The sequence below is a fragment of the Crocuta crocuta genome, unplaced genomic scaffold (assembly GCF_008692635.1).
Source record: "Crocuta crocuta isolate KB4526 unplaced genomic scaffold, BGI_CrCroc_1.0 scaffold147, whole genome shotgun sequence".
NCBI classification, from domain to species: Eukaryota; Metazoa; Chordata; class Mammalia; order Carnivora; family Hyaenidae; genus Crocuta; species Crocuta crocuta.
Window position 1 is genome coordinate 56011 of NW_027532594.1, and position 251855 is coordinate 307865.

General features: G+C 34.0%; 3 long non-coding RNA genes across 3 annotated transcripts; 2 read left to right on the forward strand and 1 right to left on the reverse strand.

Annotated features, from left to right (window-relative positions):
- Nucleotides 1-43023: 43023 nt before the first annotated feature.
- On the reverse strand, nucleotides 43024-235469 carry LOC144244660 (uncharacterized). Its single transcript, XR_013339018.1, has 3 exons — nucleotides 235382-235469; nucleotides 43861-43903; nucleotides 43024-43087 (listed from the first exon to the last, which is right to left on the reverse strand). It is a non-coding gene; the product is annotated as an uncharacterized LOC144244660 (long non-coding RNA).
- LOC144244659 (uncharacterized) lies at nucleotides 137145-226165 on the forward strand. The gene is made up of 4 exons (XR_013339017.1): nucleotides 137145-137160; nucleotides 161832-162033; nucleotides 202415-202493; nucleotides 226079-226165. It is a non-coding gene; the product is annotated as an uncharacterized LOC144244659 (long non-coding RNA).
- LOC144244661 (uncharacterized) lies at nucleotides 232245-234862 on the forward strand. Its single transcript, XR_013339019.1, has 2 exons — nucleotides 232245-232321; nucleotides 234611-234862. It is a non-coding gene; the product is annotated as an uncharacterized LOC144244661 (long non-coding RNA).
- Nucleotides 235470-251855: the final 16386 nt, after the last annotated feature.

The window sequence follows — 251855 nt, forward strand, 5'->3', positions numbered from 1 at the left end:
ATGGGAATAAACCTATGCAGAACACACTGTTATAAAGTACTCATTTGAATACATTTTTACATAAAGCCCTCAGTTTTTAAGATGCTAGTACATTTGTAGAAATTTTAGGAAGTAGCTAGATGTTTAAATACATTTTGCCTTTACATAAAAAAACAAACATCTTTTAAGCTTTCTGCATTTCTAGTCCTTTATAACAAGTAAACTGTGTTTATATTTATATGAGCAAATCATAAATAGTTTTGGCAATTGCTTTTATACTTAAATTGCACTATAAATTGATTTATAAGGGTAAGTGGTCTTCAGTGGTCCATTAAGATTGATGACATTCATCAGTGTGTTGCTGGAATGAATAGAGATTTATATTTTTCTTAATAATGAAAAATTACTTAATTTCCAATAGACTTAACAAAAGATTATGAATTAGGACATGCATGCATATAAAGACACATAATTTGTATAACACTCTTTATGCTTTTCATGTCTCAATATATAAATCCTAACTTCATTCTTTCAGTAACACAAAGGATTCGGGGATGTATAAATTAAGGAAATCATAAAGCCCAAATATTTTACAAAATAGAGTTAATAAACCCAATATTATGTTTTATTGTTAATTTAACTTAAGGTTGATATCTGTTTATTAAATCTCCCAATTTACTTATCTCAATGACGGATCTGAGAAATATTATTTCTCTTTCAGAAATAATTCCTGCTTTCCAACTGTTTGAATAATCTTGCAAATCACTGAAATTCTGCATCTTTAAGTTCTCTAAAATAAATAGAAAATTGCTATTACTTTTTGATCCCCTTACCAATATCCTTAAAAGCAAGAATTATGAACATTTCCCACCATGTTAATTTTTATGTAAACTGTATTCCTGTCAAAGATTCTCATTCAATCCTTAGAGTATATGCTTGTCAATAAGGGTGAATGTGGAAGCTGAAGGTTGAGGCCTGTTGAAATGAGGGTTTAGAGAAGTCTGACTTAAGTTAATTAAGGAAAGTGTTTTTGTCAAGGGGTGTTCTTCTTTGGGGAAAGAAAGAACAAGGTTTAGTAACTTAGTAGCAAAAGTCCAGCTGGTTTCATGAATAGTTTGGCAAAAACAGTTCTCAGAGTAAGAGGGAATCTTTCCTGGGGTTTAGCAGCCAGCCATTGGTTGGGCTGGAAAGGAAGAGTCCTAGTGAAAAATGTTTTTCAGAACGTCTCAAGGGGCACTTCCATTAATATTATAAAGCATATAATCAGATTTTTGATGGTAAACTCTAAAGTGTTTTAAAATTACAGTTATAATTATTTAAAGAGCAAATGATAATTGCAAAGTTTGTAAAATAAAAGAGGTTACATCTTGAATATGGACAGAGAAATTTGCTTTATGGGAATAGTGTGAAGAGAGAAAAGATGAACAGCATTATTCAGGGGAAGATATGCACACACTCACACAGACAAGGGAATTCATAAAGAGTTATCTATCCTTGTGGGAGGACAAGCAGGAAAGTTGGGTAAAGTTGGGCTTTTGAAGAAAAAAATGAAAATCTGAGTGTTCAAAATAAATACCTTAAAAATTTCATTTTTATATATGTTAGTTTCAAAGTACATAATGCCATGAATTTACATTGTTCATGAAAGATTTTATGTTTTAATAGTTTTGCTTATCATTTCAAGTCCTCTGTATACACTACTCATGATACTCTAAATCACACAGTGATTTAACACAGTGCAAATAAATATATCTTTAAAACCAACCTGGCTTTAAAAATATTCAATCTTCCTTTTGTGTGTCATAGGGGCACTTGTGTAGACACTGTAGCAATTACTGACGGACAGGAAAAAAAATCATCAAATTCTATTTTTCTATGCATAAAGGTAAATGATTTAGCTATCTGCCATTTGAAATCAATATTCTGTACTCTTAAAAAAAGGCTATATTATTTTGCATTTAAATGGCAAGATGCAATTCTCTTACATGATAATGATGCAGTAGTAAAGGTCATTTTAAATAGATCTGATATTAATAGTAGATATACTCAAATACAGTACTTGACTAGAAAATAGCTCTTTAAAATTAAAAGTGTTGCTCAAAAATAGTCCAGCATCTATTATCCAATTTACAGTTTGTAAAGTGTCCAAAATTCAGGATACCAAACTTTTCTGGGGCCCAGGAGTTATATTTTGATGTATTTTATTTCAAAATTATCTAAGATTTACAATCAGTGACAGCTTAGAGAGGTGATTCCAACAAATTATTTAAATATATTCTGAGCAGGAGCTTTACCTCCTCAATCACTGACCTCAGTGACTACACAGAACGTTTTCTATCCACTATAACAACTTACTGTGTCATTTAATTTTGGTTTTAGTTTTCTTAACAATATTTATGTGGCAATATCCTATTGATAAAATGGCTAAATTAATTAAAGCAAATAATAAGTGATTTCAGGTGCATAATTTGAATACGCCATTATGTATCTTTTTGGAAGTTGTTTCAATTTAATAAAGAACAAAGAAAAATTATATTTATTTGGCTTACAAAAGTACAAGCCCAGAAGTTACACAAGTGAATGTAAGAACACATTTGTTTGTTTCTTATGATTTATTATTTTGAAACAAGGAACAAAAAGTAAATTCATATTTTAAAAAACTGCACAGACAAGATGAAAAGACAGAAGTTGAATATGTTCCAACATCACTGCAATCCATGTCCACATACACCTTTAACTGAGTATCAACTGAATGAGCTAATGTATTTATGGTTCTTAACACTGTTTCTTCTCATATTAGGCTCCTAGTAAATCTCCCTGTAGACATGTTTTTCCCCTCGGCAGGATATAAAGCAAAAGGTAATGTACGCTTAAATAAATTAAATGCAAGTGGTGACAAATAAATGGACTTGAAAAATAGCTTAGATAATTTAGATTAATACCTGCTATTTTCTAAGATGCATTTTTTATACAGTAATTTTAGGTACTAGGTCCTGCAGGTAGAAGATTAGAACATAGCTGTAAGTAACTAAAGTGATAAGGAGAGACCAGATGGACAACTCATGATGGGTAGACTTAAGTTACAGAATGTAGGGTGAAGCCCCTTACCCACAAACAAAAGAAGTACAAAATCTAAGAGTTCTTTGCATTATAAATTATCTGTAAAAAAACATATATTGTCCTGATCACTTTTTTGTTATACAGATTTACTGAGTGAATTTTTAAATTTTTCCTAAATTACTATCAAATACAAAACAGAATTGGACATAGCTGTTTAAAATCCAGCCTTCAGATCTTAGTCAGATTATTTTATAAAGGCAATAAAGTAATTTCAGTATAATTTAGCCAAAAGGCTAAAGTATGATTTTTTTTCTTAATGGCCATGACTAAATTTTGCCTTTGGTTTTGTGACCTAAGGCAAAGCTTTCATTTCTCATATTCACCATAAGGTTGATGGATGAACAGATGGGTTGAGTACACCACTGGGTGTCCTATCAGCTGTCTGCAGTTCTCTGAATGGTGATGGATAATAAAGTGATGTGAATAAACATGTTTCATGAAAATGGAAATGTTGGAGCTTTGTGCATCCAAGCCAAACAATGCCTTATTCTACATCTTTAGGAGTTCACTTTATGCAGTCCTATTGCAAATTTTTATACTTCAGTATATTAGAAAATATATCATTTGCTTTCTTTTTTATCTAATCAGGTACAGAGCAAAGCATCTCAGAATGACTCAAATGTCATATGAATGTATGCCAGCTATTTATTTAAATAGTTTTAAATATCTGCATAGAAGGTTGACATTGAATGACTTAATTATCTTAATTATTGATTTCAATCTTTAAAATATCACAGCAATCAGCAATAAGAAACTGAGACTACTTATTGCTCTTAATCTATTCACCTGTTATTAAGATGTTGATTAGGCAAAATGAATCATCAACAGAACTAACTTTTAACTTTTGTTATACCCAGAATTAATAGTCCCACATCCCCCTCCATCATTAGTCATATATAATTAATGCCAAGGCCAGTCTTTGCTTTCAGAACTAAAATTGCAGATAAGCAAACTTATAAAACAATTTCCAGGGACTACTTTCATAGTGGAGAACACACAAAATATCACTTTTATGTATTATGTAATAGAGGTCTTAGTCCCCATATCAGGTATTTATTTCCATACTTTCTTCCAACATGTATCAGTTTTTCTTATATATCATCTCATCATTCATATTGAACACATAATACTTATGACAAACACATTGTAAATATATCATCTGGTCACTTTTGTACATAATCTTGTATAGATCACATACTACATGGTAGAATGAATGAACAATAATCATGGTCTTTCAAAATAAGGTTAGAAATTTACAAAGAGTAAGTACTGGGCCTAAAAAGACATGAGTTCCATATTGGTTCTGCTGCTTAATAATTCAAGGACCTTACGCAAGCCACTAGACACCTATGCACTATATTTCCTCATCAATAGAGATCATTTTATAATTATACAATATTATCAACTTATTTGGGTCATTGAGAAATTTTAAAGAGATGATTCATGCAAAATACTATTCAGTCAATAAATACACTGCATTTCTTTTCTTTTTTCTTTATTTTTTATGTCTTATTTTATTTTGAGAGACAAAGACAGAGAGCAAGTGGGAGAGGGGCAGAGAGAAAGGGAGACAGAATCTGAAGCAGGCTCCAGGCTGTGGGCACAGAGCCCAACATGGGGCTCGAACCTACAGACTGTGAGATCATATCCTGAGCTGAAGTTGGACACTTAACCAACTGAGCCACCCAGGTGACCCTGTTTTCTTTTTTAGAGGACAATAAAGGAAGAAATTACTGAGGTTTATGGTTAACAGTCCTCTAATAATATAACATGAGGAAAATTGAATTGTCTTTTAAGTATTGAACCATAAAAATCAGTGTATGTTCTGTCAACAAAGAGATAGCAAAGTTATCTAAAAGAAACAAAAACGTAATGCTATTTAATTGAATGTGTTAGCTCAGTCAAAAGAAGAATCTTGAGGCAAAAGGGATAGACACAGGAGTCTCAGAAGAAGCAACAGTGTCCATTCTAGCTGTCTCTGAGAGGGAACTTTCACATATAGGCTTAATCTTCCTAGCCACTGTCTTTTGGATCTATTATCAAATAATATCAGGAGACTAGGTAGATAAATAGAATTCCCTTAGACAGCTGGTTTGTTTCCAAGTTCATGCTCATCCAGAATTTGCTTCATGGTTATAATCTAGCTTCCTTCCCACTTAATTGTCTTCATAGAATGAATGAACATGTTATTTACACAGGCACTGAGAATTATTATTATTTTTATGAGTTTTTTTTTACTATAACTCAATATATTGGTGTAAACATACTTGCATTGTAAGAGATGATAGTTTTGTAGTTACAGATATGATATAGACAGAAATAGAGATATGTCAATACAACCTTCTCTGTGGACTTATATTCTACTCATTTATTTGGGATCATAGTGTTTGTAGCTCTGACCTTACCAGGTGCATTATATAAATTTGCCTGGAACTCATGGGAGACCTGCCTGTCCTAACACTATTCCTCATTCACATGTTGGACCAGAAGGCTTAGACACTTTCAGGAATCAGACTGTCAAAAAATAAAATAGTTGCTCAAACAAGTAAATGACTTATCCTTTTCTATACCTTTCCCATCACTAGGACCAAAGGTGGGTATGTTCATTACTTGATCTTCCTAATTGGCTAACTCTGCAGAGGGGAGTAGGAAGCACCTATTTTTAAAATGCTTATGTATTATTTTGAGAGAGAGAGTGAGAGATCAGGAGAGGGGCAGAGAAAGAGGGAGACAGAATCCCAAGCAGGCTCCACACTGTCAGTGTAGAGCCAGACACAGGGCTCCAACACACAAACTGTGAGATCATGAGCTGAGCTGAAACCAAGAGTTGGACACTCAACCAACTGAACCATCCAGGTGTCCTAGATAAGGAAGTACCTATTACCTACTAAGAACTGGCCTTGCTCTATTGTGCCTCATATAGTCCTCTCGGGAAACTTTCCTTAACAGACTTCATTCCTCCAAAACAAGGGGACTTGATTATTCATATGACCTGTGGAGTAGTCTTGAATGCGAAATCTGATTTTGTTATCTAGAAATTTTGTTGATGTGAAAAGAAGTTTGCTTCTCTTACCATCATGGAAAGATATTGCCATTGCTATTTCCATTTTCTAATTTATTCTGGGAGGAACTCTTTGGTTCTTTCTGTTTCTGCAAGGCAGAACAGGGGATCCGGATATGGGTAGGGTAGCCAGCCCTGGAAATACACATGAGAATCAGAGGTTCAACTGTGTGTGTGTGTGTGTGTGTGTGTGTGTGTGTGTATGAGAGAGAGAGAGAGAGAGAGAGAGAGAGAGAGAAAGAGAGACAGAGAGGCATAGACAGAGAGAGACAAATTCTGACAAATTAGAAAAGTATCTCTGGGAAACATGAAGGTGAGCTTGTACTAGTAAACAGAGTAAAAATGATGGACTAAGAAGTTTTGATGTTTATCATAAAATCAGAGATAAATCAGAGAAGCACTTTAAGCAGTATAGCCCTGATTAGATTAACATCTTCTGTTAACTCTGGTATCAGCAAGGACAATTGATTGGAAAGAGGGATGGGAGGTGTGCAGGCTATGGGGTGATACTCTATAAAAAAGTTTTAGAGTAATACCTAGGTGACAGTAAGAAAAATGAGAAAAAATGAAGCTAGGAGCTATTTTTTCTCATTTCAAATTTTTATGTGGTTCATTTTCATAATGAAAGAAGGAGCAACACACTCTCAACACTCCAAGATGGAGCTTTTCTGTGTGCCAGTGTTTCTAGCTCTGGGTTATGCACCCATTTGATGCTTCATTATGTTGCCTCTATGCTGTATTAAACTATGATTTTCTTTACTCTTTACTGCACACTATATTTTATACAACAATTCCTTTGTAGAGCAGTTAGAATCTCAGCTTTCAGTTTTCAATTTTAGATGGATAAAGCTAACCTTTTGGTCATGTATTCTGACAGTCCCAAAGGGCTTACTCCATCATCTTCATTTTGATGCCATCTGTAATTAACTGTAGTTGGTGCTAGACCACTCTGACTCTTGTGCACCCAGGTCAACAATACTGAACTCTTACTCAGCTATAACCCATGTGTCTCCTAATAATTCCTACTTCCTACTGACCTCTCCAAATATAATTTTCTCTAAATTCTATCTCTTCCTCTATTTGATCATACTGTCATCAGCTGAACTGTTATCTATACTCCATGTCTCTACTGCATATTGAGTGTGTTTGTGTGTGTGTGTGTGTGTGTGTGAGTGCGCGTACATGCACACACACACCCCCCAGACATTGACTGGATGGAGAGCCTCGCACAAAGTTCAGAAGGTAAAAAATATTTTTATAATAATATAAAGATATTATTTTTTCTTTACTCACTACTTCATGAATATAAAGTAAAGCCTTCCATAGACTATATGGCATACTCACTTGTGTGAGGCCAGATTTTCTCTATGCATTTCAAACAAAACATTGTATTGCAGCACAGGCAAAAATGAAAATTAGCTTTTTTCTTAAGCAAGACACTAAAGGCAGTTCTAAAACTATAAAGCGATGTGACTTAAATATTTTGAAAAAATTGTTATTTCTCATAAAATATTTATGGCAACTTATAGTGGGTTTCTGCAGTAATTTTTAAATGACTCAGTATAGAAGTATTTAAACTACTAACTAGCCTTATTGTGATGATGATTTCATGATATTTACAGATATATAAGGATTATGCTGTACATCTGAAACTAATGCTGTTACATGTCAAAACATTAAATCAACCAATTATAAAAATATTTAATTTCTAATACAGTAAATATTAATAGATATAATAAACATAATCAAACTCTCTCTAGGTTCCCCAATAATTTTTAAAAGTATTAAAGGTTTGAGAAGGCTGGTTTGAAGATCAGTTAGAACCCTAAGAAGAATTTAATATCCTTGTTACAGACACTGATATCTTCAAAGTACATAATGGAATGTCCTAGGAAAAAGTTATTGTAAAATATGATAGAGCTCAAGCTTTCTCCCATCACCTGCTATTGTTTTAACTATGTAACGTATCTTTTCTACAGGATATCAACACACTAATCATATCAGAAAACATCATAATAATTGTTAGACAGAAAAGCAGGCCAATATGTGATTCTTATAATTTACACAGCAACTTTGAGATACAGTTTTTTTTTTAATATTTTATTTATTTCTGAGAGAGAGAGAGGAGAGAGAGAGAGAGAGAGACAGCGCGAGCAGCGGAGGGTCAGAGAGTGAGGGAGACACAGAATCTGAAACAGGCTCCAGGCTCTGAGCTAGCTGTCAGCACAGAGCACGACACTGGCTCGAACCCACGAACTGTGAGATCATGACCTGAGCCAAAGTCGGATGCTTAACCAACTGAGCCACCCAGGCATCCCGAGATACAGTTTTTAAGTCTGAAAAATCCTTAAGTGTGGTTTGGGAACACCAGCCAATGGCAATTAGGGATTTCAGACTGAGTTAGTGCAACCTCTGTTTTAACATACATATTTGCTAAGAACAAATAGCAAATAAGCTCTCAAGATAAAGTTATCAAGAAATTATAAAATAGGAAGAAAATAGTCTTTGCATGAGAAAACCCAAACCAAGGTAATTAAAAAAATCTCCATAATGAATACTGAACATGACAAGCACTGAGTAATGTATAAAATTGTTGAATCACCATATCATATATCTAAAGCAAACATAATGCTCTTTGTTAATTACACTGCAATTTTTAAAAAATAAGAAAACTCTTAGTTGCACAGCACAGTTTAATAAACTAATCTAGTCATATTCATAGAACTAAAAAAAAATCCCTTAACAAAAGGACCCTTTTTTTATACCCTGGCTCCTATAATTATTTTCATTGATTTCAAAATCCACTTAAATATCAGGGCAAACTGTTTTCTCAGTTCCTTGACCATACCAGCTTCAGACAACATGTGTTCCATCTTCAGGCAAGCATCCTCATTGGCATGCCAGGTTTATGTTACTATCTTCCACACTACTTCCAAAACATAACTTCAACTGTCCTAATAAGTCAATGAATATTACATTAGGAGTCTAATTACAAGAGTAGCTGAATGATTATCTTAAGTCCCCTTGATATTTTCTACACCCTCTAAGTCATATCAAGGTAATGTCTTCTAATTACATAATGTCGTTAGTCTATCAACCTTGTTTCTATAGCAAATATATTTTTTAAAAGCTTTATCAGTCTGTTCATACTCTTGGTCTCTGAAAATTGTATTGAGTTACTACTCAACTGAATGTCACATGTTTTCAAAATCTCTGTCTCTAAAAATGTTGCCTCTTCTTTTTTTCACACTATATGAAGAAAATCCTTCTAAATTCTTAGGAAGCTGAAAGTCATATTCTTAACTATACAGAACAAACTGATGGTTACCAGAGAGGATGCTACTGGTGGGGGCGGGGAGATGGCTAAAATAGGTGATGAGGATTAAAGCATATGCTTACACAAGGAGCACTCTTGCTCAATAGAATTGTTGAATCACTATATTATAAACCTGAAACTAATACAAGACTGTGTGTTAACTCTATTAGAATTAAAATTAAAAAATGTAATTAAAAAAGGCTATGTCTTAATTGTGCTTACTCATCTCACTCTCATTATAGGTTGTTGTTGTTGTTGTTTTTCCTTCTTAAATGGTGTGATTGTCAGAATGGGTTACTTTCAACGATTACCAACATTATGCATTCCTTACATATGTTTTTGCCTTTATTTTTCAGTGCTGTATTTGATCTATGAGTATCCCTGCATTCATATTTTCTCTACTTGTTGTTACCATTGACTTGGCATTCACCCGATACCTGCCCTTCCCGTTTCCTTCACTGTTCTCTCTTCTTTTTGTGCCTTCAATGACAATAAAATTTTCCTCTCTATGTGCATTTGTTAGTTGTACTATATCTACATTTAAATCTACAGTCCTCTATCTACCTAACTATATATTTATCCATGTATAATCTGTTTTTGTTAATACAGTCAGTCTGAATTCTCTCTCAACTTCTGATCTCATCAGCAGGTGCTTGAAGATTTCTTTGTTTTTTCCTCATTTCAGCGTATTTTAAGCTCCCTTATTCACTGTCTCCTTATACATCTTACTGGGCCATTTTCCCTTCTATTTCAGAAGTGAAAAGAGGAGGTAAGTAGCACAGTACTACAGTAGGTAGTTGAAACTTTGCTTTACTTCATTTTCAAATATTCCTTTCAACTTTTGTCCCTATTCTCTTTTCATTCTTTACCCAGAGTATGAGGAATCCTTTTTCCATTTATCCTGGTGATATATTATACGTACATTTTTTTCTTTAGACCATCAAAACATACTTATCTTTAGAAGTTTGTAAAAACAAAGGCATTTTAAAAAATAAAATGAAGAGTCATTTTGACCAACCCAGGAACATTGGTATTTACATATTTATCCATTTCTTCTCAGGGCTTACTAAAATACTTGTTTAAATATTACATTTACTCATGTTATATAATTATAATGTTTTAAAGATTTAATTATAAATCTATAAGTTTTTGCCTCCTGTTATTGTCATTTAAGATAACAACCTTATGTTCTAGAGACCATTCACTCTGCCCAGACTTGCTCTAATCATATATACATTTATTCTTATGTTATTTAATCTTCACAAGAACCTTTTGGGTTACCATTATAGATGAGTATCTTGAGGCAGAGAGAGAAAATTACTTGCCTAAGGTAACAGAATTACTAAGAATTCCTAAGTAGCTGAGCTAGCGTTCAAATCTTTGTTCTCCATACTAGTTAGTGCTCTTCCTATTGTACTATACACAGCCAAAACCAAAGAAGGAGGTGAAAAAAGAAATAAGAGGCCCATAAACCAGGAAATCATGGGGAGATAAAAGCTCGCTAAAAAGCCGAGCTGGAGAAGCAATGCCTGACACCAATGACATGAAGTATGACACTGGAAACAGAATGAAACATTGACAATTTAATATACCAAAGCTGATTGAGTGAAATAAATTATATTTTTGTAGTACCTAATGGAATTGTGTGTGTCTGTGTGTGTGTGTATTCCATCATGTGGCAAGTGCCACCTGCCAGTCTGAGTCAACAATCAGAAATACACGGTGCTACTTGTGGGGATGAGCACTGGGTGTTATATAGAAACCAACTTGACAATAAACTCTTCATAAAAAAAAAAAGAAAAAAAGAAATACATGGTGCTAGATCAAGTGATTATATATGAAAACAAGTAGCAAAAACTCTGACAGAGAAACAACTTCACTCACCAACCTTTTAATACAATTCCTGGTTCTCTCTCTCTCTCTCTTCCTCCATCCTAATCCTTGTCCTGGAATGTAACACTTTATTTTCTCTCTTTATTGCATGTTTTTGGTATATTTATAACATGTTAACTGTATGTATACATATGTGAAAACTTCATAATTTAACTTAAGCTTCAAGATTTCATATAACTTTTGCAAAATTTATTATTGCTAAATCCAAAGCATTCAGACAGAAATTACAGTTTTTATTTTCTAAATCGAGTCCATGGTTTCAGGTAAAAGACAGCCTCAGAACTTGAGCAGATGGTAGTTTGCAATTAATATGAATTTTAAAAGCTGAATGTTGAGTGTATAATAGCATTTGCTTTGCTTATTATTAGATATTGAATTTTACTCATGTACTGCTTTAAAAAATTACCCTACACTCTGCCACTTTGACCTTACAGGAGATTAGGAAATGAGAAGTTATTGAGTGAGGAGATCTAACAAAATTACAATTACAAAAATCTCTGAATGCTGTATGTAATTGAATTTATCCACAAGCCAAAAATCAATGCAGTCATCCAGAAACACACCAAATGTGACTTTTGGCTTTTTCTGCCTTATCAAGCCTAATTGATGTTAGAGGAAATAAATGAGAGAAATAGTTATTCTTATAGTAGGAGTCTCTAAGGATATATCAAATAGCCATTCAGAAGAGTGAAGGGTAATTCATATTTCTGAATACCCATTGAGGACAGCAGCAGTTGAGACTGACTCCTTTCCTATCTAGGCTCCAGTTCCTGCAATCTCTCCTTGCATTCCTATTGGGAGTAGTTAAAAATGAGATATCTACTTAGTGGTCAGGTATTGACATATAATGGCTTTTGAGTCCGCTTTGAGACTAAAAGTCAAAACGTGATAGCTAATTGAATAAAATAAGAGTTTTTATATATTTTTTGAACATTTACATAAATTTTGACATCTGTGTTGGAGTAAAATAACGCTATATTTTTTAAAAATCTGGGAATAATGTCAGACCTCACAACATCTACTTTTGTGTTTTGTTAATTTAATACTTTTGTTCATTTCCCACCCAAATAAACTATCACTACTTACACATATATCTAAACATGTATACATATTCATACATTTGCACATTGTATCAATACTAATGGACCCTGTACCTTCACTGTGCCAGACGGATGTGGATGTCTCCTACCTACTAACTAAGTTAGCAATTGTTTCTACACAAGACATATTTCATTTTTATCCACATGACCAGAAACAGTGCTACTCACAGTGTATTCTATAGCCTGGTGATGGTCTGCAAATTATTAGATGGCAACAAATTAAGAGCATAAATTGAAAGTAAATATTTAGAAAATCTATGACTCTTTGGCAAATATTTATGTGTATCAGCTACATAAAAAATTGGGACCTGCACTTTGCATGCATTTTTTATCTTTAATTTTCTAGTAATTCATTTTAATTGCAGTAAAAATTATTCAATATAGATTTTTTTTCAAAAAAGATCATCACAAATGGTGTTTTGGAGCACTTGTCTAGAAGAGGAGAGCTCAATAATCTTTTTTATTTTTATTGTCTGATAATCAAAAATTTTAGGGAGATCTCCTGATTTTAATAATAGTTTCCTTAATATCTTAGAATCAAGTTAGGGTAGTCTTCTCGCTTTCTTTACATTCCATAAATATCCATTATTGCAATATATAATACCATGTGTATAAAATGTATATGTTGTATCCTATGTTTTTAAAATGTAGAGTATAAAATACCTAGCGTCCATTCATAAAAAGCAGACTCTCAATGTCTGAACTAGAAAATTTTGTTTCTCTTTTAAAAAAGAATTCTAAACGAGTCTGATTCAGACTATCATCTAAATGTTGCTTCTTTATAGTTACATGTTTGCCACCTTAGATCTCCCACTTGGATTAAGTTCCTGAAGGGAAAGCAAATGTATCTCCTTTATTGTTTATTTATTGTTGTATTACTATATCCTGAATATTTATTTAAAAAATTACTCATCAACCAAAAAGTATATAAAAACTTCATTTTTATCACTGATTATTTAGGTATGGAAATAATGGTTCATCGCTTGAAATGTGAGCTATTTTTTATTTTTATTAAATAAAATTTCATACATCTGTAACTTGAACCATAGTACAGTGATTGACATTATATTTATTGAAACTCATTAATGGTATATTTAATACTTATATTGCAATGTAAAAATTAAGAAGGCAAAATAATAAATATTGTATAATTATAAGCTTAATATGATTCCTTATAATTATACCTACATGTTTTTATAAACTGGAACTAAAAACTACACAGGCTTTAAATTCAAGATGGTAAGCTACTCACAGAACATGTGAGAATGCAAAGATGAGTATATCATTGCTGTAGATAATTCCTTTGAGTTACGAAGTAATTTGAAAGAATCATTTGTTTACACAAATTTAAAGGAAGTGCCAACATGTTATTCTTGAAGAAAACAATGGAGTCAGTTAAACCTGAAGAAAGATATTCAGAAAGAGTATGTTTTCTGCTTTGGTAACATAAATGGTATGGCCATTATTTGAGTTGAAGACACCTCTCTAAAAGCTCTAGCACTTCTCTGGTAGAGAAGTTCCAAATAAAATATCTCTGTGTTACTATACCAAGTCATCTATATGGGATGACTTCCACATCATTATCTCTACCCCAGACAAATACCATCAATTCCAAACTCTTCTATCCTGCTTCATACTTGGTACCCCCTATTGATTGTTTAATAATAGGCCAAACCAAAAATGGGTGAAGTGTAACTAACTGGTTTTATATCAAACCTGTTCTATTCTCAGTCTTTCACACATCAGTAAATAGAACTATAAGTCACCTAGATATTAGGACCAAAAACCCAAGACAAACCTCTGTTTTTCTTTACTGAGTATTAAATACTCAGCAAGACATTTCAATCTCCAAAATATATCTATCTGAAATCTACCTACTTCATATCCATTACCACCACTCTAGACCAAGCAAAATTTCTTTTCTCCTGAATTACAGCTATTGCCTTCCTAACTGATTTGCTTCCTTCTTTTTTTGCTTCTTGGCAACCCATTCTCTATCCAAATACAAAAATACTATTTTTCAAAATATAAATAGAACTTCTCATGCTTTAACTGAAATATAACAGTGGATACCACTTAAATATATCATAATGTCTGAACTATATTCCATGATCTACAAGTCATTGCATTACTGAGTCTTGAATATTCTCTAACTACTTTCTTTCATGTTTCCTACTTATTTCTATGCTTCAGCTCTATCATCTCAGTATCACCTCTATAAATCACTTTATTTTAATTAATAAAACCAATTCTTAGATTATTAATATTAACATGATGGGTACTCTCTCTAATGGCTCCAAGGATCTCCATTTCCTGATAATCAAGTCCTTGTTTAATTCACTTCTTAAATATGGGCTAGACGCAATGGCTCATTTCCATGAACAGAATATGGAAAAAGTGATGTGATCACACTTTCATAATCAGACTACAAAGAGACTGTGGCTTCCAATTTACACACTTTCTCCCACTCTTTCATGTTTCCTCTGAAGGAAACCAGCTATCATGCGGCACAGTTCTAGGGACAAACCCACAGCTAACTTTTCCAGGGAATATCTAGCAATGACTGGATGTCTCTCCACATAGCTAAATCTCAGGACTACAGTATTCCTCTTTCTTGTCCTTTTAGGACTGGTAGAAATGATGACTCTTGCTACTGGTGATTCCAGGGACCCTACTCTATTTCTTTATAGCTCCTTTAAACCCTGCCATAACATCACAAAAATTCTATGTTGAATTTTTGCAAATTACCCAGTTTGAGTGTACTATGTGTTTTCTATTGGGACATAAATGCTCATAGGGGAGAATAAGCAATTGGCAATTTTGTTAGATAGTCAATGCTCACAGAGAAACATGACCAAAAAAAGAAAAACATGGACATTATCACAGCTAGTAATATAAAATTCAGTGATCAGCATTCTTGATTATATATTTTAATTTCCAAAAGAGATGTGTGTGTTTGTGCAAGCACACACACATGAACACGTGCACACAGTATTGTGTAAGTTGGGAATGATCCCAGCTGCAATTAAAAGAATACCTGGCAAATTGTTGCTTAAACTAAGAATATTTATTAATTTTAGGGGCACCTGGGTGGCTCACTCAATTAAGCATCTGACTTCAGCTCAGGCCATGATTGCGTGGTTCACAAGTTCAAACCTCACATTGGGCTCTGTGCTGATAGCTCAGAGCCTGGAATCTGCTTCAGATTCTGTGTCTCATGTCTCTCTGCCTCTCCCCCACTCATTCATTCATTCATTCTCTCTCTCTCTCAAAAATAAACATTAATTTTTTAAAGAATACTTATTAATTTTACAGGGAAAATGCTGAGATGGGTAATCTTAAGAGTTTTTTGTTTGTTTTGTTTTTTTAGCAACTCAGTGATTTCAGTAAAGCCCCAGGATTTTTACAGCTTTATGAGCAACTATTCTTCAAATGGGTTTTTGTTTTTGGTTTTGCTCTTTTATTGTACCAGTTCCCTGATAGTTATGTTATCTAAAGAAGTTCTGGGCATCACAACTATATTCTAAAATAAAAAGCAAAGAGAGAGTTAAGGAAACAGTAACACTAAGGGGCCTTAATTTGTGTACTTCTTTTTTTGTGTACATTTTTTTTGAATGTTTTATTTATTTATTTTGAGAGGGGAAGAGAGAGAGAGAAAGAGAGAGAATCCAAGCAGGCACCACAGTATCAGTGTGGAGCCTGATACAGGGCTTGAACTCATGAACTGTCAGATCATGATCTGAGCTAAAATCAAGAGTTGGCTGCCTAACCTACTGAGGCACCCAGGTGCCTCTGTGTATTTCTTTCATATTTTATAAACATAATTTTTTCAGGAATCTTAAATCAAATTCTTTTCTTTCCTTCACTAGAATTTGTCATAAGGTCACCTTGAGCCTCAAAGGAGATCGGGAAGGCAAATAACCAACAAAATACAGTGTGGTTAACATAGTTATTATTCATCCTTAGAGATGGAGGAAGAGTCCATCTGAGGTTTTCAGATGAAAGAACTTTCTCTACAATGTGAACAAGTCCCAGAGATTTTAAACAGGGAATAAAATGGAAAAAGCCTATCAGTAGCCAACTAACATTTTCTACAATAAGCACTGTCGTAACATAGTGTGATCACTTATGTACATTTCATTAATTCTACAGGTAAATGATGTATTTCTAGTCCCAATCCCAGACGCTTGTACAGTTTAGTTACTTAGCAAACATTTATTGAGTTAAAGAACAAAGAAATCCTGGCAGACACAGGACAAATGGAATTTATTTGAAATTTCTTGCTAATATCTAATTAGTAGGTCCACTAATTGACTTTTATTTATTTATTTTTTTCACTAATTGACACTTAACTGCTTAATATCAAGAATGAGTGAAATAAATCTAGTACAACCTTACATGCATCTCATCCAGAGAGACAATAATTCACCCTCTACTTAAAAATTCATAATGGGAATGATAATGCCCAATTTCATTTTGAAACAGTGCTAATTATTAGAAAATGCCTATATTAGCATTTGCTGGAACCACAATGAAATCATGCCCACAAGCTTTCTTCTCTATCCCTGTTCAAAACTTGGTCTTCTTTATGTTCAAATTATGTACACTTTTTTTTTTCACTGTATTGTTATTTCAGTTATGTATCATCATTTCAAAGACCTCTTAAGTTCTGGGGCTAAACATTCTGGGGCACCTGGGTAGTTCAGGTAGTTAAGCCTCTGACTCTTGATTTCGGCTCAGCTCATGCTCTCACAAGCATGAGATTAAGTACTGCGTCATCTGGCTCCATGCTGCCTGAGCAGTCTGCTTAAGATCCTCTCTCCTTCTTTCCCTCCCACTCTCTCTTTCAAAAAAAAAAAAAAAAATTCTAAACAATATTTCAGATATGGGTTTTTCACCACTAACTACATTGTTCCTTTTGACTGATTAAAAAAAAAAAAAAAGGCTATCTTCATCATATCTTTGCAAGTTGATCTTTTACTTCATACCTATGTTATAATGCCTAAGGTAAAACCATTTGCTTGTGGTGTTATACGTACATATCTGTTTTCCAAGTTGTATTATAGGCCCCTTAAGGCCAGGAACCATTTCCTAGTTTATTTTATATCCCCATGGAATCTAAAAGTTCCCTAAGAAATAAGGCAGTGACACTTTTTAGTAAAAGGGAAAGATTTGTTATCTCAAAATAAGTACATTCTATGGAAAATTTTTTTCACTTTAATTTCCCTTACCTTTAAAATGCAACTATTAAGAATCTGATACCAAGACTTGTGTCAAGTAGCACCTAGGTGGCTCTGTCAGTTAAGCCTCTTGGTTATGGCCCAGGTCATGATCTCAGTTTTGTGGGTTTGAGCCCTGCATGGGCCTCTGTGCTCGCTGGTGATGCAGAGTCTGCTTGGAATTCTCTCCATGTCCCTCACTCTCTCCCTCCCCGTCTTGCCCTGTCTCTGTCTCTTTCAAAAATAAACTTAAAAAAAGCACATTTTAAAAATTGTGTTAAAAAAAGCTTTGATGACTTTTATACTTCTAAATTATAAAGATTATGCATATAATAAGAATATTATCATATGCTATAGATGTTTGTCAAATACTTATTACTTCACTTTAAGTTTCACATTATATATTGATATAGATATTTTTAACCCACAGTACATATAGTTAAGTATTTGGGTTTAATTTCAAAATTCCATGAAGGTATTGTATATTCATTGACACTAACCAAATTGTGAATAAGTTTTATCTTGTTGAAACACGTTGTTTCCATATCTTTTTACTTTAGCTCTAACCCAATCAGCAGTTATTTTATTCTCATTTTACTAATTCCTGACATAGCATAGGTACCGACAAGTTATCATGTTAATTCTTCTCAGAATTTCATGTACTATGATTTTGTATAATAAAATGTTAAGATCATAGTAAACATGTTATAATCATATCTTATACTTGCCAAGTAACTATAATGCTGAAAAAAAATTATAAAGCCAGCAGTAAGTTTGTTGAGGTGAAAATTAGAGTGGGAAACAATACTTTATATGCCTGTTTTTGATAAATAAAGTTTGCTCCAAAGTAATTTTCTCATTTATTATTATCTAAATCATTTTTATTTGCTTTTATAATTTTCTGAGTTGGAATATGCTAGAAGCCACAAATTTCAAGTTTTCTTTGTATTTTATGGCAGAGCAATGGTTATTCAGATTCAGCTTTAAGCAAGATTGGGTCAGTCAACCCCAAGTTAATATTTAAACAAATAATGTATTGTAACTAATTCAACTTTTAAATCTACATACTGGTTCTAATTCTGGTCCATAGAAATATGCCAAAATAATGCTCAGTTTTTTTCACAGAATGACACAAATACATGCATGTACACAAGCACACACATATGCACACATTTTTAAAATTTTTCTCTGATACTGAGGAGCTCACAAAAAGTGGGTTTCTTTTTCTCTCCCTAGCTTCTATGCAGCAAGCACAAAGGATAATTTGCCCTGTGAAAAGTTCTGCAGATGCCTAGCTTCTTTTCCTGAGGCTAATCTATCATAGATAGAGGCTGTAGGAAGTCTATCTAGGGTCCGACAACAGCTTTATTTCAAACCTTTAGTCTTCCAGGTTATAAAGCCATTCAACTAGAAATAATACTCAAAAGGTAGAGTTAATTTTATTTTCTAGTGTTTATTTCTTATATTTTTATTCATTTTGTTCTTTATTAGTATGTATTACTATTATGTCTAGTCAATGTGAAAAGAAAATCTACCAAATAAAATACCAATGCCTATCTTGAAAGAAAAACACAGAATTATGCATCATATGCATGTATGTGTGGACACACATACACACACAGTTTATTTTAAACCCAAATTCTGTGTGCTTTTATTTCCCTGCTTTTAGTTATTGTTATTTTTTTGAAAGAGGTCAAGAAAATTCTAAGTAAGAGAAAGCAGTCTACCTTATTAAAAAACAAACAAACTAAAGCAATAAAAGGAGAATGAAAAATCCCACAGAGGGCCATTTAAAGAAATAATGAAAACTAATTACCAAGAAATTCTCTATCCTAAGAAAAAAGGAAAGCATCCAAAAAGCAACTGAGAGAAATAAAAGCAGAAATTACAAAGAAAAAAGATTTTCATGTGAAAGATTTTGAAATAGACAAAAAGGCTTTATAAAAGAAGATAACAAAACATGATGCTTAAAATAAATGGCAGCAACTAGTAAATGATAATAAGATTTCAAAATCCAGCATTTGAAGTGTGATACAAAGTATGCCATATGTGAAGCGATTCTAGGGATTACTCCTGTAGTCCATATTAAAGGAATAATCCCAGTTAAGAAAGACACCAGCTTGGGGTGCTTGGATGGCTCAGTTGGTTAGGTGTCTAACTTGATTTTGGCTCAGGTAATGATCTTACAGCTTGTGAGACTGAGCTCTGCATCAGGCTCTGTACTGAAAACATGAAGCCTGGTTGGGATTCTCTCTCTACCTCTCTGTCTGAGCCTCCACCCCCCGACCCCTGCTCACTCTCTTGCTTTCAAAATAAGTAAATAGCCATAATAGAAAAAGAAAGAAAAGACATTGGTTTAATTTTTAGATGAGGTGTTCTGGAGAGATTCCTCAGTCTCTCGGAGCATAGATGTAAAAGACATAATCAGATCTCTTTGCAAAGATTGCTTTTTATATCAATTTTATCTTTTATCTCAAAATTTCCCAGAAATTTTAATAACATATAAGATCAACTTTATTGAGAAAATTCATATATATCAATAGAAGTAGACTGAGAGACTTCTTGAGGCAAAAACCTGCTACATTATTATTTATAAATTTTATAATGCATTTGGATGAAGTAAGACTACAAAATTACTAACTTCAGGGATAAAATCCTTGCATGTTGATGATATCTATTGTGGTCACAACCCCAAAGATTTTTTCTTGAGATAACCAATATTCCCACAAGTTCTCTCTCTAGGACTTTGGAATATGAAGCTGTAATGTTGAGAAGTGTGCTCTTAAGGAATCTTTAGCTGGAACTGGACAGAAAGATGAACACATTTAAATGATAACTTTCTAGAACATATGGAATGTGAACAGTAGTTCCTAAGACCTACTCTTTCAGCTTTCTAAGATGAATAAGGCTGTAGGAGCACCGATCATCCTACCACTGTTACATGCATACACAGTGTTAGAATTTAGACATACATTATTTTGGAGCTAGAGTTCAGTCCACTGCAATGTGGAAATATCAAGCATTCTCACTGTAAAGCGATGCATAACACTGGGTATGCCATTTACTTGTAACCCTATGTTGGTTTATTTAAAAGAAAGAATTATATTGAACAATAAGGTAAAGATTATCTTTATAAAAATAATCACTAAATTTATGTTTATTTAAGATATATATGTTGGTTTTTAAAAAATGGTACCCAGGCAATAAATCCTATTTTTTTATACTTTGAATTGTTTTTAAAATGACTTTACTTTTTAGAGCAGTTTTAGATTCATAGCAAAATTGAGAAGGAGGTACAGAGTTCCCACATACCCACTGGCCCCTCAGATTTTCCATTCTGCTCCACTGATTAATTTGTCTATTCTTTCACCAATATCAAAATTCCTTGGTTACTTCAGCTTGGTAGTATCATTCCTCCAACTGGTTTCTCCTTCAATACTGTATTAGCTATTCTGTTATTCTGGTTTTTGTTTTTTTTTTGGTCTTTCCATATATATTTTAATATCAGTTTCTCATATCTATAAAATACATTTTTGGAATTTTTACTGGGAATGCATTGATTCTATAGATCATGTTGGAAAAAATGAACATCTTGACAATGTTTAGTCTCTCTATGTATCATCGAGGAATATTTGTTTACCTTGTTTTTTCATTTCATTAATCAGAATTTTATAGTTTTCTTCATATAGATCTTGTGCATTTATTTTATTAGCTTTATGCCTAAGTATTTCATTTATTTGGGTGCTAATGTAAATAATTTTGTGTCTTTCACTTCAAATTCCATTTCTTCATTGTAGCATATGGGAAAGTAAGTGAATTTTGTATATTAGCTTTGTAGTCAACAAAAATTCGTTCAGAACATTCCACTCCAAACCATCAGAATGCACATTCTTTTCTAGTGCATGAATGTGAGGGTGATCTGTCTGCAACATCTGTCACCCCATTGATCACCAGGGTTGTGTCAGCTGATCTGGCCAGCTAGGCGGGTGTCCCCTTCCTCCCTCACCATTCCATGCACATGCCTACTGAATTTGCATGCTTGGTCGAAGAGGACGACCTTCCCCATTAGAGGAGGTTGGTTCTTTGGTCAAGGGTATACAAGTGGCTGTGCTCCCCTGGGAGAACCTCCAAACAAGCTCTCAAGTGCACATGGAACATTTTCCAAAATAGATAACATGTTAGCCACAAAACAAGTATCAACAAATTTAATGGGGTGCCTGGGTGGCTCAGTCAGTTAAGCATCTGACTTCAGCTCAGGTCATGATCTCATGGTTCAGAGCCTGGAGCCTGCTTTGGATTCTGTGTCTCCCTCTCTTTCTAACCTTCATGACTCATATTCTATGTCTCCAAAAAATAAACATTAAAAAAATTTTAATGCAAAAAAATTTCAAAGAGACTGAAATCATACTATCCATCTTTTCCAACCTAAATATTATGAAACTAGAAGTCAATCACAAGAAAAAATCTGGAAGGAATGTAATACATGAAATACATGAAAGTTAATTAACATGACTGGATCAACCAAGAAATTAAAGAGGAAATAAAGAAAACACATGGACCTGAATGAAAATTAAGACACAATAGTCAAAAATCTTTGGGATGCAGTAACAACTGTTATAAGAGGTAAGTGCATAGCAATACAGGTCTGCCTCAAAAAGCAAGAATAATCACAAATAAACAAATACACTTTATATCTAAAGGAGCTAGGAAAAGAACAAATAAAACTCCAAACCAGTAGAAGAGGGAAATAATAAAAATTAGAATAGAAATAAATTAAATAGAAACTAAAGCAAATAAACAAATGAAGAAAAACTCAAAGAACAGATCAATAAAACCAGAAGATGGTTCTTTGAAAAGATCCACAAAATTGATAAACCTATAGCAAGACTCAACAACAAAAAGAGATTCAAATATACAAAATCATAAATAAAAGAGAAGTAACAACTGACACAACAGAAATACAAGGGATGATTAGAGAATACTATGAAAAAATTATATGCCAACAACTGGGCAACCTAGAAAAAAATGGATAAATTCCTAGAAACATAGAACCTTCCAAATCTGTGTCAGAAAGAAATGGAAAACTTGAACACACTGGTCACCAGCAATGAAGCTGAAACAGTAATAAAAAAAACTCCCAACAAACAAAAGTCCAGGACCAGATGGCTTCACATGTGAATTCTGCCAAACATTTAAAGAAGACTTACACCTATTCTACTCAAACTATTCCAAAAAATAGAAGCAAAACTTGCAAATTCATTCTATGAGGCCAGTATCACCCCAAATCAAAACCAGATAAAGATACTACAAAAAAATAGAAACCTACATGCCAATGTCTCTGATGAGCATAGACGCAAAAATCCTTAACAAAATATTAGCAAACTGAATCCAATAACATATTAAAAATACATCATTCATCATGATCAAGTGGGATTTATTCCTGGGATGAAAGTGCCCCTCAATATTTGCAAATCAATCAGTGTGATATATCACATCAATAAAAGAAAGAATAAAAACCACATGATCATATCAATAGATACAGAAGAAGCTATTGACAATGTACAATGTCCATTCATGAAAAAAAAATTCTAAATAAAGTAGGTTTACAAAGATACAACAATATAATAAAGGCCATATATGAAAAACCCACAGCATCATACTCAATGTGGAAAAAATGGGAGCCTTCCCCTAAGGTCAGGAACAAGACAAGGATGTCCACTCTCACCACTTTTATTCAACATAGTACTGGAAGTCCTAGTCTCAGCAATCAGACAACAAAAAGAAATAAAAGGCATCCAAATTGGTAAGGAAGAAATAAAACTTTCACTATTTGCAGATGACATCATACTATATATAGGAAAGCCTAAGGTCCCCACCAAAAACTACTAGAACTGATAAATGAATTCAGTAAGACCACAAGATACAAAATCAATATACAGAAACCCACTTCATTTCTATTCACTAATTATGAAATAGCAGAAAGAGAAATTAAGAAAACAGTTCCATTTACAATTGTACCAAAAATAATAAACCTAGGAATAAACTTAGCCAAGAAAGTGAAAGACCTATACTCAATCTATAAAAAACTGATGAAGGAAACTGAATATGACACAAACAAATGGGAAGATATTTCATGTTCATGGAATGGTAGAACAAATATTAAAATGTCCATACTATCCAAAGCAATCTACAGATGTAAAGCAATCCCTATCAAAACACCATCAGCATTTTTCACAAAACCAGAACAAATAACCCAAAAGTTTGTATGGAACCACAAAAGACCCCTAATAGCCAAAGCAATCTTGAAAAAAAAAAAAAAAAAAAAAAAGAAAAAGAAAAGAAAAAGAAAAAAGAAAAAAAGAAAAAAACCCTGAAGGTATCACAATCCCAGATTTCAAGATATACGACAAAGCTATTGTAATCAAAACAGTATTGTATTGGCACAAAAATAGACACATAGATCAATGGAACAGGACAGAAAAGCCAGAAAAAAACCCCACAATTATATAGTTAACTAACCTTTGACAAAGCAGGCAAAAATACCCAATGGGAAAAAAACAGTCTCGGACACCTGGATGGTTCAGTCAGTTGAGCATCTGACTCCTAATCTCAGCTTGGATCTTGGTCTCAGGGGTCATGGGTTCAGGCCCCACAGTGGGCTCCAAACTGGGTGTGAAGCCTAAGAAAGAGGAGAGGAGATGGGAGGAAAAGAGAGGAGAGGAGGGGGGAGGGGGGAGAGGAGAAGAGGGGGNAAAGAAAGAAAGGAAAGAAAGAAAGAAAGAAAGAAAGAAAGAAAGAAAGAAAGAAAGAAAGAAAGAAAGAAAGAAAAAGAAAGAGAGAGAGAGGAAGGAAGGAAGGAAGGAAGGAAGGAAGGGACAGTCTCTTCAACAAATGATGTTAGGAAAATTGGACAACTATATGCAAAATAAAAAGAAAATGGACCACTTTCTTAAACTACACAAAAATAAACTCAAAATGGATGAAGGACCTAAATGTGAAACCTGAAACCATAAAAATCCTTCTAGAGAGCACACACTGTAACATTTTTGACATTAGCTGTAGCAACGTTTTTCTAAATATGTCTTCTGAAGCAAGGGAAACAGAAACAAAAGTAAACCTTTGGGACTACATCAAAATAAAAATCTTCTGCACAACAAAGGAAACTAACAAAATTAAAACAAAATTAAAAGACAACCTACTGAATAGGGCAAGATATTTGCAAATGACATATCTGATAAAGGGCTAGTATCAAAAATATATAAACAACTTATACAACTCAAGAACAAAACTACTGCAAATAATACAATTGAAAAATGGGCAGAAGATATGAACAGACTTATTTCCAGAGAAGACATACGGATGGCCAAAAGACACATGTTAAGGTGCTCAACATCACTCATCAGGGAAATCCAAATCAAAACAATGAGATATCACTTCCCACCTGTCAGAAGTTTCTTCATATGATCCAATAATTCCACTACTGGGTATTTATTCAAAGAATATAGAGAATGCACCTCAAGTGTCCATCAATAGGTGAATGGAAAATATTCACATTTTCACACACACACACACACACACACACACACACACACACACACACACTGCAATAATACTCAGCCATTAAAAAGAAGGAATTCTTGCCATTTGCAACAATATGGATGGATCTAGAGAGTATTATGTAAAGTGAAATAAGTCAATCAGAGAAAGATAAATATCATATTATTTCACTCAGATGTGGAATTTAAGAAACAAAACAAATCAACAACAACAACAAAAAAAGGCAAGCCAGAGAATAGACTCTTAACTAGAGAGAACAAACTGATAGTTACTAGAGGGGAGGTGAGTGGGAAATGGATAAAAAAAGTGAAGGAGATTAAGATTACACTAAGAATCCTGGAAAAAAAATAAATGATAAATAAAATAAATAGAGACTGAAAGTGAGGAAGTCTTGAAAGGCCCACTCTCCAGGTGAGTGTGTTGCTCAAAAATTAAAGGTTAGTGACTCCAGAAATAGACCACTCATATATGGTTGAATGATATTTGACCAAGGTGCCAAGTCAGTCCAATGGGGAAAGAAAAGTGTTTTTAACAAATGATTACTGAAAAGCAGATATGCATATTGAAAAAATGAACCTCAACTTCCACCTCACCCTACAAATACAAATAAAAATTTGTGTTGAATTATAGACCTAGATATAATATCCAAAACCATACGCTTCTGGAGGAAAATATAGGACTCTGTCTTTAAGAAATTGTGATAGGCAAAGACTTCTCGTGTAGATCCCAATAACCACTAATCATTACAGCCAAAATAGATAACTTAAGACACTGTAAAATTAAAAATTTCTGCTCAATAACACTGCCAAAAAAAAAAAAAAAAAAAAGATGAGCCTGTTCAGGATGGGAAAAAAAATGTGTAGCACAAATAACTGACAATGAACTTGAACCCAGAATATACAAAGTACTTACAAATCAACAGTAAAGAGATTAACATCCCAGTTTTAAAATGAGCAAAAACTTGAACAGAAGCTTTCCAAAGGAAGATATACTAATGGCCATCAAGACAGATTCAAGAACAAGTCACATTTCCTTCTGTCTGAGAGAACAGATTGTTGGTGTGAACTTGCTGATAGAACAGAGAAGTCAGAAGTATAGGTCTTTGAATCCTCATTATGTTTGGGATGGGGAGAAGCATGAAGTCACACATTCCATTGGCACATACTCCTCTGTACCACAGCTATCTTTAGATAGGCTGAATATCTTTAGATGTGGGTATTCTCCACACCATTCCAATCTTCCACATCAGTCAGGATACACAGAGAGGAGAGAATGCAGCCAGTAGCCTCCTTCCTCCTCTGAGTCAGGGTCCTCGCTGGCCTTACAGCTTCCCCCACATGTTTGATAGTGAGCTGATACATGTGTGGTTCCATGTTCCTCCCAACCAAAGAAAGCTGTCTCCAAGGAATATCTGGTGATTGCCACCATGCTAAGCTCTGCAGTGAGTATCAGAGGTATAAGGGTTTGCAGTCATTTGCATCTTCTTTGCCCTTCCCCCCATCTTCAGACAATGAGCCCTAACCTATGCAAGGTAAGCTCCCAGGGAGTAAACCTCAATAAGTTAGCTCCCTCCTGGGCTGTCCTCAAAGAGTTTGCTGTTTACTGAGGGACAAAGAGCAAGATAACACAACCATTTAGTAGAAACAACTTATATGGGGTGGATGTCACTGGGTTGCTGAAGCTCTGACCTGGTTTTCAAAGAAAGATAATGAATAGTGTATATGGGACAGAGGAAATCAGTTGGGACAGAAGAAGAACCCATGTGTGGGCTGAGAGGCAGAGAGAGAGAGAGAGAGAGAAAGGCAGAGAGAGAATGAATGTACAAAGCAATGTGGGGTGAGCAAGGCACCAAGGACCTTGCCAAAAATGCCTTATTTGCCCAGAATACCAGTTCTCTTGAATGTTAAGTATGAGTGTTAACATAAAATATTTATATTTGTACATTTAAAAAATAAGTTGGGCATCCTTAAAGAACAGATAAAGATAAGACACTTAAGTACTGATGATGTCAAAAAGTAGGTGAATAGCATGGAAATTGTGCTACTGGGGCCATGTGAAAATGGAAGTGTCCATCAGCCCAGATCTGAGGTATGGAGGAACCCAGATCCTGCAAGGAAAGCAGAAAGAAATACACTGATTTCTTTCTCTTCCTCCTCTTTAATCTCCATGTGCTGCCTTCCAGTGGCTAAACCCCACCGGTATCCTCCTCACAACAGATGGTTCAGGTGATTCATCTCAAAGGGGCAGAAATCAGAACAGGGAAAGGCTGGTAATGGATCTGCAGTGGGAGTAGAGGATAATTGGCACAATTATTCTGCTACTGGAGAGATTCAATCTATAAAAGTGTATGAGTGTCTGAAAAGTGATCCATGAACTGAAAAAGCACTTAGGAATTAAGTGGAAACACAAAATGTAACTGAGAATGATGTCACAGCATTGCAAACTGAAAAAATAAAAACAATAACAAAAAAAACAAAAAACAAAAAACCCAAAAAAACTCCAATCCTAGATGGTACTGACACAAAGTAGCATGAAACCATAAGAGCTTTCATTTATTTTCCAAAAATAATACTGATTTCTCAGAGTAACCAATGGAGTCCTTATACAACTTCAAAGTAATGCTTTAAACTATGAAGTAGATAAGTTTTGTAGATCAAGATTGAGAAGAGAACAAAAATATAAATGCTTCTTTCAACACTAATGGGGCCTTCACAGTATAAACAGGAAATCACAATTTTATATAAAATTATGAAATCACTGTGAATTTAGTGGTGATCATATTGTAAGGTATTTTACCTATACTTCCATCTGGAAAGACCATTCCACATGTATATCACTGCTCCATAAAACGTTAGAGCCATTATGATCATAATAATTGACATCCCTTGCTGTACATTTTAGGAAGTGTTTAATGTACCACATTGAAACAATGCTCATTGCATGCACTAAATACATTTATGTGAGAGAAGAGCAAGACTATTTCTTATCTTTACTAATAATTTATACAACAGCAAAATTTATGTTTTTATTTAGTTAATGATTATGCTATAGGTCATGATATAAACTGGGAAATGCACTAGTATCAGTTTTGATGATGCTTTGACTTGTGTGTGCTACAAGGAAAGTCATTTGAATACGATGAAATAAGATTTTATGTGCATTCCAATAATACCTAGTCTTATTTTCAGAGAAAAATAAATCATTGTGCATCCTCCTTCTTCATCAGTCTTGGGGAATAAAAACCAATGCTGTAAATGGATTTAATTCTTGGTCACTGAGTATACATTTTTTCAGCCTTCTGAGCAAAAATATGGTCTATGTGTATATTTTTTTGCTACTAACTGCTTTTTTTCCAGTAATTTTCTTAGAAATTCAATGAGATTTGAATTTGAAGAATGAGTTAGAGCAATCTCTTCATGACATGGGTAGTGTCACTAAAACTCATTTCTATGAGTTTAAATGTTGCTTGAGTGGCAAAATCTCAATGATACTTTCATATATCCTCATTTGCCTGAACTCTCAGGCCTGAAATGTCACAATTTCTTAATGTTGAAGATAGCAAGATAATATCTTTAAAAGATGGACTTGAGTTCTAAATAGGTTGATAGCCAACTATTTTCTTCTTTTCCAACATATTTTCTCTTATTGGCAAAAAGACACTGATAAATTATTGAGTATATTTTAAAATCACTCCTAATTCTGCAGCAGACCATGAAGAAATATTCTGTAGAAGTCTGAGCAAATGGAATGGACTGGAAACAATAATTTTGTCTGCCAAGTTAAAAATTTTAAATTCTACCTTTTATATGAAATTCATCACTTTTGAGTCTGTTGGAAACAAATAATAGTATTTAAAAAGAAAACATAATTTTTTTATCGTGTTATTTGAATATATCTAAATATCTGACACATTCACCCAAATCCTGGATGCTATTTTCAATGACCTCTAACTGTAGTGACATTTAGCAGTGAGACACCTTTAGGAGAAGAAACAGATGGCAGAATCTGACCACACCTCATGGTCTTTAGAAACCACTCTGAATTCCTAACTTTGTTAAAGTTATAAAATACAAATTTACTTATGTGATATAATTACTATATATAAAATATTAATTTAATATTCTTAGATAAGATTAGGGATAACATTATTTTCAAACACTTGGTAATGTAAAAAGTAGTCAAAAGATGAAATATTTGAGTAAGTTTCCTATAAAGAACATAACCTGGAATTTTTAAATGACACCAAAAAATATAGGTGGAAATTTGAGGAAATTATTATTGCATGGATTATTAGTTTGATTACTTGATCTATAAAGCATGTAAGTGTATGAAATCTAGATCTGTATATTTTAAATTTTTTTTTTTTATGTTTTATTTATTTCTAGGAGAGAGAGAGACAGCGTGAGCAGGGGAGGGTCAGAGAGAGAGGGAGTCACAGACCGAAAGAGGCTCCAGGCTCTGAGCTGGCAGTCAGCACAGAGCCCGACGCGGGGCTCGAACCCACAACCGCGAGATCATGACCTAAGCGAAAGTCGGACGCTTAACCGACTAAGCCACCCAGGCGCCCCTAGATCTGTATATTTTAAAATGTGCTCCAGAGAACTCTAGATCACTTGTTTGGTATATCACTGATTTCCTTCTAAAGTAGTTTAAAAGTATATGATTTAAAACAAAGTAGACTACATAAGTCAGTCTTTCAGACACCATGGCAATAATTATTAGTTCATTAAATACTAGCATTTATTTGTCAATCTATGCACCTTCTTAATTCAATTTGCTCAGTAAAGAAGTTGGCTTAATAAAACTAAACTATTCATTAGAACATAACTATTCACCGTGTTTGTCTTTTAACATTTAAAATACCGTCCTTTACCTTCCCTGTCATTGCTTCCTGAAGTGCAATCACATTTCATCCCCTAGGCTTCTAGTAATGCTTTCATAAGGGTAGAAAACATCCTTATTAAAAATATCATGCAAGTTGAAAAGAAAAATTTATTTCACCTTAATTATTTCCCCTCCCTATAATTAGCAGCTAATCTTATCCACACATAGCTGCAGGCTCAGAACCAGTAAATGCCTGACTGTTGGAATGATTGGGGAACTTTACTTTCTGATAATTACAAGATATAATTACTTTGAAGCTTTCAAAGACCTTTCAGTGATTAGGGAAGCTTTTTTAATTCAGTCATAACATTTGTATTACTAATAAACTAAGAAGTCCTACACTTTAATAGCTGACAAATGTGAAAGAAACACCAATTCTAAAAATGGTATTGCAGGCTTCAGGGGAAATCATTTAAGTACTGAGAAGCATTACATTTTTCAGAATCCAACTTCATACTTTTTCTTTTATAAATATGTAATAAATTTGGATGTTTTAAGTCAATGTAATGGGCATCTTTTTGGGACACTATATCTAGGAGTAAAGAATAATTAATAGGAAAACATTTAAAATTTTAGAAGAAAATGTTTCCTTTTTCAGCAGCACTCAGTATGCTGAACAAACCAAAAGAGAGGAGTGTTAGGAAACTGATTGCCAGGATTACTCACCCAAGAGGCTGTCACTAAGGATTTGAATACTTTAAGAAGGTAGGAACAATTTTAATTTTCTGTATGACAGTGAATATGACAAGAAAATTGTTGTTGAATTATAATCTAAATATAGGAAAAACCAGAAGTGGAAAACTCAGGCTTCAAAGTTGAGGAAAAGTAAGTAATTTGCTGAAATTTTAATTCTGGTCTTACTTTATGATAAAGAAAAGTTTTTGTTTGTTTCTTTAAGTTTTTGCTGTCACTCTGACTAAACTGTAGCATATCAATGACAGTGAGATGGGGTATGCTACAGTAAAGACAGACATGTAGAAGAACAATTTACTTTAATAAGCTGAAATACATGTTAGTGTCCTTTCTTACAGAGGCATGAGATAAAAATTGCCATGTATGTTTACATGTACAATATGCTTATAAGAACCTCAGCTAAATTATATTGAAGAATTTTCCTAGAGAGGCACTGAGATACTTGAAATAAAAAGCAGGATTTATACAAAGATGTAAAGAACTTCTCATGGTATCCTCAGATGAGAAGTCCTTTAACTATATTACTGGATATTGTATGGTCCATAATTTCTGTGATTAATACTGTTTTTGGATTAATTCGAACATACGTGTCTAAATATGTTTTCAATGGCTATTGTAAAAAGAGAAATTAGTTTGAGAATTAAATATCTCCAAAAATACTTAGTGAAACAATCTTTGGGCCTCAATTCTAAATCCTTCAGGTTTTACCCACCTTTTACTCAGTTAGGAGTTACATGACCTTATTATCTAAATATACTAACTGTACATAAAGTACGATTCTCTACCCTTCATAAGAATTGTCGTTCTAGATGTTATCCTCATTTTATAGATAGTGAAGTCGAGGTTAAAGAAGTTTAAATAATTGCCCAGGCTCACACCGCTAGTAAACAGCAGGAACAGGGCTCAAATATATATTTAACCCGTTCCAAAGGTTGACTCTTTAAAATGAAATCAATCCTTGAGCTTCAGATATATTAGTTACATTGTTTAAATTAAGTTGGTTGCATTTCATAGTTAAATTTTCAATCTCATTTCTAAAATTAAATTTCTTAATCCCTCTGAATTTTTATTTCTTTAATTCAAAAAAGAGGTAAACCACATTCATTATCTAGTTGTTGGATTAATTAAAAAGAATAAAAGGTGAATATATTTTGTAAGTCAAGTTGTTAAACAGACATCTTATTTTTCTCCTTCCAATCTTATGTATTTTAACCAGAAATAATATTTGGATTTCATCAGTTTCCAAAAAAAATAACACTGGGAGTGTGTAATAGTAGTTTTATTGCCTAAAAGAAAACTTTGTAAAAATTAGTATATTGTAAATTTGAACTGAAACAAGTGTTATTTATTATTTAATTATAAAATACAAGATGACATTCTTAAAGATTACCAATTTTGAATTTAACTACATTCAAAAATATTCCTAAAAATATTATTTGACGTAAACCAATACTACCCTGAAAATGTTCATTTTTTAACAAAAGTCATTTCAATGGAAATCCTTGACTATATTCATAATGATAAAATTCCATATTCTCACATCACTAGGCATAGTCAATCCTGTGTCCTCAATACAAATAAGTGAAGCAATAGCATAAAATAGCATCTAATTCTTTCTTACACTTCGATGTTGTAAAATTGACATTTATATTCCTGTTTTAATAGTTCCATAAACTTTAAGTTATAAAAAATCTAAAATGTAATACAAAGAAAATACAGAAGCTAAAGCAACTATTACTGAAATTTCTGTTTGAAGCAAAAATTGAAATAAAGAGCAATGTTTAATAGAAGTTCAGTACAATGAGCCACTCTTTGCACTTCTGAAATATGAGCTGTAACGTCCCATTACTTACAGAGAGAGCAAGGGCATGAGCCTGGCAATCAAAGATAGGATTTCAATCCTGCCTTTGTCATTTATTAGCTGGGAAATCTTAATTCTGAATAAATTTAGTACTTAACTCCTAGGTTTACTGTGAAGGAAATGAGTTTATTCAGAAGGAGTCTTGAACAACGTTTCAGAAAGATATTAAGTACTAATAATGTATAAAATTTCGGGTCACTTAGAAAATCTAAATACAACTTATATTCATGGGAATACATTTTTTCTAAATTGCAAATTGTGACTTATTATGTGACTATGAGCTTGTTTTATACTTTCACAAGATATTGGAAAATCTATAAAATGTATCTTATTGATATGCTAATCATATAAGTATTGATAGAATATGCCCTCTTCATTTTTACATAAAATGACCAAATATAGCACCAAGAGTATTAAACTTCTGGATATTGTTTTAATACAGCTTTTGAAATACTGTTCCACAGGCTAACCCTAAAAGGAATTGGGGTCAATTGACTCACCTACCTAAGTCACTTTCAGGAAATTTCCTGAATCTTCTATTAAATGTACAAATCTCTTTCAGAAAATACATACATTTGTTCAATTTCATCAAATATGGATTAATACTCTGACTTTGGATTTCATTCTAAGTAGACTAGGAAGCTATTAGGATAAAGCACTGCACTATATTGTTTATGGTATAACAGGTCTAATCTGGCTGCCAAAATGGAGAAGGATTTGAGAGAGGCAAAAGTGGAAGTATAAGAAATAGTTCAGGAGCAATTGTGGTAACAGAGGCAAGAAACTTAAATGGTGGTATAGACTTTTATTTATTTTTTTTTGGTAGTGTGGATATTTACAGGTAAGCAGTAATATAAGTAGTTTACTTTAGTAGTATAGGTAGTTACAGGTAGTCAGATTTATATGTAGTGAAAAATGTATAACCAAAAAAGTGCAGCCTGAATGTTCCCTGCAAGAACTAAGCATTGTCCTCACCCACTAACTCAGAACACAACAGTAAGAAATTACAAAATTCAAATACCATTACTGCCTGATTAAAACTTTACGGTGACTGACAATAACGCCTTAGCATGACTGTAGACATGCTGTGGTGCTCCACCTAAATTTTCCTTCAGGAATGAAGGATTTATTTAGCCAGCTGCTTAGAGATCTGACAGAAGACAACTTAGTTGTCCATTCTCTGCTAAAGAAAATTATCATGTGCAAGATCACAATGCCCTCCAGGGTAGCCTGCATCTAATAACGGATCAATATAGGGAATATAAAGGCATAGTCCCCTCTCCTTAACTCACATTTTGTTTCTTTTTTTAAAAGTTTATTTGATGCTTATTTATTTTTGACAGAGAGATAGAGACAGACAGACAGACAGACAGACTGCAAACGGGGGAGGGCAGAGAGAGAGGGAGACACAGAATCTGAAGCAGGCTCCAGTCTCTGAGCTGCAGTACAGAGCCAGACAATGGGCCCTCAGGAACCCAAGCAAGGTCATGTACTGAGCCAAATTCTACGTATGCCTAACTGACTGAGCAACCCAAGCACCCCAACTCACAATCGTTTTGAAGGGCTATCTTAAATCTGAAAGTCCCTAAAAAAAAAAAAAATCTGAAAGTCCCTGTGATGTTGACTGAGGCATTCATTGAGAATGCACTATAGCTCAACCACCAAATCTTGCTTCTTTCTCTTCCCTTCCACAAGTGCTAATCCCAAGAGCACTTTTTAACATGTTCTGAACATTAAATGGCTTTGGTTTAGTTTCCCAGCCTCACCTCCGACTTGCTTCATACATACTCTGTCATGCTCATTTGTTCTTTTCAGGACTTCTAATGTTTTTTATAATTTTGAAGAATTTAAGGACTCTGATGCTTCTGTTTAGAAAATCCTTATCACTATTGTTCATTCAGTGTTTGTTGACTCACATTTTGGCTCAATTCTGGGTCATTTCTCAGAGATTTTGCACAAACCCTTCACCCTAAATTAAAAGCTTTGGTTTGATCTCTCCTAGTACTGCTTAGACATTAGCCCTGTTACTACTTTATGTCACAGAAAGAGTATTACTTTTCTTATTTATCATTCAGTGGAGAATAAAACCTTTGAGGGAAGAGAATCTCAATTTTCTTCTGGTTTCTACAATGTGCTGCACACTGCTGAAAAAATTGGTTTTTAATAGGTACCTGCCAATTGAATAAACTGAGGAAGAAGCTTATGAAAGCATGAAATAATAAAGCTGAGAGAAAGCGATTCAAAGCCACTGGAGCTTTATATCAGAACATTTTCTGTCATTTTTTGTGCAGTTTATCAAATGTTAATTCTAATAGTAATAATAATGATAATAATAAATGGAGCCAATAGGAATATTATTAATATCTAACACTAATTAAGCCCTAACCATCATGAGTTAATGCTAAGTGAGTTAAATGGTTTATAGCATTTTATTCCAATACTACTGCTGTGTTACCACTATCATCCTCAACTTCATTTTATAGTCAAGAAAGATAAGGAGGTTAAGAAATTTGTCCTGCGTTTCAAAGAAAAAGAAAGAGAAGCTAAATTTATCTACCTTTAAGTGCATACAGCTAAAAGAAGGCGTTTCCAGTATACAGTTCATTACTGCATTTAATTTATTATATTTACAAAAGAAAAAATAGAGGAAAAAATCAGGGACTAAGAATCAGATTTTAGAGTAACTGGCTAAATGTCTGCACAAATAGTAAAACTTCTCAGATTCTCATTTTCCAGATCTACAAAAATTCAAAACCACTAAACTAAGAGAGGGTGGCACAATTAAATGAGACACTTCAGGTATACATAGCCTCTTCCCTCTTGTTCTGATCTTGTCCCGTCCTTTCACTCCATTATGACATTTATCCTCATCATAAGATATTAATTTGGAACCATATTCTAGCTTTGAGGCTAAAGCAATAGACAGATGACTAGTTGTATCCTTCTTTGATTTAAATCATCATGCTTGGCCCCTGATAAATATTAATTAAAATTAAAAGTTAAAGATAACTTTAAACTTCATCTAAATTTGTCTTTTAGAATATTTTTAAATATTTTTGTAAGCAATTCAAAAGCAAACCTCAAATCTAAATAGAACCATGAAGATTCAAAAAAAAAAAAAAGAGAGAGTGAAAGTAAAAACAAAATTAGAGTTGACACACAGAACAAATTCTTCTGTGTAATGAGCCTAGAAGATCAAAGAGTCTTCTATTTTTTTCTTTACTGCCAAAAATAAGGAAAATTCACAGGGAAAGTTCAGTTGAAATTGTTCAGGTCATGGGTCACAAGTAACTTTTGAGAAAGGTTTCATATTGACCCATTAGGAAGAAACATCAAGGAGGCCATAAAAAAGCATTCTAAAAGTTGCTCTGGGACATATCTTCAAACCGTTCATTATCACATTACCTTCAAATGTCACCACTGATAAATAGCTTTTGTGATAGAACTTCTTAGGCTAATATCCTCACCACAACTGTTCCAAAGTTTACTTTTAAGCAGATGGCTATTCTCTTGGCCAACAATATTTTAGGATCTGGACCATTCCTGGTATTACCATTCTGATACTCGATACACCTGTTGTATGGGGAGTGAGCAGAGATGGACTGTGAATATACATTCTGACTTAAAATTCCATATTATATCACTGGTCTGTTAGGAAAGTAAGAGAAACTATATGAAATCAGTTCCACGTCTATGGCCATACCACCCTGAACACTCCCAATCTCGTCTAAAATCAGTTCCACAAAAATGAGAATTTTATAGATGTAATATAGATTTTGAAATAATGAAAAATAATATAATTCCACAACCATAACCTTGGACTAAGTACAGTTAATGATTACTATAGCTAACTTCATGAAGAGAGATATTATTTCTAAACTCTGGAATGATAATATGGTGATCATAACACTCAATAAGAAAAGCTCAAAACATTGGCTCTATATTAGAAAATAAAATTTTGCAGAACCTTTCATAACTTTGCTTTATAATTTCACATAATATTAAATGTTTAGGTTTCAGTGTTTGAGAAAAGAGATAATTTTTAAGACTTTAAAACTGTTATTTCATCAAGGTATATAGGTAACAATATTTTTTTCTATTTAACTTCATATTTTTAATAACCAGAAGGCGATGCTGACAGGTATTGGTTTAATTTATGTATGTATATGTACGTGTGTGCTGCAAAACCAATGCCAATATTACATAATTTTTTTCTAAAGAAAATATATTTTTTTAATTTTATATTTATTTCTGAGAGAGAGAGAGACAGCATGAGCAGGGGAGGGTCTGAGAGAGAGGGAGATACAGAATCTGAAGCAGGCTCCAGGCTCTGAGCTAGCTGTCTGCACAGAGCCTGACTCCGGGCTCGAACCCATGAACTGTGAGATCATGACCTGAGCTGAAGTCAGATGCTTAACTGACTGAGCTACCCAGGCACCCCAGAAAATATATTTTTCATTGTGGTAAGAATATTGAACATGAGGGCACCTGGGTGGCTCAGTCAGTTAAGCATCTGACTTTGCTCAGGTCATGATCTTGCAGTTCATGAATTCCGGCCCTACATCAGGCTCCATGCTGATCACTCAGAGCCTGGAGCCAGCCTCAGATTCTGGGTCTCTGTCTTTTTCTGCCCCTCTCCGGTTTGCATTCTGCCTCTCTCTGTCTCTCAAAAAATGAATAAATGTTAAAATTTATTTACTCTTTATTGATATTATAACTCACATGTGTTCATATAACAACTGTAGTCAATGTTAGAAATAATTCATTACTTTTTTAAAATGTAAAACTTTTTTACATTTTAAATTGAGGCAGAACCTGTACAAAATTTAATACATAGCAACTCATTATAAACAACTTAAATTCTAAAATATTTTCACCTTTGTACCTGAAGTAGAACTTGATTGTCTATTAATATGCAATACTGTGCTTGACGAATGTAAATTGGTAAAAGAACACTCTAAGACAGAAAAAGTTTCCCATGTACTTCAATATTTTTACAAAAGAATAGGTAATTATACTGCAGATAAGAAAAATACCTATTATACTTAGTTCTTAAGAATTAAGTATAGAAAATAGAAATCCAGAAGACCAAGAAAGGAATATCTACCAAAATATATAGCCACCATGTTGAAAATGATGATGTTAGCTGTGTATATTTGTATAAAATATTTGCTATGAAATAAATGTAGATAAATAAGGATTATTATCTTGTCTTTGATTCTTTGCTTCATCTTAGCTCTACAAGAAACAGATCATTATAGTGTTCTTTATTTTTCTTCCTATTTAGAATGGCTTTATTTGGCAAACATTTCAGTAAGTTTTATGTATGAGAAAATTGAGTGACTGAAATTTACAAAGGTTGTGAAAAGCTATGTATCAACTAAGCAGAATTTTTGTAAAAATATTTTAAAGCAAATATTATCAACCAAATGTCAGAATTATTCCACTGATATTCATACTACTGCCACATGCTTACTCTAGAAATGAGTAAGCTGTTCACCAGAGATCCAAACTAGAAGCAGAAGTAGAAAAACTTATTTGTTCTATGTATTTCCTGATAAACAAAGCAATTGCCAGGAATTCTCTTTTCAAAGAGAATGATACACATTTGATAATAATACTGTTAGAGAAAGACATATACCATATGATTCTCTCATATGCAGAATTTATTAAACAAAACAGATGAATATGTTGGAGGGGATAAAAAAAATAGGAAGGGCAAATCAGAAAGCAAAGTCTTAACTATAGAGAACAAACTGAGGGTTGTTGGAGGGGAGGTGCGCAGGGGGAGGTCTGAAATGGGTGATGGGTGTTAAGAAAGGCACTTGAGTGTTATATGTAAGTGACGAAGCACTAAGTTCTACACCTGAAACTAATATTACATTGTATGTTAACTAAGTGGAATTTAAATAAAAATGAAAAATAATAGTATTGTTAGAATATGAAATGCCTCTAATATAGTCACTTCTCAAAGAAAGAAACACATTAATTGGAAATTTCCATAAATAAATTTCCTTCTTCTCTGACTCTTTCCGGATGCTGCCTTTTATCTTTTGTTGTATAGATTTGTAATGCAATTTTCTGAAGACACGATGTGAGGTTTATGAGAACAAGAGAGGGTTGAAGTATTTAGGTGTCTAAAATCATCCACAAATCAAAATAATAGGACCCTGCAGCAGATCTACTCAGTGATAAAACAACAGTAGACTCATTATTTGCATGGCGGGCTTTGTCAAATATACATTTGAATACATGTTGATGATTTGTAGCTAAGTAGTAGATAGGAAATAATTTCATGTCAAAGAAGGAATGGCAAAATTTATTATTTTTTTATCTTAAGTTATATAAGTAATGACACAAGAAGCCTCTAATGACAGGTTAGGATTTTAGGTTTTTTCATTTAATGTCTGGTAATTCTGGTAAAGGAGTTTTAATAAAATTCTGAAATGTAATCCAAATAAAAAAACATTAATTTCAGATATAAATTTATTCTTAAGAATGATTTTTAAACCACTCAAAATGAACATAATAGTTTTGAATATTTCATTAAGTTTAATGTAACAAAAGTCTTTGTGACAATTACAAAAGAGTAACCCATCCAGGCAAATGAGTAACAAAATAATTTTTATTTTATACATGCTTTAGTTCTATTCACATTTATTTATATGACTGGTATATCTGATCATAATTGTGTCCTTATATTTTGTGTTTTTTTGTTATACATTCTATGTTTCTTTCTCTAGAGTATATGGTTATAGTTACATACTAGATATAGTTTCCCTAATGAATTATTATCTGTGACATAGCAGGTAAAACTCTAATACTGTCTTACTCGTTAATATAAAATTTCCATATACTTCCTCAGGACACTGATATAACCACTCATTAATGCAAAAAATAGCATTTAAGATAATGTAAATTATGTACATACAGATAATTGTTAACAGTACCATCTGTCTCTGTATACAATGTCTATGTATATAGACACTGAGCATAAAATATATCTATGGATTGAAAAAATTGTTGTAAAAATATATATTGTTTTTAGAAATGGGTCTATATTTTACTTTCATATTTGCTTACTAGTAACAAATCTTAAATTTTTCATGTTATATTTTTTCTCAGTTATTTTAATTTTCTAAACTCAAGTAACCATATAATACAAAGAACTATTTGTTTTAAATGAAAATTAAAGACACAAGGACTTAAAAATAGATTTTTTTAGTGTATATTCGATTTATTCTAAACCTCTGATTTTAAGAAAATTATACATGCCAAGGGATATTATCAGAATCTATTTAAAAAAAAGTCAGAATATAGTAGGTAAAATTTTATCCTAATACATGATTATGAATAGTTTTAATCAGGTCTAAAAAAATTGCATGAAGTCAGTAGTACTTCTTCATTAATTTCCTCATATTTAGAACTCTTTAAAAGGCAACTGGAAATTGCTCTAAATTACTAAACTTGTTTATTAGACTGGAAAAAATGTCTCTTTCATTTCATAACTTTTGTCCCAAAGCAAATGACAAAATAATTTAATACTTTCATATGATCTTTCATAAAATTAAAGAACATTTGCAATTAAGCCAAGTCTTTCATATTAAGTTTAATTAGTTATTAAATTGAAATGATCAGCTTTGTTATAATTTCTTTTAAGATGATATATATCACTAAGCTTATTAGCTAATTGAAATATAAAATAATTCTAAATTGCATGTGGCATACATTCCATGATTAAATCCTAAACTTACCATCTACTTTAATGAAATATGTTAGAAATCCCAAAATAATATTTTTCTCCAATTCATATTATAGAAAAAATTACAATCATAATTTATGATTATATATATCTTTCAATGTAACATTGCATTTTGTTCTTTCATGAAAAGTAAATGAATCAGAACCAGATGGCACCATATTATCACTTAATTACTCAATATCCAGCATTACTCCTCAAACAGGGCAATCTCTTTGATCTTAACTTCTAGAATTTTATTTGTAAATTTTTATCAAAGGATATGAGGCAAAATTTTATAGATTCCTAAATATACTCAACTTATTAAGAGTTACTACTTTCAATCCTTGCTTAAGCTATTATATATTCCATATTATATAGCCTGAGCAGTTTATTCAGAGATGAAATTATAAATTGTGAAATGAAAGCATATATCTTACACCCTTATTTGAAAAATCACTCAAAACAAGAAAACAAGCTAGAATCAATAACCGGTTTAGAAGAATTATGCTCACTTGTATGTTAACCTGACAGTGATAATTTCCAAGTTTCTATTTTAATCCACAATGCCATAAGGTAAAAAGAAAAATAACATGGTGTCACTAATTTGAGAAGCAAAAATTGAAGACAGGATTAGAAGAAATATTTCTAGGAACATCTAAAATAAATGAAATAATTGACATTTTTGTTTTAAGAGCTACCTTGAAAGCCAATAAATTCAACACTCTAACCCTACTAATGATGAAACTGAGGTCCCAAAAAACAATGATTTATCAAAAATCAAAGCTGAAAGCAAATCTTGGATAATCACTTATGTAATCTTTCAAATACTATTAATCAAATTCAAAAATGTATTCAAATTTTTACTTCAACAATAGTTAGTAAGCCCTTTATGTACATAAAGTACTCTCCCAGCAGCTGGCCATGTAGAAGTAAGAACATTAAAATGCTCCTATAAACATGCAACTTACTTTTTATAAAATAATTAATCTATTTTCTCATTTAAATGGTGACCAGTTTAGTAAAAAATAATAATAAATTAAATAATAATGAGTTGCATATTACATCAATAACACCCCATATTAACTCCTCAACAATACTTAACCCCTCAACAGTAGTACCCTCAGATTTTCATAGATTTTAAGCACTGAAGCTAGTAAAGCTTTTGACAGGTACAATGATCATAAAGATAAACAAAACATTAATTCATTATGAAGCCTGATAAATGATACTTCACACTTATATTGTTTATTTTTTTTTTGTTGTTGTTTTTTTTAATGTTTTATTTATTTCTAGGAGAGAGAGAGAGACAGCATGAGCAGGGAAGGGTCAGAGAGAGAGGGAGTCACAGACTGAAACAGGCTCCAGGCTCTGAGCTGGCAGTCAGCACAGAGCCTGACGCGGGGCTCGAACCCACGAACCGTGAGATCATGACCTAAGCGAAACCCGGACGCTTAACCGACTAAGCCACCCAGGAGCCCCACACTTATATTGTTTAGATGACCCAAAAGAAGACCAGATGCACTTCATTTACCAAAATTTTGAGCGTGTGAAAAATGATAAATGCCTATAATGACGTTCTATCACTGCTCAAACGAATTTGGAGGCAATGAATTCTGCTTCCTCTCTGACAGTACATCATAGCATTGGGTAAAATATTTCAAAGACTAATAGCTTGTCAGGGAAAGCTCAAACTGATAAGAATTATCTATAAAATTATATATCCCTATGTTTGAAATTATTTCATGCAAAAATGTGAAGAACTGCAGAGGGTGCATATAATATTCTAAATGAATATGGGAAATGTCAATATTTCATTTAAAGCTTTCATGGAGAATGACGGTGGAAAGTTAAAATAGAACTCAAACTCAAGTAACATTTTAAAGATTGCAAGCCAAGTGTAGCAGTTTGGAATCACCACCTGACAAACTGGCATGAAGAATCAAAGGAGATCTTACATAAAGTATGACAACCTCGTAGATAGGTTAAATTAAAATCTATCAATATGTTAAAATGAAGGGAGGAGAAAGATTTTTCTTGACTCTAATGGACACAGCCTGCTGGTGGATTTAGGGAATCAGAAATGTTGAGATAAGCAGAAAAGTCTCAGAAACTGCTATAGAACATTGACCCAAATTGCACAGAATTTGAGAAATTTACCCAGACATTAGAATATTTCATAAGAACGTGAAACATAATAATACTAACTTTATCCACTCCAACTTTACGGAAACAGAAAGACTTTCTGAATATCATTCCTGTCTCATTCTTATAATCTCTTATTGGAAGAAATCCTTGTACATGGAAATACAAACATAAGTGCTGGACTAACAAAGGAGTTCAACAATCTCTAAATTCATAAGCTGTAAAAGAGTGTATGAGATAACCCTAAGTCAAAGAGAACAATCTTCTTACTTAATTATCCTCCAAAGTGGCCTCATAAATGTTTTTCCCCCTTCACTTTGTCAACACCATGATTGCTGTAAGCCCAAAGTTGATACAGAGCAAATAATAATCCAAAATACAATACCAATTGTCTTAGTTTGGCCACTATAAGAAAATAATATAAGCTATGGGCTGAAACAGTAAAAATGTGTTACTCACAGTTTTGGAGACTGGGAAGTCCAAGATAAAGGTGCCAGTAGATCCAGTGTCTGGTGAGCACACTTTTCATGGTTTTCGAAGAAGCATGAGAGAGACAGAGAGACAGAGAGAGAAAGGGAGAAACAGCTCTTTCCTATCTCTTCCTATAAGGGCATTAGTCCCATGATAAAGTCTCCACCCTCATGACCTAATTATCTCCCAAAGGCCCCATCTCCAAACACCATTGTCTTGGATATTAGAATTTCAATATATGAATTTGGGGGGGTGACATAGACATTCAGTCTATAGCACTGATAAATTCATACAAGGTACACCCTCAGTTTTGTGCTTTCCATGAAACCGTCTTCTAAGAAAACATGCTTATCTCACCCTCAGAATGAAGTTATAAGAATTATTGAGGGGTGCTTGGAGGGCTCAGTTGTTTAAGTGACCAGCTTTGGCTCAGGTCATGATCTCACAGCTTGTGAGTTCGAGCCCCACATTAGGCTCTTGTGCAGACAGTTCAGAGCCTGGAGCCTGCTTCAGATTCTCTCTAGGTCTCTCTCTGCCCCTTCCCCCATTGCACACTCCCTCTCTTTCTCTCTCTCAAATATAAATAAACATTAAAAGATTTTTTTAAGAATTATTGAAATTGGATTCATATTAAAGCAGCATTACAAGAGTCACACATTAACCTATTTGTTGCATAAATAATAAAACCAGCATTTTGGAGCAGCAGCTAGAGTTTATTTGCAAAACAAAATAAGGTATGTATATTTTTATATATACATATATATATATAGAGAGAGAGAGACAGAAACAGAGTCAGAAATAACATACATAAAGAGGCAAATACCTTCACGTTGCCTCAAAGCTTTTATGAGGAATCACGGTTAAACCTGCAAATGAGACAAAGGTGAAGAAATGTTTTTAAATTGATGACATCACCTGAAAACTGAAGAAACAAATTATTGTGAATGCTGAAAGAGTCTACAACAAATCACATAAGTGAGGGAAAAGGTTACATGATTTCCTGTTCAGGCTATCAAGGAGCAACTTATAGTAAACCACTCACCAAAAATAAATCTTAGGAAGCCAGATAAATTTTTTAAAAAGCCTTACTGGATATCACATTTCTACTTAAAGGTGCAAAGACCTAGAAAGAGTGTCACAATCTTACAACAACAACAAAGAGCCAGGAAAACAACAAGTTCACAATTTTACTTGAAACTATCAAAAAGTTGAGTTGGAAAGACTACTAATCAGTCTTTGAGATATGGAGAGGCAGGCACCTGAAGGGATACACAGAGATTTGAACATTACTTGCAACAGACAGAGCTATGCTGGACTATGAAGATGTCAGATAAGATAACCTGCTGGAGGTTTGGAGTGGATCTTCCATTAGTATTGTCCTAGTATGGATGACTATGGAGATAACGGAGCCCTTCTAGAGGTACCCATAGTTCCTTTTTACCCAATATTGCTACCCTGATGGTGGGGACAAGGAATATCGGTCTGATTAAACCTGTTTTATGCAGGCAATGTATCTCTTAGTCTCAAAGGATTAGGTGTTCTGGCCCTGTTCTTTCTACTTCTCATATCTGGTTCTGGGCTCAGCACTTATCCATACCCTTTCCTTATTAATAGTGGTCTTTTGTTCTTGTATCCTCAGCTTTAATGGCTTTCCACTAGTGTCCTCAGAATTTTTATGAGAAAATGTGGAGCCTTTAGAATGTTACACACATAAGGAGAGTTTGCAAAGTCTTGATGACTTTTTCACAATATAATTCACTAGATACAGAGTATTGGCCAGAGTCCTGAGAAAGTGTCCATCATAGTACACACCTTGAAGTGGAGAATAGCATAAGCTACATGAGGGGCACAAAATTGGCCAGCACCCTTCTGCTTTAGCTCCCCTAGGAAACAAGTCTATATCTTTGGGAAAGGGCAACAAAACCATATTCTGATGGTACAGGTGTAAGTTCAATGCTGCTGGAGAAAGAGAACAGAAAAATATCCTCTACTACATGGGAAGCAGTAGGATAATTTCTGGGCCTAGTACTAGAGAGAAGAAAAAGTTCAGCTCCTTGGGAAGTCCAAAATTCTGAGATGCTGGGACACAATGCCTGCCTGTGGTTTAATCAGAATGATCTTAAGCATCAGGGTAGCAAGTATCAGGTAAAAAGTTACAGTATTTCCCTGGGGAGTGTTCCCTTGTTTTTGTAGATAATCCCCATAGAAATGTAACACAAAAGGAAGACCTAAAGCTGGTAGTGGAGTAGATGGGGAGAAAACTCTTATGCTCCCAACTTAATCACAAATTATGCCTCAAGACATGTGTTGGCTGACATATGTTGAGGTTAATTATAGTGCCCGCCACCACTACCACACACCAGAAGAACATCTGTATAGATTAATCAAAACTACCACACCAAAGGCCTAGAAGAAGAAAAGACAGATACATTTGTATAGAATCAATTTATCTGTCTCTGCTGTCCTAAAAAAGATACCTAGTTTCATAAAAATACTATGAGACATATGCAAAAATAAAATAACCACACACAGCCAAAAGACAAAAAAGAAAAGAAAAAAAAGCAGAATTTTATTTAGATAGAAGACTCAGTTCAACTCAGACATGTGAAGAACTTAAAAGTAGTCTCTTCTACCCTTACTGGAGGAGTGTTGTGAACACTCTAAGAGTTAAAAATTCCAGGGGCCCCAGTCTAGAGGGACCCCCACAATATTGTGAGATTTACCTTGAGCTGATCAACCAGGTTCCCATAGTAAGTCTCACAGGAAAATACCCCTGGGTTTCCAGCAGTTGGAGGAGAAAGGGACCATTTAAGATAGACCAGAGAATGCTATTCTTAACAAGGCATGCTTTCAGGTGAAACTGTTTAGAGCCTAATGTGCTGGGGTGTTATCAGAATCGGACTCACTTGGGGAAGGGAAACCTGACTTCAACTAGCTTTAGCTTTCCATGTAGGGAAGGAAAATACCCAACACTCCAGCCTACACACTCTAGCCATAATGTCCCATGGCTAAGCAGGGAGAATAAAAATAAGAAACATTTGTGAAATCAGCTCAAAGGCCTACAATTACTAAAAGTCTGAGACCTGATCAAAGGGCCATTTCAGATTGCTTACACTCTTCCCACACCTCACCACATAACTAACGGTCTATTTACTGCTGTTCCTTTTTACTTGATACATTATCTCTGACTATCAAGAAAAAAATCACAAGGCATAACAAAAGGCAAAAATCATATTTTTAAAATACAAAGCAAGCATCAAACCAGATGTGGCAGGAATATCAGAATTATTAGACTAAGAATTTAAAATAATGATTAAAATGTTAAGGAGGACTGTAATGGACTCTAATGGATAAGCAGATAGCATATAAGAACAGATGGGCACTATAAACAGAAAGATGGAAATCGTAAGAAAGATCCAAATGTTACAGATAAAAATGCCCACCCAGTGTTACAGATAAAAAACACTAGGGGCTCCTCAGTGGCTGAGTCAGTTAAGCATCTGACTCTTTATTTCGGTTCAGGTCATGATCTCAAGGTTTGTGAAATCGAGCCCCATTTTGGGCCCCGCACTGACAGCACAGAGCCTGATTAGGATCCTCTCTTCTTCTCTCTTTGCCCCTCCCCTGCTTACATAAGCATGTACTCTCTCTCTCTGAAAAATAAATAAACATTAAGAAAACCCCACTATAACAGGAATGAAAAATGCTGTTGGATAGAATTAATAGTAGACTGGACATGAATCAGAAAAGAATTTCTGAGCTACAGAACATATCAATAAAATCCTTAAAAACTGCAAGGCAAAGAAAACAAGGACAAAAAAAACAACAGAAAACAAACAAAAAACAAATATACCAGAATATCTAAGGACTGTGGGACAACATCCATGTAATAGATTACCAGAAGACGAAAGGGAGAAAAGTACAGAAGAAATATTTGGAATTATTATGACCCTATTAATTTTGGACACAAAATGACAGATCCAGAAAGCTCATAGAAAGTCAAATATGATAAATGACAAAAAAAAAACCCAAAAACAAAATCTATATGCTGGCATACCATTTACTAATTACAGAAAATAAAAGGCAAAAAAAAAAAAAAAGAAAAAAGAAAAAGAAAATCCTGAAAGAAATGGGACAAAAACCTTAACACATAGAGGAACAAAGATAATAAGCATTACAACTAACTTCTCAAAAACCATGCAAGCCAGAAGGAAGCAGAATGAAATATTTAAAACAATGAGGGGGAAAAAATACACCCCTGTACAGAGATCCTGTACCCTACAAGATTATCCACCAAAAGCGAAGGAGAAATAAAGACTTTTTCAGACAAGCAAAAATTGAGGCAATTTGTCGGCAGCAGACCTGCTGCAAGAAATGTTAAAAGTCCTTTAGAAAGAAGGAAAATTATCAGGAGAAACTTGGATCCTCATAAAGAAGGAGCATTAGTGAAGAACATTAAGAGAAGTACTTTAAAAAAAGAGAGAGAGAAGGTGAAATAAAAACTTTTTAAAATTCCTTTCTTTCAAGTGTATTTATTTTAAGAGACAGAGAGAGCAAGCGAGCACATGGGGCAGGGGGCAAAGACAGAGAGAGGAAGAAAATGCCAAGCAGGCTTCCTGTTGTCAGTACAGAGCTGGACATGGGGCTCGATCTCACCAACTTTGAGTTCAGGACCTGAGACAAAACCAAGAGTCAGAGGCTTGACCAAGTGAGTCACCCAGATGCTCCTATTTTTTTTTTTTATTCTTAACTGAACTAACAGATAATTGTTCAAATAAAAATAGCAACAATGTATTCAGTTATGTTTGGCTTATGTACATTTATTTATAAATAAGACAATAAATTTAAAAATTTTATCAGTCAGAAAGAATTCTATTCAAAGAGTTATGCTGAAATTTAAAATAATCTAGTCTTAAAAAATGATATAATAAGAGTTGATTCATAAATTACAAAAGTTAAATCATTAATTTCACGCATAAAAAATTGTAACATGGTGCCCTCACAATAAATGCATCCTCCTTTGAAAATAGAATCATCTTTATGTATGAAAAACCAATTATTATATGATAAGATCTATTCCATTGATATTATAGCTAAAGAAATGATTTCGTGGTGCACCTGGGTGGATCAGTCGGTTGAGAGTCAAACTTGGACTCAAGTCATGATCTCCCAGTTGGTGGGTTTGAGCCTCGCATCAGGCTCTGTGCTGACAGCTCAGAGCCTGGAGCATGCTTCGAATTCTGTGTCTCCCTCTCTCTCTGCCCCTCCCCTGTGCATGTTCTGTCTCTCTAAAAATTAATAAACTTTAAATAAATTTAAAAATATGACTTTGTGTGTTCACTTATTCTACAAATATTCATATTACCTTTTTTAGACATTTCCCTAAATATTTATTCATACCCATAGACTGTTAAAAAAAAAACAGGAACATAATTCAAACCAACTTAACAAATATTCTTACCAAAATAGCTTACATTTTACTGTCCCACCAGAAAAAATTACATAATTCCCTAATAAAAAATTAAGTAATTTTATTAGTGTGTGGAAAGTGTAAGGGCAATTCTTTTCATCTTAACTTCTATAAGTGGGATAACATATACACTTATTAAAAACTTATATTTTGGGAGAGGGGGCAAGATGGCGGAGAAGTAAGGAGCTCCGTACTTGCACTCGCGCCCATACATCACACAGAAAAGATCTGAAGCCATTGGAAACCTTACAAAACCTGAGAGATTGGGAGACAAAGGACGCAGAATCCACNATTTTGGAATCAATTTTCAAACTCGTATGTCCCACTGTGGATATCAGATGTGAAAGGAGAGAAGTGTTTTATTCACATGGCCATTCCATTTAATCTCCTCTCTGTGGCTATATTTGCCTATGATATGCTGTCCTTTATTTTTATTTTTTATTTTTCTTTGGTCATGGAGGGTTTATATAGTGTTTTTTCCTGTTAAAGGCATTTTGTCTAAAAATATAATAGCCACAAAATAAATGGAAGACAAGTATGCAATATTGCAGTGAATTGGGAAACCGCTCATCTTTCCCTGTAGAAAGAATTTAATACCTGTCAAAATTTCTATTTCCCTAGATATCCTACCCTAAAAATATTAGCAAATAAACTCCATGTACTGTTACATCTTTTTTTTTTAATTCCCATATGCACTTTTCAAAATTATCTAGGATCACCTTCATCTTTAAACATTTTGTTTTGTGCTTTTCACATATCTTTTATTTGAAGAGAGCAAAAAACAGATGGTTAGAAACTAAGGTTTCTTTAAAACAAGAAAACATACTGTAGGCAGCTAGGTGGCTCAGTGGTAAGTGTCTGACTTTTTAAAAAAATTTTTTTAAATGTTTTTATTTATTTCTGAGAGAGAGAGAGACAGAGAGACAGAGAGAGAGGAAGAGAGAGAGAGAGAGACAGCGTGCACAAGGGAGGGTCAGAGAGAGAGCAAGATACAGAACGTGAAGCAGGCTCCAGGCTCTGAGCTAGCTGTCAACACAGAGACCAACGAGGGGCTCGAAACCACGAACCGTGAGATCATGAGCTGGAGATCATGAGCTGAGCCGAGGTAGGACGCTTCACCGACTGAGCCACCCAGCCGCCCCAAAGCGTCTGACTCTTAATCTTGGCTCAGATCAAGATCTCATGGTCCTGAGGCAGAGTCCTGCTTCAGGCTCAGGGCAGAGTGCAAAGTCTGCTGGGGATTCTCTCTCTCTCCCACTATCTCTGTCCCTCCTCCCCCATGCTTTATAAACAAACAAACTCAAAAAAAAAAAAAAAAGAAAGAAAGAAAGAAAGAAAGAAAACATACTAATTTAAGTAGCTCAGATTTTTATGCCCTGTGGACGTAAAAATGAAAAAGTAATTTTTTAAATGTGATATCCCAGGTATAAATATCTGGCTCTATTGTTTTGTTTTTTGCATTATTGGCTCAAAGTAAAAATTATCAGAGTCTTCCACTGCCTTTATACCTCCCACACACTAATGAAATGACTTAATGTTTTATTAGGGAATTATATAATTCCTTTTATAAGTGTATTCTTAACACATTTCTATATATAATCATTTTCATGGAATAATTCTAGATTGCCATATCCATCTTTCTCACCTCTCCTTACACAGACATGACCCCATCCCTGCAGCTGGTATACTTCTGAATATATGAAATACAGGCCATGTACTTTGTCCCTTAACTATGAAAATTAATTCAGTGAATAATAAACACAATTAAAGGGGCACCTGGGTGGCTCAGTTAGTTAAGTGTTCAAGTTTGGCTCATGATTTCATGGTTCATGGTTCAAGTTCTCCATCAGGCTCTGTACTGACAGCTCAGAGCCTGGATCCTGCTTTGGATTCTGTGTCTCCCTCTCTCTCTGCCCCTCCCCTGCCCACGCACTGTCTTTCTCTGTCTCAAAAATAAGTAAAATATTAAAACAAACAAACACAATTAAATCTGTAGTTAGTTTCTGAAGCTTATAAGAAGCCTCAATTTCTCCATGGCATGAAAGGTTGAACTTTTGAGTGTATTTCAGTAGCATATGGGGCTTACCATTGTGGACTTTTTCATGCTGTGAAAGGATTCTTTGTCAAACTTTGATCCCAAGTTTGGCCCACATTCTCTCTCTGAGATGCTGGCTACTTCAAATGCTTGCTCCCTGTGTCATTTATTGTAAAATCCCCACTGTCACACCACCCAATAATGTCCCAGTGAGGGAGGGAATGAAATAACTTCCTTTTGCTGGTAGTTGACACCTTATCCTTTTCTGAATTTTAAAGGTATCTACTATGTCCAGGCTCCCTGCATTTTCAGAGAGAGCCTTTACAGCTTGAACACAGAGCAGCCGCTTTCACCAAAGGCACCCATAAGCAGGCATGGTATGGGTTTTGTTTACTCAATCAAATGAGTACTACGTTTACAAATTAAAACATACTTATGATTTTCTCAAATTTCCACTCATTATCACATTGTCACAGTGTTGTATAAACTAACTGATGTTTTTTTCTCCCAAATTTTTACCATCTTAACCAAATAAACACTACTGTTACAATTTCAGCAAGATTATTACATTTCTACCCTATCCTACTTATATAGCGGTGTAGCAGTTAATATTTATGTCCAGTTTTTCTTGGTACATGTTTATTATTATATTAGTATGATATATGAGAGATTTAAATTCCAATTTTAAAAAACCTTGTTTTTAAAAACCTAAATATATTTTAAAATTCAACAATGTTCAGATTTTGGAAATACAATGCAAGTAGTACAATGCAAGGATACAGTATAATCTTCTTAATATATAACATCCAGGGATGTTTGGGTCAGCACCACAGGCAAGCATATTAAAATCTCTATATTAGTATCTTCTGAATATTTAGTAGAGTGAATAAAATTATAAAAGAATATGTTAAGACTCTTAACTGCAGAGAATAAGCTGATAGTATCAGAAGGGAGGTGGGGGGGATAGGTTAAATAGGTGATGAGGATTAAAGAATACATTTGTTGTGATGAGCACTGGATATTATATGGAAGTGTTGAATCACTATATTGCATACCTGAAACTAATATCACACTGTATGTTAACTAACTGGAATGTAAATAAAAGCTTAAAAAATGTTGATTAAGGTGGGATTTTGGTTTTTGCCAAACAAAATATATACAGCTTTTTTAAATTTCTGAATTGTAAAATGAAACACTTTATATTAAACCATACATCATGTTTTGTCAAGCATACCATACTGTTTTGTATTTTATTTTTTTGCAAATATTTCCCCTCTATCTAAAAATCTGTGCTCTCAGATGTACAGTTATCCCAAAACAAAACATGTTTTCCTCCAAGAGTTTAAAATTCAGTTCAAGAAATCACTTTCCAAGTCTCTAGAAAAATTAATTATATACCCAACAAATGATGCAATCAACAATGCCCATATATTGTACTTTATTAAGAAAACATATTATCTCTCCCCAAGATTCTAACATTTTAAAAGTGATCCACTTCTGCGAAGCATTTAAGTTTAAATATGTTAATATTTAACATAGTAAATTATAGTTGTTGAATATTTACATAGAGAAAGAATCAATATATTTCACTAAAGATTCTAAATAAGGATTTAGAATTTTCCAAACACTTAAAAAAATATAATCTTTTTAAAGTTTATTTATTTATTTTGAGAGGGAGAGAGGGAGAAAGAGAATGAGTGGGAGAGGGGCAGAGAGAGAGGGAGAGAGAGAAGCCCAAGCAGGGTCTGTGCTGTCTGCCCGGAGCCCAGTTCGGGGCTCGATCCCGTGAACTGTGAGATCATGACCTGGGCTAAAACTGAGAGTAGGACATTTAACCAACTGAGCCACCCAGGTGCCCTGAGAAAACACTAACTAATATGTTTGATATCACATGAGTAAAAATAGCAGATAGATATTAGATAGATTTATATTTATAATGCAATCTTCCAATTAAACAGACCATTACAATTCAATTAGTAACATTTCTACATAATTGCACAGACCTTTCTGAAGAAGAAAATAGTAGTATATATGTACATTTTTTAAAAGTCTATTTATTTATTTTGAAAGAGAGTATGAGAAAGCACATGTAGGGGAAGGACAGAGAGAGACGGAGAAAGAATCCCAAAGTGGCTCTGTGCCATTAGCATGGAGAACAAAGCAGGGCTTGATCTCACAAACCGCAACATCACGACCTGAGCTGAAATCAAGAGTGAGACGTTAACTGACTGAGCCACCCAGGTGTCCCGATGTACATTTTTTATTGAACACTTTATGCTATTTGACAAAGAAACATTTTTAATTTTTTCTTAGAAGTTTGAAATATAAGTAACATCCACAAGCCCTTAATTCCTTTTATATTAAATATGCAGAAATATATTAATAGCATGGAAATTATAGCATGGAATGAAATATGAGATACTGTGTTAAAATATAAAGTATTATTTTCTTTTTTAATAAAAAAGAAAGTATTGTTTTCTTTATAAATAATCTAAGTAGCTTCGAAACATTTCCCAAGCATAAATCTCACTTTTTAAAAAAAGCTAAACCTAGAAGTTTGAGGAGATAGATGTCTCAAAATACGAATAAGCCTATTTTAAAATTCACACAAGTTTTAAAATGAGAAAAATGTAACTTTGATCAGTTGTAAACCCACATTTTTAAAAAATGTTTTTAATGTTTTATTTATTTCTAGGAGAGAGAGAGAGACAGCGTGAGCAGGGGAGGGTCAGAGAGAGAGGGAGTCACAGACTCTGAAACAGACTCCAGGCTCTGAGCTGGCAGTCAGCACAGAGCCCGACGCGGGGCTCGAACCCACGAACCGCGAGATCATGACCTAAGAGAAAGTTGGACGCTTAACTGACTAAGCCACCCAGGTGCCCCGTAAACCCACATTCTTTTTATAGTGTTATTCGGAGACTGCATTTAACACTGTCTTAAACAATGCTTCTTTACTTCACTTGGTGAAGACTATAATGAAAATTTAGAAGATTTGTTTTTAAAACCTGATCCAAAAAATATTTATATTTCAATTCATATACATATGATTCCCATTTAAAAGTTACCTAAAGATAAACACACACAGACACACACACATTCAAATGATAAAGGTAACCAAATTCAATTCAAATCAATGTAATATCAAGTTATTCTTCTAATATAAATATATTAGAATTAAAATACAAAGAAAGATTAATAAATGGAAGTGTTTGTCTTAGATCATTCATATGCTTTCTTTTTTCGTTGAAAATAAATTAATGTTAATTTTGTGTGACTCTAATTATAAAACCAACATACATTTGGAAGAATTTTGTGAATAACCCAATCAGACAATGCAAATAAAGAAGAGTTTTATGCACAAAGATATTAGGTATAATATTGAAAATAATAAGTTTCAAATGACAGAAAGATATTCATATTTGAATTAAAAGGTACAAAGAATATTTTGTTATTTATAGCCATAGAGTAATAATCAAAGATATATTAGTGGAAGTCACCCCTAATGGAGAGACTATATAAAAGAAAGCTTGAAAGTACTAACAGTCTCCAAATTTTGCTCAGCTGATGACTAGATAGTAACTAGAGAGGAGTAGTTTGCATGGTCCAAAATGGAAATGATGTAAAGTTAGGAAAAAGGGAATATAACTCTACTATTCCTTCAAAAAGAATAACACACCTAAGAATAAATTTAACCAAGGAGGTGAAAAACCTGTGTATTGAAAACTGAAGACATTAATAAAATAAATTGAAGATGATATAAATAAATGACAAGATATAACATGCTCATTGATTAGAAAAATGAATAATTTTGTTAAAACGCCTATACTACCCAAAGCAATTTACATATTCAATGCAATTACTATAAAAAATCCAATATCATTTTTAACAGAATAGAACAAATAATCTTAAAATTTGCATAGAACCCCAAAAGATCCTAAATAGCCAAAGCAATCTTGAGAAAGAAGAACAAAGTTTATGACATCTTTCTCCCTGATTTCAAGCTATATTACAAAGCTATAGTTATTAAAACAATGATGACATTGGCCTAAAAACAGACAAACAGATCAATGGAACAGAATAGATCACCCAGAAATAAGCCCACACATTTTTGGTCAATTAATTTACAACAAAGGAGACAAGAATATAAAATAGAGAAAGGACAGTGGTGGGAAAACTGGGTAGCCACATGCAAAAGAATCTCAATCGCTTATACCATATACAAAAGTAACTGCTGAAAAGAACTGTTATTCTGATTTGTTCTGTAGTTCGTTATAAGCATCGATACTTAGAAAACAATATACAACATTTATCCAGCAGTTCACAATAAAAGATTGCCAGCTAAGCTTTACAAAATTTATGTCAATTTATCATACATATTCAAGTCTACATGGGGCTGTTGTTGTATTGACATTCTTAACTTTTATTAAAAAAAAAAAGTCTCACTTTATTTTGGACTGAGCCCACAAATTCTGTTAGCTGGGTCCTGGATTAATAAATCATACCTCCTAACTCTAATGATAAAATTAATAAAAATAAAAAATATCAGGTCACCTGGGTGGCCCAGTTGGTTAAGCATCAGACTTCAGCTCAGGGCATTATCTCACAGTCTGTGAAGTCGAGCCCACAGTGGGCTCTGTGCTGACAGCTCAGAACCTGAAGCCTGCTTCCAATTCTGTGTCTCCCTCCTTCTCTGCCCCTCCTCTACTCAAGCTGTCTCTCTCGCTCACTTGCTTGCTCGCTCTCGCTCTCACTCTAGCTCTCAAAAAATAAACATTTCTTTAATTTTAAAAAGAAAATACCAACATAATGAAAAAGGTGGTATCATTATATATGTGTGCCCACTTGTCTTTCTGAAGCCTGGCATTCCTAAGGATACATGAAAAGAGATTTTTGCAAAATCCAATTCAAGCCGGAAAGAAACAGACATCAATTAAAATAGAATCATACAATCTCTAAAATTTCTCTCACATTTTAATATCAACAATAGTCTTTATATAATCTTAGGAAAGTATTCAGGAATAAATCTGGAAACAGATGAAGCCTCAGTTTTTCTCCTTATTTTTAGTGAAAGACCTTAAGCCAGACATAGGGGATTTAATATAAAAGCAAAAACCATTAATGGGAAACAGCCCCATGTCCCTGTTGCCAACTCCTAACTGAACAATATAAAACAGACTTAGAACAAAAGCAGAAAAGGGGCGCCTGGGTGGCTTAGTCGGTTAAGCGTCCGACTTTCGCTTAGGTCATGATCTCGCGGTTCGTGGGTTCAAGCCCCGCGGCGGGCTCTGTGCTGACTGCCAGCTCAGACCCTGGAGCCTGTTTCAGTCTGTGACTCCCTCTCTCTCTGACCCTCCCCTGCTCACGCTGTCTCTCTCTCTCTCTCTCCTAGCAATAAAAAAAAATAAAAAAAAATAAACATTAAAAAAAATAGAAAAAGCCTTACAGATAAATCAGGTGGATGTTCCTACACCCGAGTCTCTTGAAAATGGCACTTGCAGACCAAATGTAGTAAAAACATGTAAACATTTTGCCTTTACATTTGATGAATGAGTCTGCATCAATTGAATAACTAACGAAAACAAAGGAGGATGGGCAATAAAAGTACTTCCAGTAGAAAAGAAGCACTCACACTCAAACTCCCAAGGAGAAATTTCTCAATATAAAAAGGTTTGACATTTTTGATCAATAAGTCCTACAATATCTGCTTTAAACTCTGCCCATATGAAACTGATCCCATAGAGTCAATGTACAACTCAGGCAGAATTAATATTCTATCCTCCAGTGTGGATTAATAAATGACCAAAATTAGTGTTCCAGATTGAGACCAGTGAAGTGTGATGCACATGTTAGGGACTAAGACCATTTGTGTCAACTTGACAATGAATTGGTTTAGAATTTTAGTTTAGTTTAGTTTTGGCAGGAAGAGAGGCCTATGGAGCAAAACAACCACAACTACCACAATGGCAACTTTATTATATCCTTAGGAAATATTATCAAACCAATGCAGTTTTTGTATCAAAATATGAGCTTGCTCACTGAAGCAAAAGCTCATTTTTCAAATTAAATTCTGTTTTCCAACATTCACTTCAAATTATTTTGCCAAATGATATCTACAAAACCTAAATTATTATTTCACAAACTGGAGCCTGCCCCATGTCTGTGTTGGCTCTTTTTGGAATAATATATTTTGATTGCAGATTCTCAAAATCATCTTAAGGGCTTGTTAAAACAAAAATTGTTGTTCTCGGTCCTCAAATATCTGAGTTACTATGTCCATGGTGGGACTAGAAAATCTGCATCTTTACAAGTTCCTTAGTGATGCTAATGCTGCTGTTCTGGGGACCATATTTTGGGAACTATTGCTTTATTATAAAGCCAGTTTGAATCAAGGCTTGTCTATTCTTGCATCCAAAAATCTAAATGATCACATTTGGAAATTCCACTGTTGTGAAAGAAAGATTTTATTGAAGCAGAATTGCAGTTTTTGAGGCAGTATAAATCCCAGTTGAGACTGATGTTTCCATAATGGTTATAGATGATACGTAATGTAAAAAATAGAAAGTTTCATTTCAATTCATTCTCCTAAACCAATAGCTACTACAAATTTAAACAGGTACTTGTGATTCACAGCTTCCCCAGGGAGGCAGAAATTGATATATTAGAAGACACAGAATGAATAGTTTAAACATATAATAAAATAACTAAAAAAGAATACAATTAACCATTTAGTCTAATACCATAGCTTTAAACAGCTAGCTACCAAAATTCCAAGGTTTCATTTGTAACACAAATCACTCTAAAATTTTTCCAGGAGTAATAAAAAAAGAGTTAGGGTAGAGAAAATATAATGATTATTAGAAAAATACTTAGATGATACAAATTAGTTTTATTGAAAATGTGATCATTTGATAACCTAAATCAATGAACAGCTAGATGCATGCTGGATCCATTCCATTACTGGCAGGGAACTAAGAATTTACGTTGCTTAAGTCCAATCCATCAATATCTGTCCCAAGGCATACAAATATTTGACTCTTCTGACTACTTGTTTTTGATAAAACAAACAATGGGAACAACACAGCTCATATTTTGCCATGGCTTAGTCTTTGAATATGAAATAACAGAGTGAATAGTGAATCATGGATTGGAGAATTTCAGCTAATAATAATTCCATAATTCTGAATAAAGTTTGAAAGGAATCCTTTTTTTTTAAATTATTTAACATTTATTTATTTTTGAGAGAGAGACAGAGTATGAGCAGGGGAGGTGCAGAGACAGAAAGAGACACAGAATCAGAAGCAGGCTCCAGGCTCTGAGCTGTCAGCACAGAGCCTGATGTGGGGCTCATACTTAGGAACTGAGAGATCATGATCTGAGCCAAAGATTGACACTCAACCAACTGAGCCACCCAGGCGCCTCTAGGAATCCTTGACTAGGGCACCTGGGTGGCTCAGTCGGTTAAGCCTCAGATCTTTGGCTCAGGTCATGATCTCATGGTTGATGAGTTTGAGCCCCATGTAGGGCTCTGTGCTGACAGCACGGAGCCTGGAGCCTGCTTCAGATTCTCTCTCCCTCTCTCTCTGACCCTCCCCTGCTCACATGCTCTGTCCAAAATTAAATAAAAATAAATTAAAAAAGGAGTTCTTGAACTTTTTAGAACAAACCTATGGGATTATTTTAAATACATTTATAGTTTTATAACTATTGTACTTCATATTTTATCTTTGATGTCCTCTTAAAATTAAGCACTGAACTACCTTTTGTAAGTATAGTTTTGTGTTTTCTGGAATTTCCTACAAAAGAACTTATACCAAATATAGCCTTTAGTATCTAAATTTATTTAATTTAATATACTGTTTTTGAGATTCATTTACATTGTTGGGATTTATTATTCCTTTGCACTGATAGATGGTTTTCTATTTAATGTATATACCACAGATGTGTTTATCCAATATTTGGAAGTCTGCAGCTATTTTCGTAAAGCTATAGTGGGTATTCATGTATAGGTCTCTACATGTTTCTTTTCTCTTAGATAAATGTCTATGAGTTGGCTTGCTCATTCATACGGTTGTCATATTGACTTCAGCAAAAATGAAAAGCTGATCTCTTAAGACTACTATACCGGATGGAACTTCTGCAGCAGTAGGTAAAGTTTTCATGTCATCATCAATACTTAGTATTGTCAATCTTTTTATAAAACTAGTGAGTGTATGCTAGATTTTGTATTTTGGTTTTAGTGAGCATTTTTATGATGATTCATGATTTTGAACATTTTATATGTGCTTTTTTGACATGTGTATTAATTCTTTGTTAAAGTGTCCATTCAAGTTTTCTTCTCATTTTTCCCCCAAATTGTTTATCTTCTTAATACTGAGTTTAGTTTTTTAAATGTTTATTTATTTATGTCAAGAGAAACAATGTGTGAGTGATCAGGGGAGGGGCAGAGTGAGAATTCCAAGCTGACAGTGCAGAGGCTGATGTGGGGCTTGAACTTACAAACTGTGAGGTCATGACCTGAGCCAAAATCAAAAGCCAGACATTTAACTGACTGAGCCACCCAGGCACTGAGATTAAAGAGGTTTATATATACATTATGAATACAAGTCCTTTTCATGCATGTATTATAAATACTGACTACCAGTCTAACATTTGCCTTTCCATTTTCAGAAAAAATATCTAAGTAAATAATCATGTAAGTTCCATTTAAAAAATGAATATCTACTAAAGGCCAGTGATAAAGTTGGAAATGTAAAGATAAATGTTTGCCACTGTCAGTATTTATAGTCTGGGGAGTCAATATCATATATCCTAAAGAAATGTTTTAATGTAATGCAAACAAGTGTTATTTTAGAGCTATGTTCTTAGAGTACTGAGGAAGGAGGTATAATTTAAGGTGAGCTGACCCCAAACAAACAAACAAAAAAGGATTGAGAAAACTTAGTACAGATAAAGAAGAACAGAAAGGGCATGCTAAGGAAAATTAAGAGTATGAGTAAACACATATATGGTTTAAGAGGTGAGTGAATTTTAAGTCAGATCTTCATAATTGTGGGTCTTGAGTGCCATTCACTTGAACAGGACTATACAAAGAGCACTGGGTAGACACTGATGAAATTTAAACTTATGAGTTCTGTAGCCAGATTTTTCTGAGATGGCTCATATTGAAAGTATGAGTATGATATGAATTAGGGACAAGATTGAAATCAGAGAAAACACATAAAATCAGAGACAGCACAGAGATGTCCACTGAAGAGACTGATGAGTACATATGTGCTCAGTAAGTACTCAGTGAGGTTAGAAAGAAATATCTGAATCAAGACATACATAGGGATTAATATCTATCAGATTTTATGATAGATTGAGTGATAATACTGATATAGAGAAGGAGGCAAAAAACAAAAAAAAAAAAGAAGAAAGAGGTAATTCTAGGAAAATCCAGGGTTCTAATTTATGTTTTGGATAATATGTGGTATATCTCCTTCTACATGCATAGTAGGAGGACACTATGAGATATAATCTCAATCTGACTTTCAGTGTTTTGGGAGGCTATCTCTTACCTTTTTCTCCTTTCCACTTACTTTTTAAAACTCTCTCGGGGAGGTGGGGTGACTGGATGGCTCAGTTGCTTAAGCAACCAACTTTGGCTCAGGTCAGGATCTCGTGGTTTATGGTTCCATCTCCAAGATGGACTCTGTGCTGATAGCTCAGAGCCTGGAGCCTGCTTCAGATTCTGTGTGTGTGTCTCTCTCTCTGCCCCTCCACTGCTCATACTCTGTCTGTCTCTTGTAAAAAATAAACATTTCAAAAAAAATTTTAAATCACTAGTGGGAATCTACACCCTGGACAATGATGTATTCTCTCTGTTCATAACCTCATGTTTTGACCGTCCATTTGATTGCCAACCATATTTTCACTCTCTTCAATATTGTCTTCTTTTATACCATTACTCTACAGCTCTCTGTGGGTCTGCTCACAGTTTTCCCATCCAGCCCAGGAACTCAAACTTCAAACTCTGGGTTAATTGAGAAAGAGATTTATACATGAAGTAAAAGTGATTTTATGTCCATAAATACATAAATGGATAAATAGATAAATGGATATCTATCTATCTATCTATCTATCTATCTATCTATCTATCTATCTATCATCTGTCTATCTATACATTGTGAGAGATAGAGGAGCCTGGGTGGCTCAGTCCATTAAGCATCCGACTTTGGCTCAGGTCACAATCTCACAGTTTGTGGGTTCGAGCCACACGTCAGGCTCTGTGCTGACAGCTCGGAGCTTGGAGCCTACTTTGGATTCTGTGGCTCCCTCTCTCTCTGCCCCTCCCCTGCTCACAGTCTGTCTCTCTGTCTCTCAAAAATAAACAAACAATAAAAAATATAAAAAACATAAGTTGTGAGAGATAGGTATATATACACTCAGCCATAAAAAAGAATGAAATCTTGCCATCATGACAACATGGATGGATGGACCCTATGGACTCTTACAATAATTGAAATAAATAAAAAAGAAATACCATATTATTTCACTCATATTTAAAAACTAAACAAACAAAACAAAAAATTCATAAATACAGAGAACAAACACGATTGTCAGAAGGGAGGCAGGTTGGGGGTAGGCAAAATAGATCAAGAGGATTAAGAGGTACACTCTCCCAGTCGTAAGAATATCATAAGTATCCTTACATTCATAAATATGAAAAGTACAGCATAGGGAATGTAGTCAACGATATTTCAATAACTTTATGAGGACAGATAGTAGCTACTTATAGTGAACATTTCATAATGTATGCAAATGTCAAATCACTATTGTACTCCTGAAACTAATATAATATTTCATATCAACTATACTTCAATTAAAAAGAAAAAAAAGAGGGGCGCCTGGGTGGCTCAGTTGGTTGGGCGGCCGACTTCAGCTCAGGTCATTATCTCACAGTGCATGGGTTCGAGCCCCATGTCAGGGTCTGTGCTGACAGCCAGCTCAGAGCCTGGTGCCTGCTTCAGATTCTGTGTCTCCCTCTCTCTCTGCCCCTCTCTTGCATGTGCTCTGTCTCTCTGTCTCTCAAAAATAAACAAATGTTAAAAAAATAAAATATAATAAAATATGTGCCATTATTATGACTTTTAAATGAACATCATATCCAGTTAATTAATCTGTCATAACTTGCTAGAATATGCTCCCCAAAATGCCATTTTAATCCTAATATATGTATTAGGAAAAAATATATATCAATTAAATGATCATAAGAAAAGCCAGTTTAGTGAAATCACTGATGGCCAAAAAGATATATCCATCTCCTAATCTCTGAAATGTATGAAAATTATCTTATTGGATAAAAGAATATTGACAGATTTAATCCAGTTTACGATTTTGAGAGGGGAGATCATCGTGGATTATCTGGTGGGCCCTAAATTCAATGTCAAATGTCTCGTAAGAAATGTCAAGTGTCCTATAAGAGACACAGAGCAGAGATACAAGGAGAAGAGAGGGAAGCAATGTGACTACAAAGTCAGAGATTGGAGTGATTCAGCTGCAAGCTCAGGAACGCTGACAGCCCCCAGAACCTGGGAAAGGTGGGGAATAATGTCTCTCTGAGTTAGGGAGACTGCCGGCCGCCTTGTCAATACCTGCATTTCACACTTTTTGCCTACAGAACTGAGAGAATGAATGTGTGATTTTTCCAGCCACACAGTTTGAAGTCATATGTTACAGCAGCCATAAGAAACAAATAATACAACAGTCATTAGATTTATAAAGAATACGAATGATAAATGACTAAGAACTTTAAAGAGGTCTTTTATTTTTTTTTAATTTTTTAATGTTTTATTTATTTCTGAGAGAGAGAGTGAGAGAGACAGCATGGGGGAGGGGGAGGGTCAGAGAGAGAGGGAGACACAGAATCTGAAACAGGCTCCAGGGTCTAAGCTAGCTGTCAGCACAGAGCCTGATGCAGGGCTCGAACCCACCAACCGGGAGATCATGACCTGAGCTGAAGTCGGATGCTTAACGACTGAGCCACCCAGATGCCCCAAGAGTTCTTTTAAATACACAGATTATGATAAAGTTCTCCTTAACAAATCAGAAAAAAATTGCGTATGTTCTATACTACCAAGAAGTTGAAGTAAAGCAGTAGTCATATCGATGTTATTTTGTAATGACTAAACACTAGGTAAGTCAATAAATAAAATAAAAAATAAATTAAAATAAAATAAACCTCTAATATCTAAGATTTTAATTCTCATACAAAATACTGTGTTTCTCTTAGAAATATTTAAGCAAGTAATAGTGAGAATTATATTTGGAATTTATAGAATAAGAGAAATGGATATGAACAGTCATATAATGAGATCCTTATTTGATATTGATGTGTTTTCATTTCCTCTTACATGTTGCAAGTGTTAATACAGGCACCCTTTTCTGCTTTCAACACCACTACTACATCAACTTGTCACCTAAATAACTGTAATTAAGCATTCTCTCTAGTTGCTGATTACAGTATGCTGATGAACATTCCCACTGGATTTAACAGCCTCTTTCATAACATCTACAGTAATCATCACATATTATAATGTCTTTTTTGCTGAAGACTTCTTAAATAATCTAAAATTTAAATTGAACAAGTCTTTGATTATTGCAATCTAAAGTTCAACAGGTGCTTAATCAGAAAGGTATAAGTATCATATCATTGACATCTAGTAAGCAATAGGATAATATATATCCTGGGAAATAAATACTTAAACTTGTTGGTCATTGATTCATGTCATTTTAAAAATTAACATCAGTATATAACCCATATACAATTTTCCTAAACAGTAGCAAGCTACCAAGTTGTGATATTTTTGAACTTAGCATTTACAACATCCAAATGATTCATTTCAGAGGACTTTACATGCATATAGTTAATGTGCAGAACACTAAAATTTGAATCAACTACTAATTCAATAACTCCATAATAAACTTATTATTTAATTAGGTCATTATTATTCATAGATACAAAAACAGCTTATTTCAAACCCAGATTTCCAAGATATGTGTAGATATTTTCAAGACTGTCTTTGGACCTAGGCAAGGGGACCTGCTCCATGAGCCCCTTCCATGATTTATAAGGTTGTTATAATCACATACACATACACATGCAAACCCACAGCGCACCAAAAAATGGATATGCACCTCTGCCACTTGAGATCCAGAGTAGAGACAGCTAGCATGATCCTAAATTCAAAAATCAATTCTTATGACTCACACCTGTCTTCACAGAAATGCCCTATGGACCTGAATCAAAAGGCAGCTGAGTTCTCATGCTATAATGGGTTGGGGTTTCCCACTGCCCATAGAAAACACAAATATATATCGGTCAGGTGAAAACAAGAAAGTTAGCTAAATAAATATATGCCAATATGTGAATTATGCATCTCATTATTTTATTTACTAAATCCATATTTCTGGCTCATCATTTCTTTGAGCTACTCCATAAGAACATGGTTCAATATACATGACAAACTATATCAAGCAAACTTAGAGTAGGTTATTGGATCAATTTAAAATTTCTGTAAATATAAAATTTGTACATTTTTTATGTTAGGTGAAATCTACTACTCTCTTAAAAAATAATTGTATTTTAGCATATATATGAAAGGCTATATAGATATATAGATATCTATATATTACTATATAGATGGTAATATTACTATAAAGGCTATATTACTATATAGATAGTAATCTATTTGATTGAGAAGTATATGGATTAGATAACAGCCTTTACTTAATTAGCAAAATATGATATTTCTTACTTTCATATATTTGGCAACATACTATCTATTTTTCATAGATATACAATATGAAAGTGCATAGAAGTAAGCACATTTAACATATTATTCTACATTTTGCTTTCATTGATAATAAGTATTATATACTTTGGAAATTTTTCCCTTTAAGGACTATTACAATGAGTTTATATTTACTAGCTGCAAATCATTTCTTTCTATTGATGTAACAACATTTATTTAAACAGTTCTATATAAATGAAATTGAATATTGTTTCTGCTAATCAAAATATATTCAAATGAACATCTCAAGACATATATATGACAACATACTTTGCAAGTACATACAAATGCTATATTTCTAGTAATTAAAATTCTGTATTAAAGAACATATATATTCTTCAGTTTGAGAGATATTACTAAATTTACTTTCATAAAAAAGCTGTAACAATTTAGACTTTCACCAAAAATTAATTGAATTTTGGGGTGCCTGAGTGGCTAAGTTGGTTAACCTTCTGACTTTGGCTCAGGTCATGATCTCACAGTTTGGGAGTTTGAGCCCTGCATCAGGCTCTGTGCTGACAGCTCAGAGCCTGGAGCCTGCTTCAGATTCTGTGTCTCCCTAGCTCTCTGCACCTCCCCTGCTCATGCTGTTTCTTTCTCTGTCTCTCAAAAATGAATAAATGTAAATTTTTTTAATTAACTGAATTTTAATGACACTTGAGGTAATATAAATCCATTATTCTCCATCCTATCTATGTTAAATTTTCCTTGCATTGGTTAAATGTTGGAGTTATTACTGAGGATGACAAGATGATACACATTGCTTAGATAGCTAAAACATAATGGAGATTTCTGGTGTGCTGCATGTGGTTAAGCTTGGGAGGGACATGGGTCTCTTGGAATGCTGGAGGCCTGCCCTTAACTGCCCTGACTGCAGAATGCTGGCCCTCCCAGGCATTTCAGCAGTCCTTGGGGAACTCCATTATCTATATGTTGTACACAATAAGTCAACTGAGATTTGTGATTATCCTGACACTGCAATAAATGAGAGTACAAGTGAGGCGAATGGAGCCTTCATCTGAGAACATTGACCCCCAAGCCTTCTCCTCTCTTTCTTAGCAAAGTGTGGAGTACTCTTTCACCCATTGGCGCAGGGTTTGCTGGTCATTCCTGGCAATTAAATACACTACTTCTTTTATGTTGGATTTTCCTTATTATATACAAATATTTGATCAAAAGCTTACAAATAATAGAATACAGGGGACATTTAGAATCATTCTATGTAGCCAGTATTACCCTGATACCAAAGCAGCATAAAAATAATACAAGAACAAAAACAACAAAAAAAGTCTAGTTTGTCCAGTATAAGTATTGCTCCTCTGGCTTTCTTTTGGCATTCATTTGCATGATAAATGTTTCTCCATCCCCTCACTTTCAATCTGAAGAGATGTTGCAGGATTTTTTTATGACAATACCTCGGATTTGTTGTCTTGGCACTTCGAAGAATGAAGAGGTGGACACAAAATGAGCAACAGGCAAAAGTTTATTAGTGTATAAGATTAGAAAGAAAGAGGGGCTCCTGAGTGGCTCAGTCGGTTGAGCGTCAGACTTCAGCTCAGTTCATGATCTCGCGGTTTGTGGGTTTGAGCCCCACATCGTGCTCTGTGTTGACAGCTCAGAGCCTGAAGTCCGCTTCAGATTCTGTGTCTCTTTCTTTCTCTGCCCCTCCCCCGTTCATGCTCTGTCTCTCTCCGCCTCTCAATAATAAATAAATGTAAAAAAAAAATTTTTTTAAAGAAAGAAAAAATAGTAGGAAAGCTGTCTTTACAGAGAGGGGATATTTGAAAGTGAATGTCTGAGGACTATAGGCAAAGGTCTCACTGATGTCTTCTCATCTCAAGCCTTGTGAGTATCTATATGATTGTTGCTTCAAATCCTCCATCAGACACGTCACTCCTATCTGTTTTGCTTACATCTCTGGCCATGGCCTTATCTTTTTATTTTATTTGGGATAAATTCTTCCATCTTGGCATTTTGTTATTATTTTTTTAAATATTTAGTACAATTCTCCAATGAAATCATATAGTCTTGGGCTATGTTGGGAGATTTTTATTCCTAGTTCAACTTTCATTTTGTTATTGAGCTAAGAAAATTTCCTATTTCTTGGGTTCAAGATTCATGATTCGATCTTGATAGTATACATTTTTAGGAATTATCTGGGTTTTTTTCTTTTAAGTTATCTTATTTGTTAGTATGTCATTGTTTATAGGAATCTGTTCCACATTTTGTATTTCTGTGGCATTTGTTGTATTGTCTTTTCTTCCATTTCTCATTTTGGTTTTGAATCTTCTCTCTCTCTCCCTCCTTGGTTAATGTAGTTAAAGCATTGCTATTTTTGTTTTTGTTTTTGTTTTTTCTGAAAAACCAGGCATTAGTTTCAAGGTTATGTTACTGTTTATTCTACTCTCTATTTTATTTATTTCTGATTTTCTTTGTTATTTCCTTCCTCTACTAAATTTCAGCTAAGTTTTTTCACTTTCTAGTCCCTTGTGGTGTAATGTTGTTTATTTGAACTTTTTTTCTTGATTCAAGAAATTATAGCATAAATTTCTCTCTAATATCTGCTTTTGCTGTATCCCATAAGTTTTGGAAAACTGGGTTTTCTTTTTACTTTGTTTTGAGACTAATTTTGATTTGCCATTTGATTTCTTATTTGGCCCATTGCTTGTACTGTAGTGTGTTGTCTAATATTTACATATTTAACAACATTGGGTGAGGAGTTAAGATGAGGGGTAGTAGGCCCCTATGTTTGCCTTGTCACTCAAACACATCTATGTAATTATCAAATCATTCTGCAAACCGATTTGAGGACTGAGAGAACAAACTGCACAACTAGAAGAAAAACACTGTGAGGGGTAGGAGGTGCAGAGACACGCTTTGGGGAGAAAAAAAATTATGGGTTCTATGTAAGAGAGGGAACTCTGATCATGGAGAGAGGAGACAGAGAGAGATAAAGCAGCATGCAGAGTATTGCACAAGAAAAGCACTTCCCCAAAACCATTGACTGGGAAAATGAGAGAGGTTAATTACTGCAACTTTTTACAAGTAGCAGAATGTGAAGCTTTAGGAGTCCACACCATCGCTGGGGTCATGCTGATTGTCATTGTGGTGCTCCTGTGGAGAAGGAGGTCAAAAGCCCAGGAGCAGACAGCATGCTCTTAGGATCCCTGGGGTCACACTGGGAGAGTCATTTCCCTTTCTTAGATTGCATTTGGGTGAGGCAGCACTGCCTCTCAGAGGACAAAAGAGTCTGTAGGCCCCATTGCACTGGCTCATTCATTGGGATATGAGCCTGGTTAGGGGGATATAAATTTTATTTCTTTCAAAAACACCAGCTCTTAGATTCATTGATCTGTTGTACTGGGTTTTTTGGGTTTTTTTGTCTGTTTTTTTTTTCTATATAATTTATTTCTTTTCTAATATTTATTTAATTTCCCATTTTCTGCTGGCTTTAGACTTCATTTGCTCTTCCTTTTCTAGCTCCTAGTAAGCTAAACTAGTAAGATTAGTTTGTGTATTTGAGAATTTTTTTATTTCTTGATGTAGACTCATATTGCTATATACGAAAATTTGAACAGATCCATTATAGCAGCGAAATGGAATCAGTTTTCAAAAATCTCCCAACAAACAAAAGTCCAGAGCCAGATGACTGACTGGCTTCCAAGGGAAATTCTACAAGACATTAAAAGAAGATTTAATACCTATTCTTCTCAAACTGTTCCAAAAAATAGAAATGGAAGGAAAACTTCCAAGCTCATTCTATGAGGCCAGCATTACCTTAATTGCAAAACCAAAGACCCCACTAAGAAAGGAGAATTATAGGTCAATATCTCTGATATACATAGATGCAAAAGTTCTCAACAGGATGCCAGCAAATCAAATTCAACAGTACATTAAAAAAATCATTCACCATGCTCAAGTGGGATTTATTCTTGAGGTCCAGACGTTGTTCAACATCCAACAATCAACCAATGTGATACACCATAGTAATTTAAAAAAAGGATAGTAACCAAAAGATCCTTTCAATGTATGCAGAAAATGGACTTGACAAAATAAAGCATCCATTCTTGTCAAAAACCCTAAACAAAGTAGGGATAGAGGGAATATACCTCAACACTATAAAGTGCATATATGATAGGCCACCCTCAAATATCATCCTCACTGGGGAAAAACTGAGAGCTTTTTCTCTAGAGTCAGGAACCAGACAGGGATGTCCATTCTCACCATTGTTATTTAACATAGTTCTGGAAGTCCTAGAACCAGCAATCAGACAACAAAAATACATAAAAGGCATCCAAATCAGCTAGGAAGGAGTCAAACTTTCATTATTGGCAGGTAACATGATACTCTGTAGAAAACCCAAAAGATGGGCACCTAGATTGCTCAGTGATTAAGCATATGACTATTGATTTCAGCTCTGGTTATGATCTCATAGTTTCATGAGTTTGAGCACCATGTCAGATTCTATGCATTGACTGCATGGAGACTTTCTCTTCTCTGCCTCTCTCCTGTGCATGCTCTCCATGTTTCTCTCAAGATAAATAAACTTTAAAAGATAACTTATTTTTAAAAAAGAAAACCCAAAATATTACATCAAAAAATTGCTAGAGCTGATACACAAATTCAGCAAAGTCACAAGATATAAAATCAACATGCATAATCTGTTGCATTTCTACATACCAGTAATGAAGCAGCAGAAAAACAGGAATCAATCCTATTTACAATTGCACCAAAACCCACAAGATACTTCGGAATAAACCTAACCAAAGAGGTAAAATATCTGTACTCCAAAAACTATGGAATACTAATGAAAGAAATTGAAGATGAAACACACACAAAAGAATAGAAAAACATTTCATGGTTGTTAAGTGGAAGAAGAAATATCTATATTTCCCAAAGTAGTCTACACAATTAATGTAATCGCTATGACATGCTATCAGCATTTTTCACATAACTAGAACAAATAGTCCTAAAATGTGTATGGAACCACAAAAGACCCTGAATAGCCAAAGCAATCTTGAAAAAGCAAAGCAAAGCTGAAGGCATCACAATTATGGACTTGAAGCAATATCACAAAGCTTTAGTCATCAAGACAGAACGGTACTGGCACAAAAACAGACACATAGGTTACAGGAACCAAACAGAAAACCAAGAAACGTACCCACAAATATATGGTCAACTCATCTTCAACAAAGCAAGAAAGAATATCGAACGGAAGAAAGACAGTCTGCAAAAAAGGTGCTGGGAAAACTGAACAGTGACATGCAGAAGATTGAATCTGGACCACTTTCTTACACCATACACAAAAATAAATTCAAAATTTATGAATGATCTAAATGTGAGATAGAGAACTATCAAAATCCTACAAGAGAACATGTTTGACTTCGGCCACAGCACCTTCTTACTAGACACATCTCTAGAGGCAAGAGATACAAAGCAAAAATGACCTACTGGGATTTCATCAAGAAGAAAGCAATCAACAAAACTAAAAGGCAGCCTATGGAATGGGAGAAGATATTTGCAAATGACGTATCTGATAAAAGGTTAGTATTCAAAATCTATAAATAATATATTAAACTTGACACCTAAAAAAACCCCTAATAATTCAGTTAAGAAATGGGCAGAAAATATGAATGGATGCCTTTCCAAAGGAGACATCTGGATGGCTAATAGACACATGGAGAGACTCTAAACATCAGTCATCATCAGGGAAATACAAATCAAAACAATTATGAGATACCACCTCACATCTGTCAGAATTGCTAAAATTAACAGCATAGGAAAATAACAGATGTTGACAAGGATGCGGACAAAAGGAAACACTCTTACACTATTGGTAGGAATGCAAACTTGTATAGCCACTCTAGAAAACACTATGGAGGTTCCTCAAAAAGCCAAAAAAATACTATCCTATGACCCAGCAACTGTACTATGAAGTATTTACCCAAAGGATACAAAAATACTGATTCAAAGGGATACATGCACCAAATATTTATACCAGCATTACCAATAACAATCAAATTATGGAAAAAGTCCAAGAATTCCAAACATTCCATAAAGTGATGAATGACTAAAGAAGATGTGGTATGTGTGTATACACACACACACACACACACACACACACTATGGAATTTTATTCAGCCATCAAAAAGAAAGAAATCTTGCCATTTGCAATGACATGGATAGAGATAGACTGCATTCCACTAAACCACTAAATGAAATAAGTCACTTAGAGAAAGACCAATACCATGATTTCACTCATGTGTGGAATTTAAGAAAGAAAATAGATGAACATAGGGGAAGGGGGCGAAAGAGAGGGAAGCAAACTGTAAGAGAGTCTTAAGTATAGAAAACAAACTGAGGGTTGACGGAGGTAGGTGAACAGGGGATGGGCTAAATGGGTGATGGGTATTAAGGAGGGCACTTAATTGAGCACTGGGTGCTATATGTAAGTGATGAAATACTAAATTCTACTCCTGAAACCAATTACACTATATGTTAACTGACTAGAATTTAAATAAAAATTAGAGAAAAAATGTTTTACTTACATGAAAAAAAATTATCAGTACTTGTAGAACAAGAATCATGAGAACAAAAATAATTTTTCATTATCTGAAAAACAAGGATCCAGCCCAGATGAAAACAGAGGCTATTCTCTTTATAACCTTGCAGATTCTGAACCCTACTGCAGACTTTCATATAAGCTAAAGAGATGATGTGTAAAAATATACAGCTTAACAATATATTTAATCAACTTGAATATTTCCAAGGAAATCATATATGGCCTTAAATCATTAAATTGAAATAAACTCCTAATTATAATAAGAAAATTAACTATGATGTGTCAGTATCCAAATACTGGTTAAAACTCAGAATGAAGTGGCTCTTTGTAACTGGGCTACTCATGTATCTGTTGGGAGGGGTGAAGAGAGTGTTGGGTGGGATGGTATAATGCAATGTCTCTTCCATAGCTGGCATTCAATAAATGTTATCTATAGAAAAATATTTGCATATGATGGGGCGCCTGGGTGGCTTAGTCGGTTAAGCGTCCGACTTTCGCTTAGGTCATGATCTCGCGGTTAGTGGGTTCGAGCCCCGCGTCGGGCTCTGTGCTGACTGCCAGCTCAGAGCCTGGAGCCTGTTTCACAGTCTGTGTCTCCCTCTCTCTCTGACCCTCCCCTGTTCACGCTGTCTCTCTCTCTCTCCTAGAAATAAATAAAAATATTTAATAAAAAATATTTGCATATGAAATATTTAATATTTGGATGGTATATTTTCCAGTTTTGTTTTATTGTTGATCTTTAGTTTTGTACAATTGTGGTTAGAATATATATTTGGTATGATTTCAGTCTTCTTAAATTGATAATATCCATTATATCTTTTTAACTAAAGNATATTTTATTTTATGACTGGACTATTGTGCAGCCCTAAAAAGGGATGAGACCTAGCCATTTGCAAAAACAATAGACCTAGAAAGTATTATACTAAGTAAAATAAAACACAGAGAAGAAGACAAATACTGCATAATATCATTCATACATGGACTCTAAAAAAACAAAACAAATAAATACACAAACAAAAAGCTTAATAAGACCTATAAATACAGAGAAAAAACTGTCACCAGAAGGAAGGGTAGTAGGAGAATTAGCAAAATGGATAAAGGGGAGTGGTAGAAACAGGCACCCACTCATGAAATAAATGAGTCACTGGAATAAAAGGTACATCACAGAGAAGATAGTCAATGACCCTGTAATAGCATTGTATGGTGACAGATAGCAGCTACATTTCTGGTGAGTATAGTATGATGTATAGACATGTTGAATCACTAAGTTTTACCCCGGAAAGTAATGTACTGTTATATATCATACATGCAAATAAAGATATAATAAATATATTTAATCCCCTGATTTCCTTTAAGATTTTCATACTTTACAGTGATGATGGGTAGATTTTGATTTTAATTTTGGATACATCTTACCCAGCGAGAGTCTGGGAGTAGGTTCATGATATCTCACGCAACAAAGAAAATCCATTTTGATTTTGAAATCATTTTTAAAAAGTATTCATGAGGGTTGCTTGGGTGTCTCAGTTGGTTGAGCCTCCAGCTTCGGCTCAGGTCATGATCTCACGGTTCGTGGGTTCAAGCCCTGCCTCAGGCTCTGACAGCTCAGAGCCTGGAGCCTGCTTCAGATTCTGTGTCTCCCTCTCTCTCTGTCCTTCCCTTATTCATGCTCTGTCTCTCTCTGTCTCAAAAATAAATAAACTATAAAAAAATTTAAAAAAATAAAAAAAGTATTCATGAAACACCTGTCTTCTTCACAGACTTTAAAATTTTGATAATTCCTTCAACTTAAACTGATGTGCTATTTCTAAACTTTCTACTGACCTTTAAGACCCAGAGATAACATAGGTTTTACCTTTTGTAGGTCTGACCACATGAGTGACTATGGGGTTGTAAGGGACTCAGTTCATTTCAGCCCTTTAATTTCCCATAATACAACAGAAAAGAGCAGTGGCAGAAGAAATCAATCCCAACTTATCCCTTGTCGAATATCAGCAAACACAATGTCACAAAACCAATGTGAAGAAATGAAGTATAGATTTTCTGCTGACATTTGTAAAGTGTTTGTGTCAAAGTATTTTTCTAATACAGAAAAGGTTAGAGTTTAACAAATTAGAGCATGTGTTTCTTTTAAACTATTATTTTGTTCATTTGGCTTAATTTTAATAGCTTTTTTCTTATAAAAATGTTTAACTCCATGTGATCAGATGCTCTCCTTTAATTGCTCATCACTTACGTACACATTACTTTATCATAAGCACATAGAAATTTTGTAAGAACCTATTTTTCAGATTTTAGATTTACCTATTGTAATTAAAAATAGAATCATGTCTCAAAAATTTAGTTTCTGTCAACTATGTTTGGCTAGTTTTCCTTCTTTATTAATAATGATATACTTCATCTTCTCCTCACAGCTGTTATAGGTATTTCCACATTTAATATATACTTTAAATAATAATTATAAATGATTTCATTTATATATGAGATTATATCAATTTAAAACATAAATGATAATATATTAATAATATAAACATTTTATTTATATGAACCAAACTTTACCCCAAAATAATTGCTTTCCAACACTTTTAGTTCTACTAGTATTTATTGAGGACTTATAATCTATGACACTGAAGTAGCAAAGACCACACATACATAGCTACAGGATCTAGAAATTCTTGGAAAAAAGTGACTGGTTGCAGAGCTGGGGCAAGTATAATTAAGGCAGTGACTCTGGAATACCTTGTGCAGAAAGTAAGAAAATGCTCCAAGAATGTTGGGACACGTCAAACAGAGATAGGAACTGACTGAAAATGGGAAATTTTGAGCATCAAAGAAATAATACTGAGTGAAGAATCATATATCACTAAATAAAATGAGGAATTTAGGAGTCCAAACTAACCAAAAAAAGGCAGAAACAAAGAAACAAATATTCTACATGCCAGTAGAATGTCAACTAATAAAATAGAGAAACGACTTAATTAGAAAAGTACCATCAGATAATCACCATGGTAATACTGGATTCATGTAAGAATCAGAATAAATTTTTTGATGTAAAATTATCCCTAAAGTTATTTTACATATATTTTGTGAAAACAGAACATTTATATATGCTCGAACTATCACCCTACAAAAATATTCATAACTAACTTTCAGGTGTGAGGTATTTTATAGACAACACATTAACCAAATAATGAAAATTAATACCATGAGTCATGCGGGACATCCTCATTGAATGCTTCTTGATACATTATATGACAGAGAAGCAGATTGCATCAGTTCTATGGTAGTACTACTCAAATCCATATCTAGTCTAATCATGGAACACAATATGAGAAATATTCTACAAAGTAACTAGCCTGTACTCTTTCAAAGCATCCAAGACAAATACAAGAAAAAACAGGGGAAGATTGAGGAACATTACCGGATTGAAGAAGTTAACTAAAGAGGCATGACACTTAAATGCAACATGTAACTTTGGATTTACTCTTGAACCAGAAATGGAGGGAGTATCTTCAGATGGTAGTATACTGTCAGTGTTAATTTTCTGATTTTGGTAGGTGTTATGTAAGGACTTGGTTGATTTTAATGGTTATGAAAGGAGTATCCTTGTTTTCAGGAACCAAATAGGAAGTATTTTAAGGATTATCATGGACTGTGTCTGATTTTTTATATACTTCAGAAAAATGTTAATATGTATAGAGAGAAAGTAAGAGAGAAGTTAAAAGAGAAAGCAACTTCAGTAAAATATTGAAAATCAGGAAGTCTTATAAAGGGCATATGGGAATTTTGTATACTTTCTTGGAACTTTTCTATAAGTATAACGTGATTTCCAAAGTCAAAGTGTGATAAGGAACAATAAAATCACATGGAGGATTTTCATATGCCACTGCAGAACTCCTGAATCAGAATGTACATTTTTAATAAGTTGTTCTGGTGCGTTTTATATACATTAGTATTTGAGAAACACTGCCTTAAACATGACTTGGCTGGGGAAATAGGACAAAAACTCAATTATAATTGTGAGTTTTAGATTTTATAATGATATTAATGGAAACATTTGAAAAAGAGGTTTATTTTCAAGAGATTTTACCAAAATATTTACTCATAAAATGACATAGTGTCTGAAATTTACTTTGAAATATTCTGTAGTAGAGATGAAGTTGATGAGGGCATAGATTAGATTCTGCCTGTGGTGATAATTGTTGCAGCAGGATGATGGGTACATTGAGCTCACGAGACTACTCTTTTTTTTTTTTTATATGGTTGAACTCTTGCAAAATAAAAAGTATATACAAAACAAGCAAACATATCTTAATAATAAAGGACACTAGAAAAAAATAAGAGGGAATGATTCATTCATTTCCCTAGAAGGACATCTGAAAACAATGTCCAGGGAAGATGAATTTATTTTTATTTAAATTTGTGTATATGATTTCCTTCTGTAATTTCATATTTTCTGTTTTTAATTAGAAACATTATTGTAATCATAAATTAGCTTCTTGCAATATGCAAGACCAATCAGACTAACAAAAAATTTTAATCCTGCTTCATTTTAAAGTAATAAATTGTTCTATAACAAATGTTCCAATCTATGTTTCATTAGTAAGATGACCATAAGTACTATCATAGGAAGAGAGATAAAATGTTAGAGGCAAATGTATTCTTTAAAAGGTAATTTCACTAGGTTAGGTGAAAGATAATAAGGGCTTGAAAATCTGTCATTACCCTCCATTTTGGCCATATTGGATTTTTATTTCTGGTAATTACATTTATAAAAAGTACATAAATATGGTATCCAACCACTGTTAAGCTGGCTAAAGTCTTTTCGTCATCTAGATTTTGTCTCCTCATGTGTGAAGGGTCAACAACAACAATAATAATGTACGTATTTATTTGAGGTTAAAGAAAATAACTGACATGAGAAAGTAAATTTGCAAATTTGCAAATGATATGTAAATAAATAACCTCATGATTTGGTAATTGTTTTTTTCATATTTGATTTGTATACTTTGCAGCATTTTTGAATGATTTCTTCAATCACTACATGGTTTGTACATTGTTTTCTTAGAGTTGTAAGTAAAAAGGAAAATATATATCAGGTACCTATTATCTGTTTTTACTTTATGTTTAAAATTGCATTAACTGATACAAATGTTTCCTGTTGTAAAAAAAAAAAAAATGACCAAATTATCAGTGGTATAAGGAAACTAGTTTATTCCTGTGTCAAGTAACACTCCAAACAAAGGGACAAATGTAATATGGCGATTATATGGCTGGAGGCCCAGATTTCTTTTTTGTGCACCTACTCTCTAACTAGAGATTCTATAATAATCTAAGATGATCAACTTCTGCTCTCAATATTTCAATAGAGTGTATCGAAAACACAATTGTTCTCTTTAATGCAATACTCAAAATGGCATACATCTTTTTTTTAAATAATACTGATGACAAATTAGTCATATGACCATATCTAGCTACAAGAAGAGCTAGAAAATATAGTTTTTATTCTGGACGGTCATAGCTAAATTTCGGACAATTTTTTACCAAATCAAATTTAAAAATAATTATTTTAACTGAATAATTCTGTGGGAGTTTTAGAATCTCTATCCTAAAGATTTCAATTAGAAAAAAAGAAAGAAAGAAACCCACCTCTTTGGGAATTTAGCTATATACTGATTGAAACACAAGATTTAAAATATATAAGGGAATTTACTGAATATGTAACCATATATTTTTATCTATAAAGAAAGCATGACTGGAATACTCATATAAATTACACAGAGGAACAAGGTAGGTTTTGGAAAAGCCAAGATAAAAGAAAGTTTTTTAGGTGGCTCAATCGGTTGGGCATCGACTTCAGCTGAGGTCATGACCTCACGGTTTGTGGGTTCGAGCTCTACATTGGGCTCTGTGCTGACAGCTAGCTCAGAGCCTGGAGCTTGTTTTTGGATTCTGTATCTCCCTCTCTCTCTGATCCTCCCCTGCTCACGCTGTCTCTATCTCTCTCTCAAAAATATAAATAAATAAATAAATAAATAAATAAATGTTAAAAAAAGAAAGTTTTTTAGTTTTTAGTCTGTTTTCCAATAAGCCAATTAATATATATTGGAATATATATGAATACATTGTCATATGTTTATATCTAATAAAATTTTAAGACAAACATTGCTAAAATAGATTTGAGGAACTTCAGGAGTAAGTACAAGCCTCATTTGAACTATATGCTTATTCCCTAGGAAATAGGTTTGGTTGGATGAACAAAAGACTAATAAAGAAATAATTGTTTCTTTTACCATTATGTACTGTCTTAAGCACACTAGATTCATGGAATTTAAATTATATAGGCATTATATAGGGAAATTACTTGTAAAATCAAATAGTCTAAGAAATTGGGATGATATCACATAGAATACAGTATTTTTTGTATTTCTTATTGGAAAATGGTAGTTATTATTTGATTGGATCCAATTAGTAGGCAGCCATACTATATATATTATGACCAGAATCAAAGTTCTACTAGAACATATGAAGCATGGTACTATCATAAACAAAAGGAAAAACTAAGGAAATTCTGTTTCCTATGAAAACAACTATAAAAGGCTAGATAAAAATACAATTAAAATATAAATGTTCTCTATACATGCACTACTTAGTTGGCTAAAAAGAAAATCAGGGAAAAATAAAAATAATAACAAAAATCTTGGGAGTGAAGCAAGAATGTAATGGATAGTATCTGTGAAAACTTTATAACCCTTAGCCACTATTTCTGGAGTTGTACTGGGCAGAGGGAGAAAGAGGTAAGGCAAAGAATCCATCTGATTTGGAAAGTACTTAAGGATGGAACTCCAAATGCCATCATACTCCCTGTAAGCATGCCTGAGAAATAGCTGTGCTGTGCTAATGAAACAATAAAAAAAAATCTACCTGGCCTTGACATCAAGTACTAGAGAGAAAACAACAGCAACAATCATCTCCCCTAAAAGATGTAATTGCAAACTAGTCAATATATGGTTTGAGATTGATTCATACTCCCCTATAGTATCAAAATTTTAAACAGAGACTTTATTTTGAAGTGATTGTATATTTGTAATGCTCCAGTCACCCAAAGGAGCATAATTTCAACCCAGCTCTCTCAACTACTGAATTGAGCCTCAGTGTTTGTCTCACTAGGGACATAACAGTTTAGTGTCTGTGCACATTAGTGTCCTCATCTGTGAAGTGAAAATAATAAGAGCTTCTGTCTTACACAGGCTTTACAGAGTTTAAAGAATTTAAACCTTAAAAAAATAAAAGAGGTCAGAAATAGATAAGTCACTCAATAAATATTATGATAATTATTATCATTATTAATATAAAATAAGTATTTTAAAAAATATAGATTATATCCAAACTTCCTAGTTCAAAATCTGGTTTGTGGCACAAATATTTTCACTCCTAAAAATTTCATAGGTAGTTCTGGTATTCCTCATATTTTGAAAAATCTTTTCATCTTCAATGCCTCAAATAATATTTAAGTACCTCCATCTTGTTTAATCACTAAAATTGATGTTTCCTTTACTAGAATAGGAAGATAAGGAATAATAAGGAAGCTTCCTTTCATTCCATAATTAACATATTTTACACAAAGAAGATATTTGTTTTTATCAAATGACATTTAAGATGTCAAAATTATGTGATTTTTCTCCTTTGCATAAATGGATGCATTAATAATTTTCTTGAAGTTTGACTGCCTTGTTGACCTAAAATACGTCTAACCTGATTTTATTGTGTTCAAACGTTAATACACAATTTGATGTGATTTGTTAGTAAGTTCATTTTTCTTTAGTCTCAGTATATAAAGTTGTTTTTAATAAGTTTTGAAGACATTAGTTCAATAAAGTGTTAATAGGTGTTCTCTAAAAAATTGATTATGTGATTAAACATATTTTGAAAATTCTAGATGAAATTAAAGAACTCTTCTTGATACTGAAATTTGCAGTTAATTCATTAATCTGGATTAGAAATATTCAAATAATAGTTATTGTAGAGAATGTTTCTAAAAATTCTTTAATGTAGAACAGTGTAATACCTTGACTTTCCAGAGTTCTTGCACTTTTTAAAAGCTTAGTATTGCTGGGATCATTTAATTTATTTTGACAGGGAAAAAAAGAAAAACTAGGGCTGGAATCATTAACTCAGAATTGAATCATGTTTTTGAAAAGTAACTAGAACCCTAACAAAAACCTCAATATTAAGGAAGTGCAATCACATCCAATAATATTATTTGATATATTTTAGATGTATTGGTGCTTCTGAATTAAAATTATCTGAAAGATATGCAAGTTTTTACATCTTTTATAAGCATAAGTAATAAGCATCTTACTAACCATTAAAAATTAGTCTTTTCATTGTTGTTGAAAATGTTTTCATGAATACATGTAATTATATACATACACATATATATATGCTTTTAGACAACTAACTGTATTTCATAATTCTAAAAGTAAAAGTTTACATTCCATTTCTCAGTAGTCTAAGAATTATGCATTTCAATCTATATGTTCCAATAAGGTTTGGCATACAAATTCTTGTAAGATAACAAAGAACCTAAATATTTTAGAATTTGCCTGATTAGTGCTGCAAAGTCAATAACAGCTATATATATGCCAGATTTTAGAAGTCAGTGACTAAAGGTAATGAAATAATCTAGATTTAATTTGCATTTAATATAAAAAAGAATTGGATATCAGCCAGTATTCAGATTTATTAAGAGTCAAAAATGCTGTCACAGCTCATGTGTATATGGAACATTAGTCATTCATTTTGTTAATCTAACATAATATGGAGTATAATTTATCAGGACATCAAAATAATAGCTTTTACTCCATTTCCTCACTTCTATAAGGACATGCACAATAGACTCCACAGCTCTACATGCACTCTATTAGGGCTAATTGAAAATAGATGGTACAATTAACCTGCTTCTTAGTAAAAAGCATTAACACTTAATGTAAAAGTCCAATCACAATAAAAAGAGGCTCACATTGGAAGGAAATGTGAATAATTCAAAATCATCTGATTTTCTCTTACAAAGTAAATTAAAGAAAGAAAAAGTTAATATAACAACACCAAAAGCAACAATTAGATCATTTGCATTTCTAATCTTTGCTTTCTTTCTCAGATATATCTCATTTCGGAAGACTCTATAGATGATTTCACACAATGGTTCAAGGTATTTAGGTGCAACATAGCAGAACTGAGCAGCTGGTCATGGAACAAATAAGCTGTAAAGGCAATCTATTACAATAGAAGGTATGAAAATTAACATGCAAACTTATGTAGTAGGAAAAGTGGTCATGATTACTTTATCTTAACAAATTCTATTAAACACAGATTCTTTTCATAATATCCTATAATTAAAACCCAATAAGCTCTCTAAAAATATCAAAAATATTTTTATTTTTTCTCTTTTAAAAAGGAGTCATCTACAAATGATGATCATTTCAAAATCTACAACTTTTAGTTGTCTCATAAGATTTTCAAATGCATTTGAACTTCTTTTAATATGTCTCATAATGTAAAATAAAGTTTTTAAATACAAATTTAAAGCATATACTAAGAATATTTACTACCTCTTTTATGTTCTATATTTATGGCATATGCCATTATGGCTTTAGACTATTTCTTGCTAAGTCTAGTCTTAACTTTAAAATTCTTTATTATAAGAGTTTTGAGGATGCCACTCTTGATTCTTAGGAATTACAGTAATAAAAAGTAATCATCTGACAAGCCCAAAAGAGAGTTTAGGGCTCTCTTTGCTTAGGGCTGAAATAAATTAATAAACATTAATATTTTAATAAAATTATATTACATCAAATTAAGTATACCAAAATTCACTTCAAAAGAAGATGCATGTTAAATTATTGTAGGGGAATTATTTTGCCGTGACAGAGAAAAATAATATCACTTATTTCAAACTTTTAGGAAATTTTTTCTAAGAGAAGTGAAATTCCAAATGTTATTAGAATTGATGCTGAACATAAATGCTCTACTAAGATAATAGTAGGGACAGTTTCTATTTTTGGAAAGAATATCGTAAGTTCTGATGACATGAATAGGTTTTTCTCAGAAGACATGATGAAATAGAAGTGAAGGTTAAGTTTGGACAGAATACTAAATGTCTTAAAGGATCCTGAGAATATTGGCATAACCCATCATATGTCATGAAGACACAATAAGGTCTAAAACCATTAGGTGTAATAGATTAACTTATAAGGGAATCAAAGAAAAAAAGCTCTTCAGATATAGAATCTTTATTTCCCTAATTTTCTCCCTCCTCAATGAGAGATGAAACTTTTAATCTTAACTAGAAATCCATGTAAATATATGGTAGGATTTACTGGCTGGAATATAAATAAACATACTCTTGGTATAGCTATGTACTGATTTCTTTTCTAAGGAACACTATTAAGTGGATATACCTATGGTGGGTTTTTTGTTTGTTTCTATGTTGTAAATAGACCTATTATATATTTATGAACCTCAAATGTGCTGAAGTATGCACGCTTTTTAGTGATAGCTAATGAAATAGCCCCCCAAAACTATGTAAGTAGATTGACCTGAATCCATCTTTTGCTCTTAACACACTGAACCTAAAACATGTCCTGATGAAAAAAAGCAGGGAGGTTAGGCAGCTGCATGTGATAGATGTGGGACAACCCAGATGTAGAGATGAACATTGAGTATATGGTTACTGCTTCGATCTTGGAGTCTTGGCTAATCACTAGTAAAGCCTTATCCAGGTAAGATTTCTACAATGCGTATATCTGTGCTACCATTCAGGTTTTTGAGTCTGCTCGGGATAACATTAATAATTTATTGAGGTTCGCTTTATAAAGGCTGAATCACAGGAGTGGACTTTGCAACTGTTACAGATATTCAAAATTCAGTTTTATTTTGAACACCTATAAAATACTATATGCTTTGGGTACCTGGGTGGCTTAGTCAGTTAAGTGTCTGACTCTTGATTTCAAGATTGTGAGCTCAAGCTCCGTGTTGGGCTTCATGCTCGTCATGGAGCCTACTTTAAAAAATAAAATAAAATACTATATTTTTGAATACCCTGTAGATTTGCAATGGATATTGGTATGTTAGTATCTCAAAGAATCACTGTGTGGATATCAGAGGGAGGGAGATTATAATTTCTCTTAAAACATGCAGTTTAAACTTATTTGACAAGAAAATTCATTGGTGCAAATATGAAAAGAATTTTGAAATAAGGAAGAAAAATCATGATGGTCTCAATAAATTGAGAAAAAGTGATAAAACTCAATATATATACCTGAAAAAATTTTAGTCAATTATAGAAATCCCTTAATGTAATAAAATATATTGAGAAAATACTACAACAAAAATCATACTTAATGGTGAAATGTTAAAATTTTTCCTTCTAAAACACACACACACACACACACACACACACACACACACACAAATGCCCAATATCCCCAGCCTGAACATTAATGTAATAAAAGTAACAGCAAAAAATATAAGTACTGGAGAAAAATGAAAAGGCATTATTATCCACAAATTTCATGAATACACGTTGTAGAAAAAATTTTAATTGCACAATAGTATTGGAAATAATCAGAGGAAAATAGTCATTTTGTTGGGTACAATGTCAATATAGAAAGTCAATTGTGGATCTATATACCAGCAGCAAACAGAAGAAAAAATTTTAACACAAATTCCACTTGAAACAGCCAATACATGTGACACCAAGTTATAAAAAACTTAGAAAATGGCTTTCCATAGAAAATAATAAAACTGGATTAAGAAAATATAAAGACAACCTAAATAAACAGAGGGATTTATGGTAATCAGTATTTGGAAAACCCAGTACTGTAATGACCCTACATTTCTCCCAATGTTTCTATGCATTCGATGCAGCCTCTAATCAAAATCCCAATGAGAATTTTATGGAAATGCATGAATTAATTCTAAAAATTTTCTGTAAATGCAAGGAACCAAGAATATTTAGGAGAACTTGAAAAGAAAAGCAGAATAGATTTATTCTATTACTATTTATTCTATACTATTAGATAGTATGTCCAATATTAGCGCAAGAATATTCATGGACAGATGGAACAGAATAGAGAGTTCAGAACCAGATATAAGCATTATGATCACAATAACAAACAGGTTGGTTAGTTTACAATCAGGATGCAACCAGCTATTTCTACAGATGAAGTACCAAGCATCAGCAAGAATATATAGAAGTGGGAATTTTTATCTAGTACTTTTGGAATTGTAACTTGGCAGAACCACTTTGGAAAATAGTGTGGCAATATCTACCAAGTTTAACATACTCATACATAATGGCCCAGTAATTCTATTCCAAGGTATACACCCATCAGAAATGCATTTTGCGTGTGCATGCACAAGAATGTCCTTGTCAACACTATTCATAATAACTCCAACTGGAAAACACCCAAAATGTCCATCTACATGAATGGATAAATCATTTGTAGTACTGTCATGCAATTAAACATTATAAAGTAATTTAAATGAACAAACTACAGCTACATACAAGCACAAATAAGGGCACCTAGGTGGCTTAGTTGGTTAAGAGTCCAACTTCGGCTTAGGTCATAATCTTGGGGTTCGTGGTGTTGAGCCCAGCATCAGGCTCTGTGTTGACACCTCAGAGCCCGGAGCTTGCTTCAGGTTCTGTCTCTATCTCTCTTTGCCTTTCCCCCACTCATGCTCTGTCTCTCTCTCAAAAATAAAAACATAAACACACACACATTTTCCATGCATATGTTGACTAAAAGAATCCAGACAAAAAGAAGAGATCATACCATCTGATTTCTTTAAAACAGACACAGTAGCTACAAGTCATACAAGTTATGATGACATTTACTTTTAGAGACAAGTATTGACTGGAAGATACATGGGATGGGGCTCTAAGCTACTGTTAAGGCCCTACTTCTTGTCTTCACTGATGATTAAATGGTTGGGTTTACTTTCTAGGAAACCATCACCTTATATTTGTATGCCTTATATACTTTTATACATATAGTATTTCAATTATAAAATCTACATTTAACAATTCTGTCCAAACACATCATGCCAACAAATGGTCTATCTTTCAATCCTTTCCTTAAAAAAAATTCTCAAGTAGTGCAAACTCTGTGTAGTTTTGAAAGTTTAAAAGCACTGTTAACAGGTCTTCCACGGTGATGCCACACTTCATGGTATAATTTATAATCAGAAATATCTAATTAAATGTGCTATAGTCAATTAAAGAGCTCTCTGTCCCATTTACCTCTCAGAAATAACATGCAAATGATAAGGGAAACAGTTTTTTTTTAAATACAGACTTAAAGTAAAAACATGATGGAATATTGCACCTTTTACAATACTTAAAGGTGGACACCAGATGGAGGAGGTATTAACTGCTTTGGCAGAGCAGCAGCAGTATAAACATAACAGGCTACAGATGAAGGGACCTAAGAAAAGCAATCCATTTCATTCTTCAGAAACGTGCCTTTGTTCCAGTGTCGGAGAGCTGGGTATCCTAAGCAGCAGCCTAAGGCCCAATTCTAAAGCAGGAAAGCTTTTCGAAACTCAGGCCCGCATTTTCACCCTTGCAGGAGTGATGGATTTATTCTCTGGGTTGGGTGACACCAGATATAGCTGAAAATAGGATAAAGCACTGGTCTGAAAAAGTAGGATCTGTTAGAAATACTCCTTCAGAATTACACCTTCCTGCACCAATGAAAACCAAAAACTCTTAGAGTATTATGATAGCCAGAAATCTTAAGGAACTATTTTTTTTTTTTTAATTTTTAATGTTTTATTTATTTCTAGGAGGGGGAGAGGCAGCGTGAGCAGGGGAGGGGCAGAGAAAGAGGGAGGCAAAGCATCTGAAGCAGGCTCCAGGCTCTGAGCTGTCAGCCCAGAGCCCGATGTGGGGCTTGAACCCATGAACTGTGAGATCATGACCTGAGCGAAAGTCGGACGCTCAACCGACTAAGCCACCCAGGCGCCCCAAGGAACTATTTTTTTTAATATTTATTTTTGAGAGAAAGACAGATTGTGAGCAGGGGAGGGGCAGAGAAAGAGGGAGACAAAGCATCTGAAGCAGGCTCCAGGCTCTGAGCTGTCAGCACAGAGCCCGATGTGGGGCTTGAACCCATGAACTGTGAGATCATGACCTGAGCGAAAGTCGGACACTCAACTGACTGAGCCGCCCAGGTGCTCCTATGAGAGGCAGAAATCTTAAGATGATCCCCAGTGACGGACACCCAGTAACCTCCTTGAGTAGGAACAGACCTGTGAATATGCTATCACTCCCATGATTACATTACAAAGGTGAAAGGAATTTTGCAGATGTAAATAAGGTCCCTAATAGTTGATTTGGGATTATTCACAGGGAGATTATCCAGGATAGGCCTGAGTTTATTAGATGAATTTTATAGAAGAAGGATTAGTCATTCTCTGAAGTTCTGAGATGTGCTTTTGGCTTTGAAGTAAACAGTCCTGGAAAAAGGCAGTCCTGAGAGCTGAGGGCCTCATCAGATCTTCAACTGCAAGGAAGTAAATTCTGCCGGCAATTTGAGTGAACCTGGATGAGAACTTTAATCTCCACATGAGAACTCAGTCTGACCAATATCTTGAAGGTAGTCCTGGAGACTATGAACAGAGGATCCAGAATCTCTCTCCCTAGATTCCTGAGGCACAGAAAATGTGAGATGATAATATGTTTTGTTTAAATCACCACATTTGTGATAATTTTTTATGAAGAAATAGAAAATAAAATGAATCTCTTAGAGGGATGAGGAATTGTTCTCTAGGTGAAGAAAAGTGCTCTAGAGAAATAGAGGTGATACTAAACTTTGAAAATCCACAATGACACAATGGCCTCACTGAATAATTGACTTATGGTAATGTCCATCAGTTGGCATCCCATCTATGTGCACAAAGCATCCAGTTGTCTAAAGCTTCATTCCATAACATACACAGACAGGCATTGAACACAATCAAGCTATACCTACCCTGGAGTATCCAGTCTCACAAACTAGGTTTTAAAGAAAAAAGAAATACCCATTAATTTGCAAACAATCAAAGTTGAAAAATACAAGAGTGTTTGGGAAGATTTAAAATAGTTTAAGAAAGTAATAACAATTAAGTATATTTGAAAGCAAATTTCAGAGAATGATAAAACTACCGGGATACTAGTTACCTAAACAAATCACAGGGTAGGAGAATTGTAATTTTTGTACACTAATTGGCTCTGCTTTGAACCATAACTATATTAGTGTAATAATAGAACATGAGTATTGATCAATAAAAATTTGCTTTATAAGAATATACTGAGGCAACAAAGAGAATAAAGGTGTACAAACACCAGACACTTATTTACTCTAATACAATTTGTTATATGTCAAAACTCAATAAATCAAGAGCTCTCAGAAGTATACCATTTAAACTAATAAAGTAAGTAATAAAAGAAACATTAAACATCCTGAGGATGCATTATAGAGTGAGGAAGGGAAAGTGCAAGGCATTGTTGCTACTATTAACATCTTTTCAGCACTATTTAGGTTTGGAAAAGATGTGCAAATATCACCTTGATGAAAATAAAAATTAGATTTACAATATCTAATAGTATGGGTATGACCTCCCTGTCTAAAGTAAATTGTGTGTTTTCCTCAGTGTTACTACTCATTACAGCACACTAAATGGTCCCTGAGGGTTGAAAGAGTTAATGTACCCCTCTTAAGTATCTGTGAAAACAAGGAAAGGCTGAGTCACTAGGGAGCCACTGGCCCATTAGACAGAAGGAAAGATTACCAAGTAAATATCTAAAAATCAGAAAGATAAAAAGAGGAAGGGAGTTTATATATTCTCAGTGAAATTAATAAATTATATGATGGACCAAACAGGTAACTATACCTTTTGTTATTAAAAATCCTGTTTGGAAATTCTGATTTCTACCACAAAGACAGAGAGATGCATGATGTCTAGCCTAAATACCATTCTGATTTTCCTGACCTTTTGAATAATCTTTTATTTTCTCTGTTGAAACTTGTAAACAGTTATAAGATTTGTAAATGGGCCAAAATTAGAATAAAAAACAAAGAAAATCCAAAACAATTATAGATAAGAAATGTCCAATTATTGTTTGTTTTATATGATAACCATTATTAAATGTTAAACTTAAAATTTACAAGCAAACTCATTAATTTATATAACAATACTGGGAACTATGCTTAAAATCAATGGGGTTTCAAAAAGAATAAACACACACACATATGTACATATATATACATATATATTTATTATTTAACAGTAATATATAGAACAGAAAACATACAATTATGGGACAAATCTGACCTTCTGTTTCCTTGAAATATCAGAAGACAAACCAATAAATTTTAAATACTTCATTTTCTGAAAATAAGAGATATCCTACACAGACTAGGTTTTTATTTTGTCTATCTAATTTGTTTTCAGACCTTAAAAGTACTATAATCTTCTTTCTCATTCAAAATATTCATCTGTTAAGCAAATAGGAGAGAGAAAAACTAGTTTTGACAATGAAATATTAGCACTGAAAGAATTCTTAGATGGGATGTGGTAAGCATGGAGTGGGTAATGGCACTGCTCATTTACGGTAGGTAGGTCTGCACCTCCCAACCCGACTCTACATTGAAACCAGAGATTGCCAGATAAAAAAGTACATATGACACAAGCCTAATGGGTTAGATTTTTAGGTAACAGCTGATATCTTGGTAAAATGTTCAGGATAATATAGAAAGTCCTGTCAAGCTCTAACTGATCTCTCTTCTCTGTAAAATTTCATGAAGTTAAACTAAAAGTGATCTTTTCTTTTTGTCTAATGTGCCATTTTATTTGTTTGCATAAAATATTGAAGCTACTAAAAAAGTACAATTAAAAACATTCACTTGGCATTAAATTAATATTATTAATTAATATAAGTAACAATAGCAACAGAAATGGTGGATCACAGATGCAAGTCACAGTATGTGCTATGGACTATATAGATGTTTGTAGCTCCCCCACACCACCCCAATTTATATATTGAATATCTAATCCCCAATGTGATGGATTTGGAGGTGAGGCCTTTGGCAGATATTTAGAGTTAGATTAGGTCAGAAGGGTAGGGCCCACATGATGGGATTAATGTCCTTATAAAAAGAAAAAGAAACACAAGATCTCTGTTTCATACAAGGAAAGGCCTTGTGAGTACACAGTAAGAAAGCAGCCATTTACAAGCCAGGAAAGGGGTTTTTACGAGACCTGAATCAGCTGGTACCTTATTCTTGGACTTTCTAGCCTCCAGAGCTCTAAGAATTTCTGTTTTTCAAGCCACTTGGTCTGTAGTATTTTATTATAGCATCTGAAAGTAAGAGAGTATCCTACATGATTATTTAAGGTCCAAATCTGGCTTCAAATTTTCTAGCACACAGCAAAAGTTTCAGTAGCATAAATTGTATTTTCTGTTGCCAAAGAAAAACTGCACCAGATACAGTCAAACAGGAAGGAAGACTTTAGTCAGATTTATTGCTATAGAGAAATTGAACTCAACTCTGCTGAAAAAAAGCGGAAGGATTTTTAGGTATTGGGTTGAGACAGTGGACACATACTGGAGGAAGTCAGTGAGGAGGCCAATGTGATCAGACCATCTATATTTGCTAATTGGCATTAAATGAGATTACATTCCTATACTTCTACAGAGACTGAGAGATAAGGGCACTATATTTCTTAATGGTTTCAAACATTTGGCATTTCAAAGAGATGGCTCCCAGATTTTTGAGAAAGACATTCTTGGGCTGTAAAACTGACAAGAAACACCATATATATCAAAGGGCAGAGAAACAATTTGTAACTATTAAGTTTCCTAAAGTAAATGCTATAAGAAAAGGGAGGTCAGGAGCCTATAATCAGGAAAAGTTCTGTCTATAAAGTTTAGTCAAGCTGAGGGGAATTTAAACTTATCTTGGTCACTGCAAACAAAATTAGCATAATTATCCTTAATGGTAAAAGAAAGTTTATAGCAGTATCCATTTCTAAAAAAGTTCCTCATGTAGATTTCAAGGAATCATTGTCACCCACAAAAAGGATATATTTATCTTTATGTCAGAATTGCAAGTGAATAAGAAAATCAATTATAAATATAAACTTTATCCTACAATATTAAACTTATACAGTGTTTAGAGGGAGAACTATGAACTTCCAAAAAAAGATTAAAAACTACCAGAATTAGTAAGAGATAAATAGAAAGAATATACTTTTGGTTTGGTGATTCAGTCATTGAAATTGAATAACTGAGAATAACGAATGACACTGCATTATTTCATTGTAGCTCAGTCTCCCTGTCTATGCCATGTTAATATAAGGAAAGATCTATCCAGTTCCAAAGCCTCTGGTCTCCTATTTATCATCTGTAATTAAAGTCAATTATAATGTATCTAGAAATGTCTTAAAACTATTGATATGTGGCCTTTCATGCTATTTAAAAGTAAATATCCTGGTCTGTTACCATTACTTTAAATCGGTAGAACACAGATACTATCCTAAACAATTTTGTGTACACAATTAATATTTTCATCTTCATAGTAACATTTAAAGTGAACAGGGCATGTATCACCATATCCATTTTACTGTCACACATGTAGGATTCAGAGAGATACAAGATCACTTTCAGTGATGTACTAACATTGAAGAGGCTGGATAAGAAAAACTGAAACGAGAGTCACTAAAACAAAGTTAGGAAGAAAGGTGATGAATATAAAAGTCTCTTTAAGCTCATTAATTCGTTCCTCAGTTGAATTTAACTTATCCATGAGTAAGCCCACCAAAACTATTATTTTTCTCTAGTACTGATTATTCATTTGTGGTGTTTCCATTTCATTCTTTTCTATAGTTTCCATCTCTCTGATGAAATTACTCACATGACCTTTTCATACTGTTCATCATTTTTTAGTCTTTAATATTTTAAACATTTAAGTTTTCTATCAGCTACTTCCAATGGATGTGTCATTTCTGACTCTAGTTCTGATAACTGTTTTGTCTCTTGGAAACATGTTGTTTTTCTCATCTTTTGTGTGCCTTATGATTTTGTTGTTGCTGTTGAAAACTAGATATATTGAGTGGAACAGTCAATGTTTGATATTCAGTTTTTAGGCTGGAAAAGTGAACATGTTTCCTTCTGTTATGTCTTTAAGTATGTGGATTTGACTTAATTTAATTAGGAGTTAAACTGGGTTGGAGGTTTGTTTAATACGGTAATGCTCAGTGCACCACAGATTTCTAATGCTTCTAGCAATACATTGTGTCAAGATAGGGACTGGTATTGTAATAGGTTTTTGTTTGTTTTTATTATTTTCATCCCTTTGATGTTCTACCCTTGGCTTTAGGTCTTTACTTTGCATTGCTCCTCAGAGAGAGTTTCTTTGCATTCTCTTACCCTTTCCCTGTACTTCCCTCCATACTATTTTGCTGTTATTTGTTACTTAAACTTGTTAGTCTAAAGGATAAGGGTAAAGCATTACAGATATCTTCTCTGTTGTATTATTTATTGAGGCTCAATCTTTGGAAGGCACCATGTTCCTGTGTCTCCTTGTGTGGCTTCCTCAGCTTGCCTGCCCCTCTCCCTCCTGTATCTCTAGGTCTAGCACATGTTCCTCCCGCTACCTTAGGTACAGGGTTATTTTCTGTTCTCTTTCACATGTGCAGGTAGGTTTTTACCAGAAAGGGTGACGGTTTCATTTAGTCATTCCCCTATAGATAAAGACTTCTTCCATAAGTGAGACAGGAGGGAAGTATTCTTGTGGAGTTTCATGGCTCTCCCCCATGCCCACTTTCCTACTTCCATAAATCCACACCACACATAAACATTTACTCAAAATTTTCACTAATGTTCCCCAGAGAGCACAGGCTCTGATTTCTGCAACACCCTGGGCTGCACAATCTTTTGTAATGCACAACTGACCTACACAAATTCATCAGGCATTCTTTCTGAATTCTTCTACTGGCCTCTGATTGCATTTGATCTAGGGATCCCATGTAAAGATATGCCTGTTTCTCTTCTATGTGGGCGTAAGTTTCTATTTAGGTTTTAGGCTAGTTGGTTACCCTACCACTTCTGCTTCTAAGTCTAGAAACTTCTTGAACTTATAAGTTATCTAGTGTCCCTTATTCCTTGTAAGAGGCAGAGAAACACAATTCACTAGCACAGAGGACTGAAGATAGTAAAGCATAAATAATCAAGGCAGAGCTCTAGTCCCAAAAGATTATAGAGAGGAATTAATTTTAGCATACTTACAAAACATATATGATAAAGATGACATTTTTTGTTGCTGTTAAACAATGTTTAAATAAATATATTCAGGAAATTGATCATTATAATAGTTATAATTAATGGCTGAATTACAATAGTTGTAATTAATGAGTGCCTTTTAGTTGGACTAAATGATAATTTTATTTATGTATCTCATTCTTTGTGTTTAAGGATTTTTGACATGTGCTTTATGGTATATTAAATGACTTCTTTATTTGCAATAACTGTCTATATTGCCACAATTTAAGATTTCCGGAAATATTTGAGAAATTAAAACCAAATCAATACTAGTGAAATAAAAAGGAAATATTCTAGTTCCAACAGAAAACAACCTGTTTCTGTTTACATTAATTGTGCCTAATTCATTAATAGAAATATTTTGATTATTAAAAAAATATAAAATACTTAAATCTGGTTTACCTTCAAGCATTACATAAGCCTATCTATAGTAGATATGTCACCTTACATTTTCTCCTCAAACTTCAACAGGAAGATATTTAGTAAAGAAAAATCTCAGGATTTTAATCCCACCACAGTCACATAGTTCTACATGATTAGTAATCTTTGTATTCAATCTATAATCTTATAAATGCTAGTCATAGATAAATGCAAATGTCATTATTTACAACGAAGTCTCTGAGACTACACAGTATCTTTTTTTTTAATTATTTTTAGTTAGAGAGAGAGAGAGACTTAAGAAGACTCCAAGGTCAGCACAGAGCTTGATGCAGGGCTGAGTCTCAGGACCCTGGGATCATGACCTAAGCTGAAATCAAGAATTGGATGCTTAACTGACTGATCCACCCAGTTGCCCTGGGATTGTGTAGTTTCTAATGCATATAAGGATGAAATAACTTTTGGAGTGCCTGGCTGACTCAGTTGGAAGAGCATGCAACTCTTGATCTCAGTGTCCTGAGTTCAAGCCCCGTGTTCGATCTAGAGATTACTTAAAAATAAAATCTTTAGGAGCATCTGGGTGGCTCAATCAGTTAAGTGTCCAACTTTGGCTCAGCTCATGATCTCATGGTTCATGGGTTCAAGTCCCACATCTGACTCTGTGCTGACAGCTCAGAGCCTGGAGCCTGCCTCGGATTCTGTGTCTCCTTCTCTCTCTTTCTCTTCCCTGATTGCACTCTGTCTGTCTCTCTCACAGAAACAAAAATAAAATAAACATTACAAAAAAATAACAAAATAAAATAATAAAATCTTTTTAAAGAGATGAAAAAATGAAACTTTTACATACATATGAGTAGGCTTTCATTTCTGATGATTACCTATAAACCAAGATTTTAATTAAATTGTCTGGCTATATACCAATTGTTTTATTAATGAAATAATAAAATTTAAAAAATAAACTATAATCGAATAAAAATATATAGGTGACATGGAAAGACAGTATTGCCTTTCTTAATTTTATAGTAGATAAGTTAAGAACATGTTTTGAATGGCTTCTGTTTAATATATGGAACATTTTTGGGTTTTAGAACTTCAATTCATAGGATTCACAAACTCTAACACCCAGTTAGCATTTAAACATGACATAAAAACATCCTAAAGAGAACATAAATTAACACTTATTAATTGCATTTCAAAACATACATGATTTCAGCCTATTTGCATTTACATAACTTTGAAGTTAATTTTAAATTATTTTAATACTTTTTCTCAGGAGTTCAGTTTATACAAATAAGATATTGATATTACATAATCTTTTCTATAGACATTTTAGATTATATATCATAAAAAGAAGGACATTATTTAAATGATTAGTGCGTTAAGAGTATTTATCATCACATGATACAAAATTTTTTAAAAATCACTGTCCAGCACATCCTGAAGTGATCTTTCTATATGTTAACATATTTGATAATATAAACATGCTCATATTCCTAGATTTATTCCAGGAAAGATTTTTTTTCCTTTGATACATTAAAAGCATGTTGTATTCTTTTTAGTGGTGATATTTTAGCATTTTAGGAGTTTCAAATAATGCTAAAAAGGGGTGGACAATGCTTCATTTACTCTGAGGAAGTTGGAATCAAAAATATTTTTTTCAAGTTGATTAAAAAATAGTTCATGCTAATTAAAGAAATGCTTTCATTTGGATCTTTTTAAGTCCATGCAACAGAGTTAAATAAAGAAACAATCCATGATTCTGTAGAATATTAATTACTGCAAATGGCAAAACATATAAAAGAAACTGATACTCAAACACACACACATAAATATACTTACATTCATGGAAAAAATAACATTTATGTTGTTACGAAACACTATATGTACTGTATTTTCAAATATAAATATTTATTGATCATAATATTATTTGATCAATTTTACAAAAGTCCTTTAAGAGGCTATTTCTTTCCTAGTGTGAACTGAAACACTATAAAATTATCAACTATTTTCTATTAATAAATGAATATTTACATGCATGTTTCAATATCACATAGTATGACAAATTTATATCTTTTTTTGGTATCATTTTTCATAGTGCCAGTTACTATAAATACACATACATACATGCACTTTGAGAAAGTCTTACCCAAAGTATTAAAAAGCTATGGGTCAGTGGAGATGCCCCAGAATAAGGGGCAGTGATATATTTAAAATTCACTGGAAACTTTTCAGTTTAAATAACTGAAGACAATGTAACCAAGTTAATAGCATACTTAGCACTTAATGTTCTATATTCAGTAATCTCCCTGCTTTTGACTATATAAACAATAAAATTTTACATGAACAATCTAATTAGTTAATAATGAATATCAAATTTTCAAGAGTCCCATTTATCAATTTTGAGAATTTTCTTAAGTCCAATTTAATAATGTCACATAAAGTTTATAATGCAATTTTCAATTAGATTCTTAGGCAAAAGAAGATCAAATTATGATCTATGTGTAGGATTGTCTTATTCCTTATATTCAGTAATTGCATCTTAATTCTTCTATTCCATTTCTAATTCCCAGTGATTTGGGTCTTATTTGGAAATAATCTTCTACAAATCACTTTTCTTTCTTCCTGAATTTTTAGGCTCCTTCTCCCCCACTCCTAAGCAATTTATTTTGCTCTTAGTAATCCAGACCCCCTGCAGTGCCATTTGTTCCCCAGCAGTGCCATTTGTTCCAAATGATTTTTAAATTATGAATTTTAACATATTAACTATACGTTCAGGTCATCTTTTCCATGAATAATTTTCTCAATAATGTTGTTTCTCAAAATATATTTCACATATTTTAGTAGAGTCAAGATAGTTGTACTTAAGACTAATTCCAAAAAAAAAAAGTTACCTTCTCAGTTTGAAACTATATTAAGTAAAAAGTGAACCAAGAGAGGGGAAATATAAGCACAATATTCATTCTTAAATAACAGCATTTAGTTTCAAAATTATGATGTACAGTGGTGCTGAAAATATACAGAGAAGAGTAAAGCATCCCTGAAGGTATCAAGGTATAAGTTAGGAAAGGAAGGGGGACTTACCTAAGGTAATTCCTTTGTGTGTAGAGATGAAAGGGACCACAAGGTTTGGTGACAGGAGCCCTTGTGTAAATAATCCCTTTCAGCTCAGCAGAGTTAAATACAGACAGAAGCCATTGCAATGCAGAGCAATATGACTCTACTAAGGCAATACAGTTCACCATGGAGTAGGGAACCATGAAGCTAGCTGAATGTATGTATCCTTCATCCACAGGAAATCTCTGCAAACAGCAGAGAATCCAATTGATTCCATGAGCAGTAATAAACATGAATCTGACTCAGCATACGTAAAATGATAGACAGAGAAGTTGATAAAACTATTGATCTATTTCTCTGTGTAAAGAAAAATACAAATGAGGAATATAATAAATAAGATATAATATGACAAAATCAAGGGAAGAAATATGAGCTATTGAAGCTCAAAAAATATTAGAAAAAAGATGAATTATAAATTAACACAAAATAATATACCATTGAGTAAAATACATATGACACAGATATATGAATGAGAAAAACTAACAAAAACAAAGGGAATTGAAGAAATTTTAAATAAAGTTTTGTAAGAGTGGGCAAAATAGTTTCTACACATAAATCATGGATTTCCCAAATAAAGAATAGATAACAATGGAAAAAATATATATATAAGACTTAACTGATGAAGGTTTTTTCTGAAATAAAGAAGGAAAACATGTATTTTGAAAGAACACAGCATGTATTAGAGGAAAATGTAGTTCAGATTGAAATTTATCCCCATGAAGTTACCACACTATAACAGTACTAAAAATATGGGACACTTAGGTGGCCCAGACGGTTGAGCGGCCGACTTCGGCTAAGGTCATGATCACACCCTTAATGAGATTGAGCCTTGCATGGGATGGGGCTCTGTGCTGACAGCTTGGAGCCTGGACCCTGCTTTGGATTCTGTGTCTCCCTCTCTCTCTTCCCCTCCCCCGCTCCTGCTGTCTCTCTCACTCTCTCTCAAAAATAAATAAATTTAAAAATTTAAATATAATTATATTATACATAAATGTATACTAAATTGATGCTACTTTTATTCAAATAACCTGATTTTGTACAAATAAAGGCCATGGGAATTCAAGGAGTTGGATAGCTATAAAATAATGTTATAAGTTTCCTATTGTGATTCTGCTTTAAAATACTGGGTTTCTCAGGAACTGGCCCTGGGAACTCTTCTCTCCCACCACATTCTCTCATTAAGCAATATCATGACTTCTCAGATATTTAAATACTATTTTTACGTAAATGATTTCCAAATTCATATTCTCAACTAAAACTTCTCTGAGCTCAAAACTTGAATATCCAAATGACTACTTGCTATCTCCAATCAGATGTGTCCCCCAAATCATAATAGAGGTATCACAAGCATAACAAATATAAAACAATAATCTTGATTTTTTTTCCCTCCAACCTTTTTCCATTTTTCCAGCTTCATGTATCACCGATCAAGTTAAATATTATCACTGTCCATTCAAGCAAGAAACCCAACTATTACCCACAAGTCTTAACATTGTCTCACCACATATTCATCAGAATTAACAGTAATGTTTTGTGTCATGGAGTTTAAATGTATCACAGAGTTTTGTGTCTGGCAGTGGAGTGAGGTGAGAAATTAAGGCTTATTTTATGTGTCTCCAGAAGAAAGAATTAAAGATTGGAAGTGATAGTGGGTTACTGGCTAATTGAGATTAAAATCTACATAAATCAGCAATGTCAAAAATAGTGTTTTTGTCCTGATTCTATTTTAAAGTATATTTAAGTTCTACCTACTTTTCCTCTTCCCTTTTACTGCCTACTTCATGCAAGACTTTCATCCTGGATCATTACACAAAAAAAACCTCTCTCCCAACTTCCACATTTGCTCCCCACTGGTCCAGTATTAGACAGTAATAAATGAACCTTCTCAAATCTCAATCAAGTTACATCACTCTCTATTAGTTCAAAAAAATTTAGTGCCTTCTCATTGCACTTTTACTTAAAGTCAAATAGTATTTCTTATGGCTCATTATAGGGACTTACCACTGCATATTTTCACAAACTTCATTTTGTCCACTCTCAACCTCTCTTACTTCTTAGAAATCATGTTGAACTTCATTAAATATTTTGGACACAGGAAGAATTATGCCAGGAATATGTTCTGTACCCTTTTTATGTAATTAGCTTCTTCTTTTTCTTCAGCGGCAGCTTAAATGTCATTTTCTTGAGATTTCCCTTGACCAACCAATAATATTTTCTCAGCCTCTTTTTTTTATCTTGGCACTGGTTATAGCTTGCAATTATTTCAGTTGTATGATATATGTTCTACGTTCTTACTTCTACCACTGGAAGATGAGCTTTTTAGTAGAGAACTAATGATATCATGTTCACTTTTGTATCCCTAGCATTTTTGTGGCTGAATAAATCCATGAAGAAGGTTTAAATAGCCATAGATATATATACTGTATTAAAAAAAGGAAAACATCATGTCAGCTAACTTATCACATCTGTAATCAAGATAATTCACTAGTGTTATGTAAGTGGGTCATATATGTATATGTAGGATCATTTATGCATATATAAGTGGATAAGGTCATATTAAAACTCTTATTTTAGGTCCACTAAATTAATTTCCTTACTTGTTTCTTGGAAACATTAACTCACTCAATTCTGATTTTCCAGAAATCCCTAATACAGGTAATTGTCTTAAGCATAATCAGAATAGTTGTTACATAGAGGAAATTCATCTACCCTTTGCTCCAGGTGCCTCAGGTCATCAACAATTTCTCTATGCCACTGTCATCAGATCTTTCTTCACCATGCAGACCTATTGACTTTCCTTCTCACGTATGAAAATATTTTGGTTTCTAAAGACTGGTTTCTGAAAATGAAAAGCAATCCCTTTAGCAATGGTACATTTAGTAATTCTTTTCTCAATTTTTCTAAACAGCCCTCTCCATTGCAAGCATGTACATAACTTGAGGTTAAAGTAGAAAAAAAAAATTGGACAGGGTGGATATAAGAACAATTACTTAGTTACACAGACCAAATGAAACCTGATAAATTCCTTATTCATTTACAGTAAACATTTTTCCTTCTTATCAGCTCCTTTGTCCCACCTTAAAAGAGCTGCCATAAAAGGACAGTGGAAGTCCTGCTGGGAGCCATTCTGAGCCCACTAGTCGAGAAAACTCCTGGTGAGGTTAAAGCAAGTTTGCACGGTCTCTTGCCAATCAGATGACGACAGATATCCACCCCCACTCAATTATTTCTGCTTAAGCACTGACCCCTAAGGTACCTTGTTGATCAATATCGGGAGTGACTTGTCCCCTTATTCCGGCCCTGGTATGATGATTGCACCTTGTGAAGGAACTTATTGTGGGAACTTCTTCTTTTGATTATGGGAACAGACATCTTGTCTCCAGCAGCTCCTGTTTCCCTCCATACTTTCCTTTGAGCTATGAATAGACTAATGACCCTTACTCATAAAAGATTGACCTTTACATGTACAATTCTGTTTCTACCGTTGCGTTAGTCCAAGATGTTCATACAGCTCAACATGTAAGTCAACTAACCAAAAATGTCTTTCATGCCTTAGCTACTCAAGAAATCATAAAAGCAGACACATTTCCGAAGAAGCTATTCTATGTATTGGAAATAAGCTAAACTCTTTAAAGATATGGTTGGCTCTCTGGTGCCATAAAGCATATAACTGGAGACAACTGAAGACAACTGGAGACAACTGAAGTCTTGCCTGGAGACAAAGAGCCTAACTTAGAGAGAAGGGCAGAAGATAAGTTAGTACATACACCTTTGCTAACTGATGGTGTATAGCAGCCCCTTCCCCAAGGCCCACATTCCACAAATACCTTCCCTTACCCTGGCAGCTGTGATGAGGATGGATAAGAGTATCTACAAACCTATGACTTAATCTTAGTGTTATTAAAATGTGAACACCTTGTCATTTTCTTAGTTACTCAACCTCACTATAATTGGAGCAGTTCTGCAAGAAGACTTCTGTAAAACCTGTTTCTGTACATTTTCCGAAAACATCTTATCACAAAGAGCTATCCATTGTAAAAATTCCATTTCCTGATGCCATATTAACATTTGACCTACAAATAAAGACACCAAAACCGACAGGACAGAGATGCCTGCCTGGTGATCAGAAAGGATCTCGGGGCTCTCTCACTCTGTCTCTCGCGCCGACACCGTCCATCCTTCAGGGACCCCTGGACCTGCCCGAGCCGGCCTCCGACAGTCCTGGGACTTGTGACCAGAGTTGTGAGTGGTTTTGAAGGTGGCACTCATAGGATGATTGAAACTGAGAGACAGTAGGAGAAATTAGAGGTTAGCAAAGACATTCTAATGTGCGTGTGTGTGTAGAGAGAGATGAAGAGACATACCTATGTATAGAATTATTTTTATTACACATGCATACACAACACTTGAACAAAACTTGAAATTAAAACACAACTAGGGGGACACCTGGGTGGCTCAGTCAGTTAAGCATCTGACTCTTAATTTCAGCTCAGGTCATGATCTCACAGTTTGTGAGTTCAGGCTTCACATCAGGTTCTGCGCTGACAGTGCAGATCCTTCTTGAAATTCTCTCTCTCTCTCTCTCTCTCTCTCCCCCTCTCTCCCCCTCTCTCCCTCTCTGCCCCTCCCTTTCTCATGTTTGCTTTCTCTTGAAATAAATAAACAAACATTTTAAAAAACATAACTAGGATAGTAAATGATAAACTACAAAACACAACATAGAAGAGAGAGAGAAAAAAAGGGGGAAAAAAGTACTTCAGAAAATATTGGATGATAAATTAAACAACCAAGCACACAACACATGCATATGGAAAGGGAAACATAGTTGAACTTGGCCAAAAATATTCATCAGAATAAAACATATTTTCCCTGTACTATGAACTTTAAAAAGAGTTTCATCTTATTTTGTGTGTCTCCAAACAATAGGATCGATGATTGGAAGTTACAGAGAGGCAGGTTTTAGCTCATTTGGATGAAGCCTAGCATAACTCAGCACTGTCCAAAAAAAGGATGAGTGGATGGATACACTAAGCACAGGGTTTATCTTAACTAGAAAAATTCAGTCCTGAAAAGGACACTGCCTTCTTGGCATGAAGAAGGAATTCCTACATTGGGAGAGATATTAGAAATATTAGAATAAATGATGCTTTCCATGTTTTATTGCTCTGTTTCTTAGCTTACCATTTAGCTTTCTTAGTAAATACTATTCCTTCCCTTCAGAAAATAGAGTCAATATCAATAAATTCCTGTCTTTTTTTAATAGAATTAAAAATACAAATAGATATTATATAGAGAAATAAAGCACAAAATCCTGCATGCTATTAACCTAGAAACACTAGAGATATCCATGGTGAATGACAAAATAGTCTTGATTGCCCTTTTCAACACAGGTTGTATGATTTCACAGTCAAGTAATCAAATAGTGAATTCACTTAATGCCATTGTAGGCAAAAGAAAACCTCATGAAAAGGAAAGATTTTAAATGTTTACAACGGGCAGTAATTTGGATACTTAGTTAAGATAGGAAATACCTTATTTTTGAAATATATCTCTTTTCATTATATTTTTAAATAGAGTTTTAATACTTTATAAACTTTCACTGAGATAGTTTTCACCTAGTACTTATATGTGACATTCAGGAGTACTTTTATTTTGTGTTTCAGGGGAAAGAATATAAGCACATGCCTAATCATGTATTAAAAATCAAAATCTATGACTGTTTTTAAAAAATAAAATATCTGCTTTTATTAAGTAACAAAAATAATCTTAAACAATTGAATGCAATTAAAGAAATCATAGCATAGTTAAGATAGGTTGAGTTAAAGAAAGCATTTAGTCTAGCTCTCTGTCCCTAAGAGGAACTAAAGCAGTTTTATTAATTATAATTTTCTAATTGATCCTGAAACATTTCTAAGGGACATATTTAAATTATCATATCTGGTTAGCCTGTTCTACTACTATATGTTATTGGTAAGCTTTGAGGTGTGTACTCAAACTTCAGGACTGCTAAGAAATTTTTAACAGAATTTGGGATCCAAACATGATCACATCACTGCAGAAGCCTCCTGGGTCAAATTATTCTTAGGTAAAGAAGTTTAATATGTCCCTCTTGTCATTTCTGCCTAGGCTGTAGCTACATTGGGCATTTTTCAGACCATAGAAATGCCAAGATACTGATATCTCTGAATTTTGGAGCAAATTTCACATTGTGACCAGAAAGAGCTACCATATTCCTCACTCACAGGGCAAACAATGATTTACCTAACAAGATTCAGGTCAAGTCACTTTTTTGATAAAACATATCCTGACATCTGGCTCAACAGAAATTCCCTTCTCTGTTAGCTACAAGTTTTTTAAGAGTTTTTAAGAGTTAAGAGGGACTGATGCAAAACACCAAAAAACACATGCAACGCCAAGAGACATACAGAGTTTCTTTAATGAAGGTAAAAGTTTTTATTCATTTACCCACAGGCACCCACACAGAGTGGGAAGCACAGTTATTTATCTGATTAGGATGCAATCTTCCAGTGCCTACAAATCCCTATTGAGAGGTTAAAATAGAAATTGTCTCACTTCAGGCAGGAATCATGGTGGGGTCTTCAAAAATCTTCCCCTGCCACTCTCAGAGGTATGTTTATCTTCCTGATTCATTTGAAATGTTTAGAAAACTCTGGCCACGTGCCTGCCCTCTCAGCTGGCTGCATGCTGTTATAACCCAAGATATGTAGTGAGACTTGTTGAGCTGATGGGCAATTTCCCAGGAATAACATCCCTTTAACAGACTCTTGTTTCAGTCTTTTCTGAGTTCTATTTCTGAAGTATCTTCCTGCATGACTCACAAAGATTTACTGTCTTATCTATGTAATTTATTGGATTTGTTTATTCATATATTTTTCTCTCCTATTAAATGTCCATTCCCCCAAAGATAAGATCTTTTTTTTTTGTAACACCAGTATCCATCAAAGTGATTAGCACATAAATAACATTATATTTGTTGCAATAAGCCACAAAAACACATCATTTACTTCTACTTGCATTATTGTAAGACTTGTATGTGTTTGAAGATATGTGATAATTTGCCATCATGTATTTTTACCTTGAATCCACCAGCAAAATAAATCAAAGTGCCCTTTACATATTTTTTGACTCTAGTAATCACTCATCTTTTCTTATAACTCTTTATTCTCTTATTTTCAAAGAATTTGTAATTCCCTTGTTTTCCAATTTTCTATAGCTTTCCCTTAGCTTATCATTCTATAAATATACTTTTCTCTCTTCTTTCTGCATGCACTCTCTCAGCAAAAATTAAAGAAACTACTCTTTGGCTTCTAAAATTACTCTGACAGATGATTTTCAGATTTCAGATTCTAATTTTCAGATTCAGTATCCATTTCCTTTTCATACTTTTGTCCTAAACGTAAGAGCTAGCAAGTATTACCCTCTAGATCTCCTTACACCATCTAAAATTCAATTACCTAAAATAATACTCTCAAACACCAATTTCTCTATTTCTATTAATAAAATTATAATTCTCAGTCATCCACAACAATTTTACTTTATTCATTGTAACTACATACTAGCAGTTGTTTCTCATATTGTTCAAAAAAATCCCTTTCTCTTCCTACTATATGTGTATTTGTGTGTGTGTGTAATTTTTTTTTTTTTTTTGAGAGCGAATGAGAGAGAGTGAGCACGCTCATGGGGGAGGGGAAGAGAGAGGGAGGCAAAGGGTCCAAAGCAGGCTCTGCACTGACAGCATAAAGCCTGATGTGGGGCTCAAACTCATGAGCCTTGACCTAAGACTAAGTTAGATATTTAACTGACTGAGCCACCCAGGCACCCTCTACTACTCTATTTTAAGCTCCTAACTTTTGTGGTAAACTGTTAAATGGTGACTCTAATTTGTTATTCCCATAGAATTCCTGGTAAAAGAGCCTAGTAAGAGAACATCTTGTATCTGTGGGTCTGTGCCCAAGATAATTCCACTTTTTTTTTTATTGATAGCTTATTTCCAAAGGAAAACATGCCTGCAAACAAGGTGAAGACTACATCACTTTTACAACCTAGCCTCAAATATAGCAACATTCATTCTCTTGGTTACAAATAAGTAGCAAGGCTATTCAAGATGTAACAGGACAGGACATAAACTACAGATTGATAGGAAAACTATAAAGGTCACTTAAAAAAAAAAAACATGCGGCATGGCAGAATTTGCTTTTACTATCAACGAAAAATACATTTTGCCATAGTCTGCTTGTTGGCCACAATTCATATCATTTCTTAATTCAAAGTACACCCGGTCTGTCCTCTAAAACCATAAAAATCTCAACTCTTTACATTAGCTCTGAAACTATGTGCCCAAAGTTCAGATACTTCATGATCTCTACCAGGTGGAAAGGTGGAAGAGACTTGTCAAGTGCAGCTCCTTTGGTAAGGCAAAAAGACATGATATCTACCAGTCTTCCAGCCAACAGGTAATGGTGTGACAAGCATAGGATAGCAATCACGGACATTCTGTATTAGACTGCTAGGGCTGCTGTAACACAATGCCACTGACTGGGGTGGCTTAAATAGCAAAAATTTACTCCTTCACAATATGGGAAGCTGAAAGTCCAATATCAAGGGACCAGCAGGGCTGGTTTCTAGTGAGACCTCTCTTGCTGGCTTACAAAATGGCCACCTTCTCTCTGTGTCTTCACATGGCCTTTTTTTCTCTGCATGTACACCTTTGCTGTCTCTTCTTCATCTCATAAGGACATCACTTCTATGGTATTAGGGTCTCATCTTTATGACCTTATGTAACCTTAATTACCTCCTTAAATACCCCATCTCCTAATATAGTCAGATAAGGGATTAAGGCTTCAAGATATGAATTTTAAAGGGATACTATTCACTCCATAACACACTCATATTCATAATTCATTTGTCACTAATCCATGGTAATTCTAAAATTTCAGCCAGACTCATGCTCCCCCTTCATTGATTGGGGCTTTTCTGTGCTTTAGCAGAGTTCTCCATGTCTTCTGACTCTGCCTTTTGGGTTCTTGCTTCCACTTTCTGTATAATCCCTTTTTATCTACATAAAGTATCCCAGTCTGAAACAGAGTTAACTTTCTAAGTTGTTTCCTATCTAAAAGACTTCTTTTCATTGCATATTCATTAACACTTTCAGTTCAAAAATGATATAAATTCTTTACAATGTTATGGGCTTGCTATGAATCAAATGACAATCTACTCTGTTAAAAAAAAGCACACAAGCAAACAAACAAAATCACCCTGATACCTGGTAGCCATTGTGTCAACTTGGAAAAATAAAATATATTCCTCAAATCCAATTTTCTCTACAACCACATGACTTGACCTGACCAGAATGCAGTATAAAAGACTGTGCATGTTCAACCAAACTAAGAGAAATCAATCTACAGGATGACAGAATCCAAATTGATTATTTCAAATACATGTGAATTATGAGAAAAGTTGCATATGCTAGATGCTAGGTCCAAAAGACAGCCCCAGAGTATGGCATGTTAAACCAAAGGCATACACAAGTCAAATTAGTGGTAAGTAGGTATCTGAAGCAATGCATTTAATATGTGAGAAATCCTTTTTTTCTTTGTTTTATTTTATTCTAATATCTGAGTAATTCTATTACAAAAAGGAGAATATAGAACAGGCTGGAAAGGCAAAGAAAATAAATATATAAATCCAGCACAGATATCTAAATTTTCTAATTTCCATGATCTTGGGCTATACCACTGCATCTGTATTCCATGATTTTTTTCATGTAGACATCATTAACTATCCTTCCATTCTTCACTTTGAGTAATTTTCTATCTCCTTTATAATCTCCAGATAATCTCTAATGAGAAAAATTTCCCAAACAGGATTAGCAAAAATATTTCAGCATGGCTGGTCATAATGACAAGTTTTAAACTGAATTAAAAAGACTACCAAACACATTATAGGAGTGAAATTCTGAATAAAAATAGCCTTTTAAACTTACATTTAAAGGACTATACTTAAAGGACTTATGATAAATTTATAATGTGGCTCAATCTTGTTTTAATCTACACTCTGTTTATATATTTTGAAATATTTTATTAAAAAATATGAAACCCTTAAATTTCAAAAATATAATTGGTATATTATTCCAAAACAAAATATTTGGATAGAAAGTTAATTCAGATTTTTCCAAGGTGTTTAGGAGTTATCTAAAATTCCTGATGTATTCAGTTGAAACCCAAAAGCAGATATTAATAATTTCATCATTCTTATTCAAATAATCAGATAATTAATACAAAGACTTTTCTTTTTTCACATAACAAGGATAAGCTAACCAACTATGGATAAGGATGTTAACACTCATCTAATTGGAATACCAAGTAATCATTTCCCCAGGGTACCTTAACTACAGACCTTAAGAATCAAAGTGTTAAGAAAGGAAAGAAAGTTAAGAAACTAAAACTAATTATATTCAAATTTAAAACTAGGTGACAATACTTAAAATTATAACAAACTTGCCAATTCTAAATCTGGGTAAGTTCTTTCAACATGCAACATAGCATCCAGAAAGCCTAGGAGTAAAACAAAACAATGATTTTCTACAAAAATAAATCAATTTAGTGTTTCAAAACTGACATAGCACATTTTCAGAACTCTTAAACTCATATTCTTAAAGTAAATAAGTAAAACCTAAATCCATAAATGTACAAGAGATCTCTGCTTTCAAAAATATCATTATTTCTAACTCTGCCAGCTCAATCAACTTTGCTGAAGTGCAAGTAGATTTTAGTCTCTCATCACTATCAGCAATAAAGATACTGAGTCCTGACTCATAGCATTCTTTGTTTTTCTTTTTCTTTCCTTTCTTCCAGCTTAAATGAGATATAATTGACATATAACATTGTGTAAGTTTAGAGCATACAACCTGTTGATTTGCTACACTTGCATATTGCAAAAGTATTCACCTCATTTTTTAAAAAAAAGGAACACAAAAGGAGAGAAAGGGACAAAGGAAAGAAAGAGAATCTGCTGGAGGCCGGCTCCATCAGGTCCAGGGGTCCCTGAAGGAAGGATGGTGTCAGTGAGGGAGGGAGGAGAGAGGCCACAAGAATCTTTCTGGTCACCAGGCAGGCATCTCCGCTCTGACTGGGACTCAACTTTATTTTATAATTAAGTGTTTGGGGGATGGCACAGAAGTGGCATTTGCCTTAGACAATGATTTCTGATGACAAACTTCTTTGATATGTAAGAATTTACCAGAACATAGATATGTAGAAGGCTCATGCATAAACTCTATCAATAGTGACTGAGGTAGGGGATTTAGATGCTTATCCTATGGGGAAGGAAGGTATCTTTAGCATATAAGACAATGTTTTTAGCATAAAAAGGGTGAAGTTACTTCTCTGTGAGCAGGGGTCAATAGCTTGTTTGTTTAAGAGGAAGTATTAAGAAAAACAGATCTTTCAGGAAACACAGTGTTTGCTCCCATAATCACAAAATAAGTTCCTCAATAGGTTCCTTCACAGGGTTCAATCAGCATATTCAAGGCCAGAATAAGTCACTCCGAATACTGATCAACAAAGATGCGTTGGGCGTCTGTGCTTCAAGCAGAAACAATTGGGTGAGGGTGGATACAGGTTGCCATCTGACCTGTCAGAGTCCATGCAACTTACCTTAACCTCAAAGGGAGTTCTTTCTCAGCCTATGAGCTCAGAAACGGCTTCCAGCTAGAATCTTAAGCAGGCACCACACTTAGCACAGAGCCCAACGTAGGGTGGGGTTGGATCCCCTGAACCTGGGATCATGACCTAAGCCAAATTCAAGAGTTGGATGCTCAACTGACTAAGCCACCCATGTGCCCCTATCACCACAGCTTTAACTAATACCTCCATCATCATCTTACATAATTACCATTACTCTTTTGTAGTGAGAACATTTAAGCCTTTTTCTTCCTCTGACTTGGTGATCCTGTCTCTAGAATGTACCTAGATAACATTTTTTTAATTCATATAATAATACAGGAAAGCCACCTGATTCTTATAGGTATGATATGCCCGGCTGTCTGTATATCATGTTAAATCCTGTCTAATTTAAATCATAAGACCAAGTGTAATATATGGTGCAATCAGATATGCTGACATATATTATTATTACTCTAGTAACAAAAGAAATAATCTGGACTTTTAAAATATTTTCTTTAAACTGTATTGAAGAGGTATCCTTGAAGTAACTACTTTAATTGAACTGATAGAAATGAATAATATGAAATAATATGAATAATATGAAAATGAAATTAGAATGTGGCTAACACTCAGATTATAAAAATATATCATATAAACATAGCCTTGTTTTTATACATGTTTATTATATATTTATGTGAAGCATAGCTATATATCAGAAACTACTTAATTAAATAAAATTAAATATATATCTTTTCAGATTATACTTATATTTTAAAGGAAATTGAGGATATTTTGTTGAGTATGGCTGAAGATAATTCTTTAAACACAGAAGTACATACTCTGCCAAAATGAGAGAGGTACTGTACTTTTAGATAACATAGGTAAATTGATGCATTATAGAAATTCTGCACATCATTTATACATGTCCAAATGTAATAGCATAAAATGCATCATCATAAATCATTTCCCTTTCATTATTTAAAGTATAGGAAGGTCACCTCCAAAGTTAAGACAATATTAGCCATTTTATTCATTATGGGATGGAAAATAAAACAAGCAATCTCTTTTAGGACTGCAAGTACATTTTCTTTTTGAATTTTGTTTCTTCTCCCTCTCTTTTATGATATTTGATGTTCGTTTTACCAGAGAAACAAAGCCCATGATAATGTGAAACATAAATTGCCTGAGCTAAATGGAGTCCATTAAGTGAAACATTGAATGCAAAGCTGTTAGATAAGGAATGGCAGGTTACCATAAATTAAGCAATAGCTGTTCAGGAGAGTATGACAGTAGAATTTTAAAAATCTCAGTAACTCATTTATCAACAACTAAGGATATAACCTGTTTACAAAGATAAAATGTTAAATAAAGGATGTTCAACAAAAAAAACCTTCAGAAAATCCTTTTTTCCGTTGTTGACAATACTGTAACCAGATAGCTGTTGAGTCCATACTGCCTGCTCACAGTATGATTGTACAAGGGCCAGGAAATATACATTTTTAAAATTTGTATTACATGAATTGACTCTATTTAAGAATAATTTTGAAGGGCTTGGGCTATTGTTAGAAGTCAAGGAGAAAGTTTTTGTGTGCTAATATTAGAAATCATATTGATGATTTAAAAAGGATAGATAGAGATGATAAATAGGCAGAGAGATGGTAACCAGTTCACTCTCTTTTATACAAATATGGCATTTGTACCCCAAAATGTATGTGCATTTGGAACATGAAGGGAGTGACAACATAGATTTAATAATATTCATGAGTTACTGTGGAAGGAAAAGTCATACACTCTTAATGTTGATATTAATATTTGGTGATGAATTTCCCCACAAGATTTGTTTGCTTCTCCAAACAAAAGTAAATCCCAAAAAGAAAGGGAATATAGGAATCGAAAATTGGCTGAATAAAGACTATATGGAATTTTCTTTTGAAATTCCTATTAAATCATCGTTAGAACTCCTTCCTATTTGAAGAATTAGAAGTTCCTCAATAGCTATAGCTGTTGTTTCCATTATTTGACAGTTACAGTTGAAAGCACTTAACCAGTACCCTAATATATTGCTCAGTGGTTTTAGCACTTGACATCTATTTAATGAGCATAAGCAGATAGGTGAAATAAATATTTTAGGTAACTTTATAAAGAAAGAGTTACCACAATTTTTATGTCACAAAAATAGAACATGAAATAACTAAAAATTAGTAGTTATAATTGTTTCATATAACTGGCATAATAAGCTGACTATACACTCACCAATGGACCTCTGGTTAGGTGACAAATAGCTTGAACTATACTTCAATTTCATATGGATCAGAATCTTTTCTTACTGTTTACTTCCACCAAATTAGAAAGTATCAACAGCTATAAATCACTAGGATTTAAATTTCATAATTTTGTCAGAGAATTTTAGATATTTCAGAAACAATGAACTCGATACGTTAAAGAGAATTCTCCCTGAAATATCAATTGCTTGGAAAACTGATGTACATATCACACCAAAATTTTGAATGTCAACTGTTTTAACTTAGGAGAAAATGTCATGGAACTGTGTCATAGATTGTAAAATAATCATTACTGCTATGCATTATGTTAATTGATTCCCCCAAATAGCAGACCCGGAGAGAGGATTGAGCACAGGTCATCACAATGGGATGCAGGAGACAATGGAAGGAGAGAGGGGATGTGATAAAGTGCAGGTCAATAAGGGGAGTATTATACCAGCTATTGTTGTGGGTGACTGAAGCTTAAACTGTTAGAGGAAATCTTAGAAATGGTATAAAATTATATAGGGGCAAGGGACCTGGAATAGATCCATCAGCAATTGATTGGTTAAGAGTGACACGTAAGCAGATGTCACAGTACATTGGAGAAACACTGAGAGTGTTTGCTGCATTTCTCTTTGCCAGGAGAATTCACATTCCATGTCAACACACAATATGTTCATTACGAGCATTTAAAAAGTTATTTTTAGCCACAGATTTTTATTCCTTTTTAATTAACTTATCTTTCAATCATTCACTTTGAAGATACTAATCAACTTCTGTGATTTAGAGATAAATTTTGCAAAGTAATGTTACACACAAGGAAAGTCCAAGGAAATGACATGAAAATACATTAACAAAATATATTTCATTTTATTAACTGATTTTTATTTTACATTTTAGTATGTTGACAGAGTGTCTAATTTCTTGTGCTACTGGTGAAAGGTACATGAGACTTATTAATTTTACAACTTCTTTGAAAGTTTAAATTTAAATAGTTAATTTTTTTCTTTTTAATGTTGAAGAAGACTGTGTTTTGACAAATGGGATAATAAAAGTAATAAATATGTAATATTATTACATAATTATTGATCATAATGATATTTAATATATATCACAAAGATATATCATTGTTCAACTCCATTTTAATCTCAACTGACACTTGAAAGACTTTCAGGAAAGGTTCAACTTGAAAAACACAAGGCAGGCTGTGATGCATCTTTAAGGTGAAATTGTAGCAGAAGAATGAGATGCTCTGTATTTGCTACTTTCCAGAACTTAAAAAAAAAAAAAAACTTGATGAACCGAAGATCAGATATAGACTGTTTATAACTGCTATTATTAATTACTTTTTTCCCTAATGACTGAAAAAGATGTGATAATTAAATGACAGAAATGTCATAATTCATGCAGAAGGAATAATATTCTCATAGAACTACTTGTTAGCGAGTGAAAATGAATCTATTGTTCAGAGGACACTATGAAATCTTATTTTATAGACCCTGTTAGCCTAGAAGAACCTCTATTGGCTGGAGTTAGAGTACTGTTGTCTCTAAATCTGATTCTTTGTTGATTACAGGATACCATGGCCCAACTTCTTAACCATCTGACTCCCATGGGGGTATTCAAGGGAATGGACTGAAGTATTCTGAGTTCTTACCAAATACAGGGCCTATAAGTGTCTCAACCAAAAATCTCTTTCTTGTGCATCCGTGTATATATAAGAATGACTAAAGCTTTTAATGAGATATCTGAAAAAAAAAAAGAAAGAAAAATGAACTAAAATAACAACACTGCTTATTTTCTCTTGTGAATCACCATAGAAAGAAGAGATGTCATAAAGAAATGCATGAGAATGAAATCTTATGGTAGGTGACCTGTAATTTATATATTGATTGAAAACTTAAGGACACACAGGATTAAATCTATTTATATAATTTACAATATAAAAAATAAAAAGAAACTCCCTAACATTTCCTTATTTAATATAGACATGTCAGTGTGTTTATATGCTGAATTATATGATCAAGCTCATGCAAGCTATAAATCAGTCTTTGACTAGTGCTCTTATTTTTACTGTCACAATACATTTTCTAAATAAGGCATTATGTTTATAGTAGTTGAATATATGAGCCAATAAATAGCTCTTGAAGAAGATGGAATGTCAAAACAAAGCAGAGATGTTTGATACCCACTAAACCATCTGTTTGTAGTACACATCAACATGACGGATGGACAACATGATGGACATCATTACCACAAGTCTAAATTTTCGCACAACAAAAGATCAACAATTCAATGTAGTTTCTGCCAAAGTTCTACTCTTTTCAATCAGTTTGATATTTTGTCAGTGAATAAAATAAGTAAAGCATATTACAGCCAAACTCAGTATAAAACTATTTTCTACTACAAATCTAGATTAGGGAATCAATTCTTTATGTAATATTTAACATTAAAAATTTTCTTGATTTCAGTAAGTGTACCTGTTACGTTATTTGCTCTTATTTGAGAACACAGCCTTTCCTTTTGATTTTTTTGTTTTGTTTTGTTTCAAAATTTCATCTGTGAACATTTGAGTGACAATTCATCTTTTAAAAACAGGTTAGTATTTTTGTTGTAGTAAATCATCAAATGCGCAAAAATCACTACACAGTAGAAACTGAGGGAAAAAATGAGTTAGTCTACTGAGGGATCTGGATAACAAGCATGAATTATATAAGAAATAAGCCATCTGAAGCATTTATACAGACATTAAAGGGCAGCTTCATCTATTAGATTCTTAAACTCTCACTGAAAATCACTGTTCAATTTCAACTTTTTCTTTTAAAGAACTAATCTGCCAGTTTAAGAAATATATTTTGTATGTTTTAACTCTTCCTTTCATGGAACTATTTCTAAAGAAAATTGTGTTTAAAGCTAAGGAAAATGAAAAGATTGAGTAGTATTTTCTCAGGTTAATACTACTAAGTGGTAGTAAATAAGAATGTTTTTAACTATTTTGTAATATCGCTCTCCTTTGTTATGTGTGGAATATAAAATTTGTTTCTCATAAATGACTAATGTTATAGGGAAAATGAAAACATGTAAATAATTATGCCACTTACTAATCATGTTCAAGTAAGTCTTTTTAGTTATATGAATCTCTGTATGCTTATCTGAAAAATAGAGATGTTAGTATCTATTCCGTCTCCATTACAGGAGTATTTTAAACTTCAAGTAAAAGCATGACTATTGAAAAACTTTGTAAAATTTAAACCAGCTTATATGTGTAAGAAATACACTTAACGTAATTAAAATTTTATTATGTAAAAGAAATTTTATAAGGCCCTTCTTATCACTTACTACGGGCTTGGTGCTCACTCTGTTGTGTAAAGTACCAAGTACCACATCCTGTTTCAGAGTATAGACTTTGGAATCAGATCATTATAGGTTCAGTCTACCATGACCAGCCTTGTCATCTTCTCCATTTACATAGTATCTTAAAGCTATGATTTCCTTATTTACAGAATGAAGATGAAGTTATCTACCTTTTATAAGTTAAAGTAATCATTGCTGTTGTTTATCTGTAGTAGGTCTATGTCTTACAACCTTGAAATTTGAAATCATAAGTCTTTTCTTATGGTTAAGCAATAGGTCAAAAAATATTTTGGCTATGGTTGGAAAATGGGAGATATAAAATGGGCTGGAAAGTGAGAGATATAAAACTAAAGCAGGTGTGTCTGACATCAAAATCTCTGTGCAATTCATAAGATTTGGCCATGGAAACTTTCTATGAACAAAAATTACAGAGAAGCTAAATGTATCTGGAACGTATTTTATGATGGAACAGCTCTGGATGAAGGTGGTGCTTCTGGGGTTTATAGAAAAGGTGCTCACATAGCTCCACTCACACTGTCTATGGCCCTTCCCTGCCAAAATAGCAGTTAACAGAGCTCTGCATAACCTCATGAGCCCAGCGGACAGCCTAACATCCATTATATTTTTTTCATTTTTAAAAAAATTATTACTAGAGAAAGAGAGCAAGCCAGCAAGTATGAGTCAGGGAGAGGGGCAAAGGGAGAGAGGGAGGGAGAGAATCTCTCCACTGAGCATGGACCCTGATGCGGTACTCCATCCCATGACCCTGGGATCATGACCTGAGCCAAAATCAAGAGTTGAATGCTCAGTTGGGGTGACTGGGTGGCTCAGTGGATTAAGCATCTGACTTCAGCTCAAGTCATGATCTTGCAGTTCATGGGTTTGAGCCCTGCATCAGGCTCTGTGCTGACAGGTAGCTCAGAGCCTGGAGCCTGTTTTGGATTCTGTGTCTCCCTCTCTCTCTGACCCTCCCCTGCTCTCTCTCTCTCTCTTTCTCTCTCTTTCAGAAATAAATAAAAACATTTAAATTTTTTTTTTTTTTAAAAAGAGTTGGACTCTCAAATGACTGAGCCACCCACGCACTCCTTATAGTCACTATATTTTATTGCAGTGTCCTATAATGACATGCAATGAAATAAGCCAAAGGGAACACACTACAGAAAATTTCTCTAATGTATACAATTTTGAAAATTATTCCAATAATCTGGAAAAATTACCAGTTTACTAAAGCAGCATCAGAAACCCCACGAACCACATTTGATTGAAGCAAGAACATTACGCCATTTGTGGGTACCCCTGAGCTTCTACATAGTGAAAGGAGAGGCTGGAGAATATAGCACCCTGAACTTCAGCTCTGTAGCCTCTCTTTTTTATCAAAAAGGAATTTGAATACTTCTGAAGAGACTGATAGATGTAGATATTATATAGACATATAGATTCTATGATGCTTATCATAAGTTAGTCACCATCATAAATATTGTTTCATTCAATAAGCTCATTTACCAAAGTAGATTTAGTGAATAAAAAAGTAAAAGCCCAAATGATAAGAAACAAGATGCAGATAAGTCCTTCAAAAATGAAGATAATGAACACGGGCTTTCATTGCTGAGTCTGGCTATAACAGAAAGGAACAAGAAGTTGAAGGAGAAATAGTTTGGGTTCTTTTTGTCTCTCTCTTTTTAAAGTTTAGTTATTTAATCTGAGAAAGTGAGGGAGAGAGTGTGAGCTTGCAAGCACAAGCCGGAGGGGGCAGAGAAAGGAACAGAGACTTCCACACTGGCAATGGAGAGTACAATGTGGGGCTCAAACTCATGAACTTTGAGATAACCACTGGAGCTAAAACTGAGTCAGATGCTTACCTTAACTGACAAGGCTGAACCACCCAGGCGCCCCTTTTTGTCTTAATTGTAACATATTGGAGTCTGCTTATTTTGAGACAAAGAAGCCAAAATGAGTGATTAAGTAGCTCTCCAGAAGACACAGGAAAGGCCAGAATGAAATAAAACCAGGTGGATGGCTTAGATTTCAATAGTGGAGGAGCAAATAATCCTCCATCTCAGGGAAAACAGGAAATATCCATGAGATCAAGTGTCCATGAATTTATAATGGCAGAATGTCAGGGAATTCAGGGAGTTCACATCTAATTGTTTTTATATTATCTTTTTAAGTAAGAACAAGATTACCTCTGGAAAATGAAGGAGAAAGGGTGGTAAAGGAGACTTCAGGAACACAGTGAAGATTTTTAATAGCCACCAAAGGGAATAATGAAGGTGCTGACTAGTGACCTATAATAGAATTGCCAAAAAGTATTGAACTGGTAGCTGATACTGGGAACCATGAATTTCTAATGACTCCAGCAATTTTCGTTTGCGGTATTTCTTCCGCAACACTCAGAAGTATGGGTATAGAAACAGAGAATGTCAGATGGTAACTAGACTTATTGTGGTGATTGTTTCACAAGATATACAAATAGTGAATCAATATGTTATATACCTGAAACCAATATAATGTTATATGTTAAATATACCTCAAAAAATAAAGTAAATTCAGACAAACTGTACAAACTTATTCTTCCAGTGATTTTGCAAAATGGCAAAAAAATGAAACAAGATTTTTTTTAAAGATTAGTAATATAAAAATGTTTCTAACAAGCTTCTTGCACTCAGGGTTCAGCACAGTGTGGCTTCAGTAAATAGAAGGACTATCCATTTCATAGTGCTTGTAATTAAGTGTTGAAATGACTTGTAATAGAGATGTTTGAAGGGCACCTGGGTGGCTCAGTTGGTTAAGCATCTGACTTGATTTTGACTCAAGTCATGATCTCATGGTCATGAAACTGAGGCCCACAACAGGCTCTGTGCTGAGTATGGAGTCTGCTCAAGATTTGCTCTCTCTCCTCCCTATGACCCTCTTCTACTTTTGCTCTCTCTTTCTCTCTCTCTCTCTGAAAAAATAAAAATAAAAAGTAATGATATTTGTAACAAGCTATTTGCAGACTGCATTCAACAGTTTTCTTTCAGTGAATGGAATTGATATACATTTTATAATGCATGTAGTAAAGCATTTAACAAGACTTGTAGTAAAGATATTTTCTACAGGCTAGAAAAAAGAAATAGAGAATGTGAATTTGGGATTAATTTATTATTGACATGTTGCTGCATGGCTCCAGGAAAAGGTAAAGTTAACAGAGCAGTTGAACATACAAGGAAGGATATAAACACTGAAGACTTTTAGTTAAGGGAGGAAGGAGAAGAAATGAGGAAATGACTAATTTAGAAAATATATAAAATAATAGAACAATAATGAAGATATGAATAGTATAATTAATATGAATAGCTAAGAATTACTTTGTAATCATTGTGTGACAGTAACTGTTCTATTGTTCTTATTTAATTGTAAAGTTGATGACATTATGAACTCATTTTACAGATGAAGTAACTCAAGCACAAAGGATCAAGCAAACAGTTTAAGAACACACAAATTAGCAAGTGGTTAAAACAACCTTAAGAGACTGAATGTCTAAATTTCTTTGAAAATATGGTGAATTAGGAATCCATTATCTATCTATCTATCTATATACATATATATGTGAGATATCTATATCTATATATCTATCTATATCTATATCTATATATCACATATAACCAAGCAATTGTGTTGGTAAAATGGAAAGTATTAATTTATAAGAGGCAAAAATAACTATCCTGAATCCTAAAATTACAAAAACTTTGCAGCATCTGCTAGGAAAAAGATTGTTTTTTAAAAATCTATTTCTTTTCCCTTATCTCTCAGTTCAAACCAGATATTTGAGAGCTTTTTTCCTCCACTTGTTTGGCTTTATAATGGAGCTCTTTATGAGGAGAACATTACCTTCATTTATCCTCACTGTAAGGAAGGGGTGGGGAGAACTCTTATTTAGGTCTAATACAATCGTGAAGTTAACACTATGAATGTCAAGAAATGATGAGTGACAGGTGGAAGAAGGTATGTTTGTTCATATGAGCTAAAGCTTTTTGGAATTTATGTGTGAAAAGAAGATAAGCCACATATTAAAGTCTTCAAATGCAACTTAATGATCAGGGGTCGGATGTCAGTAATCAAGTAGTAAACTGAATGGTAAATAATAAGATAAAGGGATGGAAGCAGCAATGAGGTACTCTGAGAACACTACCTGCATCCAAGAATTTACTACACGCTCCAGCACACCAAGCAGCCCCAGGGATGCATGGTCCACACAGAAGAACTAGAATTCGGTCAAGGCAAAGAGTAGTAAAAATATTCACCCAAAATGTGAGCATGTTAAGTAATATTGTTTAATGAGTGGATATAGTGTCTTCATAGTACCCAGGGAAAATGAAGGTGGCATTGATAAATATGAAATAGAGTGGACTAAAAACACATAATTGGAGGATCTCAACCAATATAAACATAATGATCTGTGTATTTATGCGATTGTTTTCCAGAAGTTTCTTGTCCAATGGGAGTGAGAAAGAAGTCAGATAGGAAAAAAAGAAAAAGAAAAAGAAGAAAGATTTCATTCTTTGGAGCTGACTAAGCATGACAGGAATGAAATATATAAAATTAATCATTACAATGCTTATATTTTAATGATACAATGTTCTTTTGATTGGAATCACTGAAGCCTCTGAGTATTGATGGGGTCACATCTGATTGTTTCAAACACCCACATGCTGTAGGAACGCTGAAAATGGAGTCAGGACATCAGTTTCTAGGAGCTACTAACTACTGCTCTAGTGTAGTAACTAGAGATTTGAAAGATACCAAACACTGGTACAAAGGGGACTAATCTGTGCACAAGAGCATTTTCCATGTATTTTTTAAAATGTCATGTATACTGTGATTAATCATGACAGTAATGATCAAATCAGTACTACACAATTGTTAGGATGAATTTAGTGAATTAGCCAGACTCAATGAGTGATAGAAAATTTTAGCCTGTCATATGTATACATGACAAACTACAAATCATTTTGTTAAACATAAATCAACAACAGTGTCATTACTATTATGGGCTTAACACCTGAGTTGCACAGACACAGGTTTCTTTTTCTTTTTCTTTTAATTTTTTTAATGTTTTATTTATTTCTGGGAGAGAGGGAGGGAGAGAGAGAGAGAGAGCATGACCAGGGGAGGGTCAGAAAGACAGGGATATACAGAATCCAAAACAGGCTCCAGGCTCTGAGCTGGCAGTCAGCACAGAGCCCGATCAGGGGCTCAAAACCATGAACCATGAGATCATGACCTGAGCTGAGGTTGGACGCTTAACCAACTGAAACCACCCAGGCACCCCAGGTTTCTTTTTCATTAATGTTTCCTTTCATTAAACAAGATTTATCATGCTACTGATATTTTGAAGGGTCACAATTAAGGATCTGATATGGTTCTACAATAAATGAACCTTTGGATGCCTAGATCTCATCCTGGCTGTAAATGGTTGGCATTGTTATAGAGCACAGAGTCACTCCTGAGTTTTAATGATATTTATATTACTTGTTAGTTATTTGATCATAGGCTCCTAAACTTCCCTAAGTTATACAGATAATATTAATATGTATTTCATAAATGTAAGATGTCTAACATGGTGTCTGGCACATTGTAAGATCACAAAAAATATTTGATATCATCATTAATGCTACTATTCTTATTTACTATAAGTACGGCTACCAAAGCACCAGAACAACAATGTTAGCCATGTGACAAGACTCCTGGTGAACTCCATTTGATTTTAGATATTGTTAGATGGACATGAAGGCCCTAGGTGAAAAATGCCGATTGAAAAAATTCACCAAGGCCAGAAAAAAGTAAGAAGGCCAGTATTTCAGAATACATTGAAAGAAAATTCCAGAAGCTGTTAGAATGCAATATCATATTCGTTCAAAGCAGATTTTTTCTCTTTTAAAAATTATGTGTAGAGAACTTTGTTTATCTAATTTGGAAAAGTGGAAAGGTTTTATCATTGTTACTAAAAAATATAACGAATATTGATCTTCTGCTTCTTCTAATATATAATACAATACAATAGTGAAGGGTTAGAGTAAATTTCAATGAAGGCAAAATTAGGCCTAGAGAAAAGATTTTTCATGGTTGGTAATAGAATCATCCTTATCAGAGGTTATAAAGTCAAATAATATGATACGGATTCAAAAGCAGCTGCTTAATTAATTACTCTACACAAGCCATGTAATTGTGACCTAAGGCAATTTCATAAAGGGTGTAATTGTTAAAAGTAAATATTAATTGCACTAAAATATTACTATATAAGAAATTCTAGCTAAATTGCAGAAGTTGCATAATAATGAGAGATATGTGAAAATATTTATGTAAAGTATTATATCTATTTATTCTTGTTTGATACTTAAAGGATAAAAGAAATACTCACTCTGGGGAAAGAGCTATTCACTGTTTCTTTTATTAGGGTTTCCTAGAGTTTTCTTCCTTATTACTGCATTAAGCAGAACAGAATGACTCTTGAAGCTATTACCAAATAAGTGTGTAAAAAAGAGCAATAGAGATTTGGAGGAGAGGTTGGCAGAGAAAGTAAAGTGGGAGAATGCAGTCTTTCTAGATCCAGAACATCAGTTTTAGGTAATTATCTTTCACAGAGCCCTTCAAAAATACATATATTTTAAATTTTATTCCTATGTGCCAATGTTTTTCTAGTTACGGGTGATAAAGTAATAAACAAGACAGAGTTCTTGCCCTCATGAAGCTTCCTTTCTAGTGTGCAAAACTAAAAATAAATCAAACAAAATCAATGAATAAAAATATACCCAAAAGATGATTTTAGTATCTGATAATTCCCAGTCTTACCTAGAGAGTTGAGATAGAGCTACATAGACATGTAAATATAACTTTCATTTGAAGATAGAATATTCTGGGGCGCCTGGGTGGCTCAGTCGGTTAAGCGTCCGACTTTCGCTTGGGTCATGATCTCGCAGTTCGTGGGTTCGAGCCCCGCGTCGGGCTCTGTGCTGACTGCCAGCTCAGAGCCTGGAGCTGTTTCAGTCTGTGACTGCCTCTCTCTCTGACCCTCCCCTGCTCACGCTGTCTCTCTCTCTCTCCTAGAAACAAATAAAACATTAAAAAAAAAAAAAGAAGAAGATAGAATATTCTTCAAACATTACACTTATGGTTCAGAAACTCATACAACACATATCAGATGATAGGCACTTTAGATTCATGTCATTTGCTATTTTATGATCAGACATTCAATTTGCATAAGAACCTTCCACAAATTAAGAGTAGTTTCTCAAAGGAAAAAAAAAAGTTATCTACTAATATATAAATGTGTGTCTTAAAACATATATGTCCGTCCTGTGGTTGTTCTATGAAAACATGCTATGAGATCCAGACAGCTTCCCAACCTGATTGGATATTCTTGGTTAAAAGAGTCAAAGACAGGAATTACACTGCAGTCTGAACAGCAGGTAAAGCCTTCTTTAATAAGGGCCTAACTGGAAACGGGCAGATTTTGAGGTCATTTAGTAAAGCAGTCCTAGAAATACACTGAAACATGTTATATTTTGCATTAAAATTCCATAAGAAATCTACCAAAATCCACCAAAAGGCCTGCATCTCTCTGACTGCTAGTAGATACAAGAAATATTGACTTGTTTTTCACATGATTTTAATCACAGCATTTAAGGAGACTGGGATTCGCTCTTCAGAGCCTGACAACATATCTCTAAAGTCTCCCAGATCTTAATCTCATGTCATATCTATCAACATATCTGATTGGCATTATACTTTCAGTAGAACAAAATAATCATCCTATCATCTGCAGACTAAATGCAAGCATGAAATAAGAGAATTTGGTAAACTTCTAACATGAAAAAGAGAAAGTATATTTCTATCCTGCCCAAGGCAGGCAAGTATCTGATTATGATATTCTGTGTCTTTTTAAATAAAGAAACAAACATCTTCCTGATAAATTTTCTTCTCCCCTTTTCCCTTTGACTGGAAAGGAAAACTCATTTCTGCTCTTCTGGAAAACTCTTTATCTCTCCTTCAATTCTGAATGATAATGCTGCTGAGTAGATATTCTTGGTTAGAGGCTTTTGTTTGTTTCTTTGTTTGTTTTTCTTTCAGCATTTTGAATGTATCATGCTACTCTCTTTTGGAATACAAAGTTTCTGCTAAGACATCTGCTCATAGTCTTAATGAGAAGTTTCTTCTAAGTAACAAGTTGTTTTCTCTTGCTGCTTTGAAGGTTCTCTCCTTCTCTTCAAATTTTGATATTTTAATTATAATGTGTCTTGCTGTGAAGATCTTTAGGTTCATCATATTTGGACCTCTCCCGACTTCCTGGAATTGGATACTTTTGTTTCTTACCTAGGTTAGGGGTTTTCAACCATTGTTTCATCGAATAGATTTATCCCCCTTTCTCTCTTCTCTGAGATCCCTATAATGTGAATGTTGGCCTGTCTGATGTTGTTCCTGAAGTCTTTTAAGCTATCTTCCCTTCTTTCCTTTTTCATTCTTTTTTCTTTTTGCTGCTCTGATTGGGGGATTCCATTGCGTCATCGTAGAGCTAACCAATCCTTTCTTCTTTATCTAATCTGTTACTGAACTACTCAAATGCATTTTTCAGTCCAGTTATTGTATTCTCTACTCTGTGATTTGTACTGGGTACTTTCTTATATTTTCCATTTCTTCTTTGAAGTTCATCCATTCTTCTCCCAGTTCAGGAAGCATACTTATGACTATTACTTTGAACTCTTTATCACATAAATTACTTATTTCTATTAACTAAGCTTCCCTCCTCCCCCTCCCTCCCACCGCCCAAAGTTTTATCTTGCTTTTATGTGGAACATATTCTTGAGTTTCTTCATTTTGCTTAATTCTCTCTGCTGGTTTCTTTACAGTAGATGAAGAAACCACCTCTCCCAGTCTTGAGAAAGTTGCTTCGTTTAGGAGATAAACATTGTTTAACTTTGCTCCAGCTCTTTGTTGTCTCTCAAAACATTGTGCTTCTTCAACCAGTCTATTATATTTTTAATAGCTCCCAATAGTTGAGGATGTGCCAAGACCTGTTAGTGTCCCTAAGGAGAGTATCTCATCATTTAGGTTCAGGCTGATTGGAAGCTAGACCCTTAGGCAGGAACTTTCAAAAGTATGCCAAATATAGAATCCTGTGGGGACCTCAAGCATAACTCTGCTGGCCACCAGAGCCAGGAGATCTGGCGATGTCTTCTATTGAGAGTTGCTAATTAGATGTCTAGACAAGTATCTCTGGGAGATACTGACAAGCTGAAGCCAAGCAAAGAGATCACTAAGATGCCATCTACAGCCTATGTTTCTCAAGAGTAATTCCACAGGCCACTGCATATACATCAAACCTGAAGCCTGCCTTATAGGTCAAAGTTCTAGGAAAAGCAAAGAGGCCTCCTTTACCCATAAGGGGGTGCCTCTGTCTGCTGTCTGTGCAGTGCCATCGGGGTGGTAGCCTGTCAACAGCTGTTTCTCTGATTGCCACAGTCCTGAGGAACCCAGTGCCACAAGATCAAAGGCATTCCCTGGGGAGCAGCTTGCAAAAACCTAGAGCACCAGACACATGTAGAGTTCCCCTCTAGGAGATACTAGTGCTCTGGAGTGCAACAGAAGAGAGTGTGAAGATAGCACCTGCGTTCTGAGGCCTCTGGAAAGGATTACAGTCAGCCTTTAAATGTGTGTTTAATTATTAGCAACTTGTACTTCAGGCTGCAGCCATGATGATTACCAGATAGGCTCCCTTCTTAGAAAGCTCTGGGTCAGCTGCCTATTGCTGTGCCCTCAGAGTAGTATCTGTTTAAGAAATCCTTCTCTATTGGTTACAGTCCTATGGGACACAAAAACATAAGCCCCACTGGACATCAAAGCCAGGCAATGTAGAGGTTTCTCTGGCGGCAGCTGCAAAAATCAGGGTGCCAGACAGGGGTGTGAGATCCTTTCTGAGGGATACCAATTATTGCAATCCAGTGGGACCATGAACACAAGCTCCTCTAGCCTCCCACACCAAGGGGTCAAGAGATGTCTCCTGGATAGCAGCCACAAAATCTGGGGCACCAGATTAAAAGATCCCTTCCATTTACCCAAGGGATACAGGAGCGCTGATGCATAGGGGCACATGTACCCCAATGTTCATAGCAGCACTCTCAACAATAGCCAAATCATGGAAAGAGCCTAAGTGTCCATCAACGGATGAATGGATCAAGAAGATGTGGTTTATCTATACAATGGAATACTACATGGCAATGAGAAAGAATGAAATCTGGCCATTTGTAGCAATATGGATGGAACTTGAGGGTGTTATGTTGAGCGAAATGTTAGGCAGAAAAGGCCAGATACCATATGTTTGCACATATAGGTGGATTAGGAGGAACTTAACGGAGGACCATGAGGGAGAAGAAGGGAAAAATAGTTGGGGAGAGGGAGGGAGGCAAACCATGAAAGATTCTTGAATGCTGAGAACAAACGGTGGACTGATGGGAGTGGGGGAAAGGAGAAGGGGGGTGATGGGCATGGAGGAGGAAACTTGTGGGGGTTAGCACTGGGTGTTATATGGAAACCAACTTGACAATAAACTATTTAAGAAAAAATAAATAAATAAAAGATCCCTTCCATGAGATACTGGTGCTCTGATCACAACAAAGGAAAAGCACAAAGATGTCAACTATCAGAAAGAGAATTTGAGAAAACAATCCCATTTATAACTGCATCAAAAAGAATAAAATGCTGAGGTGCCTGGGTGGTTCAGTTGGTTAAACATCCAACTCTTGGTTCTGGCTCAGGTCATGAACTCACCGTTCATAGGTTCAAGACCAGCATCAGGCTCTGTGCTGTCAGCACAAAACATGTTTGGGATTCTATCTCTCTCACCCTCTCTCTCTCTGCTCTTCTTGCCTCTCAAAATAAACAATAAAATAAAACTTAAAAAAAAGAATAACACACTTAGGAATTAATTTAACTAACCAAAGAGGTAAAAGCCTTGGACTCTGAAAGCTATAAGGTAGTGATGAAAGAAATTTAAAATGACACAGATAAAGGGAAAGATATTCTGTACTCGGAAGAATCAATATTATTAAAATATCATACCACCCAAAGCAACGTACATATCCATTGCAATCCCTAAAAAACCCAACAGATTTCACAGAAATAAAACAAATAATCCCTAATTTGTATAGAACCACAAAAACCTTGAATAGTCAAAGTGATCATAAGAAGAAAGAACAAAGCTGGAGGCATCATGCTCCCTGATTTCAAACAACACTACAAAGATACAGTAATTAAAACAATATCATATTGGCATGAAAAAAGACCTATAGATTAATAGAACAAATAAACAGACCAGAAATAAACCCACATACATGTGGTCAATTAATTTATGACAATAGTCTCTTCAATAAATGGTGTTGGCAAAACTGGACATCCATATGCAAAAGAATGAAACGTAATCATAATCTTATACCGTACACAAAAATCCACTCAGAATGGGGGCGCTTGGGTGGCTCAGTCGGTTAGCGTCCGACTTTCGCTTAGGTCATGATCTCACGGTTTGTGGGTTCGGGCCCCGCGTCGGGCTCTGTGCTGGCTGCCAGCTCAGAGCCTGGAGCCTGTTTCAGTCTGTGACTCCCTCTCTCTCTGACCCTCCCCTGCTCACACTGTCTCTCTCTTTCTCTCTCCTAGAAATAAATTAAAAAAATTAAAAAAAAATCCACTCAGAATGGATTAAAAACTTGAATGTAAGACCTGAAGCCATAAAACTTCTAGAAGAAAACATAAGTAGTAAGCTCTTTGATACAGGTCTTGGTGACTAGTTTTTTAAATCTGACACCAAAGCGAAAGCAACAAAAGTGAAAATAAACAAGTGGGACTACATCAAACTAAAAAGCTTCTGCACAACAACAAAAACAACTATAAACAAATTGAAAGACAATCTACTGAATGGAAATGGAATGTATTTGCAAATCATATATCCAATAAGAAGCTAATCTCTAAAATATATAATGAACTCATACAACTTAATAGCAAAAAACTAATCCAATTTAAGAAATTGGCAGATCTGAGTAGACATTTTTCTAAAGACAACATACAGATGGCCAACAGGTACATGAAAAGATGCTCACCATCATTAATCATCAGAGAAATGCAGATCAAAACCACAATGAGATATCATCTCACACCTGTTAGAATAACTATTATCAAAAAGACAAAAAATAACAAGTTGGCAAGGATGTCAAGAGAACCACTGTGCACTGTTAGTGGGAATGTAAATTGGTGTAGCCACTATGGAAAACAGTACAGAGGTTCCTCAAAATATTAAAAATAGAACTACCATATGATTCAGCAAATTCACTTCTGAATATTTATTAAAGAAAACAAAAACAGTAATTCAAAAAGGTATATGTATGCACCCCCATGTTTACTGCAGCATTACAATAGCCAAGATATGGAAACAACCGAAGTGTTCATTAATGGATGAATGGATAAAGATACTGTGGTATACATCCATATAATGGAATATTATTCAGGTATAAAAAATAAGGAAATCATGTTCCTCGAAAGCATTACACTACATGAAATAAGTCAGAGAAAGACAAATACCATGTGATCACTGTCTTTTATACATGGAACCTAAAAAATTTTAAAACTAACATAAACAACAAGAAGCACATAGACACAGAAAACAAATTAGTAGTTATCAGAGGTGGAGACTGGTGGCCAGATAAGATGGGTAAAGGAAATCAAAAGGCAATTAAATATATATATATAAATAAATAGCTGTACACCTGGTGACATGTGTTGTTAATTAGCTATAAAGAGATCTCATCAGAACAGCATTAAAATTGTAATCACTAATTAAACAACATGAAGCCTCTAGTAGGAATGACTAGCTTCCCCTAGAACTTCTACCTCCAATATCTGGTTGAGCACCAGGATTAAGATACCCCTTTCTTAGACACCTCTGCCTCCATTATCAAATGTTTGTGAAGAGCAATACAAGTCATCTATGTACAACACCTCCAGCCTTGCCACCATAATCTGCCCTGAATCCATTTAAATAGGCCCTTTAATCTGTTTATGTTAGTATCAGAGAAAGGCCCAGAGTTCTTAGTCATTTCTCATCTTCTGCTCACTAATGTCCATATGGCACTTTATATTCCTACTGGGTCTCTCATCTACAATTCCTGAAATCCCTCCATCTCTCCTTAATTTCTTAAACACTTCAAGTAGAACCACATTAAGCCTCATTATTTCATTCTTTTATGACTTCTAAAACATTGAAAATTAATAACACATCATCATCTTCATCTTCATCATCACCATCATCATCATCATCTTCATCTTCATCATCACCATCATCATCATCATCATCATCAAACTCTTTTCCAAATAGTCCCTATGCTTTCTTGCTCTAAAGGAAACCTAATTCTTCCCTGAGGACTCTGATTTCTCTGCAGGAATAAGTGTATTTCTCTCACAGCTCTCAGGCCTTCACACATCAGCAGTATGGCTGGCGTTCTCCTTAATTCTCATTGCTTCTTCCACACAATTCTCCCTCCTTCATCCCTAAATTCCCAGTTTTGAATCTCATGTCTTCAAATTGGATCATCAACCTACTGCTTCATAACTGCTCTCATATATATATGCCTCTAACATGTTGGTCCTTATTTCTCAATGATTTTATCTCTTGCTCATATATTCTATATGATTTCTGTTTACATTCTTTGTTATTTCAAAACACATCTACATGGTCTTTTTTTTAAATTTTTTTAAATGTTTTTATTTATTTCTGAGAGAGAGAGAGAGAGGGAGGGACAGCATGAACAGGGGAGGGTCAGAGAGAGAGGGAGATATAGAATCCGAACGAAGCAGGCTCCAGGCTCTGAGCTAGCTGTCAGCACAGAGCCCAACGTGGGGCTCGAACCCACAAACTGTGAGATCATGACCTGAGCCAAAGTCAGACGCCCAACCGACTGAGCCACCCAGGCGCCCTTCTACATGGTCTTTCCAATGACCTTGGCCTCTCAGACCTTCGAACTTCTTCCCCACGCCGATCTGGTATTTCTCTGTGTCTCAGCTGCTCATTTCCATAGAAGTACCTTAGACTGTGGCATTGTCAAAAACTGTAGACACTCCGTAATATTATTTCCAAGTATTCAAACTCCAAGTTTTACATCAAGATGACCTCCAATTCATAGATCCTATTAATTTTTCAGTCTCTCTTCCATTTGATGGCCTTTCTTCTGTTTTTATTAATCTTTAATTATATGGTTCTATGAGCTGACTTGAGTCCCCATGAAAATCTATATGCTGAAGCTGAAATCCCCAGAACCCCTAAAATGTGGTTTTGGAGATTGGGCCTTTAAAGAGGTAATTAAGATTAAATGAGACCATATGTGTAGGCCTGCTTCAGGTTCTGTTTCCCTCTCTCTGCCCTTCCCTCCCTCTCATAACAAACAAACAAACAAATAAAAACAGTGAGGAAATCTGGACACACATACAGACACCAGGAGTCATACAGACACATATGGTCATTCTTGTGACCATATGGGGACAGAGCAAAAGAGTGACCATCTATAAGGCAAGGAGAGAGGTATCAGAGGAAATGAAAGTTGTCAACACCTCGATCTTGGACTTCTAGTCCCCAGAACGATGAGAAAATAAATTTATATTGTTTAAGCCACCTGGTCTGTGGTATTTTTGTTATGGCAGCTCTAGAAAACTAATACATATTTTGGCACACAGAAGTCAATTGTTGCTTTAACAGATTGACTAAAGTATGGAAGTGGCTCTGGAATGGGTACAAGCTGGATGGATTCAAGTTGCATGTCAGAAAAAAACGAGATGACCCTGAAGAAACTTTTGGCAGGTATATGGACATTAGAGGTAATTCTGGTGAACCCTAAGATAGAAATACAAAACGTGTTACTGGAAACTGGAGGAAGGGCAAGCGTTGTTATAAGGTAGCAAAGAAGTTAAATAACTCAGCTGAACTGTGAAAGGGGCCTCAGGAGAACCCAAACCTGACAAACCCTTGGTCTTGGACTTCTGGCTTCTCGAACTGTAGGAAAAAGACATTTCTATAGTTTAAGCCACCTAGTCTGTGGTATTTTGTAATGGCATACCTAGCAAACTAATACATCTGGTAATGCATTAAAATTACTCTCTCTCACACATTTCCTTCCCTATACCCCTCACATTTTATCATATTTGCTTTGCAAAACCACAACTCCAGCTACGTCCAATGTCTGTCTATTCTACACATGTAATATACATCTGAGTAAGTCTGGAGGAAAGAAAAAACTTCATATTAAAACACATTGATTGGTCTTGCTTTAAAATTAAAACCACAGCTGTCAACTAGGCCTTTAATTGCACTGCAATTATCCTAGGCTTTCCTAACACATTGATTTTTCTACTCTCTTAAGAGATTATTTCACATATTCTCTTCTTCTCTCAAAATTCTAATACTTAAATATCTTCACTACAAAATTAGAACTTTTCTTCTTTTACTAAGAATTTGAAAAAATTGAACATAATCTCTACCATCTCCCTCCCCTATATTTCCTCACCTACCGTCGTATACACCTCAATATACTAATTTCCCACCTGTTACCAAAGATCTCTGCTTTTATCAGAAGATAAGGCCTCCATTTACTTTTGATAGCTTTATCATTGTGTTTACTTTTTCATCCTAGAATAGTAATTTTTACATCAGTTTTAAGTTTCCAGAAAAAATATGGAGTTACAGATTTTATATATACTCTCACCACCTCCCCACATTTTCTCCCCTTATTAACATCTTGCATTAGTGGGTACATTTGTTACAATTGACAAAGCACTATTAACACATTATAATTAACTAAAGTTCGTAGTGGACAATAGCATTCACTCTTTGTGTTGTATAGTTCTATGGGTTTTGTCAAATGTATATAATCTTGTGTGCAGTATTATATATAACATTTTGTTTTCTTCTAAGTTTTGGCAAATATGAATAAAGCTCCTGTAAATGTTCTTTGCAGGTTTTTGTGTGTATATGAATTTACACTTCATTTGGATAAAAATCTAGGAGTGCGATTGCGGATCTTATGGTAAACGTCTGCTTAGCTTTATAGAAACTGCTGGCATGTCTTCCACTTGGTATTTCCACCAGCAAAGAGTGAGAATTCTTGTTATTCAATATCCTCACAATTTGGTTTGCTAGTGTTTTAGTTTTTTGTCATTCTAGTAGGTGTGCAGTAGTATCTCTTCGTTGATTTAATTTTCAGTTCCCTATGACATATGATGTTGAGCATCTTTTCACATGCTTATTTGTCAACTGTGTATCTTCTTTGGTGAGATGTCTGTTCTGATTTTAATCTTTCACTTTTAAATTAGATCTTACTTGGTTTTGCCAACTCTACAACATGATCCCATTACATCTTAGAATTCTTTATTTTCTCTCTACATAATTACTTCCTCACCAAAAAAGGAAGTAATATTACTTTTTCTATCTTAAAAAACAGCTTAAGTTATCCTACATAGGCCCTCATTTTGCCAAGCTTACAACAATCAAGATTTCGCCCTATCATTTCACTAAAACTACTATTTAGAATTCCGTGTATGATATCAAATCATTCATATCGAATTCTTGTCTTCATCTATCCGTATCATTTTGCACAACTGTTTCCTCCCTGCTAATGATTTTTTACTTGCTTCCAATAAATATGATAAATACAGATTTACCACATTAATTGCTCCTTTTTTAAAAAAATGTTTTTATTTACTTGTGAGAGAGAGAGAGAGACAACATTAGCAGGGGAGGGTTAGAGAGAGAGGGAGATACAGAATCTGAAGCAGGCTCCAAGCTCTGAGCTAGCTGTCAGCACAGAGCCTGATGCAGGGCTAGAACCCATGAACCATGAGATCATGACCTGAGCCGAAGTGGGACACTTAACCGACTGAGCCACCCAGGCACGCCATTAATTGCTCCTTTTCTCTCTCCTTTGTCATTTTTCCAATCTCCTCTTCTATGTTGGAATGCATTATGCCTCTGTTCTTAGCTGTCGTTTTTTTTTTCTCCATCTACATTACATTCTTTGGTGAATGCATGATTCTCGTTATATTGGATACCATCTATTTGCAAATGACTATCAACTTTACATATATGATAAGATATCCTCTCTGAAATTCTATACTCGTAAATGTAACTGCCATTTTAATATCATTTCATGGATTTAATACACATTTCAAAATGAGCATTCCCTTCACTGATTACCTAATTTTTCATCTCAAATTGCCCACCACAAAACAATAATAACAGCACCAATAACAACAACGAAAACCTGCCCACCACAGTCTTTACCCAATTATTCAAAGATAAATTCATCTTCCCAACTGTTCAAGGTAAAGACTTTGTGTTGTCAGCCAAACAGAACTTTTGGGATTAAAATTTGCACTAAAAATATTAAATCATATATTTAAAAGTATTTCTGACGAACATTATTTATATTGGTGAATGTGTACAATAATTATATCACAGATGTATTTTTTAATGAAAATGACATGAATCTAAAAACATGACAGGGGATATCATAATGGAAAAGTATATTATATATGTATATGTAATATATAATGGACAGTGTGATTACTTTTCTAGTTTGAATGTACAGTGCCATATAAATGCTCTTCTAGTTTGAATCTATAATACCATATCTTGATTCTGTGCCACCATTAAGTGTGTGGGGAAGACAACTTGTATTTGTAATTGAGACATTGCTAAATATGATAAGAAGCACATGCATCTGATGTTTGTCTTCTCTATTAGTATCTTGTCTTCTCTAACAGAGAACCTCAGCTTTACCTGGATACCCAGTGACTGGATAGGACTCAACATTCTCTTCCATTATATGGAGATGAGTGTGTTTAAATGTGAGAGAAGAATACACTGTATCTTTAGAAATCAAAAGAATCAGTAATTAGCTCACCTGTGTTCCCCCTCCTTCTCAGAATGCAGCTTCCAGTCTCTAAGCACTTAGATATAATCACATGACTGAGTTCTGCTCAATGTAATATATATGGAAATAATGTATATCACTTGCAGGTCTGGCTTCTAAAAATCCCCCAAGATATATTCCAGAGGACCATGGTGTCTTTGAAGCCACACATTGAAAATGGTAGGGCTACAACTTAGAAAGATCTTGGATCTCACTTGGATCTCTCTTTCTATCTATTACAGATAGAAAGAGCCAACCGCTAGCCATAAATAGATATTTGGGATTACAATTCAGTGTGATATAAGCTTCCAAATTTGTACAGAAAATACTAATCTATAAAGCTACAAGTTAGCATAGTGCTTCTCTTTACAGGGGAGTTAGTGATTGGGAAAGACCCAAGTGGGGCTTCTGTGGTGTGGGCAGTGTTTTGCTTCTTGATATATACACTAGTTATCTTCAATTGCCTAAATTTACTATGCTATTGTTTTTATGATTTGTGCATTTAAATATATATATATATTTAACAATATTTGTTTTAAAATATTAGGAGCATTAGTATGAATTCATAATGTATTTTATCATTAAAAATCATTTCTACCTCTGTCCATGAAGAAGATTTTTAAAAAAATATGTCAACCAAGAAGCGATGGCAATACCTAGATCCCACTAAATAGAATCAGAGCTCCTTGGAGAAATGGCTTACTTCACATCTGGGCATCGTATGTACCAAATAAACTTTGGAAAATGTTTTCATATCAGATGGCAAGGAATTCAAAAAACAAAAAACAAAGACCAAAACAAAGTACCATAGTCACATTAAAAGACTAAGAAGTCAAATTGAAGAGGTTCCCACTGGCCAAAGACAGTACTGTTTGAGCATCAAGAAGAAAAATACCTAGTAGACTGAAACACATTAAGTAGATTTGACATTTTTAGTCCATCATAATTCTAAAAACAATGGCCACCAACTGAGTACTGTTGGAGGATTTAGAGAAAATAGCTAATTGTTTTTAAAACTATGAAACAAAAAAATCAAGCATTTAAGAATCTGGTCTTTTAAAAACTGTACAACTAAGTAGCAAAATAGGAGATGGGAAAAATTATCAGTATAGAAATACTTCACCTGATAAATAAAAAAAGAAATGATTGAATTAGAATACAAAATTATGAGCCTAATAAAATAATACATCCAGGCATTTATATCAACAACAGCAAATGACACAAAACATCATGTGTTTCCTGACAAGAGAACACAAAACCTCCCTTGAAGTCCTCTTGTCCCCCAAATTGACCCAATCCATCAAATCTTTAAAATTGAATGTCAGTTTAATGAAAATAGCAGCATTGAATAATATATTAAACTACATAATGCTGATTCAACAACAACAGCAAAAACCTGTGCAAGACTCTTACCTATCAAATATTACTATTTCTTACAAATTAATAGCGGAGACCTCTCCTCTTTAATAAAGTACAAAAAAACAAAGCTACAGTGGGGCCCATTAGGTTTTTAAATGATTTAACAGACAATATCAACCAATTGCTGTATTATTGTACTGTGAAACACTGAGTATTTTGGTATTGAAGTTTTAAATTAATTATATAAAAAATTATGACATTTGCGATACAATTGTCGAGCTACACTTAATTTCTAAAATAACAGGGAATTACTGTTCATTCATTTCTAGACCCAGTAACAGTACCAGGTTTGTGGTTTTAAGAAAATAGAGAAACTCTTGTCTTTCAAATGTGCATGCTGAAATATTATAAATAAAATAGTATAATGTCTGGCATACACTACAAAATTATATGAGAAGAGGGGAGGTGAATGAATGGGTAACAATGAAATAATGTTAGGCTATTAAGCTTCTGTATACTACCTGATCTATTTTGTGGATGTTCAAAATTCTCCAAAATTAAGTGATGAGAAAAGTGTCATGATAATATATATAATCTGATGCCATCTATGTTTAAAAAAAAAAAAGTAAGCCATATACATCAGTAAGTTAAGGCTCTGACTCTTTATTTCAACTCTTGTCATGATCTCATGGTTTGTGAATTCAAGCCCTACTTCTGGCTCTGTGTGAATATATATATGCCATACAGATACTTGCCATACAGATATATGCTTGAATATGCACAGGAAATTATGGAAGAATATATAAGAAATTGATAACAATGTTCACCTCTGGAGAGGGACCATTGGGGATATCAGAGGAGATTTTATATGAAATATTTGGTTATTACATTATGATAACTTTGTTTTATAAGAAAATAACCCATGGTAAAAAAAAAATTCACACTGCTCAAAGTCCAACAAGATATATTTGCAGAGGATTAGTAAAAGTAAACTACACATCATATCTTCTAATAAAAACAAACAAAAAATCAGAGAAAAAAAAGAGAGAAAACAGGAAGTTTATCTTTGGATATCTAAATATGTAGTGATTTTATTTTTATATCCCCATTTTCTATGCATTCTAAACATTCTATGAGGATTTTATATCAATTTTATATTTTGAAAAATATCTTTTAAATACCACTATATAATATATCCACTCTTAAAAAAAAATCACACACCAATCAATCTTTCCCTCAACTCCCCACAGCTGACTCTCCTAATTTTTATTATCTCACCTATTTCTCATTTTTCCACAGCACTTACTACCTTCTTACATACAAGTTCCTCATTTTTATAACATGGCTTCTTGTCTTTCTTTGCTGTTTCTCTTTATATATCTTAGAAAACTATGACTTGTACCTACATTCCTAATTTATATTGTTGAATTAATAAAAATGTGTTGTCATTCTCCAGAAACTGTTTTCCAAATAGAAAAATTAAAATTAAAAAAATGATATACTAAGTGAGACTATGATTGGATCACCAGTGCTGGATTCCTTAAGTTCTTGCTGATTTGCATTATTTCTGGTCTTTTCTCAGAAACATATTATTACACTGGGTTAACCGAGTTGGAAGCCAAGGGAAGCCCAAGGACTCTCAATCCACCCTACCTTAATATCCCTTCTTAGAAAGGTAAGGGAGCCTGGAGACCTGAAAAACAGCTGACACTGTCTTGTTTTGTTTCTTTATTTTATTTTGTGTTTAATTACTGTTTCTGCTCCTCATTTTGATTAATCTGCTCTGAATTCCAGTTACTTTCTTGGGGCCCTGATACCATGCTAGCTTTTAAGAGGCATTTCTCCTAGCAATCTCAACTACATTCCCTGAATTCCACAATTCTAAACCTGCAGTTTTCCTAAAACCAGCCTACACACAATGCCTCACTTTTTATATATTTTTTATTTTTTTAATAAGTTTTGTTTATTTTTGAAACAGAGAGAGACAGAGCATGAGCAGGGGAGGGGCAAAGACAGAGAGAAGGAGGCACAGAATCTGAAACAGGCTCCAGGCTCTGAGCTGCCTGCACAGAACCCGATGTGGAGCTCGAACCCACGAAACGTGAGATCATGACCTGAGCCGAAGCCTAGAGGCTTAAGCAACTAAGCCACCCGAGTGCCCCTATGCCTCACTTTTTAAATGATGAGGTAATTCATGAAACCTTAAGGCCATGTCAGAGCTCTTATACCTCTCCTGTATCAGTATCTGCAGATTATCCCTTTGGGGCTTTTTCACTAGCTGTTTCCCATTAGCATGATAGGTACAGTCTAGTCAGCTTCCTCATACTCAATTCAAACCAAACCTTCCCTCCCCTTCCTCCCTAAAAATCAATGTTTTTTTGACATGCTTCACGTTGAAATAAAACCTCTAGTCTCTGTTTAAACCCACTGTAGCTAAAATAAAATAAAAAAATAAAATAAAATAAAATACAAAAAAACAAAAACACAGCAAAACAACCATTGCAACCAACTACAAATTATGTTTGTTCATACTTGGAAATAAACTTTTCTTTTTTTTTTTAATGTTTTATTTATTTCTAGGAGAGAGAGAGAGACAGCGTGAGCAGGGGAGGGTCAGAGAGAGATGGAGTCACAGACTGAAACAGGCTCCAGGCTCTGAGCTGGCAGTCAGCACAGAGCCCGACTCGGGGCCCGAACCCACGCAACTCGAGATCATGACCTAAGTGAAAGTAAGACGCTCAACCGACTAAGCCACCCGGGTGCCCCGGAAATAACCTTTTCAACTAGTGGGGTTTGAAGGTAGGACATTGTTTTTCAGATGCTTATAACTGTCTCTTCCTTGACTATAACTATACAAAGTACTGGTATACTCTTTCTGACTCTTGAATGAGGTATCTAGATGGTATGTGATAAGTGAACAGGACCTATAGTTAATCTCTGCCTTGAGCATGTTACCTGGAGTTGCAGATCTCCTAGATCCAAGAAGTTTCTGTTTTTTGTACAATTGACTCAGGTTGCAGAGTTCACAAAAAGAGCTAAACATAAAGAGAATTACTGATGAAATATTTTGTACAAGTCCCAAGAGAAGTCATTATTTTTAGGAAAGACTTTTCAACATTTGTACTATAACTTATCAATATAAATGATTTTACAGACAAGGTAATACATATTACATGTCTCATATATATAGTAAATAGCATAAATATATTGTAGGATTGGTTTTTCACTTGTGCATACTATTTAAGTTCCAGAAATACTAAACAATAAATAGTTGTAGATAAACCCCTTTTGGTCTCCAGATATTGCATATAGAAGTCTAACTGATTTTAACATATTTAAATGTACTAGTATTGATTTAAAAGCCATTTGGAACCAGGGCATGTTACAGGTACAAAACTTCCATGATATAAACATATGTGGTTTAAAATCATGTCAAATACTTAGTATCATTAGAGTACACATAATCCAGATGTACTCCTATGGTCAGGTTTGCCTCAGGAAAGGATAATTTTTCCTTTTTTTCTTTTTTTAAAATTTATTTTTAATGTTTATTTATTTTTGAGAAATTTATTTTTTAATGTGTATTTATTTTTGAGAGACAGAGTGTGAGTGGAAAAGGGGAGAGAGAGGGTGAAACACAGAATCAAAAACAGGATCCAGGTTCTGAGCTGTTAGCACAGATCCTAATGCAGGGGTCAAACTCACAAATGTTGAGATCATGACCTGAGCCGAAGTCTCACACTTAATTGACTGAGCCACCCAGGCCCCCCATGTTTTTTCCTTTTTTGAGATTACTGCTGTTTTGTTTAGACTTATTTTCAGTCAGTATAGAATACATTTACTAGANTAAATTTATTTTTAATGTTTATTTTTGAGAAATTTATTTTTTAATGTGTATTTATTTTTGAGAGACAGAGTGTGAGTGGAAAAGGGGAGAGAGAGGGTGAAACACAGAATCAAAAACAGGATCCAGGTTCTGAGCTGTTAGCACAGATCCTAATGCAGGGGTCAAACTCACAAATGTTGAGATCATGACCTGAGCCGAAGTCTCACACTTAATTGACTGAGCCACCCAGGCCCCCCATGTTTTTTCCTTTTTTGAGATTACTGCTGTTTTGTTTAGACTTATTTTCAGTCAGTATAGAATACATTTACTAGAAGTATTAATACTAGATCAGAATACTGCAGTGCCATGACTTTTCAATAGCATGTTCTCCTTAATGGAGCCTAGTTTTATTTATCAGATAGCTTCATATTTTGTAGCTTTCCAATAGGAATTAATATGATTTTTACCAACAGAATTCGATAACTGATAAGAGATTTTAATAGACAAATTTTAAAATGTAGATAAGAGTCAGCTCCATTTATTAAATGCCTCTGAAGATACTCGATGGGTACAAAAAGCAACATGTAGCCTGTCTTCTATTACATGGAAAGACAAAACATATACACTTAAGAAAGGTTGGCAAACAGATATAGCAGCATAAAATATACAACGTATTATCATGTAAACTGAGTAGAAGCAATGGTTAAAGAGAGTCAGGGTAAAGGATTTAAGCACTCTTTGATCCTGTTAATATAGGCTTTATCCTACAAATCTATTTTGATCAGCAAAAGAAAACTTCTCCTAGTGGCAGAACCACTGATGCATAAATATTTGGTAGTTATCCTGTTGATTCCTAAGCTGGCCCAGTACACAAAGGCAAATGGAAGCAGAAGAAAGAGGCAGATCACTGTAGACTGGTAGGTGGATGGTTTAATAAGCAAGAGAATTTACTTATAAGGCTTATCTTGAGAGACCATAAGATGAGTAGATCTCCAAACCTGCCCACCAGAATCTTAAAAGTGTATATGGAAGTCTTAATTGTATTCATCAATGTGTTCAGTCCAGATGGTCCCAACAACATATTCCTGCAACATAGTGCTGTCAAGGCTGTGTACTTGAAAATGGTTCCCACTGTGTACTTGAAAATGGGGTGAGAAGTCTCCTATGGCCAAATCTTGCCTCCAACCATTGATTATGACCTCACAATGACCTCCTCCAACAATCCTCTATAGGTCCATTCAGATGTTATTTCAGAATATTCATATGTCAAAACTAAGAAGATAAAAAGGGTAAGAAGATTTTTATAGCACCACAAGTAAAAGAAAGTAGTTAATATAGAAAAAAAATATGGGTTAGTGATTTATCTTTCTGATGACTTAGGGTAGGAAAAAGGATTTGAAATGGTTATACATGCAGAATGTATACAATATATTCACATTGTAACACATATCTGGGCAAAAATAAAAGAAATTGTATGTAATAAGACTTGTGCTAAAACTCATTCAAAATGAAAGAAATTCAAGAAGAAGAAACAGAATTTAGAGATTAAAGGTAAGAGTAGACTTGAACCAGACAGATCTTGTGCAAGATACAGAGAAGAGAATAAAGTATATTTGAAAAGATTTATACCAAAACTCATTCATTATTATACACATTTTTCTCTTCAAATACAAATTCTGAATGAGCATCAAAAGCAGAGCTCTAGACCCTGGCTCTAAGTGCACAGTAGTCCTTCCTCTCTGCAGCTTAAAAGCAAATAATTGACCTTCTGAGGAAATTATCCTCCTCCTGACATATCATGAGAAGCTCAAGAATAGCTAATGCTACATCACAATGCCTGAGTCACTCACCTCCCTCTTTCTCATTCCATAACCATTATGTCACAGCATCACAAGAGGGGTGAGTACAGTACAATAAGATATTTGGAGACAGGAATCATATTCACATTATAATATATTGTTACAACTATTCTATTTTATTATTGTTGTCATGAATTGCTTACTGTGTCTCCTTTATAGATTAAACTTTAGCATAGGTATGTGTATATAGAAAACACACAGTATATATGTTTCAATACTATCCAGTTTGAGGCATTCCCTGGGGCTCTTGGAACATATCCCCTGTAGATAAGGGGTGACAAGTGTATTTCTTTTTTCTTTTTTCTTTTTTCTTTTTCTATTTTATTTCTGAGAGAGAGAGAGAGAGAGACAGCGTGAGCAGGGGAGAGGCAGGGAGAGAGGGAAGCAGAATCCGAAACAGCCTCCAGGCTCTCAGCTGGCTGTCAGCACAGAGCCCGACGCGGGCTGGAACCCACGAACCGTGAGATCATGACCTGAGCCGAATTTGGCCGCCCAACCGACTGAACCATCCAGGGGCCCCTAGTATATTTCTTTTAAACAAAACAAATAATTAATTTTTCAGCTTAGCAAAGCAAGCTATGTATTTAACATAACAAGGATGTTGCCATTCTAATAGGATAGGCGACAAGTGCATTTATTCTGAATTCTTTCTGTTTTAAATGTTTTTAAATTTATTTCTGAGAGAGAGAGAGAGAAGAGAGAGAGACCAAGCAGAGGAGGGTCAGAGAGAGAGGGAGACACGGAATCTGAAGCAGGCTCCAGGCTCTGAGCTAGCTGTTAGCACAGCCCCCGATGCGGGGCTCGAACCCATGAATCATAAGATCATGACCTGAGCCCAAGTCTGAGGCTCAACCTACTGAGCCACCCAGGCACCCCTATTCTGCATTCTTTAAGCTTCTACTTCAGAAGACTAACGTGTGCTATAAAAGTTTCTGATCCAATTTTAGAAATATTTCAAATCCACTGAGATTCTCCATTCTCCACATCTCTGGAACATGATTATTTGAGAACATCTGTACTTTCATATAACTGCCTGCTTCTGTGTTGAGACATAAAAACAGAAGGAAATTGAGCAAGCCAGTTCATGTGGTTCACGTCAAGAAGATAAACAAGGGAAAAAATAATTTTAGAGTGCTAGCTACTCAGTTGAAAGATACAAATTGTCAAAGATGTTAAAATTTTGCTGAAAGCTTATATTTAGCAGTCTCAACTAGATTTCTCATTACATGTCACACAATTTTAGTTTTAAATAAAATCTGAAATGTTAGGGATTATACTCTTAAAACAATGTATTAATTTTAAGTATAAAATATACATATCGTTATTATAAGTATTTTCTCTAATAGAAGACTTAATAAAGAAGAGAGAAATGCTCTTGATCATCTCAAATAATTATATTTTGATGTAGTAAACAACAATTTACAGCCTTAAAAACCTTTGTAAAGAGGTGCTATAAAATATCTACACTGTTTCCTCAGAGTAATTTAATTGAAATATAAATTATGATCTTTCAGTTTTTGAGATATTCCCCTTTGTTTTCTCTTCTTTCTCATACTTTATATAAATTCTATAAGAAATAACTGTTTTGATTTTAAAGGAGATAATTTACTTCACTCATGATAATTTTAGAGCACAGACAGGAATTTATGATTTCATTGGATTTGGTTTAAATAGTACCCAAGAGTCAGATAGCAAAGTCAACCAAGCAAGGTCTAAAAACTTCATAATGAATGTAAGGAAAGCAAAATTAATATGTTTGACAAAATGAAAAATGCTTCAACAATCCTTTTGCACTTCACTTACTATGAAAAGGTCTGGGCTGGTTCTGAGTTGTTCCTGAATTTGTCTCAATTCCAATATGTGTCACTGGTTCTCTATTTTTAAATTTCTAAGTTTTAGTTTTTCCTTGTTTAGAAAGTCAAGAGGGAGGCTAAGGGGACAGAATGTTAATAGGAAGGTGGCATGCCGAGGAAGCAACAGAGATGCAATGGGAAAGAGTGGGAAGAAACAAAAAGCCAAAATAAACTTCTCTGGAAAGTGACCTTACTTATCAATTCACCTCACCTCAGTATTTTCTAGAGTTGTAAACTGTGCAATAGTTAATATTCCTCTTGAAGCTATTTAATTACAACATGGACATAAGTAAGTTATTTTGGGAAAGCGTCCATTCTGGTTCACAGGTACAAACTCTGTGTGTGTGTGTGTGTGTGTGTGTGTGTGTGTGTATACCCACATAACTGTGTCTACATGTTTATGGATGTTTTGTGTACATATAGGTATCTATACACACATATATATAAGTATGTATACATATATACTTCTAAGTATTTACAGTGTCACTATAGGATTTCTACATCACACCAACATTAAATCCTCAGTCACTTCTCAGATTATTTCCATTGTTTTTCAATGAATGACTTCTCTGATCTTTACTTCTTCTAGGCTTCTTAATAGGTGCACTATTTTTTCTATCAAAATTCATATATATATATATATACACTATAGTATATATATTTATATATATATATATATATATATATATATACCAANATTAAAGTGTTAGGAAATCTATGTTTGCAGATACTCACATATTTGAGCTGAAGTAAAATAAACATATATTACCAGGATGTTTGATCAGATGTTTTAGCATGCAAGTACACATAGTTTTAAGTTTGATATTTCCAACTCTGAGTGAGTGCTGCTTCTAATCTCAGTTACAGTGTCTCTGTGGACATGCAAAAGTATAAATCAGTTATCAATTTCTATTTTTAAGATGTAATACTGATTTAGCTAACAATATCAGTGCAATGTTTGGACTCCTGAATATATATTTTGAATTTGACTATTCAATTTGGAAGTTTGAAGTCAGATTTTTCAAGTCTACTAGAGATGCTATCTGATAATATTAGAAACTTAGGTCAATATTTCAGTATGCAGATATTAACTATGAATGACCATTCCTCCTTAATAAATGCTAAATATATTTTTCCTTTCACTGGTGTTTTAATTATACAAATAATACAAAGAAATGTTCTCACTGGGAAGTTTAATCAGTACAGAAATATGTAAAGTGAAAATCTTTTTTTAATAAGGCCCATGTTTACTTCCTTATCTCAGAGTTAGTTTGTCAATAGTTTGTGGTACCTTTCTGGTTCTATTTCTCTACATTGGCATATATATACATATATATATATATATATATATACATGCATATTTAAATTGATGAATTCATATTGAAGATATTATTCTACAAATCAGAGGATTTTTTTCACCTACTAAAATTTCAGAATTTTGTCCAAGACATTCTTAGAAATATATAATATTCCATTAACAAAAATATATTTTGAAGATGTGCCTTACCTTAGAAAGATTTTTACTCCTTTTAATTTCCAAAACAAATCTCTGAAACAAAGCTTTTAGAAAAGTTTAAGTTCCATTAATAGGGAATATAATTCCATTTCAGAAGGGATTCAAACACTACTCATTTAGGTTTTTTTGTTTGTTTGTTTCTATTGTAAGTAAATTTCAAACCATCTGAAGAATCCATATTTTATTATGTTTTCTAATGACCAGACTAAAAATATATGTAAACAACATTTAAAGAGTTTACATTACAAAATATTTTTCTTAAAATTATAAATAATCTATGAATTTGCTATTATTTCTGTGTTACAGGTATGGAAATTGAGGTTTTCAAAATCATATAAAAGTAAATGGCAGAATTTGAAATTAAAGATGCAGATATTGAGACTCAAACAGAGAATGAAAATTTGACTTTTTTCTCTTCAATTTTACTCTGGATTTTTTTCCACATTTGTTTTTTGAATAATAAACATTAAGTGCTTTCTTTGTATTCTAGCATTAGTATTCTAATATTTATACTTCCAAAAACATTAAAAGTAGAATTTATCAAGCATCCTGAATGAAATGTATTGTATTTGGTATTTTAATAAATGTATTTATTTTTCATTTAAGATGAGAAGATTTAAGCTTATGCTATATACACTTTTTTTTTTAATGTTTTATTTATTTCTAGGAGAGAGAGAGAGAGAGAGAGTGTGAGCAGGGGAGGGTCAGAGAGAGAGGGAGTCACAGACTGAAACAGGCTCCAGGCTCTGAGCTGGCAGTCAGCACAGAGCCTTACACGGGGCTCGAACCCACAAACCACGAGATCATGACCTAAGCGAAAGTCGGACGCTAACCGACTAAGCCACCCAGGCGCCCCACTATATACACTTTTAAAGTATTCGTGGGACACATGAGTGGCTCAGTCAGCTAAGTGTCAGACTCTTGATCTCGACTCAGGTCATGATCTCATGGTTTGGTGAGATCAAGCCCCACATGGGGCTCTGGGCTGACAGCGTGGAGTCTACTTGGGATTTTCTCTCTCCCTCACTCTCTGTCCCTCCCCCAATAATGCTCTCATGTGTTCTCTCTCTCAAAATAAATAAAATTAAACTTTTGAAAAAATAACCATTTGAAAAAAGATGACAGTGTGAGTTTCTGTTTTGTTTCACTTGAAAAAATATTACATTACATACTGAGCACTTACTATATGCAGACATTATATTAATATTTCCATAATTATAGTATTTATACTAAAGCATTCCTGTGATGGATTATTTATATTTTATATTGTACAAGTAAACTATATAATTAAATTAAAAAATCCAGGCAAGATAATGTAACTAGTAAATAATAAATCCACAATTCAAGCCACTACTGTCTAATTTTTTTAAATGTGTTCTTAACCTCAAAACTACTATACTGCATGTTTATGTTCACATTAGTGAGTTATCCCAATGTTTAAACCGAAAAAAAATGTGTATCTTCAAGTCATTTTGAAGAGATCTAGATAATATCCAACCTCATTGAGTTTATTCTCTACAGAGATATTCATCACTTTGCTGAAAGAAATGTTGCTTTTACCTTTATTTTCTTAGCTATAGAGATTTTGGCATTCAGGTCCATGTTAGGGCTTAGAATATAAATTGTATGCCTGTAAAAATTTCCATTTTGTTAATGTCTTTTATGTGGCAAATTCCTCTTGTTCCTTATTATGGTCTATGAGTATAATGAGTGGGTAATGATATCCAATATTCTGAATCATTTTATGTATATACACCATATGCATGCAAATTTGATTTGCCTAATACTCTGATCTTTAATTTGCATTTTCATAGAACTAGTTGAGTATTATGAGGTAAAATTATATTGACTGGTTTCAATATCTTAGAATGTTAAATCATCATTATATGGGAAATGTTCAAAGGCATTAATTATAAATGAATCATGAAAAATATTCTCAAGGCACACATCTTGAGTTATAATGTGATAATAGCTACATGTCCTAAAGATTTATTTTAGAGTTATGGTATATACCCAATGCTTTGATTAAAAAATTAAACTGAGTGATTTCAAAAGGAACATATTTATTTTTTCTCACTTGAAATACCAATGTGAATATGTTTATGTAATTCTAAGCTGGTACAAATTAGATACAAATGGCATGGGTATATAATGGCATAAAAAATCCAGAGATGCCAAGTGCATACTGATATAAATATACTAGATTTTTATTCAATAAAAGTCTATTGTAATATTACTGCCAAAAATTTTGTAAAAATACTAATATAGTCTCCTAATCTGAAACATTAGAAACCATGCATGTCCTAGCATGAGACTTTTGCCCTTTATCAGTTTTTACTGACAGTATTTTCAAACCAAAACGCTCTATCAGGTAATGGAGTTGAAGATAGCCAGAAGTATTAAACCAAAGTCTTGCTAAATTTGCCCAGGTTTCTGATTTTGAGGAATCCGGGCAAAAGAAACATGATGAACACGTATCCTGACACATAAAAGAGCATGGTGAAGGTGGAAGTATATGTGCATTTGGTTTTATTTTACCTGTCTTTCTCATTCCTACCTGGGCATCAACACCAGAATTTAAAATCATAAATCTTCTTAAATATACATACTAACTAAGTTGATATACTTAGTTATATATAAGTTATATCTAATATAACTTATTAGACATACTAATAAGTTAGTATATTTACTAACTTAAATATACAATAACTAAGTTGAACATCAGTGTTACTGAACCAAAATCCTCAGAAATATCAAGAATTTATATTTTTCAAAAGGTTTCAAACATGATTCCTTGATTAAGGCCCAATTCTACCAAAAAAAAAAAATGAATAAGGCAGTAAATAAAGGAACAGGTGAAATATACTTAAGGGAGAGCTCTGAGTCAGACATGTATACCAAGAAAATTAAGAAAAAATATAGTTTCACAAAGAAGAATTTTTATAGAGGGAAATATTAAGTAAAAGAAGAACTAAATAGTTTCATTCTAATTGGTAACTAGCAAATAAGTGCTGTTTTCAAAAAAAAAAAAGCAGTTATAGTAATAGAGTTGCACATTGCAGAATGTATTGAAGGATACAACAAGAATTCTACATGAAGTGAATCAAAGATGAGTTAAGGAAAAAAGGAGAAAAAGAAAGAGAGCATGACAAGTATGAGTCTGCATTTTGGATATTTGGATAAGCTGAGTGGAATAAAATATTACATTTAAACATATTTGACCTGTTTATTTTTACATGTCTGAGTGTGTCTACTAGAAAACTTCTCATTATATATGTAACTGTCATTCTATTGGACAATACTGTCCTAGAGCTTATCTACGTCCTGAGTAAGGTCTTGGGTTTTCTTGAGCACAAACATCGGGAAAGGCTCAAGCCCAGTTCAGTGTTTAATACCACTCCCCTACCATAAGCCCTAAGTTCAAACACCCTTGCTACTTATTTTGATGGAGACAGAGAGCCAAATTAGAGAATTAAAAGCTTTAATTTATTACTACTTTTTGTCCAACATCCTGTAATAAATGAGATTGGACTTAACTATCTGAGCACTTAGTGCATTAGTGTGAGGGGGCTATTTTTGAAATAATACTCTCCATTTTTTCTTTCCTTCTGTACCTCACTCCCCTCGCTACTCTGCATTTTCCAGGTATGGTTGTCTGAATTTAATGGCTCTGGTGAGACAGTGACAATTAAGTAGAGACACAGAAGCAGGAAACTCCTAAGGACCTGTGACCTTACACAGAGAAAAAGAACTTGTTTAGAAGGTACAGAGTGAGTTTTTAAAAGGTTGTTGGGCCATCAAGAAAAAAAATCATGTACCCTGCTCTCTGAACTAAGCCTGGGGAGTAGAAAATAATAATAATAAAAATAAAACATACTCAAAACAATACAAATAAAAATAAAGTTTAAGCTTTGAATAGAGGTGACTCCAATAGGTCTCAAATGGATGTCTGCTTTGTTGGAAAGGTCAAGAACCAGAATCTAGTTTTCTTCTTCCAACACACTAACTGAGTGACTATGTTGAATAAATTTATGTATCCCTTTAGGGAGACAAATTAATTGAGAATAAGTGCCTACCATCATTGTAGAAATACTTTAAATTAAGAATTACTTTCCAAACACACATATAAAATATTAGAACCAATTATCGAATTCAGCAAAGTTTCAGGATACAAAATCAAAATACAAAAATCAGTTTGTTTCTATATATTCACAATAAACCCCAAAAAGGAAATTAAGAAAGAAATTCCATTTATAATAGTATCAAAGACAACAAAATCCTTAGGAATAAAAACCAAAAGGAAAGGTTTGAAAACGATAAAATATTGCTGAAAACAATTGAAGATACTAATAAGTGGAAATATATTCAATATGCATGGATTGAAAGGTGGCATTGTTAAGATGTTGACACAACCCAAAACATTTTATAGAATTAATGTAATCCCTATCAAAACCCTAATGTTTTATTTTTGCCAAAATAGAAAATTCTATTAAAAATTCATGTGGTATTTCAAAGGCTCCAAATAGTGAAAGCAATCTTGAAAAGAACAAAGATGGAAGTCTTACACTTTCTGATTTCTGAACTTACTACAAAGGTACAGAAATCAAACAGCATAGGGACGCTTGGACGGTTCAGTCGGTTAAGCGTCTGACTTTGGCTCAGGTCATGATCGCACGGTTCATGGGTTCCAGCCCCAGAGTCGGGCTCTGTGCTGATGGCTAGCCTGGAGCCTGTTTCAGATTCTGCATCTTCCTCTCTCTCTGACCCTTCCCTGCTCGTGTGCTCTCGTGCTCTCTCTCTCTCTCTCAGAAATAAATAAAAAACATTTTAAAAAATCAAACAGTATAATACCAACATAAAAATAGACTTGTAAACCAATGAAATGCAATATAGAGCCCAGAAATAAACCTTTGCATATATAGTCACATATTTTTGGCAATGCTGCCAGAATCATTCAGTTAGAAGGACAGCTTTTTCAACAAATATTGCTGGAAACACTGGATATCCACAAGCAGAAAGACAGAAAGAAAGTAAGATAGAGGGAAGGAGGGAAGGAAGGAAGGAGGAGAGGGAAAGGGAAGGGAGGAAGCAGGGAAGGAAGGAAGGGAGGAAGGAAGGAAGGAAGGATGAGAGAGACAGAAGGAGGAAGAAAGGCAGGCAGGCAAAGGAATGTTTCTAAACATAAGAGGTAAAACTATAAAGCTATTGAAAGAAAACATGGGGGAAAAGTTCAATTAATTTGGCAATGATTTCTTAGATATGTCAACAAAATCACTGTCAACAAAGAAAAATAGATAAATTGGACTACATTAGAATTTTTTTTAAAGTCAAAAGACACTATAAACAGAGTGAAAAGCAGCCCATGAAATGGAAGAAAATATTTCTAAATTATACATCTGGTGAGTTTGATATTCAGAATGTACAAAGAACTCATAAAACTCAATAGAACAACAAAAACTCTGATTAAAAATGGGAAGAGGACTTGAATAGACATTTCTCAAAAAAGATAAACACATGGTGAGAAAACATATGAAAAGATGCTCAATAGCACTAATCATTAGAAAAATGCAAATCAAAATCACAATGAGATACCACTTTCATACTCACCAGGATGACTATTATCAACAATGGCAAAAACAGAAAATAAAAAGAGTTGGTATATGTGTAAAAATAATTGGAACATTTTTGTTTTTCTGGTGGGAATGTAAACATGTTAAATGGTGCAGCCACTGCGGAAAATGGTAAGACAGTTACTAAAAATTAAACATAGAATTGTTATATGACTGAGCAATTCCATTTAAGGCTAGATAATCAAAAGAATTGAAAGTAGGCATTCAAAGTAATCTGTACATCCATGTTCACAGCACCGCTATTCACAATAGCAGAAGATGAGAAGCATCTTCGGTCAAGCATCTATAAACAGATGAATAAACACAATATGATATATACATACAATGATATATTATTGAGCTTTAAACAGGATGAAAATTTTGCACATGCTTCATGAGTGAGCCTTGAAGACATTATACTTAGTGAAATAGGCCAGTGACAAAAAGACCAATACTATATTCTATCCATTATATGAGGTACCTAGAATAGTGAAATTCATAGAGAAAGTATGTAAAATGGTAATCACCAGGGGCTGAGGGGAGGAAAAAATCATAAATCCTTGTTGAATGGGTATGGAGTTTCAGTTTCTAAACATGAAGACATTCTGGAGACTGATGTTGGTGATAGTTGCATAACAATGTGAAAGTTCTTAATGTCATTGAACTGTCAACTTAATAACTGTTATAATGGTAAGTTTTATTTATGCATATCTTACCACGATTAATAAAAATAGAAAAACAAAAACAGTTTTATTTGCTGTGAAATAATACAAAGACATTAAATACCACTAAAACTTTTAATGAGATTGAACACTCAAAATTTTGGGATCGAGTTATAAACTAGTTTCCTTCAGAATGTGTCTGGGAACTAGGATATCTTACAGAGACCCAAAAGTTTCAGCCCTGCATTCAACAATGGCAAATGACTAGAAGTGTCCTTGGCTTTCAGAAATTATTGCTTCTGTTATATAAAGTTCTGTATCTAATCATACTCTACAGTTGAAGCTCGTATAGGATATTAACACCTGCAATTTTTAGTCATTTTTGCCATTATCCTCAGGGGCATACACTATTGTTTTGCAGGTATTTATTTTCTCTACCTCACATACTCAAAATTAATGACTAGTAGTCATTTTAATGACTGGGTAGTGTCAGTTTAAGTTTGTGATAATTATAATAATCATAGTATAGAAGTATGAATGGTAATGAAAACTACTCCATTCTTCCATGGAAAATTGCATAAGAATAGAGCCCTATCATTGGCTACCACCCTCTGGGTATAGCTAAGGGACTTAGCAGTTGGCATTACTGCCCAGAAGTTTGGTTTCACAGTTGTATTTCCTTGTAGCTCCAAATGTTCAAGGATAGCAAGGGCAAATACACTGCATACCTCTTATGATAGGCAGAATTCTAAATCTATCCTACCAACATTCCTCTCCTCTGGTTATTTAATTACACATTAATCTGTATACTTCTGTGAAAGGATTTTTTTTATTAAGTCCTTCTCACTCTGTCACTTTAACTATAACTACAGATATAACTATATATATAACTGGAGAAGAGGAACCAGTTAATATCACTTAATTGGTTCCTCACTGGTTCCTCTTCTCCAGGTGTTAGAAGACCAATTCAAGGTCTGCTAGACCTGTGTTACTTTCTGAAAGCTCAGAGGATGAATCTCCTTCTAGCTCATTCAGTTGGTTAGCCAAATTCAGTAGTTTGGGACTTTAGGAATGAGTTCCCACTTCCTTACTGACTGGTGGTAGTAGGTTGTCCTCAGATCCCAGCGGCAGTCTTCATGCCCTAGTCTGTGGCTTCTTTCATCCCCTTCACCGGCAAGGGAGAGCTGAGTCCTTCTCACTCTGTGACCTTAACTATATCTATCTATATCTATATCATCTATATCTATATCTATATCTATATCTATATCTACGATATCTATATCTATCTACAATATTGTGTGAGACTATATGTTTTATTAATTGATGTGGGGAAATACATAGTACAATATTAGAATTTTGGTCTTGTTTTAGTCACTGCTCAATTCACAGCATCTAGAATAGTGCCTGTCACTTAAAAACTGCCCAATATATTATTTGTAATGAATTGCCAACTCATCATTTCTAAACAGGTACTAAAATCCATATTGTCCAAATGCCAATTTGTGTGTCTGGTGATGGAATTTCTTTGAGGATAAGAAAGGGAGTGTTGCTTATCCAATCTTTATCCCCATAGTAAAAATTTATTTATTAGACTAATTTATAAACTATTAATTAGAAGTTATGGCATCTTAATACATGTATAACAGTAATTTATTGCTCCCTAGAAATGAGCCACTGAACACTGAGAGTTTACTGTCATGTCACACTCTCTCACTGCAAAACATTTCCAAAAGAAAATATCACACATGATCTTATCTATGATTACCTCTCCTTCTTCATCACCTATTCCTGCTCATGAGGCACCAATATCACTGTTTTTAAGGACTTTCACGTGGCATTTACTCTCCCTAGAGCCCTGTTTGTACAGGTCTTCACATGGCTAATTCTTCACTCTTTAGGTCTCAGCTTAAATGGCAGTGCGTTAGGTATATTCCTTCTACATGTCCTATCTTGATATTAGCATCCTTTACATTGACTTTATAAACACTTATCAGAATCTGGAATTCATCCTATTAATTCATTTATTTATATCATCTTTCTTTTAAAATGTAAGGTTTTTAAGGGTAATGGCCTTTGTGCAATGTAGTACCCTTAGTACTTAGCACACGAGTTCCCATGGAGAAGGCACATGGCAAAGTATAAATTACTTAATTGCTGGTAAACATTCAAAATCACACTAATAGGAAGATAAATTTCGCTAAAATTGAGGTTTTATTTACCCCAGCAGGTACCACATGTTGTAAGGGTTTGTATTTGAATCTTAGTTTGAGAAGCAGGAAAATCATAGAATGGACTGCATAATTTCAAAATTCCCTTTGAATACTGTACATATTGTCTTTTTAGCTATTAAAAAAAGAAAACTTCTGGATTTAAAAAACATGAAAGTGGTGGAAAGACTACATTTCCCTTCTATTTGAATTCAAATATAAAATGTAGGCTTAGTGGCTTGTGAAGGACACTTGTAAATTATTGGCCTATTTTTATCATACAAGTACCAAAATGGAATTGTTATGTAGAAATTATTTCCTTACATTTGGTATCTATATTAGAACTGTATTTTCCTTCTCTGCTAAAAATGGCTCATAATGAGCACATTCCATTTGCACTGTGGATGCAGTCAGTGATACTTGCTCTTTTTTCTTTTAAAAGCAATATCAATTCTCTCAGAATAAATTCTAGAGTAGTACTTAAATACTGGAAAACCCCAGTAAGGCAAAGTTCTTGTCCCATTTGCTATTGTTAAAATCAGGGAAGAAAATTATTTTAAAATATGAATTCATCATTTAAAATGACATTCAGAAATGGAGGTCACATATTTTTGACTAACATTTGACAACCCTTAACAGCTAAAAAATATAATCTAAGATTCTTCCTTTTGAAAGTATAATAGTTGGTCAAGATAATTTTTTAAAGATAGTGAAAAGAGAACTTAAAATAGCTTTGGAAGTAGTTTAAGTACAATGGTTCTCACGTTAGTATTTTCTTGACATGGAACTGAATTTTTCAAAATCTATATGCACATTCTTTTTTGAATCCTTACATTGAAAGGCATGATAATTGGGCTCCTAAACAGAATGAAGCATGTACTGTTACTTTATGCATTTCTTTGCTAAAACCAATATTCTATAAAAGAATAAGTATTATGATTACAGTTTTATAAACGAGTTGCAGTTCAGAATTTAACTTCCTGCCTATTCTGTCTTCAAAACTATAATTTTCAAGTAGAATATTTTGTTTTCCTTTACTTGTCCCAAGCCACATAAAATTAAATGGGACGTATTTTATCTGAGTTTTTCAGTGGAGTTGTACTAGTCAACAGAGATAAAGTAACCAGTACAATAGCCCAGTAAATAAACAGCCCAGGGTGGTGTCCTTAATTGAAATTTGCAAACATCTTTCTTTTCATATTATAAATTGTCACTGTTCCAAATAATGAAACAGGGTTTTTCCTTCTTTTTTTAAAATGTTTGTTTTAATTGTATAATATGTCCTTCCTGTTAAAGGCCAGATTGAAACATAAAAGAAGTATATAAAATAGAAAATATATGATCGATTATTTTCCTTCACTGTCCCCCTACCAAACAACATCCAATTCAGGGCATTCTAACTCAGACATTTGTGTTAAGCCTAACTTTATCTAAAAAGAACTAAACTGCTTATATATTTAGCAGCTACTTTCATTAACACTTTTGAATCTTTTATTGTAATATAAAACACAAAGAAGCAAAAAGTTTATATACAAACTAATAAACTATTATAAATGGAATGATCTTAAATCCATGACCTTGGAACTTTAGGAGCCCCCCTACCCACCCAGTAGCCTCTGTATTTTCCCATATTAACCATGGCTCTTCTCCCTTCAAAAGCACCTGCTATCTTGACTTTTATAATAACTTCCTCACTTTTTATTATGATTTTATCACCCAAAAGTATATGCTCCCTTTATAAAACTTTATAATACTTTTAAGACTCTTTTACCCCACAGGTTTCTCTCTCCTTTCTTTTCTTTTTATTATGGTAATTCTCTTGAAGAACCTGGGGAACTGAACCTAGAGAGTTTTTCACAACTCACTATATTTGTCATCTACATTTCCTACAAAATGGCAAGTAGATCCAGATGCTTGATCAGACTTAGGTTTAATATCCTTGCCAAGATGATAGTGGTGGTATCTTCTTTCATCAAGAAGTATATAATAAATCTCTGTTTTACACTATGTTTGTTTAATTTACTCATTTATGGTGTTAGTATCCACCGATGCACACCACCTAGATCCATTAAATCATCAGGGGTTCTAAAATGTTAATATTCAAATTCTCTCATTTTGTTTTCACTAAGTAGCTGGAATAAATTTGAATGGAGATGATTTCTCCAGTCTAGTATTTGGTTTCTAATGGTATGATTAATAGAGAAGTCAGGAGAAATGCTTGACTGTTTAATTTAACTAGTTGTTGATATAATGAATTTATTACCTATCAGCCTGAGAAAGTTACCAATGATTAATCTTTTTGCAGTTTCTTATGAACTCATGGATTTAAGTACATTTGATGGGCTTAGGTTCACTACCATTTCTACTTTTACTGTAGCCTCCTTTGATATAACCCTGTTAAGTTTCAGATAGACCTTCCTGTCTGGCATGCCAAACTATTCCTGCCTCAGTTCTATAATCGGCCACTTTTCAGGAAGCTCTGGATTTTCATTGAGGAGTTATTATTTCAAGTCCACAATATTGGTACCAGAGACATTTTTTTGGGAATTGTTTCTAGAATTCTTCAATGGACTAAATTAAATACCTTGTAAGATCATACTAAAACTTTTTTTTTTTTAAATATTTTTTATTTATTTCTAGGAGAGAGAGAGAGAGAGCGTGAGCAGAGGAGGGTCAGAGAGAGAGGGAGTCACAGACTGAAACAGGCTCCAGGCTCTGAGCTGGCAGTCAGCACATAGCCCGATGCGGGGCTCGAACCCACGAACCGCGAGATCATGACCTAAGCGAAAGTCGGACGCTTAACCGACTAAGCCACCCAGGCGCCCCCATACTAAAACTTCTAAATTAAATTCAAGACTAAAGGGTTTCAACACAACCTCATATATTACAGTTGTATTTTCTTTCTTCCACACAGTGAATTCTTATTCTTAAGGGTGGGCAGCAATATTGAAATATTTAATAACTAGTTTATTTGCTATACAACAGTCTCAGACTAACAAAATTAATATTACCCCAACCAATTATGATTACTAGAAATAGATTTAAATTCATTTGCGGTACCTGGGTGGCTCAATCAGTTAAGCGTCTGACTTCAGCTCAGATCATGATCTCAGGTTTGTGGGTTCGAGCCCCACATCACGCTCTGTGCTGACAGCTAGCTCAGAGCCTGAAGCCTATCTTCGGATTCTGTATATCCCCCTCTCTCTGACTCTCCCTGCTTACACTGCCTTTCTCTCTCAAAAATAAATAAAACATTAAATATTTTTAAGAAAATAAATTTATTTCTTCATGAGTTATGCCCACTTTCTTCCCATTGTCAGATCGTATAGTCATTATCTGCTATAATCTTTCCTTTTCAAAGTTCATTTTGTCTTGGTTCTAAAATTATATATTTATTCCTCTCCAGCCCTAATTACATTGTCATTTTCATTATCCGACTCTTGTTTCTAGTAAATTTGATACAAAGGGTTCATGAGAAAAATATTCGTCAAGATTTTGTGTATTAATAAGTTTGTATATGCCTTTTACACTTGAATGTCAACTTTTTCAGATATAAAATCATTGCTTCACATTTTCTTTTCTCAAGTATTTTCAATATTTTATTTCATATTTTGGGGGTATATGGTGCTGCTACCAAAGGGTTTGATGATCTAATTTTATTTCCTTTGTAAGTCATATACCCTTGGGTCAGATGCTCAGATTTGGGGGTGGGGGCTTGAGTTAGGCTTTGTTTTTTTTTGTTGTTGTTGTTTTTTTGATTGTTGTGTTTGGTTCTTGTATTTTTGTGTTGGTTGTTCTGGGTAGATACTCTCAAATGTAATCTGTATTCATTCAATATGTATTTACAATCTTTTTTTATTTAAAAAAATTTTAATGTTTATTTATTTTTTTGAGAGGAGAGAGACAGAGACCATGAGTGGGGGAAGGGCAGAAAGAAATGGAGACACAGAATCCAAAGTAGGCTCCAGACTCTGAGCTGTCAGCACAGAGCCTGACCCGGGGCTCAAATCCACAAACTGTGAGAACATGACCGGAGCTGAAGTAAAACGCTTAGCCGACTGAGCCACCCAAGCACCTCCAAATCTCTTTGTATAAGTGTTAATTTTAAAATGTTTTCCTTCCTACCTTTTTCTGTTAAAGCTTTATTAGTTGTGTTGAGTTGCTCTTTTGGTTCTTCTCATTTAGTCTTCATGTGTAAAATGATTTGCTCTTTTATTTCAAATTATTTTATATCACATCATTCCTGATTGTTTTCCTACTTCTGATATATTTTGTTCATTTATGTCTTATATCATTTTCTTAATATCTTTCAGTTTGTTTTGAAATATGTGTGGAAATATTAGAGTTTTGATTTACTTCAGAAGATTAGGCTCGCTGTGATGTCATTATGCTTTGCAATCTTTTTTCCTATGGAATATTGTATGAGATTTGACACTAATACTTTGTCCTATTTTAAAAGGATGCTTGGCTCAGAGAGCTCCTACTACCTCAGAAAAACCCACTTTTTTATTGTTTTTGTGTAGTATTTTAAAATATGGCATCTTGCTGGGGTGCTTGGGTGACTCAGTTGAGGGACTGACTTTTGATTTCATCTTAGGTCATAATCTCACAGTTTTATGGGTTCCAGCCTGTCTATAGTGCAGAGCCTGCTTGACATTATCTTCCCCTCACTTTTCCCCTCCCCCACTCATGCTTATTTTGTCTCTCTCAAAATAAATAAATATTAAAATAAATTTAAATATGGCATCTTTCTTTCTGAGTTCTCCTTGTTCTATTCTTTTTTTTTTTTTTTAAGTGTTTTATTTATATCTGAGAGAGAGAGAGAGAGAGACAGCATGAACAGGAGAGGGTCAGAGAGAGACACAGAATCTGAAGCAGGTTCCAGGCTCTGAGCTGTCAGCACAAAGCCCGACGCAGGGCTCGAACCCACGAACCATGAGATCATGACCTGAGCTGAAGTCAAACGCTTAACCGACTGAGCCACCCAGGCGCCCCTGTTCTAGTACTCTTCTATTTCCTTCCAGTAGTTTCTCCTTAGTGTAGAGGACTTTGTTTAGAAAAGACCACTGGTAAATCAATTTTGAATATTCATTGAAGCTAGATTACTTCAGCCCTTTTGGTTCTTACCATAGGCCTTTGCTCTCCTCCACTGTCAGAATGAGCAACTCTCCATATAGATGTAGCCAGTATTCTCAAATTGTCTCATGAATAACTTTGATGAATAACTTTTGACTATTTTGCTGATCTCCTTTCTCAATGTCTACCATTTATCCCTTTGTTTCTCTCTGTCTTCTATTGTCCCTATACTGATGTATTTGTTCCTATAGCTGCTGGTATTGTGAAGTTCATAGGGATATCTAGTCATTGATGTTTATATGAATGTTGTCCATTAGGATTTTGTTGTTTTGGTTTTTTGTTTGCTTGTTTTTTGTTTTGTTTGCTATCTCACTGCTTTGTATGGTTTTATGTGAGGATTTGGGAAGAGCCAAAAACTATGCTGCCACTGTTAACGCTAACACCCCAGAATCTTTGCATTAAGTTTTTAAGTAGATGATTTTCAGTTTAATTTATTGGTATAAAATGGCTCTCCCCTGGTGCACCTGGGTGGCTTTGTTGGTTAAGCATCTGACTCTTAACTTGGCTCAGTTCATGATCTTGCCATTGGAGAGTTAGAACCCTGCATCCATCAGACTATGTGCTGACAATGCAGAGCCTGGTTGGATTTCTGTCTCCTCTCTCTACTTCTCCTGCACTGGCTTTCTATCGCTCTTTCTCAAAACAAATAAAAATAAAAATAAACTTTTAAAAAGACTCTCCTTAAATATGTATTTAATCTACTTTTTCACTCATTTTAAATAGCCATAATTTTCTTTAGGCTAATAGAAGCTTCTCAGCTTAAATCTATGTAAAATATTGGATTTGAGCACACACATAAAATACATAAGAAGAATATCAGGCACAAGGTTCAGGAAGAAGCATGAAATCACACTTTTCCTATTTTGATCTTAGTGAGCTTATAAAAGCAGCAATGCCTTTGCAACCAATAGTTTTTCTTCCAGAGGAGACCTATGGTAACAAAATCATAACCGTTGAGTCTCTGCTTCTCTTATTGCTCCAGGAAATGACAATCTGGCTCTTACCCTGAGTGCTTGGCAAACTGAACTTGAATAGTAGACATAAACCTTTCCAATCCAAAGAACAAAGGGGAAAAGTGGTTTGCAAATATCTCCCCACTATTCCTATTCCTAATTATCCTCAAAGATAAAGGATTGAACTCTGGTGCAACAGACAGTATTGTGTAAAAATGACCCTGGAAAATAAATCACTTTTTGCTGAGCAAAAAGCTCTCTGGGGTGGATGAATGTCCTCCCTTCTTGGCACTGGAGGGATTCTACACTAATTGGGCATTTGACATGTTCAAAGATCCTTACGTCTGGGCATCCGCTTTTCACAAAAGTCTTTATTAAAACCATCACAAGCAAATCTGGACAACCTGTACCAAGCAGATTATTTATTCTCCTGTTGTAAGGTTGCTTTCATGTTTGCCTTAGAAAAATAAAGAAACATAGAGATAAGATCTTTCCCCTAACATATATAGGTAAGGCACGTCCAGCAAAAATACACTAAACCTAGCACATGGATCTCCACTTCTGCATATAAATTTTAGAACCAATTTGTTAATATCAACCAAATAATTTGGTTGAATTTTAAATGGAATGTCACTGAGTCTACAGAGTATCTAGAATAAAAAGTGATATCTTAACAATATTAAGACTTCCTATCCATAAACATAGAGTGTTTCTCCATTTATTTAGTTCCTATTTATATTTTTATTAGAGTTTTGTCATTTTCCTCATATAGATATTCCATATGTTTTGTTTGATTTATATACAAGTATTTCAGTTTGGGAAATGGTAATGTAAATGGTGTTTTTTTTATTTCAAATTTTACTTGTTTATTGGTGGAGTATCTGTATTCTACAAATTTGTTATAATTTGCTATAACTGTTCCAGGAGATTTTTGTTGTTGATGATGTTTATTCTTTTGGATTTCTATGTAAATATTCGTGTCATCTGTCAACACAGAGTTTTATGTCCTCCTCTCCAGTCTCTTTACCTTGTCTCTCCTTTTCTTGTCTTACTGCATTAGACAGGATTTCTAGTACACGTTTAAAAGGAGTAGTGAGAGCAGACATCCTTGCTTTGCTCCTGATCTTAGCAGGAAAGCTTCTAGTTTTGTTACCAGTAAGTATTACGTTGGCTAGCGGTTTTTTTGTATGTATTCTTTATCAAGTTGACGAAGTTTCCTTCTATTCCAAGTTTGCTGAGAGTTTCTAATCATGAGGGAGTGTTGGATTTTGTCAGATGCTCTTTCTGAACATACTGATATAATCGTGTGATTTGTCCTCTTTAGTCTGTTGATATAGAAGATTAAATTGATTTTTAAATAGTGAACCAGATTACATCCTTGGAATAAATCCCATTTGATCTAGTATAAAAACCTTAAATACTGTTTGATTTTATATGCTAGTATTTTGTTGACAATTTTTGCATCTATGTTCATAAGCAACATCAATCTGTAGTTATTTCAAGTAATGCCTTTGGTTTGAGAATTAGGGCATTTCTGCCCCCCTAGATTGAGTTAGGAAGTAGTCTCACTGCCTCTTTCCTCTGGAGGAGATTTTGGAAAAATGATATACTTTTTTCTTTAAATATTAGGTAGAATTCATCATTGAGTGCATGTGGTCTTCCCACCCTTTTTTTGGGAAAGTTAGTAATTATTGACTCTGTTTCTTTCAGTGTCTATTTCTTGAGTAAATTTTGATAGATTGTATCTTTCAATGAATTGGCTTATTTCATTTAGGTTTTCAAAGTTTTGGGCATAGAATTGTCCATGGTATGTACTTACTATTCTTCTAATGTCCATGAGGTCTGTCATAATGTCCTCTCATTTATAGTATTAGTGATTTGTGTTTTCTCTCTTTTTTTTTCTTAGCTAGCTTCCTATTTTAAAAAACATAATCCAACATCCTTGATGGTAATATTTCATTACCCCCTTCCTTCTCACCTACAACAGAGAAGGAATTTTCCTTTTGTATTAAGGGACTTGCCTAAAAATATGATCTACAATTACAAAGCACATACTTGAATCTATTTTTTTTTTTATGCTGAATCAAAATGTCATTTTATAACAATACAACTTCCTTTCATGACTTAGGATGTTAGGTATTTTTACCCAAGCATTTAAAAATGGTTTTCTATGAACATATGAACTTAGACAGTGGCTCATCCATTCATTCACTTAGTCATAAATAACTGAGCAACTTGAGGCAGGCATTCTGCTGATTTCTGTAATATAATAATCAAGACACCATTCCCAACCAACCTATATAACAGTGAAGAAATAGAGAGTTAAATATACTATATCATTTCACCACAGGCAACTTCAGTATTATAAAAAACACAGATGTTGTCCACTTTGCTGATGGAGGCATCAGAGCTAAAACTTAAGTAAAAAATTCGGCAAAATGGAATGATGTATCCTTTGATCAGATTTTATCTTCTGTCACGAGATTTTATATTGTCTTGTCTTGTGTTCCTTTTCTCTCACTGTGGCTCTTCATAGCTGGCATTAATTTTGTTCCTCAGATATACCACATCATTTCCACTTCAGACTCTGTTCTCTCTGTCAAGAACTCTATTTTTCATGATATTTTATTGACCATTTGGTTTCAAGTCAAAAACTGTCCTCTCTAAGAATTCTTTCTTGAAACCCTTACCAAAAGCACTCTCTGCTCTAGTCCCTAAGTCACTCTCTATCCCAGTGTTAAACTTTGACACTTTTTCATATGTCAAATTTCTATTTATTTAATATTTTTACCTGTTTATCATCAAGTGTTCCCAACATCATGAAAGCTCCATGAAGGCAAATGTCAAGTCTCTTCACCACTATAACTGGCACTAAAGCTGTTTCTAGCTCACAAAGTTCAATATATATTTCTTGCATAACTAAACTGCAGCGAGGAGGAAAAAATCACACAGCGTAGAACAATTTTGATATATTGTCTTATTAATTTATATGTAATTTCTGATTAAGAAGGTTGCATCTCTCTTTTACACGCCTATTATTTCTCTAATTAGGGTTCTATTCTATTCTATTCTATTCTATTCTATTCTATTCTATCCTTGTCTGTCTTTCTAGTCTTATTCTCACCAGCCATCAACTCAAAGTTTTATATTAATTTATTTCTAGTCTAAACACATTTATATTCCTGCAATTTTTATGTTGAACCTGTTACTCAAAAATTGATAGTTTCTGAAAGTATATAATAATGGGTCACTCATATTAGCACTATTTAATAATCTTTGTCATCCTGAAAAAGGCAAACCACTGATATTTGTGTATTGTAAGTAGGAAAATAATCCATGTAGATAGATCTTATTTTTCCATAGTCAGAAAGACATTTTAAGTAATCAATATGGTCAATTATCTCCCTTGGAATTTCACAAGTTTGGCCGAAGGAATAACTCAGTACAGTTTGCAAATAGCTATTAGTTTCAGTCCTCATCTGCAGCCCCTCAACCATACAATCTTGATTCTCTAGGTGATTATTTTGAAATAAATACATATTGACTTAGAACTTAGATACTTAGGTACTATTATTATATATAATGTAAATAAATTAACTGAAGTTCAATTTGGTTAAGAAACCTCTTCCTTCCCACCTCAGAGTGGTGCTCTCAAAGGCTAATGAAATTACATTAATGAATCATTTACTTTAACCTCCCATATCTTCCCATTTAATTTATCATTAAATCTAAGCTCCAAAAACCTAAAAGCCACTGCAGGCTGAACCAAGCTAGAAAGAGCCAGAAACACAAATCCATACTTTTCCTAAGCCCCCAAAGCATTTCTAAACTACTAATGAGAATCTATGAAACCTAAAAAAAAGTAAAAACAAGGCTAAGTTTGGGAATTTATTTCAAACCTTGGCTTTGGCTAGGAATGTTTTGAAATTACTGGTATAATGAAATGAACAGTAGGATGTGAGTCAATATATTTTAATTCTAGTCCTGAAGAGGGTCTAATTTATTATCTATATGACATTAGGCAAGTTACTTTATTTTGCTGCGGCCAAATTTGTTCATGTGTAAAATGAAAGTTTGTCTATGGAGTAATTTCTAGCATTGCAATAGCTAAAAATGTATTATCATGGAAAATGATCTTTTAGAACTAAACTTTTACAGTAGGAAAGCCTTAGGGTATCTATGGGCTATGATGCTGTAGCAGCTGAAAAGAGGTTAGTAACAGCATTAAATTTAAGAACTGCCCATAAGCTGCAAACATATTAGGGAAAGAATAACACCATGTGAAAAATTTTCAACAATGCCCTCTCTTTATGAGCCAATGAAATTAGTTGCCTTGAACAAAACAAATTTCTTCACCTTCCAGAAGAAGGCAGACTGATGATATTATTTGTATAGAAAAATAGAAATTTCTGAATTTTAACATATATGAGATAAAATTTTTCCAAAGTTCCCATAAATGCATAGGTGATCTACTATGCCAATGATCTTTATACCTATCATATACTTTGGTGGAATTCAAAGATGTAGAAAAATGAAAATATCATATGGAATATGAAAACTGCAAAATTACACTTATGCTTTTGGGTTGAAAATATGAAGTAGTCTCTATGACCATGTAACCTGATTTTTTAAGAATATGTTTTATCTTCCCATTCAAAATATAAATGATTCAGATTAATTAAGAAGAATTGAGTTTGAGAGAGATGGATTTTTTTATCATCCAGTGAGAATTACACTACTAAGATGTCATTACTGAGGAGGATCATAATTCTCAAGAAGAGTAATTTTTTATATAGTATTATTAGATTATAAAAGAAATTTCTATTTATTGAAGGAATTGGAAGTCACCTTTCAATGTTAAACAATTATTATTTGATTTGGGAAAATAAGGTTTGCTATCAGATAAAATAATTTCACATGTTAAAAAGTGGATTGAAGGAAAGACGTGTATATAAGAATATTTTTGAATAATAAAGGATTACAATAGATGGTTAAAAACAGTAGGACATGGTTTATAATGGAATAGAGAAACATAATTATTCCTTCTAAGATGTTCACCAGAATATGACAAAGAAACAGAATCTGAAATTGATTTGCAACATGAAACTGAACCCTAAGTGGGAGCTCATATCCCCAAAACATGTTCATCATGCTTTAGCCATTGAAACAAAATCATCTGCTTCCCCTTTGTGCTCTTCCCTTAAAATGCCTTGTTCGAAGTGTGGGTTTGAAAACAAAAGATAAAAAAAGTTTATTTACTACTCTCTTCTGTTATGTTGAAGTTTTCCAAGGTCAACATTACCTTGCCTTCTTTGGATCAATGATGGTAATTGTGAAACTATACACATAAACAATGCCCAATAAATAGCTGATGATGATAATTTTCACTTGTTCTCTTACAACCTAGATTCATTTTCTTCTCTTTCTGTGAGAAGATAAAAATGAGTTCAATATCTCATGTTGCTTAGAGACCACATTATATTTCAACTATTCTTTCTACATTCTCTATTTTACTACATAGCTTATTTGTAAAATAGGTTACTCTTCTACACTATTTTATTAACCTGATACATTTCTCAGTTTTGCTGTCTTCTTTTAAGTTCATTGTTTTTCACTAGTCATTGAATTTTACTTATCTTTGTAGGAAGCATATAGCGATAGGATTAACATTCCAATTATTTGAATAGAAGGGGGTTTAGTGTGTGTGTGTGTGTGTGTGTGAATGTTTTTTTGCATACTCTAAAATAGATACATCCCCGTCTTCTACATAATTTGAAATAATTATTGAAAGGAAATCAAATGCAAGATAACTGCCTAATTGGATCAGAAAGTCAAAGAAAAAAATGATTAGAGTATTTTCAGAGGTTATTTACTGCTAGCAAAGAGCAATCTTGATTTGCTCTTCTCAGAGGTAGCAAAAAGGAAGAAAGAACACTGCCTTACATCCATTATTACAGTAGGAATTTTTAGTTTAAGAACTACCTAGTGGAAACAAGAAGAATGGGAAGGCTACAGAGTATAAATATTTCTCATAAACAATTTATGCTGATTGTATACAACTGTACTTTAGAGAGGTTCTGTAGAGATAAACTTACACTTTCAATTATCTAGTATGTTTACAGAATTCTACCATTGTTTAGTGGATTGCCATTCTTAAGTTTTTATATGTGAATCCTTTGCTAAGTATCTTGCTAGCTCTATAACTTACCACCTTTAATGCATCAATAAGAACAATAGTATACTGGGTATGAACCGTAATATTTTGGTAAAAGTTTGCATTCCTTTATCATACGTTCTTATGCCCAGCTAATATAAAACATGTCAGTGTGAAAGGGATTTGGCAGTTGTTAAAACTCTGTTAACATGTTCATTAAAAAATGAGCAAATTATTATTCCATTTACCCTCAAATGATGATTCAAGTCCCATACATACTGGGATTTCTTTTAACATTGTATAACTTGTATACTTGACAGATTCTAGGAAATTAACTATAGTATGCTAACACTTTAGCCAACAATGCAAAATTTATTTTATATACAATAATCTTGATCATTTTATATATTTTATATATATGAGAGTTTGGAATTTTAAGAATCCCTTCAGTTATTCTGTAGTATGTCAAGAATAAGTAGCTTAATTTCATTGCCTATTTGTGTGTGTGTATGCATATTTTGTATATTTTTTTGTCAGCTTGGTTTCTATTATTGAGTTTCTATGGAGATTTATATTAAAGTTAACACAATTTTTTTCTTCCTCTTTTTTTTCCTGTTCTAGTGTCACTCAAACACAGCCCTACTCAATCAAGATGAAATAGCTGGTAGAATAAGTTCATTCAGTTAACACAGGCAAGCAAGTAAATATTCTTTCCACTCCAAAGTCGGATATACTACACATTTAAAAGGACAGCTTAAAGGAACACATTAAAAAATAATTTGTTCTTGGGATATGTCTGCTGAAAGGGCATTTTGTTTTCAAGGTAATTTTTAAATATTTGTATTATTAAAGCAAAACGTGTTTCTTACAGAGATATCGAAGAAGATAGGCAAGAGAAGAAAAAGAAGTAACAAACAGAAGTCTACATTTTTTTACCACACGTCACTGAAAACCATATATGTATTGAAATTTTATGTGTGAATTATATCATAGAACACTTTTATCATTTTTATTTTAAAAATATACTTGAGAACATCTCCATGCCAACAGATAAACTTCTGTAACAGAACTTCTAATGGTTTCATAGCAGTTCATTGTTTAACAGCTCAGATATTTTAGTAAGTTTCTATTTGATATAATTCTGAACTTAGAGAAAAATTGCAGGAATAGTGTAAGGAATCCTCTTATGCCCTTTACCCATATTAGCAATTGTTCAAATTTCTCTCTATTTCTCTCTCTCCTCCTTCCTCCTTCTATCTGTTCCTGTCACCTTTCCTCTTCCCTACTACAAATTAGTGTGTGTACATATATATATATATACACTTATTGAGAATAAGTTGAATAAACTATACCCCTTTGTTTCTAAAAGTACTTAGTGTAAGGGTGACTGGGTGGCTCAGTCAGTTAAGCATCTGACTTCGGGTCAGGTCATGATCTTGATACTCATGAGTTTGAGCCACATGTCAGGCTCTGTGCTGATAGCCCAGAGCCTGGAGCCTGCTTCAGATTTTTGTCTTCCTCTCTCTCTGTTCCTCCCTCACCCTCAAAAATAAGCACTGAAAAAATATTAATATTTATTGTATTTCTTAAGAATAAACATATTATTTTATAAACAAAATGCAGCTTTAAAAATCAAACAAATTTCAATAATACATAATCATTGTCTAAATCATATTCCATATTTAATGTTATGGATAATAACATTATCCATAATGTTCCAATAATTTATTTTATGGCTATCTTTTCCTGAACCAGGATCAAATTCAGAACCAACTTTCAGTTTAGTTCTCACATAGCTTTTTAGTTTCCTCTATTCTGGAACATGTTCTCAGCATTTTCATGTTGTATTTCATTGGTACTTTTGAGGAACAATTTGTTTATAGAATATCCCTCAACTTCGATTTGCCTCGTTGCTTGTGATTAAATTTAGACTTTATATTGTTGGTAGGAATAATGCAGAAATTACATGTATTTCTATGTGCATTTGTAAAACGGTACTTGATGTTATTTTGTTCTGACATTCATGTTTTATTTGATGGCTTTTTTTCAGCAGTGTCCTCCAGGTTTCTACACTATAAAGGACTATTTTCTATCTGTAATTAATAAGTAATTTAGGAAGAGATCATATAAGTAGCTAGTTCCTTAGAAAAATTTCATCCATGTGTTTTAGCATCCATATTTCCTATATTTATTAGATGGCATTCTACTGTAAAAAGAAACTTTTCCTATACTTCCATTTTATATGAAACATACATTCCATGCTAGATATTCTCTAAATAACCCTACTATTTGTGATTTCATAAATGCCTTATGTTAAGTTCACAAATGTTCAAATTGAAGTATTGTTGAAAATGGTATTAGAAGAAGACATCTATGCTTCAACATAAAATATACCATGAGACTAAAAAAAAATCTCAGGTATAGCCTAAGTGAAAGTATCAATAAATTTAGCAATGATATTCCCTTAATCCTTTCTTGTGTCAATATGGGATATAGCCATATTTTTCCTTTTTTTATATTTCATCTCAATTCTTTCCATTTCATTATTTCCAGTACAGTTAACATACAGTGTTATATTAGTTTCAGGTATACAATATAGTCATTGGTAGCCATCAGTTGGTTCTCAGTATTTAAGAATCTGTTTCTTGGCCTGTCTTTCTCTCTCTCTTTTTTTCTCTTGTCCATTTGTTTTGTTTCTTCAATTCCACATGTGAGTGAAGTCACATGGTATTTGTCTTCCTCTGACCAACTTATTTCACGTGACAATATATTTTCCAGATCCATGAACCTCTTTTCAAGAAATGGTCATATTTTTTTATGAGATTTAATTATTATTGTAATTATTTTTGATTCTGATATTGTCCTCAATTTGGTCAGTGGGGATCCCTTAAAGATGTTTCCTGTGTCTTTTTGAAATGCTCTCATGATGTTTTAATTCATATTTTCAATGAGATCATTGTTGAATCACATGTAGTTATGAAATAACATGGAAAGATTCCATGCACACTTTACCAGGTTTTACCAGTGCTAGCGTCTTGCAAAACTATGGGATAGTACCACACCAGGATACTAACATTAACATAATCAATTTTGTATGGATTTCCCAGTTTTATTTGTGTTCATCCGTATGAGTATTTAGGTCTGTACCATTTTGTCACATGTATATGTTTGTGTACAACAAACACCACAGTAAAGACAAAAAAAGTCCCATTAGCACAACGACTCCTTGAGTTTACCTTTTATAAGTACCTCTACCTCTCTCCATTTTACCCTGTCCCTAAACCTGGCTAACACTAATCTCCTTTCCATTTCTAAAATTTTGTCCCTTCAAAACTGTTACAGAAATAGAACCCTATAGTATGTAAACTTGAAGGATTGGGGTTTTTTTCACTTAGCATATTTCCTTGGGAATTCATTCAAATTGCTTCATATCTCAATAGTGTGTTCCTTTTTATTACCAATTCATATTCCATGATGTGTATGTAACAGTTTGTTCAACCATTCATTTGTTTAAAAGTATATGGACTATTTCTAGTTGTTAGCTATTACAAATAAAGCTACAGTGAACATTCATATACAGATTTTTATATGAACACAAGTTTCATTTCTCTGGGATAAATATGTGAGGTTGTAAATGGTAGATTGTATGGGAACTGCTTGTTTAGTTTTATAAGAAACTGCCAAACAGTTTTCCAAAGTGTCTGTACCATTTTACATTTCTGCTGCAACATATGATTGAGTCACTTTCTACACATCATTGTTATGATTTGGTTTCATTACTATTTTTCTTTATTTTAGCTATTCTAATAAGTATAGAGCAATGTCTCATTTTGGTTTTAACTCACATTTTTCTGATGGTTAGTAATTTTAAACATCTCTTCAAGTGTTCTTTTTGCCCTCCATATATACGTTGTGTTGAAATATCTGTTCATGTCTTTTGCCCATTTTCTTTTCCTTGTTTTTTAAATGTTTATTTATTTTTGAGAGAGACACAGTGTGAGTGGAGGAGGGGCAGAGAGAGAGGGAGACAGAGGATCCCAAGTGGGCTCTGCACTGTCAATGACCAATGTGGGGCTTGAACTCACCAACTGTGAGATCATGAATGGAGCTGAAGACAGAAGCTAACCAGTTAAGCCACCCAGGCACCCCTTTTGCCCATTTTCTAATTGGATTGGTTGATTTCTTTTTTTTATTGTTGAGTTTTAAAAGTTCCTTTTGTATTCTGGACACTGGTATTTGGTCAAATATGTGGTTTGCAAATGTTTTCTCCCTGTCTGTAGCTTTACACACCTTTCACATTGGCTTTAAAAGAGTAGTAATTTTCTATTTTTGCTGGGTTCAATTTGTCAGTGCTTACGTTCATGAATAATACTTGGGCATCAAGTCAAAGGCTCTTTACCCAGTCCTAGATACTGAATACTTTCTCATAGCTTTTTCTAGAAGTTTTATATTTTACATATATGATACATTTTGAGTTACATTTTGTGTTAATACAAGGTTTAGGACCATTTTATTTATTTATTTTTTTGATGCCCAGCTACTCCAGTATCATTTATTGAAAAGGTTAAACTTTTTCCATTGAGCTGCTTTTATATCTTTGTAAAAGCACTGGTTGAGGATATTTGTATGGGTCAAATTTTGGGCTCTCTATTTTGTTCCATTCATGTATATGTCTATGCTTCCATAAATATCACACTACAATGTCTTGATTAGCTATACAGTAATCTGAATTATTGAGTAATTTTTTCCATTTTATTCTTTTTTTGTAAAGACTGATGTATCTCTTCAATAGCCTGTGCAAATCCATTTAAATTTTACAATAACTGCATCTATGTTTACACAGAATCTTGCTAAGCTTCTGGTAGAAAACACATTAAAACTATAGGTCAGTTTGAGGAGACTTGGCATATTTATTATATTGATTCTTCCAATCCATAAATAATACATATCTCTCCATTTATTTAAGTCTTTTCTTTCATAAATAATTTTTAATTTTCAGTATACAGATTCTATGTTTTGATACATGAATACCTAAATATTTAATTTTCTTGAAGAAATTGCAAATGGTAATGTAGTGTTTTGTAATGTTTATTTTGAGAGAGAAAGTGCACACAAGGAAACAAGCCAGACAGGCCAGAGGTAGAGAGAGAATCTCAAGTAGGCTCTGGGGCCCAAAGTGGGGCTTGATCTCAAGAACCATGAGATCATGACCTGAGCCAAAATCAAGACTTGGGTGCTCAACCAACTGAGCCACCCAGGCACCCATTATTATGTTTTTAATTTCATTTTCTTCATATTCATTGTCAGTATAAATAAATTTGAATAATTTTTGTTTATTGATCTTTATTCTGCAAACTTGCTGAACTCATGTATTAGTTGTAAGGGGCATTTTTGTTTTGTTTTATTTTGTTTTGTTTTTGGTTTTTGTTTTATTTTGTTTAGTTTTAAGAGTATTTTTGTAGATACTTTGGGATTTCCATTTGGCAATCATACCATCTATAACAGAGGACTTTTTATTTCCTCCTTTCCAAATGGCATGCCCTTTATTTTATCTATTGCTGCCTATTAGAATAACTTGAGCTTCCAGTGTTATGTTGACTAAGAGTGGTATGTGTAGGCATTCTTGCTTTGTTCCTTATCTTAGAGTCTGTCCAGGTTGCAGAATTAAACACTGGGTCGACTGATATGTTGTGTCATAAATTAAACTTGTTTTAGAAATTTTGATAGTTATTCTAAATTAAAGTTTGTGTCAAATTATACTCTTACTAATAGGGCATGAAAGTGTGCATTTCCGTATAGCTTTATCATTAAGTGTTGTTAAGTTTTGAAATCTCTACTAAGTTGTACAAGTAAAAATGGTATTTAACATATTTAATTTGCATATATGCAATTATTACTATGGTTGAATAATTTACATATTTTATTAGTGTTATATACTTATTATTTTATAAGTTCCTATGCATTGGCATTTTTCTATGTAAGTGTCCATCATTTTCTTATTGATTTGTAAGAGCTCTTCATATATTTAAACTTTAGGGGAGCCTGGGTGGCTCAGCTGGTTGAGTGTCGGACTTCGGCTCAGGTCATGATCTCACGGTTTGTGGGTTTGAGCCCTGCATCGGGCTCTGTGGTGACAGCTCAGAGCCTAGAGCCTGCTTCAGATTCTGTGACTCCCTCTCTTTCTCTGCTTCTCCTCTGCTCACGCTCTCTCTCTCTCTCTCAAAAATGAATAAACATTTAAAAAAATAAAATAAAAAACCCAAACCTTTATCATGCATTAAATTCCTATTTGTTTTTCATCTGTTTCAGACTTTTCTATTGTGTTTGTCAATACCTATGCCAGTAAATATCTACTTTAATTCCTAAAATTGTGTATTTTGACATGTGGATTAAAAGTCTTTTATTCATCGTTGAACCAAATAATAATAAAAGGGCATAAGCAAAATATGCTACATTCTTAAGAGCTTCTGAGACTCAACATACACAAATTAAAGCCTTCATTTTTTTATGATTCACTTAAAGCTAAATCATTCCATCATAATGGCATAATCCACCTTCCACATAAAATAGGCAGATAATCCAACTGCCTACTGAATGTACTATTTAGGTGTGGCATCTAATATTGCAACATTAGAAATATTAAAGATCACATAGTGTTAACCTAAAATTTTCTTACCCCGGGTGAGTTTTGGTTCTAGAATCCATTCTGGTTTGGGACCACATTTTGTTTCCAGGTGAAGCCAATTATGGGGAGAATATAATCACAGAGGATGAGAATAATCTCAGTGGATTTTATCTGAATCATCAAAAACATGAAACAAAATACATGCAGAATGATCATCTCTATTACTATTATTCACTGTTATTTACCCCGAGAGTTCATCTTTAGTAGGAATTAGAATATGTAACTACAAGCAAATTGTAACTCAATACCTGAACATAAGTCCTTTGTCAAACATCTGGGTAGAGGTAGATGACATTGTAACAATCAACTGGGAAGATACTCTCGAATGACAACAGCAGAATGTTTATAAACTTCACATTTAGAACATCTGATACTCTATTTCCCAAATATTCTTGGATTGAAATAAAGAAAACAGTAACTCTTCTATGACCATTGTAACTACTAAATTGAAATTATCTAGCTCAAATGTACCAACACACAGTGTCTTGGAAATAAATCCCAGAATCCTCCCATTTGCTTATCATAATGTTTCTTTGTTCTTGCTGTTCAACAGATGTTAGTTATTCTACCAAAAGTTATTGTTTAATCTTAGTAATTCTAACTTGTTTTCCTTTTTACATTCTGTTCATGCAGAAAAACTAATATGGAGCTCAAATTTCATTTTTGGCACTTACTTTGGAAAGAGTTTATTTTCTCTGTGCTTCAAATTTGTTATAAGAAAAATACAAATATATAAATTTGTTGTGAAAATTAAATGAAGTAACACATGGCAGGTGCCTAGAATAGTGGTTGGCATACGCTGAGTGCACCCAAATGTTGGCATCTGGTGCAGTTCACATTTTATAGATATTATTTTGTATAGAGACAAAGCCAATTCCACCCCCCAAAAAATTATTGATCCATTCCAAACCCATTCCCTGAAGCCAAACTGAGCTCAAAGAACTTGGAGCTCCTAAAGAGGTTTCCAGAGCCATGCAGTATATAGTAAATTGCCTCCATTTTTTATTCTCTTGGGCTACAATGATTGAAAAAAAAAAGTGACAGAAAATACTAAGTCAAAAGTTATTTATTTAGTTCTATTGATATTTTAAGTGACTGTTAATTATTACATTTCATTACAAGTAACAAAAACTATACAATGGAGGAGAACCAGGAGCTTCTAGGCAGCATATTCAGAAAAATAGAGAACCCATTTCCACCCAAATGTCAGCTTTGTTTAAAATATAGCTTGAGGGGCGCTTGGGTGGTTCAGTCAGTTGAGTGTCTGACTTCGGCTCAGATCATGATCTCACCACTTGTAGGTTCGAGCCCCAAATTGGGCTCTATGCTGATGGCTCAGAGCCTGGAGCCTGCTTGGGATCCTGTGTCTCCCCTGCTCTCTGCCCCTCCCATGCTCATGCTCTGTCTCTGTCTCTCTCTCTCTCTGTTTCTCAATAATAAATAAGTGTTAAATTTTTTTNTGAACAAGAAACAGAGGATAGAAAAAGGGGCAGGGATAGAAATATTTACACACCTTATTGTCAACTAAAGACACATCATAAGGGGTAAAATTTATATGCTTTAGAAATTCTAAGCGTCCCACCAGAATGAACATAGGGTCCTCAACATGCAAGGTAGCTCAATCTTATTACCTCCAGCATCTTACCGTCAGCTATTATTGGAGTTACCCAGGTGTGGACAAGGATTACTGAACTGTTGATACAGCTCTGCTATTTAATTACTGTTTGCCCTCCACTTGTCTTTTTGGGAGCTGATAGCTAGACCAAGCAGTTGCTATCCATGGCCCATTAGAGCTCAAAATGCCCTAATTGTTGATTTAGCTCAGTCACAGTTTGTGGGAATTAGATAGGCTCTGACTGGGGATCTACTTATTGATTGCTCTTATGGGGCTTTAAATTTTCATTTTTATTTAGACAATTAAAAGAGATAAAAGATATTGGGTTAATATTTTTGAGTGAGACTGTCTCCCTGTCTAGTTGGTGAGGATATGATCCAAAGCAAAAACAGATACGGTCCTGACAGTGAGATGTTTACAGTTTTGTTGAGGAGAAATATGAGAATAAAAAATTGAAAAAAGAAACTCCAGCCCAGATATGTCCTTGAAAATAGCAGCACTTGATGTTATAAAACTTCATAATAAAGATTTTTCCCTTGTCACAGAGTAGATTTCCCTGAGGAACACTTACTTGAGTTGGAATCTGAAGGATAAACACAAGTTCAGTAGGTGAGGAAGGGATAAAGGGGGAAAGTGTTACATGCAGAGAGAGGACATGTGAAAGGGCTCTCATATGGAAGGGAGCTTAGCACTTTATGATGTTCTATGATGTACTAAGAGGACAGGCTAGGAGTGGGGGTGAGTTAAGATGTGAGAAGAGAGGTAATTGGGCTAGGGTGTCATTCAGTCATCCATGCATTTTCTCATTCCTTAAGTGAGTACACACTGAGCACTAACTGGGTTCATTTTAAACATTGGGACTACAGCAGTGAACAAAACTGAAAACTTATCTGAGCAAGGCAATGTCGGGTGATACAAACGACTTTTCAGAGAATTAAATCAGGCTGAAATGATGGATACAACAAGTTGCTTTTTTTTCCTAGTAAAATGGAATGCTCAAGGGGAAAAAAAAAAACTTTCCTGAAGAAGGTGATAGTTAATGGAGGGAAAAAAGTAAGAAAGAGCTATTCATAGTGAGAACAAGGGGAAGAGCATTTCATGCAGGGAAACAGCTTGTGAATGACCTTAGGAAAGTAACAAGCTTCAGTTACAAAGAACAGAGGAAAGACCAATGTGATTAAAGCATAATGAGCATGAGAGAAAGTGAACTGATGTGACACTGTAGAAAGAGGCAGGAGCTAGATCACACAGGGATGTATAGGCTGGGTTAAAGAACTTAGTTCTTTTCTCAAAGTGATAGAAAGCCTTTGAAGAGTGTGTGTTGATGGTAGGAGTGGGGGTAGGAACAGGGAATAGACAGGTAGATCACCTATTTTTATTTTTAGAACATCAGCCTGACTTCTGGATATAAAACGAATCTTGTAGGGGCAAGATCAGAAGATTAGATATCAGGATGGTAAAACAGTGTAGCTGGGAAATGAAGATTGTTTAGACTATAGTTTAGATGAACACAAGAAGATTGATCTCAGGTTGATAGGTATTCAGGGAGATGTGCTCATACACCCAGCTAAAATTAAAAAAAATAAATAAGGATGATCCCAAGCATGATGTTAGTGCTTTTGGCTGATGTGTAAAAATAAAAGAGAAACATTGAAGAAAACAGTTGAAGTTCAAGATTTCTATTTTGGACAATTAAGTTTGGAATGTCCCTTAGACATTCAAGCAAAGATGTCACGTATGTAGCTTGATAAATCTAAAGTTCCAGGAAAAGGTCAGGGCTAAACCTATAATCTTGAGGGTCATAAGCTATAAATGGTACAAGATGAAAGTCTCTGGTGTGAAATGGAGATATTTAAGGTAAGAGAACTCAGTATTAAGCCCTGGGTCAGGCCTAGGTCAAATTTAAGCTTCACACACTTGAAATAAGATTACGCTTCCCCTAAACCTTTCACTTGAATTGTTTAAGGTTAAGCAGGGTATCCACATGTAGCTTTCCTCATGCTAACTTGAGTGAACATAGAGTATAGACATCTACAATTCCCACTCGTCAACAATCGGTCTGAGTACCCTTCTCAGCCTTTAATCCACCAGGGAAAAAATATTATTATGCCTTTTTTTTTCCATTATACATTCACCACAAGAAGCTCCAGTCATCCAGATAACCTGCTTCTCCCATACACACTAAACTACATAAAGCTCTGAACATCTCCTGTTCTACATCCTTATCACATCTCTCATGTCCAGAATTCTTCAATTATATCCTATTCAATTATATCCTATGGAATTCAAAGACCATCAGCAGCAAAACATTCTATTTTTTAATCTCTTGTCTGAACATTTCTATTATTTTATCATTCCAAGGAAATACCTGGCTTCTCCCTAAAGACTGTGTTCCTGGTGGTCTTCCCAGGGAGTTAGAAGGTCTTATTGCCACCATTGGGCTGGGCAGCATGGTAGTGGTCCTTTTGTTCCTCTTTGCTGTCTTTATAAAACCCTACAATCTCCCTAAAATACTCAATTTTAATCTCACATCTGTGGATTATGTCACCTACTATTCTTCATATATTTCTGTCATTTTCAGATCCCAGTTTTTCAGCCTGGCTTCCAGAGAGGTCTGTTCCTGGCTCGCTATCCGCTATTTCCACATTACTCCAGTCATAATTCTTGGTGATTTCAGTATAAATGTACTTCATCCTGACAATTCCCAGGCTCCTTGTTTATGTAATTTACCTCATCTAGCCCTCAGCTGGACCTTAGCCACCCACTCACATGATCTTATCCTGGGACTCATTATTATCAATAAAGGCAACATCCATAATAACAATTATATGCATTTCATTCTTTGATCATCCCTTTTTTTTTAGAGTAGTTGACACGCAAATGCTACATTACTTTCAGGTGTACAACCCAGTGATTTGACAAGTCTCCACATTATGCTATGTTCACCAGAAATGCAGTTACCATCTGTCTTGTTACATCACTATTAAAATACCATTGACTGTATTCCTTTTTCTTTTAATTTTTTAACTGTTTGTTTATTTTTGACAGAGAGAGAGAGAGAGAGAAAGAGCATGAGTGAGGGAGGGGCAGAGAGAGAGCGAGACAGAATCCAAAGCAGAATCCAGGCTCTGAGCTGTCAGCACGGAGCCCATTGCAAGGCTAGAATTCACAGACCATGAAATAATGAGCTGAGCTAAAGTCTGATGCTTAACCAACTGAGTCACCCAGGTACCCAGGTACCCCTTATTGACTGTATACCTTATGCTGTGCCTTTTATTCCTGTGATTTATTCATTCCATAACTTGAAATCTGTGTCTCCTTTCTCCTTCACTGACTTTGCCCAACCACCCCACCCTCTCCCCTCTGGCAGCCTTCACTTTGTTTTCTGTATTTATAGTTCTGATTCTGCTCTTTGTCGGTTTATTTATTTCTTTTCTTTTTCGTTTAGATTCCACTAATGAGTGGAATCATATGGTATTTTTTCTTTCTCGGTCCAGTTTATTTCACTTAACATAACACCCTCTAGGTCCATCTATGTTGTCTTAAATGACTTAATCTGGTCCTTATTTATGGCTCTGTAATATTCCTGTGTGTGTGTGTGTGTGTGTGTGTGTGTGTGTGTGTGTGTGTGTAGGGCTTCCTCATCCATTTGTCTACTGAAGGACACTTAGGTTGCTTCCATATCTTAGCTATTCTAAATAATGCTGCAGTAAACATATGGATGCATATATGGTTTTGAGGTTGTGTTTTTGTTTTGTTTGGGTAAAGAATCAAAGTAGAATTATTGGATCATATTTTTTTTTCTATTTTTAATATTTTAACAAACCTACATACTAGTTTCCACCATGGCTATAAACAATTCACATTTCCACTTGATCTTTTCAATGCACTTTCTCTGTCACTTCACTAGTTCAATCTTTAACTCTACTAATTTTCCCTTGTCATTCAGACTTTTGGTATTTTCTCCCTGCTCTTAAACTAGCTCAAATGCCACTGTCAATTACAATCCTTTTTGCATACATATCTTACTTCCTGGTCTGTCTCTAATTTTGTTATACTCACCTAGTAAAATCATACACCTGTTTAATTCAACTTTTTAAAATCCAACTTTCTGCCTTCCCTACACCTGAAATTGGTACAACATGAATAAAAATGAAGAATATTCAACTACATGGACTGCTCACTATAAATTTATAATGATAACCCTAAGATAACATTAATGCTTCTTGGTAGTCCCATTATACTTCCATACATGTGTCTGTTTTCCTGCCATCCAAACACAATTTCATAGTTTCTAATCTCTCCCAACTTTTAGTACCATGTGTTCCATCATCATTCTTAACAGATGACCTTCATTTCTACTTCCTGAGAAAAAGTGGAAGTAACCTGAGAACCTCCACACATTCCTAACCACACATCTACTTAGCTATCCTCATCCAAACTCAGATAGTCTGCCTTCCATATTCATATGTAAAGCCATTCTTCTTCTTGTTTAGTGACCATACCAAAGCTCTTAACTAACTGTTCTATGACAGCTATTTTCCTCATTCTTATATCATAATTTAACCTGTCTACTAAATTGTTCTCATTAAATATTCATATGTCATCCATATTTTTTAAATTGTTGATTTTACTGTCCTAACAAAATACCATGTCATTTGTTTTTCTTTGCAATAAAACTTCTCTCTTTACAATCCCTTTTCTCCCATCCTAAACAAACCCACACGAATCAGGCCGTTATCCACAGTATTCCACCAGTACTGCTCTCATCAGTGCCATCAATAATGGCTACACAACTAAGCATGAATTTAAGTTTTCAGTCTAAATTCACTTACCATACGAGCAGCATTTGACATAGATGTTGATGGTCAATCTGTGTATACTAATCCATGTATACACACATCATAAATATTTTATCTGTATTTAGGGGCGCCTGGGTGGCTTAGTCGGTTAAGCGTCCGACTTTCCGACTTTCGCTTAGGTCATGATCTCGCGGTTTGTGGGTTCGAGCCCCGCGTCGGGCTCTGTGCTGACTGCCGGCTCGGAGCCTGGAGGCTGTTTCAGTCTGTGACTCCCTCTCTCTCTGACCCTCCCCTGCTCACTCTGTCTCTCTCTCCCAGAAATAAATAAAACATTTAAAAAAAAATATTTTATCTGTATTTATATTAAGTTAATCCTGAGTTCATAGCGATATTTCCAAGTCTAATATCCATTAACAAATGGATCATTCTAGGTTCTTTTCCATGCATATTTGTAAGCTCCCATTCTAACAAAGAAAAACCTGGCTCCTGTCACCTACCATACATTTACTCAATTTTTCAATTGTCATTTACATTTCTAGCAATATTCATAATATTAATAACCCATCTGAAATAACTTAGCTGGAGTACAGTAATACACAGTTTCCTTATTCTTATAGAATTCTTATAGATTCTGCTCAGCTCCAAAGTTATTTAGGTCATCATCATTTTCTCCTACATCCTAAGTGAGGTAATTTCATATATTTTTAATACAGTTAGGTCATTTTATCACACTTTGCATTCCATCCTAGCTAGGATCCCTTAACCTCCAAATTGATTCTTTAAAGTTTTCATACATTAAGGTTAAATCTTTCTTCTATGCAGTTCTGTGGATTTTCACAATGAATACTATCATATACCCACCATTACATCATCATACGAAATATTTTCAACACTTTATCCACTGTGCTTCATATGTCCAATTCTCACCTTCTCCTAAAACCCCTGACATCCACGGTATTTCATATAATTAGAATTATACAATTTATAGCCCTTCCATATTGGCTTATTTTATTTAGCAATATGCATTTATGTTTCATTCATGTCTTTTGATAGTCATTTGTTTTAATCACTGAATAATATTCCAGTGTATGGAGGTACTACAATTTATGTATCCATTCACCTACTGAAGGTCATCTTGGATGCTTCTAGTTTTTTACGATGGTAAATAAAGGCACTACAAACTTTCATATATAAGTTTTTGTGTGGACAGAATTTTCAAATCAATTGGATAAATATGTAGAACAATTGCTACATTGTATGGTAAAATCATGTTTAAAGGTGCAACACAATCTTTCAAAAATTTTGTACCATTTTGGATTCCCAGAAGCAATAGATAGGAATTCCTCCTCCTCCACACCCTCATCAACAGATTTTTTTCACTTTACCAATCCTACTATGTGGGTAGTGGTATCTCATTGTTGTTTTAATTTGAAGAAATTAGGTTGAACAACTTTTTATATTTTATTTATATAATTTTATTTTATATAACATTTATGACTCTTAACACACTATGAAATTTGTAATTTTGATTATTTTTCTCATGAAGCTTGTGTGCTATAATGTAAGCCCCAGATGATTTTCAACTATTTTTTTCACTGAAATATAAGCTCAAACTTGACATAAATTTCTTAAATGACTACAGAATGAACAAATTCTGAAGTTCATTTAAGGAAAAGAATAATGTATACTAATGAAGAACTGCATCCAGTGACATAGAAGAAAAATAAGGAATGTCTATGCTATTATAGAAGCAAGAGAAAAAGTCAACAATTATTTAGCAGCAGAAGAGGTCAATAAAATAAAGACAATGATTAGCCCATTAGATCTGAAAGTTGGGATGCCATTAGTGGTTGTAGTAAGTTTCTCACTGGAAATATGGGTATGAAATTATTGTTTAAAGTAGAAAAAAGTAGGAAAGTGAGGAGTTTGAGATGGAACAAAAACAGCTCATTCAAGGATTTTGTGTCTATGCTGAAAAGAGAAGTAGAGCAGTAATTGGGAACAATAAAGGCTCAAGAAAAGATATTTATCACACATTACAAACACTATGCATGCTTCTCAGATGATCGGAATAACCAGGAAATAGAAATTGGTGGTATAGGAAAGGATAAATTATAGGTGCAAGTATGTAGGAAAGTAAAAAATACAGAACGAAAGTGGAAAGATTTTGCTTTCACAAGTGTAAGGATTCTTTATCTGTTTAAAAAAAAAAAGGACAAATAAAAAAAAATGGGTCCAGACAGATGTAGATAGAGTGGAAGATTTGCTGTTGGGACATCAATGAAACTCATTTCTACATTTATTAATTATTTTATACAAAGGACATCAACGTATAGTAAGCAATGAAGATGACAGCAGCATAGAGATATGTAGACGACTGGAGAGAGGGAACAAAAGTGGTAACTAATTGTTTCAAAGAATGGAAAAGTGAACATATGGGACACAGACAGTAATATTGTCAGTAATATTAAGTTTCCATGTGGAATACAGGATTGTGAATATGAAGAATTAAAAGTCAGTACAATTGCGACATTATCAATCTATAAGAACTGAGGCAGACAGGAGTAAAGCAATCAAAGTTATAATTTTAAGAAATTAGAATGATGATGATTGGTATGCAATTTTTATGAAAAATATTGTACTAGGATATAACAAGGAATCTAATGTGTATAAGAGATAATGACAATATAAGGGAGATGATAACTAGTGATAACATTGGATTCAATAGATGTCTCCATTTAGTTGTATAATTTCTCTGCTGGAATTTACTAGAGAAAATTGACAAGTGGAACAGGAGTTTACGATCATAAATTTTGGAAGGAAAGAAATTATTAGTGTTTCAATCATGGTTATAGATGGCTGAGGAGTGGTAGAATAAAAGATCATTATAGTTCCGGTGTAAGAACTAAGTGACGAAACTGTTGGTATTTCAATTATCAGTAATGGCGACAGGTTTCAAGCAAAAATAAAAAGAGTAAGACAAGTACAAAAATGATTAAGTAATCAATGAAGAGGTATGACTAGTTAGGTGGTTGGCAGCGACAGAGATGAAAAAGTGTAATTGTATGAATTCCAAAGGAGACCGGGCATTTAAAGGAGGAGGAAGGAGAATAGTTTGGAAATAATACTAGGAAGCAATGAGAATATATACAATTAAAGAAATAATAGGTTCTATTCTAGCTTCCTAAACTGTTCAGGGTATGACCACTCTTCGGTGTCCAGGAGGACCAGGAGCTTGAGATCTTGTCTACGTGTAGTAAGATGATGTGTCCCTTGATGAGGTATGTCACCTGGAGTAGCAGGCTTAGTGCTGATTCTCTGACTGACAGCTTGGTGACCTTAGGAAGCAGATCAGGAGAAAGATATAAAATAATCCTTATCTTCTCTAGAAAAGATAGGTGAAATTTACAGATCCATTTAGAGAGTTTATCTTTACCAAAAAACAGCAAGCAACAGTTGAATAATTTTTTTAAATGTTTATTTATTTATTTTGAGAATGTAAGTGGAGGAGGGGTAGAAGAGAGGGAGAGATAGAATCCCAAGCAGGCTCGTTGCTGTCAGCACAAAGCCTGACATGGGACTCAAACCCATGAACCGTGATATCATGACTTGAGCTGAAATCAAGAGTTGGACACTTAACTGACTGAGCCACCCAGGCACCCCTCAGTTGAATAATTTGAAACAGAGAATGGGACGTAAAAAGAATTAAATTAAAAATACCCCAAGTCTTAAAATCACCCTAGTTAATATGTTGGTTATTTATGGAAAAACAGTTAGAGTTACTGCAAGAAAATTAATTAGAAGGCTCCTGCTAAACTTTGAGGGGAGATGGCAGTCAACTAGATCAGTGTGGTGCTTTTGGAGAAAAGAGGCAGACCTCTACCAGACATAGATTTAGAGGAATTGAGCCATATATTTTTAAATTTCAAATATTGCAGGAGCCTTCCCAGAGAATTAAAGAAAATTAGATAAAGTTATACATCTTTGTGTGTATAACTATATATACAATCACAAATGCAATGCTTAGATATGTATAACATTTTTAATATATCAAAATATTATTGATGAGCAAATTTTATTATTAATAAGATACTCAGTCTACTTGCCTTTCTTGTTTAATTTTTGTGTTAATTAATCTTATTTCATAATATTATATGTAAGTAGCCATTTAAACCACTAATTAAGCCAGACTAGATTAATTTGAAATGTATAAAGGGAGTTCAATTGTAAATGAAGAAAATATCGATAATTCAATTTAAGTTCTCAGCAATTTCTATCTGAACAAAATACATGGTATAAGACCCTATTATCATAGGAAAGTTATAATTCCTGTAAAATATGGAAATAGATTATTGTCAAGATGGTTGTGACTTTGTGTCCTAAAAGAAAACAACCAGCATTAGAAGTTATTTTCCTCAGAGCTGAGAATTTTTAGTGAATATATTTCTTTCCCAGAAGTACAAGGGCAAATATGAGGACAATCTTGATTAGCAATGGCAAAAAGCCCATCAGACAAAAGGAGCAACTGAAATTGCCAAAGCAACAAAGAAATGGAAAATAAAACAGTGTTTGTTTGCAGATATTACTTAAATCAGTTGAGGCATGCCCGGTCTATACTACACAGACACAATATGCACAATATTTCGATGGAGTAGTTTTGTTATGAAATGCTATATAGGCTTTAAATTTGGTTGTAAAAGATATAAATATTTTGATATAAATTGATAAGTGAGAAACAGCAAATTTCAGGAAAGGCTATGTAGTATAACATTTTTTAAAAAATGAAGATAAGGTCACATACAATTTACTATATGTCAGTATATAATTTATTACCTCTCCATTCCAGAGACACTCATTATTGACCTCATTGTCACAATGGAGCTGGATGTTTAAATATCTTTCCATTGCCAATAGAGGTGCTGAGGGACCCTGCAGGATAAAAGGCATCCTCATGCTAATTCTAGTGCACTTCTTCTGTTTTCTCCCGTGAGACTCAGTAGCCAGAAGCTCACAGGACCTTCAGTGGTGCTCACCTTCCAGTAGTGTACAACTCTCATGGTCGACCATCTGGGGACCAGCTCAATCCCAGGATAACTGACCAACATTTCTTCACCGTTGAGTAGACTGCAGCCTTACCTTCTCCAATGGAGTCTGAATCCCTCCTTAGAAAGGGTGGCATGGGAGGGGGCCAGGCACTTTCAAGTTTATGCCTTCCTTGGTTACATTCCATCAGCTCTAGTCTCTTCTTTAGAGTTATCTTTTATTCCCTCTTTGAAGCTAATCTCCTATAAATATTTAATATTTATCGTAAGCCTTCCCTGTTCAGGTTGGTGTGTGGTTTCTCTTTTCTAACTGGATCATTGTTCACACACACACACACACACACACACACACACGATTACAAAATTATATTTAAAACTATTAGCAGTGATTATGGATGCTTGGCTTTGGATGCCCTTTATTCTCTTCTGGATATTTTATGTATTGTATAAATTCTCTACAGCAAATACACATTACTTTTGAAATATGAAAGTATACCACACATTTAAGAAAGCATTAGTAAACTCACTTAAGCTAAAGAAATAAAAATATATCCAGTATATTTAAATATTTGGAATCTAAACTAAGAAAGAAAAAGAAACTTCAGTTGGGAGATTTTTTAAATCATCCCAGTTTTATACTGTATTCTCTAAAAGGCTTAAAATGAAGTTAGAAAGGAGATACACAATGAAATGAATTCAACGAAAAATATCAGACACTTATTATATCACAACTGTTATTATAAACTAATTGCTATTTCAGACAAGAAAAAAAGGTGGAATTACTTTTGCAAACTTGTCCTAGATAAAAATTGCTCTATTCAGTGCCCTTTAAATGGGAAGTGACAGAGTATAAACCGACCAGACAGTACAGTGGATGCATTATCAGCGTGCTGACATGGCCTCCTTTGCCTGTTCTCTCTGATTTAATGTCATCAGACACAAGGTGATTTAGAACATTCTTGGTAATAATAGAGAGGCTGAAAGCAGATGTGTAGATACTTTTAATGCCTTTTTCCTCCCCTAAGGTTTGTTCTCTAGTTAGGGTTATACTGTGGAGACAATCAGTATGTTGCACAATGTAATGAAAATGAATATCAAGAGCAGATTGCATTGACGGAGAACAAAATCTTTCCATTCTTTCAAAAATGGATTATCACTCCTCAATAAAAGTAAAAACAGTATGTGTGTATGTGTATGCTTTTTCTATCAGAATTTTTAAAAACTGACAACTTCTAATGTGCCACTGAAATTAAAAAAAAAAAAAATGACTAAGTTATCAGAGAACCAGGCAACTCATATTTCAGTTTCTAATAAGATGTTTAAAAAATGGTGCTTAGGAAAACTATGGAAATTATTAATTCATAACTTTCTTTAATGGTATGCCAAGCAAAAATTAAAGTGTTCTAAATACTAGAGATTATTATAAGATTCAGTTAAGTAACATTAGGTCATCTGTTTAAGTCCATGTCCTCAAGGGTCTTCATATATAAAACAAAGTTGACATTTTTCTCAATGACCATGATCAGATTTTAAAACTCGACCTAAAATTTCTTAAGGCTTGTATGGACGACAAGCTAACACAGCTAAATATTTATTTAAATTTACTTTTAAAACAGCATATATGATTGTACCTCTTTATCAATCTGTGATAGCTTAACCTTTCCCTTCTTATCTGAGCAAATTCAGAGTATCACTAAACACTGAATCACACCTGGTCACCCATAGGTTTACAAATGAGACATGTGATTGTGAAACAAAATTGGCTCTTTGAGGGAATGATGATGTACTACGTGTGTATCTATGTTTCCCAAGGATTTCTGTCAGAGGAGTTTGCCTTTAGCTGTATCACAGCCCCCTCACTTACACGGCTCCTTGAGTTGCACCCTAGTAAGTGCACCAACTTGAAACACACATGAATTTCTATTTTGGATTATCCTTGAATAGCCAGGCAAGGCACAACTCCAGGAGGGACTGAAGTAGTCCTAGACAACACAGGAAGGACATTAAAAAACAAAACAAAACAAAACAAAACACAGTCCTGTTGCTTCTTTCTGGTGTGGTCTCCAATTAATCTTTCACTCTTAGCATGATATCCTAAATGCCTGAAGCCAGAGCAAGCCTACCTCTTGAATTCCTCATCCTCTTGGGAAGTTTGCTTTTTAAATTCTTTATCTTATTGCATACCAGTGGCTGGACCTGTTAACTTATCAGAAAGAGTAAGATTGGGATCGAATTCTTCCTTCAGCTTCAATGATTTAAGCTCCACTTAACCCCCTCCAACATTCTAAATCACCCATCTTCCAAAGGGGGAGAGGTGCCTACAGCTATCTTAAATAGATTCTTCATTTTACAACTTATAGTCTGCTTTATTATTTGCAGATAATCATTATCAAAGACTTTTTCATACTCTGACACTTCAGTCTTTTACTGCATAACTTTCTAGATTTCCTTTTTCCCTTTTCAGAGGAGTCTAAATCCACAGGGTCTGAATAACCTTTTACATCCATCGTTTTGAACTTGCTTACATATGCTTATTAAATCCAATTTATTTTTAGTTCTTTTACTTGAAAACCTTGAAATCTCCATTATTATACATCTTCTATCAATTATCTCTAAATCATTACTTCTGCTTCAATCATTTACCTTTTATGATTCACCATTTATGGCTCGTTTATTCATGATGAAGTCTAAAACTTTCTTCTTTGGAAACTTTTCTTACCTCTGGAAGTTCTGTGATGTTCCCTGATGCATACTTAATCACATGTGTAGTAAACACTGTTAAATTCTCAACATAATGCTAAGGCAGGGTTTCTCAAACTTGGCTATGCATTAGAAACAGTTGTAAATGGAACACAATTTTTGTGCCTGAGACACATATCAAGAGATTTTCATTTAACTAATTGGGGTGGAGTCCAGGTGTAGGTGATTTTAATACTGCACCCCCCCATCCTTCTCCCCCAAATATGATTCTAATGTAAAGTCAGGGAGGAGAATTACTTGGCTAGATCATGTCAGATAGAGATAAAATGTGAGAAGTATAGCTTCTTCTTAGTGACCGTATAACATAAAGAGACACGACTAACAAACACAAGACAATTAGAGCACAATTAAATGTAAGTTGTTCTGAACTTCACGTAAAAATCTAGAGGGTAGAAAAAATTAAAATAACAATTATTATCAGGAAAAAAAACCTGCGTAAATAAGAGTACCCAGCAAAGGCTTCATAGAATATACACAACTTAAGTTGAATGGTGTGAATTTGGGTAAATTTAGAAAAGGGTAAAGGAGATATTAAAAATTAAGGGGATAGTAATGACAAAAGTACTGAATCATACTTAGCTTATTGTTACAGGAAAGAAGTAGATCTGTTTGATTAGAGTATGTGTGTTTGGAAATTATGAGAAAAAGAGTAAATAAAGTGGAAAAACCAGAGAGGAATCTATGTGCCTTCTTGTCTATTCCCCCATACCACCACCCTCACTTTGACAATTCCTAACAAAACAAACATCAGAGAGTCAATGGATTAAAATAGTAATATGAAAACTGATGTCTTACTCTGCCATTGAGAGATACTCATGAAATAATCACATACGCATACAAATAGGGACATATTTTCATTAACATAGGAAATGAATATTCCCATCTGTATGACTAAAACATTAATTATTTTGGGTTAGAATGCATAGAGGGTCATATTAGAAGAGGTATAAGATAAACTCTCAATTTTTTTCACTACAGTGAAAGAATGCCTGTAAAATAAAGGATGGGCACCTTGATAAAATCATAATCTGAACCCTTATTTGGAAGTGTGACTACAGACCCTTGGTGCGCAGGATAAGAAGCAGCAACCAGCAAGTGGTGTCGGGAAGGTTTCTTTCAATAAGTAACCATACTAAACAGAAAGCCTGAAGGGCAAGGTTCCTCTGAGAGTAGATGACTAAAAAACAAACAACTAAGTCATAGAAAGCCACCCCAACCTCCACCTCTGCTCACCCTATAGTCAGGACTCACACCCTACAGGCAAACTATTAGACCACCTATTTCAGAGTACGCAATGAGGCAATTTGAGATTCAAGTACAAACTTTGTTTACAAAGAGAGTAACTTAGGCAGTTTAACTTAACTTTTAAACTCAGTTTTCTTAGCTGTACATTGGAATCACTAGAAAAGTATGTACCTGATGAGTATGTTGTATAGAACAAGCAAACAGCAAAAAGCAGTTAAAGCAATTAGCTCTTTTTTTTTTTATCCTGGAAAGTACAGTTACAGTCACCAGAAACATGGATGTAGTAGAAGAACTTCCTTACAGAGTTATGACATCCATAAGATAGAAAGTCAAGGGTGCATGTTTTATTCCCAGAGGAGGAGACAACTAAGACTGGAAAGGCCTCGTGGCAAGTAATCTGTACCTCTGAGATTCATGTGACAATCAGAACCTGCAATAAGTACATTCCAGCTCAGGAAATAGTCTCCTGCAGTGGGTCCCCAAGAAGGGGGCTACCTAAAAGAATCTCAGTAACTTCCATTCTAAAAAATATACATTTACTACAAACTAAAGATATTTTAGAACACCATTCAATAAAGGTGTTGTGTTGATGGACTACTAAAACTTGAGAAGTGGAAGGAAATTCACTTAGAACTCAAAAGGGACATAAAAGCTTTTAAGTACAGGTAGAAAATACGATGGGCAAGGTTTTATAGTCAAGCTGTAAATCTATTTAAGAAAGGACTTCCTAAAAGAGATACTATAGGAGACACTGTAACTGAATTAATAAACAGAAGTAATAATAAATGGAAGAAGTTACAGTGAGAATAGAAATAATTGTATAAAATAAAAAATATTTAGCAAATACATATTTGAGTAGATTAGACACACATGTATTTCAAAACTGGAAAGTAAATTCCAAACTCAGCGACAAGTTATTACCTTTTGGGATAGGACTGAACACAGAAAGGGATACTAGTGGGTTTTATTATAAAATATTTAGGACTATTTAACTTTTCAAACTATTTGTATAAAATACTGTGGAAAGTAACAAAATTAATTTAGAATGTAATTACCCAACAAAATAAAACTATGGAATCTATGTGAAAATTCTGAATAAATTAAACGGCAATGATGCAACTGGAGGAGAACAAAGAAATTACTTGGGAGACCATGTATTCAAGGGAGAGAAGGGTAAAAAGAGGAGAAGTTTTGGAAAATCTAATATAGACTATACAAGAGTCCTTTCAAGAGACTGGGGAGGGGAGAAGGATCATTCACTCAGAGAAATGAAGATAATGAGACCTGAAATAATTGATGAGAAAACTAAAATAGCAGTATTTAATGGATATCAGAAGCAGATAGTGCATTACAATAAATAGAGACACTGAGCTGCGTAACAGTTGTGCCAAACGTACACAAAATTCAGCGAGAAAAGACAAACAGGATGAGAATGAAAAATGATATCAACTACTGTCAGGAAGAAGTTAAAGCTTCTGGTCTGGGATTCAGTCACTTTTTTTATAAGTGATGCCCTCAGGGGAGAAAATAAGCAGATAACCTGGTGTAATCATTTTGTCAACTGGACCTCTGGGAAAATAAACTAATGCTATTTTCTAGGAGTAAAAAACTTTTATCTCTGAATTGCCCTTAACAAGATCTTCCAAAGAATTCCCTATAATAAATAGTGCTGAGAATCTGTAAGGCATGTTTCCCTGGGGAGCTGCACAACTCTGAGGTTAAAAATGGAGATAATTCAAAATGGAAATGCTCCCACTGTGGGACATGAAACTATAAGCCTTACCTGTGGATCCTGTCTGTTACTCTGGAACAAAGGTGCATGTCCGATACAGGAATACAGCCTCTGAGAAGCTACCCTTGATGTCCCAGAACTCTGCTTTGAGCCTTTTGATTTCTCATATCCTTGACAGTAGTTATTAAAGCTTAATGTTGGGTGAGATCTCTGATCCATGTGAGCCTGATTTTATAATAATATCTATGTGTTAGCTCAGCTATGAATGACCTAAAATAGAGAAAAGTAGTTGAATTTCAAGGTAGTCGTACTTCAAGATGATAACTGAACATATGGCAGAAAATAAATTTATATTCCATGACACTTCTGAAAATAAAGCTAGAATCTACAAAGAAAAAAGCTCCATTGTGTTCCACTACATATGTTTATATATATTATCCCATTTCTGTGTCTATGCACATGCACACACACAAACACACTCAAACCCACAAACCCTATCAGGTATATAGAGATGATAAAGATACAGATATTGATATAGAGTTGTAGATATATGGAGCATCTTACATGTTGAGATGACACGAAGAGAAAACGAAACTCAAATGTTCAGGTTACTTGAACTACATTTGCCTCATTTGAACTGAAAAAGTAATCTGAGCTTCCAGTTTAAAGATTCAGATGTAGAAGATTCAGACTTAGAAGATTCAATTTAGAAGATTCAGTTACGACAGACTCTAGTTTTCACTTTCCATTGGTTGACTTAAAGGATCTAAATAGTTTGGGGTTTTGAGTAATCATTTATTAATTCTGAACATAGAGAATAAAATAAATGAAGATCTAAACCACTCTTGATTCTTAAGTTTTTAAAGAATAAATTAAAAAAATAATGTTTATTTATTTTTGAGAGAGATAGGCAGAGTGCGAGTGCAGAAGGGGCAGAGAGGGAGACACAGAATTGGAAGAAGGTTCTGAGCTGTCATCACAGAGCCCGACATGGGGCTTGAATTCATGAACTGCAAGATCATGACCTGAGCTGAAGTTGGAAACTTAACCAACTGAGCCACCCAGCATCCCAAGTTTTTAAAAAGTAAATTAAAAATATAATAAACTATCAAAGGTTTTTTGTTTTTTGGGTTTTAAGGATGATACTGTAAAAGAACACTTCCCAGGACAAAGGGAATTAATGCAGGTAAACATATCACCCCTAATGCTTCTTCACAGTCAATCATAGAATATGGATGATTATGGTTTTGTGTTAGAGGTAGAGTAAAGTTAGAAAGAGATAGGGCACATTTTGGCTTATAGATATGTGAAATAGTTTTTAGTTCTGCTATTGCTGGCACTAAGCAAATCCCTAGACTATGCAAAATATATTGTAACTAATGAAATATAAAATTCTGTCCTTATAATGTTTTCTTTATTACTTTAGGACTCCAAAACCACTACAATCATTTGGAGAATGGGACCTAACAGCCCCGACAGCTAAATTGTCAAAAACCATAAAATTATTAATTACAAGAGCCATCATATATATTATCAGTTTCATTATAAATAAAAGAGAAATTAAGCTAACAGAAATTAAATAATTGCTATGATATATAGAAATGAAGATATTATTTCAACCAGAAATGCTTGATTCAAAAGTCATTACTGTACATATCTTCCCACATCCCTCCCCACAATACATACTCCTTGATTTAGTAAGTTACATTTTGAGAGGTCTTGGGGTAAAAAATAAGCACAATACTATGCTAATCAGGGCAGTGTCTGCAACTTCACAATTGTCATCGTTACTTTCATGGGTACATGCAAGTTTCAGTCTGAGAGCTTAATTTCCAATACAGAATATTTTGTACAAGCTAATCATTTGTTAACATAGATATGCTAAGTGATTTGCTAGATTTTAAATCAACTAAGCTAAATATTCTATTCTATTAACAAGTCCTTACCGGGAACTTTCTTTCATCTGCTAGCTACTCAGATAAGTTTCTTAAATTCTACTCTCTAAACTCTAGAAACCATATGAATCTTGAAAAGATTTCATGGGACTTCTGATTACTGGGCTGTTACTTATTTTGTATGTTTACCATTTCCATAAATAGTAGAGAATTGATCCTATTACACATATTAAAATATAACAAACTAGAGATGAATTATATTTAATTCTGTAGTTATTTTATGTGGCTCTGCAAAAAGTTCAAAAACACACTGATTTTCCTGGATGGAATATATCACCTCCTTTGCATGGCCAACTCTTACTAATTTTTCAAGTCTTAGCCTAAATGTCAATTCCTCCATGATGTTTATCATTGTAAATATCACTTCTTATTCTATATCAAAACCTCCTGTTATTCAATCTCTGTGTGTTCCTTTACAACATTTATCACACTGTAATTATATATTTTTTGTGTGTTTATGAGTTCATTTTCTATTTTTTTCCAATTGACATATCATCCGTGGGAGCAGGGACTTTATTTCTCCTGTTAACTATGTTCTGAGACATCTCTTAGCTTAGGACAAAACACCCATTCTGTTATATGTGGTGAAGAATTGAATAATTTGCAATCTTTCTGAAGCACAATCTTGAATTTTATGTACTGAGAGGCTAGTAAGTGGGTTGTCTCTAGTTGTCTTTTCAGGATTGAGATTTTAATTTGGCTTCGCCACTTAAATTTCATGTATGATTAAATTGAATCCAATTTAATGACTCAAACAAGCCTATAAGGGAAATATCACTTTTTTAGAATTGAGCATACTAAAGAATATATATCCTATAGTTGTATGCATAAAGTTCAGATTTCACAAAGGTTATTCAAGAGCTCCCTTAGAATGTAAAGGATGTATTTGTACTTCAAAAATGTGTCCTCTGTTGAGTATATCTGTTATTATTCAGTAAAGTGATCTAAATTGTTAGACCTTTGATGTTCTTGACTAGAGAGGTTTTCTCTTTCCACATGAGCATGTGCAAACACATACACAAACACACATGTGCATACACATATTTCTTACATAGAGTTGTCATTATCTTTTGAATGCTTATTTCTCTTCTGAATTTTCCAGAAAGAACATTTCATTTCCTATAAATCTCAGACAAAAAGCCATTTTTATTAGCTTACACTAGTTTAAGTTAGTTCAACTAACATATTTCCATCACAAAAATGAAACACTTATTTTTTTCAGTTTTGTTTGTTTTATTTCTTTTATTTTATATTTATATATATATTATATATATATTTATATTTATTTTAAAACAATAAAAATTGTTTTTTTTCTGGCACAGAGCCCGAGGTGGGGGCTCAAACCCACGAACTGTCAGATCATGACCTGAGCCGAAGTCAGACGCTTAACCAACTGAGCCACCAAGGCGCTCAAAAATGAAACACTTTTGATCCTGATGAAATACACAATTTATTTTCTGCTTACCCCAAATTAACAACTTCCACTCAGGCAGACTATGACAAATGTTCTGATTTAGGTACAACAATTTATGTATTTTGTTTACCAAATTGTGTTCATATGCTGAAATTTAGCATGGGAACAATAGTCAGTTTCTTTTTGTTTTGTTCCCCTTCCTCCCTTTTTCCTTCCTTCCTTCCTTCTTTTTTTTTTTTTTTTCCAGTTAAGAAGAGGTANTTGTGGAGTTTAAATATTACTAAAGTTTATCAAATATTTCCTAAACACCATGTACTAAACACTATTCTGTACATTCAATGATAAGTAGTTTTTGTTCATGTCTTCTTAGAGCATGTCATCAAATGTAGTAGTAAATAGATGAATAAATCATGCTTTAACTGATAAATATATATTTAAGGAGTAGTAATCCAGGATATGAAATAGTAAATTTTGTCAAGAGGAGAGGAGGTTAGAAGGTAAGAGAAGGCTTTACAAAGTGATTGACCCCCTAATATTGATTTAAGTTATTAACCAAGGTTTGCCACCAGAATGAGAGTTCCCAGAAAAACAAACAAACAAACAAACATAATAATAAGAGATGAGTTGAGATTAACTGTCATTGTCTTGGCTAACAAGTAATGTGGAAATAGAGGTTTCTTCTTGTGGTTTTAAGAAACTTACTGAAGTACAAAATGAACTTGGCTAGGATGTTTCTGACTCTAGTGACTAAAAGGTAGTACTTGAATTCTTATGAGAAAAAAGGATATAATGATATAACTCACATTTCAAAATGTCTGCTATAATTTATGTAGCATTTGAAATATTTCACACTTATTAACTCATTCAATTCTCACAACAACTTTGTTGACACCTCCCTTACTGATTAGGAGACTAAAGCCCAGAGACATAAGCAATGTGCACAGTATCATACAACAAGGCATCGGAGAATGAGTAATACAGTCCCAGGTACTATGGCTCCGGGCTTGTGCTCTAATATATGGAGGCCAGGCCTTAGGAAAGGTAAATTTTAAAAGTAAAATAAGGAGTTACATTTTGAATATGTTGATTTTGAGATACCATTAGGGTAAACACATGTGGAACTGTTACTTCTTTGGGATTTTGTGTTTGTAAAGATTAAGATATTTAAGGCCTAGAAATATAGATTTTGAAGTCATCAAATGAGAACGATAGCTGATATACCCTAAAGAATTCATACAGTCTAAGATAAATTCAAAATGTTAGAATGCTGAGAAATACTTTCTTTTAAGGAGACATGAGTGAAGGAGAGATAATTAAAAAGGGTCACGAAGCTAGAAAAATAGGCAGTGTACACTGTCATGAGTAAGAAGGTAAGTGTTAAAAAGAGTACAGTTTGTCATGGTTTAATTAAAACCTTTAAAACTTTTTATACATGGACTATATATAATAGATTCCTAAACATTTAAATAAAATTTTATCATGTTTTTTGACTATACACTAATAGATGTTACAAATGAAATGCTGACCTTCATCTCTATAAGTAATAATAATGGGTGGGTTTGTAACCATGTTTAATAGCTCTTACCTCAATGTTTCATTTGTCCTTTTATTTAATATTATTAAACTTTATGAACTCTCGCAAAAATGAAGTAATTAATCTTTATAACATCCTCTGCAGGTAGTTAGATAGCTTCATTATGATAAAAGGAAGAGAGAACATAACATATATTGGTTAAATGAATATTGCAGTATCAGCATCTTAGCATTTCTGATAATCTTTTCAACCCACAAGGATAATTATGTTTTTCTTTTTATAGTCTCCTTTAAATATCTGAATGATCCATATATTCTTACTTTTATTTATTCTCTTTTTAGTATTCTGAATGTTGTTAGAAGAATCTACAAGTATAAAAGACATTTATTTATTTCTTATCTCTTTTAAAATAACTTAAATTAGATTCTTCATTTAAAATATTTCTATTTCCTCATAACTTACATCTTATCTTTAAATATAATGTAGAACATTATAAAATATGCATACACAAAAAAATTGTAAAAAATATTTTTATTGGACTTTAAAATCATCTATGGGTGGCTCTTATTTTTTTTTCATTTTTTTCATTTTTTTTATACAAATAGTTTATTGTCAAATTAGTTTCCACATAACACCCAGTGCTCATCCCCANCTTATTTTCATTTTATGTGTTGCAACATCTACATTATTAACTTTAGAACTTTAGGCAAAAGTTAAAGTAAAATGAGCTATAGTGTTGCCTTACTAATCTGCAATTTTGTTCTTGATTGCTATTTTCTAATATAAGGGAAATTATTAAATTTCTTCTAGTTGTGAGGGCTTATTGCTTAAAATTGTTTAAAAAATAATTTCTCATTCATTTCATCAAATTCAATTCATTGAACTTTTGTATAGTCACAAATCCACGTATTTGTACTTCAATTCCCAAATAACACCATTAGTCATTCTCTCCAGATAATTAGAGATTGATATGCACAATATGCCAGCCACCTTTGAATATATAGAAACTCTAAATTATCATTCCTCATTTTATCTCCAAGAATATTGTGTATGCCTTTGGCAAATGGCTTAGTAAAATATAGATACAAATTGCTTGTACTACTTTCCACATCTGTAAGTGTGGTAACCTTATCAGAAAAGCAGATGAGTTTAGACTGACTGGGTTTTTTCTTGAGTGTCCATGTTAACTTACAACACCCAGCTCCAACCCAAGATTGCCTTTATGGGTGCTTTATGATCTTTCTATTTATAAATCTTCCTTTGGATTTCTTTTCATTTAATTTTTTAAAATTTTATGTTTTAAAATAGTTTATTGTCAAGTTGGTTTCCATATAACACCCAGTGCTCATCCCCACAAGTGCCTTCTTCCTCCATGCCCATCACCCCCTTTCCCCTCCCCCAACCCCATCTGCCCTCAGTTTGTTCTCAGAATTCAAGAGTCTCTCATGGTTTGCCTCCCTCCATCTCCTCCACTATTTTTCCCCTTCTTCTCCCTCACGGTCCTTCATTAAGTTCCTCCTAATCCTCCTATACGTGCAAACAGATGGTATTTGTCCTTCTCTGCCTGACAAATTTCGCTCAGCATAACATCCTCAAGTTCCATCCATGTTGCTACACATGGCCAGATCTCATTCCATTTGGATTTCTTAAAATTCATAGTATGCTTACAATATTTTACAATAAAACATTTTAGCTTATGGTTAAAGAATGGATGTTTCCTCTAAAAATATGCACAATTATTAATATTTCCCTTCTCTCCTGTCAACATAGGAGACAACTGCTTTCTTTGACAAGTCTAGTAGAATGAACTCCAAAAGGGCCACGTAGGGAGCTTATTATATGTTCCCCAGAATCTGAAGCTGCAATTGACTGAAGTCTGACCCAAGCCTGGGAGTCAGTGACCATTTGACTGAGACAGTTGATCCAAGAGAAGGAGATATCTGAGAGCACACTACTCTGATGACAAGCAAGGACACCCACTGAAAGTCGTCTCATAAAAGATCTTGCCCAAGAGGCCTACTTAGGGGCCTCTGGGGTTCCAATAGAGAAAGCCTATGTTAGCAGACCTCACACAGTCAAGCACAAACAAGAATAGTTATGTTCTACCTCACAATTTGCAGCTCTCAATATCAGAGGGCCAGCATTATGAGCCACAGATATACCACAAGAATGGCTCATGAATATTTCCTGGGGAAGTCTTTAAGAAAATGTAAAAAGTGTTCTACAACACACTGAACTTTAACCATCTTCCAAGCACTGGCACCTAAACATGACAGCAGTGGTAAAATAAATGGACATATGTCTTTTTCTTAATCTTCTCACCTAGCATGAACCCTAGACAGGTCAGACACCAAAGGAAACTAGAGGAGAAGAAATACTAAAGCATGATGGAGAAATAGAGCCAAAGTCTCCCATGATCCCTTAGGGCAAGCATCACAGTCTTCCCAGAGTAAATCAGGAAGAGGGAAAGAAAAAACATATGACTTGTAATAAACATGTTTTGCATGTTGATAATTACACTGGGCAGTAAGAGCATTCTTAGATAGAAAGAATGCTCTTTTTTTTGTTATCCAAGAATGATGAGAAAAGCTATGGTACCTGCCTAACATTTTATTCAAGAGGAAAGAAAAGAGTTCTTCACAGAGCAGTTTTAAAGAGACAGTGGGAAGAAATAATAGCAACTTTTTTGTTTGAACTTTTGTTTGTATACCATTTTGAGTATAGCTCAGACCATTAAAATGGTTAATTTTTTTAAAAAATATTTTCCCTTTTATTATTTAAAGTGGGCCAAATAATGAGTAGAGTAGTAAGTGAGAGTCATCTGGATAAAGATTTACAAGAAGTCCAATTCATGTTTGGAGGTTACGTCTCCAAGTTCCTAGGGGTCAGAAGCCTATGCCATCACAATTTAAGAATCTACAAGGCAGAGAAAAAGTAAAGTCACTGATCAAGTACACCCTGATATCCCTGTTATTGTTCAGAATTAATCTGCAGAACACATCTGAGCCCTGATGGAAACTTACAGACAAGGTATTCTGACTCAGGTAATTGTCAGTTCCATCCTGAGTGTCCCAGAAGTCAGGATTTAGCACTAATAACCACCAAGCTAACATGCTAACATGAGCATATGGAGCAAGTGACAGTGGCACAGGGCAAGGGCACTCCTACCCAAGAAAAGAGATCTGAACTTTGAAGGCTTCTCTTATCCAACAGGGGAAAAAACCCAACGCTTTTCTTAGTAACATGAACTTATTTTCTGGAGTCAAAGTATTTCTCTCACACACATGTACATACACGCAAACACACACACACACACACACACACACACACACACACAGCTAAAGCATCACATTACCTAAACTAGAAGTCAAAGAAATCCATTGTGATTATCATGTAAAAATCATGTTGCAAGAGGTTGACAATTTTTTTTCACATCATAATTGCATTTGAGCTCGGCAAGCAACGATCTGCATCTTATATACTTTTACTGCATTTGACTCCTCATCTGAGTACCTGCGTGTGACAAGGGCTCACCATAAGATATTGTTTTGTAAATGAGAAATGTTGCAGAGTTTAAGAGGAGGGTGTAGCACCTGTGTTTCTCTGTTCCCATTGTATAAGAACATGTTTATACAAACAACAGAAATATTCTTTTATTTTCAATCAACTCTTAAGAAAAATAGCAGACATACTAAAGCTTTTCAGGTTATTGAAGGTTTAAGTAATATGTAAAAACCATTTAGATAGGTCATTTTAAATTAAAATAAATAAGATTCTAATTCAGGGGTTCTCATGTGAGTGTTATGGTTCTTTTCTCTACCAATGTATTTTATAATATTCCTCCTTTCTGCCTGCTCCAGAGGAAAAAAACACACCTATCTTCTTAACCTTCCTTTCTAGAGTTTTCATGGTCAGTTTCCTCTCTGTGCCTCCAAAGAAAATTACATCAGCTCCCTTGTAAAGCCATCCTTGATTATCCAGCAAATTCCTAGGCAGAATTTGTGTCCTATGCTATAGGTTCTGTCCTAAGCATTTCCTGCTTAGTCCAAGGGTCTGAAGGGGTTTTGGCTGAATATAAAGACTGAAAAAGTACATGTTTCTCTTGTGAAATACTCCTTACATGCAGCATATCATTATTATACAAATCATAGTAAACTATACAACCATTTTTTTAAAAATCAAAGTATAGAATATATGCCAGTATAATATGATCTAATGCATGGGCCTCAAGAACGTAAATCTGTATTTTCTGGAGATAAATAGTACATCAGATTTCATTTAAGCTGGTTGAACACTTGTTACTGAGAAGCTAGTTGTTCAATCCTAACATGATATATATGCTCTTCTGGACCAGATCTATTGCATCCATGAAGCTTTTATTTGAAGATCAACAACTTGGGAATTAATTATTGATATCTTGAAATTATTTTAATTTCTGGTTTCTCTAATTCAGACTTTCTCAGAAATCAAGAATGGATCTCCTGCTTCCCTTCAAAGGTCACAGAAAAGTGAGCCTTGTTGCAGCTCACCAGTTTCTAAAAGTAAGATTCCGGCATCTAAATTATTTCTGGCAAGAAATTTAAAGGTTCCTTTCTGTGTCTTCTGCAAACTCACAGGCAAACTAGTGCATAATTATAAACTCCCAATAGAAGAGGATTGGTTAATTTTATCCTCAAGCTATAATCTAAAAGAAAATTCTATTCTGTAGCAGCTGGAAGGACTTTTGAAAGTATACGAAGTCATCCTTAGTCTCCGTGCAGCTGCAATGGGTTCAGGCGCTGCCCTCAGCCTTGCAGACCCCAAACTCACCCAGAGGTGGTCAGGAAAAGATTCCGTATCTTTTTGAGAATTCTGCATAAGGGGCTAATTCAAAACAAAAATCCATATATACTTACGAATATGTAAAATAAACTTAATATATACTACTCAAATTTTACTTGATATTTTACTGCTTTGTATATGAAACAGAGTTTATAATTGACACTAATATGGCATCCAGTGACCAGGATTCCCCCTAGATTCCATTTTATGTTTTCAGCTCCATCTCCAGCTCAACATTTCAGCCAAGAGTCAGCTCAGTCTGTGACAGAGTCTGCATAAATAACAACTATCAACAAAATCAGTTCCTCTGCTATACCTTGAAGGCTTTTTATAATAATTTATTAATGCAGGGTTTTTCAAACTCTTGATGGTGAAGATAGAAGATTTTTTTGTTTGTTTAATGTAATTTCTTTTTAATTTTTTAAATTTTTGTTAGTTTTGAGAGAGAGAGAGAGAGTGTGTGAGTGGGGGAGGGACAGAGAGAGGTAGACAGAATCCGAAGCAGGCTCCAGTCTATGAGCTGTCAGCACAGAGCCTGACGTGGGGCTGGAACTCACGAGCTGCAAGATCATAACCTGAGCTGAAGCCAGATGCTTAACCGACTGAGCTACCCAGGTGCCCCTATTCATCTTAATTTCTAATCTACAGCAAACAATAAATGAACTATTAGAAAAAAGCAAAAGGACAAAGAAACATAAGGTCACTTTTTTCACCTAAAATCACTCCATCAAATTGTATTCAAATTTTACATGCTCACTCTCAATTTCTATACCCGTTAGAGACCAACAGCAGGTTTTAAATCAATATCCTTCCTCAGACCACCCTATGAATAGTGCTATAACTATTACTTATAGAAGTAAATTAAGTAAATTAATGTTACAATGCATAACATTGAGGAACTCTAATGTCACATATTCACAGTAACATAAAAAAAAAAAGGCATGTAATACTTAGTTTTGCTAGACAGTCTTATCTCATTTCCCTGGATCCACTGAAACTTATTTTATATGGGAAATGGAGATCATTTTATATGGAAATTATTTCCTACTTTTGGAATTAAAGAAATTAAAAGCAAGCTTATTATATGAGATTTTACTTACTCATAAAATGCTATGTTATGTATGCCTTTGCTTCACCTACTCTTGCTGCCTGGAATTCCTTTTCTTCAATTCACACTGCAAATTTAAAACTGTAAAACCCTATAAAGTCTAATTCAATACTAATGTCTTCATGAAACTGTCCCAGATTCCAGGAGCCGGAAATGGTCTTTCTCTACTTCCAAAGCTCTCTCCCCAGTCTTCTTTCATGGTACACACTCAGTCATGTCATGTATGTGGTATTTTCCCTTCTGAAAACATGTCTTCCATTCAGGGGAAATCTGTACCTTATCCAGGCACCTATTTATTATGCTTTTCTTTTCCTCACAATTCCTTATTCTTTTGATTCTCTACACTCACATATTTACTAATTTAATGTTTGGATTATTATTATGTTCTAATCTGTGTGCTCTAATAAAGAATAAACTTTGTGACATCAAGAATCTTACCTAACTTCTTTAGCACTCCATTTCTAGCAAACTTAACAATAATAATGCTACTTATATTAGGAATTATTCTAGGTCATTTAGTCCAACATTGCAATGAAGAAGTATTATTATTATCCCCATTTACTGAGGGGGAAACTAAAGCACCCCTTTTAAAGAATTTACCCAAGGAAAAATGGTACTTTACTAATTAAGAGGCTAGGAGTGATTGACACTTTAGTAGTATATTTTCAGAAAGTAAAATATTTATTAACCCTGTATCTTATATACTTCTTTTTTTAAATTTGTTAATGTTTATTTATTTTTGAGAGAGAGAGAAAGAGAGAGACAGAGTGTGAGCACGGGAGGGGTAGAGAGAGGGAGACAGAATGTGAAGTAGGCTCAAGGCTCTGAGCTGTCAGTACAGAGCTGGACATGGGGCTCAAACTCACCAACCATGAGATCATGACCTGAGCCAAAGTTGAAAGCTTAACCAACTGAGTCACCCAGGCACCCCTACTGACTGGCCTACAATAGGTGATCAATGCATATTTATGAATAAATGAATCATTTCCAAGAAAGTAATTGTTACCTTCTAATTAAGAAACTTGTAATTCCAGGGGCACCTGGGTAGCTCAGTAGGTTGAGCGTCTGACTTTGGCTCAGGTCATGATCCTGTGGTACTGGTTTGAACCCTGCATCGGACTCTGTGCTGACAGCCTTGAGCCTGCTTCAGATTCTGTGTCTCCCTCTCTCTCTGCCCCTCTCCCGCTTGTGTTCACTGGCACTCTCTCTCTCTCTCTCAGAAATAAAAACATTAAAAATTTTGAAAAAAGAGACTTGTAATTCCAAAGACAAGGACTTTTTCTCAGGACACAAATTACAATATAGTATTTTGTTTAAAAAAATTAATATTGCATTTTCAGAAAAACAAATCAGCTATTGCTAATATATACTTTTAATATATTTAACAAGAAACATTTTGTGGTTTATAAAGAACTAAAAGGTTAAAAAAGCTGCTTATCAATTTGTAGTGAAGTAGTAACAATATAATAAGATTTTATAAATGGATCTTGTTGGTTATTTAATTGAATAGATCAGTTAAATTGGCATTGTAAGGAAAACTTTTGAAACATAGCAACCATCAGTGAACAAAGTATAGTTTAAGAACCTCTGACATTGTATAATAATTAATGTCATAGAAGGGTAATTTAATAAGTTGTTTATGAGCAAAATAGCACTTAACAAAGGCTTTAAAAATAAGACATGAACTATCTAAATATACTTTAATGTTGTACATCATTCAGTATATTTGAAATAGAACTTAATTTTTTATTAATAAATGAGAGCCAATTGGTATCAATTCCTTAAGCAAAAAAAAAAAAAAAAATGACATTTTTCTCCAATAGCAATTACCCAATAGTAATAGAAAGTTTGCTCAGATGTCTTTCAAAAAAATGTAGACAGTGTTTCCAGAAAGAACAATGAACTTGAAATCCAGAGATGTTCATTGCCATTTCAGGTTCAGATTGAAGGTTTATACTCTAGGGTCCTTTATATGTTTCCAGAGAGAAAGGCAGGAGAGTCAAGAACAATTGAAATAGATGTGATATTATCATTAATATGAGCGAGATTAATGTTGAAAAGATCGTCAGCAGTTTCTTCCGCTGTTCAGAATGGTGCAGATTGGATTTTACTCAAGAGAGTGAAGGGCAAAGAGGACAAAAATAATGGTTATTTAGGAGAAAAAAAGGGAGGCAATAGATCAAGCCTTCCAATATAAGTGTAATCTCACATGATACAAAATGTGACTGAGTAAATTGTGAAGATAATATTTGTAAAAGCTTATAGCTTTGTCCTAGGGTTATCAAGAAAACACACACACACACACACACACACACACACACAAGGCAGTCGGGATGCTATTCTGTTTTCTTCTCTTTAGTTTCTCTTTAGAATATTTATCTAAAAGTAGAAAACATAATAATTGGGAAACTAAACAATAAAACCTAATCTTGTAAATTAAGTAATTATTGTTTCATTTTTATTGACTGTGGCCTTAAGGAAATGAAAAAGCATTGTAAAGGAATTGATATTATGTATATACTTCTGAAAACATCACTTTTAATAAAATTACATAATCTTCATTTTTATTAACATATTACAACAAATTCCTCTGTGATCAGGGAATTTATAATGGGTACTTCCACTTTACTCAGGACTTATTCCCCTACTGATGGAGTTAGTAAGCAATAAATAACAATATACAATGGACTTTGGAGTAAAGGCCAAGTCACAAATACTATAATAATATAAATAAAACATAAACATCAATATAAATTAACTCATAACAGTAAAGTTTACTATCTATATGACATTAAATACTATACTGACTATATAAAACCTAGAGTGCTTGTTATTTTATAAATCAATGTTCTTTAAATAAAAGATATATAAACTTGGATTTAAATCAGGACTTTCAAAGGAGTAGATGGGTAGGACTTTTAAGCAAGCCACCTTATAGGTCTTCAAGTTACAAATGTATTCCTTTCTAAAACTGATCTCCAGCAAATGATGTTGGGAAACCTGGACAGCAACATGCAGAAGAATGAACCTGGACCACTTTCTTACACTGTACACAAAAATAAACTCAAAATAGATGAAAGACCTAAATGTAAGACAGGAAACCATCAAAATCCTAGAGGACAAGACAGTCAACAACCTCTGTGACCTCAGCCACAGCATCTTCTTACTAGACGTGTCTCCAGAGGCAAGGGAAACAAAAGCAAAAATGAACTATTAGGACCTCATCAAGGTAAAAATCTTCTGCACAGTGAAGGAAAACATCAATAAAACTAAAAGGCAAGTGACAGAATGAGAGAAGATTTGCAAATTACATGTCTGATGAAAGTTTAGTATCCAAAATCTATAAAGAACTTATCAAACTCAACACCCAAAAAACAAATAATCCAAATAATCCAGTGGAGAAATGGGCAGAAGACATGAACACTTTTCCATAGAAGACATCTAGATGGATAATAGACACATGAAAAAATGCTTATCACGCATCATCAGGGAAATACAAAATTAAAACCATGATGAGATAAGACCTCACTTCTGTCAGAATGGCTAAATTAAAAACTCAGGAAACAACAAATACTGGCGAGGATGCAGAGAAAAAGGAACACTTTTTGCGCTTTGGTGTAAATACAAACTGGTGTAGCCACTCTGGAAAACAGTATGGAGGTTCCTCAAAAAATTAAAAATAGAACTACCCTTCAACTCAGCAAGTGAACTACCTGGTATTTATCCAAAGGATATAAGAATGCTGATTCAAAGGGGCACATGCACCCCAATGTTTACAGCAACACTATCTGCAATAGGTAAATTACAGAAATAGCCCAAATGTCCATCAATGGATGAATGGATAAAGAAGATGTGGAATATATATACAATGGGATACTATTCAGTGATCAAAAAGAATGAAATCTTGCCATTTGCAACAATGTGGATAGAACCAGAGTATATCTTGCTAAATGAAATAAGTCAGAGAAAAATAAATATATGATTTCACTCATATGTGAAATTTAAGAAACAAAAAAGATGAACATAGGGCCAGGGAAGGAAAAATAACATAAAAAGAGAGAGGCAGCCATAAGAGACTCCTAAACACAGAGACCAAACTGAGGGTTGCTGGAGGAGTGTTAGGAGGGGGGGATGGGCTAAAGGGGTGATGGGCATTAAGGAGGGCACTTGTTGGGATGAACACTTGGTGTTTTGTATGAAAGTGATGACTCACTAAATTCTATTCCTGAAATCATTATTACATTATCTGTTAACTAACTTGGACATACATTTAAAAAAATAAATAATAAATAAATAAATAGATAAAAAGAAAAGAAAAAGGGAAAAACTATAAAGATTTTGAAAAAATAAATTATATATAGTAAATTATATACATATATTTTAAATTATATGTAGACTTATATCATTTCTTTAAATCTTACAATTCAATTATAGCACAACTAAGTTTAAATAGACAAATGTTTTGAACCGATACTTGATAAAAAATATATTTTAGCTAATATACTTATGAAAAAACTCAATATTTTAGTCGTAGGCAAATGCAGATTAAATTTGTCAAAGAATGAATGACATCTAAGGATAAGTCATTTGAAATAAAACCAAACAAAACATTCCAAGACACAGTAAAGATACAGGGGTCTCCATGCTTCATCTTTTTACCTCAGCATTCAGAGATTAGATGTGGGGGTATATGACTGAAATGCATATTAACATGCCACATAGAATTGACGAACAAAGTCAGATTTTTATTTCTAATGGAATGACTTGGCTGATACATTTGATAATAAGGACTGGTTTTCTCTGGTCATTTCCATGAACTAAATGTTCTAAATTTCCAGCTTCAATGTTATGACAAAAATATATATATTAAAGTAGGTATTATAATGAACACTGTTTTAAAATACTGCATTAGTCATGCTCTATTATAATTAGCAATATTTTCATTTCTTCAATCTTTTCTATGAATATTGGATATGACAAGGCACTTCTAAATAAGAGACCGGAAACATAATTAACATTCATTTTATTAAAGAGTACAAAGACTGTGCATATATGTGTGTATAAACATATATTTTTTGCTTCAGAAAAACATAAAAAGAAACAGTAGATTTTTGTTCTATGAAAAATGTAATATAGCCCATTGTTATATTTTTTTCTAAAAAGAATAAATATACCTAAAGAACATTGAGAGGATAAGGGAAATAAATTCAGGAAGGTGGCAAATTGTGATTACTTTTTAAATATATAGGATTGTAACACTCCTTCTTATTCTTTTTTATTTAAAACCTTCTTTTTAAACCATTTTTATTTGTTTTTGAGAGACAGAGCAGGAATGGGGGAGGGGCAGAGAGAAAGACACAGAATCCGAAACAGGCTCCAGGATCTGAGCTGTCAGCACAGAGCCTGAGGCAGGGCTTGAACTCAGAAACCGTGAGATCATGACCTGAGCCACAGTTGGACGCTTAACTGACTGAGCCACTCAGGCGCCCCTACATTTGCTTATTTTATATTCCTTGGTTTGGCAGAGGTTTTTACATTGAGTTTTTGCATTTAGAAAGCTGTTTCAGGTATTACTATGTTTAAAAAAAAAAAAACCCAAAAACAACAACGAAAAAGCTACCCATAAACTTAAAGCCTTAAAATAACAGCCATTCTAAATTATCTCCCAGATTCTGTAGGTCATGAATTTGGGCTGACCTGAGTTGAGCAATTCTGTTCCTTATGGCAGGGACTGAGACTACTCATTGGTATTCAGTAGGCTGATGGACTGGTCTAAACAATCCAAGAGGACTTCACTCACATGTCTAGAGACAGATAGAAGGCTGTGCTTGTCTGGTTTGCTGACTAGCATGCTGTCTTAGGATAAAAGGGCTTTGTACATGGCAGCTGACTTTCCCTAAGGTGAGAGCCCTGAGTAAATTGGCTGGGAGCTGTATGGCCTTTTATTTTTATTTTTTAATTTTTTCTATAGCCTTTTTTGATCTAACCTCAGAAGTTTTATAGCATTAAACCTGCCATACTCTATTAGCTAAAGCATTCACAAACTCCCCTAGTTTTGAAGAGAAATAGACCTTATAAATCAATGGGAAGAATCCAGAATGCCTTTTAAAAACCAGTATTGTTCTAGTAAAAAGTTATATGCATATCAACAATCTTTCTCAATTCAGTTTATTTTTCCTTTTCAAACTGAATACAAATAAAACTGATAGTTTATATTCTTTAGAAACCTTTAATTACTGTATATTATTGCCATAATTGTATAAAAATATTTTATCCAAATATCTGTACTTCAATTGGCCTATGAACATTGAGAAATGTCTAGAATTTATCCAAACAAGAAGAAATACTCCCTCTGATAAGTCTAATCCGCTGAAATAAAAATAATATTCATCAATATCCTCTTTGTCTACCTATTAGGTACACTGTGGGAGGTGCTCTAGGCTATATAAAGGCAGAAAAGTAATCTTTTTTTTCTATAAACTTACTTTCAGATGAGAGGTGTACCCTAGCCTAAACTTCAATCTAAAAGCAATTGACTGTAAATCTGGGTTTATGGAGAAGGAGTAACAGGTAAGCTCTACCTTAGGATTTTAAGATCACTTAAAAATGTGGGCTTTTTTGTGTTAGTCTGTTTTAGGCAACAGAAGCTTTTACCCAAAAATCAGTAAAAAAGTTAAAATGGTGAATACTGAAAGAGAAAAATAATTTTTCTATAATAATGCTCACTCCTCCTGCACCATTTTGGGGAAAGATTTTGAAGTATCTGAGGCACAGTTTGCCTACAGAGAAAGAAAAATATACAGAAAGGAGAATAGGATCTCAGACAGCTTTTGGGAACTCATAATTTTGCCTGGAGCTTTGAACAAGAAACCATGTAATGAGGTGATAATTTTATGTTTCAGGCAAAAGTTACAAAAGGAACTTTTGAAGGGAAATCAGTGTGAATCAAATCATCAGGGAAAAATTAGTTCTTTTAAATAAACGTCTCCCAACATTGCCTCAAAAATTAGTAGACAGGTCAAGAGGAACAAAATTGTTTGATTTCTGTAAAAAAAAAAATTTTCTAGAAAATATGTATCTCAAAACTAAGGATAAGAACAATAAATTTTTTTCATGTTTGCCCTATTATAGGATATGCATCAAAATGAAAAACCTTTCTGCTTATATTTTAATAATTTGTGTCTTACAATTAAGAAAAAGCTGAAATGATCAGTTATGACTACATTTGCCAGATTCTCAGATAAATATCTAAGCAGTGTATATTTTCATATTTTGATTAATAAGCCAAAGTATTATTCATTATTCAACCCATGTCATTTATTCCTACAGATAAAAAGTAGCCAATGCAAACTGAAGAGAAAGACACATTCCCTATAAAATCATATAATACTTTTAAAGGTTACTTAATAAATTATTAATTTTAACCTCTTGGGCCAATTTCTTATCTTAAATATATACATATACATATATTACTGAAAAGGAGAATCCCAACTATAACCAAGCTCTCTATTTTGTGGAACATATTAAATTACATGCAGGCATAATTTCAGATGTCAGAATTTAATCAAAATTTGGCTCTATAATGTATGTAACTCTACACAAAGATGTGTGCATACATTTTTCTCAAATATGTATATTATGTCATAAAATACATATGAATGATTCTATATGTTTTATTATCTGGTAGAGAAATTATAAAGCAGAGTCACAGCGTCAATTGTCATTAACTTCCCTGTTATCTAATATTCACTTTTTAAAAAGAGATTAGTATTGTGCTTAATTATCTTTGCATTTAGAAAAGAAATTGTGACTTTAAAATATTCATATCCTCTGATCCATCCTGTTTTTTTATTGGATTTATTCTAAAACACAAATTCATTTAAAAGATTTTCATTCATGCATTATATCTAATAGTGTGAAGCTTAACTCCAATAATCACTGAATTGTTAAATTAGTGTTATATCCATAAAATGCTTAAAGAATATTTTAAAACATGACAAATATCTCTAGAACATAGTGAGAAAGTTAAAAATAATACAAATATATAAAAATGATGCCCTTTTATATAAATTTAAGTCATTTTCCCCCCACAAATATGTCCTGAGCACTTTATATTGTTGTGATTCTATGAGATACCTCTATAAACCAAAGATCTCTGCCTTTGTGGAACTTATATTTTGGTGGGTAGAAAAACATAAATAATAGAATTATATAAACTCTGTATTACATTAAAAGTCCTAATACTGTGGGGTACAAAGAAAAAGTAGATGGAAAAGGCTACCGATTTAAGAGGTTATCACTGGGGGCACCTGGGTGGCTTAGTCGGTTAAGCATCCGACTTTCGCTTAGGTCATGACGTTGCAGTTCGTGGGTTCGAGCCCTACATCGGGCTCTGTGCTGACTGCCAGCTCAGAGCCAGGAGACTGTTTCAGAGTCTGTGACTCCCTCTCTCTCTGACCCTCCGCTGCTCATGCTATCTCTCTCTCTCTCTCCTAGAAATAAATAAAACATTAAAAAAAAAATGTTATCATTGAAGCCCACAATGAGAAGTGAGATTAAAGCAAAGCTTTGATCAAGTGAAGATGTTAACTGGTTTACTGGGGAAAGTTTTAGGGGATGAGACAATAGCTACAGTAAAGATTTGCTTGTCTGGCCTGTTTGAGGAGTAATCAATGAAGCCCATGAGGCAAGATATCAGTACAAAAAGATGATATGGAGAAATACCAGCACACCAGATATTATCAGTCTTTGATCCTGAGTAACATGGCTTCAACTCTGAGTAAGATGAGAACATTTGCATAGGTTGGAACTGAGGAGTGATGTGATCTTATCTTTTGAACTTGGGTAGGCTAAAGAGGGTGATTCTTTTATTGACCCTAAATGGCTCCACTCATGAGGGTACAGTCAGCTCCTAGCCCAGCTAGAGTGGTGAAGGTGGTGATACACTGCTCAGCTGAAGTGGCATATTTGTATTCCTCATGTTCTATAATTCATATTGTTCGTGTGTCATCCTATGGTCCAATGAAGCAGCAAGAGGACGGTCCAAGGCCTCTTAAGGCATAGGTTCAGAACTCACACAACTTCATTTTCTACCATGTTCTGTTAATCAAATCACACTAGTCACAATGCCAATACAAATTCAAAGGGTGACTCTACCTTTTGTTGAGCTGGGATGCAAACTGTGACAATGTTTGTAATCTAACATTATGATCTCAGACCACACAACTTACAATCTCCTCAGGAAAAAAATAACCTCACTCTTATTTCAAGACCCTAGAAATCTCATTCAATAATGGCGTCAGACTTGACATGCAGGATCTTGTGATCTAAATTGGATACAGATGCAGCTTTATCCCCTCTTTATCCAGAAACAGAAACACACACACACAAACACACACACACACTTATATATGTATTCACAACACACACACACCCCACACACATCTAAATACAATGCGAATACAAGAAAGGGTAACTGCAATAAATATTCTACTAATTTTTACCAGATTTAAATTGACAGTTCAGTTGTAAAGAATGAATCTAAGTTGGAAATCTATATATACTTATATAGGTGAATTTTGAGCCAGATGTGGAAAGTACCAGAGGTGAGAATTTAATGTGCTAGAATCATGTAAGGGGAAAATGGCAAGAAATGTAAGAAAGTACTAGATTACTAAATAAAAACTTAAAAAGAAGTTGCATAGAGAGTTGCTATAAGGTGTAGATCATAAAAATGACATGAACTGAGTTGTCTTTAAGAAGATAACTATGATGGGGCACTTGGGAGGCTCAGTCAGTTAAGTGTCTGACTCTTGATTTTGGCTCAGGTCATGATCTCATGGTTCGTGAGTTTGAGCCCCACGTCAAATCCCCCCCGTCAGGCTCTACACTGACAGTGTAGAGATTCTCTCTCTCTCTCCCCTCCTCCTCCTCCTCCTCCTCCTCCTCTCCTGCTTGTGCCCTCTCTCTGTCTCTCTCTCTCTCTCTCTCTCTCTCACACACACACACACACACACACGAAAGAAATAAAAAGGAGTTAATTATGATTACAGAGCAAAAATCCATGAAGATTTGCAAGAGGCAGTAAAATCATTAAGGTGTTTATAATGTTAACCTGAATAAAGGTTTAGATGATTAGCCTCAACTAACAAAGTGTTGATAAGAATGGAGTACGAGTAGATATAATCGACTCGAAGACATGTTAGGTGAAAGACTGATATAAATGGGTGATTGATTAAATATTGTGGATAAGATTGAATATGGAGAATTTTCTCTTTCAGATTTTTAACTTGAATCAAATTAGAAGTACTGTTCATTGATGTAGAAATACATGACAAAGAATCTTCTGGGAGAACAGTGACAAATTTAATATTGGATATGTTGAGCTTTAAGATGCCTGGAAGAGACATAGGGAGATGTGTCTAGGATATAATCAGATACTTAATTGAGTAAAGACACTGGGGCTATACCCAGGCTATGGCCATATCTCTAGTTTAGAGACACACCTGGAGCCAGGAAATCATGTGAATGTAATGGGCAGAATGTGGGTAGAGTGAAAAAATATTAACAAACTTTGAAGACTCCTGATATTTAAAGGGTTGGGAAAGGCGAAAAGGAATAATAATTATGGCTATAAACAAGCAACTATAACTGATGAAGTTAAACCACAAACATGTGGCTCTTGCCATTATCTCACTCCTAGAAAATAGAAGCCTGTCTGTCTCAAAGGCCCATGCTCTTTCCAAACCATCACATGGATTTTCACAAGTTGTGTCCTTTATAGAATAAGAAAATTTAAGAAAACCTTACTACCATTTGTAGCACCCCAGAGAACTCATGCTTTTTTTCTTTACTCTCAACCATTTAAAATACTGGAGAAAACAGTATAGATCACTAATCTTGCCCAATGTCATATAAAAATAATTCAACTGCTAAGAATCATTTATGTATAAAATATTTCTATTGTTAATTATCTGACAACCTAAAAATTTCTAAAATTTTTGCTTAGTATTAAATATTAATACAAGTTTCCACTGTACCCTGTCCACCACTCCCCTGGCTTCTTGTTGAATTCTAACTCAAAGAGCTTGGGTATGTATAAAGCTCCAGTATCTGAAAAAGGATTTGCTAGAGATAAAATGACTACAAATAAGTGTGCATTTTTTAGTACAGTGAACTTATTTTCAGAAGCGTCACTCATATATACTATGGTCAGCTTTTATATTTGAATAAGCTCTTTAATTTTCTTAATGTGATTATGTTAAAATGATCTTTTCTTTTTACCAAAAGTAAGAACTACTGATTTTCCCACCTAGAGAAGTGATCAAGATGATATAGTGGCCACTGATGTGCGTTTTTAGACTAAACTTTAAGAGCTTTGATTGGAATTTTCTCCTAAAATAGAACATTATCTCACAGATTATATTTCTCCCAATTGAGTCAACAAACCCAGGGCTTAATGTGGTCATCTGCAGTCTGATGAGGGCGACTAACTCTTATCAAAGAAATTTCTATAACTGAGGAATTTAAAATACCCTTGCCATGGACTTTTCCCTAGAAATTTGGATTACTTGTTCCATGGTTGTTTTATTTTCTTCAGTATTTTTTCAAAAACACTCCGGTGATCTTAAGTTGTAACCACATTTGACTACCACCATCTTACCTGATCCACAGTAAGTTTTAGACGATGTTACTTACTGTTTTTATTTTTTAAAAGGAAATGTTTGCTAGTAAGTTATATAAAACACTTATTGTATGCTGCCCTATAAATTTATTCACAAAATAATTTTATTTCTTTAGATAAGGCCTTTGAAAAAGCTCTTGAGCAACTGTAAAATAGCAAAATTATTTCAATCAAGGGTACTTTGAAAAAATTAATCCTTCAAAGAGATTTTCAGCTATTTTAAATAATGCCTAATTTTACTTTTAAAACTGATCAGAAACTCACTGGAATGAAACTCAGGAATGACACCCCAGGCTATCATTCCTTTTGTGAAATGCAAAGACCTGAACATTTGCTGCCAGCAGTAGTGAGAAGTGACATCTTCAATAATCACTAAAATTCACCAAACATCCTAGGTGATATTTGGTGAAGCAGAATGTTCATTACGGTGTTTGTCATCATTTTTCTTTTTTTACTTCAATATACATAGAACAAAAGTTTTTTAGTATATACATGTCAGAAACCGGATAGTGGACATAAAACCCACCAGTTGGCCTGTCTGAAAAGATTCTAAAGCAAAGTCCTCTGAAGTTAAAACTGTCAATTTGCTCACCACATTTTTAATAAGGAAACAGTTCCCTGTAAGTTTCCATATCTTTTATGAAATCTTTAAAGATTCACAAGGAACAGATATCAGACAAGAGACAAATGGACTTTCTGAACACTAAGTTTAATTGTGTAAAATACATCTGTTCTATTTTCATAACATATACTATAAAAAGTTAGAGAAGCAAAACTTGTCTAAGAAACCCTTACTCTGGTTGGATTTGTATAGCGTTCTCTAGATTTTTCATAGCACTTTGTCTATATGACACTATCACAGCAATAGAACATAAGAACCTTGAGGTGACGGATGATCTTTTATATTAATTTCTGTCTCACCAGGACTTGGTCTGTCACAAATGCTAAATATCTATTTACTTACCCAGTGGGTAAACAGAATAACGTTTCTTGGCTTCCACTACATTAATAATAGAAGTGATGAATTAACACTTTTTAAAAGTAACATTTGAGGCTATTTTAAATGTGGGTGGATCAGAAATATTATAAATAAAATTCGTTGACTTACTCTAAGAGAGTATAATGACAAATGACAACAATCATGCAAGAATTCAACATCAACAACAAATAATTAAACATTGAATGAACCTGACAGAAGACCTTTAAAATGTTGCCAAACTCTATTTGGATAAACTGAATGTTTACAACAAGCCTAATGATTTCATCAGTCTTAATTATAATTGTGGTTTAGTAAAAGACTCACATCCACTAAAAGCAATGAAGAATGTGTCAAATGTGTGAAGATAAACAATTAACCACTGCCCAAATGGTTATTGTTTTGAAAATAATCAGAAACTGGGGAAAATGATGGTAATTGCAAGAGAAAGTCTATTGTCTGTGAGACACCACAGTGATTCTCTTATACAGCAGTTCAGTGTGATGAATTCTTAAGATTTATACCCTGCTTCCACTTCTTTCCATGAAACTTTATGCAATTAAAAAATGTTTCTTAATATTTCAAAATAACAAATTTGAAAAAGGCAATTGTTATTTAAATATTCACGTCCTTTTGTTTAAAATATTTTGTAACAAAATTTGAAAATTTGTTTTAAAAAAGTTTGTTTCTGTATACACACTTCTTATATTAAAACTAGTAGAAAATAATACCCAGTTTTACTATTAGGAAACTGTGTAAACTGATGGACCTTTTGAATACTCACAATGGATTTATTTATCTTTAAAATTTAATTCAAACATTATAATTTACATATATATTAATTTACACATATATAAATGATTTAACATCATTAGGTCTATAATACTTTGTGTTTTGTATTAATTAGCATTTCATATAAACATTTCCATATTTTGAGATGAGATAAACAATTAACATTTTAAACATACACAGCATTCCATCTTATTAATCTTGTATACTTTGCATAGAAATAATATTTTTGTTGGATATTTAGGTCATTTCCAACTTTCATAAAAGTGATATGGAGGCCATAAACGTTTTGCTTAATTTACCTTAAAATTTATTCTGGAGGAATACTTTTCTGGGAGCATATTCCTAATGGGAAAATATAATTTTAAAGTATACAGAAAGTTCTGTTGGTTCCATTTTTTTAACTGTGAAATTTAAGTCTAGAAAGAAGATCATACTAAATTTTAAGTATCGTAAGAAACATATAAATTGCATAAACTCAACAAGTCAATATGTGGTGTTTACTTTCATTTTGCCAGCTTCATAGGAATATAAATGTATCCGAAATTGTTTTAATTTGCATCTATTTGCTACTAAAAATATTTTTTTCTACAAACTGCTAAGCTGTCCGTTATTCTTTATGTAATAAATGTCATAAATTTTAGGTACTAAATACAGATTTTGATTGTTACATAGATTTGGTACTAATTTTATTACTTGATATTTATATTTTATGGGTATTTATTGATTCTATCAGTTAATAAATCTGTCGAAGACTTTCATTTCAAGATAGTTATATGAGTCTGAGCATCTATCTAAATTACCTACAAAATTTGCATTGCAAGTAAGATATAAAAATGAGCTTTTACACAAGTAATAATGCTAGAAAACAAGGAAGGATACCTTAAAGCAGGCAGAAATCTTTGAGCAATGTTGATATATATGGTGTACATAGGATTAAAAAACTATTAATTTCTCTTGTCTCAATTTAAGTAAATAATCATTTACAACAAATGGTATTTCCCAGTACCTAACTCTAAATACAAAGCAATAGACCAGGGAATACAGACTCATCAAAACATAGGAGGCAGGGAATAAAACTACTGGCTTAAAAATTGTACCCCTTATCTCATAATTATCAGGTGAACCAGATTCAACACAATGCCATTCTGTCATCATAGATGATTGAAAAATAAAAATAACTAGACCTAGAGAAACACATATGTAATAGTTCTTTTCTTTTTTTTTATTTTTTTTTTTAATGTTTTATTTATTTCTAGGAGAGAGAGAGAGAGACAGCGTGAGCAGGGGAGGGTCAGAGAGAGAGGGAGTCACAGACTCCGAAACAGGCTCCAGGCTCTGAGCTGGCAGTCAGCACAGAGCCCGACGCGGGGCTCGAACCCACGAACCGCGAGATCATGACCTAAGCGAAAGTCGGACGCTTAACCGACTAAGCCACCAAGGCGCCCCTGTAATAGTTATTTTCAAAGAACCTATAACGGGCAGCAGAAAACTGTGTTCTTTGAGAGGAGAAACAAATGAGCTAAGCCCTATAATTTTGCCCGCATGTGGCCTAAAGAAACGTATTGGACTGTGGTGAGAGAAGGAGCACCCCGGCAGAGCATGGCAGTCTCACTGAGTGGAGCTAGTTGAGACGGGAGCTCAAGGAGCTCAGGTACATGCAATCTGCATGGCAGAGAACAGGAGAGAAGGGCACTGGACAGAAAAAGAACTCGAGAAATGTGCATGGGGTGTCCACTGATTCAGTTAATGATGAGTAACTGCAACATACAGAGTGCAACTGCATGCTGCTGGGCACAGGGCAGTTGAAGAACTGGAGGATCAACAATTAGAAGAGTTCATCCAGACATGGAGCATTTTCAGTTTCTTTCTTTCTTTTTTTTAATTTTTTAAATGTTTCATTTATTTTTGAGAGAGACAGCGTGAGCAGGGGAGGGTCAGAGAGAGGAGACACAGAATCCGAAGACAGGCTCCAGGCTCTGAGCTGGCAGTCAGCACAGAGCCCGATGCGGGGCTCAAACCCACGAACCATGAGATCGTGACCCGAGCTGAAGTCGGACGCTTAACCGACTGAGCCGCCCAGGCGCCCCTTTCAGTTTCTTTCAACAACAGTTTCAAATAATTCCGGACAATTAGGACAGCCAATGGAGACCCCAATATGAGCTCACCACAATACTGTGGGCTAATCATAACTAGACCTGCTCCAACAGAACTTAACCAAACAGAAGGATCTGGCTACTCAACAACAGCCTGAAAGAAAAAAAGTTAAACATTCTTTGAAGAAAGAAAGCAAAATCCAGCACTTATAATGTAAAACTCATAATGTCCAGATGTCAAATTACTAGACATGCAAAGAAGCAGGGGACATTTAATTTGTAATTAGAAAGAAAATCAGTAAAGAGAAAAAGACCATGAAATTAAATAAATCATGGAATTAGCAAATAAGGTCTGTTTATGTGTTAAATAAAACAAATTTTAAAGAAAATCATGGAAATGAAGAGAATATAAATGAAATATGAAAAAAGAGAAAATATAACATCTAAAACCATAAAACACAGTATCAACAATTTTTTTGAAAGACTGAAAAAAATAAACAGAACATTGGACTATATTGTCCAAACTGGACATATAATGAAATTTTTGGTAAAGGGATACAAAGGGGTTAATTTTTATATATATATATGTGTGTGTGTGTGTAACATATTACATATTATATATATAATATTTTTTGAAAGTTAAAGTTAAAAGGAGAACTCCACAGACAAGAAAGTAAATAAAATCCTAATAGGATAAACAAATATGACTGGATATTTCAACATTTATCTGTCAGTAATTGAAAAATCAGGAACACAGAAAATTAGTAAGGTTATAAAAATACTTAAACAACACTGTCAAACAAATTGACTTAATTGATTTATAGAATACTCCCACCACCAACAGCAGAATACATTTTCTTTTCAAGTATACGTGGGATAATCACAAAGACAGATCATATACTGGGCCATTAAATATGTCTCAATACATATAAAAGTTTGAAATCTAAAATCAATGATCTAAGTTCAATATAAATTTCGTATCTGAGTATGGTTCTTTTCATTATTTTGTGCCTTTACATTTTGTTGTTTTTCATTTTGCTTCTTTTTCTGTCATGTGATTGTGTGTTTCTTGTTTTTGCTGTTCCTGTTGAAAGCCAGGCATCAGGTTTAGGAAAGAAGACAGACTGAAGTAATAGCATTCATGCCTGGAAATCAGTGGAATTTTTCTTTTACTAGCCCTTTAGCATGGGAAGACTGATTTACCACAGATATGAATATACCAGGGTTTGGCTTTCACAATTGTTATGGTTACTCCTAGAGAATGCACAGGCCTCAAAATCCACATGTATTACTGTGTAGTTAGGATGGGACCATAATGCGGTGAGAGGAGAAGGAGGTTCCATTTTCTCATCAACCTGTACAGTATCTGCCATCTCTCTCTGGTAAGCAAATGTTAACATCCCATATTACTGCCTTGTTTCCTGTGATTTCAGGTTATTCATTGCCCTAAACACTAAGCTTTTTGATAAGTTCAAGGAAACTTGTAATTTTGTAGTTTATTTAGCTATGTTGATGATTTCGTAAATGTGGGAGAAACAATCATTACGGCTTTCTGCATTCTTAGCAGAACATTCACTGTTGTTTTATTTGCATTGTTCTGGTAATTAGAGATATTGAACATCTTTGCATGTGCTTATCTGTCTTATACATATCTTCCTTGTGAGGTGTCTATTCAAATATTTGTTTATTATTGTGTACAGGTGTTCATTATGTGTTTTGGATACACGTGCTTTGTCAGATTTATTTTGCAACATTTTTCTCCCACTATGGTTTGACCTTTTGCTTACTGAATTATGTCTTATGACAAGGAATTGTGTTTATTCTTAGTGTTGATTTGGTATCCCTGTAGCTGCAAATTTCTATTTTTCATTAAATTTAGGAAATTTAGAGGCATTATTCCTTCAAATATTTTTTCCAACTCATTTTCTTTTTTCTCCTTCTTCTAATTAAGTACACATATACTAGCCCACTTTATATCAACTAACACATTCTTGACTCTTAGCACCTATGCGCTGCCTGAAGAGTAGGAGCACATAAGGGAAGAGAGTGGCTAATAAATTGTATCCCTGGATATCTAGGCTTTGTTTTGTCTCCTGAGATATTTATTTAAGAATTTATACTGGGATATACTCCATCCAGAGAAGGTATTTCTCATTCATACCATTTGACTTTAACTCTTTCCTCAAATTTAGTGCAGTTTCCTGTAATGTGACAAACTTTAATGGCCTTTTTTATCTCTCCTCAGGCTTTCTAAAGGTATTTAGTTTGTTTCTGTTTTTGAAATGTTTCTCTTGACTTCTGTTTGCCTTCCTACCCATTAACATTGGAGAGAATTCTGATTCTGTTGAAATAACTCATTTCCCTAGACAATTTTGAGAAGGATAACAAAAGGCTGAGATTTCTAGTCCTGATACTGAATCTCAGATGGGTTTCCTGTTTTCAAAGTTATGACACGAAATTAAAGTTCTTTTTAATTTTTTTAAATTGTTTGCAGTCTTTAGAAATATTTTCTACCATTTCTATATTCCATTTAGGGGCATTTTTCCAACTTTTTTTTTTTCTTTATATTGCATTAGGGGTGGAAGTCCCTGAGATTCAGGTATATTCTGTCAAATTTTCCATGAAATCTAGACTACTGATATTACTTTAAACACTTTAATATTAATAGAATATTTCTGGTGAACTTATGTCACTTTTATAATTCAGAATCTTAACTACAAAGGAAAATTGGTTTATACTTGTAAGTTTTTGCCCATATAAGAAAAATAAAAACTGTCTAGTGAACAGTGAAATTTTAAAAAACTAAACAGAAAAATCATTCCAAAAAAATGGACAATTATATATGGAAATAGGTTCACCATCATTTGTTATCAAATATAAAATATAAATATTTAATAAATATATTAAAATGAGATGTTAAGTTTTACCTCCTAGATTCATAAAAATTTCTAAAAATGTAATGTAAAATCAAAGATCTAAAAATCACCATATACTAGTTGATACCCTTTTCTTATAGGAATTGGCTACGTACACTAAATACCTCAAAAATATGTCTAATTTTAAAATGTGTCCTAAAATTAATTAGAAAAATGCTATGTACAGGGAGAGTACACATATGTATATGAGCAAGAATGTGTAAACAAACAAACAAACAAGAAACATGTGGTATAGTACCATTTATAACAACATCCAACGAGGAAACTACCTAAATGCACAAAGGCAAGTTAGTAAATGATTATGAAAATCCTATTAAAATGGAATAATATATAGGCATTTAAAATCTTATTCGAGAAATATTTTATGTACATAAAAATAATTATGTTGATATAGGAAAAGCAAGTTATATATAATATTTTTTTTTCATTAAAGTGACCACATACATTACAATAAATCATAAACTTGCAATTACCCTAACCTTAACTGTGTATAGAGATTATTGGTATTGGAAGAAAATAGAAGTAATTTTAGATTGTGTTTTGTGGATGTGTATGTCTGTGCATTTCTTTAATTTTCAAGAACTTTGCATTAAGCATGTATTATTTTTTATAAGTCATGTATTATTTTTATAAGTAGAAAATTATTTAAAATATTTTTATATTAAAAAAAAACTAAGAATAATTACTGTGTTTAGAATGTGGGAAGAAGTGCATAACCAGAAGGGAAAACACAGCTAAAACTCTTGAGAAGTTATAGACACATTGCAGGAACATTACGATTGTGAAGAATGCAAAATCAGAGAAGAAAATACGAAGTTTCAAATGAGACTAACAGTAAACAGTGACAAAGTAAGCAGACAAGTTAAGAAAACAGAGCATTTAATACCTCTATCCATTTCTTAAACTGTCTTCTTAAATGCTAAAAGCAGATTTAATTACCCTGGTGGTACTATTAGAGGCTTTAGTTCTGTCAGAGAATGTATTTCCTGTTTCTTTTAAATTATTATTTATTCATAGCCGTATGACTTAAAACACCTCCAGTGGGAGGTATCATGCAGAACTTGGCCATAGAATTTACTCCACCAGCTCTCTTGCTCTTTCCCTTTCCTAAGAAAATAGGATGTCCTTCAAGCTAGTTGCTGTCTACCTTAAGAAGCTAAAAGGGAAGAAAAAATTAGATTTGAGACAAATAAAAAGATGTATTAGTGACAAAAATAAAAATCAATGAAACAAAATATGGACAAAGAAAAAAGAAAATCAGTAGGATCGAAATCTCCTACTTTGAGAAAATCAATATAAGTTATAAATCTTTGGAAAATGAATTAGGAAAAAAATAATTTTGGGGGGCCTAGGTGGCTCACTTGGTTCAGTTTCTGACTCTTGATTTTGGCTCAGGTCATGATCTCACAGTTCAAGGGATTGAGCCCTGCATGGGGTTGTGCACTAACAGAATGGGACCTGCCTGGGATTCTCTCTCTCTCTCTCTCTCTCTCTCAAAATAAATAAATATATAAACATTGGGGAAAAAATAAATAACTTAGCAAAATCAGGAATGAGGAAGGAAACTTTGGAGCTTATACAGATGTATATATTTTTTAATTTTCTATTTCTTCTTGGTCAATTTTCTAATTTCTGTTATTCAAGGAATTTATCTATTTCACCAAAATTGCAAAATTTGTTGGCATAAAATTAGAGGTTACCCTTATTATCTATTTAGTGTGAGTGAAATTTTTAAGTATGTCTTCACTTTTGTTCTCAACATCATTATTTCTTTTCATTTTCTGCTTCTCTTTACTCTTGGTAAATCTAGTTACAGATATATGAATTTAATCTTCCCCAAGAACCAATTTCCAAATTCATAAATTTTTTTCTATTGTTTATCTTTGTCCTGTTTCATTGATAACTGCTCACATCTTTAACATCTCCCTGCTCGTGTTTCTGTGATGGATAGTCTCTAAAATAGCCCCAATTATCTTTGTACCTGTTATCCACATCCTTGTGTAATCTTATCCTCTGGATTATGTACTGTAGCTAATGTCATACACCTAATAGAATAGACAAAAATAATAGGATATTACTTCAGAGATTAGAATAATAAGAGACTAACTTGGGGCTTGCTACCATGTGTGTATTCTCTCTCCCTCTCTATCTCCCTCTCTTAATTCTTGACCCCATTCTCTGCTAGTAAGAAATGAAGGATGTAAGTCTGATAACCTATAAGGAACCAAATCCTGCCAACAACCTCACGAAGAACTCATTAAACTTTCAGATGAGATCGCAGCCTAAGTTGACACCTTATTTGCAATTTTATTCAAGACTTTAAGACAGAAGCACACAACTAAGCCATATTCAGACTCTTGCCTTACTGAAATTGTGAGATAATGTTTATTGTTGTAAGCTACTAAATTTGAGAGAAACGTGCTATGTAGCTGGAAGGATACCTAAAATATGTTGGATGAAATTCAGCTTCCAGTTTCCATTCAGACTACAGAGAGCTGTAAAAAGCGTCACTCCTGCCTTTACAATTAGAAAAACATCATATAAGCTTGTGGTGGTTAACTTTGTGTGTCACCTGGACTGGGCTAAATTGATAGCTGGCAAAACATTATTTATGAGTGTCTATGAGGATATTAGCATTTGAATTAGCAGACTGAGTGAAGAAAATAGCCTTCACTAATATAGGTGGGAATCATCCAATTCACTGAGACTCTGGATAGAACAAAAGGCAAAAGAAGGGTGAATTTGCTATTTGCCTGAGTGGAACATCAACATTCTCCTGTCCACAATATCAGTGCTCCTTGTTCTCAGGCCTTCAGACTGGGACTGAAGAACAGCTTTCCTCTTCTCCAGCTTGTAGACAGTAAATCATAGAACTTCTTGGCCTCCATAAACTCATGAGTGAATTCCTATAATACATCTTCTCACATACGTATGTATCTATGTATATGTATATATATATATCTATATATATATATATATCTTTATCCTGTTGATTATGTTTCTCTGAAACCCTAATACAAACTGCAAATTAACAGCTTTCATCAAACTTATAAAAGAGCTGAGGTCCCAAGTAAATAATTTACCAGAAATCTGAATAAAGATGGGTACCCACAGGAAGAATCAGGACTGGAGCATTTGCTCACTGGGGACAGATGTTGCTATATATCATATATTTCAATAAGAAGAGTCAACTAGTAATTAACAACTGATCCCTAAAGGCCAATTATGGGCTAATATGAGAATGCTAAGTCCCTGTAGGTGGCAGACAAATGACTTTACACATTTTCTCTACAGGAATGCCACTAGGCTTTCACAGGGAAGATACGTGAAAATAAAAAAAAGCTTCATAGTAATGTTGGCTGTAGGAAAGAAAAATAGCAGGCACTACTAAAACTCCATCTAGAATCATCTCCCCTGTCACCAGTATCCTTTTTCTGTAAGGTGAAGGGCAACAAAAGCTGTAGCCTGTGATTACTGGCGGAACTCCACTGCATCTGGGGAGGTGGCACCCCACATGTACTGAAATTCCATCAAGAGTCACCTTCCCATATTTCCCAAGGCAAAGGCCTTGAAATACAGGAATAAATGCAGGGAAACCTAAGCACCTGAGGGAAAAGGGGGAAACCCACTGGAGATGGGAAAGAAATACAGGGAGAAAAAATCGACACTAGGGCTGAGGCAGGAAAAAAATTGATAGAGCCAGTATTATATCTAGATGAAGATAAGAGAGAACTGTGAAGCCTATGATCCCAAGACTCAGGTTCAAAGTACCTGCTTACAACTGAGAGTTTGTCAGAACAACAAAGAATGACCCCAGTCACTTACTGCCACCATGCTAATAAGAATCAAGGAAAAATTAACAGTGAGATACAAGTGGAAAGCTGCTTTCTGGGAAACAGCACCAATGAAAAACCCAAAGTCGAGCATGGAACCAACGTTAAGAAAACACTCTGGAAATTTTATCCCCACTATAAATAAGAGGTATGATGAGAAAGACTTGAAGCCTGACATACTTAACATGATCACAGCCAACACACTTCAAGCCTAGCTCAACTTTTAATAAGATCAACATAAACTGCCAAAATAAAATCTAGCAGAGGGGCACCTGGTGGCTCAGTTGGTTAGGCATCTGACTCTTGATTTCTGCTCAGGTCATGATCTCATGGTTTGTGGGATCCAGCCCCAATGAGGCTCTCTGTCAGGCTCTGAACTGACAGCATGGAGCCAACCTGGGATTCTCTTCTCCCTCTCTCTCTCTGCCTCTCCCCCACTCATGCACATGTACCTATGCACACACATTCTTTCTCTCTCAAAATAAGTAAATATTAAAAAAAATAAAGACCTAGGAGAAAGAAAGGTATGCCACCTATAAGTATTGACATTATTTATCTCAGTTTCTGCTGTACTATACAAATCCAGCTTTTAGGGGAAAAAAAACGTTTTTTTCTTCTCTCTAATGGCTTTCAAGATTTCTCTTTATGACTGTTTTTCACCAATATAATTATATATACTATATGTTGGTAAGGTTTTTATCATATGCACTCTTTTTGGGTCTCACTAACCTTTCTAGATCAATGACTTACACTTTCCTTCAAAATTTGGAAATATTTTCAACTCATATCTTCAAATATTTTTTACTGTACCCCCTCATTTCTTGTAATTCTATAATATCTATGCCATAGAGCTTGGTATATTCCAACAGGTCTCTGAATCTCTTTTATTTTTCAGTCTTTCTTTTTCTCTTCATGTTTTAATTTGGATATTATTATTATTATTTTGAGTTTGAGAAAGAGAGTGTGAGTGGGGGAGAGGGAAGATGAAGAAAGAGAATCTCAAGCAGGCTTCACACTCAGAACACAGCCTGATGTGGGCTCAATCCCATAACCCTGGGACCATGACCTGAACCAAAACTAAGAGTCAGACATGTAACCCACTAAGCCACCCAGGTGCCCCTTAGTTTGGATAATTTATATTGCAATGTCTTCATTGTCTTTTTTAATGCATCTTCTATCTTTTTAAACCCATACAAAGAATTTTTCATCTCAGATTGTGTTTTTTAGCTCTGTCATTCCCATTTGATTCTCTATATTTTCCATTCTTCCTATTTTCATTGTCTTTTAACTATTGAGCACATTTTCAATAACTCTTTTGAAGTTATTTTATACTAATTCTGTCATCTCTGTCTTTCCCTACGATTTGATGTTCTTATCTATGAGTCACATCTTCCTTCTTCTTTGTATGTCTGCCACTATTTGATTTGATACTGAACATGGAGTATATCAAATTTATTAAATTACTGACTGTATTTTGTTGTCATCATTTAAAGACTGAATTGTATGTTTTTTAAGGCATGTAAGTGGCTTTCAGATCAATTTGATCCAATAGAGGCATATTTTTTTACCTTTGTTAGAGCTGACATTACTCTCAAGCACTTTTGAGGTTTCTCCTGAATTAATAATGTAGTGAGCAATGTTTCTCCCTTCCAAGTTAAAACTCATGAATCTCTTAGCCCTGCATGAGCCCTGGAACTTTTCAGCTGATAGCCCCCCATAGCTGTCGATCCTTACTATATGTCTCTTTTGGGGGGGGGGGGCTGGCTTTGTACAATTTCACCACATGCACTATCAGATTTTTGTTTACCCAATCATTCAAGCTAACTCCTTTGTGGATTTACAGAGCTCTCCATCTGTATAACTTCCTCCTGTCTGATATTCTTTTCCACAAAATTCAGCAACCTCGGCCATGCAGATCTACAGTCTCAGTCTCTTTTCGTTAGTACTACATTGTTGTTTTTCTGCTTGTGTCACCCTCTTTGACACCTAGTCTGAAAAATGCCTTCAGGAAAAATATGAGGATAATTCATGCCAATTAATTCCTTCTCTTAGGAAAGTCAGGCTTGTGCTATTTTAAGATTAGTATCTGGAAATAATTTTGTCCAGTTCTGTAGTTATTATTTTCAGAAGGCATGTCTAGTACCAACTATCACTGGAAGTAGAAGTTTCTCCATGGAATTTTTAATGTCTATATTACTTTCTGTTTCTAAACATTCAGTTATGTTCAGACTATTATTATATTTTGTTCCCTTTTCTCCATAGAAATTTTCAAAGTTGACTTTTTTTTCAAATGCACTGATCTATGTTAGTTTATAATTTGTGATAATATCCATGACATTTTTATGAATTAATAAATTGCGAGTTGATAATTATGAATTGATAAAGTATGCTTTCTTCATGTTTATGATGACTTATAACCTTACAGAAATAGTGACTTCTGGCTGTGTCCTGCTCATTTTACTTAGAGCATAATTTCTGGATATTTCTGTACCCTAGAATATACGTGCAATTTTCCGGAAAGGATTTGTGCTTGTGGCTAATAGGGATGGAAGGACCTATTGGCTCAAGATCACTCTAAATTAAATTTAAAGCGTGAGGTTTTATTATCCAACAGCTGATGTGAATTATGTACACAAGATGAGAGGACCATCTTAGAAGTATAACTCGTTGGGAACTTTTTTAATGCTTGCATAACAACATCAAGGCAATTTCTTTGTATAATATTGGATGTGTGTAGGAAAAATCAGATTTATTTCTGGACCACCTTACGTCCCAAATTGGATCTTGTTTTTGTTCTTTCTTCCTGGTCGCTTGAGATCACATAAAAGTTAGTTCAAGTTTCACAGACTTTGCAAATATGTTCAGGGTTAAAACTACCTCAACTCTGATTTCTTCTGTGTTCCTTGCTTTCCTGGACATTTTTAATGGGAATTAGGTTACCAACTGGTATTGAGAGCCTTTACTATATTTAAAATATTAAATATTAATCTTAATTAATATTAAATTAATTTCACCATTAACATTAAATATTTTTAAAATTTAGCTTTTTCTCTGAGAAGGGTTAGTCCAATTTCCTAGATCCTTATCCAATTTAATAAACTGAAGTCCCACCTCATTCTCTAAAGATATATTCAGAAAATATAGGGGCGCCTGGCTGGCTTAGTCAGTTAAGTGTCCGACTTTCGCTTAGGTCATGATCTCGCGGTTCGTGGGTTCCAGCCCCGCGTTGGGCTCTGTGCTGACTGCCAGCTCAGAGCCTGGAGCCTGTTTCAGTCTGTGACTCCCTTTCTCTCTGACCCTCCCCTGCTCACGCTGTCTCCCTCTCTCTCTCACTCAGAAATAAATAAAGCATTTTAAAAAATAGCTGTATATGTACACACACACACACGCACATGCACACACACCAAACATTAAAAGTGATCATCTTGTAACTTGGTTAAAATTGCTATGTGTTAATTTATTTCATTTTAAAAATTATTATGCAAGGGAATATAATTGAATTTATTACTTCTATAAGCTTTTTTCAATTTGCTTATTACAGCTATTATTCAGGAAATTTGAGTTAAGACATAGATGAATAAATGTGTACATATATGCATGCACATGTATGCCCAGGGGTTACTGTTTGGTAAGTGAGAAAGGTTTTTTTAATTTTTTTAAATTTTATTTCTGAGAGAGAGAGAGAGAGCAGGGGAGGATCAGAGAGAAAGGGAGACACAGAATCTAAAGCAGCTCCAGGCTCTGAGCTAGCTGTCAGCACAGAGCCTCACATGGGGCCCGAACCCATGAACTGTGAAATCATGACCTGAGCTGAAGTCAGACGCTCAACCAACTGAGCCACCCATGTGCTCTGGTAAGCGAGAAATTTTGAGTGGAATGAAATTTGAAAATCCATTTGGTTTAAGTATAGGCTGAACCTACTTCCTGTTCCAGGAGTGTAAGTGAACTGACCCAATCAATAGTGTTTAAATCTTTTACAACAAAAACGTATTTCTCACAGAAGCAAATAGATACTTCTCAGAAATTCTGTCTATTCTATCCTTGGAATATTATCCTTCGTTGGCTTTCCTGATAACACTCTCATCCTTTTCTAATCTTTTCACTCCTATTTTAAAATCTGTGGTGCCCTCAGGGTTCTGTTGTCATGGGTCTTTTCACATTGCATAAGAAATTACCTTTAGTTCCTTGAATTCAACTGCCAATACATGCTTATATATTCCAGTCATCAACCTCTAGTCTCAGCACCCACTTTATTGCTTCCATTTATTATTTGCTAAGATACTGAATTCCATGTCTGAAATTGACATCATGATCTCACCTCTGAGCATTTTCTGTGCTCTTCTTATTATCTTAATGAAGTACATCCCAATCTGCTCTACTGCAAGTCAAAACTACATGGGAGAACCCACATTTAATCAATCATCAGATTCTTTGGGTTTGATTCTATCCCTTCTAGATCTCTTTATTCACCCAGTATCTCTGCATCCATTCTTCTAGGTCATAATACCTCTTCTCTGGACTTCTGTATTTCCCTACATGATTACTGCCTTTAGTATTCTGAAGCCAGAAAGATAGTACTAAAACGAATATTTATATATAATTTTATAGTGATAGTGACTTGGTGATAACTAATATAATTTTATTATATTAGTTGTTTAACTGAGGTAAAATCCAAAAGACAATGTACCATTTGACCATTTTAAAGTGTACTTTTCAATAGCTTTAATACACTTGCAGTGTAGTACAATCATCACCATTACCTCATTTCAGACCATTTTCATCATTGCCATTAACTAGTCACTCTCTATTCTCTCATTTACCAGTCCTGGCCACCATCAATCTGTAAATCATGTATCTGCAAATCTATCTCTATGGATTTGCCTATTCTGGACATTTCATGTAAATGGAATCATGCAATATGTTACCTTTTGTGTCTGGCTTACTTCACTTAACATGATGGTTTTAAGTTCATCCACGATGTAGCACATAATCGCACTTTACTCCCTCTTATGGCTGAATAATATGCCATTTTATGGATATACCACACTTTGTTTATATATTTATTAGTAGATGAACATTTGAGGTGTTCCACTTTGTGGCTATTGTGAATAATGTTTTATGAGTATTGATGTACAAGTATCTGTTCCAAAATCTGTTTTGAATCATTTGGGGTAAACAAGAATGAAATTACAGCTCATATATCAATCCTTGAACTTTTGGAGGAACTGCCAAACTGTTTTCTAGAGCATTCAACAGTTTCACCAGCAATCTATGAGAGTTTCAATTTCTCCACATCCTCGTCAGCACATAATATTTTCCTTTCTTTCACAGCTATCCTAGCGGGCATGAGGTCATATCTCTTTGTGGTTTTGGTTGGCACTTCCCTAATGGCTAATGATGTTGAACATGTTTTCATGTGTGTATTGGCCAACTGTATACTTTATTTGGAGAAACGTCTATTTAAGTCCTTTGTCCAATTTTAAATTGAGTTGTTTGTCTTTCTGTTGTTGAGTTGTAAGCATTTTTACATTTTCTGGCTAGTAGACCATTATCAAATATATGATTTACAAATATTTTGACACATTCTCAGGGCTGTCTCTTCACTTAATTGATACTGTCTTTTAATGCACAAATATTTAATTTTAATAAACCCCAGCTTATCTTGTTTCTTTTTCTTTTGTTCCTTGGGCTTTTAGTATCATTTAAGAATTCATTGCCAGATTGATATTAATAAAGCTTTATCCCTATGAGTTTCCTTATAAGAGTTTTAGAATGTTAGGTATTAAATTAAGGAATTTGATACATCTGGAGCTAATTTTTGTAAGTGGTGTGAGGTAAAGGTCCAACTTCATTATTTTGCCTGTGGTGATCCCATTGTTCCACTACCATTTGTTTGAGAGATTATTTTTTCTATGTGAATGATCTTGGGACTCTTGTTGAAAGTCACTTGAGCATACGTGTATTGGTTTATTTCTGGATTCTCCATTATATTCTATTAATCTGTGGGCATATCCATATGCCAGTATCACACCATTGTGATTACTGCAGCTTTGTAGCAAGTTTTGAAATCAGGAAATGTGTGCCATCCAAATTTGTGTTTCTTTTTCAGGACATTTTTTTGGCTATTCAGGGTTCTTAAAACTCCATATGAATTTTATGGTCAGCTTATTTATTTCAGGAAAAAAAGGTACTTGAAATTTCGATAGAGGTTACAATGAATCCATAAATAATTCAAGGGATTAATGCTATCCTTATTGCCTTCCAAGTTACAAATAAAGAGGACTTTTTATTAATTTAGGTCTTTTAAAACTTCTTTTAACAATGTCTTGTATTCTTAGCGCATAAATCTTATACGTCCTTGATCTTTTTACATTAAAGTCTGCATTTTTGTCTTATTTATTTTTTTTTATTTTGAGAGAGAGAGACAGTGTGAGCATACATACATGCACATGAGTGGGACAGGGGCAGAGAAAGAGAGAAGAAAATAGAAAGAATCCTAAGAAGGCTTCATGCTGTCAACACAGAGCCCAACATAGGGCTCAATCCCATGAACAATGAGATCATAACCTGAGCTGGAATCAAGAGTCACACTTAACCAACTGAGCCATGCAGGCACCTTTAAAATGTGTGGTGTTTTAAACAATACACCAATAAGGAGAATTTTTGGTGCAACAGTTTATAGTATATCATTTCTAGTAAACTGAAGTACTAAATTCCTAAACTGGTTTCCATGGTTTCTAATAAAAAAAATCAAATGTTAATATTTTTGAGGATCTCCTGTATATCATGAGTCATTTCTCTCTTGCTGCTTTGAGGATTTTCTTGGTCTCTGGCTTTCAACAGTTTTATTATAACGTGTTTCAGTGTGATGTCTTTGGGTTAATCTGAACTGGGACTCATTGGAATTCTCAAATATGTAGATTCATATGTAGTTCATCAAATGATAAAGTTTTTATCATAATTTCTTCAAATATTTCTTATACTTCTTTACTTCCCTCCTCTCCTCTGGGTTCTCTTATTATCCATGCCTGGGTATACTTGAAGGTGTCTCACAGGTTTCTTAGACTTTGTTTATTTTTCATAATTATTTTTTCTTCTTTTTTTTTTTATTTTTGAGAGAGAGATGGAGAGAATAAATCTTAAGCAGGCTCCAGTAAGACACAGGGCTTATCTCACAACTGTGAGATCATGACCTGAGCCAAAATCAAGAGTCAAACACTTAACCAACTGAGCCACCCATACACCCCCTCAGCTTTTTATACTGTGTAATTTTGTTTACTAATGTTCTCTATTTAGTGTGACATGGTTCTCATTGTTTCATTTAGTTCTTTGCACATCATGATTTCCTTTAGGTCTCTGAGCATATATAAAATAGTTGGTTTAAAATATTTTTATACTAAATCCAAGGCCTAGAATTTCTCAGCTTAGTTTCTATTCATATATTTTTGTTTTCTGACAGTTTTTGCCATTTTGTTCATTGCTTTTCTGGAAGGATGCCTTGGATCCTATTCCACCATTTCTACTGATGTATCCCCTATATTTTACTTTAAAATAACTTATTTTTTCCTAGTTTCTATTCATCCTCCTTTTTATAAATGTAAAAACTTACTTTGATTTTCCTCTTCTGGTCATCCTGTGGTACTCATTAACATTCTTTGCCAAATACCTCTCACCCTAAGTATACGGTAGGTTTTGCATTTTCTCTCCCTTCTTACAGTTATATGTTACAGCTAAATTTAGTCATTTGACGTGACAGAAACAGTTTTAATTTGGGGTCAAGCACTGTAATACCTGATGAGACTTTATATATCTCTATCTTTCTCCCCTTCTCCCCACCCCCAGTCTATCAGAGAACAATAATTGAGATGGTGGTTGTTCCATAACATGGACTTCTTATTGACTGCAATAATCTGCTTGCCTATAGATACCAAAGAAAGTAAGTGAGAAATGCATATTCATTGTGTTAAGCCACCAAGATTTTGGAAACTGTTACTATATCATTGGTTCTCAAATTTTAGGGTCATAGGAACCTATCATACTCTTTGGGTGTTACTGATGACCCCAAGAGGTTTGTGTATGTGGATCATATCTGTTACGATATTAGAAATTAAAATAGAGAAGACTTTAAAATATTAATTGAAATAGCAGTTATAAACCTTTTGCTTTTTTTACATTATAAAATAAATAACATTATGCTATATTTTTAAAAATCACTTTTATGTTTGACTTCATAGAATATTACTGCATTCAACATAGTATGATACAACATGTTATTAAAACATATAACTCTATGTACCTTTGCAAAAGAATCAGAGTGAAAGAGACAACATTTTACTATTATTATAATTTTTTTTTTTACCTTATAAACCCAGGGAAAATTTCTGGGGGATGCGCAGAGGTAACCTGCAGCATGTTTTGAGTTAGTCCAACAAACAATCTCAATTGTCAATTCACTGACATTGGTTCAAGAATGAGCATTTGTACCCATCAAACTAAATCAGAACTACAATGTGAAAGAATGTAAGGTTTGCAGTTACTATCACTTTACATTTACCATATAGAGCCCAAGAAAGAAATCAATACAACAAAAACCTAAACTGTGAGATCAAAGTCTATTGAGCAAAAGATTTTAACCTTGAACCCAATCATGATTAGTATTATACATGCCTAGATTTCAGTCATGTTATACAATGATGTATCTTTTTTACTTTTAAATATTTGGGCTAAAATTTCTCTGAAACTGGTAATCAAGAATTACAACTGAGGTGCACCTGAATTATAACTGAGGGGCACCTGAGCTGGTTGAGTGTCTAACTCTTGATTTCAGCTCAGGCCATGATACCAGGGTCGTGGATGGGATCAAGCCTTCCATCAGGCTCCACACTGAGTGGGGACTCAGCTTAAGGTTCTCTTTCTCTCTCTCTCTCTCTTTCTCCGACCCCCCAAGCCCTCTCCCTCACTCATGTGCTTTCTCTCTCTCTCACTCAAAAATAAAAATAATAACAAAAAGAATTATAACTGATACATATACTCTTTCACAACAATAGATAAACCAAACTACAGAATTACCCATGGGTTCTCACTAATCTCAAGATAAAGTCCAAATGTATAAAGCCTCTTAATATTTGTCCCCTGTTTACTTTTTCAGCCCCATCTATTTCTTCACCATTCCTTTTCTATGACAGAATCATGAATTAATTTTAGTAATTGAGAGTGCCATTGTCATTTTCAACCTTGCTGACTTGCACTTGTCTCTGTAATCATCTCCCCAATTCCCTAGCAAATTAATCATCCTTTAACCCTCAGCTTAAAATTCACTTCCTCAGGTAATATTTCTCTGATGCTTCAAAATTACTTTTGGATTACTTTACCTATTCTTTTCATAAAACTAATCATACTATATTGCAATTATCTGTTTGCTGGACAATTAACTCCTGAACATTGAGATAAGTCATGGATTTACTTCTTTACTCATTTATTATATAAATGTTTGTTAATTACCTATCATGCTCGATTATAGGCAAATATTGGAGGGCAGGACAGACATAGCTTTTGTCCTTAGGAAAAATATTTGTATATTTGGTATTTGGTATTTTCTTTAGGAGATTTCTCCAAAAAAATAAATAAGGAGTAGTTCTATTTCTCCAAATTCTGCATCTAGCATGGCATGTCAAACCTACATCACCACTGGGTAGTGGAAAATCTTAATGAGAGTACAATTCTCTTCTATAGATTTTCACCATTTTCAGTCATTAGAACAGTCTGATTTTTGTTTTGAGACCCAATTGTGTTCATTATTCAAATACAAACTAATTTCCTGCTCAAGTGTCTTTTTCTCCATGATTATCACCCTCTTCAAGGTGAACCTTCTGTATTGCATAGAAGGTTGAAGGGGAGGCAAGAGTATTTTTCAAATATCTCCCCCTCTAGAGGAGTTTAAGAAAGAGAACTTTGTCTCTTTATTTGAATGAGCGTAACTTTTGTTCCAGCATGGTGTCTGAGGACTAGAAGTGTCTGAGGCCTAGAAGTGGGCACACATCGCTCCCATCATGCCCCCACAGATGAGGTCACCCTTATAAGGTGACTTCTTTGGCATGTGTGTTTGCCTAATGAACTTTGACTGCATGTTTTGGTACAGCTCCAAGGGGCTTAATATGTTATTTCTCTGTTGAACACTCTTCCCCACTATGAAGAGGCAATGTTTTTTTTTCCCAATAATTTAAAATTCTCCTATTTTTATACAGTCAAATATTTTTACACAGGCTTTTTGATACATAGGGCTCCGCTTAAAATGCCTACAGGGGGGCAAGTACTGGGAGTGGTTGGCAGTCTGTGCTCCTGCTCTATCAGCCTCCCGCCATACTTTCTCTCCCAATTATTTTGTTCCTATTCTGGCAGCACAGGGGCATGTTACTAAATGTGCTAACTAACTTTATATCTAACCAGAGAATCCTAGACTTCCATTCTTGCACTGAGTATTTGTAAATTATTTCCTTTGGTTCCCACTCTTACATTTTTAACTTAGTTTTAAGTTTTATTAATGAAATTTTCAATCAAAAAAATAAAGACAATAGAATAATGAATTTTCATGTATATTTTAACAGTGACTTGAATAATTATTAACTTAGAGCCAGTCTTGAAGACCTTGCCCTCAACTTTACAACTAGGAGGTGCCCCTCTCTCCTTTCCATGTCCCATAGACTCTCACCACAAACTCTGAATTTCTGAAGTACCTTCCTCAGCTCTCTCCCTAATTATTTTTTTATATTGACTGGGAAGTAAGCTGTAGGGATTGGGTGTTAGGAAGAGTTTTCTGAACTTGTATCTCACCCTAAAGCTTGTGGGTAATGGTTGACCCAAACAGCGAAGACTCTTCTGAACTTAGAAATAGAGAATATGGAGTTCTTTTTTGTATGAGTCACATGCTTAAAACCATTATAAAGTTTCTATTACACATATTTTTCAATAAAGCATGATAGGCATTAGGGAGGGTCAAGTTAGGGTGCTATGTAAACACGTCAGGACTTCTAATATTTGCTAAAAAAAAAAAAGACCTCTTGAACTGGCATTTAGGTCTAGAAAGATATATATATTTTTTTCTCTGTATATGTGATCAAAGGTGTAGGAATTGCATTACCATAGAATGGAAACCAAGGACTAGTAAAAGAGATCATGGCTTTTGAGGGACTAAAGGGAGTTCAGAATGTTTGAAATATGAAGTGTTGGGCAATGACACCATCCTATAAACCAAAATTGCTAGCTGTAAAAATGTTTTAAACCAAGCAGAGGTACAATATTTAGGATAAAACTGAGCTCACTTAGTTTACAATTAAGCTATATGAGATAAACTTCAGTAATAAAAAGGAGGGTAACCACAAATGTACTGAAACAGCAAAGTTAAAAACAAAAAGGGCAGAAAATCCAGTTAATGTACATGAAAATAAAAGGATAGGTGGGAATATTAATATTAGATAAGTGTAATATAGAGCCAAAAATTTAAATGAAACATTTAATTCATAGAAGACATGATTTAAAGTAAATACTATAATCCTTTTAAAAATGTGAGGAACAAATAAAGGTAAGAGGAGGGTTTAGTTACAGCCTTGTCAAAATGTCTGCCGAGTGATCAAGTTAGAGTCCAGGACACATACTTACAGAAAGTGAGAAGAAGTATTTAATAACTTTTATAATAATTTGACATTATTGTAAAAATTTTATTTTATCTTATAAACATATTGATCTTCAATGATTGGAATTTTTTTAGTTATTGAGAAAGATAAAGACAGCATGAGTGGGGAATGGGCGCAGAGAGAGACAGAGAGAAATAGACAGAGAGAATCCTAAGAAGGCTCCATGCTGCTAGTGCAGAGCTTGACCCAAGGTTTAAACTCACAAAATTGCAGAGAGCATGACCTGAGCTGAAACCGAGAGGTGGACATTTAACTGACTGAGCCACCCAGGTGCCCCCTGGAATTTGTTAATAGTCTTTTGATAGAAGTACTTTGTGAAATACTAGTTTAGAATAAAATTACAATCACACTTCCTACCACTGACTACAGAGGGATGCAGTATGATTTGAGGCTTTTTGGCAACTCTAATTATCCATTCAAATCTTTTCAATTCCACCTGGAATTACTAATGTTGTCATGGTGCATAGGATAAGAACAGCTTTCTTTCAAGGCTGTGCCCCTTCTAATTTATAGAAGTTATTAGACATAGCTCCTGCAGGAATCGAATATATACTGGGCAAAAAATAAAATAAAAATAAAAATAAAAATAAATAAAATAAAATAAAATAAAATAAAATAAAAAAGACAGGAGTGTGGATCTAAAGACCAGATGGGGCAAGCCTGACTGGGCACTAAGCTGAAGTGTTACAGGAACTAAGAGACATTTGTCTGAGAACTGAAAGAATGAAAGTAGGAGTGACTGTGACTTCTGTGACTTGCTGTGACAAAAGAGCAATGTGCAAAGAAAGAAAGAAGGAAGCTGAGCTGATACATGTCTTTGCTTTGTTTGGGGCTGTCACAAATCTCTAACCCGAGATCTAGACTCAAAGTTAGATTCTTAGCTATCCTTGGATCACCATTATCAACCTCTATCTAGCTACTAATGAACAAAAAGAAAACCTCAGTGAACTTTGCTGAAATGTTCAGCCAAGAAAAGTCTTCAGTGAAAAGAAAAAAATATTCTCTGATTTTTATTCTATTTGAGTCTAGTTTAATTCATACTCTTATTTGTGGGAGGAAAAAAAAAAGAGCTGATATTTCTGTTCTTGTAGTTAACAGTGATCTGGTGCAAGTACTGACTACAAACATGACAATACAGCCCCTAGTGGAAATTGGGGTAGACAAAAATAAGTGGCTAGCAAGTGATGCATCAATTTTGCCACTATTACATTTCCATGGAAGCAGCTATTATTACATGATTACTTACATGAGCTAGCGCCTTCTACTCTGAATGGATGAGGCTTTCTTCTAAGAGGAAAATTTGGAAAACTTACAGAGATCCAGTTTCCTTAACTTCATAGTTCTAAATGAGCACCATGAAATATTCTAGAAGAATGAGGGAATCAAATATGGTTAACCATAACATTAGCAAGTTTGTTTTGTTATGTAATTTCAATACTTGAGTAACATCATGATTCAGGACCCTGTTTACCTGAAAGAGCCAAGTCTTTATTAAAGAGGTATGAAAATCACATGTATTTCTGCTGAATAAGGATTTCAGAAAACAGACCTTTAAAATTACTACATATAACTTCCTAGTAATTAAATTACCAAGTATCAATGTTGTCAAAACTTTTACATTTAAAAAATTTTTCTAGATATGCCAAAAAGTGTATTCAATTGAAAGAAATGAAAAACTATATAATTTATAAAATTATGACATGAAGTTTTGAAGAACAATATATATGTTTATTGGTATTAATTTCTTTGGACTACAAATGTTGTTACTGGAAGTCAAGTTTTTATTCTTATTCGTCATTAAAAAAAAATTTAGGGACTCCTGGGTGGTTTAGTCAGTTGAGCATACAACTCTTGAGTTTGCCTCAGGTCATGATCCCGCAGTTCATGGGTTCGAACCCCATGTCAGGCTCTGTGCTGACAGTGTGGAACCTGCTTGTGATTCTCTTTCCCTCTGTCTCTGCCCTTCCCCACTCTCCCTTTCTCTCTCTGTCTGTCTCTGTCTCTTTTTCTCAAAGTAAATAAACAATATTTTTAAAAGCGTATTTAACGTAAAAGTGCATTCATTTTTATGTAAAATACAAAAGAAGAGCTTCTTCTGTGGTTATAATATAACCATAACTAGTTGGAGGTGGCAAAATGTCCAAAGACTGTATTTCCCAAAAAAGTAAGAAATGGCCATATGGTGATAAATCCTAGCCCTGGCCATTAACACTAATGGGGATTATAGGAATGGATTTTAGGGAATACCCTAAAATTACTTGAACCAGTTCACAAATAATTTTATACCTCTTTCTCCTCTTCTTCCTACCTAGAAACCATTCATTATGATTAGAACTGCTTGGAACATTTCAAAGCAGGATGCAAAACTAAGAACATGAATCAGGATTAAAAAATGGTAAGAGATGAAAATTAGGACCCTGAGGCAATGGTTATGTTATGAAGCCACCACAGTAGCCCTGAACTGATAAAATATGAACTTCTTTTATGAGAAAGGAAGATAAAACTATATGTTGCTTAAGCCATTTCTGAGAAGGCAAGTGTATCTCTATAACTTATAGCCAAATAAAATCCTGATATACTATTAAGTTTGATAACCAGTTATAACTTTAGAATAAATATTTTTCAATTAAAAATTAACTCTACATAAATATTTATTTCAATTTATTTCTTACTCACTAACATTTATTGAGCACATATTAAATGCCAAGATTATTCTAGATATCAGGGATTCAATAGTGAAAAAAAAACACAAAATCCCCTGCTTTATTAGTACATTTATTCTAATGAATATAGACTAAAATTAAGCCAAAAGACATGTAAAATTTAGGTGTTAATAAGTGCTGTGGTGAAAAAAAATGATGATAGGAGGAAGGAAATGATGGCATAGAGATGTCCTTCTACTTTAAGTTATTCTGGATGTTTTTTAAATAAGGTGACAACTGAGCAAAGTCTTAAAGTAGAAGACATAGTAAGCTATATAGATACATAAAAAATGTTCTAGATGTGCAAACAGTGACAACAAAGGATCTGGGCCCAGTGCATATTTGCAGAATTAGAGAAACAAGTCTAAATGAAGGAGAGAGTGAGTCAAGTGACATTGTAGTTATATTCTTAGATCAGCTCTTCTCTACATTTAATATACATACCAACCAGAATTCTGAATTTCCAATAAACCCTTCAGGGAGATCCACCAAAAAACAACAAGGTCTTAAGTGAATTATTGACCCCATTCTTCTTTCCTTCTTGTGTTCATAGTCTTTGCAATGTAATTTTGTGGTTCCTTTCACTAAAGAGATAGAGTATATTTCTCTGCCCCTTCATTTGGATACAGATATATGAACTTAATTTGGATAATAAATCAGGTAGAGGTGATTGTGTGCCCATATTGAGGCTAGACCTTAAGAGTCTTGATGTGCTTTGGGGCACCTGGGTGGCCCAGTCAGTTAAGTAGGGACTTTTGCTTAGGTCATGACCTCATGGTTCAAAGCCCCACATCGGGCTTTGTGCTGACAGCTCAGAGCCTGGAACTTGCTTCCAATTCTATGTCTCCCTCTCTCTGCCCCTCTCTCTGCCCTCTCTCCCTCTCTCTGCCCTCCCTCAAAAAAACATTTAAAGAAAAGTCTTGATGTGTTTTTGCTTCCCCCTTAACTATGTCATTGCTCTGTGAAGAGAGTCATAGGGAACCCAGCCTAGCCCAGCCAGCCTACATCACTGATCTCTGACAAAATCACAGATGTGTGAGAAATCCAACCTCAAATCATCAGAGCTGCCCAGCCCAATACATCAATCAGTCTACCAGTAACAGATCCACAGTCACATGAACCTTAATTAGTCATCTAGAATTAAATCACTGAGTTTTATCTGTACAATACATACATTTAAAGGAATTACCATGGGGAAATTTAAACACTGAACCACTATTTATTTTGGAAGGATACTCATTATTTAATGTATGTTTATAGTCTACTTAGAAGTGTGAAATACAGTCAACCAAGTATGATCCAATCACAAGTTCTATTGGGGTTGTTCATCTTTAGAATCATACTTATTAAACAGGATTAAGCAGGCTATAACTTCTATCATATTTGTAAAATATAAAGTACTTGCTTCTTTTGAGCAAGAAAGATACGGATGTGTTTTTTGGGTTTTGTTTTTTTTTTTTGATAGAAAATAATAGTTGAATAAGCTGTACTCTTTTTGTTGCTGTTGTTTATTTGAGAGAGAGTGGGACAGAGCCAGGGAAGGGCAGAGAGAGAAAGGGAAAGAGAGGATCCCAAGGAAGCTTCATACTGTCAGTGCAGAGCCTGATGCAGGGGGTGATCTCATGAACAAGGAGATCCTGACCTGAGCCAAAACCAAGAACCAGCTTCTTAATCAATTGAGCCCCCCAGGTACTTCTTCAATAAAGTATACTCCTATAAGCTATGATCATCTTAAAATGTAAAAGCAAAAAATCATGCTACTTTAAGATTACACATTTATAGCAATTAATCAACTCAGATTTCTATCTTGATCTTTGCACAGTTTCTTACTATTATTTAGCCAAAGTATAAAACACAACAATCTAGGAGATTAAGTATGGTGTTGAATGAGAATATAGATATTTGTGTAAATACAGGAATATATATGTGTTCATATATTTATATTTATCTGTTTATACCTTTTTTGCATGTTCTTTGAAAAGCCCTAGAAATATATGCAACCAAGTAGCAGCGAACACAATTAATCTGAGATACTCTCCACCTGAAGGAATAAAGCATCCTTGGAAAATGGCTAAGACATTACAAAAGTATGAGAGAAACGTAACAAAAGGACACAGGATCCAGCTTCAAGGGCCTCCCATTGGCCAAATCTGCAAAATTTGAACATCAAACTAAGGAAGAGAGCAACAGGATATTCACTGAATAAAATAGGACTATTTGATTGCTTATTTAAATTCAATGTCTTCCAGCATTGTCTAATACGTAATTCCTATGCCCCTTTGAATTAGTAAGTAATTTGAAGGGAGCATAATATTCATTCATTTATTTATCTTTGTCCCTAAAATTAATTACAAAAGGGTCAATAGAAAGTGTGCAGCATTTTATTCCATGAATATTATTTTACTCTCTTAATTATTTTAATGTACAAAATTTCTCAGATTTGGTCAGTGAAAACCCATTCAGAGTTATTTTGATGTGTAATTTATGCAGGAAATTGGCTTATGCAATTGCACAACTCTGGCTGGCTAAATGATCTCTTTATGGTCATGTTTCAGAACTAAAGGCTGGTGTTTGAAACTGGTAGGGCATGAGACAAGAAGAGAAGATCATGAGCAGGAAAGAATCCCAAGAATACAAGCTAGAACTTCATGAGGATGAACTAAACCCATGTCCATTCTAATGGTCTTTGTCCTTGGTGATAGGGCATTCTGTAAATTCTAGTGTCTTTTGATCATGGAGCTAAGCACACATACCTGTCTCAGGAGTCAGAGACTGAAGAGGTATTCAGGAAAAGGTGGAATGACTGCAGACCAAAATATGTTCCATGCCAACAAGGTAAGTCAGGAGACTGGTAGCTGTAGCTGTGTCAGATACAAGAAGTCATCTTTCTTCCCAATACCATCCAAATCTCACAAGAATCTCCCTTCTGGCCCATCCTAAACAAAAATGTATAAGGAAAAGAAATTTAGCAGAAGTTTTTGAAACAGCCTTAGATTTGGAGACAGAATAGATTATAGCAAAGACTGTATTGTGAGAGTTCACATTAATAGTCAGAAGGGAACCACTGAGCTCTGAATCCTGAAGTTCTGCCCCTTACATAGGAATCTAGAGGTCCAAGGCACCCATCTAACTACCATAAGTAACAAGAAAAGAGTATGAACTAACCTCTGCAAACATGACATAAAAACCAAAATTAGCCAACAAAAAAGGCAGGCCAGAAAAATGTGGCCATGATGGAGATAAAAATTGTAACCCTCTATCTCAAAATAGTTAAAAGAAACCAATTGAAATACAAACTTTCAAAGAATGATATAAATACAATGCAGCCCATCTCAGAAAAGAGATGGTGGGAAAAGCAGAGAAGGTAAAAAGAGAATTAAAAAACAAAAAAAAACAAAAACAGGAGCACTGGGCAACCAGTTGAGCATCTAACTCTTGATTTCAGCTCAGGTCATGATCCCAGGGGATCAAGTTTCAGCTTTAAAACTTCCGCAAAGAAGTTATAACAGAAAATGTGTGTGTGTGTGTGTGTTTATATAAAATAAAGGATAAAAATTATAATAATGAGGGAAAGAAGAAAAGTGAGGAATAAGAGAATTTGAACATTAATGTAAATAATTATATTTTAGACTAATATTCATAGAATAACATAAATATAATAAGTCTATACTAAAATATAGGATCACCTGAATAAATGGTTGGGGTGGAAGGGGCAGAAATATTTCATTTTTAAAATGTTGAGAGAGAAAAAAATGGAAAGCAGGCAAGCCCCATGGTATTATTTGTAGTAAGCTACATCCAAGGATGAGTGCTACAATAGATTGAATGTGTGTGTCCCCTATAAAATTCATATGTGGAAATGTTAATGCCCAATGTGATGGTATTAGGGGATGAAGACTTTGGGAGGTGCTTAGACATAAGAGTGGAAGCTTCATGGGTGGAATTAGTGCTCTTATAAAGGAGACCCAACAGAGCACCCCGATTCCCTCACAGCGTGAGGATGCAGTGAGAAGTGGGCATTCTGCAACGCAGAAATGAGCCTTCACCAGAATGTAACCATGCTGGCACTTTGATCTTGGACTTCCAGCCTTTAAAACCATGAGAAATAAAGTTCAGTTGTTTGTAAGCCACCATTCTGTGGTATTTCTGTTATAGCACCTAAAAGAAAGGTGCTAATATTAATAAGTGGATGTTTGAGGAGGGGGATCATATTTCCATGGCTTCAAAGTATCTCCCCCAATTATTAATTCCAAAGAGAAAATAGTAACTTCATCGATGAGAAACTTGGCTGATACTATCTTAAATAACCTGATAAAAATTAACATCAGTAAGAAGACTATCAACATCAATTCCTTTCAGATATAATACACAGAGAAGGGTACATTTCAGTGGTATTTTTGCCAAAACACACACCCTCAATATAATCATCAGTAAGAATACATAAGGGAAAGGAAGGGAAAGAAAAATCAAATCAAAACAAAGAGGGAGGCAAACCATAACAGACTCATAACTATGGAGAACAAACTGAGGATTGCTGGAGGGTAGGTGGGTGGAGGGATGGGCCATATGGGTGATGGGCATTAAGGAGGGCACTTGTTGGGATGAGCACAGGGTGTTATATGTAAGTAATGAATCACTAAATTCTATTTCTGAAACCAGTATTACACTATATGTTAACTAACTTGAATTTAAATAAAACCTTGGAAGAAAAAAAGAATATAAACAGATAATCCATAAGAAAATAAATGCACATGGAATGTTAACCTATTGCAAAATGCTTATTCTTACTCATAATNATTTTTCCATATCCACATAAAAATCAATTTTGAGCTTTGCCATAGGGTTGTAGGGACTTCCTGTGACATTTGGATGTCTTTAAGTAGTCAGAAAGAGATCCATATTTGAGTGCCAAAAAACAAAACAAAACAAAACAAAACAAAAAAGCTTAAGCCTACTTTATTTCTAGTTTATATGAAGCAACAAAGACTTTTTGAGAGCTGTATTTCTAATATCATAATATTTGGCAAAAATTGCCAAAGATATGCTTGTAAATAAGTCTTCACTCATTTGAAAGTGTAACATCTAAATTTAACTCCTTATCAGAACAACCTATCAAAAAAACTCTGTGATATACATCTCTAATGCTGGTTTGATTGAGCTGGCTGTCACAGCAGGACTTTTTTTATTAAAAATTTGAACACTTTTTTTTCCTCTTGGTGAAGAATGTATTCACAGTAATCTAACAGAAACAGCAGCAGTGACTTTCTAATCAATAGGCAAATAGATTTCTTCCTCTAACCCCACCTGCCTGCTTTTAAACCAATATACAATAGAGATGGAATTGCTTCTTTTTTATTTTCAGAGGATATACACAACTTATTGACACCTAGTTTGGAAATTATTCCAATTACTTAAAAAATATTTTTAGACTATACAATGTAATGGGAATAATAAGGAAGCCTAAGGCTTTCTAACACTTCCAGGTGGGACCATAAGTTATATTAATTCTCTTATTCTTATCTTCCTCAGTAAAATTGTTATTATTATAGAGTTATTACAGCCCAGTGAAATACAATAAGTCTTCTAGCATATTGCCTTCTAAACATTGGGTAATAAATGGCAGTTTCCTTACCATTATTTTCTTCTGGATTACAATGTAGGATATTAAGGTAGGAGGAGCATTAGCATACTCTATTTTTCAAATAATAGGTGACAATCCAGTCTAATGCAGAATGGCCAATATTCTTCCAGTCATTAAAAACACTTACATATATTTTTTGAGCTCCTCCGATATTCCAGGCACTGTTCTAGGATCATGGGGATAATTGTGAACAATATTTAAGAAAAAATAGTGCTCTCATGGAGCTTACCATCTAGCAGGGCAGAGAAGCAATGAACAATAGCTATAAGAAATAAGTTAATTGTATGGCATGATAGACTATCCCCTGGGCTATGGGAATGAAAAATAGAAAAGGTATGGGTGCTTGCTTAAGAATGACAAGTAACATGTGAAACTGCAATAACGTCATTGAGAAATTAGAGCTAGAATGTGAAAGACGTGAGGTGTTAGTCAATTAAGTACCTGAGGGAAGAGTTTTCCAGGCAGAAGATGTAGTCCAAAAACCCTAAAGCAGAAGCATCACTGGTGTATTCAAGAAGCTAGTGTGGCGGCAACAGCTTGAGCAAGTATGTGTACAATATGAAACTGGGATGCCAAAAGGGAAGAAAAGTGGAATACCAGAATATATAGGGTCCTTGTACCTCAGCCAAAACTATGCATCAGACATTCAACCAAGTCAGCAAGACACCCCAATGAGTTTAATTTTTTAAATGGGCTTAGTAAAACACCAAATTTTGTTACAATAATTAATTCGTTTTTCATTCATTCTTAATTTATTATAGATCTCCAGGCATTATGGAAATTAAGAAATATAAAATAATGCCTGTTTTCAAGGAACTAACTTTCTGATGTGCAACTGATACAAAGAATACAAACTATTGGTACAATTATTATACGTGGGTTATCAGACAAATTATCATACAGGTGTTTTTGGAAATACAGAGGGAATTGGTTAACTCTGCTTAGGAGGGTAATATATAATTCAACAAAAAACTACATTTGAGTTGGGTTTTGACATATGAGTATCATTTCAAGAGTCAAAGAGTCAGGAAAATCAGTATATTGTCACATCAGAAATTGCCTCTGGTTTCTGGAAATATATCAGACCATTCATTATTTTTTTAAAAAGATGAAAAATTCACAGTATAAGCTATGCCACAATCCAAACCTAAATAAGTAGAATACATCATTGTTTGGAGAGGTATTCTATGTGGTGCAAAATTTACTGCTATTTAAAGCATAAGACTCTCTTCTTTAGCAATACATTTATGCAAAGACGATACCTTCTGAAGGGAGCATCCAAAGAAAAAAATGGATAGAAGAATTTTCTTAACTTTGATACCAAAATTCCTAGAATTTATGTTCAGGTAACTACAGTTTAAGCATTTCGGTACAATTTTTTCAAAGGAATGTTGCAGACATATATTTCGCAAACAATTTGAAATGAAAGGAAAATTGGTTAATCTGATTCTTTCAAGGAAGAATATGTAGTCTTCTACAATAGAAGTAGGACAGAAAGAACAGAAGAAATGGAGAGGGAGCAGTGGAAATAGAATTACTCAGAATGACTTTGGACTTGTCCTTGTAAATCTAGAATACTTAAGTTCCGTCTTGTCTCTGTACTTGAGCTCCTTATATTTTATCTCTCTTTCTTAGCTGATTACCCTTCTAGAAAGGCCTTGTATTTGATTTTTAAGTCTATTGACCTGGCTGTCAAAGATTCTTGATAAAAAGCTTTGAGCTGTAAAACAAGCAGGCTTGTGCAAATCATGTGCTTACTTTCCTATGCTCCCTGAATGAAGGATGACATTCATCCCTAAAGTTGTTATAAAACCAAAACCAAACAAGCACTATGTGTGAGTGGATAAAATCATTGGGCATTGATAAATGGAAATTCCTTAAGACAAATAAGGTAGCCATTTCATGATACTTGACTCAGTACAAAATTGTTCTTAGGAATAGGTTATATTGACAATATGTTGTATTTGCAGACTAAAGAGGACACAACAAACATGGTAAAGATATAACAATGCAATCCAACCTAACTTATCTATGAAGGCAGGAACAAGGCCAATGCAAATAGGTGGGGGAAAAGAAGTTTTTAGAACAAAATGAACACGAGAAGAAAAACAGTGTCAGATACTAGCACCTTGCCGGCTCAGTCAGTAGAGCATGTGACTTTTGATCTCAATGTCATGAGTTCAAGCCCTGTAGAGCTTAAAAAAATGTGGCAGGTAATTACTGTGATTTCTATTTCTGTGTTTACAGGAAAATTCTCCTCAAAGGAGCCTGTAGAGAGGTCAGGTGTCTAATGAAAGCTGGCAAGGGTACTTGGGTTTCCTTTCTAAGATAATAGAAAGAAGGACAAGAGAAAATGGATTTAACTTTTCTTCCCCAATTCCAATTTTAGACTTGAAATCCTGAGAACTTCACCCTTCGACAATTTTTTTAGTGACAAGCACAAAAAAGTTGGAAAGTTTGCTGTGTGGGTAGTAGTGAATTTCCCTTTCTAGGGATGACTCTACTTCAGGTTCTTTCACAAACCATAATCATTTTTAAAATGTTAATATTTATTTCTGGTCACATAGAGGAATTCCACCAAATACTCTAATCCCTGAAGAGCTGATCATAAGCAGAGAGGTCAAATTCTATACCTTCTTAGTGGTAAGAAATACTACATATATCCAAAGTTTAAGATCCAGACAGGAAATAATTCATATTTTCTTTTGATGAATGCTTGCATGCTAAACACTTCATTTGAAGTGGATATGAGTAATATTTTCCATGGATTCAGATTAGTAGAAGATAAAGATAGTTAAACACTGTTTATAACTCAGTATAATAAGTACTTACATTTGTTTATAAACAACAGTTTACTACTAAGTACTGTTAGAATGAAAGCATAATAAGAATTTAAGTCATCTCAAAAAATGAGGAAATCAAATATCTATTTCTGAAGGGGTATGTAGAGGTCTTATTTGTTAAATTATCAGCTTTTAGAAACTAGGTTTAAATGAAGAATAATATTAATGTGAAATCTCTATAAAATTATCTTCAATGGTATGGTGTTAAATATTAGAGGACTTTTTCCTTTTAAAGTAGTTCATTTAAACCATTATATTAAGCATTAGTTTGGGAATTTTAAAAAATAAAATAAAGACAAATAACTAAAACTCAACAAATTAAATGTTAAATACATAATAGGAACAATTTACCTCTTTATATTTTCACAGATACAAGGTATTCCGAAGAAGCTCAACAGCTTACAAGATAAATATGAAACTAACCAGTAGCACCAAGGGTTGGCTGAGTACAAAATAAATAAAGACTTAGCAATACATTTCATATAGAAGATTATCAGACATTTAGGAAATATATTTTAAAAGGATTTTATTCACAATTACATCAAAACAATTACAGATCTAAGAAAAGGAAACTTGAAAATAATTCTCTACACCCATGTAAAGAGATTTCACAATCTATATAGGAATATAAAATACCAATTCCTTAAAAGTAGGAATATAACAGCCTCACAGGTAGAGTGACTTTATATGAGAAATATCAATTTTATTCTATCTAAATTAAATTCAATAATATAACACAGTTACAAAACCCTTAAATTTTATTTTTTAAGAATAAAAATTCAACTTCATCCTAGAAAATAAATCCATAAAGGGATAAATATTGAGTTAGTGTAGGAATATGCAGAAAATTGCTCTAAAAGATATTAATACAGTGTCACATTACAGCAATTCAAGAATGTACTATTCTGGTCTGTCATAGCATGGTTTCTGCCACTCTTCAAATTTGAAGCTAGCTAGTCACCGCTCACCTCTGACCACTAGCTTTTCAATTCCCCATACACCACTGGTATGTTTCAACATGCAAATTTTTATACCTTGAACAATATTAATATCACAAGTAGCATGATTGGCAGCTTCTTCTCCACTGGGCTTTACCTTTAATGGAGACTTCCAAGAGGCTCAAACATCCAATTTTGTCTTCACCTGCATTGTCCGTGTTTTGTTCTTACCATATTTTTATGTTGCTTCAACATTACAAGTCTCTCCTAGGCCACAGGAACATCATAGTCACAGTATTTGAAAAACCAAAAGAAAATTTTTGTTTGCCTCAGTAGTATTTAGGTAACCCAAGGGCTCAATAAATCTTCCTCATTCCACAGGCCACTTCTATTCCTGAATCAATGGTCCTATTTATTCCCCTTTGAATTATGACACATGGGATAGGGATTTTAATAACTTAGGAAATAAGACTCCAGAGAGGCCCATAGCTCAACTTCTATTTCTTTCCATTTCTGTTTTCCATTTCCCATTGGTAAGATCTAAATCTAATCTGAGAAATAGTGTGGACTCAGAAATTTTCCTAAAAGTTCCCATCTTACAGTTAGAAAAAAAAATTATATGTTTAACTAAAACCATTTTAGGGTACCTGGGTGGCTCAGTCGGTCAAGCATCTGACTTCAGCTCAAGTCATGATCTCACAGTTTGTGAGTTAAAGCCCTGCATGAGGCTTTGCACAGACAGTGTGAAGACTGCTTGGGATTTTCTCTCTCTGCCCCATTCCACTTGCTCGCTCTTTCTCTCTCTCTCAAAATAAATGAATAAATTCAAAAAATTGTTGTCTTTCCTTAATGCTCTTATCTTTAGAATGTCTCTTAGGAAAGTCATTGTCTAGTTAGTATGGAAGTACAATAAATTCAATTAAGCATGCATACAGAAGCTGGGGAAACACTACTTTTGATAGTTGTATTTCCTGACTACACATTTTCCTGTTTACCAGTGTATCATTTTATACTGTAAGTTCCTTAAGGATGAAATTTGATCTACCCTTTGCCTTCATCTTCTTGGGGCCTAAGAAAATAGATAGCATGCAATAGGTGAGGTGTACAATAATATGTGAGACAGTAGAAGTTACTTAATAAGAAGTCTTATCACTTGAAAAATAAATAAAATCATACTTAATATATTTTAAAAAGCATTATTTCTATATAAGTAGATAACAGATACATAAATAAGTACGTAAGTAGGTAGGTAGATAGTAAATGCTAGATAAATAGAAACTTAGATGATAGAAGGATGGATGGAGAGATAATAGATGGTAGATAGATAGGTAGATAGATACATAAATAGATAGATGGATAGATAGATAGATAGATGATAGATAGATAGATGATAGATAGAATGTATATATAATGAAACTAAATCTTCTTCCTAAAATATCTTTATTTTTTATTTATTTTTATTATATATAGATGTATGTATATAATATTAGGAGAGAGAATGTCTACATAAAATGAAAACAAAAATAAGACCCTTTAGGAATAATAGATAGGCTTACATAAACTATATTTCTGCATATCAAAAACACTACAAACAAAATTTAAAGCAAATATAATGCATTAAATGTAATAGATATCATGGATAGAGGGTAAATATCCTTATTAAATAAAAGAAATTCTTGCAAATCAAGAGGATTTAATTTCTACTTCAAGCTTTAAGTATTTAGCCTTTAAGTTATTCTCCTCTCAAAATGCTAACAAAAATAAGGAAGAAAAATTTAAAAACAAAATCAAGATCAAAAGAGAAAATGGTCCAATCAGCTGAATGATAAAAACTGGGGGATACAGAGCAAATATTATCTTTTATCTCCTTTTGCTTTGTTTTGTTTAGGTTTGTTCTCATTTTCACCCTAGATTGATTGAAGTATAATTTACAAATGAAAACTGTACATATTTAATGTGTACAATGCAACGTTACATTGTAAAATGATTATCATAATCAGGCTAAATAACACATTCACCATCACACATAGTGACCACCTTTTTGTGTATGGCAAAAACACTTAATATCTACTCTCTTGGCAAATTTTAAGTACACAATACAGTAGTATTAACTATGGTCACTATGCCATTCACTAGATCACCAAAACTTATTCATCCTAAGTGAAACTTTCTGACTTTTGACCAACATATCTCCATTTATCCTATGCCTAGCTTCTGGCAACCACCTTTCTACTCTTCTATAAATGTGACTTTTTAAGATTCCACATATTAAGTAAGACTATACAGTATCTGTCTTTCTGTGCCTGGCTTATTTTACTTAGCATAATGTCCTCTAGTTTCACAGATGTAGTTACAAATGACAAGATTTCCTTCTTAAGGCTGAAATCATGTTGTGTATACACACACCAGATTTTCTTTACCCATCCTTCCATTAACAGACATTTAAGTTGTCCATATTTTGGCTATTGATATGTATGGAGCAGTGGAATTGCTGGATCATATGATAGTTGGACTTTTAATTTTTTGAGCAACCTCTATACCGTTTTCCATACTGTCTATACCAATTTCAATAATTTCTTGTTTTACTGAAAAAATCCCAATTTCAATCATTTCTGATTAATGGAAAAATTAGGTAGAGCTCAGAAACCCCTATCTCTGAGACACTGGAGGGAAATGAAAATAATCAAATATACAGATGTTACCAACAGAGCTGGGGAAGAAAGTCCACACCAAGAAAAACAAGGGTTATAATAACAAATCCTCCATAAGTATTGTTGAACATCTTCAGTTTTTCCAGATTAGAAGGGCTCATTAATTGTGAGATAAGAATATTGACAGAAGAAACAAAATCATAAGCATCACTACTAAAATGTTTAGTACTGAAATGATGGAAATTTTGCAGGTTTCCAGAGAGAAAAATCAAGTATCTTATGAAGTAAAGAGTGAGAATTCTCAGTGCCAAATATTAGGGAACTGTGGAATAATTTCTAAGCATTTTGAAAGAAGATAATTTTAAATATAGAAATTATACTCAAATTATCATTTAAGTGACTATGCATGTATACATTCAGGTAGAGATTTAATTAAAGCAATTTATTTTTGAGATCTATTATTTGGGGTGTTAAAAAAGATGAATAAGCTGTATAAACTTATAAAATCAAATGAAAGATCAATAAAAATAGAGAGAAATATGAGGCAAATGAGAATTTTAAAAATTATGACAAATGATACGAATATACTTTCAACACTTTGACAACATATGTCACTAAGAATATGAAAATGAGCAAACTTAACCTAAGTTAAAAGGTAAAAATTTTCATGAGTTAATGTCTGTGTGATACATTACATATATGATCAAAGATCTGTCCAGCCAAAGGTGTTAGATTTTATATCTTACACCAGACCTTCAAAAAGTGATTGCCTATATCTTTGATTTTAAGAAGTGAGTGATTTCAGAAGGTATTATTGATTTGGCTAACTTCTTTGAAAAGCAGAGAAATTAAGAAACTATGCATTAAATTACACCTTTATTGTAAGTGTCATGTTGATTTAAGAAATATTAAAATGTAGGTTAAACATGGCAATTTATCTTTTTACACCTACCCAAAGCCTAGAAAAGAGATGGAAATCTTCAAAATTTTTTATGAGCTGCCATAATTTAGATACCAAAATGAACAAGAATAACAGATTAACATACACATACCAAGAAATATCTTGGTAGTATTTATGACTATCTTTGAAAAAAATTCAATAAATTTTTACTAATCAAAAAGGATGTTATAATGAGGTTGAGCTTTATTCCTGACATGAACACAACACATCTAATCAGGTAAGGCCCTGCTATAACACCACAAGAGGAGCCTTATAATGTCCAATTATACAAAACACCAAGTCACATAATTTCAAGCTACTGAAATGACTAGGAAGACCCTGCTTTGTCCCCAACCCAAGAGTTCCAGAATCCTACTGCATGAGCCAGCCAGTTCCTTGTTGGTAGCAGCTACTGTTGGTAGTTGTCCTTTTCAGGTTAAATATCAAATGGGGTAATTCTAGGTTTTCTAGCTAAGAATTCTCTCACTATTCTGGAACTAGTTTCATTGGCCCAGTCCAGGGACATTTGGACCACAATATTATTGGGAAACTAACCCATCATTTACCTCCCAACTTTCCAAGTCTGAGTTACTTCCTATTTCTCTGTTCAGCTTCATTTTCTCCTCTGTACATCTCTTGCCCACCCTGAAAACATGAAATGTTAGCTTTTTCCCAATTAAGAACTGAAGACAGGCAGGGGGTGGGCACAAACTGCCAATTGTTTCATATCCAAATCTGATCATTGGGCATATTACTTAATAATCAATGAACCTCATTGTAAAATTATATTCAAATATATAGCATAATACCATATTTGTAAAAGAATGACATTTAGATCATAAAAAGAAAGCTAGCTGGCTGGAGGGATTGACAGTGAAAGAGAGCGAAGGCTGGGAAACAAAAGGACCCAAAACAATCGCTTCCTGGTGAGCACGCTTGTAACTACGTGAGTGGTTTTCTCTTGGAAAAGAATTAAAGTGGCGACTTTCATGTTTTCATTTTTCCTTCTTTTTTTATGAAGTTTTCTTTAAATGTTTATTTATTCATTTATTTATTTATTTATTATTTATTTTTGAGACAGAGAAAAAGAACACAAGCAGGGGGTGGGGACAGAGAGAGTCTCCAGCAGGCTCTGAACCGTCAGCACTGAGCCCAACCTGAGGATCTAACTCATGAACTGTGAAATCATGACCTGAGCCGAAATCAAGAGTTGGACACTTAACCAGCTAAGCCACCCAGGTGCCCCTCATTTTTTATTTTTTAATATTGTTTATTCTTCTCATGAGTCCATACTTTGAAGATTCAAAAACAAAACCAATGAAGATATTACAAATGAGAAGGAACAAATGAAAATAAAATATTTAAATCCCTTCAAAAAGTTTACAGTTCACATTTATTATTGTTTCTTTTATTAACCATAAATCTTTGTCTATTTCCAAATTTTTATATATGTTTGTATTTTCAGGTGATACATTTTTTTATTGAAAGTACATGTTATAAAGATGAATAAATATATTTTTTCAATCTGTTTAAGTAGAGTAATAGAGAGAAGCACAGGAAAGCCCAATAGTCCCAAGAAAAATAGGAGTGATACAAAGACTTAGAAGGACTGATTACTATGGAATATCAGACATAATAATTCGCTATAAAAAGGGCCTAAGAATGTGCTACAGAAGTAAAGTTTTACCAATACCACAGAAGGAGAATTTCTTTTTTTAAATTTAAACCAAATTAGTTAACATATAGGATAATAATGATTTCAGGAACAGAATTTAGTAACTGATCACTTACATATAACACCCCGTGCTCATCACAACAAGTTCCCTCCTTAATGCCCATCATGCATTTAGCTCATCCCTCCATCCACCTCCCCTCCAACAACCCTCAGTTTGTTCTCTATATTTAAGAGTGTCTTATGATTTGTCTCCCTCTCTATTTTTATCTTATCTTTCCTTCCCTTCCTCTATGTTCATCTGTTGTGTTTCTTAAATTTCACATATGAGCAAAATCATATTTGTCTTTCTCTGACTGACTTATTTCGCTTAGCATAATACACTCTAGCTCCATCCATGTTGCTGCAAATGGTAAGATTTCATTCATTTTGATTGATGAGTAGTTATTTCATTATATATATATGTACCACATCTTCTTTATCCATTCGTTAGTCAATGAAGATTTGGGCTCTTTCCATAACTAGCTATTGTTGATAGAGCTACTATCAACAGTACTATTTGAAGGGTGCAAGTGCCTCTTCAAATCAGTTTTGTAACCTTTGAATAAATACCTAGCAGTGCAATTGCTGAGTTGTAGGGTAGTTACATTTTTAATTTTTTGAGGAACCTCCATACTGTTCTCTATAAAGAAGTTCTTTACAGATTTTGGATCTAACCTTTTATCAGATATGTCGTTTGCAAATATCTTCTCCTGTTGGGAGCCATTCTGAGCCCACTAGTCGAGAAAACTCCTGGTGAGGTTAAAGCAAGTTTGCACGGTCTCTTGCCAATCAGATGACGACCGATATCCACCCCCACTCAATTATTTCTGCTTGAGCACTGACCCCTAAGGTACCTTGTTGATCAATATCGGGAGTGACTTGTCCCCTTATTCTGGCCCTGGTATGATGATTGCACCTTGTGAAGGAACTTATTGTGGGAACTTCTTCTTTTGATTATGGGAACAGACATCGTGTCTCCAGAAGGTCCTGTTTCCCTCCATACTTTCCCTTGAGCTATGAACAGGCTAATGACCCCTAGTCATAAAAGATTGACCTTTACATGTACAATTCTGTTTCTACCGTTGCATTAGTCCAAGATGTTCATACAGCTCAACATGCAAATCAACTAACCAAAAATGTCTCTCATGCCCTAGCTATTCTAGAAATCATAAAAGTAGACACAAAGGTAAATGCACTCAAAGAGGCTATTCTATGTATTGGAAATGAGCTAAACTCTTTAAAGGTATGGTTGGCTCTCTGGTGCAATAAAGCATATAACTGGAAAATCAAGTCTTGCCCGGAGACAAAGAGCCTAACTTAGAGAGAAGGAACAGATAAGGGCAGAAGATAAGTTAGTACATACACCTTTGCTAACTGATGGTGTATAGCAGCCCCTTCCCTAAGGCCTACTTTCCACAAACACCTTCCCTTACCCTGGCAGCTGTCATGAGGATGGATAAGAGTATCTACAAACCTATGACTTAATCTTAGTGTTATTATAATGTGAACACCTTGTTATTTTCTTAGTTACTCAACCTCACTATAATTGGGGCAGTTCTGCAAGAAGACTTCTGTAAAACCTGTTTCTGTACATTTTCCAAAAACACCTTATCACAAAGAGCTATCCTTGTAAAAATTCCATTTCCTGATGCCATATTAACATTTGACCTATAAATAAAGACGCCAAAACCGACAGGACAGAGATGCCTGCCTGGTGATCAGAAAGGATCTTGGGGCTCTCTCACTCTCTTTCACTGACACCGTCCATCCTTCAGGGACCCCTGGACCTGTCGGAGCCAGCGTGGCCTCCAACATTCTCCCATTCTGTTGGTTGCCTTCTAGTTTTGTTGATTGTTTCCTTTGCTATAAAGAAGCTTTTTATCTTTATAAGGTCCCAATAGTTCATTTTTGCTTTTGTTTTCCTTGCTTCCCAAGACATGTCTAATAAGAAATTGCTGTGGCCAAGGTCAAAGAGGTTGCTATCTGTTTTCTCTTGGAGGATTTTGATGTTGTTGTTGTTGTTTGTTTGTTTTTTATCTTGCATTTCGGTATTTCACCCATTTTGAGTTTATTTTTATGTATGGTGTAAGAAAGTGCTCAGTTTCATTCTGTATGTTGCTGTCCAGTTTTCCCAACACCATTTGCTGAATATGTTTTTTTCCATTGGATATTCTTTCCTGCTTTGTCAGATTAGTTGGCCATACATTTGTGGGTCTGTTTCTGGGTTCTCTGTTTTGTTCCATTGATCTATGTGTCTATTTTTGTGCCAGTACCATAGTGTCTTAATGATTACAGCTTTGTAATATAGTTTGAAGTCCAGAATTATGATGCCTTCAACTTTGGTTTTCTTTTCAACATTACTTTGGCTATTCAGTGTCAAAAGGATAATTTATATAATTGTCTTAATTCTCCATCTTCTGAAAAATTAAGTCTCTGAAATGCCTTGCTGCTTAACAATGTATCCAATTAGAACCACAATTAATAAAAAATAAAGATGGGCCATCCTAAGACAAACAATTGATGAACATAAGAAACAAAAGAATAAACCACCATGTATGGAGTTGAAAGTGAGGAAATAGAAGTCTGAAGACAGTACATCTGTGCTGTGTATAAGCCCATACCCTCCTGGTTAATGAATGTTGATTTTGGATTATTCTAGACATTTACTGGAGGTGATTTGAATAAGCCCTTTGGTATATTTTATGTCTTGCTACTGTTCTTGTGGTTAGGGGTTTACTATCTGACACCATATATTGGAGCAATACTCTTCATATTATTTAACTTCTATTCAAGGTGAAAAAAAACAAGATATTGCAAAATTTCTTATCTAGCTCTAGCATGAGCTCACAGAGGTTGTTTATTATTGGAGCTGGGATAAAAAGCTCCAAATAATTAGGCTCCTTCTTTCCTCTTATATCCAATCTTTACCACTCAATTTTGAGGTGCAGTGTGTGTGTGTGTGTGTGTGTGTGTGTATGCGTGTGTGTGCATGTGTGTGCATGCTCGTGTGTATTTTGAAGTCCAGAATTTTTTACAACTGTTTTTCACAACACCACTCTGCTCAGAGTGTAGGTATGTGTGCATTCTCTTTATCTTCATTTACTTTGAGGGCAATTTGTATCTTATTTTGCATAAAATTTTGACATAAAGTTGTGACATATAGGTTATAATGACATATCATAATCACCCAAAGTCCATAGTTTACTTCAAGTGTCACTCTTGGTTTCTATATTCTATGAGTTTGAACAAACACATAAAAATATATATCCATCATTTTAATATGATACAGAATATTCTTCACTGCCATAAAAATTCTCTGTGCTCTGCCTATTCATCCCTCTCCTGCCACCACCCCTGGCAGCCATTGATTTTATTGTCTCTGGAATTTTGACTTTACATTTCAAATATTTTTTTATGTTAAAAGGAAATCCATTTTTAAGTGACAGTTGTAAATAGTTCTGTGATGACTAACATAGAACAAAAGTTATAAAAGTGATTGCAACTCTATAAAAAATGCACACATTTTGGGGCGCCGGGGTGGCTTAGTCGGTTAAGCGTCCGACTTTCACTTAGGTCATGATCTCGTGGTTCGTGGGTTCGAGCCCCGCGTCGGGCTCTGTGCTGACTGCCGGCTCAGAGCCTGGAGCCTGTTTCAGAGTCTGTATCTCCCTCTCTCTCTGACTCTCCCCTGCTCACGCTGTCTGTCTCTCTCTCTCTCTCCTAGAAATAAATAAAAATATTTTAAAAAAATGCACACATTTTGAATAAATACAAATTTGTCTACATAATATATCAAGTCACTAACAATCTATAAAAGGTCAAAGTTTCATACCTAAATAATGTGGAATACTCATAAAATATAATTAACTATAGTTAAAATCATGTTTTTGCACAAATTTCAAAATTGCATTTTCCTCTAAGACTGCAGAGAAGTTTTAAGTAAAGTAACAAAAAATAGAGAAACCAGACCTAACTTGGGAAAAACATACCCTGTGGAAGTTACATTCTAACTGTCTGAATGAAGCCTAGGAGCTTTTACCAGACAGTCTCTACTGGTCAGTGAATGAATATATATTGCAGCTTGGATAAATGAGTGGGTCAAAGAAATATATTACACACCTCCAGCCTTATGAAATGGCACAGAGAGAGAAAGATATTGATATGGAACATGGATGAATAGACAAAAGTAGTTGCATCTGAAGCAACTAGCCCATGCAATGAATATGAAGAGCTCACTTCCAAAATCCAAATTTACTGTGTCTCGTAAAGGTAAAATATAAAACTGGGGCGCCTGGGTGGCACAGTCGATTAAGCATCTGACTTCGGCTCAGGTCATGATCTCACGGTTCGTGGGTTCGAGCCCCGCATGGGGCTCTGTGCTGATAGCTAGGCTCAGAGCCTGGAGCCTGCTTCGGATTCTGTGTCTCCCTCTCTCTCTGACCCTTCCCCTGCTCACACTGTCTCTCTCTCTCAGAAATAAATAGAACATTAAAATTTTTT